Source organism: Saccopteryx leptura, chromosome 2 (genome assembly GCF_036850995.1).
Source record: "Saccopteryx leptura isolate mSacLep1 chromosome 2, mSacLep1_pri_phased_curated, whole genome shotgun sequence".
NCBI classification, from domain to species: Eukaryota; Metazoa; Chordata; class Mammalia; order Chiroptera; family Emballonuridae; genus Saccopteryx; species Saccopteryx leptura.
The window spans coordinates 180,793,918-181,037,710 of NC_089504.1; the positions used below are offsets into that span (position 1 = coordinate 180,793,918).

At 39.8% G+C, this 243,793-nt stretch overlaps 2 protein-coding genes, 1 long non-coding RNA gene, 1 other non-coding gene and 1 pseudogene across 36 annotated transcripts; 3 read left to right on the forward strand and 2 right to left on the reverse strand.

The window, feature by feature from the left end:
* The first annotated feature begins 11,829 nt into the window (after positions 1-11,829).
* Positions 11,830-63,447, forward strand: RAD52 (RAD52 homolog, DNA repair protein). 11 transcript variants are annotated; one of them, XM_066369525.1, is made up of 13 exons: positions 11,830-11,965; positions 17,711-17,803; positions 23,738-23,838; positions 25,905-26,006; positions 26,589-26,682; positions 26,865-26,932; positions 29,158-29,276; positions 30,169-30,244; positions 38,580-38,776; positions 38,942-39,087; positions 40,906-40,986; positions 41,347-41,550; positions 61,809-63,447. In XM_066369525.1, the coding sequence occupies exons 3-13, from the start codon at positions 23,749-23,751 to the stop codon at positions 61,949-61,951; spliced, it is 1,320 nt and encodes a 439-aa protein (XP_066225622.1). In that variant the 5' UTR covers positions 11,830-11,965; positions 17,711-17,803; positions 23,738-23,748; the 3' UTR covers positions 61,952-63,447. The 11 variants fall into 11 exon arrangements, with proteins under 11 accessions (XP_066225622.1, XP_066225630.1, XP_066225625.1 ...); XM_066369533.1 differs by lacking the exon at positions 61,809-63,447 and adding an exon at positions 56,710-56,778; XM_066369528.1 differs by lacking the exon at positions 61,809-63,447 and adding an exon at positions 50,330-50,457.
* Positions 15,985-16,536, reverse strand: LOC136391709 (ribosomal protein uL24-like pseudogene; annotated as a pseudogene).
* Positions 45,765-229,819, reverse strand: WNK1 (WNK lysine deficient protein kinase 1). 23 transcript variants are annotated; one of them, XM_066369508.1, is made up of 32 exons: positions 228,051-229,818; positions 144,044-144,216; positions 128,993-129,213; positions 126,992-127,149; positions 100,063-100,151; positions 97,550-97,769; positions 96,219-96,552; positions 95,042-95,229; positions 85,864-85,947; positions 80,052-80,198; positions 78,295-78,753; positions 77,283-77,561; positions 76,494-76,591; positions 76,218-76,380; positions 75,701-75,817; positions 75,218-75,391; positions 74,961-75,018; positions 74,716-74,838; positions 72,569-73,983; positions 71,183-71,281; positions 68,386-68,469; positions 67,687-67,747; positions 63,926-63,984; positions 59,771-59,810; positions 59,149-59,635; positions 57,986-58,188; positions 56,154-56,348; positions 54,916-55,008; positions 52,402-52,443; positions 49,225-49,412; positions 46,341-48,756; positions 45,765-46,234 (listed from the first exon to the last, which is right to left on the reverse strand). In XM_066369508.1, exons 1-31 carry the CDS (start codon positions 228,798-228,800, stop codon positions 48,436-48,438), a joined length of 7,122 nt encoding a protein of 2,373 aa, XP_066225605.1. In that variant the 5' UTR covers positions 228,801-229,818; the 3' UTR covers positions 45,765-46,234; positions 46,341-48,435. The 23 variants fall into 23 exon arrangements, with proteins under 23 accessions (XP_066225605.1, XP_066225599.1, XP_066225602.1 ...); XM_066369502.1 differs by having other exon boundaries at positions 59,149-59,810; positions 80,052-80,195; XM_066369505.1 differs by having other exon boundaries at positions 54,937-55,008; positions 59,149-59,810; positions 71,198-71,281.
* On the forward strand, positions 137,875-137,950 carry TRNAP-GGG (transfer RNA proline (anticodon GGG)). The gene has a single exon. It is a non-coding gene; the product is annotated as a tRNA-Pro (tRNA).
* Positions 229,820-230,032: 213 nt separating the features above from the next.
* On the forward strand, positions 230,033-241,111 carry LOC136395190 (uncharacterized). The gene is made up of 3 exons (XR_010749286.1): positions 230,033-230,066; positions 230,716-231,193; positions 241,038-241,111. It is a non-coding gene; the product is annotated as an uncharacterized lncRNA (long non-coding RNA).
* The last annotated feature ends 2,682 nt before the right edge of the window (positions 241,112-243,793 follow it).

The following is a 243,793-nucleotide window of genomic DNA, read 5'->3' on the forward strand; positions in this document are numbered from 1 at the left end:
AATATGTTAAAATTTCACTAGTCTTAGTCCTCAATTTACTCCTGTCATAACTTTATAACTTCAGTAGGGTCAAGCAATGGGGAAAGGGTTTCAGGATGCGGGTAGTATCTCTTGCTCCAAGATACCAGTGGGGTACAGAAATGAAGGCTCAGTAAGCTCTGAAAGTATTTTAGATTGCTACCCGTCTTCTCCACATCCCTGTCTTCTGGTCCTAAAAGAATAAGAATTCAGTCCTCATTACTCTGGGGTGACACCCCATGTAGGATAGATTGATTTTCAGTACAGCTGGTTTAAGTGTGTGTTTGAAGGCAGTTCTGGAAACCATCAGCCATACTTGGAAAGGGGTAGAATTTGTGCTACTCACAGGAGTGTGCTCTAAGCTTATGGAATAATGCCCCTGTTATGAGGAATGACTCAGTCTGTCCTCTCTCTATGTCAAAGTCTTTTTTATTTTTATTTTACAGAGACAGAGAGAGAGTCAGAGAGAGGGATAGACAAGCAGGAACGAAGAGAGGTGAGAAGCATCAATCATCAGTTTCTCATTGGAACACCTTAGTTGTTCATTGACTGCTTTCTCATATGTGCCTTGACCGTGGGCCTTCAGCAGACCAAGTAACCCCTTGCTGGAGCCAGCGACCTTGGGTTCAAGCTGGTGAGCTTTGCTCGAACCAGATGAGCCTGCGCTTAAGCTGGCGACCTCGGGGGTCTTGAACCTGGGTCTTTCCACATCCCAGTCTGACGCTCTATCCACTGCTCCACCGCCTGGTCAGGCTCTATGTCAAAGTCTTATGCTTAGTATAAAGTATAATTTTAAATTCCTGGAGCATCTTAGAAGCTGTTTGATAAACACCAGATGTTTTAATATGGCTAATTTGATTCTTGTGAGGCAACTTGAAGAAGTATTAGGATGGCAATCTGCTCTGAAGTCATGTAGGTAGTATTGAGGACACATACCAGGAGAAACAAATAATATCTCAGCTGCCATTTAATCATTTAAACCTATTTTTCTGATTATTAAAAATAATACCTGCTTATTGTGGGAGTGGGGATACAGAAATGTGTTTGCAACAAAAATAAAATTACCTCCATTCCCATCACACAGAAAAATCTGAGGTTTCCTTTTTTGTCTTTAAAAACTATGAACAAATACATAATACATATGACACAAAATTAGTATCATATTGCATATATAATATTTTAAAACTTTTTACTTGGAAATAATTACAAACTTAGAAAAATTTGCAAAAATTAAAAATAGCAGAAGAAATATCTGTATACCCTTTACTTGGATACGCTTTATAGCAGGGGTCCCCAAACTACGGCCTGCGGGCCACATGCGGCCCCCTGAGGCCATTTATCCGGCCCCTGCCGCACTTCTGGAAGGGGCACCTCTTTCATTGGTGGTCAGTTTGTTGATTTAAATTTACTTGTTCTTTATTTTAAATATTGTATTTGTTCCCGTTTTGTTTTTTTTACTTTAAAATAAGATGTGTGCAGTGTGCATAGGGATTTGTTCATAGTTTTTTTTATAGTCCGGCCCTCCAATGGTCTGAGGGACAGTGAACTGGCCCCCTGTGTAAAAAGTTTGGGGACCCCTGCTTTATAGTTAACATTTTACTTCATTTGCTTTGTCATTTGTTCTATCTATCTACCTACCTGTTATTTATCTATAATTAAGCATGAGTTATCTGTACTTTGGCCTTTTTACCCCTAAATACTTTGGTGTGTACTTCTGAAGAATAAGAATTTTTTTCTAACATAACCACAGTTGTCAGCTTTGCAAATTCATAAATTTACATTGATTTAAGGATTTGAAAAAAGAATGTTATCTAACCCACCATCTATATTCCATTATTATTGTGGGGAAAACAGCTGTGTTAGGCTTGCTTGCTGGTTTACCAGCTGCAAGCACTTTGCTTGATTAGTGCGTGAGCACCTGGCAGTGCCACGGTGGATAGTCTATGTAAGGCTATGGGTGCTTGCACTCAGGGCGGATTGTGGATGGTGAATGATGGATTGCCTGCCCACCATTGTGAGGGCCTGTTTTGCTGTTTGTTCCCTTGCTCCTGTGAGAAGAGGTTTCTCCCCTGTCTGTTTGCTCATCTGCTGTTATGATAAGGTGGCCAATCGTCCTCCTTTAGGGAGGACAGTCCTTCTTTTGTAAGTTCCGTCCTCCCTCGAAAAGTGTCCTCCTACATGTCCTCCTTTTTGATACTGGAAGACTAATACGTAAATGTCCATATTCGATCAATGCAGAGTCAATCCATTGCGTGTAATGTGATGTATTTGTATCTAAATGAGTATTTTTTCTTACAATTATTATTAAAAATTAATAGGCATGTAAGCATAATTACAATATAAAATATTACAAATGTTTTTCTTATGCATTTATCATATTATAGTGTATTACTGTTGCAATGAATAAAATGTTTCTTTTATTTACGATATTGTTTTCTTTCATTTATTTTTGTCCTCCTTGTCATTGTAAAAAAGTTTGGTCACCTTAGTTATGAGAATCTATTAAGCAGGAATGGCCCAATGCTTTCTGGCTCTACGGTTTTTCTATCATCTGCCTGAATCCAACGTGGACCTGTATAGCCTTGGCAACAGGCATTACAATTATTAACTGAGTTTTAAAAAAATGTCCTTTATAACATTTTCCCCCAACAGTGCAAGACCTAGTCTGATATTACATTTGGTTGTTGTCGGAGTCCAGAGGCCCCTTGGGAGGTGTAATGCTGAGGGCAAAGAAGGCACACGGAGCTGACATGGAGGAGAAAGGGCTCCAAAGCCGGAGCACACTTTATTGTTCAAGGCCAGATTTTATACAGTGCAGGGTAGTTCCCGCATGCGCCCCCCTTCCTTCTGCTGAATCAGCTATAGATAAGGCAGCAGGTTATACAATGGTGAGAGCAACAGCGCATGCGCTCCCACTTCTGAGTCATGTCCTCTGGCATGGCTACTGCGCAGGCGCCATGGGCCTTAGCTAGCAGCGGGACCTTACAGTTGTCAAATCTCCTTACCTCTTATTCTGGAACATATTCATAGCCTTTATCTTTCCTGACACTGGCATATTGAAGAATGCAGTGCCTCCTACCTCTGCCCCTAATGCAAACTTTTTCTTCTAAATAATTGAACGTTCTTCATTTTGTGTTTATCTGATGTTTCTCTGAGGTTAGGCATTCTCTGTTAGAACACCACACAGGTGATGCTGTGCTCTTCTCAGGGACATATGCAGGCACAGTGTCCTGCTATTCTTCACTGGTAATGTTAATTTTGAACACCTGGTCAAGGTTAGTCTAATTTCTCCACTGTATTATTACTGTTTTTCCCATCCTTTGCAACTTATGTCTATAGGGAGACGATTTAGGATCATGGAAATACTCTCCTCATCAAAATTTCTTCTTCGATTTAGCAGCCATTGATAATGCTTGTCTAATTCAATCTTCACCATGACAATTTTCAACTCCAACATTTCTTGTTTGTCCTGTAACAAGAGATTTCCCCTTTCCTCATTTATGTATCTATTAATTTATTAGGACTCATTAATTTTTCTTTTTTATTTTTTTAAGAGAGAGAGAGATAGGAAGGGAGAGAGATAAGAAGCATCAACTCATACTTCTGGCACTTTTAGTTGTTCATTAATTGCTTCTCATATGTGCCTTGACTGAGGTGGGGGGTCAAGCCGAGCCAGTAAACTACTCACCCAAACCAGTGACTTTAGACTCAAGCCAGCAAACATGGAATCATGTCAATGATCCCATACTCAAGCTGGCGACCCCACACTTAAGCTGGTGAGCCTGCGCTCAAGCTGGCAACCTCAGGGTTTCGAACCTGGGACCTCAGCATCCCAGGTCGATGTTCTATCCACTGTACCACCAGTCAGGCTCATTAATTCTTCTTAATACACCTTTTCCACATGTCAAAAAAAATCACATAATCTGTTAGCACCTCACTCCCCACACCCCTGTAGACATTTCATTTGGAGCTTTTCATCTTCCTTTTCTCTCTGGTCTAATGGTTCTCTGGTCTGCTGCATATCTGCCTTTCTGAGATTTTTGCTTCTTTTTAAATTTTTACTTTTACTGATGAGAGAGAGAGAGAGAAGCCTCGATTTATTGTTCCACTTATTTATGCATTCATTGGTTGATTCTTGTAGGTGCCCTAACTGGGGACTGAACCCACAACCTTGGTGTATTGGGATGATTTATAACCAACTGACTACCAGGCCAAGGCTGCTCCTTATCATAAGAATTTCATGAACCTTTTTTCTGTGTTGGATCTTGTTTCTAAATCCTATGCCTTACTCTTTCTGGGTTTTGTTTTGTTTTGTTTTTTTGTCTGTTTGGTTGTTGTTGTTTTCACTTTTTTACATTTTGATGAAGAGAGCCTTCTCTAGCCTTCTAAGGAAAGGTAGGCAACAAGTTAAAAATAGTTTTTTGAGGATATATATGTCTAAAAAGCTCTTTATTTTTTCTCTCACTTTATTGATAATTTGTGCATTGAATTATAGTTTAGAATTTATTTTCCCTCAAAATTTTGACAGCATGGCTTTAGTGTCTGGCTTCAATTGCTGCACTGGAAAAGTCCAATGCCATTCTGATTCCTGATACTTTTGATGTAACCTGATATTTTGTAGGTAATACAAAATTTATTTTAAAAAATTTATTTTTTTTTACAGGGGGCGATGCTCTGCCCCTCCGGGGCGTCACTCTGCCGCGACCAGAGCCACTCTAGCGCCTGGGGCAGCGGCCAAGGAGCCATCCCCAGAGCCAGGGCCATCTTTGCTCCAATGGAGGAGGGGAAGAGAGAGACAGAGAGGAAGGGGGGGGTGGAGAAGCAAATGGGCGCCTCTCCTACGTGCTCTGGCCGGGAATCGAACCCGGGTCCCCCGCACGCCAGGCTGACGCTCTACCGCTGAGCCAACCGGCCAGGGCCCAATTTTTAACTTTTAAGAGCTTTCTTTATGTTATAAAATTTTCTTTTTTCTTAGAACATTCTATCCTTATTTATTTATTTATTTTTTAATTCAGTGAGAGGAGGGAGAGAGAAGACTCCCACATGTGCCCTGACCAGGATCCACCTGGCAAGTCCACTAGGCGGCAGTGCTCTGTTCATCTGGGGCCATTGCTCCCATTGCTCAGTAACAGAGCTCTTCTAGCATCTGAGGCAGAGGTCATGGAGCCATCCTCAGTGCCCGGGGCCAACTTGCTCCAATTAAACCATGGCTGCAGGAAGAGCAGTGAGAGAAGGAGAGAGGGAGAGAGAGAGAGAGAAAGAGGGAAAGAGAGAGAGAGAGAGAGAGAGAGAGAGGGATGAGGGGGAGGAGTAGAGAAACAGATGGGCATTTTTTCTTTGTGTCCTGACTGGAAATCAAACTCGAGACATCCACATGCTGCACCAATGCTCTACCACTGAGTTAACCAGCCAGGGCTCTTTTATTAATTTATTTGTTTATGTATTGTGACAGAGAGAGAGACAGACAGGAAGAGAGAGAGGTAAGAAGTATCAACTCATAGTTGCGGCACCTTACCTGTTTATTGATTGCTTTCTTGTATGTGCCTTGACCAGGATACTCCAGCTGAGACTGTGACCCCTTGTTATTTTTTTAAGGCTTTGATTTTAATATATATGGAAGTGGAATTGCTGGGTCATAGTATAATTTTATTTTTAACTTTTTAAAGAATCTCCATACTGTTTGAACCATTTTACATTCCCACTAGCAGTGCACAAAGGATCCAATTTTTCTACATTTTTGCCAACACTTGGTATTTTCTGGTTTTTAAATAGTAGCCATCCTAATGGATGAGGACACGCTGTTTTATGCATATAGTTTTAGATACTGCTTAAAAAACTTTTTTTTAAATGTATACTTTATTGACTTTAGAGAGAGGAAGAGAGAGAGCAGGAGAGAGACAGTAATATCTGTTCCTGTATGTGCCCTGACCAGAGATCAAACCAGCAACCTCTGTGCTTCAGGACAATGCTCTAACCAACTGAGCTATCCAGCCAGGGCTAGACCCGCCCCCCCCCCCCGAAATGGTCTTGTAGACACTTTTCTAAACATGAATTTTAGCGACTATATTATTTAACAGATTTCATAATATGGTATTTTAATTTGTTTCCAATAACTTTTCAGGGTATAATGTGTAGAATATTCTTATAAAGTTACCTTTGTGTACTTCCCTGATTTTTTTTAGTTAATAAGGTCCTGAAGGTTGAATTCCTGGATCAGAGATCATATATATTATAATATTATAATATATATATAATTTTTTATTTTTCAATTACAGTTGAACCACAACATTATATTAGTTTCAGGCATACAACCCAGTAATTAGACCTTATATACTTACTAAGTGATCATTCTGATAAATTTCATACCTATCTGACACTATACATAGTTATTAGAATATACTTTAAATCCCAATGACTATTCTGTAACAACCAATTTGTACTTCCTAATCCCTTTTCCCTTTTCACCCATCCCTCTCAACTACCTTCCATCTGTCAAACATGAAAATGTTTTATATCTAACAGTCTGTTTCTGTTCTGCTGTTCATTTATTTTATTAGATTCAATTGATAGATATGTATTTATTGTCATTTTATTATTCATATTTTTTATCTTCTTCTTCCCCTTCCTCTTCCTCTTCTTCTTTTTCTTTGACCCTTTAACATTTCATGTAATACTGGTTTGATGTTGATTAACTCCTTTAGTTTTTTCTTGTCTGAGAAGCTCTATACATGTCCTTCACTAATGATAATTTTGCTGGTTAGAGTAATCTTGGTTGTAGGTCCTTGCTTTCAGTCACTTTGAATATTTCTTGCCAATCCCATCTGGCCTGAAATGTTCCTGTTGAGAAATCAGCTGACAGTGTATGGGAGCTCCTTTGTAGGTAACTATCTGCTTTTAAGGTTCTTTCTTTGTCTTTAACCGTTTGCATTTTAATTATGATGTGTTTTGGTGTGGGCTTCTTTGGGTTCATCTTGTTTGGAACTCGCTGTGCTTTCTGAGCTTGCATGTCTATTTCCTTCACCAGGTTAGGGAAGTTTTCTGTCATTATTTTTTCAAGTAGGTTTTCAATTTCTTGCTCTCTTTCTTCTCCTTTTAGCACCCACATGATGTAAATGTTGGTACATTTGAAGTTGTCCTAAAGGCTCCTTCAACTATCTTTACTTTTGGGGATTCCTTTTTGCTGTTCTGATTGGGTATTTTTTGTTTTCTTATATTTCAAATTGCTGACTTGACTCTTGGCTTCATCTACTCTACTGTTGATTCCCTGTAAGTTATTCGTTTCAATTAATGTATCCTTAATTTCTGACTGGCTATTTTTTATGGTGTTGAAGTTTTCACTAAGTTTATTGAGCACCCTTATAATCAGTGTTTTGAATTCTGCATCAGATTGTTTCCATTTTGTTTAGTTTTTCTTTTGTTTTTTTTTTGTTTTTTCTGGAATTTTGTTCTATTCTTTCATTTGGAACAAGTTTGGCTTTATTTCAGCAGCCTTCCTCTGTTTGTTTCTATGTGTTAGGTAAAGCTGCTATGTGTCCCAGGCTTGGTAAAGTGACCAAGTGTAGTAGGTATCCTGTAGGGTCCAGTGGCACAGCATCCCTGATCATCCGAGCTGGGCACTATAGGTGCACCCCTCAGTGTGGACTGTGTATACCCTACCACTGTAGTTGAGTCTTGATCGCTGGTGACACATCTAGAGGATGGATTTACCTCCAGGCTGATTGGCTGTAAGAACTGCTTGCAACTGTCAACCATCATAGAGGATCAGCTATGCATGGGCTTGCTCCACAGAGCAGGACTTAGTTTAGTGGGTCCCTGGTGCCTACTGACTCCACTGTTAAACGTATTGCTTATGGAGGTGGTTGGCTGGTGCTTGGATATGGTCTGAAGCTATTGACAGGGTACGCTGGCTCTCGGGCCTCCTGGGAGGTGAAGGCCAGGGTCAGCCACTGCCTATTCTGCCAGGGCCATCTGGCATGAGTTACAAAGTGATCTGCAGATGGCTGCTACTTGTGCTGAGCTTGGAGGTGCCCAGGAGAGGTTAAGCTGTGAACTAAAGCTGGTTGCTGTTAATACCAGGCCTGAGGCCATTAGTAAGAGGTATGGGCATGCCCAGGACATATTCTACTTGTTTGAGAAATTTTAGGAAAGTGAAGCTTTCCTAAAAGGCAAGATAGGCTATATGTGTGGAAAAGCCTCTGGAAATACCTTGGGTACGTCTGCAAATTGGTGACGCAGGGTCTCAGGGCAAACAGTGTGAGCCAAGTTGATGGAGACTCAGATACGGCACTTGCCCGCTGGCTTTGTTAGGGGGAGATCCAGAAAAGGGACAATGAGCTCTGCCAGCACTTTTGTCTGGCTGAAGGCTATCCCTCAACTCTCATCCTGCTGCCAGACAATTCATTTCCTCCCTGTATGTCCCTTGTGCCTTTTGAGCTGTTGTCCCAGTGCTAGAGCTCAGAAGGAGTGAGTGAGAATAAGTCCATGCCTGGGCCCTTTAAGAGGAACTGTCTGAAACTCCAGCAGCCCTGTGTTTCACTCAGCCCCAATCTGTGCTGGTTTTTACAGCCAGAAGTTACAGGGCCTTTTCTTTCTGGCACTGGACCCTTGGCTTGGTTCCTTCAGGGGAATCTCTGTAGCTTGAGATTTATATCCATCACTCATGAGTGTGGGGCCAGCCTGTTCTGTATCTCTGTGCTTCTTACCAGTCTCAATGTGGTTTCTTCTTTCAATCACTAGTTGTAGGACTTCCAGTCAGCTAGGTTTTAGGCAGTTCTGAATGATGGTTGTTCTGTAGTTTAGTTGTAATTTTGTTGTGGTTGTGGAAAGACGTCAGTACATTTACCAATGCTACCATCTTGATTGGAAGTCTCTATATATTTTTTATTTTTTTTATTACAGAGACAGAGAGAGTCAGAGTTAGGGACAGAGATGAGAAGCATCAATCATTAGTTTTTCCTTGCGACACCTTAGTTGTTCATTGATTGCTTTCTCATATGTGCCTTGACCGCAGGCCTTCAGCAGACCAAGTAACCCCTTGCTCAAGCCAGCGACCTTGTGTTGAAGCTGGTGAGCTTTTTGCTCAAAGCAGATGAGCCAGCACTCAAGCTGGCAACCTTGGGTCTCAAACCTGGGTCCTCGGCATCCCAGTTTGACGCTCTATCCACTGCTCCACCGCCTGGTCAGGCTCTATATTTTTAATATATATTGCTAGACTGCTTTCTTGAAAGATTGCAGCAGTTTGTTGTCTACACTAAATACTGTATTATTAGACAAAATTATATCAATGTATCTTCATCAATACAAGGTCAGCAAGAATACATATCAACTGATAACAATGGTTGACTCTGAGAACAGAACTACTTTCCATGTATGAGTAGTCAAAGAAATATCTTAGTTTCCTAATTTATAATAGAAATGGGTGAAATAATATACTTTTCTTTTGACAGAGAGAGAGACAGATAGGGACAGACAGACAGGAAGGGAGAGATGAGAAGCATCAGTTCTTCATTGCAGTTCTTTAGTTGTTCATTGATTGCTTTCTCATATGTACCTTGACTGGGGAGCTACAGCAGAGTGAGTGACCCCTTGCTCAAGCCAGTGACCATGGGCTCAAGCCAGAGACCTTGGGCTTCAAGCCAGAGACCTTTAGGCTCAAGCCGGCAACTATGGGGTCATGTCTCTGATTGCTCAAGCCAGTGAGCCCACACTCAAGCTGGCGACCTCGGGGTCTCAAACCTGGATCCTCTGCCTCCCAGTCTGATGCTCTATCTGCTGTGCCACTGCCTGGTCAGGCATTATACACTTATTTTAATATGTATGCTTTTTATTTTTATTAAAGTGAAACTTTTTCATATTTATTATATTTCTCCTTTTGTGAAATACCCATTCATTTAATCTGCTTTTCCTGAGTTGTTAGAACTTTTTATATATGAACTCTCTTTACCATATAAGGTAATGATATTTCCCCCAATTTCTTGTTTACTTGTAAAGTTTAGTTTATTCTATTTTCTATTTCTTAAAGTTAAAAAGTTTTAGGTAGGTACTTGCATTTATCCACATTTATGATTTATTTTTCAGCTTTTATACTTAACTGTTTTCCATTCTGAGGTCAGATAGTCATGTGTGTGTGTGTGTGTGTGTGTGTGTGTGTGTGTGTGTATGTGTGTATTTGTATTTTTCTGAAGTAAAAAGTGAGGAGGCAGAGAGACAGACTCCTGCATGTGCCCAACTGGAATCCACCCAGCAAGCCCACTAGGAAGTGATGCTCTGCCCATCTGAAGCACGGCTCCATTTCAACCAGAGCCATTTTAGCACCTGAGGTGGAAGTCATGGAGCCATACTCAGCGCTGGGGCCAACTTTGCTCCAATGGAGCCTTGGCTGTGGGAGGGGAGGAGAGAGATAGAGAGAAAGGAGAGGGGGGAGGGTAGAGAAGCAGATGGGCGCTTCTCCTGTGTGCCCTGGCTGGGAATTGAATCCAGAACTTCCACATGCTGGGCTGACACTCTACCACTGAGGCAACCAGCCAGGGCTCTTGGTTTTCTTGAAATGCCACCTTTATCAAATAAATTATTTATGTATTGGGTCTGATTATAGGCTTTTTACTCAGCTTCCGATGCTGTTACTGGTAAGATTAGTAGTCATCCAGGAAATGACTTGCCTTGAAGTATTACTGCTCAGATAATGAAGAGTCTAATTAAAAGGGGTTTTGAAACAACCAATTTGAAAACATAAGAAAATTGGCCCTGGCCAGCTGGCTCAGTGGCAGAGCATTGGCCTGGTGTGCAGGAGTCCCGGGTTCGATTCCCGGCCAGGGCACACAGGAGAAGCGGCCATCTGCTTCTCCACCCCCCCCCCCTCTCCTTCCTCTCTGTCTCTCTCTTCCCCTCCCGCAGCCAAGGCTCCATTGGAGCAAAGTTGGCCCAGTCGCTGCAGATGGCTCTGTGGCCTCTGCCTCAGGCGCTAGAATGGCTCTGGTTGCAACAGAGCATCGCCCCCTGGTGGGCGTGCCAGGTGGATCCGGGTCGGGCGCATGCAGGAGTCTGTCTGACGGCCTCCCCATTTTCAACTTCAGAAAAATACAAAAAAAGAAAATATAAGAGAATTATTTTGTTGTTTCTAGTATTGATTTAGGGGTGTGATGACTAACCTCCTTAACCTTATTTTTGAGTATTGCTAATAAGATGTGCAATCATCAGTCAATAACAAGGCACAGTTAGTTCCAAGGGACATTCTAACGAACTCCCTCCCCACATGTTGCCATTTATTCATTTCCCTCCAGTCCTAGATAATTTAAGAAGCCATCAGGTGATAAGGGTCTGTGGTGGGGTGGGGGTGGGGGTGTCTCGGTTTGCTTTATCTGTCTGGGGTGGAATCTATAAAGGGCTCTAATAACCAGTTCTCAATGAGACTTAAAAGCATGGTTTTCTTTTCTTGTCATATCCACAGTGTATAGGGATAGATAATGAGAAGTTTCTGCGCCGCCCCACAGCGGCATTGTACCCCAGAAATGGGTTGTGTGGCTCTACAGGAAGGCACGGATAGAGTGGACCCTGAGAAGCTTTAGCGCATGTCCCGGGGAAAATTCACCCGCCCGCCAGGGGGCAGCAGAGACCCAGGCGCCGCACAACCGGAGGGCGCGGTGCCGGACTGGAGGCAGAAGGAGGGGCGAGAGAATGGTTCAGCCTCAGAACATAAGAGGTCAGCATCGTGCTTCCACCTTGCTTTACGCTTTCGACAGATTGCTTTACGGCCCCCCCTATTTGATTTACGGCTCCTCCTCCTGTTTTTTCTGCTTCCTCCCGGGGCTAGCTCTGGATGTGGACCGGCCTCCCAACGTTCCCGTGCACTTCCTTCCCCAGTCTGCTCTGCGCGGCTCTATCTAGGCTCCCTTCCCCTAGCACTTAGCCTAGACCGAGCCCCCTGCGTGCACCGCGCTGCCGGAGGCGCGTAAGTGGGAAGAGAGGGCGGCCAGGGGCTGAGCAGAGCCGCGGGAGGGCGGCTGCGCTGGGCCTGCGGCCTGAGGGCAGTGATCATGAGTACGGAGACCTGTTGTAGAGTACGGTAGGGGTCAGGACCCCGGCTTCCTGAGAATTTGGTTTGGAGGCAAGGAGCGCTAGAAACTTGCACCAGCACCCGTGGTACAGGCCCCAGGCCCCGACTTCGGGAGGAAGGCAACCGAGTGCGAGCCGTGGCGGTGCCTGCGCGGGCCAGACGCCACCGAATGCCGCTTGTGGAGCGGAGTGAAGGGTGCTGAAGTTTCTGGGTTTGGAGGAGTGACTGCGGTTTGGAAGGAATGATCCATTTAAAAGGAATCGGACGTTCAGTTTAGCCGCGTATACAGTCTTCTAGGCCTGTTTTTCTTTTTTTAATTGGGATACAATTCAGCTTGACCTGCGGTGGCGCAGTGGGTAAAAGCATCGACCTGGAACACTGAGGTCGCCGGTTCGAAACCCCGAGCTTCCCTGGTCAAGGCACATATGGGAGTTGATGCTTTCTGCTCCTCCCTCCCTTCTCTCTCTGTCTCTTCTCTCTAAAATGAATAAATAAAATCTAAAAAAAAAAAAAATTTTGAGATACAATTCATATACGATTAAATTTCTTTTAAAGCAAACAATTCAATGGTTTTTAGTATATTCATAAGGTTGTACAATCATTATCTAATTCTAGAACATTTTCCATCACCCTAAAAAGAAACCTGGAGGCCCTGGCCGGTTGGCTCAGCGGTAGAGCGTCGGCCTAGCGTGCGAAGGACCCGGGTTCGATTCCCGGCCAGGGCACATAGGAGAAGCACCCATCTGCTTCTCCACCCCTCCCCCTCTCCTTCCTCTGTCTCTCTCTTCCCCTCCCGCAGCCAAGGCTCCATTGGAGCAAAGTTGGCCCGGGCGCTGGGGATGGCTCTGTGGCCTCTGCCCCAGGCGCTGAAGTGGCTCTGGTCGCAACATGGCGACGCCCGGGAGGGGCAGAGCATCGCCCCCTGGTGGGCAGAGCGTCGCCCCTGGTGGGCGTGCCGGGTGGATCCCGGTCAGGTGCATGCGGGAGTCTGTCTGACTGTCTCTCCCTGTTTCCAGCTTCAGAAAAATGAAAAAAAAAAAAAAAAAAAAAAAAGAAACCTGGAGCTCAGACGCTTCTCAATATCACCTGAGCCCAACCCTACTAATCGTTTTGTCCCTATGAATTTGCCAATGCTAGATAAATATTTCACATAAGTGGAACCATGCCATATTTTTCTTTGTGTCTGGTTTATTTCACTTAGCGTGTTTTCAGGGGTCATCCATGTTGTAGCATGTGTCAGTACTTTTTATGGATTACTAATAGTCAATTGTAGGGATATACCACGTTTCTCCATTTATGGGCATTTGGGGCTTTCCCCCACTTTCTGGCTTCCTAGACCTTTTAAGGTCTATTCCAAACTCTCAGTTTGAGGTGCAGACGTTTTAAAACTAAATTTCACTCTGGGATTGGGTCAAGTACACTGCTCACAAAAATTAGGGGATCAGGGAATGTGCAGATACTCCAGTCCTTTCAGCTTTTTGTATAGTGAATTTTCACTAATGAAATAAAAGTTGGGTTTGCATCTAATTTACATAGTCAAACTACTTTCTTTGACTTGTTTGCTTTTTCTGATGTTCTTGTTTAATAAAAAAAAGTCAAATGCTTTTTTTTATCACTTCATATTCATTTTGAAATATCCCCTAACTTTTGTGAGCAGTATATTTCAGTGACCTCTGTTTAGGGAACTTGGTCTTTTTTAAAAGTCTTTGCAGTGCGGCACTGATTAGACCATTAACTGTAGTGGTAACACGCAGAAAATGTCTGTATGCAGTTCTTATCAGAGCTGCTGTGTAATGTATGCCATGGCCTGTTGTCTTGTGTATGAACTAGGTGTAGTTGGAGAGGAGTGTATGAAAATGTAACCGAGATAGCTGTACAAGAGTGACTTTACCTTTAAAAACAGAGGATCTTTTATTTGTTAAGTCTTTATTTACGAATTTATCTACTTGCTAAGATTTCTTTGAAACCCCAAATTGATAATTAGGGCACTTTTGCAGATGTGCATAGTGCCGAAAAATTTGAGTTTCCCAGTGCGCCTGTTTCCAGTTGAGGTTAAATCAGGCAATGCTCTGCCTCGTTTCAGCTCTCATACTCAGAAAATGAGAGGCCTTGTTGCAGGTATATTTAGTGCCAGGTTGTTGTTTTTTTTTTGTTCGTCTGTTCTTTTTTCCACATTTTGTTGGTGATTTCACTGTATGGAAAGGCCTCCAAGCATATTGCTGAAGTGTTGTCTGTTGTAAGTGCAGCAAGGCAGTGATATATATGCCTTACAAAGACATATCACTTTAGATAAGCTTTGTTAGCAGTGAATTCAATGTTAATGAATCAATAATATATATTAAAGAAGGTGTCTTTAAAGAGAAACACACATAAAACAAGGTTTTGTATTGACTGCTTGGTGAAAATGTATCTAGAGCCTTGCAGGAACCTATTTCTCCTAGGAGCAGTGGTTCAGTATTTGATGATTCAGCTTTCATGGTGACTTTATAGAACATAACTACTGTGGATAATGAGAATTCACTGTATAACTAATTTAAATACTGAAGGACAGAAGCCTAGTGTGGGTAGTTTTTAATCTCTGTGACTTTTCTACTCAAGATATTCATTTTTAATATCATACAGGCAGTTTTGAAGTGGAGAGAAACTAAAATGATTTATGTGCTGGGAAGGAACTACGTTAAGTGCTGGAGATTCAGTAGTTAGTATATGGTTCCTCTGGGTTTTTTTTTAGTGAGAGAGAGGAAGGGAGAGAGATGAGAAACATGAGTTCTTCGTTGCAATACCTTAGTTGTTCATTGACTGTTTTCTCAGATGTGTCTTGACCTGGGGCTTACACCAGCGACCTTGGGTTTCAAGCCAGTGACCATGGGGTCATGTCTATGGTCCCATGCTCAAGCCGGTGACCCCGTGCTCAAGGTGGTGACATTGGGATTTCAAACCTGGGTCCTCAGCATCCCAGGCCAATGCTCGCTCCACTGTGCCACGCCGGGTCAGGTGGGATATTTGTGGTTTTATTTGTTCTTATTGGTCTGTCTAGTTTTTGGAGGATATATTGGGATATAGCTGCCATAACCTTGACTATCAGGAAGTCTTTCCTAATACTTTAAAAAATCTTTTAGAAAAATTTGATTGATTTTAGAGAGACAGAGGAAGGGAGAGAAAAAGAGAGACAAACGTTCATTTGTTGTTCCACTTAGTTGTGCATTCATTCGTCGCTTCCCATATGTGCCCTGACCAGGGATTGAACCCACAACCTTGGTATTTTAGGACGATGTTTTAACCGACTGAGCTAACCAGCCAGGGCCTCTTTCCTAACATTTTATTTTTAAAAATTTGAAGCCTTCAGGAAACTTACACAATTAATACCTGTGTATCTTTCACCTAGATTCATAAATTGTTACTTTGCTTTATCTTTTTCTCTTCCTCTTTACAAACACACACTCACATTTTATTAATTGAATGATTTGAAGGTTGCAGAAAACATGTCAATTTACTCTAATACTTTATTATATATCTCCTATATAACCGTGATATAATTATCACACTCAATAAATTAAATGATAAAAGACTAGCATCTAATATGCAGTCCATCATCAGACTTCCCCATTGTCCCAGTAATGTCCTTTATAGCTTTTTTTCCTGATCAAAAATCCTACCAAGGATCACACAGCACATTTTAGTTGTCCTGTTTCCTTCTACTCTTCTTTAACCTAGTAGACTTTTTTTTTTTTTTTAGCGAGAGAGAGATGGGAAGGGAGAGAGATGAGAAGCATCAACTCGTAGTTGTGTCACTTTAGTTGTTCATTGATTGGTTTTTTTTTGGCATTAAGAAACATTTCCAATATTTATTCATAAAATTAATCAAAAACAGTAACAGCAGATTTACAGAGCCACATATCAATCAGTGAGAAAGGAGGAAGGAAACAAAATATCCCAGAGACATCTTGAAAAGTTTCAAAGGAATACACACCTGGCTAAAAATCTACAGCTAAACTGTTGTCTCCCAACAGGTTATACTCATTCCCGCATTTTCTCAATAAGTTCTTCCTTATATTTGCTTTTCTCTTTTCCAACTTGTCGAGATTTATCTTTGCGTTCGAGAACTTTTTTCTGATCTCTGTCCAGTTTTAGCCTAGTGATAACCACCTTGCTTGGGTGAGTGCCCATGTGGACGGTCATGCCAGTAGCCTTCTCACGCTGCACCCACTCTATATAGGTGATGTATTTCTTTCTGTACACCTGTATTACCTTGCCGATCTGCTGACCTTTGTGTAGTGTCCTCGAACCACCTGGACCTCGTCGTCCTTGCGGATGGGCATGGAGTGGACATTGTACTTCTGCTGCAGCTCCTTGGACAGCGGGGAAGACATGATCTTCTGGCACACATGCAAGGGGGCATTGAAGTGGTGTTTGCGGTTTTTGCTGCGGTCCGAAGTTACAAAAGAGTTGAACTTAATGGTGACCATCTCTGCTCACCAACTTGGCACCAGAAGTCTGATTGCTTCTCATATGTGCCTTGACCGAGCTAGTGATCCCCTGCTTAAGTCAGACACCTTGGGCTTCAAGCCATTGACCATGGGGTCATATTTCTGATCATACACTCAAGCTGGCGACCCTACGCTCAAAGCTGGTGAGCCTGCACTCAAGCCGGCAACCTTGTGCTTTCAAACTTGAGTCCTCAGCGTCCCGGGTCAATGCTCTATCCACATGCCACCATCTGGTCAGGCTAAGCTAGAAGACTTTACTAGATTTTTTGTTTTACTTTGTTTTGTTTTTTTAAACATTGACATTTTTTAAGAGTCCAGGCATAGGTTTGAACTTGTCTGATTATTTCCTCAAGATCAGAATCAAGATTAGATTAGTAGACTACAACCTAAGTGACAATGTGACATTCTCAGTGCATCCTTCAGAAAGCACTGTTATGACTTGGCGATATTATGTTTACTTACTTAAGATGGTTATTTGCCAGATGTCTTTTGCCACACACCCCCTCTCACCCCCTGCAAATTTTCTTCAAGTGCAAGTAGTTTCTTTGGGAGGTAACCAGGATATACTGGTACAGGAAAGGAGAAGTGAGGGAAAGAAAAGTCATTCAACAAAGGTACATTGTCAAGCCAGTCACCACTGGTGGGCAACAAAACCTAATTTCACTGGGAACTCTGGAGTCAGTGCAGAACTCATGCTCAGTGTTGTCTCACGAAACAGGTGAGACATCTAGTGACTTTACACTCCAACACTTGTCAGTCATTGTTTCAGACTGCTCCCAGGGGCATCAATTCTCTGGTGCTTTCATCTTACTACTAACAGGTGCAAAATCGACCTTGGATGCCAGAGGAAGCCTTCAGGTAGAGATGCAGATGCTGGCATTTGGAGGTTAGGGCAAGGCGCACTATTGTGGTTGGAGTTGCAGGGATAAGTGGCAGAGGATTCATAGTGTCTGCTGTTCCTGGGTACCCCAGGGCCTGGAGCTTGAGGCGAAAGCTTATATCCCATTATGTTTTTAGGAAGTGCAATTCCAGGAAGCAGAAATGAGGGAATTGGGGGTTGAGGGGAGATGGAAGATTAAGTCAGTTCATGGGTACATTTCCAAGCTGGCCACCATTTAGTAACAAGTACAACTGATTGCTTGATTTCCTGAAGCTGTCTCCCAGGACGATGTGTAGAATACTGCACAGAACAGTCCACCCAAGGGAAGGACGGAGAAGATTTGCCCCAAGCTTCTGTATCTCACTGGTAAGGGCTTTGCTCCATGGTACATTTACTCCTCAAAACTTTCAGATTGTGCACATGTGGGCATCAGGTGGGTCCCACAGATTCTCACAACTCAAAGTCAAGAGGGAAGGCAACAATGGGAAGTGAGAAGCATCCAGCATGAGCAGGAAGTAAGGGACCATTGGGTTGTGGGTTGTGCCTGTGTGATTGCTTAGAACTCATGCATATTTGGTCTGCCTAATCATTGGCCTTTCGGGATGAAAAAAGTGATCAGGGACCTCAGACAGACAAGGCTGGGAAGACTTGAGATGCTGCTGCATAAAGTATGCCTGATACATTTGGATTCTACTTTTGTTTAACAAATAGACACACATGCACGTGTAACACATACACAAACACAAATCACTTACAAAAAAAGGCAATACCTATCTCTTGCTTGTGGGGATCCAGCTAAATGTTACTTCTACCCATATTTTTTGATATATGACTAGAGCTTTCTATGTGCCTGACCAGTCAGTGGCACAGTGGATAAAACATGGGCCTGGGATACTGAGGACACAGTTCGAAACCCTGAGGTCATTGGCTTGGGCGTGGGGTCCTGGCTTGAGCTAGGGGTCACTGGCTTGGCTGGAGCCCCCCAGTCACGGCATATATGAGAAAGCAGTCAATGAACAACTAAGGTACTGCAACTATGAGTTGATGCTTCTCATCTCTCTCTTCCAGTCTATCTTTCTCTCTCACTAAAAATAAAGCATTCTATAAAAAAGATATTTTAATTTTATAAAAAGAAAATAGTTGTGAACAGTTCAGAATGGAAGGCAGATCAGTAAAAAATTTTTCGAAGTAGAAACTGGAAAGAAAAAGTGATTCCATGTTTATTTTATGGGCAGAGATAGGGTTGTCCTTTCCTTCAACAAAAGGTTGAATCTTTTATAATATTGTTTAGAAACATAGCAACAAGTTGCTTTTTAAACATCAAAAGTTTGCCTGACCGGTGGCAGCGCAGTGATAGAGGCTCGTCCTGGAACACTGCGGTCACTGGTTTGAAACCCCAGGCTTGCCGGGCCAAGGCACATATGGCAACAACGAGTTGATGCTTCCTGCTCCTCCCCATGTCTTTCTCTCTCTCCTAATATCAGTAAAATAAAATCTTAAATAAATAAATAAATATGAGTTTAACTCTTTCCTTATAAAATTAGTTTCTAAAGAATTAAAAAATATACTTGGTCTGTCTATTCTGCATTGTGTATTTCATTCATTACTTCATCTACTCATTTAATTACTAACCACTTTCATTCCTGACCTCCTGTGGAATCCCCTACCTTCTAGGAGCTCATGGGGGAGTGGGAGAAATGGGTGTGGCAGAGACAGTAGTCACCAAATGATCAAATGCTTTCTTACATTTCCCAGCCTCCGTTGCAGTTAACGTGGGGCCATGTGACAAGTTCTGTCCACTTCTGGCCTAAGACAGCTATGACCTGGTGTGACTCCTTCAACTGTCTGTAACCCTGCTATGATGACCGTGGAGGTCACATGTGCTACATGATGCAGCTACAAGAGGGACCAGGTTACCACACTGCATTAGATCTTGTATGGAATGAGATACAAACCTTTTTGTGTTAAGCTATTCTCCCTTCTTTGTTTTTTTTCTATAGCAGTAAATATACATAACATAAAACTTATTTAGCCATTTTAAATCATGCGATTCAGTGGCATTACATCCATTCACAATGTATATACAGTGTGTCCGTAAAGTCATGGTGCACTTTTGACCAGTCACAGGAAAGCAACAAAAGACGATAGAAATGTGAAATCTGCACCAAATAAAAGGAAAACCCTCCCAGTTTCTGTAGGATGATGTGCCAGCATGTGCGCATGCACAGATGATGATGTAACACCGTGTATACAGCGGAGCAGCCCACGGCCATGCTAGTCGAGATGTGGACGGTACAGAGGAAAGTTCAGTGTGTTCTGTGGCTCGCTAAATTTGAATCCGTGACCAAAGTGCAATGTGAATATTGGCGTGTTTATAACGAAGCGCCACCACATAGGAATAACATTACTCGGTGGGATAAGCAGTTGAAGGAAACCAGCAGTTTGGTGGAAAAACCCCGTTCTGGTAGGCCATCAGTCAGGGATGAGTCTGTAGAGGCTATACGGGATAGCTACCTCAGGAGCCCTAAAAAAATCTGTGTGTGAGCCCACATCGAACTGCACTGAATAGGTATGAAACTGGAAGAGGGTTTTTTTTTTTTTTTTGTATTTTTCTGAAGCTAGAAACGGGAGAGACAGACAGACTCCCGCATGCGCCCAACCGGGATCCACCCGGCACGCCCACCAGGGGGTGACGCTCTGCCCACCAGGGGGCGGTGCTCTGCCCCTCTGGGGCCGCTCTGCTGTGACCAGAGACATTCTAGCGCCTGGGGCAGAGGCCAAGGAGCCATCCCCAGCGCCCGCGCCATCTTTGCTCCAATGGAGCCTCGGCTGCAGGGGGGGGGGGAAGAGAAACAGAGAGGAAGGAGAGGGGGAGGGGTGGAGAAGCAGATGGGCACTTCTCCTGTGTGCCCTGGCCGGGAATCGAACCCGGGACTTCTGCATGCCAGGCCGATGCTCTACCACTGAGACAACTGGCCAGGGCCTGGAAGAGTTTTATTTGGTGCAGATTTCACATTTCTATTGTCTTGTTGCTTTCCTGTGACCGGTCAAAAGTGCACCATGACTTTACAGATACACTGTATACTCTTCTTTTTAACAAATAATCAGGTGCTCACTGGAGACTTTGTGAATATACTGTTCCGCCACAACTTTTAGCATCCAGTGGTGTCTTGCTGGATGCTGCTATTATCACATAATTTTAATGATAAATTTATGAAGTTGATCTTATTCTTTACAAATGAGGAAATTTGGGCACAAAGAGGGCACCCAATATATAAGTAACTTACCTGATGAAGCTGGATATTGATCCAAATTTAACTGTAACATTCAAAGCATGTTTTATAATGGGGGTTGGCACACTATGCTGTGAGTCAAATCTGCCACCTCTTTTTGTAATAAAATTTTGTTGAGGCACAAGCATGCCCATTCATTTCCATATTGCTTATGAATGCTTTCCTGCTCAAATGCCAAAGCCGAGTCGTTGTGACAGACCAGATGGCCTGCAATACCTAAAATATTTACTGTTTGACCCTGCTTTATAGAAAGGTATTTACATTTTTTGCTTTTGTTTTTACTAAAATAGTATGTTTGAAAATAGTGCTAACAGCTTTATTTTGTAAAGGATTCCTGCTGCACTCTTCTTCCCATTGCCCCTCTTTAGAGACATACATGCTGCATTTGTTTAACTCTCTTTTCTGGCCTTTACAGTTACATTCTAAATAATATCCCATTCAATTATTATCTTTTTTAAATAGTAAAAAAATTTTTTGGTTGACTTCCTCTTTCTGTCTAAAGGGAGAGAGGGAAGGGGGAGAGGGAAACATTGATTTGTTGGTCCACTTACTTATGCATTCATTAGTTGTTTCTTGTATGTGCCTTGACCTGGGACCAAACCCATAACCTTGGCGTATCTGGACAATGCTGTCCAGTGGTTGGCAAACTGCGGCTCGCGAGCCACATGCAACCTAATAGTGTGCAACGTTTTTAGCAAGGCCAGCTTAGGAGTACCCTAATTAAGTTAATAACAATGTACCTACCTATATAGTTTAAGTTAAAAAAATTTGGCTCTCAAAAGAAATTTCAATCGTTGTACTGTTGATATTTGGCTCTGTTGACTAATGAGTTTGCCGACCAACTGAGCTACTTGGCCAGGGCCTATTATTTCTTAATGTATCAATTTTAGATCCTAATTATTAACTAACCTAATTTAGGCCACTATTCTACTTTTTAGTGCTGTATTATAAATAAATTTATCATTCTTAGCTGAAATGTAATGTTCTATGATCATTTTTATGCATTTTCCTCATAATGTACCTAAGAAAATTAATAGGAATTTAGCAATAACTAACATTTATTTAGTACTTCATATGTGCCAGGCATGATTCTAATGCAATTTCATCCAGTAAATAAAGATTAAGTGGGGAAAAAAGATTAAATGAGTATTTACGGTACTATTATTATTTGTATTTTCTACATGAGAAAACATCATTTAGAGCAATTATGTAATTTTGCCCTTGGTCAAGCACCCAGTGAGTGATTGAGCCAGAAACGGACATTTAGAACTTGAATTCTTAAACATTATATTTTAATGCCATGTGGAGAATCTTACTTTTTGACAGTCATAGATTTGTAGTTCTCTTAGCAGCTCTGAAAATTTAGAACACATAAGTTTGCTGAGGCACCAGTTTTCAATCTGGTTTGAAACAGGTGTGGAAGTAGTCAGGTTAGTGGGTCAGCCAGTTGCAGGTGCTTTTTCTGAGGGTAGTTCTGCTTTCTAATGGATTATAAATGTGCACAGCTTCAGTTTAATGCACTAGCTCTCAAACTTGAGCTTGCATCAAAATCACCTGGTAAGCTTGGTAAAGCCATAATTCCCGGGCCTCATGTCTAGTTTCTGACTCAGTAGGTCTGGGGTTGGGCCTGAGACTTCACATTTCTAACAAGTTCCAAAGGAAGCTGATGCTGCAAGGGACCAAAATGGGCTAATGTGCCATTATTCCTGAAAGTGACGGGTCTTCTTTGTTACCTTCTCTTACTTTTTATTTTCTTTTCCAAGTGAGAGGAGGGGAGATAGTGAGACAGACTCCCGTATGTGCCCTGACTGGATTCATCTGGCAACCCTAGTCTGGGGCTGATTCTCTGCCCATCTGGGGCCATGCTTGCAACTGAGGTATTTTTAGCGCCTGAGGTGGAGGCTCCACGGAGCCATCCTCAGCGCCCAGGGCTGATGTGCTCAAACCAGTCGAGCCATGGCTGCAGGAAGGAAAGAGAGAGAGAGAGAGAGAGAGAGAGAGAGAGAGAGAGAGAGAGAGAGAGAAGGGGGAGGAGGAGGGGTGGAGGAACAGATGGTCGCTTCTCCTGTGTGTCCTGAACCGGGAATTGAACCCAGGACTTCCACATGCCAGGCCAGTGCTCTACCATTGAGCAAACTGGCCAGGGCCCTTCTTTACTCTGTAATTGTCAGCTCCTGGCAGGCAGCTCAGTTACTGTGGCTTACTTTTTTTTTTTGTTCCCATAGAGGCCAGGTTCACGTTGCTCATGCAGTAGGTGGTAATAAGTTAATTGTTTGCTCTTCCTGAGAATGTTTTTGTAATTTTGACTTTTTCATTTATAAACATTATAATTATATATAATTACAACATAATTCTCATTATAAAAATCACCTTTAATAGCACTATCAGCCTAACAAGAATTTTAGCAGAAAAGTAGCAGCAGCCCTGGCTGCTGCTGAGTGGTAGAGCATTGGCTCAGTGGTAGAGCATTGGCCAAGTGTGTGGATGTCCTGGATTCGATTCCCGGTCAGGGCACACAGGAGAGGTACCCATCTGCTTCTCTACTCCTCCCCCTCTCACTTCTCTCTCTCTTCCTCTCCTACAGCCATGGCTTGATTGGAGCGAGTTGGCCCCGGGTGCTGAGGATGGCTCCATGGCCTCCACCTCAAGCACTAAGAAGAGCTTGGTTGCTGAGCAACAGAGAAATGCCCCAGAGAGCAGAGCATTGCCCCCTAGTGGGCTTGCCGAGTGGATTCTGGTCGGGGCACTTGTGGGAGTCTGTCTCTCTGCCTCCCCTCCTCTCATTGAATTTAAAAAAAGAAAGGAAAGCAGCAGCAGCTGCTAAGGGAATTTCAGGGGATGTGGGATGGTAGCTAAGCACTGAGGAACGTAGTCCTCCATTGGGGCAGTGCTTAGAAGTATGTAAACAGAGCAACTTGTAGGATCCTGCATGTGGATGTTTTATCTGACTTTTAGGGGTTCTTGCCTTCTGACTTCAGCATTCTGTGTTAATCTTCTGTTTATATAGAGGTATACCGAATGAACATGTCTGGGACTGAGGAAGCAAGTCTTGGAGGTCGTGACAGTCATCCTTCTGCTGGTGGCAGTTCTGTATTGTGTTTTGGACAGGTAACTGTTTGGGTTTTTCATATCTGCAAAAAATAAGGCTAAGTGGAAAAACATATGAAGAAGTGATCTGTGGAGCACTGTCATGTGTACATGGGTAAGCTGTTTATTGTTATTTTTCCTTTAGATGCATTATTTGGGGGCCTTAGATGAACTCAGGGCACTATAGAACTTTCACATCAAAAGACTAATAGTACTAGGGATTACATTTAGCCTTAAATTTTATTTTGGATTACATATTTATATGATCTAACAAACAATGACTATGTGTGAACAGTTTTACTGTTTCCCTATCACTCCTGCCTACCTTTCATCCAGTTATCTATTTTGGAGGCTTCCAAAGTTTCTGGTGTCATTCTAAATGGAGATATCCTGTACATATATAAGGATTCTTGCTCTGTACACCCAGATCTGTCTTTGTCTTTACCAGAGATCTGTTTGTATTTATTTCACATAAACGGGGGAGGGGAAAACAATCAAAGGGGCAAAGGTCCAAGCAAGTAGCATATTGTTCTGTGTAGGGTGGGAGATTTTTCAATTGAAGAAGAGGTACACAGCTTTGGAGAAGACGGTGGAAGAAAGACTCCTTGTGGTGTTTTCTCTCCTCTACTCCTTTACCTGCGTAAATGTCACATGTAGACTCAGAAGTGGCAATCTTTAGTTTCCCTATTCTGGCTTGAGAAAATTGTAGGGATAGTAGTAACATTTAAGGCAGTGGTTCTTGAAATGTGGTTCAGTGGCCCCTGGGGATCCATGAGACCTTTTCAAAGTCTATGAGGTGAAAATTATTTTCATAATAATACTGAAATACTACTTGTTTTTTATACTCTCATTCTCTCATGAGTGAATGGTGCAGTTTTCCAGAGACTGCATAGCATGTAGTGATATCATAGCTCTGACTGCTAGTGGAATGTGTGTCTTAAAAGTTTCTTATTTTCACTCTGGCCGGATAGCTTGGTTCCCGAAGCACAGAAGTTGCCAGTTCCATCCCCTGGTCAGGGCACATACAGGAATGGATCTATGTTCCTGTCTGTCTCTCTCTCTTTTCCTCTCTCTCTAAAATCAATAAAATAAACATTTACAAATAAAAGTTTTTCCTTATGAAATTTTTTTTTTTTTTTTTGTATTTTTCTGAAGCTGGAAACGGGGAGAGACAGTCAGACAGACTCCCGCATGCGCCCGACCGGGATCCATCTGACACGCCCACCAGGGGCGATGCTCTGCCCACCAGGGGCGATGCTCTGCCCACCAGGGGGCGATGCTCTGCCCCTCCAGGGCGTCGCTCTGCCGCGGCCAGAGCCACTCTAGCGCCTCGGGCAGAGGCCAAGGAGCCATCCCCAGCGCCCGGGCCATCTTTGCTCCAATGGAGCCTTGGCTGTGGGAGGGGAAGAGAGAGACAGAGAGGAAGGGGGGGGGTGGAGAAGCAAATGGGCGCTTCTCCTATGTGCCCTGGCCGGGAATCGAACCCGGGTCCCCCGCACGCCAGACCGACGCTCTACCGCTGAGCCAACCGGCCAGGGCCATGAAAATATTTTTTTAAAAAGTATCTTAGATTTAGCCTGACCAGGCAGTGGCGCAGTGGATAGAGCGTCGGACTGGGATGCCAAGGACCCAGGTTTGAGACCCCGAGGTCGCCAGCTTGAGCGCGGGCTGGGCTCATCTGGTTTGAGCAGAAAGCTCACCAGCTTCGACCCAAGGTCGCTGGTTCCAGCAAGGGGTTACTTGGTCTGCTGAAGGCCTGCGGTCAAGGCACATATGAGAAAGCAATCAATGAACAACTAAGGTGTCACAATGCGCAAGGAAAAACTAATGATTGATGCTTCTCATCTCTCCGTTCCTGTCTGTCTGTCCCTGTGTATCTCTCTCTCTGACTTTCTCTGTCTCTGTAAAAAAAAAAAAAAAAAAAAAAAAATCTCAGATTTAATTCCTAATAATCTTAAATAGATATAGCCTATATAAACAAACACTCTTAGGTTCCGCAATATTTTTAGAGTGTAAAATGGAGACCAAAAAGTTGAAGATTTGCTGAATGTTGGAAATGTCAATTTAATTTTTTTTCTGGATTGTAGTACCAATACACAGCAGAGGAGTACCAGGCCATCCAGAATGCTCTAAGGCAGAAGCTGGGCCCAGAATACATAAGTAGCCGCATGGCTGGAGCAGGCCAGAAGGTAGGAGAGGATACACACCTGAACAGGGTCACCCATATGGCTGGCTTCTCAGATGATCTTGTCAACTCCTCTCTGGGTCCTTGTGCACCCAGAAGGTCTCTTGTTCACTGTTACCACTGTTTCCTAGTGTCTTTGGGAGGGGATGGCTTCTAGTCTTCATTGTCATCTGAAGTGACCCAAGCATTGTCTTGAGACTTTTATATACCTGCCATCATAGGATTTTTATACAACTTTTTAAAAATATCTCTTGACATTTGTTTCTAATTTTAACTTTTGTGTATGTTTTTGGTCTTCTGTAACATATGTCAACCTGAGATGTGTACCTTTTTGGAAACTGAGCTTTGGAAACTGCTAGGCAAGTGGATATCTTGACCCTTGCATCTAATCCCTCCTGGCAGAGGTTTGTTCTAACTGGATCTTTCAGGAAGGATCTTTGAAATAAGTTCACTGAGAGTTTTCCTGGAATGTTTAAGGGAAGTTTTGCCAAATAAGTTGATGGGGAACAGATAAGATTTGATCTACATATAGATATGTCAAGAAATTTTAACAAGCTTTTTTTTTTTTTCCTTTTTTTCCCCCCAGGTGTGTTACATTGAAGGTCATAGGGTAATTAATCTGGCCAATGAGATGTTTGGCTACAATGGCTGGGCACACTCTATCACACAGCAGAATGTGGGTGAGTATGTTTTCTGGCAATGGTGACTTCTTCATCTCTCTTACTTGGCATTGTCTAATTTCTGATAAGAGCATTTTTGTGGGTGAGGATGTGGGGTAGGTGTATTTGGTTGCCAGCAGGAAGAATATGGGTAAAGCACAGGGTCAGTATCTTCTCCTACTGGTTTTCTTTCCCACTCCTAGATTTTGTTGACCTTAACAACGGCAAGTTCTACGTGGGAGTCTGTGCGTTTGTGAGAGTCCAGTTGAAGGTGAGGGTGATGGGATAGCCGTGCTGCGCTGAGTCAGAGGGGGAACAGGTAGGGCAGTCTCCAGGCTGTGGCACAGCCAAGAGGGGAAAGGGGCCCCAGAGCTGGGTCTTTGCCACCTTCTTTAGCATGGTGATATTAAAACATTTTTTCCCATGCCTGACCAGGCGGTGGCGCAGTGGATAGAGCGTTGGACTGGGATGCAGAGGACCCGGGTTCGAGACCCCGAGGTCGCCAGCTTGATTGCGGGCTCATCTGGTTTGAGGAAAAGCCCACCAGCTTGAACCCAAGGTCGCTGGCTCCAGCAAGGGGTTACTCGGTCTGCTGAAGGCCCGCGGTCAAGGCACATATGAGAAAGCAGTCAATGAACAACTAAGGTGTTGCAATGCACAATGAAAAACTAATGATTGATGCTTCTCATCTCTCTCCGTTCCTGTCTGTCTGTCCCTGTCTATCCCTCTCTCTGACTCACTCTCTGTCTCTGTAAAATAAATAAATAAATAAATAAAAATGGAAACATTCTTTCCCATGTGGCCCTTAATAGAATTTTGAAAATCTCTGTTCTCTGCACATTAAAAAAAAATTTTTCCCATCCATTTAAGAAAGAGAGAGCGAGAGGGGCATCAACTCATTGTTCCACTTAGTCATTTATTTAGTTGTATCCTCATTGATTGCTTCTCACTCATGCCTTGACCCAGGGTGGACCTGGTGACCTCAGCATGCTGGGACAATGCTTTATCCACTGAGGCACCTGGCCTGTTCTCTGTACATTTTTTAAGTTGACACTTAAAAGTTTTCACCATAAACCTGACCTGTGGTGGCGCAGTGGATAATCATTGACCTGGAATGCTGACTGAGGTCACTGGTTTGTAACCCCAGGCTTGCCTGGTCAAGGCACATATCAGAAGAAACTACTACAATAATGAGTTGATATTTCCTGCTTGTCCCCACCTTTCCCTCTCCTCTCTCTAAAATCAATAAATAAAATCTTAAAAAAAAAGTTTCCACCACAAATATAAACAGTTGCAAGACTATATTTTTGGGCATATTATAAAATTTGACATTCTAAAATAAATCTGTTAAATCTTTTTGTAATGTACCAAATGATTCTAAATGTCATAGAGGAGTAAATACTGTCATCCATTAAAAAAAATACATGAGCAAGCTATTATTTTAAGCTATTCTTCAGGCATAAGAAATCTTAAATTGTTTCTTCTTGAACTCATATTTTCATTTTATTTCTCCATTGGCTTTTATCCTAAAACAATTTATCACTGAAATATTTTTATTAATAATTTCATTATACTTCTTTGTCTCAGTGTGTGAGTATAAAATTAAATTTTTTTTGGTAAATTTCTAGTGACCTGAAGGCTCTAAATAATACAGAATTTCTTCTGGATTGAGTTACTGTTATAGGTATTATTAGCACACAATGATTAGTCAATTGTGTTTAAGAGACAGCAATACTCCATCAAAATTTTTATACTTAACACAACTAAAATGTTATGGAAAATGCATTTCTTAGTGATATGGATGAAGCCATTTCTTTCTTTTCAGTTTATATATCCAGAGTTTAATATGATACTTTCTCCTAGACAGAACATTCAGCCTTAATTCTAGTACGACTTTTCATTTTTATAAACAGTACTAAAAAACATTACTCACATAAATAAACTGGGAATGGAAAGAGTTTTCTTACAGTGTCATTCATTTCTTTGAATGCTTTCTGAGTTATATATCAAAAATCAGAGTGCTATCATCAGGAATTATATTAAATTCTCTATGTGCTAGTAACTTGGTGAGCTGCATCTTCACTGTTGGCTAAGGCCAGGAAGTGGATACCACATGACTTGTGAAAGGATTTTCTGGCCAACCATTTGAGTCTGTTAAATACAATATTTAAAAATTTCCTTTTGTTTGGTATCTCAGAAGTTTTTGTGCCACTGGGTAATGAGATTTGGCATGAGTTGGAAGTATGCATTTATATGTAAAAGAGGCAGTGGGAAAGGAGAATTGTCTTGACCACAGCCACATTTCCAAGCAGATCAGCTCTAGGAAACAGTACTAGAAATTGATTCTCTTAAATTTTCTGTATCCATGTGCCTTTTAGCAGGGCCCTTGGGTTATGTTTGCCCAGTTTGAACGCTGCTGCTTGAGGAGAAGAAGAGCTATAGAACCAGAGACTACTGCAGCTTTTCATGTTAGACTTTGAACTCCTCTTCCTCCAGGATGGTTCCTATCATGAAGATGTGGGCTATGGTGTTAGTGAGGGCCTCAAGTCCAAAGCCTTGTCTTTGGAGAAGGCAAGGAAGGAGGCAGTGACAGATGGGCTGAAGCGAGCACTGAGGTAAGCAAAAAGGGTTGGAGTCAAACCTGCTTCATTTCCATGCTTGTTTCAAAGCAGTTTTGGTGTTTTTGAAAAGGTAGTATAGTCCCATTGTTAAAAAATCACAATACATAAGTCTCACTGCCTGTCTGCCTTGCTTTCCTACTCTCCCTCGTATTTTCCCAGTGCTACGCTATGCTTCAGCATATACTGCCTTTTGGGGGAGGTAGTAGATACTGTGTTCTCTGTTCTGCACTTGACTTTGCACTCATTTCTCCTCTAGTCAGTAATGTGTCTGGGGACCTCCCCACACAAGCACGTAGACAGCTTCCTTGTGCTCCTTAACACACCTGAGCACTCTATTGTGTGTGTCCTTTAGTTAACTTAGAGCAGGTTAACCTTTTGGGGTTATAGATATCTTTGAGATTTGAAGTGAATTAGATCACCAGAAAAAATACTGTACATGTATAGACATGCAATAAAAATGTGCAATGCTGTAGCCTGTAAAGGAGTGCGTATATCCCATGTAAGGAACTTGAGTCCTGGAGGATTGTGCCCCCAAGTGTGTGTGGCCTTCTGTTTTTGAGGACTTGGAGCAGCCCTTGGGGGCAACGTCTCTGCTCTGGAATTTGTGTTCCTTGTCAGGAGGCGGCTGATGGGGTTTTGTGAATGGTTTCACGATCTTTTCATACTCACTGCCTCTCATGAGGACAGGGACTTGTGACTGTTATGCTTACTGCTGTCTTCTCAGCCCAGCCTCGGGCAGGAAGATGGCAGGTATGCAATAACTAGGCGTATGAGGGTGCATTCCCTCTGCTGCCTTTGAGAAGCAGCTTGCAGAGTGGTAACTGTTCCCTGATATCTATATATAATAATTCTCAGCCTTGTTGGCCTTTTTATTTCTTACCCTTAGATGCTTTGGGAATGCACTTGGAAATTGTATTCTGGACAAAGACTATCTGAGGTCACTAAATAAGCTTCCACGCCAGGTATGTTAGAAATGGATGAATGGAGTGTGTTGTAGTAGATACAACTAATTCCCTTGTGTCATGGGTTGAGTATCTGGGGATGAAGAGAGAGGTGACTCAGCTATTTAGAGGGTCTGGAATATGCAGTTCAGACTTCTTTCACTATCAGAGCTTGCAGGAATTAGTCACCTTATTTCACAGCTGAAGAAATTGAAGCCTAGAGATTTATGTAACTTCTCTCTGATGTGTAGAGAACTGTGGTTGGGAATGGTCTTTGAAACCTTAAAAGGAGCACATAGCCCTCCATGGCACCACTGTCATTTCCTAATTTTTTTAACTTAGGAATTAAATTTAAGGGGGTGACATTGACCCATAGGAACACATAGGTTTCAGGTGTACATCTCCATAGCCTGTGAACTATTCATTGCGTGTGTGCCCATCACCCAAAGCCAGACTTTTTTCCGTCACCATGTATTTTGGCCCCCTTAACTCCCGTCCTCCACCCACCTCTCCCTGTCTGTGTCTGTGAGTCTCAGTTTTATATCCCAGATATGAGTGAAATCATATAGGTTTTAGCTTTTTTTTTGTTTTGTTTTTGTTTTGTTTTTTTTTTGTATTTTTCTGAAGCTGGAAACGGGGAGAGACAGTCAGACAGACTCCCGCATGCGCCCGACCGGGATCCACCTGGCACGCCCACCAGGGGCGACGCTCTGCCCACCAGGGCGCGATGCTCTGCCCCTCCGGGGCGTCCCCTGCCGCGCGACCAGAGCCACTCTAGCGCCTGGGGCAGAGGCCAAGGAGCCATCCCCAGCGCCCGGGCCATCTTTGCTCCATTGGAGCCTTGGCTGTGGGAGGGGAAGAGAGAGACAGAGAGGAAGGAGGGGGGGGGGGTGGAGAAGCAAATGGGCGCTTCTCCTATGTGCCCTGGCCGGGAATCGAACCCGGGTCCCCCGCACGCCAGGCCGACGCTCTACCGCTGAGCCAACCGGCCAGGGCCAGGTCTTAGCTTTTTCTGACTTATTTTGCTTAGCATAATATTCTCAAGGTCCATCCATGTTGTCATAAATGGCAGTATTTCATCTTTTTTTTTGAATTTTATTTATTCATTTTAGAGAGGAGAGAGAAAGGGAGAGAGAGAGACAGAGAGGGAGACAGAGAGAGAAGGTGGGGAGGAGCTGGAAGCATCAACTCCCATATGTGCCTTGACCAGGCAAGCCCAGGGCAACCTCCACATTTCCAGGTGGACGCTTTATCCACTGCGCCACCACAGGCCAGGCCTCATATTTTTTTATGGCTGAGTAGTATTCCATTGTATATATGTACCACATCTTCTTGATCCAATTTTCTCTTGAGGACACTTTGGTTGTTTCCATGTCTTGGCCACTGTGAATAATGCTGCAAAGAACATGGGTTGCATGTATCATTATGTACTAATGTTTTTGAGTTTTGGAAGTAGATACCCAGTAGGGGGATTGCTGTGTCATATGGTAATTCTTAATTTTTTGAGGAACCACCATACTTTCTTCCATAATGGTTGTACTCATTTACATTCCCACCATCAGTGGATGAGGATTCCTTTTTCTCCACAGCCTCTCCAACACTTGTTATTACCTGTCTTGCTGATAATAGCCAATCTAACAGGTGTGAGGTGGTATCTCATTGTAGTTTTGATTTGTGTTTTTCTAATAGCTAATGAAGATGAGCATCTTTTCATATATTTATTTGTTGTTTCTATGTCTTCACGAAAGAAGCGTCTTTTCAGGTCCTCTCCTCATTTTTTAATTGGATAGTTTGTTGCTGAGCTTTATGAGTTCTTTATATATTTGGATATTAACCCCTTATTGGAGCTGTTTGCAAATATCATCTTTCATTTATTTGGCTGCCTTTTTGTTTTGTTGTCAGTTTCTTTTGATGTGCAGATTTTTAGTTTGACATAGTCCCATTCATTTATTTTTGCCTGTACTTCCCTTGTCTTTGGGGTCAAATTCATTAAATGTTTTCTACAGCCAAGGTTCATAAGTTTAGTACCTATCTTTTCTTCTATGTAATTTATTGTTTCAGATCTTATATTTAGGTCTTTGATCACTCTGAATTAATTTTTGTGCAAGGGGACAAATTGTATCCAGTTTAATTCTTTTGCATGTGGCTTTCCAATTTTCCCAGCACCATTTATTTATTTATTTATTTGTATTTTTCTGAAGTTGGAAACTGGGAGGCAGTCAGACAGACTCCTGCATGCACCCGACCGGGATCCACCCGGCACACCCACCAGAGGGTGATGCTCTGCCCATCTGGGGCATTGCTCTGTTGCAACCAGAGCCATTCTAGCGCCTGAGGCAGAGGCCATGGAGCCATCCTCAGTGCCCGGGCCAACTTTGCTCCAATGGAGCCTTGGCTGCGGGAGGGGAAGTGAGAAACAGAGAGAAAGGAGAGGGGGAGGGGTGGAGAAGCAGATGGGTGCTTCTCCTGTGTGCCCTGGCCGGGAATCGAACCTGGGACTCCTGCATGCCAGGCCGACGCTCTACCACTGAGCCAACCAGCCAGGGCCCAGCACCATTTATTAAAGAGGCTTTCTTTTCTCTATTATGTGTTTTTGGCTTTTTTGTCAAATTATTTACCATATTCATGAGGTTTTATTTCTGGGCTCTCAATTCTGTTCCATTGGTCTGTGTGTCTGTTTTTCTGCCAATACCATGTTGTTTTGATTATTATATACCTTTATAGTATAATTTGAAGTCAGGTAGTGTGATACTTCAAGCTTTATTCTTTTTTTCTCAGGACTGCTCTGGCTATTGAGGGTCTTTTTGTGTTACACCCTTCTGTTAGATTGATCCTTTTATTGTTATGTATTCTTTGTTTCTTGTTATAGTCATTATAGTTTTTGTTTTAGAGCCTATTTTTTTGTTTGTTTGTTTGTTTTGACAGAGAGAGGGACAGATAGGGACAGATAGGAAGGGAGAGAGATGAGAAGCATCAATTCTTCGTTGCAGCACCTTCATTGTTCATTGATTACTTTCTCATATGTGTCTTGACTGGGGGGAGTGGGGAGCTCCAGCAGACCGAGTGACCCCTTGCTCAAGCCAGCAACCTTGGGTTCAAGCTGGTGAGCTTTTGCTCAAACCAGATGAGCCCGCACTCAAGCTGGTGACCTTGGGGTCTTGAACCTGGGTCCTCTGTGTCCCAGTCTGATGCTCTATCCACTGTGCCATCAGGTGAGCCTATTTTGTGTGACAAAAGGATTGTTACTTCATTTTTTTTTTCATTTCCATTTGCATGAAATACTTTTTCCATCCCTTCCCTTTCAGTCTGTGTGCTTTCAATCTGAAGTGGGTGTCCTGTAGGCAGCATATCTGTGGATTTAGTTTTCTTGTCCATTCAGCCACCCTTTGTCTTTTCATTGGAGCACTTAATCTATTTACATTTATGTAGTTATTGCCATTTTATTATTCATATTTCTGATATTTTCTTATAGAAGTCCTGTTAGTATTTCTTATAACTCTAATTGGATGGTGATGAACATCTACAGCTTTTTCTTGTCTAGGACTTGGAATCTTGGTTGAATGTTGGACTCAGTGCTATAGCTTCTAATCTGGTCACTGGCGTTCTCACAAAGGTGATCTTTACACTGCTGTTAACTCTGTCTGTAGGGGGAAGGTCTGGAGCTTCCTAGTCTACCACTTTGCTGATATCACTCTCTCTCTTTTCTGCTCTTATTTTAAAAATGAATTTCTTAAATGACATACAATATACACACAGATAACTGCACAAATCATAATGGCATAGGCTGATGAGGGTTTTTTGTTTGTTTTTTTTTATTTTGTTTTTTTTTTTCTGAAGCTGGAAACGGGGAGAGACAGTCAGACAGACTCTCGCATGTGCCCGACCGGGATCCACCCGGCACGCCCACCAGGGGGCGATGCTCTGCCCACCAGGGGGCGATGCTCTGCTGCGACCAGAGCCACTCTAGCGCCTGGGGCAGAGGCCAAGGAGCCATCCCCAGCGCCCGGGCCATCTTTGCTCCAATGGAGCCTTGGCTGCGGGAGGGGAAGAGAGAGACAGAGAGGAAGGAGGGGGGGTTGGAGAAGCAAATGGGTGCTTCTCCTATGTGCCCTGGCCGGGAATCGAACCCGGGTCCCCCGCACGCCAGGCCGACGCTCTACCGCTGAGCCAACCGGCCAGGGCCTAGGCTGATGAGTTTTTAGAAGTGACGCGTTTGCCTCCTCAGTAGGGAAACAGAACATTACCAGCACCTCAGAACTGTACTTTCCCCTCCCTTTCACTGCCTTGACTTTTTCATTTCAAAAGTAACTACTGTCCTAACTTCTGACATCTAGCCTCATAGATTTTTTTTTCTGTTTTTTAACATTATATACATGAAATTGTATAGTTTGAGCTTTATAAAAATTGATTGAAGTATTAAGTACATAGAGGCATGTAGACAAGGGCATATATCTTAGGCCCTGGCTGGTTGGCTCAGTGGTACAGTGTCGGCCTGGCTCCCGGCCAGGGCACACAGGAGAAGCGCCCATCTGCTTCTCCACCCTTCCCCCTCTCCTTTCTCTCTATTTCTCTGTCTCTCTCTTTCCCTCCCAAAGCCAAGGCTCCATTGGAGCAAAATTAGCTCTGGTGCTGAGGATGGCTCCATGGCCTTCGCCTCAGGTGCTAGAATGGCTCCGGTCGGAGCAATGGCCCAGAAGGGCAGAGCATCTCCCCCTGGTGGGCATATCGAGTGGATCCTGGTTGGGTGCTTGCAGGAGTCTGTCTCTCTGCCACCCAGGTTCTCACTTCAGAAAAAAAAAAAAGGGCACATATCTTAGACACATCCACATTAACCAGCATCTAAATCAAGACAAAACATTATCAGTATTCTAGAAGTCTCAATTGTGTCCCTTGCAGTCACTGCCAACCCCTCCCCTTCTCATCACCACCAAGGAAAACCACTTTTAACAACATAGATTAGTTTTGACTATTTTATACTTTTTGGGATAAAAGTTTTGTGTCTGGCTTTCATTCAGCGTGTTTATGAGATTCACTCATGTTGCATGTGGCATTTTCATTGCCGTACACTTTTCTATTGCACAAGTGTCCCACAGTTTTTTCCCATTCAGACTTTAAGACTTGAGACTTTTGTAGCTTTTGGGCTGCTGTTAACATTCTTGTACATGTGTTTGTGAGTGTGTGTGTGTGTGTGTGTGTGTGTGTGTGTGAGACAGAGAGAGACAGAGAGAGAGACAGTTTGGGACAGACAGGAAGGGAGAGAGATGAGAAGCATCAAGTCCTCATTGTGGCACCTTAGTTGTTCATTGATTGTTTTCTCACATGTGCCTTGATTGGGTGGCTACAGCAGACCAAGTGACCCCTTGCTCAAGCCAGCGACCTTGGCCCAAGCTGGTGAGCCTTGCTCAAACCAGATGAGCCTGTGCTCAAGCCGGTAACCTTGGGGTCTCGAACCTGGGTCTTCCGTGTCCCACTCCGACGGTCCATCCACTGTGCCACCGCCTGGTCAGGCTTTACATGTGTTTTGGTCACATACATACTTGTTTATCTAGGGAATTACTGGGTCAAGTCAGAGGATAGCAAACTCTTAGTTTTAGCAGCGTCTTCAGTTTCTGGTGTGGTGTACTAATCACTCCCGCACCACTGTGTATCAGAACACCAATTGTTCCATAGCCTCCAAAGCACTTAGCATTGGCAATCTTTCTAATTTTTTTCAAAGCTCATTTCTGACTTTTTTCAACTTGTTATTGTAGTAAAATATACATAATGAAATTTACCATCTTGACTATTTAAAGGTATATGGTTCAGTGGTGTTAGATACATTGATTATGTTGTGCAAGCCTCACCATCATGTTTCTATAACTCTTCTTATAAAATTGAAACTATCATTAAACAGACGAGATTGGGCGCGTTCAGGGTGGTATGGCCGTAGACGACTATCATTAAACAATCACTCCCCACTTCCCTAATCAGCCTCTGGCAACTCCTAGACCATTTTTTTCCCTTCTTTTCCAAGTGAGAGAGGGTGGATAGAGAGACAGACTCCCAAATTCCCCCCCACTGGGGCTGATGCTCTGCCCATTTCAGGCCATGCTCATAACCAAGCTACTTTTATTTTTTTATTTTTTCAAGTATAACCAAGCTACTTTTAGTGCCTGAGGCAGAAGCTCCATGGAGCCATTCTCAGCACCTGGGGCCAATACACTTGAATCAATCCTGGGAGGAGAAAGAGAGAGAAAGAGGAGGGGAGGGGGAAGAGGAGAGGGAAGGGTAGAGAAGCAGATGGTTGCTTCTCCCATGTGCCCTGACTGGGAATCCAACCCTGAACATCTACATGCTAGGCTGACTTGACATTCTACTACTGAGCCATTGGCCAGGGCCCTTTTTTTTTTTTTTTTTTTAAGATTTTATTTATTGATTTTAGAGCGGATAGAGAGAGAGAGAGAAAAGGAGGAGAGGGTTGAGGAGCAGGAAGCATCAACTCATGTGCCTTGACTGGGCAGGCTTAGGGTTTTGAACTGGCGACCTCAGCATTCCAGGTTGACGCTTTATCCACTGCGCCACCACAGGTCAGACACCAGTCCACTTTCTGTCTGATTTTGACAACTCTATGTACCTCATATAAATTGAATCATACATATTTGTCCTTTTGTGATAGGCTATTTTACTTAGCGTAAGGTTCTCAATCCATGTTGTAGCATAAGCTCATTTCTTTTTAACCTACTCATTTTCTTTCCAATGTATATGAGAAATTTCATAGTATGATTTTCATTTTCAGGTTGTCTTTATCAAAATGTAGTCAACTCATTCCTTTATTTTTAATTATTGTACCAGTATCCATATTATGAGAGAAAAGTTCTTCCAAGTGAAAAAGCTCTGGGTTTCTGTAATACTCATGGCTTGAAAGTGAAACAACCTGCCAGAGTCTCTGAACAGATAGTCTCACACTCTCCTGTGGTTAGATGCGGGAACTGCCCCAGCTGCTGTCCTGTCCCACAACCTTTGTCCGTGCTTTTTTTTTTTTTTGTATTTTTCTGAAGTTGGAAACGGGGAGGCAGTCAGACAGACTCCTGCATGCGCCCGACCGGGATCCACCCGTCACACCCACCAGGGGGCGATGCTCTGCCCATCTGGGGTGTTGCTCTGTTGCAACCAGAGCCACTCTAGCGCCTGGGGCAGAGGCCGTAGAGCCATCCTCAGCGCCTGGGCCAACTTGACTCCAATGGAGCTTCGGCTGAGGGAGGGGAAGAGAGAGATAGAGAGGAAGGAGAGGGGGAGGGGTGGAGAAGCAGATGGACGCTTCTCCTGTGTGCCCTGGCCGGGAATCGAACCCGGGACTCCTGCACGCCAGGCTGACGCTCTACCACTGAGCCAACTGGCCAGGGCCTTTGTCGGTGCTTTTTAAGTTTTCTTCTTCCTGCCATTTGAGGGGACACTGCATTGTGCCACAGCAGACTGCTTTTTCTGTGACGTGTGTTGTGTTTGCAGGGGAAGTTCTGGCATGGAGGTCAGAGAAGGTGGAGGTATCCACAAAGATTCTATGGTAATTGCCATTAAAAAAGAAGATGAGGGCCCTGGCCGGTTGGCTCAGTGGTAAAGCGTCGGCCTGGCGTGCAGAAGTCCTGGGTTCGATTCCCGGCCAGGGCACACAGAAGAAGCGCCCATCTGCTTCTCCACCCCTCCCCCTCTCCTTCCTCTCTGTCTCTCTCTTCCCCTCCCGCAGCCAAGGCTCCATTGGAGCAAAGATGGCCCAGGCGCTGGGGATGGCTCCTTGGCCTCTGCCCCAGGCACTAGAGTGGCTCTGGTCGCAACAGAGCGACACCCCAGATGGGCAGAGCATTGCCCCCTGGTGGGTGTGACGGGTGGATCCCGGTTGGGCCCATGCAGGAGTCTGTCTGACTACCTCCCCGTTTCCAGCTTCAGAAAAATACAAAAAATAAAAAATAAAAATAAAAAGAAGATGAGGGCCTGACCTGGGGTGGCGCAGTGGATAAAGTGTTGACCTGGAATGCTGAGGTCGCCAGTTCAAAACCCTGGGCTTGCCTGGTCAAGGCACGTATAGGAGTTGATGCTTCCTGCTCCTTCCCCTTTCTCTCTCTCTTCCAAAATGAATATTCAAATTTAAAAAAATAAATTTTATTAATACAACATAGAAAATGAAATTGTTTAACTCCTCATGTCATTAAAAATATTACTTGAAATTTTAGATCTTCTGTTTTAGCTTCTCAGGACCTAGAAGGCATGATGGATAGAGGATTGCCAAATGCTGTTTACTAGGAGTCTAGATCTTTAAGTCAGACAGAAGAAAGGAAGGGGAAAAGTGGCTGGTGGAAATTATCCCCCTTTCTTCCCTTATTAGTTGCCTCTTGAAGTGGATTTAACTAAAGCAAAGAGACAAGATTTTGAACCATCTGTGGAACAAGCAAGATACAGCAGCTGCTGCCAGAACATGGCTCTGGGACCCACAGAACCACAGGAGGTGACCTCCCCTTGCAGACCAGGTCACTCAGATGATCCCCACATGGTGACATTGAGGGATAAGGATAGCAGCTCCCGGTACGGGGCCTACCTCCCCCATTCCTTTCCTCTGTCTTCTCTTGTCTCAGAAATCTCCCTTTCTACCTCCAGGCCAGCAGATTGGTTTGTGTGCTCCCTTAGGAACTGGGCACTTATGCAGTGAACTCAGGAACTCACTCCCACCTTGCTGCTCTTCTGCTGCAGGAGCCTGGCACGCTCTGCTGTGGAGAGTGATGCTACCTACCAGCGGAAACTCCGGCAGAAACAGTTGCAGCAGCAGTTCCGGGAGCAAATGGAGAAACAGCAGCAAGCTCAACAATCTGCTCCATCTGTTGAAAAGAAGAATCGGGGTTTGTGAGAAGGAGGGGAGTCGAGGGTTCAGGGAGGTGTACCTACCCAGGGAAGGTTTGTTGACTGAGGGACCTGATCCTCTGCCAGCAGTGTGGTTAGCTCCAAACTGGAGGTCAGACTTCCCTCAAGATACACATGTAATAGAGGAGTCCAAAAAATTAAGAGAGTGAAATCCTGCTGTAAATCTCCCCATTTCTAAAGACACTAATCTTCTGGGGAGGAATAAAGGAAATGGGCCTGACAAAATCTGGAACTAGAAATTTCATAGAACTTTTTTTTTTTTTACTTCAGTTATGCAGAAAAACTTGCTGTTTCTGCATTATAAACCCTTTCTCAGCCACTCTAAGGCAAATTTGAGTTTGAAGGTAACGGGGATTTTTGGCAACTACTTACCTTCAAACTTGAGGTAATTTCAGAGTCCAGATACAGTGGGAGTAGTATATAGAAGTTATTTTTTCCATACCAGTTGGATTTTTGCCTAGCTTCCCCCTAAGAATTATGAAGTTCATAGAGGACTTGCTTACATTAATATGCCTCTCAGGGCCTGACCAGGCGGTGGCGCAGTGGATAGAGCGTCGGACTGGGATGCAGAAGACCCAGGTTTGAGACCGGACGTCGCCAGCTTGAGCGCAGGCTCATCTGGTTTGAGCAAAAATTCACCAGCTTGGACCCAAGGTTGCTGGCTTGAGCAAGGGGTTACTCGGTCTGCTGAAGGCCCATGGTCAAGGCACGTATGGGAAGGCAATCAATGAGCAATTAAGGTGTCGCAATGCGCAACGAAAAACTAATGATTGATGCTTCTCATCTCTCCAGTTCCTGTCTGTCCCTGTCTATTCCTTACTCTGACTCTCTCTCTGTCTCTAAAAAAAAAAAAAAAAAAAAAAAAAAAAAAGCCTCTCAGCACTGAGGCTGATATTAATGTAGGGAGAAAAACCCAACTTACTGTGCTGGGGATGTTCTTAATAAAAAATTTATTCTAGATCTTTAACTTCCAAGCCGTTGCAGAAGTCTTTGGGGTTGAGGGGTGGAGGAGTGTCCTCTAGGTCTTTCCCCCATCCTTATTCCACCAGTCACTGTTTATGTTGGTTTTTCTTTTTCTTCTTCTTTTTTAAGATTTTACTTATTGGTATTAGAGGAGAGAGAGGAGGGGAGAGCAAGAAGTATCAACTCGTAGTTGCTTCACTTTAGTTGTTCATTGGCTGCTTGACATATGTGCCTTGACCAGGCAAACCCAGGGTTTTGAACCAGCAACCTCAGCTTTTCAGATCAATGCTCTATCCACTGCGCCACCACAGACCAGTCTATATTGGTTTTTCTATACTGAATTCTATATTGAACTGCTCTAGACTTTCTTTATTGAAACAAGGGCTATGTCTTTAATTTTTTTTAGATTTTCATTTTATTGATTTTAGAGAGCAAGGGGGAAAAGAGAGAGGCAGGAACGTTGATCTATTCCTGTATGTGCCCTGACCAGGGATTGAATCAGCAACTTTCGCTCTTCTGGAAGATGCTTTAACCAACTGAGCTATCCAGCCAGGGCAACAAGGGCTATAGCTTTAAAAGCTAGCCCAGATGTCTTCTAATAACTCTTCTATTTTTGCCACTAAAGGAGAAATAAATGGTTTCCTCCTAATTGGGTAGGAAGAAAAAGTACTATTTTAAATCTTGTATAGATCTATAGGTAGGATTGGGACTCGGGAATCTTGAATTCTGCTACTGGCTGTGCTATCAACCAGTGTAACCCCAGGAAGCTTTGCACTTCTGAGGCTGCGCCATCTAACGAAGTACTGCTGTGGTCTCTCTGTGTGTGACTGCAGCAGAGCCAGTGGCACTTGTGAAGCACAGCGCTCCCATCGCTAATGGTGCAGGACCACTCTCGGAGAAAGACTTCCCTGCAGGTCAGTAGGAGCTAAAAGAATGCTAAGTATTAATCAGGAAATGTCTATGAAATGCTGGAAGTTACTGTGCTGGATCCCTTTGGTAGTTACAAATGCACTTTAAAAGAGTCATAAAAATCTTTTGTTGTATAGCCCCATGGAGTTTTAGGAAAAAGGAAGAATGGACTGATGGCATTTCTGACTAGTAGCACAGATTCAGCTCCTCTATTGTTCTAACCTAAGAGAAGCTTCAGTGTACTTTTGGGGGTTGGGGACAGAGAAATTTAAAAACTACCATAGGGCACTCAAAGCATGGGATATCTTATGAAACACTTCCTTGTTTGTTGATGTTACATTTTCCTGTGCTCTCTGTCCTTGCAGACAGTTTTGAAATGTGGGTTATGGCTCCAGATGCAGGGGACAGTGTTGTTCAACCCTTGTCTAGACCAGAACCACACTGGGCTGCTGCCACACCAGTACTGCAGAACCAGATGGTGACCCCACAGAGTGTTTGCCACCAGAATCCACAAGCAAAACGTGAACCTTGGCATCTCCAAACTTCCACTGTCAACCAGCACATAGCAGGTAGTAGTGTTGTAGGAACAAAAATTTGAAGGGAGAACCTAGTTTAATTCTGTAAGTTTGAAGGGAGGAACGATATTCCATTTTGAAAGGCTGATGGAAGCAGGATAGAGAGATAGTAGTGCAGTAAAACAGATGACTGGCTTGAGAGCCAGAGCATGTCCTTTGGGGTCCTGATTAAGCCCTAACAGTTGTGGGAAGCTTGAGCATGGCTGCATCAGGAGTGCTTCCTGTGAAAAGTGGGACATCATGATTACTGCAAATTGGGCTTAAGAGAAGGGTACTTTCCTCATAACAATGTTCATTCTTAGATTTTTAGTTTAAATTAGGATCATTAATATAATTCAGAAATTACAGTACTAGCTATGTTTACTTTACAATCATGGCAGCTATATTTTAATAACTTTTCTTATTAGGAAACTGCGATTCCTACAGGAAGAGTAAGGACACGAAGAAAAGGAAATTAGATCCATCTTAACAGAGGCTCAGGTCACATCACTGGACTGTCATAGAGGGTTTAGAAAACTGCATTTTGGCCATGAAATTGTTCATTATTCCTAGGGAATAAGCTTTATTCTCAAGGACTTACCTTCACTCTGAACTTTTCCAGCAGACTTGACTATAGGAGCCTACTACATTAAGGCAAGCAGTTTCACACTGTGGTACACTTTAGGGGGATGTAAATACCTTTTCTTAGGCTCTTGAGTCTTTTTTATTCCAAACTATTATGTTCATAAATATAGAACTTTTAGGAATCACCAGTGGCTTCAAGTAATATAAATCATACTACCAAGCACCAACTTTTAACAACTGCCTACCTTAAATTATCAAGTGATCTGTCTTCTTTCATGTTAGGGCAGCAAGTTCTAGTGTCGCCCCCACAAGTGCTGTGCACCATGCTCAGAACAGAGCCAGGGTGATGTTTTACTACTATGCGGCAGTCTAGGCGGTCACCTTCATCTGTGATAATCTCATTTAATTAAAGAAACAATGATCTAAAGCCAAATAAAAGGCATTTCAAGAGTGCAAAATAAATCCTTTACTTTGTAACAAAAAATATAAGTAGCTGTTTATATTTTCCCATCTCAGATGTGTGATACAACCCACCTTAACATGAATTTTTCCAGCTTGCTTAGATGGTTCACAATTCTTTCCCCCAAATAGTGAGTTCACAAGTTAACTTTATTTAAAAAAATTTTTTTTCATTGAGAGGAGCATTAAGTTGTTGTTCTACTTAGTTGTGCACTCGAATTGCTTCTCGAATGACCCTGGGTGGAGATCCAATCTGTGACCTCAGTGTACTGGGTTGACGCTTATCCACTAAGACCCCTGGCCAGGGCCAAAAGTTTACTTTTACTTTTTTTTTTTTTTAACAGAGAGAGTCAGAGAGAGGGATAGACAGGGACAGACAGACAGGAACGGAGAGATGAGAAGCATCAATCTTTAGTTTTTCGTTGTGCGTGGCGACACCTTAGTTCATTGATTGCTTTCTCATATATGTCTTGACCACGGGCCTTCAGCAGACAAAGTAACCCCTTGCTTGAGCCAGCGACCTTGGGTCCAAGCCCGTGAGCTTTTGCTCAAACCAGATGAGCCCGTGCTCAAGCTGGCGACCTCAGGGTCTCGAACCTGGGTCCTCGGCATCCCAGTCCGATGCTCTATCCACTGAGCAACCGCCTGGTCAGGCCAAAAGTTTACTTTTTAAGGTGCATTTTGGGCTGTACCTTTTCTTTTGAAGCAGTGGCTTGATAACAGACCCAGTTGTGGGAAGCTGGAAACCTGAGGCAATGAACTCTTCAAGAACAGGAGGCAGTCAACTATTTCTACTCTTGGGAAGATGAAGAGGCAGTGGCTCGCTCTGATTTCCATTTTACCTGTTGTGCAGATTTGGTCATATATTCACTTTTTCATTTTGATATCCTTATCTTCTCCAGCATACCATATGTCCCCATATATAAGACGCACCGTTTCCCAAAAAATTGGAGTTTAAAAACTGGGTCTGTCTTATTATAGCGGTTGTAGATTTTTAAAACTTGCATTTTCTGCTTTTTCGCGCTTGTCTTTGCGCTTATTGTTTCGCACTTGTTACTAGTATACATTTTGCCACGTCTGCCCAGAAATGGCTCAGAAAAGATTTTCATACAGTAATGAATTCAAGTTAAAAGTGATCCAGGCCCTGGCCAGTTGGCTCAGTGGTAGAGCGTCGGCCTGGCGTGCGGAAGTCCCGGGTTCAATTCCCGGCCAGGGCACACAGGAGAGGCGCCCATCTGCTTCTCCACCCCTCCCCCTCTCCTTCCTCTCTGTCTCTCTCTTCCCCTCCCGCAGCCAAGGATCCAGTGGAGCAAAAGATGGCCCGGGCGCTGGGGATGGCTCCTTGGCCTCTGCCCCAGGTGCTAGAGTGGCTCTGGTCGCGACAGAGCGACGCCCCGGATGGGCAGAGCATCGCCCCCTGGTGGGCTTGCCGGGTGGATCCCGGTCGGGCGCATGCGGGAGTCTGTCTGACTGCCTCCCCGTTTCCAGCTTCAGAAAAATACAAAAAAAAAAAAAAAAAAAAAAGTGATCTAGTTTGCAAAAGTGAATGGAAATTGTGCTGCTGAATGTAAGTTTGGTCCTTCTCCAACTGAGAAATCAATCCAAAACTAGAAAAAAACCCTACTGAAAAGGCCAGGAGAAGCAAGTCAGCAAGATGGCCTGATTTAGAGAGGGAATTAAGGATATGGATTGAAGAGCAAAGGGCAATTAGAATTCCTGTGTCCACAAAGATGGTTCAGCATGAGGCAAGAATTGCTGATGAAAAAGAAGTTACTGATTTCAAAGGAGGACACAATTGGTGCTTCAGGTTCATGAAAGGGAATGAACTAAGCATGTATACACGTACCAGACTTGTCCAAAAGATGTCTGAAAGCTATGAGCAGAAGGTCCTTGAATTTCATCGTTTTGTCATTCAATGTCTGAAGACACATTAGTTTGAGTTGGGACAGATTGCAAATGTGGATGAAGTCCCCCTTCAATCTGGTGTCCTAAGTAACAGAACTGTTGATAAGAAGGGTGTGAAAACTGTAACTGAAGACAAGTGGACATGAAAAGAGCCATTATACAGTTGTTCTAGCTTGATGTGCTGACGGAACCAAGCTGCCTCCTATGCTGATTTTCAAATGCAAAACAATGCCAAAAGAAGACATTCCTCGAGGAGTGATTGTCCACGTTCATGACAAGGGTTGGATGGATCAGGATGGGATGAAGATCTGGTTTGAGGAAGTTTGGAGGAGACCAGGTGGGCTCTTATGCAAACCTGCCCTATTGGTGTTTGATCAGTTCAGGGCACACATAACAAAAAACACAAAGATTGCTGCAGAGCAAAAAATAAAACTTGCTGTCACATACTTAGAGGTTTGACATCCCAGCTCCTACCACTTGATGTCAGCATTAACAAACCCTTCAAAGCTGCCATGAGAGACGAATAGAACCAATGGATGAAGTCTTCTGGGGACAATCTGACACCAGCAGGAAGAGTGAAAAAACCAACTGTAGGAGAAGTTTGTACCTGGGTGAAAAGACCCTGGGATAGTATCAAGATTGAGATCATTGCTGTCACTTTAGAAGTGTGGCATTTCAAACGCCATAGATCCCTGGTCAGCAAACTGGGGCTCGTGAGCCACATGCAGCTCTTTGGCCCCTTGAGTGTGGCTCTTCCACAAAATACCAAATGCAGGAGCTACCTCAGTAAGGAATGTACCTACCTATATAGTTTAAGTTTAAAAAATTTGGCTCTCAAAAGAAATTTCAATTGTACTGTTGATATTTGTCTCTGTTGACTAATGAGTTTGCAGACCACTGCTACAGATGGAACTGAGGACGAGGCAACATATGAAGACAGTGATTTTTCATCAGACATAGATGAGGACAAGCTAATGGATGGGAGATTTGACAGTAATGAGGAGTTGTATGAATTTTATGATAATACTTGAATTCAATAACCATGTAATACATTTTTTTAAAATTTCAGGCCCCAAAATTAAGGTGCGTCTTATACACAGGAGCATCTTATACCTGAGGATATACTGTAAATATCTTTGCAACATAACCTTGGTTCAGGTCAGAACTGTCCCCCCCCCCCCCCCAAGTTCTTGAAGTTAGGAATCCAGTTGTAAATTTTACACAAAACAGAGCTGATGAAATCATGACAGAGGAATTGGCTGGAAATGAAACCCCACAACTCAACAAAAGCAAGTTTGGTTTATTTGAATGGTTTCATTAAATAAGTCCAAAAAGGTAACAAACTGAAGCACAAAATGCAATCTTACAAGAAGCGCAACACCCAGTTAGTGCAAAATGTACAATTAACGGTGGCAGAGAAACCCAAGGTTTGAATTCAGTTTATTCATTCTTTTTAAAATAGTGTACATTGTTAAATAATGTAAGGAAAACATTTATAATTCAGAAAGATTTTTTTTAATGTGGAAAAGGATACTCAAAGTGTACTATTAACACAAAAATAATTTAAACATTTCAGTAGCACTAGTTTATTCCTCTAGGCTTCAGTTATTTCATCCACAGGAGGGAAAAGAAATCAACAGTAAATAAAGCCAGTTCTTTTTTGTGAGTGTTGAGAGCTCAAAATTATTAAACCAAAATAACAATGTGCTGCATTTGGTTCGCTTGTTTCTTTATTACAGCGGTTCTCAACCTGTGGGTCGCGACCCCAGCGGGGGTCAAATGACCAAAACACAAAGGCGACCCCTGTGTTTTGGTCGTTCGACCCCCGCTGGGGTCGCGACCCACAGGTTGAGAACCGCTGCTCTATTAGAAAGTATTGTTTCATTTGTTTTAGGCGGTCTATTTTTCATTTACTTGGCCACTTTCTTTGTTCTAGCCTTACTCTTACCATCTCCCCAAGAATTATAAGCAGAGACTGAATGAGTAAACAGTGTTGAAGGAGGGCATAGAATCCCTGTCCTTTTCATTTCTACCTTCCTAAAATCTTCCACTTCCATTTGCATCTTTGGAGCCTAGGTTAACTTAAAGAAACAGGGCCCATTAAGGAACAATAGGGTAGGAAAGCCAACCAGGCTCTTCTATTGCAGGGATTCCTGGGATGTGCGTTGAGGAGAGTAAGAGGTTGGAAATAATGTCAATTTCCCAACTCAAGAGTCAAGACAAGAAGCACCCAAAATATTCAGAGCCCTAGTTTCTTTCCCCATCTTAAGAGATAACAGAGATCGCAACATAGCCAATTAGGAGAGTATTTCCTGAAAGCTCTGAAATAACAGAACTGCCCATTACAACTAGGCATAGCACTAAATAATACTGGCTGGTTGCAGTTATTACTTAAGATTATTTGTTAATACAAAATGTGAGAATATCAGTTGCAATTGAGAAATAAAGGTGGCACAACAGACTATGATCCTGCAACCATTGGGACATTATATAGGAGAACAGGAAGAATAAGCACTCTTTCCTACAATGCTTAATAAAATATAGTACCCCAACTGAGAAATGCCTGCTGCATTTGCAACAAGAGGAAAGCAATCCAAACAGTTTTTCATAGAGCAGCTTTTTCCATCTGTGACTTTTCACCATCACATTTCCCAGCTTCAAAACCAGCCCCCACCCACTTCCCTTCTTCCAGGTCTGTTTAAGCCCAGCTCAAATAAGGCTATGGCATCCCTTGGCCAGGCCCTCTCATAGCTTCAAACAAGTTTGCTCTCCCACTCTTTAGTCTTTTTCTTTCACTTATCACACACCACCTGTAATCTTTTAAATTGCCCAATTTTGTTACAACACCTTCTCAGGATTCCTGAAACAGAACTTTACTTCTCAGCCTGCTTATCTTACACCTGCTCTAGACAAAACTGCTGAATGACTTAAAAAAAATACTCTTTCAGTTTCCCTTTGGCATAATCCACCGCTGGGGTCAAGATTTCCTTCTACATGCCCTTTGCTGATCTGGAGTCTGATGAGAAATTGATGCTAATGGCAAAAGCAATAGAAGTCCAAGGCACTAAAATATCCAGCAAGCAATACTGGGAGAACAGAAGTATTCAAGTACAGTAATTTATACAATTTTACATTCACATTTATTTATCTACTACAATGGAGATACAAAGAAAGTTAAAGTGTCTCAATAAGTAAAGGACAGAGCTAGCTTTTCTTTCAACCTTTTAAACTTTTCATATTTTCATCTTAAAACTACTGTTGTCCAACAACATTTATACATCACAGTGTTTCCACATCAAAACTGATGGCAGAGTTACATGTCCGCAGGGAACTTTTTCCTAATTGCTAATGTTGCAGTCAAAGCTGCAAATACCACTTGCTTAAAGCACTAATGACCTATCATGAGAAAGGACTGAAACCTCAGTCTCTTGGTGTTTTTTACTGGGTTCTAAAGAGAAAAAAAAACAAAGAAAAAAAAAACCCACTGGGGGTGGGGTGGGGGAACAGGGTAGGAGAGAGCCCAATACTTTGTCTTGTGGTTTAGATTCTTGAGAGAATGAGAGACATGGGTGGGTACCAAAATTAAATGCTCCCCCCACTTGAAAAATATAGATGGGGTTCAGTTTTCCCTTGAGCGCTCTTAGTAGCTTTCTGATAAGAGCCATTCTCTTTCCTGCCTTCACCGTTGGGTACAGGGAAGCAGGAAAGCACAGTGCAGCTGCCCCACCAATGCGAAAGCTGCTCTTGTCCCACTCCAATTAAGATGCAGAGGAGGAAGACTCTCCATTCTGAGGGCTCTAAGCAGTATTAAAAACATTCCTTTCTGGCAAGAAATAATCAGTTAAATGCAGCACTAGTGGTTAGTATATAGGCTACTTCCCCTTCCTCACCCCCCAACCACTCAGTACTCCCTCTCATGCCCCCAAATCTACTCAGTTAATGTCTCTAGGTCTAAGTGCTCCACAGGTTGGAACCTGGGGGGTTGCTGATGGATTTCTGCAAATTGCTGATGTTGAAATTCTGTAAGGAGGCAGTTCCCACTGGCTGGAACTGCCCAAGCGGTTGTGGCGCTGGGGTACCTGTCCCACTCCACTGAGTGCCAAAGGGGGGAGCTGGAAAAGCGTACTGCTGTGGGGGGCACATGGACTTGGGGAAATGACCTAGAGAGGTAGCTGATGCTGCAGAAACGGGGGCAGAGCCACCCAGGTTTGCTGAGGTCATGGAGATGCACAGCTGACCAGGCGCAGAGAACTTCCTTGCCATCCCAGGGCCCTGAAAATGAAACAACTAGTTGTGACGTGTGATATGAACATAACATGCATGACTGTGAAATTGATAGCACTAAAACACAATTTTACAACTGGGACTTCTAATCTTATAAAACCTTTCACAATAATTATTATTGGCTCTTTACACTTACTAAATGGGAGAGTAACGGTTCTGCCTGGAAGTGGGTGGTGCCGTGTGTGTGTGTGTGTGTGTGAGTGTGTGTATGTGTGGGCATGCAGTGCAGGGTGTGAAAAGGGAAGGGAAGGCAATAGATTCAGGGCAGGAAAAATAAGAGGGTACCTGGGTAATTTTTGTCTTGTTTTTCTAAAAAAGTGTGAAAATTAATGAGCTACTGGAGAAGGTCATGGTTTGTAAAATTAAGCACCAGTCCAGGCAGTTTATATCATCTCCAACTCAGATGTGCTAAGTGACACTGATAGATTAGGAAAATGGCGAAAAGGGAAAACTTACCTCATAATTCATATGTCCTTTGCTTCCCCTCCTGCCTGAAAGATTCATGGCATCTCGGGCCCAATTGTCTACCAACTTATGCAGGTCGTCTGTGAATGTACCCTTCCTGCTGGAGGTCATGACAGGAGGCTGAGCTTGGGAGGCTTGGCTGTTCACCACTCCCCCGACAGTGTTTGTGCTGCTAGTCCCTAGGGTTAGAAGGTACAACAGAACATAACCATTAAACGGTGTTTGGAACATAATTTAATGAACAGGAAAAGCTCCACAGAAGGATGAGTGGCAAGCTACAGAACGGGGAGAGAGGATGGATTGGGAAGCCATGCAAGAAAGGAAGATTCCAAGGTCTTATCTAGCCAAATGTTTTGGTACAACAGGGTAATGAAACCAGATTCTCTTCAGGAGCTGCACATAAGGCTAAACAACTCAGGCAAGGGTTGGCACATGGGTGGGGACCTCTTTCAGCTCATTCACAGAGCATCTCAGGACAGTGAAACTTACTGCCAGTAATCAATCTGAGCATCGCACTAATGAGGGATGGTCAGTGAGGCTAGTTCCTCTAGAACAGCGGTTCTCAACCTGTGGGTCTCGACCCCAGCGGGGGTCGAACGACCAAAACACAGGGGTCGCCTAAAGCCATCGGAAAACACGTATTTATTATACAATACATTTTTAAATAAAATACGTATTTCCGATGGCTTTAGGTGACCCCTGTGTTTTGGTCGTTCGACCCCCGCTGGGGTCGCGACCCACAGGTTGAGAACCGCTGCTCTAGAATGTTGCAGAACGCAGGGCAAAACAAGATGATTTTTTTGAGCAGTGGGGCAGGGTTTATTAAGTAGGACTTACAGAAATGCAGATAGGTGCTTGGCTCAGGAAAAGACAGGGTTCCCAAACCATGTGGACACGGCCACAATCTTTAGTCATTCTTTTATAGAAAGAGGTGGTAAGAGAAACAGCATGCTCTGTTCACCTGGACCCATCAACACATTTGTAAACACAAACTTGGAAGGAAGTGAGGTTTCACCCCCTCCCCATTTCCTGTGGGTAAAGAACCAAGATGACTTGGGAGGAAGTTTTACTGTGTGCCTGAATCTTTCCACTCCAGGAAGGCATGGTTTTCCTGAAGATGACCTTAGTTTCAACTGGTTCAAGGATTCTCGGCCCTTCCACTCCCTCTCCCCAGAAAAGCAAGCATTCTCATGTGGAAGCAATGGGAACATTCAGCTGAGGTAGAGGTGCCAAGGAGAGGAGGAAGCTTTGGGGTAAGATGAAGGAATTCTACTTCTATGGTTTGATGAGAAAGGAGTCTGTGTCCTGCCTGATTTCGGCTCTGCTGGAGGGCACACTGAAGATTATGCGGAGGCAAGTGTTAGGGAAGAGGGAAAGCAGAGTCATGGTCTTGTTTATTTACCCTCGCCCCCCACTTCTTACCAGATTTCACATTTGCTGCAAAATGAATAAAAGCTACTGAAGTAATTGTGAGCCACTAGGCTTTAAGATATCCAAGTAATGCTGGGGGCTAAATAAATGCATACGTTTCCTGCTTTCAAGGTCAAAGCAGCACCAGAGCACAGCAGCATACCTGAAGCAACTCTGCCATGGGAAAGCCCTTTGTAATCCATTGCTGGCCATGTGTACACCACTCCATTGCTGGCCAAGTGGACACCACACTGTCCAGGGCATGGCACACACAAGCATGTCTTTACTTGAGTTAACAGCTAAGTGAAGCATGCTTCTTACCACCAAGGCAAGACATGGAACTACTGCAGAGTGTGTATTATAAATGCCTGCTAGAACCACAAGGGCACTGCTACTGCACATACAGTGGAAAGGGAAGAACAAGTGCCCCTATGGTGCAAGAAACATGAGTGGTAAAATATAAAAGCATAGGAAACAGCCTTCCTCAAATAGTAAGAGTGAGACGGTGGGTGGGAAACAGAGGCAGCGAGGGTAGCAGTCATGATGGTGAAATCCAGAAGGCAAGCATTTCACATGCATGAAGATAATCATCCTGTTTGAATGATTATTGCTTGGTGAGCCAGAGAATAAGTGAGACAATCAAAACAAAACCAGAAATTACCCCAAGTGAGCAGAGCTGTCCAGAGCCAAACACAAGAAGCTCTGTCGCGGTCAACACCGCTTACCCACCAAACGTGTGCTGGGAGTCGCACCTCTCTAGTCTCATGCTCATCACCTTTCATGCTGTGAGACTCTTTATAATCAAATTTCATTTTTCATTTTAATCCATATTACAAAATACTGGATTCTGAAAGTGGGGTTTATACCATGTCAACCACACAGCTGGCTTCTGAAACAGGCTTTCCCATTAAAGAAGGGAATAGACACATCCAATCTGACCAGGAATGAACTGGGGAAAACTGACTAAAAATTAGGAGAACATGTAATGCAGTTAGTCCATGTTATTCGAGTTTAGGAATTACCTGTAACACAGACATTGCTGAGTGCAACGTCTGTCTTCCAAAGCACGCTGACTGGTCTTTAAACCTTTCTCAGTTCTGCAGAAAAGCTCTAAAAAGTAGTGTATGCTTTACCACCAAAAATCTGTTTTCCAATTTTCTCATATCGTAATACATTTTTCCCACCCCTATGCCCCAGATCCTAGTAACAATAACCTATTAGTAGCCACAATTTACTGGCCAGTATATCCCAAGTATAGCCTTTTCTGGTTGACATTCTAGGTGGCCTGTGGGATTGTTGAACTGTATGCACTTTAATGAGAAGCCACAAATCTAAGAAGCCAAATGCTACAAAGTCATGTTTCTCACCTCACCAATCTAGCAGACGTGATGGTATATTCTTTGACCACTACTGATTTTCCAGTGGCTGGCACATATTGTTGACTAAAGAATTCTTTCCCAAAGGGGTCAGGAATCCTTGATCTCTCTGTATACATCCATGGGCTTATGTAGCCATAATTGTCCCAAAGGTAGGCTCATCACAGGGGTCATCCCTGAAAACACTATGAGATGATTTTTTAATCTGGAAGGATACCCCATGGTCAGCCAATAAGCATGTTAAAGAATATTAGAAAAGGGTGCAGAACTAGAGAGATGCAAGTTGGGAATCACGGAGTTGTGAGGTTTAGGGTTCAAAGAACTCATGGGTAACAGGCTTTGCAATCAAAGACTAAAAAGTAACAGAAAAAAAGATAATTACTACAGAGCTGGTTGCAAGGACAAACTTTTTTCACCATCTTCCCTGAAGCACAGAGAGAGCAATGTGTTAAAAAAAAAGAGAGAGAGAAACATCAGTGTAAAATATTTAAAATCTCCAAACAGCACACAAAGTCCCAGCAAGAGAAAGCAGGAGGGGAGACAGACTGGTAGGACGTGGAGCCCTGGACTTAGATGAGATTCTATGGGGCGTCCCTTAGCGGCTGTAAACCTCAACTTGATTACCTGATGGACTAGGGTACCTGCCTGAAAGAAGCTGAATTTCCATACCCAATCTTTGTATATGAAAGAGTAATGCCCCGCATTAGGGTTTTGGGATGGGGAGGAACTCCAGTTTCTCAGATCACACTGCTTGAATTTCAGATACCCAACCAGTCTTTCCATTGATCCTGTCCCACTTTCTGTTTCTCCTGCTGGGTTGTTAAAAATCATCAATTAAATGTGTTAGCAATTCTAACATAGTAGGCTGATAGATAGTACCACTGTTACAGTTTTCACTTAATTTAAATTGGCTAATATAGTTCCACATCCTGGACATAAGTACTAGTGCTTTCCCTTCTAGAAAGATCTTTAACAGTATATGTAAAACAAGCAACTTTTGAACTTAGATAAAGCATTAACACAAGCCATGCTTCCAAACCAGTATCTATTTTGAGACCACGGAATAATGCATTCAAAACTAGTAAGACATCCAACCCCCAGGTTTTAATTTGCACATTTGCTTTAATTCTGCCTCTTGCAATCTGTTCACCAAGACTTGTAAGATATATATACTGATGTGCCTTTGACAGATGTAGGGTCTCTAATTTTAGACCCAAAGGAAGCAATAAGGTTTAATATTTCTAAACACTTTTATTTAAACAGTGTAACACTACCGACCTTTAAGGGTGTGATGAGAATTTACTGAATTAATCTGAAGTGGTTCTTGTCACATTACATTTACATAAAAGCCTTGGTTCTCTTTATTCCCTCCTTAGACTTTTCAGGCTATATAACAGAACTGACCTGTCACATTCTACTTCAAAACACTGTCTCCCACCATTAATGTCTTTTTATCTTTCTAGCTGGATCTATACATTAAATGCTTATTTTAAGCATCAAGATGATACAATGCTTTGTCTAGCCTAGTTTGGCCAAAATGTTACTCGATCTGAAATGCTCGAAAATCACACATGCTTGGAAAACTACTAAACTGGGTAATCCTTCCACATCCTTTGTTACACAACTCTGGACTAGTGCTATGTGAGGCCCAAGGACCTCTCAACCACATTCAGAACCAGTGATGGCCTTAGCACATGCATTTAAAAAACACTTCAATAATCACACCAGAAGTTTGAGGCCTTAAAAGAGATCTTTATTTAAACTTAACAAAGGTTTTCTATGAGCTCTAGTTTTGTTTTTTAAATTTTATTTTAATATACATTTACTGATCACCATGTGTCAGGCAGGCACTGGCAAATTAGAGGGAAATGATGTGTGTGTGCTTCCCCAGCTGCCTAATTTTATGTACATGACTTTGTCTGATTTGTACAAAATCCCTAAAAGACAGGCATCATCTTCATTTCACAGATGGGGAAGGTGGGCTGGAGAGGTTGGGTGACTTTCTATTGTGTCTTGTTTTTAAGAAAAAAGCTGGGAAATCCCAGCCATCAAGTTAAACCAACCATTTTTACTTGCAGGGCTAGGTTTTGGTCTTTAATAGAATAAATGTTTTCTGAGAGCGAACTATACAGAAACCCTTTCACCCTCTGATTTATGAAGATGGAAGGCAGTAGTGGCGAAAGGGTTCAATGAGGAAATCCTAGCACAGCTCCAGCCAGGTAGCTCGGTTTGTTAGTGTTGTCCCATATGCCAAAGTTGTGGATGCGATTCCTGGTCAGGACACATACAAGAATCAACCAAGGAATGCATAAATAAGAAATGCATAAATAAATAAACAACAAATTGATCTTTCTCTCCCCGTCCCTCCCTCTCTCAAATCAATTAAAAAAACAAAACAAACAAAAAAGAAATTCTAGCATCTTTTCAATTGATGGCTGCCTAGGATTAACTGACCAGAAAAAGATTCAAACTTTCTCTGAAAAATAGAAAAATAGGGTATAATTTTTACCTGCTGCCAGGATCTAAGTGCATCAGTGGTCAAGACGCTTTTTGTACCTTCTCATGCCAAAGCAAGGGGCAGTACTGAATAGGACTGTGAAGTTGGCTTTGTCATTCTAAAGGACCCAGCAATCTACGTATACTAATACCATATCTACTCTGTCATGGATCTATGAAGAAGTAATTCTATCAGAAAATAAGTTTATAGAAACCTGTTTTTTCTACATCTCTTATCATAATTAACACAGGGACCCAAACTTCTGAGGGTAACAGTGGTAGTTCAGCCAAGCCACTGAGTAGATGATATATACACAGACAAATGAAAATGGACTGCATGAAATATCAGATCCAAGCAGCAGAAAAACAAGGACAAGGAAGGAGTAAAGGTGTTACACACAAAGAGCCAAGCAGGGCGTACTCAGAAATCGGGTCCTCCTGCCACCAGGTTTGAATGTCACCTGCTCAGATGCACAGTTAAACTTCGCACAGCCTGTGAGAGGGGAGAAACAGGGAAGAACAGAGGGAGAAGAGACAGAACACAACTACAAGATGTTAGAAACTTGAGGCTGGAGTGGTGAAATGCACTACAATGGCACATTGAACAAGCTTCTCGCGAAAGAAAGATCAGATATATAAAGGAGAGGAAAATTAGGCCTCAATTCCTCCATCTGCAAAAAGTCGAAGCTTGTCATAGTGGGGATAATGTTAGCTAGTTTGTGCTCTTACCAACAGGTACGTTTATTTTGTGAAGACAACTTCTAAATTTCAGTGATACTGTGGTAAAAATACCAAAGCTACCTATCCATATTTTTTCCATTCTTTTCTACACAGACACCCAACTACTTTCAATTCTTGTTCTAATGTTACTAGAAGCTCTTTCCTCTATAGGAATATTTTGAGTGATTATTAATAAAACTATTTGAAAAGTAGATTTTATATATACACACATATATATGGAATTGAACTGTACGGCTCTTCACCTTAGTATGCTAACCCCATACTGAGAAATTAAAACAGTCTACACTGGCTAATGCAAGTGTATCAGCTTTCAGAAACCGTGAAAACCCCTTACAGTGGTCGGCAAACTCATTAGTCAACAGAGACAAATACCAACAGTACAACGATTGAAATTTCTTTTGAGAGCCAAATTTTTTTTTTCCTTCTTTTTCTGAAGCTGGAAATGGGGAGAGACAGTCAGACAGACTCCCGCATGCGCCTGACTGGGATCCACCCGGCACGCCCACCAGGGGCGATGCTCTGCCCACCAGGGGGCGATGCTCTGCCCCTCAGGGTGTCGCTCTGCCGCGACCAGAGCCACTCTAGCGCCTGGGGCAGAGGCCAAGGAGACATCCCCAGCGCCTGGGGCCATCTTTGCTCCAATGGAGCCTTGAGAGCCAAATTTTTTAAACTTAAACTATATAGGTAGGTACATTGTAATTAACTTAATTAGGGTACTCCTAAGCTGGCCTTTGCTAAAAACGTCGCATGCTATTAGGTTGCATGTGGCTCCCAAGCCTCGGTTTGCCGACCACTGCCTTAGCACTTCAATAGATTACTCATTAGGCTTTTGTCCTGGATATGACAATATCTCCATTTTAACCTTATTGGAAGATGATGGTTGCTTTGATTTCTTACCTTGACCTGGAGCAGAAAGGCTTGGTACTGAAATGGCACCATCACTGGTGAAGGCTGAATAGAGGTTGTCACTGGAGGGAGATGGCTTAAGGGGCTGTAACAGCTGATTCTGCCCAGTCTCTGGGATGTTGCCAGAAGGGTGGAGGGCTTGCTGGGGGTGCAAAACTGAAGCTGCACTCTGGCCAGAAAAGTTACCTGCCAGAAGATAAAGTGAAACAAGGAAAAACACATTCAGCTTTCCCAATGCACTTAACAGGCACTGTCCTTACTCCTCCAGCTTGTGTCATTGAGTGATTAATGGGTCAAAAGCTGTAACTAATGAACAGGAGTGGAAAAATGATATGAGAATCAACAAGTAATAGGGATATAGGAAACTATCCTGAGAGATTTTTAGCTTTTTTCCCCCAGTGTGCGCATGTGTGCATGAGAAAGACAGAGTGAGAGAGAGGGAAGAAGCGGGGGTGGGGGAGAAAGGGAGAAGGAGAGAGATGAGAAGCATCAACTTGTAGTTGCTGCACTTTAGTTGTTCATTGCTTCTCATATGTGCCTTAACCAGGGGCTCCAGTTGAGCCAGTAACCTTGGGATCGTATCTATGATCCAGTGTTCAAGCCAGATGAACCCAGGCTCAAGCTGGCAACCTCGGAGGAGTTTTGAACCTGGGACCTCAGCACCTCAGATCAATGCTATCCACTGTACCACCACCGGTCAGGCAAGATTTCTTAAGCTTTATGTAACCTAGATGGTTCACAAATCTGAGCTGATTTTTACTAAAATATGTAGGGGATGTGAGAGAATTCAATTTTGCAATTCTACAATTGCCTTTTTTACCCTACTATAAAACATTGAGTTGGGTCATGATACATATAGGTTTGGCAAGCAGTATCTGCTTTATTTTTCTTGTAAGCATGTGTCAGATCATGTACAAAAGAGGTGTCAAAAAGTAAGATAGGTAACTATAGTAATATATATTTAAAATTATTCTTGGTAGGTAGCCTTCAATCACTAGTCAAATGTCTTGCAATTGACTAATTTCTCTCCACCCTACTAATCTGTGGAATAGCAGTCCACTGCAAAAAAAAGTCAAAATTTGGATCAGAATCTGAATTGGTTAATGTCTCTTATAATCACAACTCTGCTATTGAATTGGTTCTAATGTGCTAGAGAAAAGTTTAGGTCTCTAAAATCTTCTAGAGAATGAAAAGCTGCCAAGTTTGTAACTGCTCTCCAACATATTTGTATTAGAACCACACAGCAAACATGAGGTATAGTTATTTCAGATTCTCACTTTTCAATTAATTATGTTAACATAACTATAATTTTAAAGGGTAAAAACTGTATATCACAATAAACCTATATTATTTACTATAAGAGATTATGATTTAACTATTTAACTTTTTTTTTCATTACAAACACTAGGAAGTTCTTTATTCCAATATAGGTAAATAAAATAAAAACTTTAATCAAGGAAATTACCACTTAAGACATACTCAAATATCTATATGAAATTTATATTCATCCCAGTTGCAATTATTACCAATTCAATCATTAAAAGGATTTTAATCCTTTTAATCCTGCCTGAACTTTCCTAAGTAAAGATCAATGTATTTTCTTCCAACTGCCCAGGAGTTTAGACAAATATGAGGTATGAATTACCAGGTAAAGCTAAGTGTTTTATTTATCCTTAAGAACAACTACAAATGAAGACTACCAATAAATAGCAGTAAGATTCCAATGAAACAAAAATAACAAATGTTTAAAAGGTTATATGTACTGCTGGACACAGAAACAAAAGATGGGATAGCCATGGCTAACCTGGTCCAGAGCTTTTTACCTGAAAGCTGGGGGCTTTTACTCCCCAAGGAACTGATGCGACTAGATTTGCTGCCTTTGCTTTTAGTGGGTCGCCTTCTTCTCCCTGAAAGGGGGGCCGCAGGGGGAATAATGACAGCAGGAGGAACCTTGCCCAATTTGGTATATAAAGATTCAATTTCATGCTTCTGGCGACTCTGCAGGTCTTGAATCTCTTTAAGATGTCTATGAAAGATAGCCAAACATAATTTAAAAATATTAAAACCACCTTTGTTTAAACAAGAATTAACCGCCTATTCTTTAATCTCCATTCAAGTATTTACTTACTTCTGAATCTTTGCCCCAAATGTACTTAATCTAATTTCTACAACCTTGGGATTCTAGTCTGTCAGCTCTTCTTGTTGGCCTCCACTACCCAAGCCAAAATAAACAAGCTCCCCAAGTCAATACCGTATTTCTCCATCTATAAGATACACCCTTTTAAGAAAAACTTGGGTCTAAAAACTGGGTGTGTTTTATACAGTGGTTGTGGCATTTCAAATGACATAGATGGATGAGGCAATATATGAAGACAGTGATTCGTCATCAGACACAGATGAGGACCAGCTAATGGATGGGAGTTTTGACAGTGATGAGGAGCTGTATGAACTTTATGATGAATAAAACTTGAGTTCAATAACTTTATGTAATAAATTTTTTTTTTTCAATTTTGGCCTCCAAAATTAAGGTGCATCTTATATATGGCAAATGGGTGATGATGGGTTAGGAGAAAATGGTTTCCTGGCTTCTGAGGATATACATAGGAGTACTGAATTTGCTATTCTGATCCAGTCTGTCATATATGACAAACAGACCATCCAACATAATCTACACTGATTTCATTTGGTAGACTAATAAATAGCTAAGATTAGGTTAATAATGATAAAAAGTGCTATTAATAAAAATAATAATACAGTAGCAATAATACAGAGGTTCTGATGAAATTCTATAATTAGAAATGCTGTGTGTCCTGATGAGTACAAGAGACCTAATGGGAACACATTCAGATAACTAGCTTTTGCCTATAACCCTCTCTTTAAAGGAAATGAGACATAAATATATTGTAGTGAAAAGAGTACTAATACAGGTACCAGGAGTTAGGTCTTAATTCTGCCATTATTCTTTCATAGGAGAAAACATACTTACTTTTCCCGTAGTTGTTGCAGCTCTAACTTCAAGTCTTCATCTTCAATATCTGACTCATTATCACTACTCATGTAAGAGGAGTTGAGTGAGTTACTAAGGCTCTGACTTAGAGTTTGGATAGGAAGGCCCTTTGAGCTCAGTTGATGGGGGGAGTGTGGACTACCTGAACCATCATCCACATCCCTACTTAGGAAGGCAGCCTCCAAATCAGAAGATGGCCCATTCAGATGTGAAGGTTCTGACAGTTCAGGCTTTTCTTTCTTTGGTATCACAGCAGGAAGAACAGCTTGTTCCAAATCCATAAACGGAGGAGATGCCATTGGTTCCTTTTTCTGTGCCTCAGTGATCTTCTCTTCAGTTCTTGACACAGAGAAACGACCTACTTTGTTTGCTGTAGTTGTCACCTGGAAACGTCCAACCTTGGTAGGCTGCCCAGTTTCTGACTTTGCTTCTGAGGCTGGAGTTGGGTGGGCACTATCTGGCACATCTGAAGAGATACCATGGATGGTTACCTCATTGGGTTCTGTCTTCACCAGGGTACTCTCTGGGCTACTACTCGAAAGCACTGAGGACTCTGAAGTGCTAGATTCAAAATGAACAGACTTTGCATCTTCTGACTTACTTTTAGCCTCTTTCTGAGCATCATCCATTGCAATAGAAACCTGATGGAAAGAGATGAAAGTTAAATTAAAAAAAAAAAAGTCCCCAATATCCCATTTTTAGAATAAACCATAAAAAAAATATTGGACTCACTTTATTCCCTAGCCAGCAAGTAGGCTGATTATCTGGTTACAAGGTCCCTCCATTTTTGATTAAGAAAATAAATAGAATACTATTATAGAGAATAACATATCTGTACTGAGATGTACAGATTAGATGTAGATTCTGAGTGGCTGGCTAAGCTTACTAAGTAGATTATTTACTTTCATATGTACAAAACTCACACCGAAATCTTAGTAAAAGTAAGAATCAACACAACCAAGTGCTGCTATCCCTCCCTCCAAGTACTATCACGAGAATGTGAATCTTGAGGAAGAAGATACCTAAGAAGAGCTCTGTGGCTAAATGGCCTCAAATTAAAAACACACACACACACACACACACACTGGCCTCAAACACACACACACACACACACACACACACACATACACACACAAATGGCCTCAAATTAAACACACACACACACACACACACACTGGCCTCAAATTAAACACACACACACACGCCTCAAATTAAACACACACACACACACACAGTCTAGTAGCCATTTATACACAGGGACCTTTCATACAAATGGGCCTTCAGGAAGAATCCTGCACTGAACTACCGGCCTACATAGTTTCTGCCATCTGAGCCAGCCCTTATAAAAAAAGTTCCTGGGCCTGACCTGTGTTGGTGCAGTGGATAAAGCATTGACCTAGAACGCTGAAGTTGCTGGTTTGAAACCCTGGGTTTGCCTGATAAAGCACATATGGGAGTTGATGCTTCCTGCTCCTCCCCCACTTCTTTCTCTCTCTCTCTCTACTCTCTAAAATGAATCCAGTCTTTAAAAAATTCTACCTAGAAAAATAAATAAATACATAAAGGAGTTCCTGGAATCCTATTTTAACCAATAGGACTGAGGCTATCCCCACCTAATCAGAGTTGAGCAGCTATAGCCACATCCAGCCTTCACCAACCAAACAGTGTGGCTCTTTTCTGACTTAGAGGATTTGGAGTCCTCATTTGCACGAGGATGAATCAAGCAGGGACCAAAGGTGAAGACTTCTGTCTATATAAGCCAGCTTGCCTCTGGCTCTGAGAGTGTGCTTTCCTTTTCCACCAAAGACTGATGGCTGCACTTCCCTGGCTGAGCTGAAACACTGAAGATACCGCACTAGGGCAGAGTGAAGAGCTGTCTAGCCGGAGAAGGGCCTAGCCCAGGGTTGCCTCACAGACATTTAGTGCTGTATCAAAATTGAGTTGTTTTGCACTGAATAAAGTTTCCTTCTTCACTGTACCCCAAATTGGGGATTCCTCTTACCATTGAATTGGCACCAACAACCATCAGTTGTAGAAATATGCTGTGAAGACTTTCAGAGTTAGGATAACAATTAGAGACAGTGAGGTACCCTAGGGCAAAAGCCCTGAGCAGATGAGAATCCAGGGCCTCTCTGACCCATACTGAAAACAGCAAAACAGCAGGATAAGATTCAGCAACAAGAAATGTTTAGGCTCTTGGAACAGAGATTAGGAGTCAGCATGTTCCTTGTCCTTTACTTTAGTGGTCCCCAACCTTTTTTGGGTCACGGACCGGTTTAATGTCAGAAAATATTTTCACAGACCAGCCTTTAGGGTGGGACGGATAAATGTATCACGTGACCGAGACAAGCGTCAAGAGTGAGTCTTAGACGGATGTAATAGAGGAAATCTGGTCATTTTAAAAAAATAAAACATCGTTCAGACTTAAATATAAATAAAACGGAAATAATGTAAGTTATTTATTCTTTCTCTGCGGACCGGTAACAAATGGCCCACGGACCGTATCTGTCCGCGGCCCGGGGACCACTGGCCTAAGCCTTTCGTGTTGTACCGTGACATTTTAGCTGGCCCTGAGTGGCAGAATCCAGTCAAATTACTAACCTGGGGGTGAGGGTATGTTGCAATTTTGTCATCAACAGGTTCTTTTTGGATACCAACGAGGAACATGAAGCCTAACCATGAGTTGTCGTCAGTACCTAGAAACCAACCCGATTCCAGAGATCCAGAAGCTGATAGTGAATCTACCTCTGGAAATGAACCCGAAAAAGAGAAGGACACCTAACTCGCTCCCAAGCACTCAGGGAGTGCCTGGCATCACCTGTGACACTTTGAAACATCTAACCAGGCATGCTGAAGTTTTGCAAAATGCAGACATGCCTGTGACCCCTAAAAACTTGGTTTCTCTCTACTTGCTCTTCACCTTCCACTGCAACCACCACTACTTGTTAACAAGCCAGTCATCACTGAGCACCTAACCATCTTACTCTCTGTTCACCTTTACTGAAACAAAAAAAGGAGATATGTAGGAAGATGCTATGAAGACATGCAGACTTAGGATAACAATTTGAGGCAGAGAGGCACCCTAGGGCGAAAGCCCTGAGTGGATGAGAGTTCAGGGACCTCTCTGACCTGTACTGGAAACAGTGCATACTGGAAATAGCAAAACAGCAGAATGAAATTCAGCAACAAGAAATGTTTAGGCTTGCCTGACCAGGCAGTGGCACAGTGGATAGAGCTTTGAAATGGGACACAGAGAGCTGAGGTTTGAAACCTTGAGGTCGCCAGCTTGAGCATGGGATCATAGACATGACCCCATTGTCACTGGCCTAAAGCCCAAGGTCACTGTCTTGAGCAAGGGGTCATTGCTCTGCTATAAGCCCTCTGGTCAAGGAACATATGAGAAAGCAATTACTAGACAACTAAGCTGCAACAAAGAACTGATGCTTCTCATCTTTCTCCCTTCCTATCTGTCCCTCTTAGTATCTGTCCAAAAAAAAAAAAAAAAAAAAAAAAGGAAAAGAAAGAAATGTTTAGGCTCTCAGAACAGAGATTAAGATCCAGAGTTAGCATGTTCCTTGTCTTTTTTTTTTTTACAGGAACAGAGAGAGAGTCAGAGAGAGAGATAGGGACAGACAGACAGGAACAGAGAGAGATGAGAAGCATCAATCATCAGTTTTTTGTTGCGGCGCCTTAGCTTTTCACTGATTGCTTTCTCATATGTGCCTTGACCACGGGCCTTCAGCATACTGAGTAACTCCTTGCTTGAGCCAGTGACCTTGGGTCCAAGCTGGTGAGCTTTTTTTTGCTCAAGCCAGATGAGCCCTCGCTCAGGCTGGTGACCTCAGGGTCTTGAACCTGTGTCCTTCCGCACCCCAGTCCGATGTTCTATCCACTGCGCCACCGCCTGGTCAGGCATGTTGTTCCTTGTTTTTTACGTCACCCACTGAAAACTTTTTCTGTCTGCTTCCTTTAGTTATTTGTACTGGCTAATAAATATCTGAGTGAGGCAAGGGACGAGGCTTTAGTCCTTTAAACTGCTGTCCAGGACTGTTGCCTCCTCTTGGCCCCTTGGTGCATTTCATTTGGTTTCTTAGTAGTCACTGTCACCACATGTGGAGCCCCGTGCGAGGAACGAGAACCAAATGACAGGTTTGCTACTCCGAGTAGTCACTGTTGCTGTGACAATCAGTTGACAAGACTTACTAGAAAGCAGTTGTTAAAGCAGTGATAAAAGTGAATTTTAAAGCTTGTTTGGCACTATATACCAAGAGCCAGAACTAGGAAAATAAAATGATGTATCACTTGATGCTGACTCAGTACTTTTACTTCAGAATCCTAAAAAGATTATCCTAAACATGGAAAATATTTTTATATACAAAGGTGTTTACTGTTACCTTACTTATTTTGTTGGAAAAGCAACCTAATGACTAACAATAGGAGAATGATAGGTAACTAAATCACTAGATGAAGGAAAAGCTACAAAGTATCACTCAGAAATGAAGCAAGGTCAATTTTATAGACATGTACATGAAAAAAGGAATGGAAGGAAATACAACCCAAAAAGTAATCCTGAGGAGGGTGGGAGGATAGTGTTATATATTATTTATCTACTGTTCTAAGTATTCCATATTTTCTTTAATAATGTGGATTATATATCACAAATTAGCAATTATATCTCAGAAAGTAGGCAATTATTTTATTAAGTATACATTCTTCCCCAAAAAGAAATCAAAGCAAGGAAAAGTGATTGCCTTACCTGAAATCGCCCCATCTTAAAGACACCAGTTCCCGAACTAGTTGCTGTGACTTGTGACACTGGAACAAGGAAATGGAGGGAAAAAACCCTTAAATTAGCATCTCTAATTAGCTTTTTTCCCCTTTGGCCAGAAATACAGCCAAATGAAACTACGTATCAGATGAGGAAAGTTGTTAGAAGCTAGGAACATTTCCCCTTAAGGCTTTGTCCAACAAGGGGAGTTATTATTTTGCTCTCCTACAAGATATTTTTTGTTTGAAAGGTTATATTGTTTGGGAAAATTTGTCAAAGTATAAAAATTTATCATTGACCCCCTATTGTACACATGTATGTTGATACAGCATTGTTTGAAGGAATAAGTTACTTAAAGAAGTTCCCCTATCCACAGGTTCGCTTTCAGTGATATTAGTTACCAATGGTAATTCCAGATATTGAGAGAGAAAGTTGACAGTATATTGTTAGAGTTGTTCTATTTATTAGTCATTATTATTAATCTCTTACTGTGCCTAATTTGTAAATTAAACTTCATCACAGGTATGTTATGTATAGGAAAAAAGTGTGTGTGTGTGTGTGTAGGGTCCATACTACTGTATATCAGTAGTTTCAGGCATCCACTGGGCGTCTTGGAACGTATCCGCCACTGAAAAGGAGGGAGGATAGCCAATGCAATTTTGCAGCTTAACTACAATATTAAGAACTAATATAAAAACTAAGGTTAGCCCTTCAAGTAGTACGAACATTCATGTACGTCCTTGTGCCTCCTGACCATCCAGGGTTTGATTGACTTATTTTAAAAATGTGTACGGCAACATTAAAAAAAGGCAAATGTATGTTCTTCTTGTTTCCATAAATTGGTTATTAAACAAACAGGATTTTAAGTTAATAAAACTGTAACTGGAACTAATTTCATTTTTTGGAAAAAAAAACTCACTCCTGGGGGTCAGCGAACATGAAAAAAACTCATACTCAAAGGGTTAACAGACAGTTATACTCAGTTATTTATTCTTTAACTCAAAGTTACAAATAAATGAAGGGAACAATGAAATATTACCTACGATATTTAAAGACCCATTTTTAAATGAAAACCAGCTATGGCTAAGTGGTTAGGCAACAGTTAGGCAAATTCCTAGAACAGGCAGTAAAGGTGTTAGAATCATTAATAAGTAGTTCTGAGCAACTTTAAAGCCACCTTGATCCTCTCTAGAGACAATAAATTGTTGTTTCTTTCTTGAGATAATAAAGAATCTATACTAGCATTTTCCATATTTTACCCAAACTGTAGAATGAATACTGATTTTGATATTTTCATCTAATAACTGAGAGATCATTCTGTATTGATATTTCATTTTAATGGTTGCATAGCGTTGTACTGTATGTATACAACATACAATTTAAAAAAAATGTACATTTTAACCAGACTTCTACTGATGAACATTTAAATTGTTCAGATTTCTTGCTATTATAAAAATGCTCTAATCAGCCCCAGACGGAGGTTGCTGGGTGGATCCTGGTGGGATGCAGTGAAACAGACTTCCACATGCGCCCTGCCAGGACCCAACCAGCAAGTGAGACAGACTCCTGTGCGTGCCAGCCTGGATCCACCTGGGAACCTCCACCTGGGGCCAATGGAGCTGTCTTCAGCGCCTGAGGCTAACACTCCAACCAATCAAGCAACTGGCTGCAGGAGGGGAGGAGAGAGAGAGAAGGGAGAGAGGGAGGGGAAGAGAAGCAGATGGTTGCTTCTCCTGTGTGACCTAACAGAGAATTGAACCTGGGACATCCACGTGTTGGCCTGATGCTCTATCCACTGAGCCAACTGGCCAGGGCCACTAATACATATTTTTTTTATACTGTAGATCTGTGGAATAAATACCTAAGAATGGAAGTGCTGAAACAGTTCCATTTAAAACTTGGAAAGACATTACTAAATATATCTCCAAAGAGGCTGTACCAAGTCACCTGGGGCTTGTAAATGTCTGAATTTACCAGAGAAATGAGAAATGCTATCACTTGTAGTTTTACTTTGCATTTCTACTATCATAAAAGAAGTTAAGTATTTTCATGCCTACATTTATTTCTGTATGTTCTGATTTTTTGGTCCATGTTGAATTTTTAGAATTCTTTCTACTAGCAAAGTAGCTCTTTTTGTGATATGAATAAATGCACACACAAATATTTCCCTGCTTTTCATTTATCTTTGGACCTAATGGCATGTCTTTTTTTCCATGTGGAAAAATTTAAATCCATTAACACTTCTGGGTTGGGTATTTAAACGTAATAACACCTTTGTCTATATGACAGATCAGCAAGCTACAATGCATGGACCCAATTCAGCCCACTGCTTATTTTTGTATGTAAATTTTATTGGAACACAGCAAAACTCATTCATTTATATATCACTGCTTTTGGGCTATAATAGGAGTTCGGCCAGCAAAGACTAAAATATTTATTTCCTGGCCTTCCATAGAAGTTTGTTTATAACTGCTCTAGACAGTTAAAAAAATTTCCTTTTATGTCTTCTTACAGTATCATTTTATGATATCATTTCTCATCTTTGATCCATTTGAAATTTACTTTGGTCTAAGGTTAGCAGTGTATCTTTGCTTTTTTCCAGATGGCTATCAAGTTGTCCCAAACCATTCACTGAAATATCCTATTACTTTTTCTGTGATTTGAAAGGCCACCCCCAAAAGCATAACCCCCCCAAAAAAGAAAAAAGGCCACCTTTTTCATATTCTACATGTCATTTTAGTGTGTCCATATCTGACTTTATAATTTGTTCCAGTGATTTTCAAATCACTTATTTTAAACAAAAGCTGATTCCCCTGAAAATATTTTGAGAGATTTAAGTGAAATTTAGCATTTGAGAAAGAAGAAGTAACAGCATTTAATTCATCTTAATATTTATACAGGGAAGTACATTTATGTAAGGTAGTATGGAGAATTAATATATTATAAAAAGGGAATTTAATATTAAGCATGTGGTATACAAAAATCACATGACATAAGTATAACTCATATTTAAGTATATATTTCCACTTTTAAACTTAATTCTGAAGGAAAAGGCAACAAAAAATAGAAACTAACTTTCTTAGGTTCTGTGAGACTGATGATTTAGGAAAAGACACTCACTACAAAACTTTAGAACAGCAGTAATCGATATGAACTTATGACTAAGCACATGGTGATAAAAGTCCAATAAAATATTTAAATTAATCATATAGATAATTTTTTCAAAATTAAGTTGGAAGTATACCTTCCTAAAGAGATTACATTTTATGGACATGCCAATTTTAAGGACACTAAAAATAGATAAAAATGTTTAAACTGATTAATTAAAATCTTACATTTGTATTTCTACCCTCTATGCTATTCAAGTTTATCTCTATTATCTATATATTCAGTGTCAAAAAAGCCAAGAGGTTACCAGTAAATTAACTTTTATACATGCTTGAATTGCCTCATCTCTCTTAGCAAAAATCTAGTCTAGCTAATAACAAAGAGTTTTATGTTAAGAAACTATCATTATCCATTGCATATTTCCCTTAAAAAAAAAAAGTAAGAGATTCATTAATTTGCTAACATTACATGCTCAAGATATGAGTATCAATAGCCCTCAGTCATGAAATATATAACAATCTGATTTAAAATCCTCTCAAGTACACCTACATGCTCAAGAATGTGTTTTTGAAATAGTAACCTTTAAAATCAATGACAGGGAGGGTTGGAAGCAGTACTATAAGAAGAAGGATGCTTCTCACCATCCTTCTGAGGCCGTGCTCCTGCTTCTGTAACTGCTGGTGGGGCCACCACAGACAGAGGCTGCAAAACACACACACAGATACCACAAGATCTTTAGCATCAGTCACTCTTAAACTTTTGTCCTGCTGCCTTTTCTCTGGCCGTTATAAAGGGCAGAAAGAATGATAGCATATGTGAAGAAACACCTATGTCTGAGAGTTTTTCTTTTTCTTAAATAGCCTAAAAATAAGTCTAATATAAAGAAGCAGATTTTAAAGAGATTGAGCTTTAACCTTTCTATATTGCTTTTTAATATTTTTTTCATGGTATACTTGAAGTATATATACTTGAATATTCATAGAAAAGTTCTAGTCAGAACACTGTTGTATCACACACCTAAAAGGAAGAAGTTAAAACTTTAAAGTACAGCCTACTCCAAAGCATAAATACAAAATCCACAGGACTGATCTAATCAGATCTTAAAAAAATATTTTTCAAATAAAATATTTTCCAATTACATTACTGGGTCAGGGTTAATTTTTCATTAATGTGTTCATTTCTTTTGGCTTGAACAAGCAAAGACTAAATATGTGTTAAAGGTATTAATGGTTTAGTTACAGCTTATGTTCTAGGAATATAATATATTAGGATTCGGGGAAGATTTTATCAAAAGATTTTAAAAACTAAAAAAAAAAAAAAAAAAGATTTTAAAAACTCACACCAACAGCAGATGTCACTGCAGTAGTCTCTGGACTAAGTGTTCTTCTCAACTGAGCATTAAGGTCTTCTAGAGGCTGCTGGGCCTGAATGAAAACCACCACAGTAAGTACAGGTCTTTGGCATATTCAGAGCCCCTACATACACAGAGCCCACTTATACAAGATATATTGTTTTGTGTTTTAGATTGACACAACATAATATGTGTCTATTCACTGAATGTAAAACTCAATATACTAAGTTCAACTTAGTTATATTGCTTGGATAATTTACCAGTCTCCCAAAATTTTGTCAACTTCTAAAGACTTAAGAGAAACTGTTACACTTATGTTTTTAGTTTCTAAGCCTTCTTTCTTACTTTTTATGTTTCATATTATTTAAGTGATAGAAAAGTTTTCTGTTTGTCCTCTCAAAAATATTCTGAAAAATGTATCAAGCCCTGGCCGGTTGGCTCAGTGGTAGAGCGTCGGCCTGGCGTGCAGAAGTCCCGGGTTTGATTCCCGGCCAGGGCACACAGGAGAAGCGCCCATTTGCTTCTCCACCCCTCCCCCTCTCCTTCCTCTCTGTCTCTCTCTTCCCCTCCCGCAGCCGAGGCTCCATTGGAGCAAAGATGGCCCGGGCGCTGGGGATGGCTCCTTGGCCTCTGCCCCAGGCACTAGAGTGGCTCTGGTTGCAACAGAGCGACGCCCTGGAGGGGCAGAGCATCGCTGCTGGTGGGCATGCCGGGTGGATCCCGGTCGGGCACATGCGGGAGTCTGTCTGACTGTCTCTCCCCGTTTCCAGCTTCAGAAAAATACCAAAAAAAAAAAAAAAAAAAAAAAGTATCAAGATCTACAAGCAGATTAAATATAACACATGTTCCATATTTTTCAGTTTGGTACATCTTTCTGAGTACTTGTCCTTACAAATAAGAGATGGCATTAATATATTCTGTCACTATCAGAAATATTTTTTTCAGGTCTTAACAATCTATACTCTTATACTGTATAAATGGCAGCAAGGAGGAACTGGAGGTCTGAGTATTCCATCTTCTTAACCAGGTCTTATTACCAGCCATCCCAAGGCCAAAACTGTTACCCTTTGCCACAGTCTAAACCTACACCTGTCTTGGCTTCTATCAACCTATTCATTCTTCTCTAGCCTTCACTTATGCTATTTCCCTGTCTGTAAGCAGGCACTATGCACTTGCCCTTACCCCTCCACATGTCTTACTGCTGTTTCTCATCACAGTTAGAGCCCTCTTTGGAATCTGAATATGTGTTTTTAATGAGAAAGTAGGTTTAAAACTCCTACTTTACAGACTTCCAATGTAATTTTTAAAAAAAAACTAAGTGCCTGATGGAGTGGGTTCTTTGTTGAGTAACTATTTCATTATGGCAAATTCATTAATTTATATTCTCCTGTATATCTGGGATTAAAGAAGTAGAGATAAATTCAGACTTCTCACATTAGCAATTTACTATGCTTTTCTTATATATGATTCTAAAATAAGTTCCTACTTTAGTTTCAATACCAGCTTTTCCCACACAGGAGCTTTTTCATAGTTACAATGGATACATAACAAGTACTTCCTATGGGAATTCAACTAAATGTGTGGGGTGGGATAGCAGCGTGGGAAAGGGAAAGAAGAGTCGAAATTCTGGAGGCAATTCTGACTACCACTCTGCTTAGTGGGCAGAGCTGAGTGTGAGACAGAAATCCCACAATCACACCACTTGTTTCAGTTCCTCTATGAGAAATCTCGTATCAGCTGAGCTGTGTGATATTTTCTTGTACTTAAAAATACATATATTTTTCATGAAATATCACCCTTATACCTACACCTATATGTAAGCCAATTACTTCATTAGGTGGTCATGGAAAGAAACGTCAAATTCAAGAAAAAACTCATTGCACTGAACTCATAGAAAAAGGGTATTTATCTGGCCCTAGCCAGTTGGCTCAGTAGTAGAGCGTCAGCCTGGCGTGCAGGAGTCCCGGGTTCGATTCCTGGCCAGGGCACACAGGAGAAGTGCCCATCTGCTTTTCCACCCCTCCCCCTCTCCTTCCTCTCTGTCTCTCTCTTCCCCTCCTGCAGCCAAGGCTCCATTGGAGCAAAGTTGGCCCGGGCGCTGAGCATGGCTCCATGGCCTCTGCCTCAGGCGCTAGAATGGCTCTGGTTGCAACAGAGCAACGCCCCAGATGGGCAGAGCATCGCCCCCTGGCGGGCATGTCGGGTGGATCCCAGTCGGGTGCGTGCATGAGTCTGTCTGACTGCCTCCCCGTTTCCAACATCGGAAAAATACAAAAAAAAAAAAAAAAAAAAAAAAAAAAAGAAAAACGAAAAAAGAAAGAAAAAAGAAAAAAGGTATTATCAATTATCAGTATATACCCTTTCCTAAGGAACTTTCAAAGTACTTTTGTTTATATGTAATTTTTTATTTCCAAGATTATCTAGAATAAAATTATCTCATACTTAATATGCAATTTCACTATTCTACAAAAGTGTGAATGTAGAAAGAGGTAATTATATTTGTCTGGTAAAATGTCAACTTGGCCCTTTTCTTACTTTGTAAGATATGCAAAAATATTTTTAATATTAAATATTGTCTCAATGACTTGAAGCAACATTACAAAAAACAAACAAAAAATCCATGAAAATACTATGAAACTACATACTTTAAGTGGGCTTGAGTCATTAACTACACTGTTTTAAAATAAAGTTGTTACTAAGTCAAAACCAAATAGAAGCCAGAAGCCATGATCCAGCAATATAAATAAACCCTGTGAAAGAAAAGACAGGCACAAAAAGAAATCTACCAAGTCTTGGGGCACCTGAGTCAGTGAAGGTCCTGGAAAAGGTGGCAGCTGCTCACTGGATGGAATACCAGCTACAAGTTCAGTACCCACTGGCAGCACCTACAGACAATGAAGCGAAATTCAAGTCCGTGAGACACTAAAAAGTAAAGACTACATACTGGAGAAAAAAATCAACTAATTTAAATAAAATATATCTAGAAGGCATTCCTGTCACTTGGGTTACATGCTGGTATCTATCTTAAATAAAGGACATTATAACTATGATACTATTATAGGGATTACTGTGACATACCAATAAATTAAATAGTAAAATTTAATAAGGGGGATAAGGGGTTATTCTCTAGGGAAAATAAGAGTGAAGAAAGGCTGTGTGGACATGAGAGGCACAGTCCAGATATTTTTGAACCACTGACTTGGTAGAGTATAATTAGGCTTTTCCAAAAACAAACAAAATAGTTCAGAAATAACCAAGGGGCAATTCTGATAACAAAAGGCAACAGAAATCCAACACTATCAAGCAAGTTGTTTTTTTGTTTGAGTGAAGCCTCTATTTTACCATACTGTAAAAATAACCTCACATCAATGGCAATACATGTAATACAATGGCAATACAGTAAAAAAAAAAGTACAGTCTTAAAAAATTGAGACTCATGGACATGAACAAGAGTGTGGTGGTTACTAGGGGGAGGGGAAGTAAGGAGGGGGGGAGGGGCACAAAGAAAACCAAATAAAAGGTGACGAAAGAGAATTTGACTTTGGGTGATGGGTATACAACATAATCAAATGTCAAAATTATCTGGAGATGTTTTCTCTGAATCTATGTACTCTAACTGATCAATGTCACCCTGTTAAAATTAATTGCCTAATAAAATGTAAAGAAAAAGAAAAGTACAGTCTTGTTCCTCAGAGAAGGTCAGAGAGATTGAAAGGATATCCACTATGGCAGAATTAGAAAACACGTTCTAGTTATTTTTATTTTTAGGATTAGATTTTCTCCTCCTCTGAATGAAATTTATCACCAACTTCCAATTTTTTATAAGCTCCATATTATATATTTGTGGAATCTAAGCAAAGCAAAAAATTTGCTTCATTCTCATTGAAACAAAGATTATGAACTGCTGTCACTCTGCATAATTGCCAGCAGAAGCATTTAGCTCTCTTTTGGGATACAGATTCCTTCCATTTATACCAATTAGGAAGAAATGCTGTAATTTTACAACATTATGAATTCTTTTAAATTTATTTAGTAAATACCAAGTACCTACTATCAGCCAAGCATTTTTAAATCTTCATTTGTAATTGGCAAGGCTGAGTTGAAAAACAATGCACTTACTGAGTGTAAAGAGTGCTCATATTTATCAAACTATTTCAAAACAAGAATCTTACTGGAGCCTTAGTTAAAGATGGCTTTGATGGAGCTGATCCAGGTTTCCCTCCTGGTGTTGTGCTGACTGGGGCAGAAACTTGTCCAGGTGTGACCACTGGTATAACAGGCAAACCAGTTGTTCCTAATGGCAAACTGGTTGGTGGTAAGCAAGTACTTGTAGTTGAAGTCATGAGTTTGCTGGGTGCAACAGCAGTAGTTGGGATGCCTGGCGTGACACTGGTTTCCACTACTAGTGATGTCTCCAATGAGACAGGGGCATGTTGAGGTCCAGACGAGCTGTGTTCACTAAAGAGAGACCGCAGCTTTTCCTCTAGAGTCTTTATGTCATCAATTCCAGTTTTGGGTTGTGTATCAGCATCTATTTCAGGACAGTGCATATGAGGCTGGTTAGGAAGCAAAGCTGGTTGAGGCTGACTATGAATGAGTGTCTGCTGAACAGCAGGCACATTGGCAACAGGTTGTACCAAGGGTGGGATACTAGGTACTTGGGGTAATAAAGGTGTAGAAGTAGGTCCTGATGCTTGGGGAAGGACAGGAGTAGAAGCTATAGCTGAGGGGGTGACCAAAGGATGCACCCCACCAGGTTGAGAAATAGAACTAGATACTCCTGCGCCAGGGGAAGAAGACAATGACGATGCAGAGAGGGACAAAGCCAATCCAGTTGTACTGCTATGATATGTTTTATCGAGTGAGTGTGCACTGACCACCACTGTTTCAGCCAGAGTGGGAGCACAGGTGCTGCTAAGCTGAAAAGATGGCTGTGAAGCTATGCTTGGGCATGGAGTGGTGGCAGAAACTGCGGTTAATGTGGCTGCCCCTGTAGTGCTGCTTGATGACTGCTGAGATAATGCAGGTGGAGGCTTAGCCCCTGGGGCAGCAGCACTGCCCACTACAGAGGCTGAGGTTGCTGAAACTGGAATAGAGGGGAAAGTACCTGTACTAGAAACAATACTCCCAGAAGTGGGAGCCTGAACTGACTGGGATGTTGCTGATGCTGAGACAACTGTAGGTACTGTGATGCTTGAAACCACACTGGAAAGTACTGGTGATTCAGATGCAGGTGGTATAGGGAGGCCACTTGAACTTACACTTGTGCATGTGGCAATCCCTTTTTCAGTGGGCACTGTAATCTCAGATTGGATTAGAGATGTAGAAATGTCATTAAGAGGACAGCTAGTTATAGGGACTGAGACTGAAGGTGTGGCTGCTGCTGTGGTTGGGACTCCAGCAATGCTACCCATGGAAGAAGGTACTACTGGAAAGCTTGGTCCTGTATGACCAAAGTTGGGAGGTGCTGTACTGGGTCCTTCTATCATCTGGGCATTTTTAAGTTCAGAAAAGGCCTGCTGTAGACTAAGGGATGAAGCAGAGTGAGACAAATTCATTTCATCGCCATAAGACGTAGCGGCAGCAACTGCAAAGGAAAACAATTCAGAATCAGTCTATTTTAAAAGGGTAGATTAAAAAAATTGTTCTACTAGATAGAGGGTGACAGGTCAATCTGACTTTGGGTGATGGGTATGCAACATAATTGAACTTTAAGATAACCTGGACATGTTGTCTTTGAATATATGTATCTTGATTTACTGATGTCACCCCATTAAAAATAAATAAAATAAAATATAAAAAAAAAAAAAAGAAAAAAAAAGAAAAAAAAAAAATTGTTCTAACAATCTATGTTTGGATTACCAACAATGCTACGTATCAACAAGGTTTGAAACCTTTGCCAAAGAAATGAAAGATTCTAAAACAGCAAAGTAGTTGGATAAAAATAAGTTAGTGTGTATAAAAATTTATTTACAAAAAAAATAAAATAAAAACCCCCCCAAAACACCCAAACAAACCATGAAGCAACCTCAGAGCATATACAACAGTATTAAATGTAGAAACACACATATTACTGTATCTGCACAGTACCTCTTACGTAGACTGCCTAGTTCTGGCTATCTTTTTTGGCTTTTTCTTTATTCTTCTCTATTCATCATCATTTCCTTCCTTCATATGTTTGTCTGTTGGTTATGATCCCAATTTTCTACTCCTCTCTATTGTTTATCCCATCATGTGAATGACTGCTAATGACCAAACTTCCAATATAGCACAGATGCTGCAGAATTTATAGAAATGTGTGGTAGAAGCAATTCCTTACCTGTATCTGATTTTTCACTGGCAAAAACTTTTGATTCTCGTAATCGACTTTCTGGCACTGGACTCACTATAAAACGTCTTCCGGCAGAATGAACAACTTGAGTTAAAGAACTGGTAGGAATGCCTGGTTTAAAAGAAACAAATCACTTAATTACATTATATATATATAGTCACTGACATGAAGCTTCAAGATTTCATTTTCTTTGGTCAAGGGTAAGAGTAAACATGGAAAGAAAAGAAATTCACCTATCTGTTGTGGCATAGAAGACGCAGGAAGTGGTTGTTTGAACTCTCCTTCCAATTTCTACAACAAACAAAAGTAATTCAATTCATTCTCAAATGCAATCTTAACTGGCAAAGCAAATTGCCACATGCAAAGAAACATAAACATCTGATAATCTCAGTCAGAAGTGTAATAGTCACTGAACATTTTGCATGGCAAATTTTTCACTATGATAATATTTCAAATAAAAAAACCTTCACTATGGGAATGGTAAACCTACTTGAGAACCTGAAAAGCCATAGTCATCCTTTCCCTGTAGACTCTCCAATCCCTGGTCACCCTCTGGTTCCACACTAACATCCTCGCTGAGCATTTCATCAGCTTTTTCAATAATTTCCCGCACTTGATCCACAAAAGACTCTCTCTCTATTGCTAGAATAAAGTCATTGTTCACCTGTAAAAGAAATGTGATATCAGTATGATTAATATGATATTTTTCAAGCTTTAAGTCATTCAACTACCAATATCATGACTTCTGCCCTATTTGCCTATCACCTATATTATTATTTACTTGATGTGTAATTTAGTTCAATACTAGACATGTCTTAGACAAAAACATCTTAAATCACAGGTTGAGTGTACTAGATTCACATAAAAATAGATGCATAACTGTCAAAATTACAAAATACTGCATATTTGCCTAGAACAGTGGATATTTAAATCAAGTGCTAAGATAAAAACGAAACTCCAGATGTAGACATACCATAATTGTTGCTATCTCCTCGGGATTGTCACCATCTAAATCAAATTTGAATGTAACCATTTTCCGATTGTGAGTCTCTAACTGACATTCTACTACCCGGTCTCCTTTATTTGAAACCTAAAAAGAAAAAAAGAAAAGGTACTTAGTATCACAGAAGACCATATTCACCTTTGTTACTGAATTTGAGAAAGTAATGCAGATAACTTAGCCTTATGTTACCACTATTCCTGGCACTGGTACTCTGCCTCTTAAACGGTAGCAAGAAAACCTTAAGAAAATATCAGCTTCTGAGATACATACTTAACTTCCACTGAAGAGTCTGGACTAAATGTAAACTCCTTTGTTTTACAAACTAAAGCTGTTCTTTTCTAAAAGGTAAATAGAACCGTATCACAGAACTATGAAATTTAACAGTATCATTTGAGCGATAAGAAGATTCTAAAGTTTCATCAATACACCCGAACTTTAGAAATATTTAAATAATACTGACTACTACCCACAAATCAGCAATGCTTACATTCAAAATTCTCAATTTTGGGCGTGAAGTCTTTTCATGACGAGAGCGACTTCTTACAGATTTTCGATAATGCCGCTTTGTAGTTCTCCCTTCATGCTTTCCACTGGATGATGGGACATTCTCATTGCCATCACTCATACCTGAAGCAACATCTGAATGTGCACTTCAAAAAAAAAAGTTCCGTTTGCAATATGAGATGTAACCAGGTTTGATATTTTGAAGTTTCATACCATCCTACCTATGAGTCAAGGATAAGAGAATTTTACTTTTACATACCTGTCTATAGAGGAGACCAAACTGGTAGGCTGGGTAGGTGGTGGCTGTGCTACTGGAACTGGCTCTGGAGGAGCAACCTGAGAGACTCCCTGAGAACTCTGTGAACAGAAAGGATAATTTAAATCTTGGCAGTAATAAATCTTATTATTCACTATTCCCAAAAAGCTACTGTTTTTTTTCTTATCCTTCTCCTAAGTTCTATAAGCACTAAATTTACTAGTAACTTTCGATATTCAGCCTCTAGAGACAGTGGTCCTAAAATTCCAAAGGAAGTTTCTAAAGTTAGTCTCTGATATAGACTGCATGGTGTGATATCAGCCAAAATGGTTGCTAGATAGTGAGAAAATACAATTTGCCATGCAGCCAGCATCTTACCAGAAGTGTGCAATAGGGTAGGCAGAGCAAAGTGCAAAGATGATTCAGATCTTTCTCCTAATAGGGCAAAAATAATTACGGGAGCACAGCAAGATAATATATTCTTATGACTGCCAATGGCAAGAATTGGTGAAAGAAGAATGGCTAAAACACTAGCTAGAGAAGTGAAGTGCTAATAGGGTTAATCTTCTCTGAATCACACTCACTTCCCAACAGAACAGCCAGTGGCAACAAGGCCCCCACATTGGCATTTCATTCTGCTGTAAAAAAAAGTCATTCAGAAGTTAGTTTGAAATAGTCTCCAATTGAGTTCTAAACCAGGGAACCTATGTTTCACCTCTGCAATTTTTATCCCACTATTAATATGTATGTATATATACGCTTTAAATATAAACATGCAGAAATTCCATTTACCTCCAGAGCTGCTTGCTGGGAGGATGTAGTGGGGCCTTGTGCTAAACACACTGCTGGCTGGGACACTTGAACCTGTCCTCCTACACTGCCCACAGGAACTAAAAGATTTGATTCCACATAAGGCTGCACCACTGTAGGAAAGTACCCTGGTGTAGCTAATGTTTCTGTCGGCATGGGAGGGGAATAGACTGTAGAAGGGATGCAAACAGAAGCCACGCTGGAAGAGGAAGGAATATTTGAATCTCCTGGATATTGTGGTGGCAGTCGAGGTGGGAAGCCCTGTGACAGAAATGAGGAAGGTTAGTGCAGGTCAAGTCATCAAATTAGCAAAACAGCAAGAAATGCCAAAAAAAAAAAAAAAAAGGAGAGAGAGAGAGAGAGAGAAGAAGAATGCACATAGGAAAGAATACTAGCTTAATCTTTTCCTAATCATTTAAAGATGATTCTTGAAATGGTGACTGATTTCAATTTAGGGGACAAGACTCTACAACTGTACTGTAAACTTTTTTTTCCTCCTTGAGATTTAAACAGGAGGAAAAAGAAATATAACTTTTTCTAGAAAAATATCTACTTTCTAGCCAATCTTAAATGGGAGAATGCAAAAGCTCTTCAAGGTGCCAGTCAATCCAGTCATATCATGATATGCTAATCTTCTAAATCCAAACCCTGAAGCTTTTTATCGATGCTATGTTGGCTATTATTTTTTATTCCTATTAGAAAAGTTGCCTGATGTATTCTCTTAGTAGCCATATCTAACATTCAATTAGCTTACATGGAGTTTTAGGAAAACCATTTTTCTCCCAAGAAGTGTCTTGAGAAAAATAGAAATAAATTTAGACATCATAACCCTATCTTTTCTCAGAGTTTTACTATTTTAGCTTCTCTAGGTGAGATCAACAACTATTACCACGTTAGTCATTCTAATATTCAATTACTAGATCATCAAGTCCTTGTTGGTCAACTATTAGAACCAAACCCTCTGGTGCCCTCTTTTTGCTAGCCAACACAATACCTGGTACAGAACATCTCCAGAGGGAAGTGGAACTTCAGCAGCTTGTCTAAGGTTAGCTGGTATTCCCATGGACTGAACTGCTGGCTGCAGAAGCTGTGGGTGAACCTGACTTGGCAGCTGAGTCACAGGCTGCAGAAGGGTTGGAAGCTGACTAGAAGCCACAGTTGATCCCCCTGGGATCGCAGTTGCTGTAGCCGATGAAGCCAAGGTGAGCAGAGGCTGGTTAATGCCAGCTGCAATTGTGATGGGAAAGGTCGAGAAACCTGTCTGAGTCGCAGACACATGAGGAGCTGATACAGGAATTTGAGAGACAGGGTACTGAGGGAGTAAGGAAGCAGGGAGTGGTTGTCCCACAGGGAGGAAATGAGCACCAGAATGGACTGGAACAACTGAGGGTTGTGTTGCAACTGAGATCTGAGGTTCGCCTTGGATAGCTGGTACTGTCTGGGAAACTGGAAGCTGAGAAGGTAAAGAAAAACAAGACAGACAGATTTAAAAAAAAAAAAAAGACAAGGGCACCAAATGCAAGATTTATGTATTAGCTGAAAAGAATGGAAATTAAAAAGAAAAAAATCCCTCTATACATTAGTGTAAGTTAATATGCCACATAAAAATAGAGAAAGGATAGCAGGATACAAAGAGGCTGATTGACTACTGTTTTTGCAGAAAAGTTTGCTAATGCTTAATTGTTCAACAATAAAAAGAGGACTCTTCCATAGGCAAGCTTTTTTTTTTTAAATTTTATTTATTGATTTTAGGGCAAGAGAGTAAGGGAGAGAGAGAGAGGGAGAGGGAAAGAGAGGGAGAGACACAGGAACATCGATCTGTTCCTGTATGTGTCCTGACTGGGGGCTGAACTGGCAACCTCCGTGCTTTGGGATAATGCTCTAACCAACCAATCTATCGGCTGGTTTTTTACTGAGATATATTTCCTACACCATAACTCATTGGCATGTCTGTCTGCTGTCACTAAATCTATGGCTGATATTTTAAGTTACTGAAATTCAAATGAATTTTGTCCCAGTGGAATTATTGCCTATAACTCAGGCCTGTAAAAGCAGGTATTGCCATGTCAGGAATTCTAGGATGCATTGTTATTTTAATATTTGTGAAACTGAAATATATCTTACAATTAATTAACGGTGTGTGAATTCTCAGTGATACATAAAATAATGGTGCATTTTACAATTGATGGTATCTCAGAATGATAAAATATGACAAACAATGCATTGTGCCAAAATACAAGCACAACAAGCCCTAGTGTTAGAATTAAAAAGGTCATTCAGAAGAGCATACCTTCTACAGGGCACTTTCAAGTGACTTGAAGGATGCCTTAGAAAAAAAACACCATTCCATATAAAGGGTTTTTATGACTTTCTGTCAGTAGGCAATGAGGGTCAAAACAATGCATAAATCTACATGAAAATATAGCACAGTAGCAGACCTGAAATATGAGAGATAGCTAACACACTTCTAAAAAATGTCTTAGGTTCAGTTACCAAAACACGCTTATTAATCAATCAGTTCTAACATTGTCAAAATAATTTGACTGATAAAAAAAAGATTGTCACTGCTCTCAGTATGTATCCATTTACATGAAACAATGCATATGCACAAAAGGAGCAATTTTTCCCCTTCCATTTTGCAGAAAAAATAATCAACTTTGGTATTTTTACCATTAGAGAAGGTAGAGGGCCTAATATGCATGGAAAGACAGATTATACGAAATTCCCTTTTAGTATACTTTTAGTGTTTACCTGTTTTCCAACTGATAATTGAGGCAAGACCTTTGGAGCTTGAGGCTGACTCACTGGCTGGGTGGTAGTGGCCTCACTGGAGGTGGATGTCTGTGGAAGTGAATACTGCACCGACTGTTGAGGGGCTGTCTGCTGTACTCCCTGCTGCTGAGAATAACACATAATTATTGTTTTATTTCTAGTCATTAATAGTATTTTTTTTAGAGAGAAAGAGAAAAAAAAAAAGAGATGCATCATCTCGTTGTTTCACTTTGTTGTACTATTGATTGCTTCTCATGTGTCCTGACTGGGGGTCAAACCAGTGACCTCAGCACCCTGGGAAGATGCTCTATCCACTATACCACTGGCCAGGGTGACATTAATAGCATGGGGTTTTTTTTGGTTTTTCTGAAGCTGGAAATGGGGAGAGACAGTCAGACAGACTCCTGCATGCGCCCGACCGGGATCCACCCGGCACGCCCACCAGGGGCGCTGCTCTGCCCACCAGGGGGCGATGCTCTGCGGCGACCAGAGCCACTCTAGCGCCTGGGGCAGAGAACAAGGAGCCATCCCCAGCGCCCGGGCCATCCTTGCTCCAATGGAGCCTTGGCTGCGGGAGGGGAAGAGAGAGACAGAGAGGAAGGAGGGGGTGGGGGTGGAGAAGCAAATGGGCGCTTCTCCTGTGTGCCCTGGCCGGGAATCGAACCCGGGTCCCCCGCACGCCAGGCCGATGCTCTACCGCTGAGCCAACCGGCCAGGGCCAATAGCATGTTTTGAAAGAGGTATGTTTGCCTAAGGCCTTCAGTGTCTGTAAATGATGAGGATTTTATTAATCAAGGCATACATGAACCCAAATTCATCAACTTTACATTTCTTTTTCCTTTGGTGTTTTTCACTTGTGAACGTACCACTAAGAACAATTAAATAGTGTTTCAAAACTTGAGTCACCAGTGGTTCTTCATCCAACATTCCTCCTTGCCCCACAGCATGCCATTTATAAAGATCTTTAGATACCATATCCAAATAGGTCCCCTCTCTTCCAACCTTCTCCCCATTTTTTCCTATTCCTTGGTATCAGTTCTCACTTTGGTCCTCTATTAAACTAATCCATTCTCCCCCGTTAATCTATTTTATAAGCTGTATAATTAATTTGCTTGAAAAATAGATCTGATTATAGCTATAAAATAGTGAGAAAAGCATAATATTTGGAATATCAGCTTTATCATTTACTAGGTGTAATATCTAAGAGATTGCTCATTTTACGGCCAAAATGAAGTTTCCTTCTTTGAAAACAAGACCATTGTCACTCAAGTCAAAACAGGACAATGTGAATAACTTTTGGGAATCAACCATGTGCTAGGCTAGGCACTGTGGTATAACACGCTTAAACTTAATGTATGATAAATAATTATACCCAAATACTAAATTTTATATAAATTAATGGCCCCTTTTAGTGTAACAAAAATCTAAACTTTATAGTTGAGTTTCAAGACTTTCTAATACCTATAATTAACTTAAAAATGTTAATACAAAAACAATACCTGTTTGAAGTAAAAATTTTAACCAATACATCAGATTATAAAGTTAAGTGAAAATACCTCAACCTCATTTCTCAGTGGCAAACACTATTCGTGGTTTGGTTCAACACCTTTATGAAGTTTTTTGTATGTGTAAGTGGTCATTTACACGAAAGTACGTTTTCTTTTGTTAAAACAAAAACATGCCATTATAGAAACTGAATTCTCTAACATGCTTTTATTTCATTTATTAATGGCATCAATGTCCTAATGATGAACTGTGGTTGATTTTTGAGCAAAATAAAATCAACAGTGGTCATGTTTATTTTATTCTTAATTATTTCTGATAATGTATTCTTATTTTAACTTAAAAAAAGAGATTGCTAGACAGCTATCTCTACAGTACAAAAATTAATTTATGTTTGTGATATTGTGACTTATTTTAAGCATGGCATGATATTTAAGTTAAGTAGAATAAAAATCTGAGCCAAGTATATGCGGTCTAGAATATTTAATCTTTCCGGGATCATATAGCTTATAGGTGGATAGAACTAAAAATTACAAACCAGAATTCAAGACTTCTAGACTAGTGTTCTTTCTCTGTATTAAAGTTCTATAGGAACTTAAGAACTACAGGTACCCAAGAAGCTGCATTCATTTGTTTTAGCTATTGGAGTTCCATAAATAAAAAAGATTGTAGAGTCTGTTAATAGATGTGGTTTTTGTTTTACATAGTCAGGTCCCAATCTATCAGGAAACTTTATGTCTATTTTTATTAGAGTGAGGCAAGATATGCTCTTTAGCCTGTGATGGTGCAGTGGATAAAGTGTTGACCTACAATGCTGAGGTTGCTGGTTCAAAACCCCGGGCTTGTCCAGTCAAGGCACATATGAGAAACAACTGCCATGAGTTGATGCTTCTCGCTCTTGCTCCCCACCCCCTTTCTTCTCCTCTCTCTCAAATCAATAAATAAAAATCTTAAAAAAAAAAAAAAAAAAAAAAGCCAGGGTCAATTAGCTTACTCGTATTGTCCCAAAACAAGGTTGTGGGTTCTATCTTTGATCAGGGCTCCAAAGAAAAAAAAGAAGAAATGTATTTCAGATGAAATTTACTTTATTCCCTGGGTTTCTGAAATATAATGAATAAGGGATTGCTTTTTTCATGTTTTTATTGAGTCCCTTTCTAGTGGTATGCTTGCTCTATCTCAATGAGGTACTAAAAATAGCTGCTTCTTCTATGGAAAACTTAGTTACCACAAGAAAGCTCATGAGCTGCCCTGCTTACTTAATAATTTCTTCTATATGGCACATGTGGCATCTTCAGTTATTTCTTACTGCTCAATTGAGATCCGTACATTTTTTTTTTTTTTTTTTTTATCCAGCACCCATTTCCAAAAGCTAGTACACAGTCAAGATAGATTGCTTTGAACTGGTTTCATGAGGCAAGTTTATGCAATGCTGGTGCCAAACTGTGCTAAACAATACTTTTTGGCTGACATGTTGATTATTAGCCAGTGTGATTGTACACCAAAAAATATCACCATATACTCCTAGACTACCCAAAGGGGCCACTTCTTTCTAAATGCTCTAAATTACTATTGCCATATATGCCTCTCAATTATTTTAAGCAAAGAGAGAGGATTATGTTTATAAAACTGTCCATCTTTAGGCCTAACCTGTGGTGGCGCAGTGAATAAAGCGTTGACCTAGAACACTGAGGTCACTGGTTCAAAACCCTGGGCTTGCCTGGTAAAGGCACATATGGGAGCTGATGCTTCCTGCTCCTCCCCTGTTCTATTCTCACCCCTCTACCCCTTAATTGAGTTCATGCTCTGAATAGCCACAGTTTAGGAGACCCTGATGACCTAGCTAAGCCCTGGGGCCCAAATGGACCAGATATGACTACTTTCAGGGAACCCAAATAATCTAATAAACATGTATGTCAAATTCTACAAAACAAATAAGGATAATGACTAATATTAAATACAGTATACAAAGCAATGACTTGTATTTTTATTTAATCTTTATTGAAGCCTGAAGTGTAGGTGCTATCATTATTTCCATTGTACAGGTGGGAAAGCTGATATGAGATCTGAAGAAGCTGAGTAATTTACCCAAGCTTATTAGAGATAGACACAGAATTTAATCCAAGTAGTCTGACTCTACAACCCACCATTTAACTGCTATTCAATTATGTCATGAAAGGAAAGACACATCACTTCCTAGCAGGGAGGGCTTTATGAAACAGATATCATTTGAATTGGACACCAATTATGAGTAGTCTCAGATGTAAGAATAAAGAATATTCTAAACCAAAATAAAAAACCAAAAGGCTGCTTGGAAAGAGCTGATAAGAGTCAAAATCTTGCTATAAACATGGCTCTGCATTTATTGGATTGTGAGAGAGATAATTCCATGCCCAAATATAAGGTGGGAATTTTCCCTCAATTTTATTACTTTCCCTTAGTAAAGAAGGGCATCACCATATATTCAAACCTTTATCATATATTCATGCCAGAGGGCTCACAATATCTTTTATTTTGAACAATAACCAAAACATATTAATGAAATAAAACTGGTGAGAACAAATGTAAGAGCCTTAAAAATAGTGTGTATGGCCTGACCAGGCAGTGGCACAGTGGATAGAACATCGGACTAGAACGCAGAGGACCCAGGTTTGAAACCCCAAGGTCACCGGCTTGAGCGCAGGCTCATCCGGCTTGAGTGCAGGATCATAGACATGACCCCATGATCATTGGCTTGAGCAAGGAGTCACTCACTCTGCTGTAGCTCCCTGGTCAAGGCACATATGAGAAGGCAATCAATGAACAACTAAGGTGCCACAATGAAGAAATGATGCTTTTCATCTCTCTCCCTTCCTATCTGGCTGTCCCTATTTGTCCTTCTGTCTCTGTGACAAAAAAACAACAACGGAGGACAATTTATAATTTGGTGGTTTAAAAACATACTTCATAGGGAACTATCAATGAAATATTTCATTGTGAAGTTTCCATAACACATGTAGTAACTATAAATTTTTTTTATAAATAAATTTTTATTTTAATGAGGTGATATCAATAAATCAGTGTACATATATTCAAAGAAGACATGTCCAGGTTATCTTGTCATTCAATTCTGTTGCATACCCATCACCCAAAGTCAGATTGTCCTCCGTCACCTTCTATCTAGTTTTCTTTGTGCCCCTCCCCGTCCCCCTAGTAACTATAAATTTTATTTGAAAGTTAAGTCAATTGTGCCAAAAAGCATTTCTGTGCAAATAATTATTATTAACTAATATCAGTGATGAGCTATAGACGCTATAGACATTCAATTTTAAAATTACCAGTTTTATTGTTAAGTACATCAGCATTTTACTAAACTCTTGAGTTCCTTGAATGTTTGGGAATAAACCCACCAAATTAGAAGTTAAAAAAATTTTTTTAAGTTTCTGAAATAGTTGTTCTTAGGCTTTCATTCAGTGCCTCTTAGCATAAAATCTGACATTCCATCCCAAAAATTAGAAATAATTTAAAATTAGTGTAGTGTTATCAGAGTCAAGCCCGATGAAAGCCGTAACAAAATGCTCATAAAAGAATAAGATAAATATAAGTAGAAACAAAATTGATACTCTCTGTATTGTTAAATTATGTATAAAATGATCTATTTAATAAGGCAGAAGTCATATCAGCAACAATAATTCTTTTCAATTTTAACGTATGTTTAATCTACATAGTAATTGTTCAAAAATACACAAACAAGAGATTTTCTAAAATGTTACTGAACATATGTTATGCCTCTTGCTAGTCCTTTCAAAAATTTACATCAGAAATCTAATTCAATGGCCCTGGCCGGTTGGCTCAGTGGTAGAGCGTTGGCCTGGCGTGCGGAAGTCCCAGGTTCGATTCCCGGCCAGGGCACACAGGAGAGGCGCCCATCTGCTTCTCCACCCCTCCCCCTCTCCTTCCTCTCTGCCTCTCTCTTCCCCTCCCGCAGCCAAGGCTCCACTGGAGCAAAAGATGGCCCAGGCGCTGGGGATGGCTCCTTGGCCTCTGCCCCAGGCACTAGAGTGGCTCTGGTGTCGCCCGGGATGGGCAGAGCATCGCCCCCTGGTGGGCGTGCCGGGTGGATCCCAGTTGGGCGCATGCGGGAGTCTGTCTGACTGCCTCCCCGTTTCCAGCTTCAGAAAAATACACACAGACACAAAAAAAAAAAAAAAAAAGAAAAAAAAAAAAGAAGAAGAAATCTAATTCAAGGAAAATGTAAAATAGTGTATTGGCTACTGCTAATCCACAAAAGGTAGCCCAGAGTGGTTCTCACCGGCTGAGAATGTTGTATGGGTTGGGAAGATGAAACCCCTGTGGTGCTACTTGAAGATGGCTGACCCTGGCTCTGCCCCTGTGCCTGAAGGAAAGAAGAGAATATAACAAATAAGAGAAGCTCTAAAGTAAATGTATAGAGGCTTTTGCAATAAATATTAAGTTCTTCAGAGTTTGCTTAAGTAAGACAAAACATTAGTTTAATAAAGTATATATGAAAGGGACCGCTGGGCATCTTTTGTAAGAAAAGGTTAGAGAAGAATATATTTTGATCCCATGCATAAACCAGTGATATATATATAGTTAAAACCTATTTTTAGCTGGCAAAAATGTAAGATTTATAATAAAACTGTTGACAATAATCAGGGTAATAAGACTATCAATGTAAAAAACAAACTCTAAATGTGAACAATTAAAGGAAAGGGTATTTGATAATTCTAATTTGGTTCCTTTTGTTATTTCTTGTAGTGCCAAGGTGACTTTTGTCAAAAATATAAAAAAACCTGTTATCATCATTAACTGCCCAGAGCAACAGTTCTCAGCCAGGGGCAATTTGTCTTCACCTCAGGGAACATTTGGCAATAGCTGGAGATACTTTTGACTGTTGCCAACTGGGGGAGGTGGCTACTATTGGCATCTAGTGGGAAGAGGCCAAGGATGGATGCTGTTTAACATACTATAATGTGCAGAACAGCTACCCAAAACAATAATTAAACCAACTAAAACATCAATAGTGTTGAATTTAAGAAAACCTGACCCACAAAACGTTTAAGTTAAAATAACAACGTAAGAAACAAATGCAGGACTTTATATAAGTAAGTTAAGGAAATGAAAAGGCCCACCTTTGCTGTTCCATTTCAGTTTAGAGTTTCTTTGAAGATTACTTGGATATGACATAACATTTCACTGCATCTTAATATTCATTCTTTCTGCAATATGTCTGTAAATTGACTACATGATATTTGAAGTTTTATTTTGGAAAGTTTAAAAGAATAGCTGGCAGTGCATTAAGACTTACAGTATGCGCTGACTAGTGTAATGAATGATGTGAGTATACTGCAAGCCCACGCCGTATATCAAGTTTCTGAATATTTTTGATCCTTGATACTATTCTAAGTAACTGATACTGTATGTACATTTGCAGGGTTGTTTATGCCCACATAGGAAGAAAGTATGAAGAATATACAGTAATTTATAAAAGAATGGAATATTTAAAAGATCTAAACATCGTCTTAAAATATATAATTGCATAGCATAGTCTCTTACATAGATTTTTTAAGTTATAAGTTTGATAAAATATATCAAAAATATATGAAAGTTAATACTGACTCCACTTATTGATTTCTATTATGTCCATTACTTGGTCTTTATTTGCACAGGTGGTTAAGCTCATAAACATAAAAAGCAAAATTTAAGTAAGTTGATGAAAACACCAAGGCCTGAGATAGATATCTCAGATATCTACGGTTTCTTAATTTAAAACATGTATCACAAATTCTTAAAGCAAATTTCAAAAACCCTACCACCTATACTAGATTCTAACTTAGTTTCTAAAAATTAGAATTTTGTTAACATTTTATTTGGACATATACATAGTAACTTATTTGATTGATGCCTTTTTAAAAAGGCATCCTCATTTCGTTAAAGCAAATTCCTAAGATGTTTCCTTTCTTTTAAAAATCCTTCCACAATAATAAAAATTGTGTATTGTTAATACTACATTAACTAATCCTGTTTATCTTTATAGAGAAAGAAATGCTTCATATTAGTATTTGTAAACAATATTGAGTCAACTTTACATTATAGACATTTGCATTTTCATTACTAAGTTTTAAATATATGGATAGAATTGATTTTGACAAGTGAGTAAAATTCTAGTTTTTGTGTTTTCTTTTCCAAGGGCCTGCATATATTATAGGTAAATTAGGCAGCTTTTCTCTTATATATTGGTCTTAAATGCAATTAGTCTATAATACCCCCAAATGGACAAACTTTACTAATAAAATTAAATAATATTCCTCATAAATGGAAAGGAGGGATAGAAAACTTAAATGTTATGGTGCATTGTAGGGTAGTTTAAAAGAATAGTGGAAATTTTCCTATAACCTGAGGATGGAGTGCAGATCCTCCTGAAGAAAATGAGGCAGATAAAACCTGCTGAGATGCGGTTCCTTGGGGGAAACAGAAGAAAAGTGGGGATTCTTGTAACACTGTCTGAGGCAGACCGATAAAGGGTAATGAGACGTCAGAACCAAAAGGTGCAGCTGCTCCCCCTGTAGGGGGCGGTGACTGGAAATCACTGGGGTCTGAAGAAGTAATTTGTGAGGAATCACTGGAATATTCTGGGCTTCCTACTGGCCAGTTCTGTCCGATAGGCTCTACCACAGAAACGGTCAATTCTGGGGCATAATTATGCTGTTCTTCAGTCACAGGCTGCAGGCGACCATGTGATCCAACTGATTGAGGAGGTGGTTCTTCCTGATTCAAGTCCACTGCAACCTGTCGATTTCGGTAAACACGCTGAGGTAAAACTCCCCCTCCTTCTCCTGAAGAGGAGCTTGGAGTGTGAACATGAAATTCAAATACACAATTGCTTCTGCTCTCATTGTTATGAGTTAACACAGCAGGCGCAGAATGAGGAACAAAGACAGGGTGAAATTTCAAATGTGTAGCATCTGTACTGATAGGTGCAGAAATACTAGAGAGGGGAGATCCTGGACTTGATCCAGAATCTAATCTTAAATTCTGAACGTGTCCTACCAAGAAAGCCTGTCCAGATGGAAATTCAAAGACAGAACTTGAGGGAGGGCCCCCTTGTACTGGCTTCTGTTCAGGTACCTGTTTCATAGGACTTGACCGTACTGTTGAGTTGTATGGAACACCCTCATACTGTTCTGCCACCTGGGCCTGGTACTGTACCCCAGCTAGATACAATGCTTCCTGAGGAATAAAATAGTGAGCTTCTTCTGGAAGTACTAGTCCAGGTCTAGAGTCACTGTAAACTTGAGGTGGTTCAAACATAGAATTGACCTGTTTCTCACATGGCTCTCCAGTTATTCTACTGGCTGTAGTACCCAGCATAACTATGGCCTCTGGTGTCCAGTTAGTTGGGCTGCCACCAGGTAGAAGAAGATTTTGGCCAACAGTCCTCAGCAGGGGTTGGAAGTGGTGAGTTTGGGCTTCCAGGAAGGAGGTGCTCTTACGCCGCTGGGAAATGGCCACCTTCGGTGGACAGGTGGGAGGTGGTGAAAAAGAAACTGGACGTTCATGAATAGTTGGAAAAAATATCTGTGATTCTGGGTATGTTGGGGTCCCCCCACACGGATGCACCATGGACTGAGGCTGTATCAACATGAATAAGACAAGTAATTCATACATTCATATGTGAAATTACATTTGACATGCACAACTGGGTAGCTCTGTGTAACCCTATGAAATGGCTACACCAAATTTATAATTAATAAAGAAATAATACTTGTAAAAATTATGTGCATAGTAAAAATCCATTAAATACATCCAGGGTCCATAAAATTATTCTGTGGGACACTGCATTAGATAAAAGCTGCTTTTCCACAACTTTACATTCTCAAAGAACATGGAAGAATTTAATTTTCTAAGTGAGTATTCTATTTATACCCAACAATTTTTATGAGAAATATGCTTCAATTTAAGTTACTGTGCAAAGTCTACCTATATTCTTATTATCCTCTCCTTTTAGAGGCTTCAGTATTATTTTCTTATCAAATAACTGTATGTCTTGTAAGTAGAAATCAGAAGAGATTTTTGATGGATTGTAAAAAAGACATGTGACTAGCAACAGTAATGTCTTTCTCTGGTCTGTCCCAAACTAGATGCAGTTAATTTTATTACATGAAACATGTAACAGATGCCAAATTACTAAATGTCTACTTTTCTGGTCCTAGTTATGAGTTGAATAAATTGGTGTTCAAATCAGGCAAAAGGATAATATAAATTTATTTAACAGCACTTTTTTTGGGTCACGAAAGCAGTTCTACATGTAAGACTCTAAATTTAGAATCCTGCCTTGCCAGATACATGCAATGTATACTGTAAAAATTCACTTTCATGAAGATCACTTACATTTTTTTCAATAGGGAAAACCCCTATCAAGACAGCAAAATTGCTCAATTGTTTCTTCTTCACAACAGCTAAAAGAGGGTTTCTATTAGTATCCAAAAGCCATGAAACATTGTATTGTTAATCATTCTCCTAGATAAAATATTGAAGATTTGGGGGTTACTAGATCAGAATGTTAACTATATTCTCTATCTGGAAAAGCAACAGCAAGGTCCCACAGTGTTTATAATTTTAAAAGATAGATCTTTTATAGACATGAATGGGGTCAAAGAAAATCACTATGTACTATGTGTCTAATATATTCATTAGAGTCAAGATACTACCCTAATCTAAAAAAAAAAAAAAAAAAACTTCCAGCGGGAACACTATGCGGCCTTTTAGTTTTCAGACACATTATCTTAAACTGCTAACAATTAAAACCAACTTTCACTCTTCAATTATTCTTCACTGACTATGGGGAAAAAACAGACTCATCCAGTTAGCATCTCTTGAGAATAAAGTGATGAGAAAACATGTCTAGGTAATGTTTGCTGAAGAGAAAATTTGCCTTTGATTAAGCCAACAAGTTTAAAATTAAGCAATACACCTATTCTTTATTAGGATATAAAAATGTAAGGATTTGTATATGTCAGCAGGGGATAAGAGAATATAGAAAAAGGCTAAATTTTACTGCACACACACTGATATGTGTCAAGGGTGTTATAAGCATTCTCTCTCATTACCTCCTTGCTCTTTTTCCCCCCCTTAGAAGCTTATAACCAAAAAGTTACCTCTAGGAAGAACTGGTATCCTAACTCATACCATTATTACTAAGTTTAATCCTGTTCTTCATTTAATTTCTATGAAAATTCTTGATGCCTGGATGTATTCATTGGTAATAAATGTTCATTTGTCAGGAAGTTTATGGTTACATACAGTACTGACAAAGAGGGAAGGCAGGCTGGAGCGTCGGTGCTTGCGCTGAGAAGCAGAGTGTATAGGCAGGACACTCTCCAATGCTTTACAAAGCTTTTCGGCAAAAGTTTCCTCAGGGGCAGTCCGAAGGAGGGAAGGAGAAAGAGGTGCAGACAGCACTGGTGGTGGGGTGGAAGGAGCACTGGGAGAAATGCGGGACAAAGAGGGAACAGCAGAAAGATGGGGAACACAAATCGACATGCTACGGCCACGACGAGGCTAAACAGAAAATAAACACACACATGAAAAACACAGTACTTTGAAAACAAAATAACCAAATGTATAATGATAATAGGGCATAGCTAACGTAAAGAAATGTTATTCTACCCCCAATTCCAGAATGCCAGTTTTTGGGGGGAGAGATATAATTCAACAAAGCACACCTGGCAGGTCACAATTACTCTCTCTAGACTGTTGGTCAAGTACAGGTTTTTTAATGAACAATCATGATAATAAGCAATTATCTTTCTAAATATTCTGAAATAAGACAGATTGTTATAAGTGTATGTATAAGACTGATTGACTGAGGTAGCAGTACATTCAGGGTAAACAATGAATATTGGCTTTCAGTTTCTTCAAACTTCTTAAGATTAAACAAGAGTAAATTCTATTAGTTTAATGTACACTATAAGATGTAGAAGATTTTAAGACTAGATTACTTTGGCAGGAGCTCTGGAGGCGTCAGAAAAGGTTTTCCAGTTCTATTTTAGAAGGCATCAGATTAAAAATGTTGGCTCACAGTATTTATTTTTTTTTAATTACACTTGCCTATCTTTACCTGTAAAAGTAAAAAGCCATCTTTTACTAGGAAAAGCATCAGCTTTCTAGTAGTAATTCATGAAGATTTAGGAAACATTCTGTATTTACACTAAAGTAGTCTGAAGAAATATCTTAAATGCAAATCTCTAAAAAATAACTTTTTTCAGGCATATCAGAGTCTCAATTTAGGTTAACCAAGTTTAAGGCACCTTATTACAAAGGTTATAATACAGTTACAAAGTAGTACGTCTAATAATGTAACCTTGTAAGATTTTTATTTTCTTTCAGATATTGTAAACTGCAAGTGATTACATTTTCTTTTCCAAAAATTGAATACAAAGAATGCTTTGAGCCGGCCCTGGCCGGTTGGCTCAGTGGTAGAGCATCAGCCTGGCATATGGATGTCCCAGATTCGATTACCCATCAGGGCACATAGGAGAAGCGACGAACTGCTTCTCCACCCTTCTCCCTCCTCGTTCCAGGCACTGAGGATGAATCGTGGAGCCTCTGCCTCAGGCACTAAAAATACCTTGGTTATGAGCATGGCCCCAGATAGGGGTCACTGGGTATTAGATCCTGGTAGGGGCGCATGCAGGAGTCTATCTTCCTATTTCCCCTCCTCTCATTAGGAAAAGAAGAAAAAAGAATGCTTTGAGTCAAATTTGTGGCCCATCAGCAGCAAGTACATATGTATCACTGTATGATTCCTTTCTATTTTCCTCCACTCTTGTTTCTTTTAGTCTAAATTTTAAAATTCCATTTATAATAGATGTTATTTTAAGCCACAATAAAATCTTTTTGGAATAAAAACTATCAAAATTTTAAGTCCTTCATGATTTAAGTCCTTTAAGTCCTTTAATAACTCTTCTTCATGATACCTCCCCCCACAGATTATTTGCATTAAAATGCAAGACTGTCATTAACAGCCTGTTTTTAGAGCATCAATAAATACAGCTAATTTGTGGCTCAAATATTTAAAATCTTCACAAATGATCACTCCATTTACTTTTCTAAAGTAGAAACCCAATGTTCATAACCCTTTAATGGGTCAAGTAAAAAGATTAAAAATAGTTTTCAAAGCCCCTGGCTGGGTAGATCAGTTGGTTAGAGTGTTGTCCTGATACACCAAGGTTACATGTTTGATTCCTGGCCAGGGCACATACAAAATCAATTAATAAAAATAGTTTTCAGGCCCTGGCCGGTTGGCTTAGCGGTAGAGCGTCGGCCTAGCGTGCGGAGGACCCGGGTTCGATTCCCGGCCAGGGCACACAGGAGAAGCGCCCATTTGCTTCTCCACCCCTCTGCCGCGCTTTCCTCTCTGTCTCTCTATTCCCCTCCTGCAGCCGAGGCTCCATTGGAGCAAAGATGGCCCGGGCGCTGGGGATGGCTCTGTGGCCTCTGCCTCAGGCGCTAGAGTGGCTCTGGTCGCAACATGGCGACGCCCAGGATGGGCAGAGCATCGCCCCCTGGTGGGCAGAGCGTCGCCCCATGGTGGGCGTGCCGGGTGGATCCCGGTCGGGCGCATGCGGGAGTCTGTCTGACTGTCTCTCCCTGTTTCCAGCTTCAGAAAAATGCAAAAAATTAAAAAAAAAAAAAAATAGTTTTCATACAGTCTAGCCTTGGACAGTTGACTCAGTGGTAGAGTGTTGGCCCTGCATATGGAAGTCCCGGTTCAATTCCCAGTGAGGGCACACAGGAGAAGTGAACATCTGCTTCTCCATGCCCCTCTATCTCCTTATCCCTTTCTCTCTCTCTCTTCTCCTCCTGCAGCCAAGGCTTGAATGGTTCAAGCAAGTTGGCCCTAGGTGCTGAGGATGGTGGCTTCATGGCCTCACCTCAGGTGCTAAAGTAGCTCGGTTGCCGAGCAACAGAGCAAGGTCCCAGATAGGCAGAGCATTGCCCCATAAAAGGCTTGCTGGGTGGATCCAGGTCAGGGTCGCATCCTCCCAGGAGTCTGTCTCTCTGCCTCCTTACCTCCCACTTATTAAAACAAAAAACAAAAGTCTACTGTGATGATCTGGAAAAAAAAAATCAATTAAAACAAAAGTAGAAACTGACAAGAAATTCTGACAAATAATATTTGTCAGATCACAGAAAGACATTTATATAGTCTTTATAAAGTTCTTCTACCTAATTATTTTAAAGATCAGAAAAGAAGACTGTTAAAACATTAGTACAATAGTAGTTTTCTTTGTGTTAATGTGGCCATTCAATATCTTGAGACCTAGCCAACGTAGGACTGATGATTGGACTCTGAAATAAATAAAATACCTTTTATCCCAAGCTGTAAGATAAAAGACAGGTCAAGCAGAAGTATTTTCTTAACAGAGAAAGATTTTCATTTAGTGAAGAAGAGCAAGAGTTCTACAAAAATCAGATTAAAAGCTTTCTGAGAAAGGGAAAATCTACCTGCCTAAACATCTCAATAAGTAAGTGCTATACAGTGACCAGTTATTCTCCAATTCCTTTCTAAGCCAGATAGTATATTTTATTTACCTCTGAAGACTTCATAGAAGGTCATTAAAGACACATGATAATATCTGATGATCTACATTAACATTCTTTTATGAGAAGCAAGAGTGGCTAATGTAAAACACGGGGAAATAATGTTAATGTGTGTGTGTGTGTGTGTGTGTGTGTGTGTAAATGCATAAAATATTTCAAGAAATAATCTCCATAAGTTGATTCTGAAAATAAATCAATAAGAAAACAGATACCAAATAAAGGGGAAAAGCAAATAAACATATAACAGGGAATGCTTTTGTGTCCAACACAGACTTTAAGGAAGAACATACATAGCAACTAATGATTAAACACAAATGCTATATAAAACAGTCATACAAATAAATAAAGGATTCCTTCACTCTAGAGTACTCACATGCAGCATTCTATAATGGTCTGAAGGTCTTACCTGTGTTTTATACAATAAGAAATCTTACAGAATATACTTAGTAATTTTTTAAATAAGTAAACCTTTGAAAAACTCTCCTCGCCCTCAACCCCCAAAACATTTGTATATCCAACTTATGCTGCTCTGAACATTTTCAACTCTAAAGTGCTAAAGAGAGCATTATCTTTAATCAAAGGCAGAACAGTCCAAATTTTATACATAGCTGAATTTTCTATGTGAAAAAACTAATTCCCACATACATACATACACACACACATACATACACACATATGCCCCCTATCCTACCCAAACTATTTTACTTAATACTCTATAATAAACCTATTTCCTTCAGAAATATACCATTAATATTTTCTACTCTAGACTCACGCTGTTACTTGAATACTAGAAAGAATTGGAACTTAACATATTATCTACTGGCTCTCATGATAACTTTACACTCTTTTATGCTGTTACTTACCATACTTGAGAGTGGATATACCCCATGGGGCTGAGATTGTGCTTGGACAACAGAAGCTGTGTGGCCTGGGAGTGTGCCAACAGAATGTGCCCGTTCATGTTGGGAACCATATGAAACTGTCTGTTGGCTGCTCACTCGAGATTCTGTGAAGACAGAAGATCCCTGACCACTGTCAACAGTCCCGTCAGCTGAAGGAGAAATGAATTGCCAAAAAAGAGAGACAAATCACAAAAAGGAGGTTCACATTTTCCCCATCACAAACAAATGACTTTAAAGGTTTATTTTATCTTTTCACAGACCTGAACTAAATAAAAAATGAATTACTAGTTATTTTATTAAGAATATTTCTGTGTTTAATTAGAGATCCATATAAAAAAATTTTAATGTCTTTGAAAAAAATCCCCTGCCTATCACAGACTCTTATTATCTGACAAATAAGAGAAATAAAATGGAATGTTTTTAGTCAGCCTTAAGTTTGACATAACTTTCAAAGTCTTGACTTTGGGGATCACTGGGTTCTTAGTATTCAGCAGATAGAGTTCTATTAATTTTTAGCAGTCTCGTTAGTTTCTAGTTCAGTGGTTTCAACTTTTACACTTGGGGAATGGTGAAAATTATTTCAGGAACTTCTAAGACAGAAATCACCCTGAGCATAAGTAAATTTGACTAAGATCACTGGGTCTATAATTTTCACACAACATCAGAGTGGGTAACTAACTCTCTCAGGGACTGGCACAAAATTTCTGGTAGACCAACCGGTCTGCAAACCATGATTTAAAAACACTGCTCTACTTTATACATTATTCAGCTTTGCTAAAAGAGTTGAACCAGAGTAATGGGTTTAATTATAAGTAGCTAACATAAACTTGTTCATTTCTCATTATTAATTATATTTCATTTTAAGGAATTGCGAAAAATAGAAATCTACAATTGGCATTTCCAAAATGAAGAAAGCTGTAAAATCATCTTATATCCTAATCACATTTCTTCACTGTCCCATCCTTTTCTATTAATCAAGAATATAAGATAGAAAGAAAAGATAGATGGCAGCCATTTCAAACTTAATACATGTTGAATTCATAATTCAAAACCAAGAGGCCCATGCAAAATCATTAAGAAGATAAAAAGTCAATTAGGAAAATCTTTAGCATACTTGTTCACTTGCCAAAATACTTACATAACACAGATATACTAGGTTGTTGGTACTGTAGTTGTTGATGCTGGTCTGCTTCAGGCTCTTCAGGTTCCACTTGTGTAGAAACTGAAGCTGAGGTGGCAGAGGCAGTAGGTATGCCAGTGCTAGCAGAAGGAGGTTGCTTGATTCCTGCCTGGGAAGCATTTGCTTGTTGTTCTACTTGCTGTTTGAAACTGCTCTCTTCCTGCTTTCTTTTTTCTTGCTCCTCCCGCACCAACTGCCGCTGCTCTCGTTTTCTCTTAATTAATGACACTCTATCTTTGATGGCTTTTGCCATGGTCTTGTGATCACTTTCACAGACATACCCAGATTCTACCTACAGAATAAAAAAGTGCATTAGGAAGCAGTAGGATATCAAAAGAAAACAAGCAAAAAATAAAATTAAAAATGTACTTTTGGGGAGAAAAGTAAAGGGGAAGAAAGGACCTTGACTTGGTCTTAAACTGTGAAATTACTCTTTACATTATGCAATTCCCCACCATTTTTTGTAGATACTCATGGGGAGGGTGCCAGGATCTTTGTAGAAACTCGAGGGATGGGTGTACCATCACTTCTCAGAACAACAATAAAACAATAGGGAACTTAATGCCAAAGTTTTTAAACCAAATTAAGTCTCATTCTATTCTATTCATTCCATTTCCCTCTCATGCATAACCATTAATATGTTATGTATTGCTTTTACTTCCTTTCACTAGGCAACCACTTAACCAGATGGGCAAATATGTAAAAGTTAAAAAAAAACAACCCAAAAATCTGAGACAACTACTACTGAATGGTTCTTATAAATTCTAGTATATATTCTGTAACTATCTCTGCATAGTAAATGACTATTTTAGACAGTATGGCAACCCTAAAATTGGTGAAGTGTTTCCATTTTGATTCATCAAAGGCTATCGACATAATTTATCTTGAAAATTCCCTCCAAAGTAAAAACAATTTACAGTGAATTTATAGGATTTATATAGATGACTGATCAAAGGGTAACATATCAATATTTAGAAAACATAACTTCTCATTCTAACTAAATATGCTTAACAAATTAGGAGTCATTCAACATTAAACTTTCAAAATTACTTCAAAATGTATTTTAGTTTGTTTATTTTCTTCTATCTTGAGTCTATTCTATCCATCCATCCATACCTATACATATCTATCTTTTCCTCAAATGAAAATAATTTTGGGGATCATTAACCAACACAATTTTATATCAATGTAGTATGCCATATACACCACTTTATAAACTGTTTTGCTCAACAATATCGATTTATGTAAATCTACATCAGTTTTTTAATGTTTGATTAGTGTTAATTTACCATTTCTTGAGCAACATCTTCTGGCACATCTCTGTCCAAGTCAAAGGAAAACTCAATAGCTTCATTGTCTTTGTATTTTCCCTTTAATTTCTTAATATCTTCAATGCGCAGCCATAATTTAATGGCTATTTTTTCTCCATCATCTTCTTCTGCTAATTCTACCCGCACCCCTGTTTCCTCCTGGAAGAAGGCATGGTTCAAAAGGTCTTTGATAGAATATCTTAAAAAGAGAGAAAGGAAAAAAAAAATACACGAAGTGCCATTAGTTTGAAAAGGCAATTTTCCAGTGTGGCTAATTATTCATTCTTATGCTTGAAATAATGAAAAAGGGCTACAAAAATAAAAAGAAGGAAAATTTTATACCTCATTTCTACATTGCTCCATTTGAATAGTTATTAGTGTCTTACTCTCAAGTATAGAACATTGTCATAACAAGCTCCTATGTAACAATCACATTTATGAATAAGAACTGAAAGTATTACTTTTTAAGTCTAACAATGTACTCTCAGTTAATAGTGTACTAACAATACCAACTAATACAAAGAATATCATAGCTTCAAAATACCACATAATCATTTATATAGCATTTATAGTTAACAAAAAAATCCTCATATGTATGATCTCATCTGATTCTAACATCCCATGACATATCTTAATTAGGATATGGAAGTTCAGAGAGATTGAAAATCTTGCTCACAGTTATAAAAGTTGTAAATGGTAGAATCAAAACACAAAAATAAATTTTTTTAAATTTCAAGTTCAGTGTCTTCTACAACAACAATCTTTATTTACCCCAATAAATTCTCTCAATTCCTTGTTCAACAATTTGTGTACTAGGAAAGCAGAAAAGCAGAAGTCTGATTGTAGAACAACCCTCTTTAGATAAATGGTCTCAAAATACCAGTAACCAAGTAAATGTTCTATCCAGAAAAGAAACAGAGTAATATGTTTGAAAACTGGAAACAAATATTCCTTTGTTGTTGTTTTTTTTAAGTTATTAAAGAGTTTAAGGACTCTCCTTTCTAATCAGTGTACATAAAAATAGAAATCCAAACTAAATTTCTACTAAAAAGCCTTAAAGATCATAATGTTAAGTTCTTCCAAATAATGAAAGTTATGAAAAGAGTATGAGACTGGAGAAATGAAGATACGGAATTCTTTAATTTGGTTGATATACCTGATTGCTCACATTCCTCCTGGAGATAAACTATGCTCAACTTACAATTTATATTTGTACTGGCTGATCTACTTTATTTTGGAGGGTGAGGGGGAACGGTAAAAGTGGATTATTTTTCAAAAAACAGACACTGGACCTTTGCCATGCCTAGCCAGTGATGAATCAGCTATATGGCAGATCAGATACTTGCCACTCCTCTGAGAAAAGTCCTCTGTTAGTACAGATGACTAAGCCAAATCTCCTCCTAAGCTCTGGGCAAAGTTGTCTCTTTTTACTCAAAGGAATTTTGATGTTTTGCTTCAATTCTGGCATAATAAAAGCAAATCAAGACCTGTATAGTTGATTTGATTTTAAAGACCCAAGATTTTATTTCACCTTTTAAGAAGGGTAAAAACTAAGGAGTAGATCTGCTGCATTAGAGATTGAACCCTACTGAGTTTTATACATAATGTTGATGCTATACAGGTGTTGGCAAAAGTAGGTTTACAGTTGTAAGTACACAAAACAGTTTATATATATAGCAAGTAGGCTATAAGAATATGTTAATAATGAAGGCTGGCAATTTGAGCACTGTGACATTCTTTTGACTTACTAAAGCTATTTTTTTTTTTTTTTTCATTTTTCTGAAGCTGGAAACAGAGACAGTCAGACAGACTCCCGCATGCGCCCGACCGGGATCCACCCGGCACGCCCACCATGGGGCGACGCCCTGCCCACCAGGGGGCGATGCTCTGCCCATCCTGGGGCGTCGCCATGTTGCGACCAGAGCCACTTTAGCGCCTGAGGCAGAGGCCACAGAGCCATCCCCAGCGCCCGGGCCATCTTTGCTCCAATGGAGCCTTGGCTGCGGGAGGGGAAGAGAGAGACAGAGAGGAAAGCGCGGCGGAGGGGTGGAGAAGCAAATGGGCGCTTCTCCTGTGTGCCCTGGCCGGGAATCGAACCCGGGTCCTCCGCACGCTAGGCCGATGCTCTACCGCTGAGCCAACCGGCCAGGGCTAAAGCTATTTTAATAATCATAATCTGCATGTCTTTTTCCATATGAACTGTAAACTTACTTTTGTCATTCCTGTAGTTATTACTGAATGCAGTAACATTGTTTCAGGTGGTTCTGGTTTACTTAAACTCTACCAAACCACAGTTTTTACAGTATTCCAGTGTATCAAATTTGAATACTACCTTCAATGGACAAAACTCTAATTTTAAAGGTATTGCATGACATAAATGGAGAAACTAATCACAAGTACAGTATTAAATACACCTTAGATGAATGTTGCATTCAGAGCATGTTACATTTAGGTTTTTGTTTAAACAAAAACAGGTCAAAAGAGGCACTTACCTTTCATCTTTGTTTTGCCGGATGCATCCTTCAATAATTTCTTTCACTTCAGGAATCGCTACTTTGTCAAAACTGGCTGGCTTCACCCCCTGAAAACCATGAAAACAGTGACAAAAACACATTAATAAAAGCAGAGCCTTTGAACTTGAACTTTCATTTGACTCTTAAAGTTTTATTAGATTGCATTCTTATCGAACAGGCTTTTTTCTGATTTGTCTGCAGGAGCTGGTTCATGCAGGCTGAATTGAGTTAAGTAGGGGCATTTTAACTCCCACATGACAACAAAAAGAAACAAGATAGCGGGAGGGTGGGAGGTCACTTACTTCCATGGCCTCTATATGTGGCTAGGGAAAATTTTATAGAATGTTGCCAACATTTTCTGCTGTTTCTTCTTTCCTTTTTTTTTTTTAAAAGTGGGAGGGAGGGAGGGAAATGAGAAGCATCAACTCATAGTTACAGCACTTTAATTGTTCAATCATTGCTTATACTATGTGCCTTGACCATGGGGGGGCCCATCTGAGCCATTGAACCCTTGTTTAAGCCAACAACCTTGGGCTCATATTGATGATCCTACGCTCAAACCAGAGACCTCAGGGTTTCCAACCTGGGTCCTCAGAATCACAGGTTGATGCTCTATCCACAGCGCCACCACTGGTTAGGCTTCTGCTATGTTTCAAGTAAAAGAAGTTAAAAAGAAAGCCAAATATTCTAATTGGTTAGAATATCTTTTATTTATTCTTGTTCCCTAACACACTAATCAACATAGCATTTAACTGTTTTGAATAGTGAGTTCATGTGTGGGCATGAATTCACATGCTCATTTGGGCAGGTACTCTATTATTACAGTATCCTTTAACAATCCCAACAAGTATAGAAGGAGTTGCAGATTTGAACTAGATTTGCATGATAACTGAAAATCAAACTGTCTTTATACACAGAAACTTAAAAAATGAAAAATGATATATCAGAACAATAGAAAAGACAAACTTTCCAATTAATTGCAGAAGAAAACCCAATCTCCCCATTACATGTAACACTAAATAGCATTACAGTGATATTTTAGAATCTTCCTGAAGTTAAATACTATGCAAATAAAAATTTCAGCAATGTGTTGAAAATATACCTAAGATACAAGAATAACAAAATACCCTACTGAGAGGTCCAACCTCTATAAAGCCATCTCATTATTATCAATTCATCTACATCTGTAATCACATGAATTGAGTTGAAGTAGCTACACTGACATACTATCCAAATGGTACCATAAGTCTATAAACAAACAAAACACAGGGAAACAGGGCAAAAGAACTAGAAGAATGAGGATATATATAAATTCTAATCACCTACAGCAGGGGTCGGGAACATTTTTGGCTGAGAGAGTCATGAACGCCACATATTTTAAAATGTAATTCCATGAGAGCCATACAACGACCCGTGTACGTTATGCATTATTGAATAAAAATCTGGTGTTGTCCTGGAGGACAGTTGTGATTGGCTCCAGCTACCCGCAACCATGAACATGAGCGGTAGGAAATGAATGGATTATAATACATGAGGAATGTTTTATATTTTTAATGTTATTATTTTTTTTTATTAAAGATTTGTCTGCGAGCCAGATACAGCCATCAAAAGAGCCACATTTGGCTTGCAAGCCATAGGTTCCCGACCCCTGAACTATAGTCTCAGTGACAAGATTTATTAAATGAAAAGTAGCGATAATTTACTAAGCCACAGAAATGCATGTCATCTCTTGCAGCTTGAAATGAAATACAGTCTGATCAGGCAGTGGAGCAGTGGATAGAGCACTGGCCTAGAATGCAGAAGACCCAGATTGGAAACCCCGAGGTCGTTGACTTCTCACCAGCTTGAGCATGGAATCATATACATGACCCCATGGTTGCTGGCTCAGCTGGAGTCGTCCCACCCCACCGTCAAGTCACATATGAGAAAGTAATCAATGAACAACTAAGGTGCTGCAATGAAGAATTAATGCTTCTCATCTCTCTCCCTTCCTAACTGTCCCTCTCACTCGCTCACTCTCACTCAAAAAAAAAAAAAAAAAAAAAAAAAAAGAAGAAGAAGAAGAAATGAAATACAGTTGACCCTTGAATAGTATGTGTGAGTGTGCTAGGGGTGCCAATCCCCCTGGCAGTTGAAAATTCACTTGTTACTTTTGACTCCCTAAAAACTTAACTACTAATAGCCTACTGTTGACCTTACCAATAACATAGTTGATTAACATATTTTGTATGTTGTATATACAATATACTGAATTATTACAACTGAGTAAGCTAGAGAAAGTGTTCAGAAAATCATAAGGAAGAAAAAAATACATTTACAGTACTACACATATTTATTGAATAAAAAAAACCCCAACAAAAACAAAAACTGGGCCCTGGTTGGTTGGCTCAGTGGGCACCCAGCGTATGGACATCTGGCATTCAGTTCTCAGTCAGAGCACACAGGAGAAGCAACCATCTGCTTCTCCACCCTTCCCTGTCTCTCCCTTTTCTCTCTCTCTCTCTTCCCTTCCCACAGCCATGGCTCAGTTGGAGCAAGGTGGCCCTGGGTGCTAGGGATGGCTCCATGGCCTTCCCTCAGGTACTAAAATAGCTTGATTACTAAGCAACAGCCTCACTTCTCACTTAAAAAAATTAAAAAAAAAAACCCACACATATAAAGTGACCTGCACAGTTCAAACCTGTGTTGTTCAAGGGTCAACTGTACATCAAACACCTCTAAAAAGTCTTTAAATACTAGAGTTGTAGTGGAATAATTCTCATGATTTACTCACTGCATTATTCAAAAGTTGTAATTTGGAGAATTCTGCCTCTAGGGCTAACCTTCCACAGCAAGGAACTGGCTAGTAAAGCTGCCCTCAAGATAAATCAACATATATATAAAAGGTTCACTTCTGAGTAATGACTATAAAGACCACAATTTGTATTTTCTTTTTTTTTTTCAAATGCAGCAAATTTAGTTTTCCCAACTGGCCTTTGATTTTACATAATAATTCTAATGAAAACAAAACAAAATATAATGCTGCTGAAGCAAAAGACTGCTTTGATTGAGTAGGTGGCATGGTATTTCAATCTAGGCTTAAGAAAATAGAAACTGCTGTTAAGAAAAAAATGGATGATGCAAACTGGAAGTTCTCCCGTAGTAGAAACACTGGAGATTTTGTTTTATACTTGCTTATAACTTTCTACTATAAATATGTAAAACTATATATAAAAGCAAATTTTAAGAATGCTATTTATAAATATAAGGTGAAGAACAATTTAAAATACTGTATACTGAGTTCACAGAACATTCACTATTGGCAGAATATTATCTGAAAGGCTGTTCTTGGGTAAAATTGAGACACCAATACATAGCTGGCTTTTGCATGTAAAAACATTCCAACTGTTACGGGGCAGTGGCTAAAGAGAATATATAATATTATGAGGAAAAATGTTCCTTCTTCAAGAAACACATTTTAGAGGAATGTAGTTTGGCCTTCTGGCAATAAAACTCTTATATATTAAGTTAATCAAGTACATATACACTGACTATATTAAAAGAATCTTCTGTTTCAATTTAGCATAGGCATATTGGAAAGATGAAAGAATTTCTATAGAAGTCAAATTCAGTGTTAATTGAACAAGTAGAAACAGCTAAACTTCAGATTCTTTGTCTAGCAAATGGGAATACTGGTACAATTTACCTACCTATATTCACAGCTAGAATCAAATCTATTATCTAGGTTGAAAGCTCTTTGAATTAATAAGTTTGCTGCTCTAAGGCAATCAAAGATAATAAAGTTTAGGTTTAAAAGAAAGCAGAATATTCTCTTGAATAATAATCACCCAAGATCCACTGTGGACCTGCTTTGTTAATCCTATCCATGCAAACATAAATACATCCATGACTTTACAAATAAAAATTCCTATTTACAAATAGGATAATACAAATAGGATAAATCTGAATAAATGAGATAACAAAACTAGCAACTGTGTATCATATGACACCCTGAATCTAATAGGTTAAGCTACTTTCTCAACCAATAGTCAAGATTTAGGTATGGGAAATTCCTTACCAGTGCTATACAACATATACATTTAGAAGAATGTAGTTTGGCCTTCTGGCAGTAAAACTTACATATTCAGATACTGCCTTGAAAAAATGTATTGCAGGTGCCAAGGTAGCCCGATAAAATGGAGATACCCCTTACCAGCCCAGCAGCTGATATTAAAAGATTAAGGGTGCTTACTGTTCCTCATTTAGATAAAGAGTAAAAAGAAATTTCACCAGTCAGCTACCATCAACTAGTCAGGATTATAAAAATATCTATCTAGCAGAGGTATTTTGAATCACTTGAGAACCAAGACTATATAGAAACTGTACATTTTAAAAGACCCCAAAATGTAAAAATGAGTATGAAACCTCACTGATCCATCCTTAAAGCAGCCTATAGAAAAGTCGCCTGGACATGTACATAGAAAGCTGCTTAAAATAGTCAAGAAACGGTTTTCATACACATTATACTCATTGGCTTCTTGTTCTTAAGAGACAAGAAAACTCAATGCATTTTTAAAGTTTTTATTAATAATTTTTAATTTAAAACCATTGGGTGAGGGGGTGGGGAGGTAGTAAAGGATAAAGGGAGTCAAATATGTGGTGGTGGAAGATTATTTGACTTTAGGTAGGGGGGGCACATAATGCAGTGTACAAATATCATAGAAATGTACACTTGAAACCTCTATCTCACTAACCAGCGTCACCCTAATAAATTAAATAATTTAAAAAATAGAAAAAAATTGTTTGAGATTATTCTAAAACATGATTTTAAGCACCAGAAAGAATAATGAGAAAATGTTTTAATGATAAATATTTCTCTTTTTTCTTTTTAGTTCATATAGCTCAACAAAGGTGATCAACTTGGAGCCTAAAAATTCTGCCATAGTTTTTCTTTACTCCCTGATTTAGTCTCACACAGTCCTATTTCAGTCCTGTTCTGACTAGTAAAAGCAAAGTTTTGTTCACCTGTTCTGACTGAGATTCAAAACCACAAAACAGAACAGAGTAATGAAAAGGTAGATAAATTTAGCTAAGATTTTACACATAAGAAAAACTGTTTAAAAAAGAAAAATGAATAAAAACACACACTCTTCCAGATCCAGCAACCCACTGACTCTAGAAATATTCTCACTTTCATAATTCACAGGATCCTCTCTAGGCAGAAGTGCCATATTATGTTTTTTGACATGGGGCTGTAGCATGATTCTCTGCATTAAGCAAAAGTATTCCTTGAACATCTAATGTATATACATTTAAGCTATTTTTTGGTGTTATACAAAATTATGTATTCTCTTAAATAAAACAAAAAACAAAGGCCACTTTTGTGCAATCTTAAATGGAGTACAAAAGAATAATAATTGCACAAGAGTTGATACAAGATCAAAATGACTATAAAATGTCATTTTATTTGAACTAAGAAAAAACAAAAACACATACATGCACTTTATAGACTGAGTTTTTCTTTGAATTCTATACATTTAAGGTTTGCCAACTAATCTGCTGGAAAAATTAAGGTGAGTCATAATATTTTTCTGGTTCAATCTTCTAGTTCTTAAAAATCATTAGCACTTATTTCTTAAAAGCCTAAGTTTCAAATGTGTTAAGGTTACATTTAACTATCCTTTTATAAAAGTAAAATTTCTCCCAATCATTCAGATTAAGAAAAGCTTACTTCCTCCTTACAAAAATGTAGTGTAAGTTTACTAAACTATAAAACTTTAAATATTTTTAAAAGCATTCTAAAATCAACAATTTCAATACTGAAACCTTCTACATATATCACCAAATGGCTACAATATACCTTTTATATGTATTTAAAACTCTTACCCACCTCATTAACACAATCCTTTTGAGGGCAACAGCAGCAATGAGAATTTACGATGACAAACACTGAGCAAAAATCTTTCTTTGTAAAATCCATCAGAAAAGGCAAAAGAGACTTGTTACAGTAAGAGGAAAATGAGGGGTGGAAAATGGGTAAGATATAAATTAACAGTAAATTAGCCCACAGCATGGACAAGGGAGATGTCCAAGTCAGACTGAAGCATGACTTCTTGTTTCACACTAGCCATGCTTCTCCCACTCTCAGATATGAGTTTGCTCTGCTCAGCCAACAACCTATTTATTCTAGATTGGCCCATTAAACAAAACTACATTATACACAGCCAGGAAACTGTTCTGCTACTATTCTTCCTGCTTGTTCTCCAACAGCAACAGATCTCTTGACAAGCAAAAATGAGATTTTTTACTTAATCAAAGCTCCACCCACTCCACAAGCTCTGCCTCCTTGACCGCAAAACGTGTACTAGAAAAACTATTTATCTAAACACTCCATTCCTTCTAATCACATTGAAACTATGCTTTTAAAAGAAAATGGGGATTGAGTTCAATGATCAGAATATAAATTCAGAATAGGTAACCAAAAAACACTGGACAAGGAAATCATAATTCTCAGTTCAATCTCTCATAAACCACGTCTTCGTGAACTGGGCCATACCACTTAAACTCACTTGAAAAGTGTAGATAATAGTTCCTCTGTTTACCTAATTTAAAAAGTGGTAATATTGAGGTAAATGCCTCACCACTCTTCTCATGGTACATTAAAAAAACAAGCAACTGTAAATTGGTACACAGAAGTAGTAAGAATTTTACTCTTTTCTACTATTAAAATGCCTTAATATTCATATCTACTTAAGGACATTTCATTCACCAGAAGGAGCTCATGGGCCCAAATAACTTCTATTTTTACTTTAGTGATTAAGGAAAGGATTTGTTTATGGCATTAACAAAGATGGTAGAAAAGTGTTGTTCGCTGCATTGTTTTAAGAGGTAACAATAAAATACTATCTCCTGTAAGTTGGTAAGCTTGAATCCCCATTAAGACAGTGAGTGCTAAGGCTTCAATTACTTAACAATAGTAGCATAAGATATGGTCTTAGAACAGTGATGGGCAATCTTTTGAGCTTGGTGTGTCAAAATTTGCCAAAAAATCGAACATAACTCGGATGGTGTGTCACTTTGAGAAAAAAACTGTAATTTCGCGATATTTATAGTTTAAATAACAAAAATGTATAATTGTAATATCTAACTGTATTTAATAAACCAAAAACTAATTATTTAACTTACCTGCTTAGTGACTTCTTTGTTCATCTGTCATCGGTTTCTTTTGTTGGTCTTGATATTATTTAACTTGTGTGGGGTGTCGTGAACTAAGATAAGTGAGGGGGGGGATTCTTTAACTAACCTGCCTATTAGTGACTTTTTTGTTGCTGAATTTCATTGGCTAAATCTTCAATTGAAGGCTGGTATTTTGTACACTTCAAGCTCAAGCAAGCGCTACTAACTTCATCTGTCAATCTGTTTCTTTTGTTGGTTTTAATATTATTTAACGCTGAGAATAAGGTCTCACAAAAGTATGTAGAGGGAAAAATTATAAGTAAAGCCATTGCTATATTTTTCAGGGTGCTAAAAGTGTCTGGTAATGGGTTCCAGGCACTCCAAATTTCCTGTTCATAGTGGCATTCTTCTTGATTCTCCAAGAGGCACCTTTCCAGATTCTCAAGCTTTGACCTCAAGTCGACAAACACCTGAGCCCAGATGCTGTCTTGAAATTCTAGCCCTGGTCGGTTGGCTCAGTGGTAGAGCATCAGCCCAGTGTGTGGATGGCCCAGGTTCAATTCCCGGTCAGGGCACATAGGAGAGGTGCCCATCTGCTTCTCCACCCTTCCCCCTCTCCTTCCTCTCTGTCTCTCTCTTCCCCTCCCGCAGCCAAGGCTCCATTGGAGCAAAGTTGGCCCGGCGCTGAGGATGGCTCTATGGCCTCTGCCTCAGGCGCTAGAATGGCTCTGGTTGCAACAGAGCAACGCCCCAGATGGGCAGAGCATAACCCCCTGGTGGGCATGCTGGGTGGATCCTGGTCGGGCACATGCGGGAGTCTGACTGCCTCCCCGTTTACAACTTCAGAAAAATACTTACTAAATAAATAAAATAAATGAAATTCTGCAAGTTGCATCTTATGTAAATTAAGATGGCTGCCGCTATTTCTAATGGCGGGAAATGGCACCCATAGCACAGGCCCTCACCTCTCCCAGCCTCCCCCTCACTTATCTCAGTAATGATGGTCAATTAGAAATCCACAACACCCTAGAACAGTAGATTGGATGATGGTTGCTGTGGTTATGTGGTTGCTGGTAATGGCAATCACAGGGCCCCTAGAGATGCTTCCCATGCGGCATTCCACTGCTCCCTGCTCCACCCGCAGGAAGTGAGGTCAAAGATCCCCTAACGGCCTAACCGGAAGTCCCAGAACTAGAGATGCTCTGTGCTGGAGTTCTGTTGTTTTGGCCTACAGGTATCCGGCACAGAATGTCTACAGACAGCAAATGTTTTATCCTTGGCTACTGCACCTGGCCCTGCAGGAGCCGAGGATGAAACGTCCTTCTCGGCATGCGGCCCCATACTTCTCTGGTATGCGGCCGTGTGTCATTGAAAATGGCTACACGTGTCAGTGCTGACACGCGTATCATAGATTCGCCATCACGGTCTTGAAGCTACTTGGAAATACTTCTACTCTAAAAGATAGAAATGACAATGAATTCTAACAAGCTATTTCAAAGTAACCATTGACTTCTGACAACACAATTCATCACCGCCAAGTAGGTAGTATAGGATGTCAGGTACTGATCAGAAATATAGCAATGTGGTCCAACTTTATCCCTGACTTGAATGTCTGAGCGAGCCCATTTAGGATTATGGTTAGCTAAATGAGAAAACAGGTGACTTGTTCCCTGTCTGCTTCAGAGGTTTATCAGATATAAAGATGTAAAATTTTTATTTATTCATTTTAGAGAGATAGAGAATAAAAGAAGGGGGGAAGGGCAGGAAGCATCAACTTCCAAGCAAGCCTAGGGTTTCAAACCAGCAACCTCAGTGTTTCAGTTTAACATTTTATTCGCAGGCTCGGCAGATATAAGTTATACTCTACTGAGCAAAAAACAAAACCTAAATGAGGTTATTTTTTAGGAAAAAGGTATAAATGTAGACACAAATATCTAGATCTGTAAAGACTGGCCTTTTCTATATATCAAAACTAGAGTTTTCAAAATACACAATAAAAATACCATTCACGTACATATAACAATTTACAGAAAGTCAGTACCATTTCTTTCATTTCCATGTCCAGAACAGAAAACTTAGTCATTCTTGGATGCTTCTTCCCACAATATTTAAGTACTATTAATTGTCTATGAGCTCTTTAACCAAGAAAAATATTTAAAACTGCTGGTAAACAGTTCTGCAACTGATACTCCTACTCTTCCCTTCAACAGCCAAGTATTGCTGGCCAGGCAAAATTTGATTTTTATTGAGTTGTTACCACTCAAAATTGTTACTTCGTTTGCCCTGGCTGGTTGGCTCAGTGGTAGAGCACTGGCCTAGCTTGTGGAAGTCCTGGGTTCAATTCCCGGTCAGGGCATACAGGAGAAGCAACCATCTCCTTCTCTGCCTCCCCATCTCTCTCTCTCTTCTCTTCCCACAGCCATGGCTCAAATGGAGCAAAGTTGACCCCAGGCACTGAAGATGGCTCCATGGCCTTGCCTCAGGCACTAAAACAGCTCGGTTGCTGAGCAACAGAGCAGTAGGCCCAGATGGGCGGAGCATCGCCTGGTAGGGGGCTTACTGAGTGGATCCTGGCCGGGGGCATGCAGGAGTCTGTCTCTGCCTCCCTGCCTCTCACTTTAAAAAGTTGTTACTTCTTTTGTATAACAATTGTGACCATGAAAGTCCAGATGATCTAAACTGTAACCACCTTTTTAAGCTTAGACTAATTTTAGATGGGCCTCACTATTTCCATTCTCTTCATCTCCAATTCGTACTTTACATTTTTCAGCTCAACCATCTGGCTTCATTACTCATCTGTTACTCAACCATTTCCAATCATCTGACATCATTTAACTCATATCACATTGCTCAAAAATGGTTTAACAGTTCACATCTATAAGATGGCCACAGAATCACAAATGTAAAAAGAATCTGAGTGAGAATACCTCCACTTTGTTCAAATAAGACAACTATAGACTAGAAATTAATACCATGTCAAAGTTAAAATTCATTAATTCAGCTTGCATGTATGGAGTGTCTATCTTAGTCTAGTAGGTATCAGACTCCTAGATACACTGCATTATCTTCAGCACCTAGAATAAAATAAATAAAATCTATATTCCAGTGGGTAAGGGCCTAATTAATGGTAAAGTAAAAACTAGAATCCAAAGTCCACAATGAGGCATTCAATGTCCATAATAAAGTGCTTTATAATGTCTTTAATCTGGTGTAAAAAGCTCTCGTAATAATGCCTGACCTGTGGTGGCACAATGGATAAAGCATCAACCTGGAAATGCTGAGGTCGCCGGTTCGAAACCCTGGGCTTGCCTGGTCAAGGCACATATGGGAGTTGATGCTTCCAGCTCCTCCCACCCTTCTCTCTCTCTGTCTTTCCTCTCTCTCTCTCTCTCTCTCTCTCCCTCTCCTCTCTAAAATGAATAAATAAATAAAAAAAAGCTCTCACAATCCAATTTCTACCTACTCCTGTCTACCAGAGGTAAGTCCAAACTGGTTACTTGTTCAATGAATACTTAATGCACATTCTCACCAACAAGAATACTCTTCCTACTCCCCCCTTTTTAAAAAATCAACTGAGTCCTTCACTTCTTTCAATGTACAGGGGATTCTTGGGTTACCACGCTATCGACATACAATGTTTCAAGTTTATGGCACTCACTTACATAAAAACTTAAAAAAAATTGAGATGTGTTTCGGCTTATGTCATTAGTGTTGTATTTACGGACTACGTGGGCAAACCGGTTTGGTTGCATGCGGCAGAAGAATAGACAGTAATGTGGCATATAAACGAGGGAGTTGGACTTTTTCTGTGGCTTACTTGTGTTTTTATGTTCTAGATTATGATCTAACTGTGTTAGGATAGGTAACTGACTTAGGCTAGGGCATGTTTCAACTAACACCAAAATTTGAGTTATGTCACTGACATAGGAATGGAAATGTATTGTAACCCAATGACCCTCTGTATACCTCAAATCATACACAATGAGAAGACTGAAGTATGAATCTTTTGGCATATAAGTTATTTACAAGATATCAGGAAACTCACTACTATTATAATATGCTTAAATATAGAAACTATCTTTTTATACTCTACCAGTTTTCATTCTATAGTCTAATGCTTTGTGAATTATAAATCAACATTCAGTGTGAATAAGTAAAACCAGCTTTTCTGAGAAATTCTGTAATAAGGATTTCACAATTGTGCTTTAGCACCTATAACACTGGGAATGATACCCAGAACTGCTTGGTTTAAGATTAACAGACTGATTAATATTAAGAACCTTTAATCTTAATCAAATCAAAGTAGAGTAATGGAATGACTCTGAAAATCATTCGCAATGTTCCCAAGATACAGCTCATGATATACAATTTTCTTTTACATGTATAATTCAGATTTACAGAATGGAAACAAAATTTATAAAGGAACCATTTCAACCAAATCCAGTGGATTTAGATCTCTGAAACAGCACAAAAATTCCAGCTGCCAAAGAAAAAATACAATGTTTTCCTCAACTTTTCAAACCCTATCTAATCAGGAATCAGCCTCAATTGTTTGGGAGGAAAAAAAAGTGAACTGCAATCTGTTATATAAAAAACTAAAAGGAATTTTGCCCCAACAGTTTTAATTCTGTTTTTCCCAGACAGAATGTTCAAACCTTGCAACCCAAAGGCTAATAGAATCAGTGACAAAGTCAAATTACACAAACAAAATAATTAAAAATCCCCATTATTTCTAAGTTGGTTGTTATGAGCTGGATGCAGCCAGATTCTTATACGAACCATTAGTTTAATGGAATTTTAACATACCTTATGATCCCATTGGAAAACAAGCCTCTTCAAAGACCCTATCAAATCCAGCTAGTTCTATCAGAGAAAATTAGTCTACCTCGTAATTCCCCAAGGCTCATTACTTTCTAATACATGAAAGTGTGTATTTGCTCCAACCTAAAATGAACTACCCTTCATATATCCTTTATTGATGCTATTGTTTACTATAGTTTCTAGTCTTTAACAGCAGACAAAAATTGTGCCAAGTGTGTTATTACTTTTATTTGGATCTTCTTGTTACCAACAGCAGAGATTTTCAACATAACTTAGTTTTCCTCCTCTGAACAGGCATCATGAAACCTTTACATAGGCTCAAACCTGAGATACTAGTCTTATGCCACCCATGCACCCAAAGTTTTGCTTTTCCTTGGGGTATAGGGAAAAAAAGGTTAAAGAGGCAAAAGAAATAATTTCAAGGTTTGTATTCATGTCATGTTAGCAATGCGTGATTTCTGACATTACTACTACTACTACTACTACTACTAGTACTACTACTACTATTTCTCCATTTCCTTGGGCAAAATGCTTAACCTCTGAATCAATTTTTTTATCTGTGAAGGGAAGATATTATCTACTGACTACTTACCTGAATACAAAAGATCAAAATAAGATAGTATATGTAAAGCACTTTGCAAGGTGATTGGCAGTAAGCAAGATTACAAATAACCTTACCAGGTGGTGGCGTACTGGATAGAGAGTTGACCTGGGACGCTGAGGACCCAGGTTTGAAACCCCAAGGTCACTGGCTTGAGCACAGGATCACCAATACTGTGAGTGCAGGGTCACCACCTTGAGCATGGGATCAAAGACATGAACCCAAGGTCACTGGCTTGAGCAAGGGGTCACTGGCTCAGCTGGAGGTCCCAAGTCAAGGCACATGAGAAAGCAATAAACAACTAAGGTATCACAACCATGAGTTGATGTTTCTTATCTCTGCCTTCCTGTCTGTTTATCTCTCCCTCTCTTAAAAAAAAGAAAAAATAGTAAGATTACAAATAAATATAAGTTCACTTGCTCTTATTTTAAATTTGATTCCAGGTTCATTAAGCACATTTTAAAAATTTTATTCATTTTAGATAGGAGAGAGAGTTAGAGAGACAGAGAGAGAGAAGGGGGGAGGAGCAGGAAGCATCAACTCCCATATGTGCCTTGACCAGGCAAGTGCAGGGTTTCGAACCGGCGACCTCAGTGTTCCAGGTCGATGCTTTATCCACTGTGCCACCACAGGTCAGGAATTAAGCACATTTTAATCACTGCAATTTGCTGAATGTCACTGGATAAAAGACTAGAATAAGAGACAACCCATTTAGTAAGCATGTCATTATGATGTTAACAATAAGAATGGCAATACCTAATAAATACTGATTGAGAAGTGCACGTCAGGCATTTAACTATGTTCTACATCCTTAATCCTCATAAACACTTTAAAGCTCTGAGAAGTTAAATAACTTGCCTAAGTCAAGCAGACCCAGCTCTAAAGCATATTTCCTCCACAGGCAACATAAAATTGTGTTTTACTTCTTACAATTCTGTATTCACACATTCATTTCACAAATAATGAAATGCCCACGACTTGCCAGTTTCTAAACACTAAGGAATACAGCAAAGAATAAGTCAAATAAAACCCCAACCCATATAATATGTATTCCAATAAGGGATTTAGATAAATTCAGTAAGGCTGTGATAAAAGACATTAAGAAAAATAAAATCACTAAGGGACAAAAGTAAAATACGTGGACATTTAAGAGTAATAGGGTGGGCACGGATAGCTACCCTGAGCAAGTAATACTTAGAGACTTGAATGAATTGCATGCACACAACAATGATACACACAGCAGTGTATCATTAGTGCCCTATAGAATATGATTATTAAACAATCGTCTACATTTATCCCTTGACATCAGCACTTACACAGACAGTTTTAAATACCCTCAGGTAACAGACTGACATAAATGACATTTAAAAATCCAGTATAGCATTTTGGTGTGAGCAGGGAATCTGGGATCATAACTCTGTTATTTTGTATACATGTTATCTTGGGCTAGCTATCTTGGGCTTCAGATTGTTTATTTATGTGTTGATAATAGCAGTATCACCCCCAGAGTTATTGCAAGAATTAAAATACATAATATATGCAAAGTGTTTTGTGTACTCTCTGGCACAGAGGATATATACTTATTAATATTTACACTGCTATAAGCTGCTATTAGCATGGCAGGGTACTACTGCAGGGTAAGGCTTGTTGCAGTAAGCTACAGAGGAAAAGAGAAACCTGTCCTTGAGAGGCTCCATTCCAGTGGGGAGACCATGTAGTTTATATCAATATAATTATTACTATTTTAATAAAACAGAGGTAGAGTATGGTGGCAACATAGAAGAGGGAACAATACTGGCATGCCTTTCTTCTAAGAATCCTAAAAATACTTCTGGTAAAGTGTGCCAGAGGACTTGAGGACACTGACTCATACCTTCAAACACATTTACCTCAGCATCCCTGTCACAACAAACCAATAAAGCTCTCTATTTAAATACAGATTCACAGAAATACTGTCTTTGATGCTCTCAAAGAGATTAAATCCTCCTACTTCATCATGTCTATAAAATCCACCCACTTTACTGTAATTACTACTTCAATGTTTACTTTCCCTACTGGAAAGTGGAAGGAATAATAAAACATCTGATCTCGTTCACTGTTGCATCCCCAAACTGGCACATAGAAGATAGTTAATTAACAGACGTTGAATAAGTGAATAAACTGTTTTAAGAAATTTTTAAAAACTGAGAATTAGAGCTTATGGTTCAAGCGACTACAGTTCTTTGATCTACAGGCTTCATATGTCATTAGTAAATGTGCAATAGTTAGGAAGACAAATGCTAACAAAAACTTTTTTTTATATTTTTATTTAGTGAGAGGCAAGGAGGCAAAGAGACAGACTCCCGCATATGCCCTAACCAGGATTCACCTGGCAAGCCCACTAGGGGGCAATGCTGTGCCATTCTGGGTCCACTGCTCCGTTGCTCAGCAACTGAGCTATTTCAGTGCCTGAGGTGAGTTCATGGAGCCATCCTTCAGACTCAGGCCAAATTGCTTAAATCATTTGAGCCATGGCTGTGAGAGGGGGAGAGAGAGAAAAAGAGAGAGAGAGAGAGAGAGAGAAAAGAGAAGAGGGAGGGGTGGAGAAGCAAATGGTCATTTCTCCTGTGTGCCCTGACTGGGAATGGAACCCAGGACTTCCACACGACCAGCCTACACTCTACCACTGAGCCAACCAGCCAGGGCTATAAAAACCTTTAAAAAATTAGTTAAAATACATCTAAATAAGAGTTAAAGGAAAGTATAATATTTCAAGACATATTTCAACACAGAATCATTACTATTGTTTATATAATTAAATAAATCATTGTATAATCTATGCATTTATTTAAATCCTCCACTTATCTCATAAACCAAAACAGGAGAAAACTTAGGAAATTTAAAGAAGGTGCCTGATTGGTGGTGGTGCAGTGAATAGAGCGTCTACCTGGGATGCTGAGGTCCCAGGTTTGAAACTCCAAGGTCGCCAACTTGAACACAGTCACCAGCTTGAGCACAGGGTTGCCTGCTTGTGTGTGGGATCATAGACATGTCCCAAGGTCACTGGCTCAGCTGGAGCCCCCCTGGTCCAGGCACATATGAGAAACAATCAGGAACAACTAAGGTGCTGCAACTATGAGTTGATGCTTTTCATTTTCCTTCCTGTCTCTCTCTTGCTAAAAAAAGAAAAAAAAAACAAAACCCCAAATTTAAAAAGGACACAGTCCTTTTTATTCTTCATTGAAAGCCAGAAATAGCCTGACCAGGTGGTGGCGCAGTGGATAGAGCGTCGGACTGGGATGCAGAGGACCCAGGTTCGAGACCCCAAGGTTGCCAGCTTGAGCGTGGGCTCATCTGGTTTGAGCAAAAGCTCATCAGCTTGAACCCAAGGTCGCTGGCTTGAGCAAGGGGTCACTCGGTCTGCTGAAGGCCCGCAGTCAAGGCACATATGAGAAAGCAATCAATGAACAGCTAAGGTGTCGCAACGAAAAACTAATCATTGATGCTTCTCATCTCTCTCCATTCCTGTCTGTCTGTTCCTAACTATCCCTCTCTCTGACTCTGTCTCTGTAAAAAAACAAAAACAAACTATCACTACAATGTCAATCATATTACAAAATAACATGGATCAAATTAACATGTCGTACATCTTATACCGACTCAGTGTAAAAAAATAAAACAGTGGGGGAAAAAAAGGCCAGAAATGGAAGTTGGTAAACTCAAGACAGCATTACTCAGATAAGAAATAAAACTGACAGTACAAAGTAATGGACTGTAGATAACAGAGAACTAAATTTTCACAGCTGAGAGGAAAATAAAGCACAAGTGTATCCCTACAGTATATTTAGAAACTAAGGATTGTAATGCAGTTCCACTGACTGAACTCCTCAAGCTTTTTATTCTCTTTTATACTTTGATATATGTTGATTTTAAAAAAAGCAATTCCCGAATAAGAAAGAAAAATAATGCAATTAAGCAGGTTTAAATTTCTCTTAGCCAATTTGGGTACTTAGTAAAAAGGTTCCTTGAACAATGGGATAATTTATTATACTATTTACCCTACTTTTAATGTATTTAACGAAAAATAAGTTCCAAAGAATTGAAAGGGACCTCAGCTTACACTTTTCAAACTTTAATGTGTACATGAATCATCTTTGGATCTTGTAAAATAAAGGTTTAATTCAATCCGTCTGGGATGGGGCCAGAATTTTATATTTTTAACATGTACCCTAAGGATGCAGATTCTGCAGGTCTGAGGACTGCACTTTGCATAGCAAAGATCTAAGTACTAGTGATTTTCAAATGTGTGGTATCAAGACCCTTCAAGGTTCCCAATATCCTTTTAGAGGGCCTTCGAGGTACTTCCTTTTCCAAGGACATATCTGTGTGAGGCCAATTTTCTTCACATATTTCAACCAAAACAATCTATTGCTACAGATTGAATAGAGAGGCGGGTGTTAAAATCTGGTTATCTTCTTTATGACCAGACATTTAAGAGATATATAAAAAATGTAAAAATGCCATTCTTTTCATTAGAATTTTAAAATAAGTTTTGGGGAAAAAATTTTGCAAAATGTCATTAATGTCAACATGTATTAGGCTTATGTTATTTCCTAATTAGAAAATTATTTATAAAATTCCATATTATTTTTTAATATGGTTAAGTAAATATAAAATAAGTAAATGAGTTCATTGGGGTCATTAATAATTTTAAGAGTATTAAGGGGGTGAGATACAAAAGAATTTGAGAGCCACTGAGCTAAATCATTAAAGTCTAGTAACTGCTATATTGATCCCTTCTCAAAAGGTCTCAAATGGACAGAACTCAAATCTCTACAGTTGCAATGTCTTAAAATTATCTTGCCAACCTCTTTTACTTTAAACTTTGTTACTTTTTGAAGTATAGTTGATGTAATAATATAAGCTACAATTTGAAATGTATATTTTTTATATTCTGATACATACACACACTCATAAATACATAACCTCAGTAAAGAAAATGATATCCATTATTCCAACTTTTTTCTTTTGCAAAGTTCTTTTTTTTTCTTTTTTTTGTATTTTTCTGAAGCTGGAAACGGGGAGAGACAGTCAGGACAGACTCCCGCATGCGCCCAACCGGGATCCACCCGGCACGCCCACCAGAGGCCACGCTCTGCCCACCAGGGGGCGATGCTCTGCTCCTGGGGGGGGGGGGGCGTCGCTCTGCGACCAGAGCCACTCTAGCGCCTGGGGCAGAGGCCAAGGAGCCATCCCCAGCGCCCAGGCTATCTTTGCTCCAATGGAGCCTTGGCTGCGGGAGGGGAAGAGAGAGACAGAGAGGAAGGGGGGGGGGGGGGTAGAGAAGCAAATGGGCGTTTCTCCTATGTGCCCTGGCAGGGAATCGAACCCGGGTCCCCCGCATGCCAGGCCGATGCTCTACCGCTGAGCCAACCGGCCAGGGCTCTTTTGCACAGTTCTTTATGTTCAATTACAAATTTCCTGTCCTTATTCAGTCTCCTCTAAGTTAAGAAAAACAATTGCTGAGCACCCCTTCTTCCGATTATGCATATAAGCTCCTTCCTTCAAAAAATTAGTTCTAAAAATTAAAAATACTGGTCTTAATCAGAAGAGACTGATGACATCAGGAATTGTCTTGAAACATTTTAGAAACTAACATGAAATTATGATTTCATTTTTTCCTGTGAAATTTCAAAAACCAAATTAAGAATAATTATAGGGTAAAAACAATTCAATAAAACAAAACACAGATTTAGCCCTTTAATGCAAAGAGTTACTTAAACCGGTTTAGAAATTACAACTTCGAGAATTAAGAATTGGTGTAAGAGCATGTGAACAGATAACATTTTTTCAAATGCTCTCTACTCCTGAAATTTTGACTCTATTAAAATTATTGTTTTTTGCCCTATTTGTAGCAAATACTTCTCCTATTTAATAAAATGTATTGCTTATATGTGTTCTCAGTTTCTACCTGCTACTATTCAATTTCATTTTTGTAGGATAATTTAAAAAATATTTCAAAAGTTCCATTTTTCTTTTGCAGGGCAAATTCAACTCTCCTAAACTTACATAATGTCTAAATGGCAATATTTTAGGATTCCATTCATTGAAATATTTATTCTTCAAAATATTGCTAAGTTCCTACAATGTACCATATGTTATGAACACAGTATGTGTAAACAAAGATTTAATAAAATAGGTTCTTGCCCTGGTTGTTTGGCTCAGTGGTAGAGCGTCGGCCTGGCGTGCAGAAGTCCCGGGTTTGATTCCTGGCCAGGGCACACAGGAGAAGCGCCCATCTGCTTCTCCACCCCTCCCCTTCTCCTTCCTCTCTGTCTCTCTCTTCCCCTCCGGCAGCTGAGGCTCCATTGGAGCAAAGATGGCCCGGGCACTGGGGATGGCTCCTTGGCCTCTGCCCCAGGTGCTAGAGTGGCTCTGGTCGCAACAGAGCGATGCCCCGGAGGGGCAGAGCATCGCCCCCTGGTGGGCGTGCCGGGTGGATCCCGGTCGGGCGCATGCGGGAGTCTGTCTGACTGTCTCTCCCCGTTTCCAGCTTCAGAAAAATACAAAAAAAAAAAAAAATAATAAAAAAATAAATAATAATAATAATAAAATAGGTTCTAGGATAATAGCCTTCAAGACACTTGTTGTATTTCATCCTTCCTGTTCCCAATTCCTCTCCAGAGGTGAAGGCTCATACAATCTAACAATGAGAAAAGAAGGAAGAAACTATGGAATTAATGAGAAATAAAACCTGTTGAACATAATTATGGTATATCCATACAATGAAATAGTATTCATCCATAAAAAGGAATGAAGTACTGATTCATGTTATAACACGGATAAACTTTGAAGACACTAAGTCAAAGTATAACATAAAAACAAACAAAGCATAATACAAGAGGACATATATTGCATAATTCATTTGTATAAAATGTCTACAATAGGCTAATTAAATCTATGGAGACAAAAGTAGATTGTAAGTAGCCAAGGACTGGGTGGAAGGGGGAAATGGGGAATGAATGGTAATGGACATAGGGTTTTTTCTTGGGGGGTGATGGAAAGTTCTGGCATTAGTGGTAATAGCTGCCAATATACTATTGTAGATATACTAAAAACTACTGGATCGAACACCTTAAAATGATCTAAATGATGAATTTTATCTAAAAACAAAACATTGAAAACCTGACAACAGGGTAAATTAATCCTTTACTAAGAACATTGAGTTATATTGGTCTTTCCAGGTTCTATTAAACTAACACTGAAGACTTCTTTCATTTGAGAAGGTGATTTTCTTCTTAACTGAGCTGGAGTGTGCATTTGCAAATAAAGATGCATTTGTTTATTAAACACTGTCTCAACTGCTTTTTCTTTTTTTTTTTCTGAAGCTGGAAACGGGGAGAGAGTCAGACTCCCGCATGTGCCCGACCGGGATCCACCCCGCACGCCCACCAGGGGGCAACGCTCTGCCCACCAGGGGGCGATGCTCTGCCCCTCCGGGGCGTCGCTCTGTTGTGACCAGAGCCACTCTAGCGCCTGGGGCAGAGGCCAAGGAGCCATCCCCAGCGCCCGGGGCCATCTTTGCTCCAATGGAGCCTCAGCTGCTGGAGGGGAAGAGAGAGACAGAGAGGAAGGAGAGGGGGAGGGGTGGAGAAGTAGATGGGTGCCTCTCCTGTGTGCCCTGGCCGGAAATCGAACCCGGGACCCCCGCACGCCAGGCCGACGCTCTACCACTGAGCCAACCGGCCAGGACCTCAACTGCTTTTTCTTAAAAATTAACTTATTACTTTTATCAAATAATTTCTTATATAATTTTTTTTTTTTACAGGGACAGAGAGAGGGATAGATAGGGACAGACAGACAGGAACGGAAAGAGATGAGAAGCATCAATCATCAGTTTTTCGTTGCGACACCTTAGTTGTTCATTGATTGCTTTCTCATATGTGCCTTGACCACCGGCCTTCAGCAGACCGAGTAACCCCTTGCTTGAGCCAGCGACCTTGGGTCCAAGCTGGTGAGCTGGCCTCGGGGTCTCAAACCTGGGTCCTCTGCATCCCAGTCCGACGCTCTATCCACTGCGCCACTGCCTGGTCAGGCTCTTATATAATTTTTTATCTAATATTATGGTGGTGCTGTGCCTGATAGTCCGAAGCATACTGCTTTTAGCCCTGGGCCTCTGGTAAGCAACTTTTTAATCACTAGTGTTTAATCATCTTTTTTACCTACTCATCTTATACTGTCATTTTTAACCAGTTAATCATATTTGCTGGGATAAATTTTAAATAATTGGTTCTACCATATTATTTAACTTGATGTCTTTAAACAGTAATTACTTTTTAAAGATTTTATTTATTGATTTTATGGGGGGGGGGTAGAAAGGATGAGAAATAGTTGCTTCACTCTACCTGTTCATTGGTTGCTTATCTATGTGCCTCGACCAGGCAAGCCCAGGGTGTTTTTTTTGTGTGTGACAGAGACAGAGAGAAAGAGACAGAGAGAGGGACAGATAGGGACAGACAGCAAGAGAGAGAGATGAGAAGCATCAATTATTTGTTGCGGAACGTTAGTTGTTTATTGATTGCTTTCTCATATGAGCCTTAACCACGGGGCGTTGGGGGGGGGGGGGTGGCTACAGCAGACCAAGCGACCCTTTGCTCAAACCAGTGACCTTGGGTTCAAGCCTGTGAGCTGTGCTCAAACCAGATGAGCCTGTGCTCAAGCTGGTGACCTCAGGGTTTCAAACCTGGGTCCTCTGCATTCTAGTCCAATGCTCCATTCACTGTGCCCCTGCCTAAAAGTCCAGGGTTTGAACCAGCAACCTCAGTGTTCCAGGTTGGTGCTCTACCCACTGTGCCATCACAGGCCAGTCCAGTAGAGTTACTTTTATACTTCATTTTATATAAAGAAATCTAAAGTTCCATGATCTCCTGCAACATTTCAAGTCCCAAACTTTGTTTGGAGAAATGATCAGGGCCCTGACCAGTTGGCTCAGTGGTAGAGCTCTGGCCTACGTGTGGATGTCCCGGGTTCGATTCCCATTCAGGGCACACAGGAGAAGCAACCATCTGCTTCTCTATCCTGCCAACTCTCCCTTCTCTCTCTCTCTCTCTCTCTCTCTCTCTCTCCCCCTCCTGCAGCCATGGCTGTATTAGTTCAAGCAAATTGGCCCGGGCACTGAGGATAGCTTCATGGCCTTGCCTCAGGTACTAAAATAAAATAGTTCAGTTGCTGAGCAATGGAGCAACGGCCCAAGAAGGGCAGAGCATCACACAGTAGGGGTCTTACTGGGTGAATCCTGATTCGAGCACATATGGGAGGTCTGTCTCAGCCTCCCTGCCTCTCAATTAAAAAAAAAAAAGAGACAGAAATGATCAGGAAGCAAATTCATAAGATTAATCAAAGACACTTATCACTAAATAATAGAGACAGCCTAATCAGTGCCTAGTCAGTATCTATAACAGCAGCCAACACAACAAAAGAGCGGTTGTCTGTTGGTACATAATGAAATCTATCCCAGTTTCAAACTGGAAGTACTGCAGGAGCAACAAAGAAGGCTGGGGGCTGAAAGAGATAGCAGAGGATGTTTAAAAAATATGGCTATCTTTTATATACTTTATTCTCCTAGTCGGTTTGGTATCAAAACATTTAGACTTGTTAGAAGGTAAATAAAGGATACCAGTTCATAAACCCTTATGTTCAAAATCCAGAATGTTCACTTCAAGCACTAATACTTGGTTTAAGATAACATTTATTCTTAGGCCAATACTAAAAATAAGTATTTTTTTAAAAAAATTATTTATTGATTTTATAGAGAGAGGAAGGGAGAAAGCCAAAAACATTGATCTGTTCCTGCATGTATCCTGACCAGCAATCGAAACTGACAATTCCTGCTTACTGGGACGATGCCCTAACCAATCGAGCTATCTGGCCAGGGCAAACCTCTTATATTTTCATTAAAGAATTAAAGTGATAGTTCTATTCTTAACAAAGAGAAGACTGCCCATAACTTTTCAGAACTAATAATTTAAGTAGCCACCTGCTTGCACCAAGATTCTCACATATACTCTAAATACAGAAGCCGGCTAATAGCATTCTAATAGAATGTTATCACCCTATTTGCAGATTAGAAATTACTTACAGAACTATTTAAAAGAAAAAAATTTAAGAAGTTCTGGTGACATGTGTTAAGAATAGGAGGCAGCAAATTTTTCTGAGAGCCAGACAGTATGTATTTTGGGCTTTTTGACTCACACAATCTATTGCAATTACTCAACTATGTCATTGTAATATGTAAAAACAACATAGATAATACAGAAAAAAATGAGTGTGACTTCTTTTGTTTATTTATGATACTGAAATATGAATTTCATATCATTTTATACATCATGACATATTATTCTCCTTTTGATTTTCACTATTTAAAAAATGTAAAAACTATTCTTAGTTCACAGGGTGTATAAAAATGGGCGGTAGGTTGGATCTGGCCTGTGTAACAGTTTGGCAATCCCTGGTTTAGAGTATAATGGAATGAAGAAAAGTAATAGACCTTAAGTTTGTAAATAAAAATATATAAAAAAACCCATTCCACATACAAACTGTAAATTTTATAGTACTAAAATTTAAAGTTATGTTTTTAACCACATAATCAGATTTGAAATTGAGTTACATCTTATCTTCTTAAGAAGATATGTATATATTTACAATAGGTATTTTTCATTTCATTATTTATTTTTGTAAATGTTAAGTTGAATAAACTGCAAGTGTATATATATATAATACTAAGCAGTATTCTAAATGCTTTACATTAATTCCGTTTTTGAACTTGTAAGTAAATCAATTAAAAATAAAATTCAGTGATTCAGATCAACCAAAAAGCTCAGCTCAGAGAACACATAGATAGACCACTATGCAGTAAAGCCATTCAAATAAAATTTTGTGAAAGAAGTCTGTTTATGTACAGTATAAAAATTCACTGGACAGCAGAAGGGCATGTAGAGAAGGTAAATATCATGTATAAGTGGGAAGGAATAAAGGATATAACTAATGCGCAAGATAAAGAAGACTGGCTTAATTGGAAAAGTGTTTATATGAAGACAAGAAATAGCAAACGAGAATATTAAAAATTTGTACATGCTTCGATAAGCAAACTGGTATTATATAAGTTTTTATACCAGCAAGAGATAGAAAGAGAATTCAACCAGTTTAAGTAAAGAAGAAAAACTACCATATTTCCCCATGTATAAGACGCACCTTAATTTTAGGGCCCAGAGTTTGGGGGAAAAAAATGTATTACATAGTTATTAAACTCATGTTTTATTCATCACAAAATTCATACAACTCCTCATTACTGTCAAAACTCCCATCCATTAGCTTGTCTTCATCTGTGTCTGATGATGAATCACTGTCTTCAACAATGAGTGCGAAAACAAGCACGAAAAAGTGGGCAATGCAAGTAAAAAAAAATCTACAACCACTGTATAAGACACACCCAGTTTTTAGACCCCACATTTTTTGAAAAAAGGTGTGTCTTATACATGGGGGAATATGGTAATTCATAACATAAACTACTTCTGGAAGATGGTGTAAGGTGTGAAGTAAGTGTGAAATCAGAGTTCTGGCAATGAAAATAAAGAAGGCTTGCATTTAAGAATTATTCTGAAGCTGAGGTCTGGTAAACTGAAAACAGTAAAAAAAACCCAAGGAATCACATACACTTCTTGAGGTTTCAAGAAGCCTAAATAAAATAAAGGGGAAAATTATTCAGTAAATTGCCCATCCTATCCCCAAAGAAAAAAAGGGAAAATGTAAATTATTATGCATTGAGGGAAGAAAGGATAATAATAATAAAAGACCTGAACTTGAAATACACATTTAAAATTTTTTTTATTTATTTATTCATTTTAGAGAGGAGAGAGAGAGAGACACAGAGAGAGAGACAGGGGGGAGGAGCTGGAAGCATCAACTCCCATATGTGCCTTGACCAGGCAAGGCCAGGGTTTTGAACCGGCGACCTCAGCATTTCCAGGTCGAAGTTTTATCCACTGCGCCACCACAGGTCAGGCGGAATACAGATTTAGAACTCTAAGACACAAAGCAGATGAGCTTTCTAAGGGAAAAACTGTAGAATAGTGACTAATATATTTATTAGACTTGAAGGCTAAATAAACTACATTTCTCCTGCCCCCACCCAGCCTGAGTTGAGGTCCAATCCTTTAGAGCCCTATTATGAATTAGAAACTGGGTGGGATGGGGTATGTGGGTGTTGAAAAGAAGCCAATAAATATAACAGTAAGGCGTCATGAAAAAGACTTGGAGACAGTAACAACAATTAATAAAATACCATTAGTTATAAAAGCCAGGAATAACTTGTGAGTAATGCTTCTTTTATAAAAATAATACTTATTATTTTTATTGGGTATAAGAACCTAATGGTTCTTACCATTCATGCTGAATAAATTAACTGTCCAAAGTAGTTCCACATGCATCACATGGTAGAATTACATATAAACATACAAAATAAGACACAGGAATATTCACAGCAATTATAATTAATGAGGTAATCAAAGATTTCTCCCCAAAACTTTATTTTGGAAGATATAAACTAATTTGGTCTATCTAAAACAAATGTTTCACATACGGTTTTTTTTTTTAGAAATACACTAAATTACCAGTCTACCACCTATCCAAATCTAAACAGTTTTATATCACATCTCCTAATATATCAAAATTCAGTGAAACTATCACTAAAAAATAAGTTAACTATATACTATGTGCCTCTTGATGTAATATAATATAATATGAAATACAGAGAACCACATATTAATTATTCTTGCAAAAAATTTTAAACTAAATTTTATCAAGCATTTGGAACTAGTGATCTCAAACTTATTTCTCTTGAGACCCCCACCCATTATACTCTTAAAAATTATTGAGTATCCCAAAGACTTTTGCTTATGTGTTATATTATTGCTACTTACCATGTTAGAAATTAAAACTGGGTAAAAATTTAAATGTTAATTCATTAAAAATTATAATAAACATAGCCTGACCAGTAGTGGCACAGGGCATAGAGCATCGACCTGGAGACTGAGGATCCAGATTTGAAACCCCAAGGTCGATGACTTGAGCCTAAGGTCATTGGCTTGAGAAAGGGATCACTGGCTTGGCTGGAGACCCCTGGTCAAGGCACATATGAGAAGTAATCATCGAACAACTAAAGCGATGCAAATATCAGCTGATGTTTCTCATCTCTTTCCTTCCTGTTTGTTTCTATCTCTGTCTCTGTCTCTCTAAAAATATAAATAAAGTTATAATAAACCTCAGTAAATGTTAATAATATATAACACTTAAAATTATAAGAAAAAACCCCCAGTATTTTTCAAAACAAGGAAAACTTAGAAGAGTAGCATTGTTTTACATTTTTGCAATATTTAATATACGGCTTCAAAGACAAATAGATTGTCATATCTGCTTCCATATTTAATCTGCTGCAATATCACACATCATTTAACCTCTGGACAACTACAATGTACACTTTTGTACGAATGAGTGAAAAAGACAGATTATTTTTTCATCACTGACACCCCTTCACTACTTTAAGGTAAATTTCTGTTTATAGAAATGTAGCAAGTAGAAGCAAGTGTTGAAAAATTGGGTCTTAATATTCATGTTTGCACTGAATAAATGGGAATTCATTGTACAGTTTTCTGTACTTTTATATATGTTTGAACTTTTCATAAGAGAAAAAATTACAAAAATATCCAATGAAATTACTTTGCTTAACTTTCATGCATTTCATGGAAAGCCTCCACATTCTTACAGTAAACTTCTTTCAGTGCTTTATATTATGGACCTAACATATGCTTCCTAAGTTTTAACTGGACAAATCTAGAAATATCTCTTTTGGCAGAGATGAATTACCATGTGTAATTTAAACTAGAATAAGGTTTAAATTTATACCTTAAACATGGGTAAGTTACTTAGAATTGATTTAATAAATTAGTGTATCAATTTTAAGCCATTCAGGGAATAGTCAAAACAAAGCAGCTTAGGTTAAAAGCATTACTCTTAACTAAGATAATAAGATTTATGGTGGGAGAAAATGACAACTTACATATCTCGTAAGGAACGTGTAAATGAATGCAAGGAGGGTCAGGAATATAAATTGATGCTTCTTTGATCTTAATGTTTGCTTTCACTGTATCATGAGCAAGAAATAACTCAACTCCCACTTCCTCTAACACCTCAGTATGTTTTCCACTAATGCTCCTTTCTGCATGGTTTGATGTTCTCCAGCTTGGGATTCTTTCTTAATGTGACCTAAGCTCACTAGTCAGTGAGGGGAAGACTTACACTGGTCACGCGACGGTAGATCTGCGCAGCATTCTGGCATTCTGAGTAAGGGTATTCAGATGTGGCCATCTCAAGCATGCACATTCCAAAAGCATAAACATCAACAGATTCATCATATTTCTCTTCATACATCTCAGGGGCCATGAACTCTGGTGTACCTTAAATTAAAAGAATGATTCAGATTCAGAAGCTGCAGGTGTTACTCACCCAGGGAAGAAGCAGGAGTTGACCTGTGAGAGAGAATAAAGTGGAAGAGGGAAAGTAGGGAGGGGTATTAGGAAGAGAAATAAAATCTTAGTCTGTTTCATTACCTATCTTATATTATAGATCATCCACTGCAGGGTCTTTTTATAAAAGAAACTAGGACAGTGTGCAAGTGTTTTTATTTACTATTTCAAATGGATTATTGTACAAAGTCAAAAATGTAAAGCCTTAGATAAAAGATAAATAGATGTAACTCATTTGGAAAACAAATAAAAGGAAAAGGTAAGAAACTAGCAAGGAATAAAATAGATATCAGGGTATATACCTTATAAGACAGAACTATGGGTTAAAAAAGATCTTGACTGCCCCCTACTGTATGGTAGCTGTAAGGTTAGTATTTAGCAAGTTCAGAGACATTTTTGATGGTTAAGAACTAGGGGGAGGACAGAGGGTGTGCTGCTGGCATATAGTGAGGAGAAGCCAGGGATGCTGCTAAATAATCTTCCAATGTATAAGAAATCCCTTATGACAAAGAACTATCTACCCAAAATGTCGATAGTACTTAAGTTATATCCTGTTTCAGATATATCATTATCTTTTGAAGAGTAGGACTAAGGACAAAGTTGATAAAACCAAACTTTCGGAATGAACTCATATTTTCACATTTTAAAATAAAGTTTTAATAGGCAGATTTTTCAATATACATATATATCCAACAAATTATTTTAAAAACTAAAATATATATGAATTGTTTATGTGAAAAGTAAGATGGTATCTATATATTTATTAGTATATAATATGAATATCAACAGAACGAGCCAATAGGATTAATAGTCACGTAAGGTTTTGTTAAGAGTTCACCTTACTTCTCTCTCTCTCTCTCTCTTTTTTTTAGAGACAGAGAGAGAGACAGATCAGGACAGATATACAGGACGGGAGAGAGATATGAAGCATCAACTCTTCATTGTGGCACCTTAGTTGTTCACTGATTGCTTTCCCATATGTGCCTTGACCAGGGGGCTACAGCAGAGCAAGTGACCCTTTCCTCAAGCCAGCGACCTTGTTGCTCAAACCAGCAACCTCAGGGTTTAGAACTTGGGTCCTCCATATCCCAGTCCGATGCTCTATCCACTGCACCACAGCCTGGTCAGGTCCCCTTACTTCTTTCTCTTTATATAATTTACAAAAACGGCCCTGGCCGGTTGGCTCAGCGGTAGAGCATCGGACTAGCGTGCGGAGGACCCGGGTTCGATTCCCAGCCAGGGCACACAGGAGAAGTGCCCATTTGCTTTCCACCCCTCCGCCGCGCTTTCCTCTCTGTCTCTCTCTTCCCCTCCTGCAGCCAAGGCTCCACTGGAGCAAAGATGGCCCGGGCGCTGGGGATGGCTCTGTGGCCTCTGCCTCAGGTGCTAGAGTGGCTCTGGTCGCAACATGGCGACGCCCAGGATGGGCAGAGCATCGCCCCTGGTGGGCGTGCCGGGTGGATCCCAGTCGGGCGCATGCGGGAGTCTGTCTGACTGTCTCTCCCTGTTTCCAGCTTCAGAAAAATGGAAAAAAAAAAAAAAAGAAAAAAAGAAAAAACGTTAATAGTCTACAAGATGATTCTAGAAGCGTACAAGTATAGAAAACTACACATACTACACAGCTCATAAGTGGAACTGATCGCTTTCTAAGCTCAAGTTGTGAATATTTATTTGGAGGTTTATTTGGCATAATAAAAGCTCTGACAGGATCTGACTTCTAAATATAAGGAATGTCAAAAAGCCAGTTAGGCTCCAAGGTATACTTGAAACATACCTATCACGCTCTTGGCAAAAGAAGCTCGCTTCAGGGTTGCCAGACCTAAGTCTCCAATCTTGACGGAGCCTGTAGGGCCAGTGATAAAGATGTTGTCACACTTAAGATCGCGGTGAATAATAGGTGGAGTTCGAGTATGAAGAAACTGAAGTCCTTTAAGGATCTGCCGGCACCAGCTTCTTAGAACTTTGATCTTCATCACCTTAAACCTTTTCAGGTACCTAGAAAAGGCAAGGTATTCCAAACAGGTTATCAATGATATAAGTTTACTGCTTTGAAGAATTCTATTAAATCCTAGCATATCTGAGATAGGAATAACAAGTTTAGAATATTAAGAACTTTAAATGTTCGTGATACTTTCAGTAAGGTTAAAGGAGATGGATAATAAGTGGTTGGTAAGTGAATTCTGGTAACAAAGCACAATGGTAAGTGAATTCTGGTAACAAAGCACAAAAAAATTAATCCCTTAAAATTAAATCACTACTAAAATGATTTAAAAGTTAAGAGGTAGAATTCAACTTCTAGTAAATAATGGAGCAATTCTTATTGGACACATATAATTATAAACTATAGTGAAAATATATACAAAACAACTACCTGAAGACTCTGGAGATCAATCAAAATCGGGTATAAATTGGGAAGGGAGTTCACATGATGAAAATCAGAAAGCACTGCTTTGAGCTTCCTACTTTCTATGCCTTTTCAGCTAAGGGAGGCTTCAGTCTGATTATGCAGGTCAGTTCAAACCTGGATAGAACCTGTAGCCATATTAGGTGAGAAAAATAAGGACAGAGTTCGCCTGACCTGTGGTGGCACAGTGGATGGAGCGTCGACCTGGAACGCTGAGGTTGCCTGTTTGAAACCCCAGGTGTGCCTGGTCGGAGCACATACAAGAAGCAATCTATGAACAACTAAAGTGAGTAAGGACAGAGCTCAAGATGACCACAGCATCTAGAATAGTGCTGTCCAACAGAATGTTCTGCAATGACATCCACCAGACAAATGTAAATATAAGATTTAAAGGGAGACTAATTAAAATTAAAAATTCTATTTAGCAGGTACATCAGACACATTTCAAGTCCTCAACAGCTTCATGTGGCAAATGGCTACCACTGTGAACAGGGTATATTGTAGGACATTTTCATCACCACAGAAAATTCTATTAGACAGCAGAAACTGAATAAGTAAATGGGGAAAATTCCAGAAGGGGAACTTTGTATTCAGCATATTCACCCTGCTCAAATCTCTGAAATATGACTTCTGAAATATGTGCATATGGGTAAGATTCCAAGCAGCCCAGCTAGTGCTAAAAGAATGAACAGAGGTTTCTGCTGATGCTGCCTACCCTCTACGAGAAAGATAAAGTTTGGAGATTGAGTTTACATACATAATTTATCTGGAAATAGTCAAGAAAAAAAGTAAAGAGCTCTAAAAATAATAAATATAAAAAGATTAACATTTCCCTCTTAATATTTTAAAAATACATACAAATAAAGGAAAATTCACTACATTGTACATATGGTCTATAGAAATGTAAATGTAACACAAAAATTACTGCATAAAGAATAAATATAAGGGATAAATGAAACTACATTATATTTGAGCAACTTTCCTTTGTTTTACAAGAAATTATACATATCAACCCAAAGCATACTGTGAAAAGTTAAAGATATAACTACAATCTCTAGAGCTGCTTTAAAATACCCCCCCACACACATCCAAGGATGTTAACTAAAGAGTTAATAAAGGAACTAAAATGAAATTCTATTTATTTCATATAAAGAACACTAATGGTGAAAGTTGATTTTCTGGTTTCAGAAAATATCAAATTCCAGTCAAGGTGGCAGAGCAGGTAAACACGGGACTCTCCTCTCATAACTATATCAAAATTATAACTAAATTACAGAACAATCATTTAGAACTGCTTAAAGTCTAGCTTAAAAGAAGTTCTAAAACTAAGGATACACAGAAGCAGCCAGGTAGAGACTGGTAGGAAGGCAGTGACATGGAAATGGCAGTTCCCACTCCCACGTGTGGCAGTTAAAACTTAGAAGGGAAACCTCAGCTGAAAAGGTCTCCCATGAGGAGCAAGGGTTCCCAGCCTCACACCAGGCCCTTTAGCCCATGGCTCAGGTGTCTGGAAAAGAAGTCTTCATAACTTCTGCCTGTGAAGACCAGTGAAATTGTGGCTGAGTGAGATGGAGAATTGCAGGAGACCTACGCATTGTTCTTAAAGAACCAGCACATGGACTTACTCGCTATAGCCTCCTGGGCTGAAAGAGCAGTTTGAAAGGTGCCAGGGAAGTAAGGAAGGAACTGAAATTGTCAGGCTGGAAAGTGAGGGCTTAAGGGGCAGCTCCCCCCGAAAAAGAAGTGCTGGCAGAAGCCACTGTGTCTTTGCTTAGGCTTCCCCATAGAGGCGCAGCTCGGAATCGCATCTAAATCTCAATTCTAATACTGTTCTCCCACCCCCATTCCCAGAGGCCCCACCCCTCCCAACTTGCAGACCCACCTAAGCTGCTTCCAATGGCTTTTCCTATACAAACAGCTCATGTTGTAGACTTTCCTAAAGACTGTCACATGTTCACAAACCCTAAACAAGCAGCACCTGGCCTTTGTGTGCTCTTGCTAAGCAGCCCCAGGTCTGACAATAGTGGCAGTCAGCCTCAGTTTGCAGCTTAGCCTCTTCAGGGCACTTTCCAGCCTAGAACAAGCAGCAATTGTTTGCAGCAATCAAGGTATTTGTAGCTCCTACCAGGTGTTCCCAGGTGAAGCACAGGCAGTGTCTCCCTTGGCCTACTCCTCCCAAGTGGCCCCTGTAGCCAGATTCAAGTAATACCACAGTACCACGCAACCACCTCCACAAATGACATATTCAAAGGGTAAGCACACTTGGCAGCCTCCAGAGCAGGAGTTGGGAACCTATGGCTTGCGAGCCAGATGTGGCTCTTTTGATGGCTGCATCTGGCTTGCAGACAAATCTTTAATAAAAAAAATAATAACATTAAAAATATAAAACATTCTCATGTATTACAACCCATTCATTTCCTACTGCTCATGTTCATGGTTGCGGGTGGCTAGAGCCAATCACAACTGTCCTCCAGGACAACACCAAATTTTTATTGGATAATGCAAAACATACACGGGTTGTTGTATGGCTCTCATGGAATTACATTTTAAAATATGTGGCATTCGTGGCTCTCTCGGCCAAAAAGGTTCCTGACCTCTGCTCCTGAGCCTGGTTAAAGCACAGGCAAATCCTGCTCCATAGGGTCAGGCCCTGTACAACAGCTACTCACAACAAATCAGCCTGAGGGTCAATCCCTTCCACTGACATACCAACAGCAATCAACTACAACAAGAAGGCACATAAAACCTAAACAAGGGACATACCTGGAATACCAGGTGACCAGAGAAACTGCACCACTTGATCCCATAGGACACCTACTACATAAGGTCACACTGCTAAGACCAGGAGATGTAGCAACTCTGCCAATACATAGAAAAAAACACAGGAAGGCAGCCAAAATGAGAAGACAAAGAAACATGTCCCAAATGAAAGAACAGAACAAGACTCCAAAAAAAGAACTAAACAAAATGGAGACAAGCAATCTACCAGATGCAGAGTTCAAATCACTGGTATTAAGGACGCTCAATGATCTCAGTGTAAACTTCAATAAAAAGATAGGAAACAAGACAAAAAAAGAACCACTCAGAAAAGAAAAATATAATAACTGAAATAAAGTATGCATTAGAGGGAATCAACAGTAGATGAGATGAAGCAGAGGATCGAACCAGCAATTTAAACAATAAGGTAGCAGAAAACAGCCCATCAAAATGGCAAAAGGAAAAATGAGGATAGTTTAAGGGGTCTCTGAGACACCATCAAGCATACTAAGTTGCATCACAGAGGTACCAGAAGGAGGAGAGCAAGGAATTGAAATCCTATTTGAAGAAATACTGACTGAAAATTTCCCTGATCTGTCAATGGAAATAGATATGAAAGCAGAGTCCCAAATGAAATGAACCCAAAGAGGCCCATAGCAAAACATATCATAAATAAAATGCCAACAGTTAAAGACAAAGAATTTTAAAGCAGCAACATAAAAGCAGTTGGTTAACTATAAGAGAACTCCTAAAAGACTGTCACAGCTGATTTCTCAACATAAACTCTATAGGTCAGAAGGGATAGGTACAAAATATTCAAAGTGATGAAAAACAAGGACCTACAACTGAGAGTATTCTACCCAGCAAAGCTATCATTTAGAATCAACACAGATAAAGATCTTCCCAGGCAAGAAAAAACTAAACAAGTTCATCACCACCAAACCAGTATTACAAGAAATATTAAAGAGACTTGCTTTAAGAAGAAAAAAAAAAAGATGAAAAATATGGCTAATAAAATGACAGTAAATACATATCTACCAACGACTTAAAATGTAAATAGATGAAATGTTCCAATCAAAAGACATAGGGTGGCTAAATGGATAAGAAAACAAGACCCTTATATATGCTTTCTACAAGAAACTCATTTTAGATCGAAAGACATAAACAGACTAAAAGTGAAGGAATGTAAAAAGATATTTCACAACAATGGAAACAAAATAAAATATAACAAAACAAAACAGGCAAAAAAACCAACTGGGGTAACAATACTTATGCCAGATGAAATAGATTTTAAAACAAAGGCTGTACAAAGAGACAAGAAGAACCCAGTCATTTCACCTTTGGGTCTTTATCCAAAGAAAACAAAACACTAATTCAAAAACATATGCATCCATATGTTCATTGCAGCAGTACTTACAATAGCCAAGATAAGGAAGCAACCTAAGTGCCCATTAATATGTGAATGGATAAAGAAGTGGTATATGTATACAATAGAATATGACTTAGCCATAAAAAAGAATGAAATTTTGCATCTGCAACCATCTGGAAGGACCTAGAGGGTACTGTGCTGAGTGAAATAAGTCAGACAGAGAAAGAAAATTGTCATATATTTCTGTACATGTGAAATCTAAAAATTAAAATAAATGAACAAACAAAACAGAAACAAACTCAGATACAGAGAACATTTTGATAGTTGCCAGATGGGGAGGTGCTTAGGGAATATGTAAAAAGGGGGAAGGGATTAAGAAGTACAAACTGGTTTACAAAATGTTCATGAGGGTGTAAAATATAGCATAGGGAATATTGTCAATAATATATTGCAATAACTATGTATGGTGCCAAGTGGTACTAGATTTATTGAGGTGAACACTTAGCAAGATCTATAAGTATCTAATCACTATGTTGTACACTTAAACTAATACAATATAGTATGTCAATTATAAAATATTATTTAAAATAAGTATCAAAACACACTAACCTCTGAAGGGTGAGGGAATGGCTGCCTGGGAAGAGGTATAAAGCATTTAATAAGAGAGAGAGAGAGAGAAATGGGAAGTTGGAGGGAGAGGAGCAGGAAGCATCAACTCATAGTAGTTGCTTCTCCTATGTGCCTTGACCAGGCAAGCCCAGGGTTTCAAACCAGCAACTCCAGCATTCCAGGTCAATGCTTTATCCACTGTACCACTGCAGGTCAGGTATAAGCCTTGTATCTTATAACTCACTAAAATTATTTAGAATCACTAGAATTTTCCACATACACGATTACTTAATCTGCAAACATGGGTAGTTTTCATTTCTTTCAAAAATTTTATGCTTTATTGTAATAAGGGAGCCGTCTAGAACAAATACTGAATGTAAATGGTGGAAACAGACATCCTTGCTTTGTTCCAAATCCCAGGGATAAACAGTTAAGGTATGACTTTAGCTATAGGTTTTTCCATAAATGGTCTTTATATCCGTTTGAGGAAGTTCCCTACTATTTGTATTTTGCTAAGAGTTTTTTAGTCATGAATAGATGTTGAATTGTCAAGTGTACTTTACCCACATATATTGAAATGATCTTATATATGATTTTTCTCCTATACTCTGTTAACATGCTGAATAACACTAGTTCATTCAATGTTAAACCAACTTTGCAAACCTGGGATAAAATGTATTACTGTGTCTCCTGGATCCAATTTGCTATTATTTTTTAAAAGATTTCTTTAATCTGCATTCATGAGGGACATTGCTCTAAACGAATTTCTAAATACCTTGGGTTTTGGCATTAGTGTTATGCTGACCCTTATAAAATGAACTGGACACTTAATTCTTTCCCTCTATTTTATTTTGAGAGAACTGGAACATATTAGATCCCCCTAACATTTTATTATAATAAGATATACATACCATAAAATCTACCGTTTTTAGTAGTAAGTACATTCATATTATTGTGCAATCATCACCACCATACATCTCCAGAAAATTCTTTTCATCTTGTAAAACTGAAATTCTATACAAATTAAAAATAACTGCCCATTCCTTCAGCTTTCAGGCACTGGCAACCACCATTCTATTTTCTGTCTCTATAAATCTGACTACTCTAAGTAACTCATATAAATGGAATTATACAATATTTACCTCTCTGTGACTGCCTTATTTAATTTAGTGTAATGTCCTCAAGGTTCATTCAGGTTGTAGCATGTGTCAGAATTTCCTTCCCTTTTAATAAAGGCTGAAAAATAGTAGATGTATAACATATTTGCTTCCACTGGTGGACACTCTGAATGCTTCTACCTTTTAGCTATTGTGAATGATGCTGCTATGAACATGGGTATGAAAATATCTCTTCAAGACTCCCTTTCAATTATTTTGGTATATATACACAAATGGAATTATTAGGTCATATCATAATTCTATTAATTTTTAAAATTGACATATAACATTATGCTTCAAAATCTGTATACATTGTGAAATGATGACACATCAAGTCTAATTAACATTCAGTGTCACCCAGTTGCAGATTTATTTTCTTGTGGTACAAACTTTATAGATCTACTCTCTTAGCAACTTCCAAATATACAATACAGTATTATTAATTATAATCACCAAGCTATACATTAAATCCTCAGGAAGTTGTACGTTTTGACTGGTGTCACTTATCCCAACCCCCCACCCCATAACCCAACCCAGCAACCAACAATCTGCTCTCTATTAATGTGAGTTTTTTGTCATTGTTATTTGTTGTTTTTGTTTGGATTTTTTTTCTTCTTTCTTTTCTTTTTTCTTTTTTTGCTTGATTGCTTTCTAGTTCCACATATAAGCGAGATCATATTATATCGATATTTGTCTTTATTTCACTTAGCATAATGCCAACAAGGTCCATCCATGTTGTCACAAGCAAGTGACAAGATTACATTATTTTTATGGATGAATAGTATTCTACTACACTTACACACACACTTTTATCCACTCATCCACTGATAAGATACGTAGGTTGCTTCCAAGTCTTGGCAACTGTAAATAATACTACAATGAACATGGAGGCACATATATCTTTTCAAGCTATTGTTTTCATTTCATTTGGATAAAGACCCAGCACTGGAATAGCTAGGTCATATAATAGTTTTAATTTTTTGAGGCACTTCCATACTGTAATTCATAGTTGCTAAACCAATATACATACCCAGCAACAGTGCACAAGGGTCTTCTTTACAACATCACCAAAAATAGTTATATTTGTTTTTTCTGTTTTGTTTTTTTTTTGTATTTCTCTGAAGCTGGAAATGGGGAGAGACAGTCAGACAGACTCCCGCATGTGCCCGACCAGGATCCACCCGGCACGCCCACCAGGGGGCGACGCTCTGTCGCGACCAGAGCCACTCTAGTGCCTGGGGCAGAGGCCAAGGAGCCATCCCCAGCGCCCGGGCCATCTTTGCTCCAATGGAGCCTCGGCTGCAGGAGGGGAAAAGAGAGACAGAGAGGAAGGAGAGGGGAGGGGTGGAGAAGCAGATGGGTGCTTCTCCTGTGTGCCCTGGCAGGGAATCGAACCCGGGACTTCTGCATGCCAGGCCAACGCTCTACCACTGAGCCAACTGGCCAGGGCAGTTATATTTGTTTTTAATAGACATTGTAACAGGTTTCAGGTGGTATGTTATTATGGTTTTGATTTGTGTTCCCCTAATAACTAGCAGAATAGAGCATCTTTTCATGTACCCATTGGCCATTTGTATATCTTCTTTGGAGAAATGTCTATTCAAGTCCTTTTCCCATTTTTAAAATGAGTTTTTATATTTTTAAGTTTAGGGAGTTCCCTATATATTCTAGATATTAATCCCTTTTGAGTAATACAATTTACAAATATTTTCTTCTATTCTGTGACATTCTTTTTAACTCTGTTGATAACACTTTTTTGAATTTAGAAATTAAATTTAATGGTGTGACATTGATTAATAAGAGTACATAGGTTTCAGGTGAACATCTCTATAGCATTTGAACTGTTGTGTTGTGTGCCTATCACCCAAAGTAAAATCATTTGTTTAGTCACTGTATTTGTTGCTCTTTACTCCCCCACCACCACCCTGATTGACATATTTGGATGCACAGAAATTATTTATTTACATGAATTCCAACTTTAAACACACTAAAATTCAAAACATTTGATCTGGCATACATTTCAGGCAATACTAATAAAGTTACCTCCACTTTTGTGAGACAGTTTTAAGTGTCTTTTTACTGATGAGGATAGTGAACCCAGGACCACACAGCTAATTTCAAGACAGAGATGCTAATTGAATGCTTAAGTTTTTGCAGACTGCTATTGCCTAACTGGCTACTCTGTATCTAATCTGTTATGTATACTACCATCAGATGAGTCTTTCTAAAGAAATGTTAACATAGTCCTTGGCACAGAATAGGTACTTAATTGTTTTCTGAATTATTCAATGCATTTTATCACTGCTAGATCAGACTCCATTTTGATGGTTCCCTACCATCCTTAAATTAAAGCAGAGAGGGCCCTGGCCAGTTGGCTCAGTGGTAGAGCATCGGCCTGGGGTGCAGGAGTCCCGGGTTCGATTCCCGGCCAGGGCACACAGGAGAAGCGCCCATCTGCTTCTCCACCCCTCCCCCTCTCCTTCCTCTCTGTCTCTCTCTTCCCCTCCCGCAGCCAAGGCTCCATTGGAGCAAAGTTTGCCCGGGCGCTGAGGATGGCTCTGTGGTCTCTGCCTCAGGCGCTAGAATGGCTCTGACTGCGGCAGAGCGACGCCCCAAGATGGGCAGAGCATCGCCCCCTGGTGGGCATGCTGGGTGGATCCCGGTTGGGCGCATGCAGGAGTCTGTCTGCTTCCCCATTTCCAGCTTCGGAAAAATGCAAAAAAAAAAAAAAAATTAAAGCAGAGACTAATCTTTTGCCCTGTATTCAAAATTCTCTACATTTCACCTCTAACACATCTACTAGAGCTGTTTTTGTCAATATTACTGTTTATAAGCTTTCTGTTTTTAACCAAAAAAGTTAAGCTATATCCTTTAATTCTCTACTTTTATACAATTTCCATAGCATCTCTCTACTTACAGAAAAGCTATCTATCCTTAAAGCCTAATTTTAATCCTATTACTTTGAAAAAGGCCTTCAAAATTATCCTAGCCAGTAGGAAGTGATAATGTCTACAAAAATTATTATTCAGCCATAAAAGAGAGTAAAATCTTGCCATGTGTGACAACATAAACCTTGACAACATTACACTAAGTGAAATAAGTTAGAGAAAGAGACAAACAACATCAACCAAAAACAAGCTCATGGATATAAAGGACAGATTGGTGGTTGCCAGAGGCAGGGGTGTGTGGGGGTGGGCAAAAAGTTAGTCAAAGATAAATTTCCAGGCAACTTGTCTAGCCTCTGTCCCCAGGGCTAGGGAACCTCATCAGGTGGGAAGCACTCTGTACTCAATAAAGCCTTTAAAAAAAAAAAAAAGATAAATTTCCATTTATAGAACAAATTAAGTCATGGGAATGTAATATACAACAACTACAGTTAATCACACTGTATTGCTTATTTGAAAGTTGCTAAGAGTGATATTAAAGCCTTTATCACAAGAAAAAATTTTTGTCACTATGTATGGTAACAGATGTTATCTGGATTTATGGTGATCATTTTGCAATATATACAAATTTTTAAACATTATATTGTATACCTGAAACTGATATAATGTCCTATGTCAGCTATGCCTCATTAAAAAATGTTTTAATAAATCATTTTAAATTATGTTATTACCATTTTATATAAAAACAGGAATATTATCTAAAACCACCACAACCAATCAAGAAATGTGATGAGGCCTGACCTGTGGTGACGCAGTGGATAAGGCATCGACCTGGAAATGCTGAGGTCGCCGGTTCAAAACCCTGGGCTTGCCTGGTCAAGACACATATGGGAGTTGATGCTTCCAGCTCCCCCCCCCCTTCTCTCTCTCTGTCTCTCCTCTCTCTCTTTCTCTCCCTCTCCTCTCTAAAATGAATAAAAATAAAAAAATAAAAACTAAGCAAAAAAAAAATGTGATGACCAGCCATCAGTACAGAAAAGAATTAATTAATTAATTGATAACTAAATGATCTTCCTGATACAGCACTTTAAAAAAAAAAATTTTATTGATTTTTTTTTTTTTAAGAGAGAGGAGTGAGAGAGACAGAGAGAGAGAAGGGGGAGGAGCAGGAAGCATCAACTCCCATATGTGCCTTGACCAGGCAAGCCCAAGGTTTCGAACCAGCGACCTCAGTGTTCCAGGTCAATGCTTTATCCCACTGCGCCACCACAGGTCAGGCCAGCACTTTTTAATCCTTCATTACAGTTCACTCATGCCCAACTGCACTGAGGAAAAGCCTAGCAGTTGAAAAGTTCAATCCTCATAACCATAGCTCCAAATCAGCTTTTCAGTGCTGAAATATTTCACATAAACTGACAACCAACTCATGGTTAAATGGGGGTATCTATCCTACAGAATCAGAAGACTAAATGCTAAGAACAACAGCTGCTAAATATTCAAGTACAGGAAATTTTAGTTCAAAAAGAGAATATCAATAAAGAGACAGCAGTTATAAAAAGGAACCAAAAAGAAATCCTGGAGCTAAAATACAGTCACTGAAATAAAAAATTCACTGAAGGGTTTCAACAGCAGATATGAACAGGCAGAAGACAGAAGCTGCAAACCCAAAGATAAGTCAATGGAAATTATCCAGTCTGAGGAGCAGCAGGAAAAAAAATCCACAGATCTTAAGAGAAAAGAGACCTGTGGGATACCACAAAGCAGATCAATATATACAAAATGGGAGTCCCAAATTAGGAGAAAAGAAGCAAAATAAATATTTGGTAAAATCATGACCACAAACTTTTCCAAATTTGATAAAAGACATGAATTTACAGACCCAGGAAGCTCAACAAAATCTAAGGAAGATAAATGCAAAGAGATCCACAATGAGACACACTGAATTCAAACTGCTAAAGCCAAAGACACAGAGAGAATCTTGAAATCAGCAAGAGAAACAACTTCTTATGACCAAGATATACTGTGTGGGAAGAAGAATGAGAATAACTGCTTACTGGGTACCAGGTGCTCTTTTGACAGTGATGAAATGTTCAGGAACTTGGTAGATGAGGTGGTTAGACAATAATATGAATGTATTAAATGCCACTGAAACTTTAAAAAGGTTGATTTTTATGTTAGTGATTTCACCTCAATTTTAAAAAATTTTAACTTTATTTCCATCATCTGAACAAAACTTTCTCACTCATATGTTCCCATCTTATTTTTTAGGTATGGGTGTTTGTTTCAACTTAAATATATATATGTATGTGAAACAAAAGGTAGAAACTCAAAAAGTCCAAAAAGCACGTATTTTGGAACCAACTCCCTTCCCCTTTTGCCCCACTTGCCTATCTAAATACTACCAGTGTTGCCTGACCTGTGGTGGCACAGTGGGATAAAGCGTTGACCTGGAACACTGAGGTCGCCGGTTCGAAACCTTGGGCTTGCCTGGTCAAGGCACATATGGGAGTTGATGCTTCCTGCTCCTCCCCCTTCTCTCTCTCTCTCTCTCTAAAAAATCAATAAAAAAATTTTTGAATACTACCAATGTTCCTACCTGTTCTGTATTCTCCTGGGTATGAATACATATTTGTTTTAAATCTATTTGCTTAGTGCTATATACACATCCTCTTCTCAAATACTGTCTTTCCTCATTCTCTTAATTTTTTTTCCTTCTAGAGTAAAACTAAATCTAATTCTCATTCCATTTCTCATCTTTTTTTCAAATTTTCCATTTTTTTCTGCTTTCCAATTTCTTCATATTTATTGTTTACTCACTCTATTCTGCTGTTTAACCTATTACTGAAGTATTAATTTTAAGGATTTATTCTTATTTCTAGTCCTTTGAATCTTTTGTAACTATGCCTGAACTTTTTTTTATTAAATTATATTTCTTCATTATGGTTTCTATTCATTCTCATCACTTTATATGCCTCTCATCACATCATATATCTTTATTGACATCTGTTTATAGTTACACACTTATTTTACAATCACTTTCAGAGTGGTCTATATCTTTAATTCCTGTGGTGCTATTTTCCAGTTGTATCTGATCATCTACACTGGTTGGTAATTTAATCGTGAGGTCACCTTCATTGGAGACTTGTTTTGTCCATGGATACTATGAACAATGAGTATGAAAGTGTACCTGGGAACTGTCATTGGGTTCTGAAACAATTATGATGTTTATTCCTAGTTTTGGGATTCCAGTACCAAGCAGGTAGTATAAATGTATATTATAGAGCCATCTGCATATGACCTAGGCTGAGATTTCTATTTTTCATAGGGACTCCGCCTCCCATCCTAAGTTCTGGGAAGAGGCAAAAAAAATCCATGTCATGTTTACCTGTATGGCATACAGAGTTCTTCCTTACATGGATAACTGTTTTTTGTTACAAGCTATGTTCCAGTTCCCCTTTCTACTGAGTCCTGGCATGAACATTAAAACTCAAGTATCCAATCCTCAAGGCTCATAAATGGTATGAAATACCAACAGAATGCCTGGGTATCAACTCCTGTTTGGCCAAGTTACTTCTTCTGGCCTTTTTTCTGAAGATTACCTTTTTTCTCTTTGAAGCTTGGATCCATTTTGAAAAAGCTTTTACTATATTCCACATCTTAGTTTGTTGTTATGGAGTAGGCCATCACACAGGAACTTAGCCCAATACATTACCCAAAGCCTCTTATTACAGTTTTTAAAACAAGTCAACTTGTAGGCTACTCATTTAGGGTGTGCCTGATAAGACTATTGACAATCCACTAAGTATCCAAATCAGTGGGAAAAAAAAAAATCTTAAGATGCAGATATACACAAAACTACTTCCATACTAATCTTTTTTTTTTTTTTTCACACTAATCTTCTTAATTCATTTAAATACTCAGCAAGTTTCAGGCATACACTGGGAGAATAGTCTAATGGAAGAAACAGATACGTCAACAACAAAAAGCCTGGATGACTAGGATAAGGGTGTTTTGCCATAAGTATTACAGAGGTTGGGTGGAAATTAGAATTTGCAGAGGAGAAATAATTTGTTGGCTTTTCAACACATTAATATCTTAAACATATAAAACTACATGCAAGTGACTACATACAGGAGATAGAAGACTATGCTTCTAAGATCTGGGATTAATAAGCTAAGTAAAAAGTAATAAACAATAAATATACACTACAGAGATAATTTTTTTTTAAACACAGAGCTTATTCTTGTATTATTAATTATTGCATTTTTAAAACTTTTTTTTAAGGACTTTATTAATTTTTCAGAGAGGAGAGAGAGAGAGAGGGAAAGAGGAATAGAGAACGAGAAAGAGAAGGGGGAGGAGCAGGAAGCATCAACTCCCATATGTGCCTTGACCAGGCAAGCCCAGGGTTTCGAACCGGCGACCTCAGTGTTCCAGGTCAACGCTTATCCACTGTACCACTACAGGTCTACAGAGATAATTTTTAAAAATCCAATTCCTCCACAATAAAAATTTCTGGCAACTTCTCTGGCCCGACCCCCCAGACCACAGAACCTCGTCGGGTGGGATGCACTGTACTAAATAAAGCTTTAGCTATTCCACAAAAATTAAAAAAAAAAATCTCTGAACCTATGTACCTTGATTGTTTAATGTCACCCCATTAAAATTAATTTAAAAAATTTTTCCACCATATAATTTACCCTAGTACCCTCTCTGAGTACAAATAGATAACTGAGTACAAAACAAACGAACGCGCTGAGATTCCAGAGACATATTCCAAGGAACAGGGAATTTCTGCATCTTCCCTATCCGTATTCCTGAAAGAGATGATACTTCTGTTTTGGATTCAATTTCTGATTATATGGGAAATAAAGTTACGTACTAATAATGTTAACAATACAGTGTGTATTTGATTTAATAGTAGCATAAGTGCAACAAAAACTGCCCAATACAAGGTGATAAAATAATGGGTCAAGTATCTCAAAAAGTTTCAACCTCATTTTAATCACTAGAGGGCTACCTTGTTGTCATTTGATTTCTGATCTTTTAGCCCAGGGATCGGGAACCTATGGCTCGCGAGGCAGATGTGGCTCTTTTGATGGCTGCATCTGGCTCGCAGACAAATCTTTAATAAAAAAATAATAACGTTAAAAATATAAAACAGTCTCATGTATTATAATCCATTCATTTCCTAACGCTCATGTTCATGGTTGCGGGTGGCTGGAGCCAATCACAGCTGTCCTCCGGGACAAACACCAAATTTTTATTGGATATGCATAACGTACACGGGTCGTTATATGGCTCTCACGGAATTACATTTTAAAATATGTGGCGTTCATGGCTCTCTCAGCCAAAAAGGTTCCCGACCCCTACTTTAGCCATTCAATATTAGAAACACCAAGTACTATGACTTTAAATAACTTAGGTTTATTTTGCAATAATATCTCATCTAAATACTTACCAATAAATAATTATCAAATCGCTTTATACACCAGAGGATTTTGTGGGCAGAAAGATGTGCTAATATATAACAGTTGAAGGGACTGTTCCCTTCTTAGGGAAACAAAAGTAGGACACACAAGGCCTAAAACAAGAAAACTCAAGTTTTCTCGTACTTGGTCAGCATTTATATTGATGAACTTACGTTTTAAGTGTTCCAGATGTCATAAGTTCAGTCACCAAAACAATGCACTTCTTTCCTTTTACTGTGGACTCCCAGGAATCATAGAATCGAACAATATTGGGATGCTGAAGACCCTTTAACATTTCAGCCTCTTCTCTAAATCTCTGTCTCTCAGATTTTGTTAACTTTCGATCCTACAATAAAAAACCAAAACAGAATACAGTTTAAAATAATAAAACACCAAGTTATGGTTAAATTTAGGTGGTAAATATTAAATTATAGTGATCAACAATGTTAAAACACTAACAACACTAAGTTTACTACTAATGACTAATAATTTCTTCAGCCTATCATTCATGTGTGAAAACAGGCTAACGTATATTTAAGAAAACTCCGGATTATAAAGTCATGCTTGAGATTATTTTAGTATCAGTACTATTAATGTATGCTTCAGATACAGTCTCATTTTGTATGTGCAGTTACAGCAAAAATAAGTCATCTACTGCTAGAGATATGCAATTTATTAACATGAAACAAGTATGGGTTTTGAAAGTAGAAAAATCTTAATATGAATTCCAGTCTGTTTTTGCTTTGATTAGAATTTCCTTTATGAATATACACCTTCACCTCACAGGACTGTTGTAAGAATTAAGAAATCTATAAGAATTAAATAATCTACTAGGTATGTTTTTGTCACATTTAAAATACCTGCACTTCACAGATTAGTTCCTATCTGGGGTAAACTGGAGAAAAGCACTTAATTTGTTGTTTTTTCCTTGACAAGGTCCCATATACACAAACTCTGAATTTAATCAAAACTAAAATTGAAGCTATTTCTCACATTAATATTTGTCAAAACATGTAATACATATTTTAACAAAGTATTCCAGGCATACAATAAAATAATGTGTCCATCATACAGTTAAATAATTAAATATCACAGGCATAATCTGAAGCCCCCTATGTAACCATATTATCTTTCTCATCACAATTCCTTATCCTAAATAACCACTACCCTGAGTTTGAACATACCATTCATATATGGGTTCATATACTTTATCTGGAATGTTAAAATTTCATGAAATGATGTTATATAGAGTATGTATTCTCTGGAAACTTAATTTTTCACTCATAATTGAGATTATTCATAATGATATACAAGGCAACACTGTAAGGTATCTACCATATATATACATTTTACAATTTATAAAATCTCCTACTAATAAATCTTTAAGTTGTTCCCCATTTTTTGCTACTGTACTGGTACTGCAATGTTAAATCTCTTTGGACATACATTTAAGGGTGTCTCTAGGACACTTACTTGCTCTTAAAACATGGGGTCCACAAAACCCTTTTAGGCAAGGTTTGTAAACATGTGTAAAATAATAAATATTTTTCACTTACCATGAGTTGATATTAATGCATAATAAAAGCATTCAGAAGTACTTGTGATTTTTGTCACCAATAGACCTAGATTATTTTCATATCACATAACAGTGGTTGCAGATTATCTCAAAACAGCATTTACACAAATCATTACTTTGAAATTATGATAGCTATTAGACTTTGAATAGATTTTATTACTATGTACTAATAATGCATACTATATCACAACTTTAAAATTTTTAATAACTATTCAGTATGTTTCTAGTCCTATGTATTTTATTATATGAACTTAAAACAAAACATTATTCTAGCTTTCACCAGCCTTCAGAGAGATCTGAGGCACAAAAAAATATTAAGAATGACTATTAGGATACATGATCAACAATAGAATTGTTGGATCAAAGGGTATAGGCATCTTCAATTTTCATAGGTATCAACAAATTGCTTTTCAAAGAAACTCTACCTACTCTCCTAATAGCATGGTCACCAACAATTAGTATTATCAGACATTTGTCAATTTGATGGGTATAAAATCATATCCTGTTGTTTAATCTATATTTTTATAATCAATATTAAGCATGAGAATTTTTTTGGTTTCTTTGTAATCTACTTAAGATTCCTCTCTGTGAACTGCCCAATCATATAATTTGTTGCTTTCTATTTGTAGCATTACTAATATGGTCTGAAAACTAATCCTTTATTGATTTTATGAGTTACAAATATCTTTCCTCAATCGCAGTTTATATTTTCACCTTGCTTATGATGTTCTTTGATTTACAGATGTTTTTATTTCACTGTGGTTCAATTTATCCATCCTTTAAAAACTCTGTGGTAGGTGGTTTTACATTTCAGTAATTCTTCCAGACTTTGAGGCTATCATTTTTATTTTTATTTTCCTTTTTAAATATAAATGTGTTTGTGACATTTGGAGATTTATCTGTTGAGGAATTTATTTGCTTGAGTAAAAGATGAACTAGCTATTACTTTTTTTCTATATCAACCAATAACCCCAATGCCACTGATGAACAATCCATTCTTTCCATATAAAGAAACTGTAGTTCTATTTCTGAATTCTATATTATGTTCCAATGGTCTGTCTATTCCTGCACTAATCGCATACTTTTAAAAATGTTTTATTTATTGATTTTTAGAAAGAGGAGAGAGAGAAAGAGGGATGGGGAAGAGTGGGAAGCATCAACTCATAGTAGATGCTTCTCGTATGAGCCTTGTCCGGGCAAGCCCAGGGTTTCGAACTGGTGACCTCAGCATTCCAGGTAGACACTTTATCCACTGCGCCACCACAGGTCAGGCAATCACACACTCTCTTAATTGTTATAGTTTTTAATAATTCACACCAGTGAGAAGCATTTTCTGTAGAAACCTCCCCAAATTTATGTTCTAAATTATCTTGCCTTTTTCCCCATGAGAATATTTTTATTTTTATAACATAGAAATTATAGCATAAGCATAGTTATCAGAATATTATCAAAATTTTATTTAATGGCATATTACTTGGATTGACAGTGTATGTAATCCCTTTTCCTAAGTAACATATTAATTTTTTAAAACTGTCAACGTATGATTTGCCTACCATTAAAAAAAAATTATTCTAATCATCCTTCCCTATTTTATATATAATTTCCCTTAATATTTTAGTTCTATCTTATTACTTCTTAAGTAGACACCAATATAATTATTAAATAGTATATGCTTACATATCTTTGTTTACCATTCCATTTTGCTCATTCCCTTCTCTGGGTTTAACTTTCTTCATTTTTGAAATATATTTATGATTCTTAACTAAACATCACTTAGTGGCATAATCTTAGATTTTCCAAAATATTTATTTTATCATCTCTCTTGAAAAATAGTTAAAGATGAGTATAGAATCATAGGTTGGTGTATTACTCTTTCAGCACTTTTAACATTGTTTCATGGTGTTCTGGTTTCTACTGTAGCTGTCAGTATAAATGTCCTCCTTGTGTGTTATCTGCATTCTCTCTTTGGTTGCTCTAAAGACTTTTCTTTAAAAAATTACACTCTGTACAACATATCTAGTTTTATTTATATATAATGGAGCTAATTATACTTTTTAAGCCAAAAATTTTGAGTATTTGTCTTTAAGTCAGGAATATTTTCAACTATTATCTCTTTAAATATTGCGTCTACCTATTCTCCGGTCTCCCTTTGTGATATTTTATGTATGTGCATATGTGCATGTGTGCGTGTGTGTTTGGTAGGTACTTAAGAGGGAGATAAGAAGCATCAACTCTTAGTTATGGCACTTTAGTTGTTCCTTGATTGCTTCTCACGTGTGCCTGACCAGGGGAGCTCAAGCCAAGCCAGTGACCCCTTGCTCAAGCCAGTGACATTTGGGCTTCAAGCCAGCAGCCATGGGATCTCATGTTGATGATCCCACGCTCACACTGGTGACTCTGTGCTCAAACCAGAGGAGCCTGAGCTCAAGCTGGTGACCTTGGGGTTTTGAACCTGGGACCTCATCATGCCAGGTTGATGCTCTACCCATTGTGCCACTATCAGTCAGGCTGTATGTGTGTGTTTGTGTGTGTTATGTATGAGAGTGTGTGAGTAACCTTACTCTATCTTTCATATCTTTTAACTTCTCTCTTATTTTGCACTTCTTTCTTTCTGCCACCTTCTGGACAATGTTCTAGGTCTACCTTCTTGTTCACTGTCTCTTGTGTTATATCTAACCTGCTTATTACTTCTTAATTTTTTAAAAACTGATCAAACTTTAAAGTCTGTTGGAGATGGGGATACAAAGGACATGTGGCAAGGACTCAGCCCCTGATCCAGAAATAAGAGATGGACACAAACCAGATGTATACTCCTAACTGACCATACATACATGTCTTGGAGGCTAGGTATATAGGTAAGAGGGGTATATATTTGAACATCCACAAAGAAAATAAAACAAAGTGAAGCAGCCAGTCACCAAAAGTATGCACTGAGGGGTTTGATAAAGGGAACTCAGTGACTACTCCAGTCCCTACTCTCCCTATAGCATCATAAACAAAGCTAAGGGGGGGGGGGGGGGGGCGCGGCTAAGCACTTACTGAAGGCTTTCATTTCAGTAGAGATGCTCCTGCCACTGCACCATGCCCAAGGCCTGGAGGACAAATTTTTCCCTCCCCCGCAGTGGTAACCTTAAACATGCAGTTTTGAACGACCAAGATAACTGACAGCTCAATTTACAATGATCTCGTCCAACCTCCACACTCCATGTCTGCTTCAAGAACAGGCAGGTTTTCCCAGCATCCCCTCAGAACTTCTCTCTCTGGGTCCTGCTCCATCTCCAAATTATCATCGCAAGATTGGTCTCTTTCAAAGTTCCATAAAAGCCCACTTTTCACAGCCCTTTACCAATTTATCCCACTCCAAACTGGAAGCTACAGCCATCCACAAAGTCATATACCTTGTCCACTACAACTCAAATTCATGGCAGCATAGCTATTTCAGCCTGGGTTACCCTCCTAAAATGTTCCTTTTCTGGAGGGCATACAGCCAACAGACATGTCAAAGTATCTCTCAGGCCAGATGACTGAGGAAGATCGTACTTATAATTTAGTGTTTAACTGCAATGAATTTTCATTTCTTTAATCTCTATTTGGGTCTTTATGAAATGAGTCATTCACGACCCCTTCCAATTCCATCTTGAAGCTTTTGTTGTTTTAGTCCTTTCCCTTATAATACTGTACAGACTCAACTGTATCTGAGTTACTGAAGATCCTTCTTTTTTTAAGTGAGAGAGACAGAGAGAGGGTCAGATAGGGGCAGACACACAGGAAGGGAAAGAGATGAGAGGCATCAATTCTTCGTTGTGGTACCTTAGTTGTCCACTGACTGCTTCCTCATATGTGTCTTGACCGAGGGACTATAGCTGAGCCAGTGACCCCTTGGGTTCAAGCCAGCGACCCTGCACTCAAGTTGGTGAGCCCGCGTTCAAGTGGGAGGAGTCCACGCTCAAGTCAGCGAACTCAGGGTTCGAACCTGGGTCCTCTGCATCCCAGGTTGACGCTCTATCCACTGTGACACTGCTTGGTCAGGCTTTTTTTTTTTTTTTTTTTTAACTGGGGATCTAATATTGCCTACTGTTTTGGCAGCTGATAGTTGCCTGTGTTAGTTTGTTTCTTTATGTGGTTATCTTAAACTGTGATTTGTTTGTTGGAATATCCTCAGTTGTGGGTATATCCTACAATCTCTAGTCTGTCTTTTCATTTCAATTTCCTCTTCAAAGAACAACTTTACTGGCTCTCAATTCCAATAACTGCTTGGGCTTGATATTTCATCTATCCTCAGATAGATAATAAAACTATGCCTCTTAGTTAACAAGACTGGCAACTGTCCCAGAAATGCCATAGTATCAATTCACATTTTCCTGCTCTGGTTTTAAGTTTCTTCGTAGTTTTTTTTAGACTTTGGAGATTATCTTTACATTCTAACAAGCTCAGCTGTGCACTGAAAATAATAGGTTTTTTTTACCTGTGGTGGTGCAATGGATAAAGCGTCAATCTGGAATGCTGAGGTTGCAGGTTCAAATCCCTGGGCTTGCTTGGTCAAGGCACATACGAGAAATAATTACTATGGAAGGAGACAAGATGGCGCTGGAGTACGCAGACGTACCAACATCTACCTCCCAGAACCAAAGTGGATTACAAACTAATTTTAAGAACTATCATCTGGAAAAACAAACTTTGGACTAAACTAAGAGGACTCTTCAACCAAGGAACACTGAAGAAGCCACACCGAGACTGGTAGGAAAAGCAGAAATGTGGAGAGGGCTGCCCAGCTCCCTGGAGCAAACGGCAGCCGGGAGAGGCTCACATGGCGGGAAGTGAGTTTAGCAGAGAGGGGTGAGTCCTGAGCCCCAGGAACAAAGCCCCAGCCTGCAGCCCCAGAGCCTAGGAGAAGCGTAAGGACAGTATTTAGCTGGAAACAAGTCAGGATACTGTTTGTGAGAAAGAGTCTGATTTCTCAGACCCAGGATTCTTCTTAAAGGGACCACACAGAACACCTCTCTCACAACCACTCACCCGAGGCTCCGGGGGACGGGGAAAGAGGAGAATACCAGAGTAGCAGGAACAGAGTGTAATCTAGGAGGCACGGAAAAACATTTTGGGAGACAGCCACCCTAACCCCTGGGACGAGTCACTCCCCAAATCTGAAGTCAATATTTCCCCTGGAAACAGCAATACCAGCAAAGGGAAGCAGGAGAGCAGCCAAACAAGCTCCCCCGCGGCACTCAGAGCAGAGTTGCTTAGAAGGAGGGAGCTTTCGGATCTACAGTAGTGAGTGTTAGGGTTTGAGCTGCAGTGCCCGCACACACGCAGCTGACGGATCGCCAGAGGGCAGGCGGCAGCGGGGAGACGGAAGCTGGCTGGCCACCACTGGACCCAGGCATGAGCTCAGTCTTTCCCAGCTGGGGAGGAGGGGGCGTGCAAAAGCGGTTAAGCCCAGCTGCCGGCAGCCTGTAATCCAGCCTGCGGGAGAAGGGCGGGAACCCCAGAAAGGGTGGAGACCAGCCCCTGAGCAAGGGCACAGGAGGACAGCCTTGCCCCGCCCGTGGAACCCAGGCTTGTGGCCTGACTTGGGAGCCGGTTCCTCCCGCGGGGGTGGAGCCAAAAGCCCAGAACAGGCAGAGTTCCTCTACTGAGCTGAGTGTGGGCACGCAGTACTGCCCAGCCGGTAGAGCCAAAGCTAGCATCTGTTCCACAAGTGGGCTCCTCCTGCAAGGGTGGGGAGAAAGACTGGAAACAGGTGGAGACCCGCAGCTGAGCAAAGGTGCTCACCAGTGCCCTCAGGACCAAGCATAACATCACCCACGGGGGCGGGGAAAAGGCCAAGGCCACCAAGGCTTGTGCACCGCAGCACGTGATCATAGCCACACCTGTGAAGAGAAAATGAGGAAGCAGAGAAATGCAACACAAATGAACCGAGAGAAATCCCCAGAAAAGGACCTAAATGAATCAGATATAACCAAATTACCAGATGCAGAGTTGAAAATAACAATTGTTAGGATGCTCAAAGATATTAGAACAACAATAGATGGTCATTACGAACACCTAAATAAATAGCAAATATAAAAAAGGACATTGAAATAATAAAAAAGAATGAGTCAGAAATGACAAATACAATATCTGAAATAAAGAACACAATGGAAGGAATTAAAAGCAGGATGGATGAAGCGGAGAATCGATTCAGCGAGTTAGAGGACACGATAAATAAAGGCATGGAAGCAGAGCAGAAAAAAGAAAAGAGACTCAAAAAGTCTGAGGAAACTCTAAGAGAGCTCTGTGACAACATGAAGAGAAATAACATCCGCATCATAGGGGTTCCTAAAGAAGAAGAGAAAGAACAAGGGATAGAGACTTTGTTCAAACATATCATATCTGAAAACTTCCCTCAATTAAGGCAGGAAAACATCTCACATGTTCAGGAAGCACAGAGAACTCCATTAAGGAGAAATCCAAATAAATCAACACCAAGACAAATCATAATTAAAATACCAAAGCTATTGGGCTTGCCTGGTCAAGGCACATATGGGAGTTGATGCTTCCAGCTCCTTCCCCCTGTATCTCTCTCTCCTCTCTCTCTCTCTCCTCTCTAAAATGAATAAATAAAATAAAATAATTAAAATACCAAAGCTAAGTGATAAAGAGAAAATATTAAAAGCTGCTAGAGAAAAAAAGACTATCACCTACAAAGGAGCCCCCATAAGGATGACTTATGACTTCTCAACAGAAACACTTGAGGCCAGAAGGGAATGGCAAGAAATATTCAAAGTAATGCAGAACAAGAGCCTACAACCAAGACTACTTTATCCAGCAAGGCTATCATTTAAAATTGAAGGACAGCCTGACCTGTGGTGGCGCAGTGGATAAAGTGTTGACCTGGAAATGCTGAGGTCACCGGTTTGAAACCCTGGACTTGCCTGGTCAAGGCACATATGGGAGTTGATGCTTCCAGCTCCTTCCCCCCCTTCTGTCTCTCCTCTGTCTCTCCCTCTCCTCTCTAAAATGAATAAAAAAAAAAAAATTGAAGGAAAAATAAAAAGCTTTACAGACAAAAAAAAAAAAAACCTCAAGGAATTCACTGCAACTAAACTAAGGCTGCAGGAAATGCTAAGGGACCTGTTGTAAACAGATGAAAGGAGAAATAGAATATAGCAAAAGAGAAATACAGTTTTAAAGAATAAAATGGCAATAAACAATTACATATCAATAATAACCTTAAATGTAAATGGATTAAATGATCCGATCAAAAGACATAGGGTAGCTGCATGGATAAGAAAACAGGACCCATACATATGCTGTCTACAAGAGACACACCATAAATTAAAAGATGCACACAGACTGAAGATAAAAGGATGGAAAAAAATATTTCACGCAAATGGAAATGAAAAAAAAAGCTGGGGTAGCAATACTTATATCAGACAAAATGGACTTTAAAACAAAGACCGTAGTTAGAGATAAAGAAGGTCACTACATAATGATAAAGGGAGCAATCTAAAAGGAAGATATAGGCCCTGGCCGGTTGGCTCAGCGGTAGAGCGTTGGCCTGGCGTGTGGGGGACCTGGGTTCGATTCCCGGCCAGGGCACATAGGAGAAGCGCCCATTTGCTTCTCCACACCCCCTCCTTCTTATCTGTCTCTCTCTTCCCCTCCCGCAGCCAAGGCTCCATTGGAGTAAAGATGGCCTGGGCGCTGGGGATGGCTCCTTGGCCTCTGCCCCAGGCGCTGGAGTGGCTCTGGTCACGGCAGAGCGACGCCCCGGAGGGGCAGAGCATCGCCCCCTGGTGGGCAGAGCCTCGCCCCTGGTGGGCGTGCCGGGTGGGTCCAGGTCGGGCGCATGAGGGAGTCTGACTGTCTCTCCCCGTTTCCTGCTTCAGAGAAATACAAAAGAAAAAAAATAATAAAATAAAAGGATGATATAACCATTATAAATATCTACGCACTTAATATAGGAGCACCTAAATATATAAAGCAGACTTTGATGGACTTAAAGGGCGATATCAAGAGCAATACTATAATAGTAGGGGATTTCAATACCCCATTAACATCATTGATAGATCCTCAAGAAAGAAAATTAACAAAGAAACAGCAGACTTAAAGGACACACTAGATCAACTCGATTTAATAGATATCTTCAGAACCTTTCACTCTAAAACAGCAGAATATACATTCTTTTCAAGCGTTCATGGTACATTCTCTAGAATAGACCACATGTTAGGGCACAAAAGCGGTCTCAACAAATTTAAGAAGATTGAAATCATATCGAGCACTTTCTCTGATCTCAATGGCATTAAACTAAAATCAACCACAACAGAAAAACTAAAAAACATTCAAACACTTGGAAACTAAATAGCATGTTATTAAATAACGAACGGGTTAACAATGAGATCGAAGAAGAAATAAAAAAATTCCTAGAAACAAATGATAATGAGCATACATCAACTCAAAATTTATGGGACACAGGAAAAGCAGTCCTGAGAGGGAAGTTTATAGTATTACAGGCATACCTCAAGAAGCTAGAAAAGGCTCAAATAAACAACTTGACCCTACATCTAAAAGAACTAGAAAAAGAACAGCAAGTAAAGCCCAGAGCTAGTAGAAGGAAGGAAATAATAAAGATCAGAGCAGAAATAAATGACACAGAGGCTAAAGAAACAATACAGAGGATCAATGAAACCAGGAGCTGGTTCTTTGAAAAGGTAAACAAGATCGATGAACCTTTAACCAGACTAACCAATAAAAAAAGAGAGAGGACTCAAATAAATAAAATTGGAAACGAGAGTGGAGAAATAACAACTGACACAACAGAAATACAAAATATTGTAAGAAAATACTATGAAGAACTGTATGCCAATAAACTAGACAACCTAGATGAAATGGACAAATTCCTTGAAACATATAATCTTCCAAAAATCAATCTGGAAGAATCAGAAAACCTAAACAGACCAATACAACAAATGAGATTGAAACAGCTGTCAAAAAACTCCCAAAAAAGAAAAGTCTTGGGCCTGATGGCTTCACAAGTGAATTCTACCAAATATTCAAAGAAGAACTAACTCCTATCCTTCTCAAGCTATTTCTTTTTTTTTTTTAATTTTTTTTAATTTTTTTATTCATTTTAGAAAGGAGAGAGAGAGAGAAGGGGGGAGGAGCAGGAAGCATCAACTCCCATATGTGCCTTGACCAGGCAAGCCCAGGGTTTCGAACCGGCGACCTCAGCATTTCCAGGTCGACGCTTTATCAAGCTATTTCAAAAAATTCAAGAGGAAGGAAGACTTCCAAGCTCCTTTTATAAGGCGAGCATAATTCTGATTCCAAAACCAGGCAAAGACAACACAAAGAAAGAAAATTATAGGCCAATATCCCTGATAAATTTAGATGCAAAAATCCTCAACAAAATATTAGCAAACCAGATCCAGCAATATATGAAAAAAAATCATACACCATGATCAAGTGGGATTTATTCTTGGGAGGCAAGGCTGGTACAATATTTGCAAATCAATCAATGTGATTCATCACATAAACAAAAGGAAGGAGAAAAACCAAATGATAATTTCAACAGATGCAGAAAGAGCATTTGATAAAATCCAGCACCCATTCATGATCAAAACTCTCAGCAAAGTGGGAATACAGGGAACATACCTCAACATGATAAAGGCCATCTATGACAATCCCACAGCCAACATCATACTCAATGGGCAAAAATTAAAAGCAATACCCTTAAGATCAGGAACAATGTCCCCTTTTACCTCTCTTATTCAACATAGTTCTGGAAGTCCAAGCCACAGCAATCAGACAAGGAAAAAAAATAAAAGGCATCCAAATTGGAAAAGAAGAAGTAAAACTATCATTATTTGCAAATGATATGATATTGTATATAGAAAACCCTAAAGTCTCAGTCAAAAAAACTACTGGACCTGATAAATGAATTTGGCAAGGTGGCAGGATATAAAATCAATACTCAGAAATCAGAGGCATTTTTATACACTAACAATGAACTGTCAGAAAGAGAAATTAAGGAATCAATCCCCTTTACCATTGCTACCAAAAAATAAAGTACCTAGGAATAAATTTAACCAGGGAGATTAAAGACTTGTACTTGGAAAATTATAAAACACTGATAAAAGAAATCAGGGAAGATACGAACAAGTGGAGGCATATACCGTGCTCATGGTTAGGAAGAATAAACATCATTAAAATGTCTATATTACCCAAAGCAATTTATAAATTCAATGCAATACCAATTAAAATACCAATGACTTACTTCAAAGATATCGAACACATATTCCAAAAACTTATATGGAACCAAAAGAGAACACGAATAGCCTCAGCAATCTTGAAAAGGAAGAATACAGCGGGAGGTATCACACTTCCGGATATCAAGTTATATTATAAGGCCATTGTACTCAAAACAGCCTGGTACTGGCATAAGAACAGGCATATAGATCAATGGAACAGAACTGAGAACCCAGAAATAAGTCCACACTTTTATCGACAACTGATATTTGACTAAGGAGATAAGAGCGTACATTGGAGTAAAGACAGCCTCTTCAACTAATGGTGTTGGGAAAATTGGACAGCTACCTGCAAAAAAATGAAACTAGACCAACTTACACCACTCACAAAAATAAACTCAAAATGGATAAAAGACTTAAATGTAAGCCGTGAAACCATAAGCATCTTAGAAGAAAACATAGGCAATAAGCTCTCTGACATCTCTCGCAGCAATATATTTGCTGATTTGTCTCCACAGGCAAGTGAAATAAAAGACAGGATAAACAAATGGGACTTTATCAAACTAAAAAGCTTCTGCACAGCTAAAGACAATGAGAACAAAATAAAAAGACAAACCACACAATTGGAGAATATATTTGACAATGCGTCTGATAAGGGGTTAATAACCAAAATTTAGAAAGAACTTGTAAAACTTAATACCAGGAAGACAATCCAATCCAAAAATGGGCAAAAGAAATGAAAAGACACTTCTCCAAAGAGGACACACAGATGGCCAATAGGCTTATGAAAAAATGCTCAACATCACTAAATCACTAGGGAAATGCAAATTAAAACACAATGAGATAGCACCTCACACCAGTCAGAATGGCGCTCATCAATAAAACAACACAGAATAAGAGCTGGCGAGGATGTGGAGAAAAGGGAACCCTCCTGCACTGCTGGTGGGAATGCAGACTGGTGCAGCCACTGTGGAAAACAGTATGGAGATTCCTCAAAAAATTAAAAATCGAACTGCCTTTTGACCCAGCTATGCCATTGTTAGGAATATACCCCAAGAACACCATAGCACTGTTTGAAAAGAAGAAATGCACCTCCATGTTTATGGCAGCATTGTTCACAATAGCCAAGATCTGGAAACAGCCCAAGTGTCCATTAGAGGACGAATGGATTAAAAAGCTTTGGTGTGTATGTATAACTACGAAATACTACCCAGCCATAAGAAATGATGACATTGGATCTTTTACAGCAACATGGATGGGCCTTGATAACATTATACTGAGCGAAATAAGTAAATCAGAAAGAAATAAGAACTATATGATTGCATACATAGGTGGGACATAAAAATGAGACTCAGAGACATGGACAACAGTGTTGGGGTTACAGGGTGGGGGGGAGGAAGGGAGGGGGTTGGGGGAGGGGAGGGGCACAAAGAAATCCAGGTAGAAGGTGACAGAGGACAATTTTATCAATGTCACCCCATCAAAATTAATTAAAAAAAAAATGTGTCTCACGGCTAATTCAGACAGTTAGAAGAATAGTATAAGGATGCTAATTCTGCTTCTCAGGCTACATCCTGCAAAAGGGGCCCCAAGCAAATTGGTGATTTGGCTCCTCTGATTTTGCCAATTGGATTTAAAAAAAATAGGTCAGGAACGCCCTCAAATGGAACTAACAATACATGAGCATAAATTTAAAGGACTTTTAGATACTGGAGCTGATGTATCTGTTATTGCTAAGCTACACTGGCCTCCTTCCTGGCCCACTCATGCAGCAGCCATAGAATCACAAGGTATAGGGCAGAGTAAATCCCCTCAACAAAGTTCTAGTTTTCTACATTGGGAAGATTAAGAAGGTCATTCTGGGTTTTTTAAGCCTTATGTGCTCCCTGGATGGCCAGTTAATTTGTGGGGTAGAGATGTTTTGAAAAATATGGGAGCATTGCTTTTGAGTCCTAATGGTTTAGTCAGTACTCAGATGTTTGATTGGGGATTTTTGCCCACCAAGGGACAAGGGAAAGAACAGTGAGGAATTCTCACCCCCACAGAAGTGGTACCCAATACCAGAAGGTGTGGATTAGGATATCAAAATTTAGCATAGGGGCCCTGGCCGGTTGGCTCAGCAGTAGAGCGTCGGCCTAGCGTGCGGAGGACCTGGGTTCGATTCCTGGCCAGGGCACATAGGAGAAGCGTCCATTTGCTTCTCCACCCCTCCGCCGCGCTTTCCTCTCTGTCTCTCTCTTCCCCTCCCGCAGCCAAGGCTCCATTGGAGCAAAGATGGCCCGGGCGCTGGGGATGGCTCTGTGGCCTCTGCCCCAGGCGCTAGAGTGGCTCTGGTCGCAACATGGCGACGCCCAGGATGGGCAGAGCATCGCCCCCTGGTGGGCAGGGCGTCGCCCCCTGGTGGGCGTGCCGGGTGGATCCCGGTCGGGCGCATGCGGGAGTCTGTCTGACTGTCTCTCCGTTTCCAGCTTCAGAAAAATGGAAAAAAAAAAAAAAAATTTTAGCATAGGGGCCTTGGTAGCTCCTGCTACCTCAATAATGCATTGTGCAGACGCAATTGCTTGGAAATCAGATAATCCTGTATGGGTAGACCAATGGCCCCTTTCTCAGGAGAAACTTAGGGCAGCTGCTCAATTGGTACAAGAGCAGCTACAGCTTGGGCACATTGAACCATCTAATAGCCCATGGAATACACTTCCATATTTTGATCTTGTTGCCTCCTGGATTATCAAGGGGCATAGGTAACCCTTACAGCTTATAGGTTTTGAGCCTCAAAATTATTGTTGTTCCTTTTTTCAAAAGGATCAACAATGGCTCTGGGAAACTTCCACTAAATGGCAAATCGCTCTTGCAAATCAATGGACAACTTTATACTGAAACTGTCAACTTAAAATCAGCTCAAAGTCTAGAATTATATGCAATTATCATGGCTTTTCAGCATTTGCCATATTCCCCCTTTAATCTATATACAGACAGCAAATATTTACTTATGGTGTTTCCACTATAAAGACTGCTGTCTTAGGGACAAATGCTGATGAACTATTTCAGGACTTCCTCCTTCTTCAAAGACTTGTATGTCAACATAGAGCTCCATGTTTCATAGGACATACTTGAGCTCACGCCATGCTCCCTGGAGCTTTAGCACAGGGAATGCCCTTTTTTTTTTTCTTCTTTTTTCTTTTTGTATTTTTCTGGAGTTGGAGATGGGGAGGCAGTCAGACAGACTCCCGCATGCGCCCGACCGGGATCCACCCGGCATGCCTACCAGGGGGCAATGCTCTGCCCATCTGGGGTGTTGCTCTGTTGCAACCAGAGCCATTCTAGTGCCTGAGGCAGAGGCCACGGGGCCTTCCTTAGCGCCCGGGGTGGCTTTGCTCTACCGGAGCCTTGGCTGCGGGACAGGAGGAGAGAGACAGAGAGGAAGGAGAGGGGGAGGGGCGGAGAAGCAGATGGGCGCTTCTTCTGTGTGCTCTGGCCGGGATTCGAACTTGGGAATCCTGCACGCCAGGCCAATGCTCTACCACTGAGCCAACCGGCCAGGGCCTAGGAATGCCCTTGTTGATCAAGCTACCCAAAAGAAAATTATTTGGAGCAACCATGACAGATCGAGCAATTCAGTCTCATACTATTCATCACCAGAACGCTGCAGCCCTGTGTAAACAGTTTCAACTTTCTCAGAGAGCAGCACGGCAGATTGGGAAATCCTGTCCAAGGGGTCCTATACTACAATCTGCCCCTTCATTTGGAGTTAACCCTCAAGGACCCCTACCAGGACAACTTTGGCAAATGGATGTTACTCATATACTTTCATTTGGCAAACAGTCCTATGTCCACGTTACAGTGGATACATATTCTTGCCTGACCTGTTGTGGTGCAGTGGATAAAGCGTTGACCTGGAAATGCTGAGGTCGCTGGTTCGAAACCCTGGGCTTGCCTGGTCAAGGTGCATGTGGGAGTTGATGCTTCCAGCTCCTCCCCCTTCTCTCTCTCTGTCTCTCTCCCCTTCTCTCTCCTCTCTAAAAATGAATAAGTAAAATAAAAAAAACATTTAAAATAGATACATATTCTGGATTTATAGTAATCTCTGTCAGAACAGGAAAGGCTGCTAAGCATGCTATAGCTCATTGTCTGTATGCATTGTTCTATTATTGGATTTCCTAAACTGGTTAAACTGAAAATGCTCCTGCATATGGAGCAAAAACATTTACTGTATTTTGTCATTCTTACAATTTTTAAAGTTAAGGTATTATTAAAGTATACCCAGCAAATATTTTAAGGTCAATTTAAAAAAATTTAAAAGGGGGTAGTCATATCCTGGAACTCCTACGGGTCTACCATATCATGCTTTTTACTTAAAAAAAAATTTAATTTCTTTTGAATGCTGATGAACAGGAGACGCCAAATCTTTTTCGCCTGCAAACTACTACCTTCTTTATTTGATCCAGCTAATAACACTGTTTTGTCTTTTTCCAAATAGCTCCAGATATATGGAAAAGATTTATATAGGCGGATGGGGATCCTCAAACCCCTCAGCGAGATCTTCTGAGCATGGCTTTTAAGATACCTAGAGGCAGAAAAAGCCCAATTGAGATCAGGGGCTTTTAGGCTACCAGCTTTTAGGATACGCCCTTAAAGGCTCCAACGCCCCAAAGGGGTCTCAGAGGATGCCATCTGGGTCCTGCTTCAATAGTGGAATGGAAGATCATTGAGCTAAAGCCTCTGCTTTGAGGCTTTACATGCCTTACATGCCTCTGCTGTGAGGAAACAGGGACACTGGAAGGTAGGCTTCCCCCTCACTCCTCTAAGGGAGGGTTCAGTCTCTTCCAGCCCTGCTCCAGCCACCTATGACCTAACCTTGCCCAGAATGCTGGGGTTTGCCACTGAAGGCTGAAGGTGCCCAGGGCCATCAGCCCCATCTATGACACTGTGGACGAGCCTAGGGTATTTCTTCCAAGAAGCAGGTAAACTGATCTCATTTGCACAAGGGCCTGAATAGTCAGGCTTTTTATTCTTCCCTCGAAGATCTCTGTTGTGGGTGTTGATAGTCCTATTTTCTGCTGCTTTGTTTAATATATAGTGTTTCCTTTATTCCTCCTACCTCAATGCCCCACTCATATTTCAGGCTGGGACCTACTCCTAATTTAGAGCTCTCTTTCCCCTTTTTGCCAACTTCTATTATGAATCTACCTTTGCCACCCAGCTTAGTGTATCCCAAGGTTCTCATTACCAAGCCACAGTCGCAGAGCTTCCAGGGAAAAGCAACCTGGTCTCATTTCTCCAGGCAGAGGAGAACAGAAGCTCCATATCCACACATGCTGCAGATGGCTTTTCCAGTCTACCTGAATCATTACCAGCTAGAAGCAGCAGTCATTGGGACTTGGACGTGAGCTGCAAAGTATAGAATTGTGACAACAATTCCAGTGCCATGTGGACTTTTCCTGGATGTGGACTTTTCCTGGACTCCTGCTCCTTGTGACAGTTCCTAACAGACTGAACTGGGGTTGGGTTGCATTTTTCAGGAATTTGGCATGGTGTTGGGGCCAACTTGGACTTGGTGAACATGTTAAGGACACTACTCTTTTATGGATTCTTGCTGTATTGGCCAAGAGTTTGCTTAAAGGCTTTAATCAGTGTAAAAAAAAAATAGAAGACTAGATAAAGAATATGTGGCACATATACACCATGGTATACTATTCAGCCATAAGAAAAATGAAGACATTGGATCACTTACAACAAAATGGTGGGATCTTGATAACATTATACGGAGTGAAATAAGTAAATCAGAAAAAAACAACTGCAGGATTCCATACATTGGTGGGACATAAAAACGAGACTAAGAGACATGGACAAGAGTGTGGTGGTTACAGGGGGCGGGGGGAGGGAAGAAGGGAGAGGGGGAGGGGCACAAAGAAAACTAGATAGAAGGTAACGTAGGATAATCTCTCTTTGGGTGATGGGTATGCAACAGAATTGAATGACAAGATAACCTGGACATGTTTTCTTTGAATATATGTACCGTGATTTATTGATGTCACCTCATTAAAATAAAATTTTATTTATTAAAAAAAAAAGACGCCTGACCTGTGGTGGCGCAGTGGATAAAGCGTCGACCTGGAAACACTGAGGTCGCTGGTTTGGAACACTGGACCTGCCTGGTCAAGGCACATATGGGAGTTGATGCTTCCTGCTCCTCCCCCATTCTCTCTCTCTCTCTATCCCTCTCTCTCTCCTCTCTAAAATGAATAAATAAAAAAATAATTACTATGAATTGATGCTTCCTGTTCCTCCCCATCTCTGTCTCTCTCTTTTAAAAATCAATAAATAAAAATTTTTAAATAATAGATTTTTTTCTCTTCATCAAAATCTTCAAAATCTCTCTTGTTTTATAGTAGGAAGTTCTCAGCTTGTTTAGTTTTCCATTTACTGACAACAGGGTTTCCCAATTTTTTGAAAAAATCTTGTTCACCATACATTCCTAAATAATTCTCATTAAAGGAAAATTTATATAGAAAGAAGAAGGCTTGACCTGTGGTGGCACAATGGATAAAAGCATCACCCTGGAACTCTGAGGTCGCCAGTTCAAAACCCTGGGCTTGCTTGGTCAAGACACACATGGGAGTTGATGCTTCCTGCTCCTCCCCCTTCTGTCTTTCTTTCTCTTTTTTTTGCCTCTCAAAAATGAATAAATTAAAAAAATTTTTAAAAGAAAAATCTGTATCACTTGTTGCCTCCCTTACATATTACTGAACCTTACAATAATTGAATTAAGAAAACTTATTTTAAAGAAATTTTGAAGTTAATTCAGTCTCAAAACAACTAGAAGACAGTAATCACATAAACCAAATAAATTATATATTCTACCTATCATTAAATGATATTTAAGTTTTACATTTTAATATATAGTCTACCTATTTGATTGTCTTGGTAAGTACTATTATCTTGTGTAGCATGCAACATTGATTTTTGCTTTAGCAATTTTTGTAATCTTCATAAATAATTATATTTGCTTAAATTTTAGACAAATATATATTTGGGTACCCTGTATCAGACAACAGGATACGATAAACATCAGAGACATTTCTGCTACTCTAGACTTTCAGTGTTAAAAGATAGAGGCATTAATTTTATTACGTATGACAAAGACAAAAGCTTTTAGACAGATAAAAGATCCAATTCTTTCTAAAAAAGTAAACAAAAAAAATTTTTTTAAAAGGCCTGACCTGTGGTGGCGCAGTGGATAAAGCGTCGACCTGGAATGCTGAGGTAACCGGTTCAAAACCCTAGGCTTGCCTGATCAAGGCACATATGGGAGTTGATGCTTCCTGCTCCTCCCCCTGTTCTCTCTCTATCTCTCCCTCTCTCTCTCTCCCCCCTCTCTCTCTAATAAAAATGAATAAATAAAATCTAAAAAAAAAAAAAAAAAAAAAAAGACCCAATTCTTTGTTCAGTGTGCACTAACTAGTTAGCCATGTAAAAAACCCACTATCAGAAGGTTACCCCAAGGATTAAGTGATATCCCAGGTATGAAAGCACCCATAGTTCTAGTACTTGTAATGGTTTAAAGACCTTTTGCTGAAGGCAAACTTAGGTACCAACTGGAGAAGTAAAGACTCAAAACATTAGTAACAGTGAGTTATGAAATTTAAATTTAATTATTTCAATGTCTTTTCACTCATAGTTTAGACCTGCTAGAAAAATTGTCAGACCACTGAAGCTGAAACTTAGAATATATATTATACAGGATAAGGTAATATATAGTGCTTAATGATAATAGCTTAAATAAACTATGTAAATACAATGTTCCCTGTTGTACAAATAGAAAGTTGACTTGTACAAATAGAAAGTTGACTTTAAGTCTGAATAACTTTCTGTATAGAGCTTTCACATAATTCCTTATATAGTTTAAAACAATGGTTTTCAACCTTTGTACAGCTGAGGACCAATGAAAACAGAATTATTTCGGGCACTGCTAAGGCAGAAATCACCCTGAGTATAAGTGAATTAGACTAAGATCATTGGGTCTGTAATTTTCATACATCATCAGAATGGTTAACTCTTTCACAGACTGGCACAAAATTTCTGGTGGTTGAAAAACACTGTTTAAAAGACATAAAGAACCTTCAATTATAAATGTTTTCTCTCAACTGTTATATGAAACTTTAGATGAAACTGTCACTATATGTGAACCAAGACTGTAGCATAATCATTCTATATATTGTTACTTAAATTTTAATTGTAATTTAAAATCTACTTAAAGATTGTTTCTATATCTACAATTCCAAATATTTAACAATGTTTTAAAGTACACAAGGCTTATAAATTCTTTCTGCTGAAAACTTAAAGTAATTTGTCTTTCTCTACTACCATTATCTTACTGTATTTCAAGCCATCAACATCTCTCTACATTCCTACAATAACCTACTAAAGTCATTTCCACACACCTAATCTTACCCTTGTACAATCTGTTTTCCACTTTGTCCATATAAAGCCAGAATACTTTTATATCGTTTTAATCAATTCTAGTATGCCTACTTAATTCTCATAAGTACAATTTTTCATATTTTAACATCTCTGAAATTAGAATGTATCATACAATTAAGTTTTAGATTCAATGAAATAGTGTATGTCATAACTGTTTAAAACTCTTTAATAGCTTTCTACAAGCCTTTAAGGTAAAGGTGATAATCATTGTGACCTACGAGGTCCCACAGAAAATGGTCCTTGCCCACTTTCCAACCCTAATTTCCTGTCACTTTAATAATTTCCATTCTCAAACATGACAGGATTCTTCCCACTCAGGTCCTTCAAACATGCTGTTTTTCACTGGATGCCCCTCTATCCAACTTTATTTGCACAGTTAATGACCAGTCATCATTCAAAGATCAACTTATTTCTTCAGGAACACCTTCCTTGACTGCCCCTCACTGTAGGTTAAATCATCCCTCCTCCATACTACACTGATATGCCTCTTTCTTACCATTTAATCACAAATGTTATATTGAAGCTTATTCTAAAAGCAGTGACAAATGCTTTTTCAGTGTCCTGTCTTTAGAATCTTAGCATAAGGATCTGTTCAATAACTATGTGTTGCAAGAATCCATGAATGTGCTTTCCAAATAAAAAAGTTTGTGCCTGACCTGTGGTGGTGCAGTGGATAAGGTATCAATCTAGAATGCTGAGGTCACCGGTTTGAAACCCTGGACTTGCCTGGTCAAGGCACATGTGGGAGTTGATGCTTCCTGCTCCTCCCTACTTCTCTTTTTCTCTTTCTCCTCTCTAAAAATTTTAATATATAAAATCTTTTTTTTTAAAGCCTGACTAGTGATGGCACAGTGGATAAAGCATCAACCTGGAATGCTGAGGTCATGGATTCGAAATCCCAGGCTTGCTTGGTCAAGACACATATGGGAGTTGATGCTTCCTGCTCCTCCATCCCCTTTCTCCACCCCCCCCCCCAAATGAATAAATAAAATCTTAAAAAAAAAGTTTGTCTGTGTCTTGAACAAGCAGTTAGCATTCTCCCAGGGATAAAAGAAACTCCTATTCGTATGACTTAGAAGAAAGTTGAGAATTGAAATCGGGACTATGAGTCTCAGTAAATCTAACACAACTCAAATAGAATGACCAACCTAAAAAGGTCACAACTGTTAGTGAACATTTTGACAAACAGGGACTTCTTTCTCACCAATAATCTAAAACCATTTTTTTCTTTAATTTTTATCTAATTTTGCATATAAGTCATCTATACTGTAAAGAGAAGCAATTTTACATTTTGTAAGTTTTTATCCTCCTTGAAATCATTTACAATTTTAAGGGGTCTGAGAGCTTTGCTTAAATCTTTAACATTATAAACATTTTTTTAAAAGGAAAAAAAGAAATATAGTATGGGTATAAATGATTGATTAAGTAGGGAAAATAACCCAAATATAAATAATTTGGTACTTCTTTCAATAACTTGTTAACATCTTAGAGAACTACATTATTATTATTATTATTATTTTATTTTTTTTTGTATTTTTCCGAAGCTGGAAACAGGGAGGCAGTCAGATAGCCTCCCGCATGCACCCGACGGGGATCCACCCGGCATGCCCACCAGGGGGCGATGCTCTGCCCATCCGGGGCGTCACTCTGTTGCAACCAGAGCCACTCTAGCGCCTGAGGCAGAGGCCATAGAGCCATCCCCAGCACCCAGGCCATCTGTGCTCCAACGGAGCCTTGGTTGGTTGCGGGAGGGGAAGAGAAAGACAGAGAGGAAGGAGAGGGGGAGGGGTGGAGAAGCAGATGGGCGCTTCTCCTGTGTGCTCTGGCCAGGAATTGAACCCGGGACTTCCGCACACCAGGCTGACACTCTACCACTGAGCCAACCGGCCAGGGCTGAGAACTACATTATTTTAATACCCAAAAGAATTTTTAAGAAAATGGTAAAATTAACATAAGCACCCATACTAGTTAATAGCTGCTGGGTTGTTTTATTTTAATAGCAAGTGCATGCTATTTACTAGCTGGTTGTTTTATTCCTGTTCTCATTAATTCTCAGATAAACCCTGTGAATAGTAGGTAATATTACTATCTTTTGACTTCCCCTCCCAGTGGCTCTATTGGTTTGAGCGTGGCTCCTGCTGCTGAGGATAGCTCTGTTGATATGAGGCTCTAAATTCAGGTGCTAAAAATAGCTTGGTACTCAAGCATCGGTCTCAGACAGGGTTGCTGGGTGGATTCAGGTAGGGGCACATGTGGGAGTCTGCCTCACTTCTCCCCTCCTCTCACCAGAAAAAAAAATGAGTGTGTGTGTACATAAAACCAACCATCAATCAAATTATCATGAAGACAATAATATCAAATAAGATTTAGAACAGATCAGTCACTAGCAGGTCTCTTTAGCATTATCAAACTGGATATCCCTGGGGCTTACAGCACTATCCTAATTGCAGCATTAATTGCCTTCAGTGCAAACTAGAGCTGATGCAGCAAACCCACTCTATTCATTTTATTCATTTCTTTCCACTTACATAAAATTGTTTTGACAGACTAAGTGGACAAAACTAAGGGTCACTGTCATATGACCTCCGATAACATGCACAGTTCCAAGCTACAAGAGTTGGAGGGGGAAACTGGGAAACAACTAAAACAATTGTTCATCTCAGTACTATCCACATAACAGTGCAAAGTAGACTGTTTGCTGATGCAATTCTTCTTGGGCGAGAAACACAATGCGAATATTTGATACAATGGCCTTACAGCAATTTCTACATCTTCAGATCTTTGCTTTTAATGTTATTTTATTTTAAATATCTTCTAGAGGCATTTTCTCTTTATCCCTAAATTTCGGTAATTTCCAAAGTAGTAATCCTATGCCTTCCTATTGCATATTTTATTAGACCCAGAAGCAAACCTTCAAATAAATTGTGACTAAAACAATGAAATTGGTTTTAATTAATTAAAGCTGAAATATTCACTTAATTAACATCTGTACATATAAAAAAAATCTGGCCCTCAAGTCTTATTAATATTTGAACATCAGTAACATTTTATTTTTATTTAGCAATGTTCAAAGTTTTACTGCTAAATTAAGACCTCAAATGATAAATCTACATATCAAAATATGGGTGGAGAGAAGTGCCTGGAATTCCTTGATTAAAATATTTTAGGTCAACATTGGAGTCCTCGCTCCTTATCATTTTCTACACCACACTAACTTAGCAAAGACCTGGTTATCTATTCCATCTGGGTATTAGGATATAGAAGTAAAAACTTGTCTTCAGGCAGAGAGAACAGCAGTTTGAAACACTAGCTTCCAATAAAACATAAGTTTCAGTTACAATTTACAGGAAAAAATTTTAAGTTATTCTGTATTTTTAAAGAAAAAACACATAAAAATTAAGTCTGGTATATTTATCCCTCATAGGCCTACACAGTCTAATAACAATTTAAATATGGTACTTCTAAACACTTCTATCTACTAAATATTTTGCCTGGTCATCTATAGATAACTTTTCTTCCTTTGAAAATTTCAGAATAATTAGAAATTGAAAGCCTGGGGGAAAGTGGAAAAATAACTAATAGAAGCAAAATAAATGATTCTAATGCAAAAACTCTTAGCTGTTAACAAAATAAAAAATGATCACCAGAGTTTTTAAGGTGTTTTGAAATACAGTATGAAAATTAAACATGGGTTTTATATGGCCAAATCAACAGAGTAAACTGCTAGTACAAATTTCTTTATGACTTTCCAATCTGGTACCCATAGGGAGAAACTGGGTCTATCTCCCACAGAGTAGAGAATTTATATTAGTTGAATTTTCCTCTGTAGGTCCATAGATATAATTATGGGAGTGGGGGAAGCAAAGGGACATTAAAAGAATGACACTGTGTCCCTTGCTTCTCATGGAGTCTTCTACGAGCTATTCTAAATAGTACTACATAGTTTCAGAAGGACAAAAAAGTCATAAAAAGAATAGTAAAAAAGAACCTAGTTGTTCTGCGACCTCCTTCTCCTCCCTCCCTTTTTCGTAATTTGGCTCATCTTTATTTGCATTTATTTATTTAGTAAAAGGTTCTATGTTTCAAAGCAGCAAGAACATTGAGCAGTAAGATCTACTTACACAATAAAGAAGGGATAAATAAGGGTGCTTTCTAAAACCAGATGTGTACTACTTTATCAATCATCCTCCACTTCATCTCCAAATCTGGTACACAAATATGTAAATTTGGGGCCTAAGAGATTATTTCCATCCCTCTCATCTAAAGGGGCACAAAAGCTAAACAAAATTCAAAACTACCTAGAATTTGGCACATAGAAAGCTTTATGTTAGTACTAAAAACATAGCAGATACTTATAACAGCTGAATTACAAAACGACAGTCAACACATTTAGTCCTATAAGAAAACAAACTATTTTCACTAAATTACTTACAATATCTATTGTAAAGCAAAGCTCAGAACACTCACTATCTAGTCATTCACATAAATTCAAGTAGTTTTTATTGAAATAGATTAGATTCATTTGAATGTAAAAGAAATTAACTGAGAGGCGTAAGTAAACTCCAATAGGTAAGGACTTACACTAAAACTTTCTAAAGAAACCAAAAAAGACCCTGGCTGGGTGGCTCAGTGGATAAAGCATCCTTCCAGAGTGCCAGAGGTCACAGGTTTGACCCCCAGTTAGGGCACAAAGGAGAAGCATTTAATAAGTGGAAAACACACACACACACACAAAGGAGAAGCATTTAATAAGTGGAAAACACACACACACACACACACACACACAAAGGAGAAGCATTTAATAAGTGGAAAACACACACACACACACACAAAGGAGAAGCATTTAATAAGTGGAAAACACACACACACACACACACACACAAAGGAGAAGCATTTAATAAGTGGAAAACACACACACACACACACAAAGGAGAAGCATTTAATAAGTGGAAAACACACACACACACACACACACACACACACACACTCTCTCTCTCTCTCTCTCTCTCTCTCTCTCTCTCTCTGACCCAGAAGGAGACAAGAAGAGAAGCTGGTTGTGGATGGGACAAAGATGGAAAAATCCTTGTTCATTATAGGAAGAAAATTTTAGACTTCAAAGACAACTGTTACTCTGAAAAGAGAAACCAGTTTCCAGTTTTTTTGAATGGGATAACGAAGGGTTGTCAAAGAGGAGACCAAGAAAACAGAAGTAAAAACTTCAAATGGAGTTATTAGCCCTGAAACTTAGTAGGTTAGCCTCTTAAGAATCTGCCACCACAAGAAAGCATATATGGTGGGTGCCCATCACAAAGGCAATCTCATCAAAAAATTCATTGAGGCCATGGCTGGTTGGCTCAGTGGTAGAGTATCAGCCTGGCGTGTGGATGTCCTGGGTTCAATTCCTGGTCAGGGTACACAGAAGAGACCATCTGCTTCTCCCCTGCACCACTCCCCCCCCCCTTCTCCTGCAGCCATGGCACAACTGGTTCAAACACATCGGCTCTGGGTGCTGAGGATAGCTCCTCTGCCTCAGATGCTAAAAATAGCTCAGTTGGAGCATGGCTCCATATGAACAGAGCATAGGTCCCAAAAGGAGGTTGCCAGGTGGATCCTCGTTGGGGCTCATGCAGGAGACTGTCTATCTCCCCTTCTCTCACTTGGAAAAGAAAAAGGGAAAAAAAGAGAGATTTAATTGTGCCTGATACAACTGTTTCATTTTGTTCAGGAAAGAAATCAATAAAATAAAGTAGAATATAAGAACACAATGAATGCATTAGTTTTACAGTGGACATAATGTGGTATTCACTTAGGAAATAAAACCAAAATTTATTTTTATATTTTTAGTGAGAGGAGAGGAGGCAGAGATAAACTCTCGCATGCACCCTGACCGGGATCCACCTGGCAACCCCACTAGGGGGCAATGCTCTGCCCATCTGGGGCCCTTGCTCTATTGAAACCGGAGTCATTTTTTACCGCCTCAGGTGGAGGCCATGGAATCATCCTAAGCAGCTAAGGCCAGCTCGCTCTAATTGAGCCATGGCTGCAGGAGTAGGGGAGGGTGGAGGGGGGAGAGAGAGAGAGAGAGAAGAAAGAAGGGAAAGGGTAAAAAAGCAGACGGGCGCTTCTCCTGTGTGCCCTGACTGGGAATTGAACCTGGGACATCCACACGCCAGGCTAACGCTCTTAACACTGAGCCAACCAGCCAGGGCCTAGAGCCAAAATTTTCAAAATATTTAATATTTTAAAAAAAAGAGAGCTCCAAGCATAACATATAAAAATAGTTAAAATAAATTCTTATTAACTTTAAATATTTTTGTCAACTTTTCTTCCTGGATTCTTTCTTTATCACCTCAATCTTAACCTCTCCAGAGCTCTTTCCCACACCCACTCCCCAATAACTATTTCAACTTTACAGGAAAACCCAGAATTGAGTAAGCGGTAAGATATGAAGAGTCAGGAAAAACAAAAAAAGAAACAGAAAGCCTGATTTGCACAAGTGTACCTGCCTTATCAGAATTTTATATTAAAAATAAACACTTGATATCTTCATGCTTGCCAAGATCTGACTAGGTTAATGTAATGTTTTCCTAATTCTGGAACCGAAGTTATTATTTTTTTGAAATAAAAGTAAAACTATCCTTCTTCCCTCTCCTCGTAACTAGCCACTGTCTGAAATATGGCATTTGTCACTCCTGTGCATATTTTTATAGTTTTAGAACATATGTACACATTCATGAATAATATACTGTATTACTTTAAATATTTTGATTTTTATGTAAATGATATCTGAACGTTTTTTCCTCAATCTTGTTTTGCTTATGATCATATTTAATGAACTAATTTCCTATCCCAACAGAAAAGGCCATGCTTAAGAGTGTATCTGATTAAAGTAACATACATACCTGTCAAAAAGTAGCAATAACTATGGATTTTCAAAGTAACCATTATTTATCTAACTATAGTTTGCAATACATAAAACTAACTTTTGAATTAACATACTTTTAGAAGCTGCTCATCAATCAGGGTAAAAAGAATATGTACAGTTTCTTTTAGTTAAATTTTGTTCATAATTTCAAAATAAGAATTTTGTGAAAGAAAGCTCTGATTTATTGAACATATCCACCTAACTTGACAAAATTTGATCTTACTGCATTTTATATATGGCCTTGGGTTGGCTAGAAAGTTTTCCTGATGAAAAGTACATCAGTTGCTGCTTCAAAAATATCTTGTTTACTACCGATCTGGGTAATGAAGTTTCAGTTTATGCAGAAACATAATACCTTCACTTAGAAACAAATACATATATAATTCCACAGTCTTAACCATTAAACGCTGCCATTTAACCTCTAAACTATCATAAGAGATCCAATCCCCTAAACTTCAGACTTATATTCAAAGAGTAAATGAAAATTAAGTAAAGGGTTTTCCTGTTTCCTTCTTGTATTTCGAGAAGGAAAAATAAGATTGAAATGAAATCAGATGTGTAGTATCATGGTTTCAGCAACAAGTCAAGCATCTCCATAATCAATGGTAATGGAACTATCAACTAATATGTTATTCCTCCCAAGGTCAGCTCTGCAAAACATTCTTACTGATATTATATATAGAATTATTAAGTATCATGCTTAAAACACATACAATTTCAAGTATGAGAAAGGATGTGACACACCTGAAAAACTCAAAAGCAGGTTGAAGTGTGGGGGCTTCAGGATTTTTTTAAAAATTAGAAATACAATAAACCATATTAAGCCTGAACCAAATAAAATTGTGATTTTTGTCAGTCATATTGGTTGAATATAGGCTTATTTCATATGCTTCAACCTAACATATGACTGAATTATTTTCCTTTTCATGTCTTCTCCCAGTGGTTTTGAAGATCTTATTTAATTTTATCAGTGCTTACTTAAGTTGCCCAACAACATTCTTTAACTTACATCTAGTATCAGGATCTTTGGAGTGCCTTACATTGAGTTCAAAACATGTTTACCACTTTTCTTGCTGACCTCTTGTTGTTAATCTGGGGATTGATTATTGCTTCCTTTTTGATGTCATATATTGTTGGTCACAATAACATGACATTTACATTCCCATTAGAACCATATTTCTAATTTTAACCATTTCATATATATTGTCAGTGTTTATAAAATGACTTCAATTCTTGATGCCTTAATTCCTGTTTCAATAATGTAGTACCTTTAAACATAGATGTCATGGTCTTCTGAAATCTAATATTAAAGAGCCTGATTTCTAGATCTTTAGTGAATAGTAGTACTTCTCTACATGGATATTTATAAGATGCCTTTCCTCCAGTGTCTTTAAGGGTCAATTACTTTGCTACAATGTTTAAGATGTGGATCTTCTTTTGTTTATTTGTTTTTGACTAGAATACAGTGAGTTTTTTCTTCTCTGCATACAAAAAAACTTTTAACTCAGAAAAGTTTTGCCCTGGCCAGTTGGCTCAGTGGTAGAGTGTCGGCCTGACGTGCAGGAGTCCCAGGTTCGATTCCCGATCAGGGCACACAGAAGAAGCGCCCATCTGCTTCTCCACCCCACCCCCTCTCCTTCCTCTCTGTCTCTCTCTTCCCCTCCCGCAGCTCCATTGGAGCAAAGTTGGCCCGGGCGCTGAGGATGGCTCTGTGGCCTCTACCTCAGGCGCTAGAATGGCTCTGGTTGCAACAGAGCCATGCCCCAGACGGGCAGAGCATCGCCCCCTGGTGGGCATGCCGGGTGGATCCCAGTTGGGCGCATGCAGGAGTCTGACTGCCTCCCTGTTTCCAACTTCAGAAAAATACAAAAAAAAAAAAAAAAAAAAAGTTTTCTTCTGTCAATTTTTTCGGTCCATGAGAAATATCAATTATCCACATAACGTTTCTCTCCTCTCTGAACTCACTTATTGCATCATTATTATCTTTCTTTATCTGAATTCTGAAAGTATCTTTTCCTTATCATTAATTTGACTTAATAGCACTGGCTTTTATACTTTTTAAACTAATTTGACTTAATAGCACTGGCTTTTATACTTTTTAAACTAAGTTCAAGGTAGATTTAAATTCTGCAATTGTTTTCTTGAATAGCCTTCTTTATTCCTCAAAAATATTACGGTTTTCTTTCTCACATGTCATAAGCCAAGCCCTCATGAATCTTACTGAATATGTTGGCATTTTAATTTATACTTTTGGACTCTGCATTATTCTTCTGGATTCTTAGACCCATGCTTTTTTCTTTGGGCTTCTTCTTAAACAAGAATAGATCTTCCAAACTTAGCTCTACCTGTCACACATGTGGAAGTCAAATTACCTTCTTATATTTATAATTTTGATATGCATGAATAGACATTCTATTGCCAGTTCCTAGTAAGCTTTTATCTAGATCAGTGGTTCTCAAATTTTTGAAGTCGGGGTGCATTTAAAATCCTACAAATAACTGTAGGCGCAGTATATACAAATTTCTGAGAAATGTTATAATAATTAAGTCAAATATTAAAAAATATATATAAAGTCCAAGCATGCTTTTATGGTAATTAAGCGAAATAAATATGACAAAATTAAATTTATTGACATTAAAAAACATTTTTATGTTACATTTTTGAGTTATGCTTTAGAATTTGTAATAAAAGAGGGGATAAAAAATTTAAAAATGACAAAAAAGTTATCTTTTTATATATATAGATACATTCTTAGTAAGATTTAGTAAATTCAGCAGGTCCCAGCATAAATGTGTTAAACTATTTTATTCTTGTGTTTATGAGAAACACGAGCCTGATGTGACCTAGCAATTTCTACAATGTTTGGACATGTATTGAAAGGCAAACTCTCATTTGCTCGTCAATACATTGAAGAATTCCTCTCTTTTTACTCAAAATTGTGTTGAGTGCAGAAAACCCGCCACCATACATATCATCTTAACTTTACACCAAAGAGGATAGAAGAAACTTGCCTCCAGACTTTCTGAGGAACATGGGGGGGGGGGGGTAGTGTAAACAGTCCAGCACCACAGCTTCACAGCCTTTTGCAACCCAATCAGGCAAGTGAGGTGGGGGGTTGGGCAGACTGTCAGCTTACAGCCAATTCTCCTCACCTCTGTCCCCCAAAAATCTACTCTCCAAAAACTCTGTTGGTGTTTTGGTTCCCAACAGGCACATATTTCTCTGGAATACCACAGGGTTCACCTGGAAATCCTTTCAGGCACACTAGTGTGCCCTGGCACACACTTTGAGAACCACTGATCTAGATGTTTGTCAAAATTATATTCTTTGCCTATCATCTTTCTAATTTTTGCCAAAACTGTAATAGCTATAATATTTACTTGATATTTTTATTTACAACACATCACTATACTTTTTATTTTTGTGAGACACAGAGAAGGACAGATAGGGACGGACAGACAGAATGGGAGAGCATCAATTCTTCATTGCGACACCTTAGTTGTTTATCAATTGCTTTCTCATATGTGCTTTGACCATGGGGTTAAAGCAGACTGAGTGACCCTTTGCTCAAGCCAGTGACCTCAGAGTTTCGAACCTGGGTCCTCTGCGTTCCAGTCCAATGCTCTATCCACTGTACCACCACCTGGTCAGGCAACACATCACTATACCTAATAACTATTTTAGCACATCCCTCTTAGACAATTAGTATTACTCATTATTAAAATAAATTGTTCATTCATATGTTGTTTAAAAATGTCTCATCTCTAGAAGTACATATACCATATTTTGGATAACAATGCACAAGTATATTTTATACACAATATCAGGTACCACCTGAGTGCCCTCTTCCCCTATTACCACATTTACAAATATGCTAACATATAGAAAATTTGTGAGGAACAAAACAGGCACAGAAAAAAATATATACCTGGTTCATGTCCTGTAAGAATAGGTAAAGCTGGTGGCTGCCTAGGTCTGAGTTTTGAACAACTAACAAGGATAGATAAGTATTTTTTTCTTCCTGCTGGTGGTCTTCCATTTTAAAAATATAGTTTGAACACATATTCTATGTGCTAAAATCTACATAGTATTTCTCTATCTGGCTCAAATGCCTTATCATTAGTACCATTCATTCCCAGTTCTGTCTTTATGTCTATTAACTTTAATTTGTAGTAATGTTAGGCATTTTCATTCATTCCTGATTTAATTATTATAGTGAGAACAATAAGAAAGAAAGAATGTATTTGGAGATGCTAGTCAGCCACCAACATGAAACTTCCCCTCCTTGCATAAACACTAAATTTCTGGCTTTGCTAAGCAAAGAACCAAAGAGCTGTACAATTGACACCAAGAAATAAGCTTGTCACACTGTTGTCAAGGAAGTCTGTAAATATGATATATAGGTTTGCTTGCTTATAGTTTGCATTGGGTGTGAGGGACAGGCTGTAAGCAGGCAGGGTTGTTATACCCTAAGGCTTAGTTTTAAGACTAAGCCTTTCCCACCCTAACCGACTTTGTATCAGAGACTTGTTTGTATACTGGATTAAAGGTTTTGATTTCTACACTATAAAATGGGGCTGAGGGAGCTTGCTCTCTCTCGGTTCCTGAGATTAGCATTAGAGGAGAGAGCAGAGAAAGGAGAGCAGAGAAAGGCCACGTGGAGGAGAGGAGCAGCAGCCAAGATGGCGGAGTGCTGAAGGAGAAGCCAGTTTGTGCAGTTTGTGTAGAGAAGGAGATGGGGAACAGAGGTGAGTAAGGCTGGTGAGGTAGAAAACTTTGATTTTAGGAAAACTAGGATGAGTCAGTGGCTTTGGGGGAGCCCTGAATAGAAAGGGAAGTGTTTCCTGCTGTGTGTTTTTACTCACTTGCCAGGTGCAAGTCTAGAATAAAGGAAAATGGACCACTAGTTTTTGGTTCCGTAATTTCATTACCGTCTGTCCGGATGAAATGCTAACCTGCGTTGGCCAGGCGGCTCTGATGGTGGCTGCAACTACTGGCCTTACAAATACCAATCATTCAAGAAGTATGCAGAAGGTTCCAACTCAAGGTGGCCGCATAAACATCTTACTACTGTTACCTACTTTCCCTCTAGCCCCTACAACATAACTCGAGAAAGTTATAGAGATAAATACTAAATACAAATAGTGACAATATACTAATACTTGGAGGGTATCTAAGAAGGGAGCAAATTCTTTCCCCAAAAAGACCAAGACCCAGTAAAGCAGAAATAAGACGTGAGAATAAAAAAAGAAGTAAACATTTTTTAGATCAGACTAATCAATGTCCCTTCACTTCTTTGCACACAGCAAAATGCTCAGCCAAGATTTTAACCTTGGTGGGAGGGGAAATAATTAAGGTTCTACTCTAAAGAAGTCAGAGCAACTGGTGGGCATTTAAAGTATTAGCATCCCAGACAAAATTCTTTGTTTCATTATTTTAGGGGCTCTCTAATTATTTATTCATGGGAGGGTGAAGTCTGACAGTTAACAAGCCCATCCATATTCATAGCTCACAGTAAGCCTCATTCTTAAATATCAGCAGAAAATCACCACACTTCAGGAGAATCTACAGATAAAATTCCCTACCATACTAAAAAAAGGAAAAGGAGGTGGTGGTAAGGGATTCTGATAATACCCTTTCTGTATCTCAGAGAAACAAAAAATGCAGGAACTAGAGCATACTTTAACAAAACACAACCACACTCCTCTGTTTAATGAGTACAGAGTTTCTGTTTAAAATGCTAAGTTCTGGATAGTAGTAATGGTTACAAAAATTGTGAGTGTACTTAATATCACTGAATTATATTGATAAAAATGGTTAAAATTATATAGTTATACTTTACCACACACAAAAAAAATTGCAGGCAACTGATACGAAAAAAAACAATTGTTAGCCATGCAGCAAGAAGCCTGAATGCAGGAGGAAAGGTAAATGATATTATTTTCTCACTGCCAAATGAATAGGTGATCAAATAGGACGAAGTCAAAAAGTTCAAGAGTATAAAAAAATTATAGTGCCCTGGCCAGTTGGCTCAGTGGTAGAGCATCGGCCTGGCATGCAGGAGTCCCGGGTTCGATTCCCAGCCAGGGCACACAGAAGAAGCGCCCATCGGCTTCTCCACACCTCCCTCTCTCCTTCCTCTCTGTCTCTCTCTTCCCCTCCTGCAGTCAAGGCTCCACTGGAGCAAAGTTGGCCCCAGCGCTGAGGATGGCTCCATGGCCTCTGCCTCAGGCGCTAGAATGGCCCTGGTTGCAACAGAGCAACGCCCCAGATGGGCAGAGCATCGCCCCCTGGTGGGCGTGCCGGGTGGATCCCGGTCGGGCGCATGCGGGAGTCTGTCTGACTGCCTCCCTGTTTCCAACTTCAGAAAAATACAAAAAAAAAAAAAAAAAAAATTAAAAAAAATATATATATATGGTTGTGTCAGGTAATTAAAAATTTCCCCTGAATTTTAATTTTGTGCTATTTTTGGTATTAGTTCTTTCAAGTTTGTGATTTCTTCCTTTATTCTACATTTATATTCATTTTCATGCCTTTCAAGAATTCTTTTTTAAAACACATTAAAAATATTGTGACTATAAAACAGTAACAGGAAACAAAGAAGGGAAAAAACAGAAGCAACTTAGAAATTAAAGATACTGCTCACTAAATTACCATAAATTCAATGAAAGCTGGCCAGAATAGTGCCAAATCAAGATAACAAATAAGGGGTTGGGGGCAGAGATAAGAAGGTGTGGGAGGGGAGAGGCACAGTCATTATAATGTTTCAACATACAAATAACTATGTCCCAGAAGAAGAGAACACAAGAAAGTACGTAAGTGGAAATTATCCAAGAATTAGAACATATCCCAAAGCAGAAATGTCTGTTAACAACCCAAAATCATGGATGGTAGAGGAAAAGGTAAAAACAAACAAAAACGGAGGCCCATTCCTATAAGTTTCCAAAATAAAAAATATCCAGGCAATGTGAGAAATATCAGAAGTACCATGAAGAAAAAACAATATTAACAAATCCTAAATAAACTCAGAATTAAAAAAAATAATAATTTCATATATGGAAACATTCAAAGTTTACCATATGTAAAACCAGTAGCCATGGCCACCATCACAGCCTCCTGGCCCGTGCAGGTTCACATTTGATTCGGACAGACAGTAATGAAATGATGGAGCCAAGAACTGGTGGGCCATTATCCTTAATCCTAGCTTGCACCCAGCGGGCAAGAAATACACACAGTGAGAAAACACTTCCCTTTCCATTTAGGGCTCCCAAAGCCACTGACTCATCTGAGTTTCCAAGAATCAAAGTTTCTATCTCACCAGCCTTATTCACCTCTGTTCTCCATCTTCTTCTCTCTACACAAACTGCACAAACTGGCTTGTCCTTCAGCACTCCGCTATCTTGGCTGCTTTTCCTCTCTTCCACGTGGCCTTATCCTGCCCTCCTACAGCATGGGCTTCTCCTAGAACGTAATCACTCCCCCCCCCCAACAACCTGATCTCTCTTCCTTTTAAAACCTTTTGGAGCAAAAGCCCTCCCCCAACACATATTAACATAATCACGCCCATCCCATGCAATAAGGGCAACTAATATTATCACCTGGGCAACGGGCTTCCACGTGGGCAGCGCCATCTTTAACAAAGTGAGCATAACATATTTTATCTGCCCAACACCATATATACATACTTTTGTATCAGTAACATATGGTACTTTAATTTTTTTTTAATTAAAAATATAAAAAAAAGAAAAACACAAGGGATTCAGGAAACAGTAGACTGAATCCTCAAAAGAAAAAATAGTATACTTAGAGAGTAACAAGTCCAGTACAGAGGTATAGAAAACTGAAAGAATTCTGACATGTCAGAAGATTCAATACTGTATATGAGACTAGACGATGAAAACAAGACTTTAAAAATATGATTACAGCCCTGGCCGGTTGGCTCAGCGGTAGAGCGTCGGCCTAGCGTGCGGAGGACCCGGGTTCGATTCCCGGCCAGGGCACACAGGAGAAGCGCCCATTTGCTTCTCCACCCCTCCGCCGCGCTTTCCTCTCTGTCTCTCTCTTCCCCTCCCGCAGCCAAGGCTCCATTGGAGCAAAGATGGCCCGGGCGCTGGGGATGGCTCTGTGGCCTCTGCCTCAGGCGCTAGAGTGGCTCTGGTCGCAACATGGCGACGCCCAGGATGGGCAGAGCATCACCCCCTGGTGGGCAGAGCATCGCCCCCTGGTGGGCAGAGCGTCGCCCCATGGTGGGCGTGCCGGGTGGATCCCGGTCGGGCGCATGCGGGAGTCTGTCTGACTGTCTCTCCCTGTTTCCAGCTTCAGAAAAATGAAAAAAAAAAAAAAAAAAAAATATGATTACAAAAACACTAAAGCAAATGGAAATTACAAGAACTACTTGGCTCAGGGACAGTCATAAACACTTGATTCTCACTTTCAGATATATTTAAAGCACAGAAAATAGAATATTAATAGAATATTAATATTAATCATCTTCATAATTCAAAATACATAAAATGGAGATTAGATAGTAAAGTCATGCATCACTTAACAATGGTGATACTTTCTGAGAAATGTGTTGGTTGTGAGAACTTACACAAACCTATTTGGTACAGCCTACTGCACATCTAGGCTATAAAGGCATATGTATGTAGCCTTACTGTTCCTAGGTTACAAACCTGCACAACATATTATTAAAAGGAACACTTATTGCAGGCAATTGTAACACAACCGTAATTATTTGTGTATCTATAAATACAGCTAAACATAGTAAAGGTACGATAAAAATAATGTATAAAAGATAAAGTGTATATATATGCATGCATGTGAACTGGGGCTACCAGGAAAAGGCTGTGGAGGCTGAGGAGCCATAGGAGAGAGAGAGTAGGGAAGTACAGAGAGTAGAGAAGGAGGGAGAGAGGGAAGAGAGGGAAGAAAGAGAAGGGGAAAGAAAGGGAGAGTCCCAGAGATATAAAGCTTGAGATGAGAAATAGTAAGAGGGAGGGAGGGAGGGAGGGAGAGAGAGAGAGAGAGAGAGAGAAATACAGAACGGGGAGGAATGAGAAACAAACAGAAAATGAGGGAAGGGAATTAATTAAGTTTGTGCTCATGAGTGTGTGTGTGAGTGCCTGTGTGTGCAGGGTCGGGCTTCCAGTCTTCCTCTTCCTCAGCCCATTCTCACCCCCCATAACTGCAGGCCCCAGCTGCGGGTAGACAGCATGCTAAGCCTCCTCCTGTTTAAACTACCAGAAGCTAGCATTAAACACAACATCTTAGTTAGGTCCAGCCTTTTTTTCAACATGCCAAGTAAACTTTTTTGCCTAATCCATTATAATCTTATTATACCTTGTTGACTGAAATGTCATTATGTGGCACATAACTATAGAACGGAAAAGAGGGTAAAGGTGGTATCTTCATCTTACAAAGTAGACAATAGAAACTGTCTTTGATGGAACAAATAAATAAAACTATGGCATGGGTAGGTTATTGAAAGTTGCAAGTGAAAGCAGTATAAACTCTGGTGTCTCTATACCAGGGGTCTCAAACTCAACTCAGCATGTGGGCCGCAGAGCAAGATCACAGCCGTTCGGCGGGCCGCACTAGGTCTATAAAAGGCAACTGTTACGCAACACTTTTCAGTGTCACAAAACGACCAGAAACTGTAGTTCGCATCACAACTGCTGTTAACTAAGCTAATATCTAGCTAGGATGCTAGAGAAATGAAAAATACAAGTAGGCCCCTAGGCTTACTTAATTTTACCCAAAATATTTTGAACTTCGTAGATTAGTCTGTGGGCCGCACAAAATTGTTCGGCGGGTCGCGAGTTTGAGACCCCTGCTCCATAACCCTATTAGAACTGTTATTACCACAATCTTTTTTTTTTTAACCTAATTTTCCCTGAAAAATCCATCTCATGATAAAACTTAAATTTATAGAAAAAAGTTAATTAAAATTATGACTACTGTGAGTGAAGCCAATGATCTGATGCTAGCTTGTATAAAAGGTAACCAGAAAATGCTACTAAACTAGTTAAACTGTTCAACCTGTACTGAACACATGTGCATCTAAAGAAGAAAATCAGTCTTAATTTACTGTGTAGTGGGTGAAAACAAACCAATCACAATAAATCAGATTAAGCAATACTAGAATAATACTCCAGTATAGCAAAGAGACAAAAGACATTAATTTATGTCTGAAATGATTCTTTAAGGAAAAGTATTTATTTAGTTTTAAATGAATATAAATTTATTAGGAATTAAAAAAAAAAAAGCCTGACCAGGCGGTGGCGCAGTGGATAGAGCATTGGACTGGGATGAGGAAGACCCAGGTTCGAGACCCCGAGGTCGCCAGCTTGAGTGCGGGCTCATCTGGTTTGAGCAAAAGCTCATCAGCTTGGACCCAAGGTCACTCCGGTGGTCAAGGCACATATGAGAAAGCAATCAATGAACAACTAAGATGTCACAATGAAAAACTAATGATTGATGCTTCTCATCTCTCTCCGTTCCTGTCTGTCCCTATCTATCCCTCTCTCTGACTCTCTCTGTCTCTGTAAAAAGGAAAAAAAAAAGAAAAATTATGAGCATGGAAATAAAAAAATATCTACAAATAAAAAGTTTAGAAATTGTTTAAATATATGTAATTTGAGAATGGAAATGGAAAGAGAGGAAGTTGGATAAACATCAATAAACTCTTAGAGAACTTCACACACAGTAAGATTTATGTTTTATAATTTATTAATATTATGGAGAATATGGCATCACTAAAAAATTTTAAATATGTGATCAGATTTTCATCTTCAAAAGATTGCACTGGCATTGTAGTAAAACATATTTTTAGAGAAATGTACTTAAGAGTAAGGGAGATCATTTTTGGTGACAACTGCATTGATAAAGTGGCAGAATCCAGATGACAAGGTGGTTGATTAAAAATGTAAAGTGAAGATGATATAAAGGAGGAAGAAAGGTCTAAGATAATTCTTAAGGCATTTGGTTTTACTTTATTTTTTAAAAGCAGAAAAACAGTCAAGGAGGCTTCATGAAATAGAATAAGTTATCCCAAACTGGTAATTCAATTTTAGTTTGAGATTTCAAATTAAAAATTCTGATTATACCCTTTCTTATTCTCTCAAATGTTCCCAAGTCCCTTTTCAATTATCAAGCTCCTTATAGCCCAACTCAGAGGCGCATATATGTGTGTGTGTGTATATATATATATCCATCCTACTCTTCTCTCTTATACTTTCACTAGTTCCTATAATTCAGAAAAAAAATGCATGACATAAATAGCACAAGAGATGGTATGGAAGAGCTGGGAATAGTATATAATTGTAAGGTCCTTACACTACTCTTGAAGGATAAAATATTCTTTAAAGATATATATAGTTTAACTGATTTTTAAAGTACATTTTATCACCCTGGCTGGTTTGCTCAGTGGATAGAGCATTGACCCAATGTATGAATGTCCCAGATTCAATTCCCAGTCAGAGCACACAAGGGAAGTGAGCATCTTCTTCTCTCTCCTTCTCTTTCCCCCTTTTTTCCCTCTTCCTCTCCAGCAGCCAGTGGCTTCATTTGTTCAAGCATTTGCCCCTAGCACTGAGGATAGCTTGGTTGGTCCAAGTGCATCAAACTCAGGTGCTAAAAATAGCTCAGTTGATTTGAGCATCAGTCCATGACAGGAGCTGCCAGGTGGAACCCAGTCAGGGTGCATGAGGAAGTTGGTCTATCTCCCCTCCACTCACTTATGAAATGAATGAATGAATGAATGAATGAATGTATAGAAGTACATTATAAACTCTACAGCAACCATTTTAAAATATTTAAAGCAAAACAAATATTACGCCAATGGTAGAGATACAATAGAAATGCTCAATTAACCCAAAGGCAGATCATAAGATTTTCAAAAATAAAAATGGAACAGAGAGAAACCAATTAGCAACAGTATCAGTAATCCTATTAAATTTAAATGACGTTATAAGGCAGGGGTCCCCAAACTTTTTACAAGGGGGCCAGTTCACTGTCCCTCAGACCATTGGAGGGCCGGACTATAAAAAAAACTATGAACAAATCCCTATGCATACTGCACATATCTTATTTTAAAGTAAAAAAAAACAAAACAGGGACAAATACAATATTTAAAATAAAGAACAAGTAAATTTAAATCAACAAACTGACCAGTATTTCAATGGGAACAATGGACCTGCTTTTGGCTAATGAGATGGTCAATGTGCTCCTCTCACTGACCACCAATGAAAGAGGTGCCCCTTCCGGAAGTGCGGCGGGGGCCGGATAAATGGCCTCAGGGGGCCGCATGTGGCCCGCGGGCCGTAATTTGGGGACCCCTGTTATAAGGGAATACTACAAAAAACTACCTGGCAACAGATTAGACAACCTAAATGAAATGGAAAAAATTCCTACAAATACACAGACAACAGAAACTGATGTAAAAAGAAAAAGAAAATTTGACTAATCCTATAACAAATAAAGATATTGAACTAGAGGAGGTCCTTGGGTCACAACAGTAGACCAACGTGTTTTCTCATTTATAATTTTTTACTTTTCAGTTCATCCAACATTGGTAAGCCCTTAAAGTTTTTCCATAAACAGCTAAAAATTTGGTATCTCAATGGTTCTAAAAACCAGAGATAAGGTCTGATTTGTTCTTTGAAAACCAACCTTTTAATTATTTGAAGACAGTTGTCATTATCATTGCTAGGCTCCCTAAAGACTTAGAGAGTTTGCTGAGTCTATTCTATTGCTACAAATTTATTTCTAAGGTATAGGAGGATGATACAGACATTTTCTGGCCTAGTTTATTCATCATAGTAGCCACCATGTGTTAATCAAGAACTAATTACCAGGCTAAGGAATCTATATGTAGCCTTACCTAATCTTTGTAATAACTCTAAAAGATAAACGTTGTCATCATTCTCTTTTTACAAAGAAAACAGGAGGTTAATAAGCTAGCCGGTTAAGCGAACTCTCTCTTTTCCTCAGAGTTCCAAAGGACCTGATAAGATTTCCATGAGCTAGAGTTAAGGATAAAAAAGTCACAGAACAATATGTTGACAATTTTTTTTAATGTGAATATGTATTTGTGTAAATGGAGAAGTGGAAGTACATACCTCTGAGCAAAGAGGGAAAGAAAGAAATTTTATATTCTATTGTAAACATGTACATATGGATTTAATATTAAACAATATAAACTAATTGAAAAAAATTTTAACTAAATAATATAAATGGTTTCCTATTTCTATGTTTTTTGTTAGATAGTAACAATCTTATAAATATGGAAAAATCATTCTATTACTGTTATTTTCCCATGTATAAGACACACCTTAATTTGGGGGCCACAAAATTTGAAAATAAAATGTATTACATAAAGTTATTGAATTCAAGCTTTATTCATCATAAAATTCAAACAACTCATTGCTGTCAAAACTCCCATCCATTACCTTGTCCTCATCTGTGTCTGATGACAAATCACTGTCTTCAACAATAAGCACAAAACAAGCATAAAAAAGTGGGCAACACAAGTAAAAAAAAATCTACAACCACTGTAATAAGACGCACCAGTTTTTAGACCCCAAATTTTTTTTTAAAAGGTGTATCTTATACATGGGGAAATACGGCAATCAGAACTAATATGCATACTACTGTAGTTGTATGACAAGCTCTTTCTCAGCCTAAAGCATACATTATTCCCATCCTATTTCTTTCATGTGTATCATTTCTTCCTTCAGAAAACTCTCACTAGATGTTAGCCGTGTTAAGGTATTACACCAAGATCATTAAAAAAGTTCCTGTTCTTAGCTCTACGTGGGGAAAAAGCAGGCAGGTAGGCAGTTTGATGTAATAGGAAATCCCATAATTCCTCTCCTCCATTGTGAGTACTCTGGCTACATAAAGGTCCTTGAGTAGAATAAAACTTCTATTCCTTTTTGGAACCTGAGGGTGAAAGTAGGAGTACAGTTGACCCTTGAACAACATGGGTTTGAACTGCTCGGGTCCACTTATATAAGGATTTTGTTTTTCAATAAATACACAGTTGACCCTTTATATCCCCATGTTTGCATCCACAACATCAACCAATCATGAATCTAAAATGTATTTTACCTCTGCAGATGGGAATCCGCAAATACAGACGACTAAGCAAGCACAGTTCCAAACCACCCTATATAAGGGACTTGAGCATCCCCAAATTTTGGTATCCACCAGAATCCTGGAACCAATCCTCCCCACCCTCATCCCAGCAATACCAAGGAACACCTGTGGTTTAGTTTTGGGGGAGTCAAAAGTTACACATGAATTTTCAGGGAGGTTGATATCCCTAACCTCCATGTTGTTCAAGGGTCAATTGTATTGTTTTAAACTTGGGCAAATAAATGACTCTTGCATTGCCATATGTATAAAATTAAAAACTTTAAAAAGCAAACATCCTTCCCAAATTCAATATCATTAATGCAAAGAAAATTATCGGGAAAGGGCATATCATTAATAGTTAATGTTACATACTTTAAGTACAGTGTGCTGAGCTAAGTTAGCTGTAAACACAATTTTATCTGCCCTCCTCAATATCTTTCAAAAAGTAAATCATTAATAAATACCTGATGAACTAAAATGGCTTACCATGTTAGGGTGAGAGAATACATATGAAATTAAACTTTAAAAAAAATTATCTTAAGTATATAGTATATGTGTGTGTATATATATATATGTTAATGTATATAATAGTATCTCTTGGGTCAAATATAAACTTAAACCAGGAATTACAGAAGAGCACAAATCTAGGTTTTTAGGTAAGTTAAGGACTGTATTGTAAACAAAGTTCTTACTGCATAAGTGTGACAAAAAAACCCCCCAATATAACAGCATTCTAGTATGACTAAAATTTTGTGCATACACATGAAAATTTCTAGATAAGTCTCATTATTCATGTGAGAATTACCTCCTTTTTTGTCCTTTCTAATTATGTTCAGAATTTTTTTTTCTTCTTTTCCAAGTGAGAGGAGGAGAGATAAAGAGACACACTCCTTCATGCACCCTGACTGGGATTCACACAGCAACCCCCAGCCCAGGCAACCCCAGTCTGGGGTTGGAGCTCTGCCCATTTTGGGCCATGATCACAACTGAGTTATTTTTAGTACCTGAAGTGGTGGCTCCACCAAGCCATCCTCAGCGCCTGGGGCCTGGGGCCAATGTGTTACAACTAATCGAGCCATGGCTGCAGGAGAGGGGGGAGAGAAAAGGGGGAAAGGAAGGGGTGGAGAAGCAGATGGTTGTTTCTCCTATGTGCCCTAAGAATCGAACCTGGGACATCCACATGCCAGGCTGATGCTCTACCACTGAGCCAACTGGCCAGAACCACTTAATTTTTTAAAACAATATTGTAAAAATCAGTTACTAACCTTTATAAATTTCTTTTCCAAGTGTGTGCTACTTATTTACTATGTACTGTGATACTAGGACATCCATAAAATTTACAATAACATACCAATCCTAACAAAAACAGTTTTAAATTCCTTTTAAAAAGATAAGGCTTGCCTGCCCAGGTGGGTGGCCCAGTGGATAGATTGTCGGACTGGGACGCAGACAACCTGGGTTCGAAACCCCAAGGTCGCCAGTTTAAATGCGGGCTCATCCAGCTTGAGCACAGAGTCACTAGCTTGAGTGTGGGGTCGCTGGCTTGAGCAAGGGGTCACTCTGTCTGCTGTAGCCCCTCAGTCAAGGCAAATGAGAAAGCAATCAATGAACAATGAAGAAGCCACAATTAAGAATTAATGGCTTCTCATCTTTCTCCCTTCATGCTTGTCTGTCCCGTGCCCCCCCATCTCTCTCTCTCTCTCTCTCTCTCTCACACACACACACACACTCTCTCTCTCTCTCTCTCTCACACACACACCCCGATTGGGCTCTCTTGGGTTAAAGAAGATCATAAGACAATTATCTCTACAATCTTAATATAATACACTTCCCTGAATTTTCCACTACAGCTGAAATTCATTTCCTTAAACAATCTGACTTCTAAACCTAGCTCTATGAGGCAAAGTGATCTAGAGAAAATCAATCTTTTTTGGACTTCTATATCTTCCTGTGTAAAACTAGAACAAGATCAGGCAGAGAGAACCAAAAGATGTACTGAAGTTCTATTCCAAAAAAAGAGAAAAGAATGAAGAAAAGAAAGTGAGGGAGGGAAGCATGAGGAGAGAGATAAACAAAACAAAACAAAGTAACATTTAGGCTGCAAATTCATATCTCCCAAAATAAAAAAAACAAACAAAAAAAACCCACAAAAACCAAAACAGTTAACACTAAGGTATGAGACATCAAAAGATAGTCATTTTTAAAAGTGATAATTAGTTTCCTACAAGACCTTTAACCTACAGAACATGTTAAATTCAATTAAACCAGTTGCTGCATGTTCCTTTTAAGTAGTCCATGACACAGTTTTTACACACACATCCACAGGTCAAAATAGGTTCCTGGGTGAAATATGTTAGACATGGTTACTATTCTTAGAAAGAAAAAAACACAAACAACAATGAAGATGGCTTAGAAGTATAAGGAAAAGTCTCCCTACTAATTTCCCCTTGTCCCTAAAACTCTGGTTAGAAATCACATTATCCAAAAAATTGTTGTCTTTTTCTCTACTACTTCTTCCCCATCCCTCAAGACTTAGATTAGTTAAGGCCTGACCCGTGGTGACGCAGTGGATAGAGCGAGGACCTGGGATGCTGCAGTTCCAGGTTCAAAACCCCGAGGTCCCCCCACTTGAGCACAGGCTTGCCAGCTTGAGCCCAAAGGTCATTGGCTTGAGGCCCTAGATTGCTGGCTTGAGCAAGGGATTACTGGCTTGGCCTGAGCCCCCCCAGTCAAGGGATGCATGAGAAGCAATCAATAAACAACAAAAACTATGGCTTGACGCTTCTCATCTCTCTCTTCCCTCTCCTTCTCTTCCTTCCTGTCTCTTTCTAAAAAGATAAAGAGTTATGTAGCAGGCAGTGTCAGTTGTCTACCAGCTATCCCCCAACTCCCTTCATCCTGCTAACCATAATCACTTATTTGGTTCATATATCTATCCTGTGCTAGAAAAAAGGCAGGCCCTATCTCCAGTACAAAGGAATAAATAATTTTCCTAAGCCAATCATAGAAGTCCCATTTCCAGTACTTGATTTAGGCATGAGCATGACCATAACTCTGGCCAGTGAGACATGAGACAATCTGAAATAAACTTTCTTCTGCTGATGAATGCTGTCTAGGATGTATGTGTATTGGGAATGAGACAATAAAGCACATTAGTCTAAAATACATTCTGAGAAGGGCAAAAGATCTTTAAAGACATAATTGAATCAACCTTCTGAAAATGCCATACCTCTTAAGAAAGATTAATTTTTATTGATTACAGTTGGATTTTCTGCTACTTGCAGCCAAAAACACCCTGAACTTATATTAGTGCTTTCAAAGACACTTTATCAAAGCAAAAATAACACAAAAAAATACTGTCACAGGACTTTTCACAAAGACTATTCGCAAAATAAAGGCAAAGAATGGCTTCTTGATCTTTACAGAGTCCATGTTAAAAGGAAATACTCAATAAGTGTTCCTTGAATAACTGTACTAGTGAATGTGTGTAAGGTAAGAAGGAGATGAGGCTAAAAATGTTGGCTGGAACAAGACTAAACACCTGGCCAGGCTAAGGAATTTAGACTTTATCTCATAATAGGCCAGGATTTCACAAAATGGTGTCACACAGAGCACTGTTCTGTCATGTTAAAAAACATACTAACAAGTATCAAATACGTTTGGAAAACATTGGTAAAACTAAGTTAAACAGGTTTCTACAATGCAGAACTTCTTATGAACCTACAATATGCAATATGCATTCTTGTTCGAGTTGCAATTAAGCAAGACTCGAAACAAAATAGCTCTGCAAAGCAACTTTAATAACTTCTGCAGAACAGCCTGCGGTAGTGAAAGCCAGTCAGCAAGCCTGCACGCAGGAAAGGAAGTGGTTCTGCTTTTTTTATCCCTGACACAGGCTGTAAGCTGGGTATTGCCTCATTGACTGGAGTATTGACCACACAATCTTACTCTTTCCCAGTTGGCTAGTTTAAATGGCCACACAAAGGGGAAAGGGGGAGGTAGGGATAGTGTTATCTTCATGGAACTGGATGAGGGGGTTGGGGAATGGTCAAAGAAACTGGATGAAGAGAGTTGGGAAATGGCTGAAGAACATGAGGTAAACAAGTTGTTTTTCCTTCAGTCCCCCCGTTCTTTATATATCTTCATTCTTTTCTTCAAACTCGTTAAGCAGAAGTTGGCTCTGGTAATCAGTGTTCATTACTAGCATCGGGTTAGAGCAGGGGTCTCAAACTTGCGGCCCGCTGAACAATTTTGTGCGGCCCACAGACTAATCCACACACACAAAAAATTGTTCGGCGGGCCGCGAGTTTGAGACCCCTGGGTTAGAGTAAGGGGAAGGACTCTGCTTGGTTACAGCTGTCTTGATCAGTCTCCGAATTAGGCCTCGAACACATGGGATGATGCAGCATCCTATAAGCAGTGATTTTCAACTTTTGAGCCGCGGCACATTTTTTACATTTACAAAATCCTGGGGCACACCACCTACCAAAATGACACAAAATGACACTCTAACACAGTACATATTATATATATAGTTTTTAATATAGTTTCTAAATGTATATATACTCACTTAGTGTGAAACCTGGGCCTGTTTCGATGAACACAAAAGGGATATCCTGGCAGGAATGGTAGAAAGACACACACGAAGCTCTTCCTCAACAGTTCTCAGTCTCTCCCTGTTTTTAGTTTTTATTGCAGTCAAGCTTGAGAAGCTCAGCTCACATAGATATGTGGCTGAAAACGGGAGCAATGTCAAAATAGCTTTGTTGGACAGAATGGGGAACTCCTTGCAACAGATAACCAAAAACTGTCCAAAGGAAGATCAGCAAACTTTAGCTTTAAAGTTAGATAACATTGTGATGCATTGTATATCACCTTCTGCAGGGGCCTCTTTTAAAAAGAAAAAGGTCAAATATCTATATACACCATCAGGATAGACATAACCAGCTGAGGCTGAGGTTTCATCTAGTGGTGGCAACATTCACCTCCAGTCCTGACCAGGATTAGAAATTGGGATCATGGGGAGGAGTAGCAGCTTCAACTACTCCCCGTGGCCACACAATGACAAGTGCACAGCAGCCCGAGCGGGACTTTCCTGGGTGTGGATGAGAGGCGGCCTACTATTGGTTCATTGCTGGTGGTCGGGATGAATCCTAGAAGGTGACTGGTCAGTGAGCGTTCCCTGTGCCTCCACTCTTCCTGTCGCTGATAGCTGGAGGGATTGTGAGGGGAATGTTTATGTTCGGATGGAGGCCGCTGGCGGCGGCGGGCTGGATAAATAGCCTCCGCGGGCCGTATCTGGCACACGGGCTGTAGTTTGGGGACTCATGTTTAATTTCCCCACGGCACACCTGACCATGTCTCACGGCACACTAGTGTGCCGCGGCACACTGGTTGAAAAACTGTTATAAGAATCAAGACTCCAATAACGCCTGACCAGGCGGTTGCTCAGTGGATAGAGCGTCAAATTGGGATGCCAAGGGCCCAGGTTCGAGACCCCAAGGTCGCCAGCTAGAGTGCGGGCTCACCTGGTTTGAGCAAAAGCTCACCAGCTTGGACCCAAGGTCGCTGGCTCGAGCAAGGGGTTACTCAGCCTGCTGACGGCCCGAGGTTAAGGCACATATGAGAAAGCAATCAATGAACAACTAAGGTGTTGCAATGTGCAACGAGAAACTAATGATTGACGCTTCTCATCTCTCAGTTCTTGTCTGTCTGTCCGTCCCTGTCTATCCCTCTCTCTGACTCTGTCTCTGGGAAAAAAAAAAAAAAAAAGACTCCAATAACAATTATTAGCGGGATAGTACAGAGGTCATTAATCCTTTCCATTTTCCAAACCACTGTTCCATTAAATCAGTGAAGGGATTATCTATACCTGAGTTTTCAGCTAATTCATCTGCTAGGGTAGTCGGTACGTGCAAGGCTTTGGTAATGGTACCATCTGGGGCTGCCGTTACTGGGGGTATAGGTACAACATTGAGTTCCAATCATAACAAATATTCCACCTTGCTTTGCTAGTATCATATCTAGAGCTAGTCTATTCCCCCAGGCCATTTGGCTGGTAGGGCCAAGCTGTTCTGCAATTCCCTTAATAGCATCCCTTGGTGTAATTGACAAATCTTTGTTGATTCTAATATATATAGTTTATCCAATCTACATTCTTTTTTATGTTTATTCATTAGAATAACGCTGATTCAGATCCAGCTGCAATTTGATTCAATGCCTTGAACTCATTGGGAACCCACCATGGAACTCCAATAGAATCTCTCTCTATATATAAGGGTCAAATCACCAGCTAGGAGTTACTGTACTTTTGCTTTGTCTGTCCTGTGATGAGCTAGGAGGGGAGGCAGGGGAAGCAAATGCCAGAGGAAAAGAGATGGCCAATTGTATGAAGGAGCAAACGCCACCCCAGTTGACCAGTAGAGTCTCAGATTTTTGTCCCACAATACCACCAAACGTCAGCTCTGGGGATTATAAGGGCAGACTGGTTTGTCAGCCCTGTGAACAGTCGGCTTTCAGTGTACCAAGTTAGATTTCCTACAAAAGTCAAATTGTCCCCCCTCTTGAGAGGCATGAAGGGGAACTGGCCATAGGAACAGGCATTCTGATGGCACTCGGGGGCTGACGTGTAGGGCTTTGGACCTTGGGAAACAGCAGCGATAATGACCAACAAGACTTGTTTTACCAAGCAGTGGCGTGTTGGAACAAGGCTATCATGCAGTTCATCCCATCAGGGTCCGAGGACCACCCTCGAGAAGAAATGGGACTATCTGAGCCTCTAGTCTTCTTGTAGCACAAGCATAACAGTTGCTTTGTTTAGGGTGCTGACAGAATATTTGACCCATTCTACCCAGGCATTTGCATCTTGTTATCCTGTTTCTATTGCTAAGGTTTGTTTTAAATCCTTCATTTCTCCTATGGTTACTAGATAGAGGGAGGCCTGGAGGGCCCCCTTTCAATTTGGAGTCCTAGTCTTAATCTTATCATTAAATCTCTTCCCAACAAATTGGTCCCAGACTCCAGGACATAGAGGAATTCAATTTTGCTATCCCTTCCTTGGAACCTAACAGTTTCTTGGAAAACCTGTGCTTGAAATCCCTCTCCTTTTACCCTAGAGAGGGTAATTTCCTTAGAGGATATGAGGATATTTAGAGCGAGGGTATTTGGTGACTACCGTATTTCCCCATGTATAAGACACCCGCATGTATAAGACGCACCTTAATTTTGGGACCAAAATTGGGGGGGGGATGTATTACATAAAGTTAATTTTTTTTTGTTTGTTTGTTTTTGTTTTTTGGTATTTTTCTGAAGCTGGAAATGGGGAGAGACAGTCAGACAGACTCCCGCATGCGCCTGACCGGGATCCACCCGGCATGCTCACCAGGGGCGATGCTCTGCCCATCAGGGGGCGATGCTCTGCCCCTTCGGGGTGTCACTCTGTTGCGACCAGAGCCACTCTAGCGCCTGGGGCAGAGGCCAAGGAGCCATCCCCAGCGCCCAGGCCATCTTTGCTCCAATGGAGCCTCAGCTGCGGGAGGGGAAGAGAGAGACAGAGAGGAAGGAAAGGGGGAGGGGTGGAGAGGCAGATGGGAGCTCTCCTGTGTGCCCTGGCCGGGAATCGAACCCGGGACTTCTGCACACCAGGCCAACGCTCTACCACTGAGCCAACCGGCCAGGGCCTACATAAAGTTATTGAACTCATGTTGTATTTATCATAAAATTCATACAATTCATCACTGTCAAAACTCCCATCCATTAGCTTGTCCTCATCTGTGTCTGATGACGACGAATCACTGTCTTCAACAATGAGTGCAAAAACAAGCATGAAAAGGAGGGAAATGCAAGTAAAAAAAAAAATCAACAACCACTGTATAAGATGCATCCAGTTTTTAGACCCCAAGTTTTTTGAAAGGGCGTGTATCTTATACATGGGGAAATATGATAAGTGAGGAGCAAGAGGCTCTGGAGTTGATCAAGAAGGTGACCTGAGTTCTTAACGGTCCCACCTCTAAGTTTAGAAGAGGCTCTCTCTGGGTGGAACCCATGGGAGTAAAAGAGCCTCAGATCCCCCTATTCTTCATCGAACATCATGAGGGGAATCAGGTTTTATCCCATTCTGGACACTCTTGCTTAAAATGACCATACTGTCTACATTTAAAGCATTTGTTCTCTTCCTTTCTTCCTCCTTGTCAACTTGCATTTTTCCCTTCTTCAAACCCTTTTCTCTCCTTGTTCACTTTCTCAGACCCTTCTGTTTCTTCCTTCTGCACAAACCTTCTTCTCTATTCAAAAATAACCATCTTTCAGAACTTACATTTTACCTTTACCTTTCAAAAGTACCTCCATAACTTATACCTTTTATCTTAATTAAAACCGTACAATTTCTTTCCAATTAATCAGTATTCTGTTTCTAAAAACCTTAACTTACAGTGAGGATTGTTAGTAATTAGCAATTTTAGATTGATACTTTTATGAACTGTGAATGAAAAAAATAAAAAGACAGGGCCAGAACTAAACCAGACAAGCTCAGATGAGTCCTGCACAATGGCCTTGCAAACTCAGAAACCTAAAGTAAACACTCAGGATGAATCAAACCTTTCTAGCTAAAAGCAGTTCTTGGTGAGTAGTCTTATTCTATGGAGGTGTATTCTCTCAACAAAGGTCAATGCTTACTTTTACTCAAAGTCTGTTGTCTTTTGCATCTAAGATAATGTACCTGATAACATGTCTTTGGAATGTGAGGGCCATCTTTTCTTTTTCCCCATTAGGCCAGACATCCCACCAGAACAGGAGCCAACAAACAGACCCCCCTCATTGTTATTGTTATTGTTATGTGAACCATTAATTTATTTGTCTTGTTCCTGTCTCTGTAAGAGGTTTCAGCATATACTCTTTACTTTTTACCCAATCCCAGAGATTTGAGTTTTGCCTTCTTCCGCCTCCCTAATCTATCACCAATCAATTTCCTGTAACGCCCTTACACCATCCCCCTTTGCTTCTGATGTATAAAATAAGTGGTGAAAGTGACATTTTCCAGAGCACTTCCTCAATTCATTGAGATTTTGTTTCCCATCAATTGTCCACAGTTTGGCTCAAATAACCTCCCCCCCCAAATTCCTACAGGTTTGGAAGTTGTTTTACATTGACAGAACCTATTTCATTAGCAAACAATTATATTTTCAAAATATGTAAGAGATAACATGAACCTTTTGTAAACCCAGGCAAAACATATTTTCTGTTAAGAACTTTAAAATGCATTAATTAAATTTAAACCAGTAGTAATATCAAATGCTTTTCTAGACCACCTGGTTCAAAAATAAAAAACCTTTGGAGTCATGTAAAGCCAGTATCCATGGCCACTATCACAGCCGCCTGGCCCATGCAGGTTCTCATTGAATTCGGACAGACGATAATGAAACAACGGAGCCAAGAACTAACTAGTGGGCCATCATCTTTAATCCTAGCTTGCACCCGGTGGGCAAGTAAACACACACACTGGGCTCCAAAACCCACTCATTCAGTGCTCACAAAGCTACTGACTTATCCGAGTTTCCTAGAATCAAAGATTTCAAAAAAAAAAAAAAAAAAAAAAAAAGATTTCTAGCTCACCAGACTTATTCACCTCTGTTCCCCATTTTCTTCCTTCTCTCTGCACAAACTCTGCACAAACTGGCTTCTCACTCAGCACTCCAACATCTTGGCTGCCTTTCTCCTCTCCTCCACGTGGCCCTTCTCTGCTCTCTGCTCTAATGCTAATCTCAAGAATCGAGAGAGCAAGCTCTGGGTCTGCCCCACTTTATACTGCAGAAATCAAAACCTTTAATTCAATATACAAAATAGGAAGTCTCTAATACAAAGTCATTTATCTGAGGCATGATAGGATTGTACCATCCCACATCAAAAAGAGTGGGAAAGCCTGACCAGGCGGTGGCGCAGTGGATAGAGCGTCCCAGTGGGATGCGGAAGGACCCAGGGTCAAGACCCCGGGGTTGCCAGCTTGAGCGCGTGCTCATCTGGCTTGAGCATAAAGCTCACTAGCATGGACCCAAGGTCACTGGCTCGAGCGGGGGTTACTCAGTCTAATGAAGGCCCGCGGTCATGGCACATATGAGAAAGCAATCAATGAACACTACGGTGTTGCAACGAAAAACTGATGATTGATACTTCTCATCACTCTCCGTTCCTGTCTGTCTGTCCCTATCTATCCCTCTATCTGACTGTAAAGCCAGTAGCCAGGGCCACCATCACAGCAGCCTGGCCCATGCAGGTTAGCATTGGATTCGGACAGTCGGTAAAGAAACAACAGAGCCAAAAACTGATGAGCCATCATTTTTAATCCTAGCTTGCACCCGGCGGGCAAGTAAAAACACACACTGGGCTCCAAAACCCACTCACATTCAGTGCTCACAAAGCTACTGACTTATCCAAGTTTCCTAGAATCAAAGGTTTCTAGCTCACCAGACTTATTCACCTCTGTTCTCCATCTCCTTCCTTCACTCTGCACAAACTGGCTTCTCACTCAACACTCCGCCATCTTGGCTGCTTCTCCTGGCCTCTTCTACTGGGCCTGTCTCCCCTCTCTTCTCTGCTCTCTCCTCTAATGATGATCTCAAGAACTGAGAGAGCAAGCTCCCATTCTGCCCTCATTTTATACTGTAGATTCATAACCTTTAATCCAATATACAAAATAGGGAAGTCTCTAATACAAAGTCACTTATCTGGGGCACGATGGGATGGTACCACCCCACATCAAAAAGGGTGGGAAAGGCTTAATCCTAAAACCAAGCCCCAGGCTACAAGGATCCTGCCTGCCCACAGCCCACAGAAACACAAATTACTACCACCTGGGCAACGGCCTCCATGTGGGCAGCGCCATCTTTAACAAAGTGAGCATAATACATTTTTTATCTGCCCAACACTGACTCTCTCTCTGTCCCTGTAAAAAAAAATAAATAAAAAATAAAAAAAGGGTGGGAAAGGCTTAGTCTGAAAACCAAGCCCCAGGCTACAAAGATCCTGCCTGCCCACAGCCCGCCCCCAACACACATTAATATCACCTGGGCGACGGGCTTCCATGTGGGCAGCGCCATCTTTAACAATGTGAGCATAATATATCTTATCTGCCCAACAAGTCATTTTATATCTTACTATAAACATAAACAGTATTATTGATAGTTGCAGAAAAGGCAAGACTTCTTATTTGTCCTTTGCAACTTTCTAAGGCCTAAGAGAAAGGAAGGGAGGGGCTATTGAGCCATATGGATTTTAAAAGTGCCATATGCGCCTGACCAGGCAGTGGCGCAGTGGATAGAGCGTTGGACTGGGATGCCGAGGACCCAGGTTCGAGACCCTGAGGTCGCCAGCTTGAGCGCGGGCTCATCTGGTTTGAGCAAAGTTCACCAGCTTGGACCCAAGGTCACTGGCTTCAGCAAGGGATTACTTGGCCTGCTGAAGGACCATGGTCAAGGCACATATGAGAAAGCAATCAATGAATAACTAATATGTGTCACAAAGAAAAACTGATGATTGATGCTTCTCATCTCTCTCCGTTCCTGTTTGTCCCTATCTATCCCTCTCTCTGACTCTCTCTGTTTCTGTAAAAAAAATAAAAATAAATAAGTCTTTAAAAGTACCATATGCGTTCCTCCGCCTTCCCCCCCCCCCCTAAATTTTACAGTCTGGAAAGGGGAATGAGATCTTTTCACCACTTTGAAATATTAATTTTTTTTCTCTGTAGAATCTTTAATATGAACAACATGAAAGCTGGTTCATAACATAATAACCAAATTCTAAATAGTACAATTTTACATACAAACAAGACAATTATAGTACAGAGACATGGGCATGATACATAAATAAAATCTGATTAAACCTAATAGCAGAATTGCTACTGGCCCTTAATTCTGAAGACAATGAACACAGAGCACAGAAGTTAGTATGGCAAGACCTTACAGAGTACAAAACAAAGAAACAAGTTTAGGATCCAAAATTCCATTCTATTTAAGTTTAAATGAGCACTCCTTATATCGTGTCTACCAGAAAGTTCTGTACATTTCTATCACAAGTTTCTACACGTAAGCACATGTTTTTTGTTGTTGTTGTTGTTTTTTTTAACAAAGACAGAGAGTCAGAGAAAGGGATAGATAGGGACAGACAGACAGGTAAGGAGAGATGAAAAGCATCAATCATTAGTTTTTCGTTGCACATTGCGACATCTTAGTTGTTCATTGATTGCTTTCTCATATGTGCCTTGACCGTGGGCCTTCAGCAGACCGAGTAACCCCTTGCTTGATTGAGCCAGCGACCTTGGGTCCAAGCTGGTGAATTTTTCTCAAACCAGATGAGCCCACGCTCAAGCTGGCAACCTCAAGGTCTCGAACCTAGGTCTTCCGCATCCCAGTCCGACGCTCTAACCACTGCGCCACCACCTGGTCAGGCTAAAACCGAACAAAATGCTCAATTTGGAGAAGTATTGTCAGCAACTAGATAATTTAAAGACAGCAGTCCAAGAAAAGAGGCCGGCGATGTTCAATAGGAAGAACATCATACTGCATCATGATAATGCCAGGTCACATCCTGCTTTGGGGACTCGTCAAAAAATTGCAGAACTTGGCTGGGAAATTCTGTTGCATCCACCATATTCCCCAGACTTAGCACCCTCCGACTATCATTTGTTTTTGTCCTTACAAAATTTTTTGAAGGGCAAAAAATTCAAAAATGAAGAAGATATCAAACAAGCACTGGTTCAATTTTTTGCATCAAAAGATAAAACATTTTTCAAAAATGGGATATACAAATTGCCCTCACGCTGGCAAGAAATCATTAATAATAATGGCAATTATATTATTTACAGTTTATTGACGGTAAGAAAAATTTGTATTTTGTCTTATTCCAAAAACGGACAGAACTTTCCAGTAGACAGTATATATCCTAATTTTAAAACAATGCCCAGGACATTTGAATACAGGAATGAAACTATTTTATTTAGTTCAACATTAGAGCTGGCATTTCTAATTTTGCATGCAAGAACTTAATTTAAGCCTCAAAAGAGCCACATCTTGGCTATCCTAAAATGATATCATTTGTTGCTTTTTTCCCCAGTGTTCGGGGATTATCACCCCAATAAATGAGCATTCAGCCCAATAGATTATTGGGAGCTTTCGTTCCCTTTTGTTTGGTACCATCTTTGTCTCTAATTGTTATCTTAGAAGTGAGATTTACTATTCCTATTCTGACTGTGGCATGACTCCTGAGAGAGTATCAACCTCCTGTCCCTGGAGGTTTCTTGCACTCTCGTCATTTGCTTCATCCGTCTCCAGGCTGCTCCCCTCATGGGGACGTTGGGTGCCTCTTAGCAACTGGCAGAACGATATAACCCCCTGACTTGGACCAGGCATTGCCTGATACTGCCCTAAGCCTTACAAGGTCACCCATGGAACTGCAGATTAAGATTCCACACTCATTCTGTCCTCAGCACATCACATGTACACCAACCACCTCCTGCACCTCTCCCCAACCACCAAACAGTACTTCGCCACACCTGCAACTCTTCTTCCCTTGGTCCGTGCACGGAGTTGCCTGATCACCACAGTATCACCTTTTAGGGCCTCTTCCCCACACTGCCAAGAGTCTGGGGTCATTTGCTACCTGGGCTGAGTCATCATCCCTCTAGTTGAGGGCCACTGCAATGGAGCAGCGAGATGCATCACCCTCTACAGAGGGCTAAGACCCCTCCCGAGAGGAATGAAGATCCTGGACAAGCCCCCAAATTGTTAGTTTAACAATTAGCAAGATTCATGGAAACAAAATACCTCCTTCTCAAGGCAACTTGAATAACTTCTGCAGAAGGGAGTGCTGCTGCTAGTGAAAGCCAGCCAGTAAGCGCACCAGAAGGGAAGTGGGTTCTGCTTTTAACCCTAATGCAGGCCCTAGGTTGGGTCTTGCCCCATAGACTAGGGCAGGGGTCTCAAACTCGCGGCCCGCCGAACAATTTTGTGCGGCCCGCAGACTAATCCACGAAGTTCAAAATATTTTGGATAAAATTAAGTAAGCCTAGGGGCCTACTTGTATTTTTCATTTCTCTAGCATCCCAGCTAGATATTAGCTTAGTTAACAGCAGTTGTGATGCGAACTACAGTTTCTGGTCGTTTTGTGACACTGAGTAAACTGCATGTACGATTGTGCTTGTTGTACTGTTTTTTTTTTGTTTTCAACTGCAGTGAGAAAAGTGTTGCGTAACAGTTGCCTTTTGTAGACCTAGTGCCGCCCGCCGAACGGCTGTGATCTTGCTCTGCGCCCCACATGCTGAGTTGAGTTTGAGACCCCTGGACTAGGGTGTTGACCATACAATCTTACTCTCCCCTGGTTGGCTAGTTTAAATGGCTGCATGAAGGGGGAAAGGGGGTGGGGTGGGGACAGTGTTATCTTCATGGAACTGGATGAGGGGGTTGGGGAATGGTTGAAGAAAATGAAGTAAAACAAGTTATTTTTCCTTAATTCTCACCTCCCAAAATTTAGTCATGAAAATGCAACTTTAGGCAATAGCAAGTAACATGAAACATGAAGTTTTGTTTCATAAAAATGAGTCTAGTGGCCTTATAGGAAATGACAGATTTATAAGTATGATTGGATTGAGTAGTGTGGGTACATGCACAAGGGTAACATAGCTGGATGCTGAACAGTTTCAATTATCAAAACATCAACATGAGACGATGGCCTAAATTAAGGCAATAGAGATGACAGGAGAGAGCAGAAGAGGACATTTCTGAGATTAAAAAATATATAGGGTTTAATGAAATGGGAAGAGATAGCGCTGCATTATAACCAGTTTCTACCTCAGGAAAATGGAAGGAAAAAGTGACAATTAACCTAAGCACTGAATAGAGAAAGGAAAACTAATACACACAAATAGTAGAATTGAAGACAGAAACTAAATTTTATGACTACTAAGTGTATGTATCACCCCATACTATACTGGTTAAAAGTTATGCTTTAATTTTAACAGCAAAACATTTTGTGGTTTTTACTTTGCTAATGTCACTATCTATACATAGTGCAGTCATGCTTCTCAATAGCTAGAATGGAAAATTACTGGGGTTTTGTGACAGCTTTTTCCAGATTTTTGATTGTATTATAAATTAGCTGCCTTGTTTAGTGCCATCAACAAAAAAGTATCCTCTCCCAGAGTTACAGGCTGCCTATGAATCTTACCTTTTCATCACCCTTTCCTTTACCTCTGATTTCACCACAAAGATGTAATGGAAGCTCAATATTCTCTTTCATTATTGTCTTTTTTTTTTTAATTTTTATTTATTGATCTTAGTGAGAGAGGAAAGAAGGGGGAGGGAGAGAGGGAGAAGCGGGGAGGAGAGAGAGAAGGAGAGAGGGAGAGAGGAATACACACCTGTTCCCATATGTGCCCTGACCAGGGATCAAACCAGCAACCTTTGCACCTTGGGGCCAGGCTCTAACCAACAGAGCTATATAGCCAGGGCCATTATTGTGTCTCAATTGAAGAGAACATGTGGTCTTCATCTCTGAGCATTCAACCAATAAGCAGTCCCAAAGAAACTGTTATAAACAAAGGTTAAAGTCTAAACAACTATTAAGCCTGACCGGGCGGTGGCACAGTGGATAGAGCGTCGGACTGGGATGCGGAAGATCCAGGTTCGAGACCCCGAGGTCACCAGCTTGAGCGCGGGCTCATCTGGTTTGAGCAAAAGCTGAGCCCAAGGTCATTGGCTCGAGCAAGGGGTTACTCGGTCTGCTGAAGGCCCGCGGTCAAGGCACATATGTGAAGGCAATCAATGAACAATTAAGGTGTTGCAATGCGCAACGAAAAACTAATGATTGATACTTCTCATCTCTCCATTCCTGTCTGTCTGTCCCTGTCTATCCCTCTCTCTGACTCTGTTTCTGTAAAAAAACAACTAAACAACAAAAAACTATTAACATTATTGGCACCAAATAGATGTACAGCATTTATTGTTTGTCTCATCCATTTTAAAATAGGTTTCTCTTCCACATGTAATACATTTCACACTCTATGTGGTTATTAGCTTTTGCTGGTAATTCTAGGAAGTCATTTCCAGTAGTAGCATTAAAGGTCTTTTTCAGTTGAAAGTTAACAAATGACCCACAAACTTTTAAAATATAATTCACGGGTATGTAAATTGACTGCATGTTGGCAAGGTATAACGATAAATTGTATTTTACTAAAAATCTGGATAATGCTAAATTTCCATGGAGTATTACACATGACTTTTATTTTTAATTTCAAGAGGCTGATGATAAGGGCAATCAATCCTGAAATAATAGGACTATCTATGATGGTTTAATATGTCTACTAGGCTATAGGACCCACTTATTAAATCAAACACAAATCTAGATATTGCTGTAAAAACATTTTGTAGATGTGGCTAACAGCTACCATCAATTGACTATAAGTTATTAAGGAGTCATCCTCAATAACTGGGTGGGTCTGGCCAATCATTTCAAAGTCAAAAAGCAAAACTGAGCTTTCTGAGAAAAAATTCTGTTTCAAGACTGCAGTATCAGGTCCTGCAGGAGTTTCCAACTTAATAGCCAGTCCTGCCTTGTGAATTTCAGACTTGCCAGCCCCAACAGTCCTGTGAGATTATTTCTTGAAATGAAATAAATCCATAATATGTGATACTGTGATTTATAATAAGAAAATGTGTTGGCACAAGCTCTTAAAACCCTTGGAATTTCCTAAGTGATGAGATCTATTTTAAAAAGTATCTTTTTTCACGTTTATAATGTGACTTTTGAAAAGCCTCTAAGTAACCTAAGAATGGTGGCTGATTGCTAGGGGGACCACTCATGTGATTAAAATGTTGGAACTTTCAGGGTCCTCACCTAATCTTCTGGGCAGGAAAGAGGCGCTGGAGATTGAGTTCAATCACCAGTGGCCAATCACTTAATCAATTGTGTCTACGTAATAAAATCTCCATAAAATCCCAAAGGGACCAAGTTTGGAGAGTTTATGAGTTGGTGAAGATGTGGTGATGCAGGGAGAGGGGCACACTGGAGATGGCCTGGATGCTCCATACTCCTTCCCCATACCTTGCCCTATATAGGGCCTATGTGTCTCTAACATAGGCTATTCCAGAATTATATCCTTTTAATAAACCAGTAGCATAGTAAATGTTTTTCCTGAGTTATGTGTGCTGCTCTTGCAAATTAAATCAAACTCAAAGAGGGGATAGTTGAAAATTTTGATCTATAGCTAGCCACAGAGGCATAGGTAACAATCTAACTTGCAATTGGCATTTGAAGTGGGAGTGGAAGCAGTTTTGTGGGACTGCACCCTTAACCTGTGGGATCTGGTATCAGAATTGAGTTAAATTATAGGACACCCACGTGGTATCAAAAAGTTGCATGGTTGTATGCATATCTCCTGCTAGATTTTTCTCTGGAGAACCCTGATTGATACACTTATCCCTCACACCCAAATTACATACAAACAAAACATGTAATTAAAGCATTTGGGCCTGACCAGGCGGTGACGCAGTGGATAAAGCATCAACCAGAGATGCTGAGGACCAAGTCTGAAACCCCAAGGTCACCAGCTTGAGTGTGGGGTTGCCGGCTTAAGCATGTGATCATAGACATGACCCCATGGTTGCTGGCTAGAAACCCAAGGTCACTGGTTTGAGCAAGAAGTCAGTGGCTCAGCTGGAGCCCCCCCCCCCCCCCCCCCCCCGTCAAGACATGTATGAGAAGCAATCAATGAACAACTAAAGTGCCATATCGCAACTACGAGTTGATGCTTCTCATCTCTCTCCCTTCCTGTCTGTCTTTATCTCTTTTTCTGTTTCTTTCTCACGTGGGCACGCTAAAAAGTAAAAATAAAAATAAAGCAATCGTATATCCATGCCAGTATCACACCATCTAAGATGTTAACATTTCTTTTTTTTTTTTTTTGTATTTTTCTGAAGTTGGAAACCGGGAGGCAGTCAGACAGACTCCCGCATGTGCCCGACCGGGATCCACCCGGCACGCCCACCAGGGGGCGATGCTTTGCCCATCTGGGGCGTTGCTCTGTTGCAACCAGAGCCATTCTAGCGCCTGAGGCAGAGGCCAGGAAGCCATTCTCAGCGCCCGGGCCAACTTTGCTCCAATGAAGCCTTGGCTGCAGGAGGGGAAGAGAGAGACAGAGAGGAAGGAGAGGGGGAGGGGTGGAGAGGCAGATGGGCACTCTCCTGTGTGCCCTGGCAGGGAATCGAACCCCGGACTCCTGCACACCAGGCCGACGCTCTTCCACTGAGCCAACCAGCCAGGGCTTAGGATGTTAACATTTCTTGGTTAAACCTGTCCAGAGGTTGAGGAGGGGAGAAGACAAAAGAGAGAAAAAATACACAAACTGAAAGAAATAAAAATAGAAAACTCAGCTGAAAAAAAGAGACTTGAGTTTTTACTACAGAGCAGTGCACACATTACAGAATAATGAAAACAGAATTGTGAAAAAGATAGATGAACTTCTTAAAACAATACGACAACAAAGACAGATTAAGAACCAGGCAACCACTGGGACCCCCAAGAACTATGTATACTATTGCAGTTTCAAGCTTTTGTTAATAACTAACAACTAATAATAACATTTAATGAGTCCTTACTATGTCACTGTGTCAGTGCTTTACATATATTAACACAGATAAACCTAAGAGCACTCCCCAGCCCCCGTGAGGTATGTATTGTTATTATCCTTTCTTGAAAGATGGAGAAACAGAGACCATCATGGTGATGTCATCATCAAAAAGTAACAAAGCCAAGCTAAGTTCCAAGCACAACCTGTCTTGATCTACAGTCTGTGCTCTTTTCATTACAAATACCACCTAAGAAATAAGAAATAAAAATAGCATTATTTTTTAAAACAATCTAGTTTTAAGATGGTATAGAGTTCATAATAAATTCTGGGATAATGACTTGAATAACAAAAAATAAATAACATACAGACCACTAAGGATAAAAATGCATCAGGCTGAAGAAAAGAAAGACAGAAATAAACACTTAGAAAGGAGGAATAAGACTGACTCCAAACATATCAGTTATCATTGTGAATAGGTTAAAGTTCTCTATTAAAAAGACCTTTGAACAACCTGGAATGATGAGGTCACCGGTTCAAAACCCTGGGCTTTCCTGGTCAAGGTGCATATGAGAGTTGATGCTTCCTGCTCCTCCCTCCTTTCCTCTCTTTTTGTCTCTCTCCTCTCCTTTCTAAAGTAATTTTTTTTAATTAAAAAAAAAAAGACCTTTGAAACAGGCGCTCCTCCCTTTAAAATCTAGCCAAGTGTCATTGATAAGAAACACATCTAAATTAAAACAATACTAGAAGGAGATGAAGAAATAAATGAGATAAATGCTAATAGAAATAATGACTATATAAAGAAATAATTTAAGTGAAAAATTGATATAATGCATATTTTATATTAATGAAAGACACAATTATTCAAGTACAGTTAAGTCCTCACTTATGACATAGTAGTAGTAAATATGTTCTGACCTTAAGTGAAACATATAACAAAATCAATTTTACCACAGGCTAATTGATGTACACAAGAGTTAAGTCCCAGCCTGACCTGTGGTGGTGCAGTGGATAGATCTTTGACCTGAAATGCTGCCCTGAGCTTGCCCGGTCAGGGCACATATGAGGAGCAATCAATGAATAACTAAAGTGAAGCAACTATGATCTAACTCTCTCTCTCTCTAAAATGAATCAATAAAATAATCTTAAAAAAATAAAAGTTAAGTTCCTATCAATATTACAACAAAACAACATTGAGCAAAATGACGTTACTCGAGAACCTACTACACAAGGGACACTCATGGAGCACCCAACTCAGGTGAATAGGGAAAATATGTGACTAAACCCAGGCCCACAGGACACAAGACACCTACTACAGAAAGCCATCCAGCCAAGACTGGAAGATTAGCAGATCTACCTAACACACAGAACTAAACAAAGAAAGGTAGCCAAAAGAAAAGACAGAAACATGTCCAAAGGAAACAGGTCAAAACTCCAAAATCAGAACTAAATACAATGAAGGCAAGCATCCTACCAGACAAAAGAGTTCAAAACACTAGTTATAAAGATGCTCAATGAACTTGGAGGAAAAAGAGATGAACTCAGAGAACTTCAACAAAAAGACAATAAACATAAAGAAAACAGAAACCATATTAAAAAGAAACCAGTCAGGCCTGACCAGGAGGTGGTGCACTGGATAGAGTGTCGGACTAGGACATGGAGGACCCAGGTTCGAAACCCCAAGGTCACCAGCTTGAATGCGGGCTCATCTGGCTTGAGCATGGTTGCTGGCTTAAGCAAGGGGTCACTTGCTTTGCTGTAGCTCCCGGGTCAAGGTACATATGAGAACACAATCAACGAACAACTAAGGAGCTGCAACATTATCTCTCTCCCTTCCTGTCTGTCTATCCCTATCTGTCCCTCTCTCTGTCTCTGTCAAAAAAAAAAAAAAAAAAAAAAGAACCAGTCAGAAATGAAAAATACAAAAAATGAAATGAATACTCTAGAACAGGGGTCCCCAAACTGCGGCCCCCTGAGGCCCTTTATCCGGCCCCTGCTGCACTTCTGGAAGGGGCACCTCTTTCATTGGTGGTCAGTGAAAGGAGCACTGTATGTGGCAGCGCCACAAAGCGCTGTGTTGCTCACCCACAGTACTACTTCCGGTGACGTGGGACGCATGCCTCATGGCTCCGGAAGCACATCATATCACTTGTTATGGCTAGCAGTGACAAATATGGAACCGGACATTGACCATCTCATTAGCCAAAAGCAGGCCCATAGTTCCCATTGAAATACTGGTCAGTTTGTTGATTTAAATTTACTTGTTCTCTATTTTAAATATTGTATTTGTTCCCGTTTTGTTTTTTTACTTTAAAATAAGATATGTACAGTGTGCATAGGGATTTGTTCATAGTTTTTTTTATAGTCCGGCCCTCCAATGGTCTGAGGGACAGTGAACTGGCCCCTTGTGTAAAAAGTTTGGGGACCCCTGCTCTAGAAGGAACCAACAGAGTAGATAAGGCAGAGGACTTAATCAATGATTTAGTAGAAAACACCCAATCATAACAGCAAAAAGAAAAGGGAATCAAGCCTAGCCAGTGATGGCACAGTGGATAGACCTGGAATGCCAAGGTCACTGGTTCAAAACCCTGGGCTTGCCCAGTTAAGGCACATAAGATAAGCAACACGCAGGCAATGAACAACTAAAGTGAAGCAACTATGAGTCGATACTTCTCACTACTCATCTCCCCCTACCCCGTAAAAATCAATAAATAAAATATTTAAAAGAAAAAATACAAGAACTGAGAAAATGAGAATAATTTAAGGAATCTCTGGGACAACATCAAGCACACCAACATTTTCATCACAGGGGTACCAGAAGAAGAGAAAGCAAGGGATCAAAAAATTATTTGTAGAAAAAAATGACTAGAAACTTCCCTAACCTGGAGGAAAAAATAGACACAAAAGTTCAGGAAGTACAGTCTCAAAGAAAATGAACCCAAAGAGGCCCACACCAAAACATCTTAATTAAAATGCAAAAGGCTAAAGACAAAGAGAGAACCATAACAGCAGTAAGAGAAAAGCAGTTAGTTATCTACAAGGGAGCTCCCATAAGACTGTAGCTGATTTTTCAACAGAAACTTTGCAGGCCAGAAGGAACAGAAACTTTGCAGGCCAGAAGGGACTGGCACAAAATATTTAAAGTGATAAAAAGTAAGAAATTACAACCACGATTACTCAGCAAGACTACCATTTAGAATCACAGGAAAGACAAAGATCTTCCAGATCAAAAAAAAAGAAAAAGCTAAAGATCACTACACCAAACCTGTATTGCAAAAAATGATAAAAAATTTTAAGAGAAAGGGGTAAAAAAGATCATGAATATGAATAAAATGGCAATAACTTCATTCTTATCAATAATTACTTTAAATGTAAATGGATTAGATTAAATGCTCCAATCAAAATACACAGGGTAGGTGAATAGATAAGAAAAAAGTAATTCACCTCAATAGCAGAATATACATTCTTTTTAAGTACATATGTAATATTTTCCAGAATAGTCCATGTTAGGCCACATAACAAGTCTCCATAAATTTAAGAAGACAAATTATATCAGGCATCTTCTCCAAACAATGGTATGAAAGCAGAAATCAGTTACAAGAAAAAAGCTGAAAAACACAGAAAGACAAGAGGATAAAATGCTACTAAACAATGATTAAAAAGAATCAAAGGAGAAATCAGAAGATACTTTCAACAAAATATATAAGAACTCATACAACTTAAGACCAAAAAAAAAAAAGCAATCCAATTAATAAAGAAGCAGAAAACTCAAATAGACATTTCTTTAAAAAGGACATACAGATGGCCAATAGACATATAAAAAGATGCTCAATGTCACTAATCACTGGAGAAATGCAATTTAAAACTACAATGAGATATTACCACACACCTGTTAGATGACTATCATCAATAAGTCAACAAATAATTGTTGGCGAAGATGTGGAAAAAAGGCAATGCACTGTTAATGGCATTGCAAATTGGTACAGCTACTATGGAAAAGTCTGGAGATGCCTCAAAAAATTAAAAATAAAACTGCCTAATAACCCAGCAATTCCACTTCCAGGTATTTAACCAAAGAAATCTAAAACACTAATCCTAAAAGAGATGATCATTGTTATGTTCACTGTAGCATTATTTATAATAGCCAAGATACGCAAGCAACCTAAGAGTTCATCAACAGATGGTTGGTTAAAGAAGTTGTATATATACACAATGGAGTATTATTTGACCATAAAAAAGGAATGAATCTTACCATTTACTTATTTATGGAATCTAAAGAACAAAATAAAACAGATTCATAGACACTCAGAGTACAAACTAATGGCTGTCAGATGGGAGGGAAGTTTAGTAGTTGGGTGGAAAAGGTGAAGGGATTAAGAAGAAGTACAAACTGGAAGTTACAAAATAGTCACAGGGATGTACAGTACACTGTTATAGCTAATGCTAGTATTGTGTCTATTAATAAGGGATTAAATAATAAAAAGCAAAAAATAAAACCAGCCACTACAGAACTTTACATGTGCCTAACTTATTATTTAAAATCATCATCATTTGTTCCTTTCTAAGAATGAACACTATTCAGAGCTGGTGTTATGATTAACAAACAATGGCAAGGGCTAAAATTCATATAGCTGTTATATTTTCATTTTGTGGCAAACACTTAATCAACTTGTCATTTGATTTAACTAGTTAAGGGGAATAATGGACCTAACTTCAAGTTTATACTCAAAGTGAACAGACTTTCAAAAATAAAATAGAACAGAAAAACATCACTAGTAAGGTAAGTAGTTTCAGACTGAATCGAAGTAAAAATCCTCCTTTTCATTCTTCAAGAGGGTAAGTCGAAAGCACTCTTAAACTATTCTACTACTACTTATTTTACTAGTAAGACAACATACTTACCCAAGGTCATTCCTCTGTAGTCAACATTAGAACCAAATCTATCATTCTAATTCTCTTTGCACTAAATTGGATTGCAGAAAGGCACTTTCAAACACACGTGGCATGCGTGCGCACGCGCACACACACACACATACATATATACATAAAACCTGTATCAGCACTTAAGTGCTAATTCTGATTTTCCTATTCCAGTTTCTAATAACCAAAAGAAATTGCAGCTTAACACATAGAACCATTTCCTCAAGTACTGTTCTACCAGATTAATGACTGTTCCAGCTCTCCCATTAAAAGCTTTTTCCAGCTAGTTACTCGGTACTTAGCTTTTTATGGCACTTTTCTTTTCCCATTATGCTCAGCAGTGCATGTAATACACTACCTTTAGGAATGCAACACACTGCTTTTGAAAATGCATGGCGAGGGCCATAATATAACCAAAAATGTCCTAAACTTCTATATTCTGTCCAAATTTTAAAAGCAAAGTGTTATAAAATCTAAATAAGACCATATTTTTGTAATCATTATAAATATTTTAAGAGGTCTCATTTAAAACAATAAAACTTTGAAGATTATGCAAAATACTTCATTCCCGACTCTTGACAAATTAATATTCACAAACAACTGGAATGAGTAAGAAGAGAAGCACGTAAGGGCTGAAGGCTAAAGAAAGGTGATCTCGCGACAGCTAAAATATTATACAATGCAAGTAGGGGCAGATTATCACCACTTCCTAAATAAAGCAAAGATTTATTTCTATATCCTCTCCTGGTATCCATAATATTACTTGCAAAAAAAAAACAAAAAAGGTACCTCAAATTTTTTCTGTAAAGAACTTGAATTGTGCCTGGCCAGGCAATGGCACAGTGGATAGAGCCTTGGACTGGCATGCGGAGGACCCAGGTTCGAAACACTGAGGTCGCCAGCTTGAGCGCGGGGTAGCTGGCTTGAGCATGGGATCATAGACATGACCCCATGGTCACTGGCTTGAGCCCAAAAGTCCCTGGCTTGAGCAAGGGATCACTTGCTCTGCCGGAGCCCTCCCCCTCATCAAGGCACATATGAGAAAGCAATCAATGAACAACTGAGGTGCTGCAACAAATATTTGATGCTTCTCATCTATCTCCCTTCCTGTCTGTCTGTCCCTGTCTCTGACTCTTTGTCTCCATAAAAAAAAACAACTAATTGTTTACCCTTAAACAATTCTATTAAGATTACCAACAAATTTCCATATTTTAAAATTACTAAACATTGGAAATGACAGATATAAAGTTATTTCTCCTGACTTCTCAGACTGATGATGACTAGTCAAATCAGTTAAGTATATAGGAATTTCAAACAAATGCAGACAAGAGGAAATAGAGGCTGACTGAGTTCTTCACACCCAAAGAGAAAATATCTTAGTTATTCTTTATTTCTCAAACCTGCAGTATATAATAACAGACATTTAAAAATCCAGTAGTTTTATTATATAATTCAGTCAATTCACAAGACTGCATATAAAATTTTCTCTTAGAAGACTAAGTGAATTTATAAATCACTGTATGTTATTAATATATCTATAAATTATATTAACAACATAACCCTGATTATTTTCCCAGCCAGAAATTCTAAATTTGAAAGCAAGTACCATTCACATGCCAAATACATATGAGCTCTCAAAAGTCTACTCACTTATTCTAAAATATAATGAAAACAATTTGAAGTATTATTCAACTCTTGAGAAAGAGTAACATATGATCACCGCTGTTAAGAGAAATACAGTCAGTGACAGTTTTAACAGAGGAGAATGCAGTCCTCCTGAACTGAGAGTGATAGGAGTGGAAATCAGACTTCATCCATTGTTCAAAAAATATATAAACCTTTTTTTTCTTAGTATCTTTCATTTTTTCCATAGCTTAGCTATGATAACCTCTTTAAAAAATGAAATGTCCTGCCCTATATTATTTTATTAAGTGATTCATAATCTCAAACCCTAATTACCATTTTGGCTTCAGAGTCTCTAATCAAATAGATCCCATTAATTCTAGACCCGAGCCTGAGTAAGTCTACCAAGTTCCTTTTCTTGCTGACCCACAATGAGAACATGGTGGCCAAAGCCAATGAAGTGAAATCCACCTCCACGTTCCAGATGAAGAAGGTGCTGTGTCTGGCAGTGGCTGTTGACCATATGAAGATGACAGATAATGAACCTGTGTACAACATTCACTTAAGCTGTCAATTTCCTGGTGTCAGTGCTAAAAATGAACTGGCACAATGTCCAGGCTTTATATATCAAGAGCACCATTGAGCAAGCCTAGTGCTTCTACTAAGGCACAGCTTAATAAACCATACTGCTATCATTTTTTTAAAAGATGAAGTCTTATAAAGAAAAAAATATATTTATTGTACTGTTAACACTAAATTCTGAGCATTGAAAAAGATATGCCAAAAATATAACAAAGGACCATTAATTTTGATGTGAAGAATTTTGATTAGGACAGAAAATCAACTGAAAGTAAACAACACATCAAAAGACAAGAGAAAATATACAATTCATTATCAAGCATATGGAGAAAAGTTCTAAAGAAATAAAATATAAACCAGTGAGAAATCTTTAAGATAATATTGATAAATGGGGCAGTGAAATAAGAACTTTCATTTGGGTTACTGAAAATATACATAAACATAGCTCTTTTTGAAAACATTATGACAATATATAAGAAGTACTTATATGTCCATACTCTTAGAATCAGTAAATTCATTTCTAAAATTTAATCCTAAGAAAACAGCTCTAAACCATGAAATCTGAGGTATTAACTAAGATTTGTTCGCAAGACAATAAATCCCTTTCCCAAGCCTTTGTGGTTCCTAGCCTTAGGGTCTTTTGTGATATTTTAGAACCAGCAATTAGAAGACAATTCCCTCAGCAAACTTCTCTTAAAAAAAGCCCAGACCCAAAGAGAAGAGCTCAGCTGGACTATACCCCAGAGAGGAAGGAATGAAAGGAATAAAGGAAGTTTTAGGAGACAGAAACTCTGGGGGAAAGATAGGGATTAGAAGATTTGCCCAGGGCAAGATCAATACCCTCAACCCCACTGGGAGTTGCAAGGTAGGGATGGGGAGGTTGATGAAAACAATGTTGCTGAGAGATTTAAAGAAAATCCTGCAAAAGATGCTCTGTAACAGCCTTCAAGAGAACTTTCCCAGCTTACATAAATGAGCATGTTAATGACAAGCAGTGTAGGTTGAAGACTTGAAAAGCTCTTTTCCTGATAATATTGTGGACTGTATGAAGCTATATAAGGATTGGGAGGAGGGGGTGGGGATTTGTGTAGGGAAATAATGACCACCTAAATTAGGGGAGGACATATAACATTCAATTTCAGTAAAACAGGGCCTGGCCTGCGGTGGCACAGTGGATAGAGTTTCGACATGGAATTGCTGAGGCCACAGGTTCAAAACCCCGGGCTACCTGTTCAAGGCACATACAACAATCAATGAACAACTAAAATGAAGCAACCATGCATTGATACTTCTTACCTTCCATCCCTCTCTCCTCTCTCTGTAAAGTCAATAAATAAAATCTTTAAAAAAAAATTTAAATTTCAGTAAAACAGGAATATGATATTTCACAGTTACAACCATATACAATAAGACTCATGACTATTGTATAATAGAATAATTTAATATTTAATGACACGGCATAAATTATGGCATTTCTGCATAAGGAACTACCATACAACTGTTAAAACTATCTATACTAATTCTTATGTTACGATGAATTATAAAAGCATCATCATATAACATTGTACACACACACAAATCTATGATCCTAGCTAAACCTAAGTTTCATGAGGGCAGGGCTTTTTCTCTATTCTCCAACTACCTCGCACATAGTAGTTTAATAAATATTTATAGAATAAGTATAAAATCAATTTTGAGGGAGATGGAGAAACAGAAAGAAAATATTCCAAAAAATGATATATAAGCATTGTTGTTTAGTAATGGAACTTTAGTGGGATGACTTTGATTTCTACTTTTCCCTATTCTTCTGTTACCTGAATATATATTACCTCTATAATAATAATAATAAAAAAACCCAATTAAGTACTTCCCTCTAAATGCATTAAGAATTTTCTATATTTTCAAAATATCTTTGGTATGCTCTAAAGCAGCGGTTCTCAACCCGTGGGTTGTGACCCCAGCGGGGGTCGCAACCCACGGGTTGAGAACCGCTGCTCTAAAGTAAACTTAAATGAAAATTTAAATAAAGAAAGCAGATTTGGCCCTGGCCGGTTGGCTCAGTGGTAGAGCGTCGGCCTAGCGTGCAGAAGTCCCGGGTTCGATTCCCGGCCAGGGCACACAGGAGAAGCGCCCATCTGCTTCTCCACCCCTCCCCCTCTCCTTCCTCTCTGTCTCTCTCTTCCCCTCCCGCAGCCAAGGCTCCATTGGAGCAAAGATGGCCCGGGCGCTGGGGATGGCTCCTTGGCCTCTGCCCCAGGCGATAGAGTGGTTCTGGTCGCAACAGAGCGACGCCCCAGAGGGGCAGAGCATCGCCCACTGGTGGGCATGCCGGGTGGATCCTGGTCAGGCGCATGTGGGAGTCTGTCTAACTGTCTCTCCCCGTTTCCAGCTTCAGAAAAATACAAAAAAATACAAAAAAAAAAAAAAAAAAAAAAAAGAAAGCAGATTTAAGTTATCTTGTATGGATAGGAAGTAGAAAAATCATACTTGAGTAAGGCTAAATTTTTTGCCTGAAGTTTAGTCAATACACAAAACTAAAACTTCCTCCAGTAAGTTCCAATGTACTGTTATTAAAGCCCCTAAAACCTGATTTTTACAAACTTTCAATCATACTAACATGTTTTAAAAGCAAAGTATTGATTTAAAATATTCTGACCATTCCCAAAAGCAGTAAGCAGTGAATAAACTTTCTATAACTCTCTAAACAAAAACTGAAAATCAAAGAAATAATTAACTTTGCAATGTATCACCCATGACTTTTAAGCTTCTGTTCAGAGTGATCCAATGCATTAATAATCAGTTTCGAGAACTTAGTTGTCACTAATGCTGGCATTTGTGAGCCAAACATTCTAGATAATTAAAAAAAAAAACCAATACATATTCAAATAGGAATTCAAGTGTTGTTGTACACCCTAACTTAAGTTCAGAAGGTTAGTAACTGATAGTCACACTGCATGTGCAGTAGGAACACAGTACCAAAAACAATTTGTGCCTGACCAGGCAGTGGCACAGTAGACAGAATATCGGACTGGGAAGCAGAGGACCCTGAGGTCACTGGCTTGAGCACGGGATCATGGACATGCTCCATGGTTGCTGGCTTGAGACCAAAGGTCGCTGGCTTGAAGCTCAAGGTCGCTGGCTTGAGCAAGGGGTCACTCGCTTTGCTACAGCCTCCACCCCCATTCAAGGTACATATGAGAAAGCAATCAATGAACAACTAAGGTGCTGGAATGAAGAATTAATGCTTCTCATCTCTCTCCCTTCCTGTCTGTCTGTCCCTCTCTGTCACACACACACACACAAATTTGTAACACACAAATAACATACTAGTTTTCTAACTAAAATTAAAAAATTTAACATAAGAATTTTTTTCCCCGAGGTAAAGCAAGCAAATTATGTCACTACACAACCTCATCACAACTATGTAAACACACACTCTTATTATGATTACAATATATAAACAATATTTGTTTCAAATTTTTAAATAGGAAATACATTTACTAGGCAACAAAAAGGACAAACTGTACCACCAGACTATGATCACAACTATAAAAACAAAAATCAAAGGGGCATAAATTAGAGACTGTTACAAATGGTAACAATGCTTATCTATGGATGAAGGGATTGGCTGTAGGTTATTTTTCTTTCCTTTTTTTCCCTCTAATTTCCTAATTTTTATTAAAAGTTTTTTCTTAGAAGTTTTTTTAGTGTGATTTAATGATGGTCACAAAAACTAAGGTGAACATAATAAAAAAAAGAATAAAAAAAAAAACTAAGGTGAACATAAATGAAGTTTATAAGTGAGGAAACCTAGTCAAAATCAAACTAGCATGTATAAGCTCTAAACCAGTGGTAGTCAACCTGTCCCCTACCGCCCACTAGTGGGCGTTCCAGCTTTCATGTTGGCCAGTAGCAGAGCAACCAAAGTATAAATAAAAAGATAGATTTAACTATAGTAAATTGTTTTATAAAGATTTATTCTGCCAAACTTAGCGAAAATCCAACAAAGTACTTGGTAAGTAATTATTATATGCTTTAACTTGCTGTAACTCTGCTTTATAAATTTTATAAAGTAAAGTTACTTCCCTACTTTTATAAATCACCATTACTGTGGAACTCGTGGGCAGTTAGAAAATTTTACTACTAACAGAGATATAAAAGTGGGCGGTAGGTATAAAAAGGTGACTACCCCTGCACTAAACAGTAACTATCAAAAGGCCCTTCTATGAAAGTAAAGCAGGGTTCCATGGTCATTAAATTACCATTTAAAGTTTGAAAAGCATTATCTTGGCATCTCAAATATTTTACAAACTTTATTGAAGCAGTTAAGCTGTATTCTCACTAGTCTTTTCATCCTTTCAGTATACATCCAAACATGCATTAGCAGTTTATCTGAAATATAAAACAGCCACAAATATTTACAAAATATCTCAAGATACTCTGTTGGCAACAATTAGAGTACGGAAAAAAAAGGACCATAAGAAACACAATTTCTGGCCCTGGCCAGTTGGCTCAGTGGATGAATGTTGGCCATGTAGATCTCTAGGGTTTGATCCCCTGGTCAGGACACACATGAGAAGCGATCATCTGCTTCTCTTCCCCTCTCACAGCCAATGGCTCGATTGGTTCTAGTGCCGGCCAGAGGCACTGAGGATAGCTTGGATGATTCAAGCATCCACCCCAGACAGGGGTTGCTGGGTGAATTTCAGGTGAGCCACATGCAAGGAGTCTATCTCCCTTCCTCTCAATTAAACAAGGAAAAATGAGAGAGAGAGAGACAGAGAAATACCATTTCTAATACAGACATGCTGGCAAATAACAAGATAAAATTTTAAAGGACTAAATGCCAATTTTCATAATAAGTATTAAAAGCACCAAAAAGAAAAATACTTTAAAAACTCATTATTTCTGTGTTCAGCAACAGCAAAACAATTAATAGTTTGTAAAGAGTGCTAATGTAAGAAACCACAAAAAGAAAGTTGCTAAGATATTTTTTAAAGTAGTAAATTTAATTTATTGCAGCATCAGCTCTTTTATTACATACAGCATTTTAACAAAATAATCTAGGTCAGAGGTGGCCATCAGAAATATGTGAGCTATACAAGGGATTTAAAATTTTCAAGTAGTCAACATTAAAAAAAGAAACAGATGAAATTAATAATATACTTATTTACCCAAACATTATCTTTTCAACATGTAACTAGTTTCTTAAATAGAATATTTTAACTTTTACACTAACTCTTAAAAATCCAGTATGTATTTTACATATAGCATATCTCAATATGAATGCTAAATTTTCATCTGGAAAACTTTAGAAAATATATATTGAATATGACATTAAGACTCATAAAAGTTATCTGTATTTATAAAAAATTATTTCAAATGTGGGTGGAAAGGAAAAAAATCTGCTGGGTTGCCCCAATATTTCCCTATAATGACAAAGTAAATCCAGGGCAGTTTATATCATCTCTTTTCCCCAAAGCTAAAAAGCTGCATCATATCCCCAAAAGCAGCAGCAGAAAGAAAAAGAAAAAAAAAAAGACAGTACAGTAAGTCCCTTAGTCACAAACATCTGACTTACATACAACTCCTTACTTAAGAATGGAGCGCATTAAGGCAGGGGTCGGGAACCTATGGTTCGTGAGCCAGATGTGGCTCTTTTGATGCCTGCATCTGGCTCGCAAATTTTTAATAAAAAATAATAATATTAAAAATATAAAACTTTCTCATGTATTACAATCCATTTATTTCCTACCACTCATGTTCATGGTTGCGGGTGGCTGGAGCCAATCACAGCTGTCCTCCGGAACAACACCAAATTTTTATTGGATAATGCTTAATGTACATGGGTTGCTGTATGGCTCTCACGGAATTACTTTTAAAATATGTGGCGTTCATGGCTCTCTCAGCCAAAAAGATTCCTGACCCCTGCCATAAGGGCTATTGGTAATCAACTGCAGTTGGGCATCAGTGAAAATGTTATCATAGAGTTACTTAACTCCAATGACAAAGACCTAAGCCAGGGGTAGTCAACCTTTTTATACCTACCGCCCACTTTTGTATCTGTTAGTAGTAAAATTTTCTAACTGCCCACCGGTTCCACAGTAATGGTGATTTATAAAGTAGGGAAGTAACTTTACTTTATAAAATGTATAAAGCAGAGTTACAGCAAGTTAAAGCATATAATAATAATTACTTACCAAGTACTTTATGTCGGATTTTTGCTAAGTTTGGCAAATAAATCTTTATAAAACAACTTACTATAGTTAAATCTATCTTTTTATTTATACTTTGGTTGCTCTGCTACTGGCCAACATGAAAGCTGGAACGCCCACTAGTGGGTGGTAGAGACCAGGTTGACTACCACTGAGTCCTAACCAATGAAGACCTTAAGGAACTAGAACAGCAGATGATAGCTTCTAGAAACTGACTCCAGCAGCAGAATCAAACCCTAACACTAGTCTCATTCTAACATGTCCATCATTTTCTGCATCATCCAAGATTGTTTAAGATTGCATTTTTCTTATTATTTTTAAAAGATTTTATTTATTGATCATAAAAGGGGGGCAGGGGACAGAAGTAGTTGCTTCACTCTAGCTGTTCATTGGTTGTCATAAGTGCTTTGACCAGACAAGCCCTGGGTTTCGAACCAGCAACCTCAGTGTTCCAGGCTGGTGCCCTATCCACTGTGCCACCACGGCCAGGCTATTTAAGGTTGTATTTGAAAAGGTTTAAGTATTTATATGCATAAAAAGGTAAAAATAAATACTATGTTAAGACAAACATCTGTCTAAGCTGCATTTAATAGGTAAATGTACCTGTTCCAACTTACATACAGATTCAACTTAAGAACAAACCTACAGAACCTATCTCGTTAGTAACTCTTGGACTGCCTGTAAATACAGTGTGTCCGTAAAGTCATGGTGCACTTTTGACCGGTCACAGGAAAGCAACAAAAGACGATAGAAATGTGAAATCTAAAAGGAAAACTTCTAGTTTCATACCTATTCAGTGCAATTCGATGTGGGCTCACACACAGATTTTTTAGGACTCCTTAGGTACTATCCCGTATAGACTCTACAGACTCGTCCCTGACTGGCTACCAGAACGGGTTTTTTCCACCAAACTGCCGGTTTCCTTCAACTGCTTATCCCACTGAGTAATGTTATTCCTATGTGGTGGCGCTTCGTTATAAACGTGCCGATATTCACGTTGCACTTTGGTCACAGATTCTAATTTAGCGAGCCACAGAACACACTGAACTTTCCTCTGTACTGTCCACATCTCGACTGGCATGGCCGTGGGCTGCTCCGCTGTATACACGGTGTTACATCATCATCTGCGCATGTGCACATGCTGCCACATCATCCTACAGAAACTGGGGGTGTTTTCCTTTTATTTGGTGCAGATCTCACACTTCTATCGTCTTTTGTTGCTTTTCTGTGACCGGTCAAAAGTGCACCATGACTTTACGGACACACTGTAGAAGCTTAGAATTGGCTATTCTAAACTGTTTCTACTATCAACAGTTTTGACAACAAATTTTTCACAAATTTTGTTTTTCAACAGTGTTTTCAATTCTCTGCACACCAGCTGGGTGTTCTGTAATTTAATTCATTTCTGCCACTCACTACCTTGGAGTTAGCAAAAACCCCACAGCTTAGAGACTCATCCCAAAACTGACCCGACTTCTATGTGCCAGTGGCGTTGACACCTATACCTCTAATTGATAGGCTGTAAATCAGGGGTTCTCATAACCCTCCCCCCTTAGGTTTGATAATTTGTAGACTGTAGACTGACCCACAGAACTCAGGAACAGCAAAATGGAAAAGATGCATAGGGCAAAGTATGTGAGGAGGGCCACAGAGCTTCCATGCCCTCTCAGGTGCATTGCCTCTCAGCACTTTGATGTGTTAATAACCCAGAAGCTCTCTGAGCTCCATTGTTTAGGGCAGTGGTTTTCAACCGTGGGTTTATGATGCCAGTCCATCAGAAATTTTATGATGGTCCATGAAAGAGTAGATCACCTAAACTCCTTCGCTCACCAACACGAAATTTCTAGTGGACCGGCAGATGAAAACCTCTGGTTTAGGGTAATCTATGGAGATTTCACCACATAGGCAGAACTGAATAAATCTCTAGAAATCAGTGGTTGACTCAATCCATCTCCAGCTCCTCTTCCGCTCCCTGGTTGCAGGGATAGAAATACACTTAAAGTTCCAACTCCAGTGATAAGCCCCTATACTGAAACTATCTAACTACTAAGGGAATATTTTGAAAAACTTCCCACATTTTGAGGTGAAATTTTGTGTGCCTAAGTATGGATTACCCCTTGTGCTTAACAGGGTATAGAACTGTCTGACTTCAAAGAACCATTTTAGTCTAAAGAACATCCAGGATGTTTAATTAGTATTAGTCTTTGCCATTGGGTACAGAAGCAAAAAATATCAGTGGATACATTTTCAGTTTTACCAAATTGTTAATACCAAGTCTTGCGATTTCCAGAAGAAAACTTCATTTATCTGGAAATCTTACTGGAGTTCAGGTAATATCTTATTTCCATAAAAATCCTGAATTAAATTAGACATTTCGGAGGATTTCAAAACATAATTATGAAATTTAAATGAGATTTCTATTTGGAGCTCATACATACAAGACAGCAAAATCCTTCTCAATAGTATTTACATATATATATATATATATATATATGTCAAAGTAAAGAGTAAAGAGAAGGAAAAATGATGTAACAAGATTTTTAAAAATCAAGGGAAAAAAGTCAATTATTACTGTCAGTATCAAGAACTAAGCTAACAAACTATAACCCCAATCTCCAAAGTAATTAAAACTAAATCCTGTGGAAATTATACAGTAACAACCTATCAATTTATTCACGGGTACTCTAATATCCTTAATTCTGCTTTCCCGGGGAATAAAAAGACAGCATTGGTACGTAACAATTTTAGGAATTTAGAAACCCAATTAATTTTTATACATTAGATGTCACCTAAAGTCCAGGACAAAACTCCTCCTTACACTTATAGTCATTCAGTTTCTCTATTAGATGGAAATTTGATATATAATAGACAGCTAAAATAAAATATTCTTTCTCCTTAAGTACTTAAGTCTATTATTTTTTTATTCATTTTATTTTATTTTATTTATTCATTTTTAGAGAGGAGAGAGAGAGAGACAGAGAGGGAGAGAGAGGAGAGAGAGAAAGAGAGAAGGGGGAGGAGCTGGAAGCATCAACTCCCATATGTGTCTTGACCAGGCAAGCCCAGGGTTTTGAACCGGCGACCTCATCATTTCCAGGTCGACACTTTATCCACTGTGCCACCACAGGTGAGGCTTATTTTATTTTATTTATAAATTTTTTTTACCAAGAGAGGGATAGACAAGGACAGACAGACAGGAACGGAGAGATAAGAAGCATCAATCATTAGTTTTTCGTTGCATGTTGCAACACCGTAATTGTTCATTGATTGCTCTCTCATATGTGCCTTGACCACGGGCCTTCAGCAGACCGAGTAACCCCTTGCTTGAGCCAGCGAGCTTGGGCTCAAGCTGGTGAGCTTTTTGCTCAAACCAGATGAGCCTTCACTCAAGCTGGTGACCTCGGGGTCTCGAACCTGGGTTTTCCGCATCCCAGTCTGACGCTCTATCCACTGCGCCACCGCCCGGTCAGGCAAGTACTTAAGTCTAAACAGAACATTCTCTATGATAAGCAATGTAAATAGCATCTAAAAAAACTCTAAATATACCAAGATTTAAATAAAAAAACAAAACAACCCTGCTATCTCTCTTCCTATAGACCCTACATATGTACACTGGCTTAAAAGGCCATTTAAGTGCAGACATTATTTCATGAAGTCCAAGTATAAAAGGTATAAAATGCTTGATGACAAATTATAATTGCTACAAAAGCAAAAGGACTTAGAATTCAAACTCTTCTTCCTGGTTTAACTAAAATCTTCTGCAGTGGAAAGAACAGGTACTCAGATATGCCATGTGATCTTTTTATCTTTTTTTTCTTTTTCCAAAGTTAGAAGCCAGGAAGGCAGCCAGACAGACTTCCGCATGCACCTGACCGGGATCCACCCAGCATGCCCACTAGGGGGCGATGTTCTGTCCATCTGGGACATTGCTCTGTTGAGGCCAGAGCCATTAGAGCGCCTCGCAGAGGCCGTGGAGCCATCCCCAGTGCCCGGGCCAACTTTGCTCCAGTGGAGCCTTGGCTGTGGGAGTGGAAGAGAGATAGAGAATGGAGAAGGGGAAAAGGTGGAGAAGCAGATGGGCGTTTCTCCTGTGTGCCCTGACCAGTAACTGAACCCAGGACTTCCACATGCTGGGCGACGCTCTACCGCTGAACCAACCGGCCAGGGCCTGTCATGTGATCTTAAACAAGTTTTTAAGCCTGAGTTAGATTCCTCAAATATGAAACTGAGAAAATATATGCCTTACATTGTTATAAGAATTACAAATAATATGCTGAAAAAAGTGTTTATTAGGTATTAGTAATTATTAATACCTTTCCTAATTAATTAACAGTAGGAACACTGCAAAGAGACAATACCTGAAGTATAAGCAGTAGTTAGACTTCTTGTCCTGGAAAGTTCATTTTGACCATATTCTAGAAACAGTATTAATAATTCAGAACCTAGGCCTGGCCAGATAGCTGTCCCAAAGCTCAGAGGTTGCCGTTCAATTCACCATCAGGACACATACAGGAACAGATTTATGTTCCGGTCTCTATCCCTCCCTTTCTCTAAAATCAATAAAATAAACATTAAAAAATAAATTCAGAACCTTTTCTTGTAATGGAATTATAAGAAATCTGTTTTCTTGAGTGACAAACAAGGATGGTCATTTCAGAAAGATGCTCTACTCATAGTGATATGCAAATGTTGCACACATGCCAGAAATGATAGAACAAACTGTTTAAAAATCAGGCCCTGGCCAGTTGGCTCAGTGGATAGAGAGATGGCCCCATGTGCAGACATCTAAAGTTCAATCCTCAGTCAGGGCACACATGAGAAGCAACCATCTGCTTCACCCCTACCACTTCTCACTTCTCTCTCTCCCCCCCCCCCCCTTCCTCCCTCCTGCAGCCATGGCTCAATTGGTTTGGCACATCTGCCCAGGTGCTAAGGATGGCTCCTGGAATTTCTACCTCAGGTGCTAAAAATAGTTCAGTTGCAAGCATGGCCCCAGATGGGCAGAGCATTGGCCCCAGACAAGGGCTGCCGAGTGGATCCTGGTTGGGGCACATACAGGAGTCTATTTCCCCTCCTCTCACATGAAAAAGAAGGAAAAAAAAGATTTGATAAAATTCCTGTTGACAAAGCAGAAATCTCCTCAAACCCAACTTTAATTAAGATATTTTCAGTATTCAGTTTGTAACGTGATAAGTTACAGCCTTCAAAATGGATTATTTTAAAGCACCATCATTCTTTTCCTCTATTGTATGTAACACTTGACCATTTTCAAAAGTATGTTCATATAGGATTTTCAATGATCCTCAAAAATACTGTTAAATTGGTAAGACATATTACTAATAACTCAGCAATTACAGATTAAGTTCCTCACTCAGGGTTGGGTAATGGGATAACCTAGAACCCAAGTTTTCTTCCTTGGTGCTCCTTTCCAGTACACAGTACTGTATTATACCTCATTGAACTCTCCCAATACAAGATTAGAGAATCTGCTGTGCACCAAAGAAAGGGAAGGAATATGGTTGAAATAACCCTGAGATTTATAACTATTTCTATCTTGGTAACAGAAAAAAATTAATATTTATTATAGTATGAATACTGAACACCTACATATATCTTCAAAGAGCTCAAAAACTAGTAGAGTACACAAAAATGGCAAATGACTTCAAATCAATTTGAAGAATATAAGAATGATCCCAAAAGGTGAAAATTTTTAACAAATTCTAGGAACCAGTAATTCAGAAAGGCTGGCATCTGGGAAAGTGACAGATTCTGAAATTATAGTTAGGCAGAAAACAGGTCAAGTTAAATAATTTGAAAGCACTGATGACATTATGTTCAACTCCAAACTTCCTTCTATAAGAATGATAGCAACAGTACGAGTTTTGCTACATGATTTTTCAAGCATGAATGTAAACAAACAAAAATCTTCATAGATAACTCAAAAAGGCATCCTAAGAGATACTGTGCCATCATAGTTAATATTTATGTGCCAAACCCTGTCCTAAATGTTTTATATATATGTGTGTGTGTGTTCATTTAACTATCACAACTCTACAAAATAGGTACTTACTACATCCTATTTACAGTTAAACTAGCACAGAACTTGCCCACAATGACACAATCATTAGCTGAACCAGGCAGTTTAGTTCTTAATTTCTATGTTATACTGCAGAAAAATTTTGCCCTCTTCAAATATAAATTCACATCATGCTAAGTCTTATCTATTCTTGCAGACTAGATTGGTCCTATGTTTAAAAAAGAAAAACCCAAATAAAATGCAAGATGCTAAAAGTACATAAAGAACTGGTACAGCAAAACCTAGTAATTGGAATTATTGTTAACATGCTCAGAAATTGTAATTTGAGCTTAACTACTCCCACTGCCTTTACAGCTTTATCTAAAAAACTTAAACCTACCAGAAAACCCAAATAACAGGGTAGGATGATTTCTCAAATAAGGACCCAGTTTTAGTTGAATGTTTTGCTAGTGTTTAACTGGTATGATTTTCAAATCACCAGAATCTTGCACTAAAATCTGAATGTCAAGAAACAAACTGTTACCAGGCAACAACAAATTTCCAATTTATTTTACCAAGAAACAAAACAAACCACCTTTTTTCCAAGTTCTTACACTAGAAACTGTGATACTAAAAGTAAAAAAAAAAGGTAAATAAAAGGAAAGCATATTAATAAACCCTTAAAATTATATCACTAAAAATCAACCTAAATGTAATTCTCAATTCCTACTCTGCTTAGAAAGGACAACAGATTATTGCAAATAAGTCATCAATCATTCTTTAATATGTATAGAAGCTACCCTTGAGTTATCTCAATTTTGCCCATACAGTACTCAACAAAGACTGTGAGAATTAAAAACAAACCAACAGCACCGGCCAGAGAGCTCAGTTGGTTAGAGCATGGTTCCGAAGTGCAAAGGTTGCCATTTAGATCCCTGATCTGGGCACATACAGGAAGAGATTGATGTTCCTGTCTCTGTCTCTGTCTCTCTCTCTCCCTCTTCCCACGTTTCTCCTCTCTCGCTAAAATCAACAAATAAAAATTATTTAAAAAACCAACTAACCAACCAACAAACAAGAACTCCAAAAGACTATTCCCTGAAATCTAGTTCCTGGGATGGCAACTTCTCACCCTCAAAAGTAAGGAATATGGCACAAATTTAAAAAGTAAAGGTAAAAACAACCCTCAATATGCAAATAGATTCACTTGTCAGTTATTTTAAGAACTGCAGCAAAAAAATAAGTTATAGTTTCTTAATCATACAATCACATCTTATATCTGAAGAACTGCTAAACTTTTTATAAAATATTAATATCAGCCCTGGCCAGATAGCTCAGTTGATTAGACTCTAACCGTTAGAGCATCATCCTGAAGCAGAGGTTGTGGGTTCGATCCCTGGTCAGGGCACATACAGGAACAGATTGATGTTCCTGTCTTTCTCTCTCTTTCCCTTTTTCTCTCACTAAAATCAATAAATAAAAATTAAAAAAATTAATATTATATACTCAAGATAATATCCTTAACTTACTAAAAGCCAGACTAAAGCAAACACTAAGTATATTTACTGGAGCTTAAAAAAATTTATGATTTGAAAAAAAAACAACAAAAAACCCCTAAGCCTGACCAGGCGGTGGCGCAATGGACAGAGCGTCGGACTGGGATGCGGAAGGACCCAGATTCGAGACCCTGAGGTCTCCAGCTTGAGTACGGGCTCATCTGGCTTGAGCAAAAAGCTCACCAGCTTGGACCCAAGGTCGCTGGCTCCAGCAAGGAGTTACTCGGTCTGCTGAAGATCCCCGGTCAAGGCACATACAAGAAAGCAATCAATGAACTAAGGTGTCTCAACGGAAAACCTGATGATTGATGCTTCTCATCTCTCTCCATTCCGGTCTGTCTGTCCCTATCTATCCCTCTCTCTGACTCTCTCTCTGTCCCTGTAAAAAAAAAAAAAAAATTTATGATTTGGTCTCCCCTTTCAGGTGGATCTGGAGACAATCTTATCAATACATAAAGTGAATTTATCAAGTGTATTCTATATTTAGAAGCAACTTGGGAAGGAAGTTGCTTGAAGTGGGTAAGGACCTACTGATTAGGACCATTATCTATCCTAAAATTATCTATACTGTTTCTTAAAAACAAATCCCTTCCTAAAATAGCAATGTAAACTGCAAAGTCTAGCATAAAATTTTCTTACCAAGGCACATCATTTGCCTAATAAAACCAGGTAAAGAAATTTGTATCTTAAAAGATCTGTTATCACTTAAGATTCTGTGGTATCAAAGCATTACCTATTGATATTTGTTTTAAGACAGCTATGCATACTGTTAACTCTAAAAATAAGCTTGATGGAAACAAGTTTGATTTACAGACCATACTTACTCATTCTCCATCCTAAAAAGCCTTTCTCCATTTGAAGTGACAGAATCAATACCCACATCGGAATTCAGAAATATGATGACTTCCACACCAAAACAGAATTGCTTCATTTGAGATTTACTAATTAGCTACTAAACTACAAAATGCTCTAACGTTTCCCAAATTATTAGGTCCTAACCAGTTTTATTTGTGTTCTTTACCAACCTAAGCAGGTTATTTTTCTGAGATATATTCAGGTTTTTTATTTATCAAATAAATAGGCAAAATAACCTAAGATTTCTTTCTGTTTTAATACCCTCAGTATTTAATTCAACAACTGAACACAGTATTTCTCCTGTCTCCCTACAGAAAAAATATGTATATTAGAAATACATATCCAGCAAAAAGAGATTTTCCTTCTTCCCAATACTTTAGAAACCCCTTTGCTTGTCCTTTCATTTGGATCCAAAACCAAAAACTCACACACTAACCTACTGAATAGGTTAACAGGCAAAGATCCTGGTCCAAAAAACCCCCAAAATCCAAAAAAAACAAACAAAAAACACTGCCCACCTACTGCTTGATAGGACCCTGGGGCCAGGATAATTACATTTAAAAAAAAACCAGAATGATAAATTATAAAAACAAGGTCAAATGACATTTGAAAGTTTCTAAACCAGGGTACCACTCAATGAGCTAGAGGTTCTGTAGCCAAATCCTGATATTCTTTAGTTTGATCATGTCCATGCCTAGACAGAAAACAAAAATCCAAAAAGTCATGAGTTCTAAGAAAAACTGAGATGCTCAAACTTCTTACTGTGACATTACACAAATTAAGACTTATTCCACTTCACCATTAGTTCTAAACTAATAAACTATCAGAAAATTCCAGATGACTAAGAAAAACCTACACATAGAGAAGTCTTCAAAGTTAAATAATTGAAACCACCAAAATCTATAATGTGCTCAACATTTACTTGGATCCATCTTAAGAGAATAAGGTAACCAATTAATGAAAAAAATTGTTTAAAAACACATATTCAAAGATAAAACTGTAACAGAAGAATAAAATCCAGGATCAGTAGCAACAGGCACCTTGGGTACAAAAAAGAAATAGGTGTCTGCCTGTAAACCAAAATTTTGCCTGTAAACCAAAAGAAATCAGACCTAAGTTTTTGAGTAAGACTGACCAATGGGAATAAAAGTATAGTTTAATTTTTTTAAAAGTTCTCCCACCTTTCCATCTCTAAACTACTGTAAAATCGAGTAGTTATTACACAGTGACTCATAAGTTCTGTTATCATTAACTGTAAAACCTAAAAAATTATGTTCTAAAGAACTTGTCAGTTTTTAAGTTTACTTCCTTACACATATTGAATTTCCCTTCACATTTCCCTTGGCCATCTGGAAGGTGATATTCAAAGAATTTATTATTAACATGGATAAAACAAAATTCACAGATCATTCAGTTACTTTCATATCCTATTTCAGCTTGGTCCATTTTCTTAGCAATAAGAATATGGATAATGGCATTCTTCATGTATAATGTAGGGGGCTTTTTCATCCCATCCAGTGTAACTCTTCCTCTTCCATTAACCTGTGCTCACTTCCTCGCAGTCAAGCAACAAGAAGTCCAAACCCAACTATTTAAAACTAGAGTGTACTTGTCAACCAAAATGACACATCATTATTTACACCATGAAAACCTCCCCGAGAGGTTAAAAACGAAGCACTGTGACTCCTATGGACTCTTGGGAAAGTTTGGCTTAAAAACCTTTTATAACAAAATTAAAACAATAATGACATTACAACTCTTAAAGCATGCAATTTTGCATGGACTCATATTACTCACTGTACAGTAATATGTACTCACTGTAAAGTAATATGTACTCATATTACTTACTAGTGTGGCTGAAGACACACCAGTTTTAATTAACAATGTCAGATCACTGCTAGATTTCAAGGGGCTTGAGCATCACTAGGTGGTACAATATCAAATACTTACTGCATCTTATTAGTCTCAAGGCACCTAGTCAGAGAAGAAAGTCTTTTTTGTAGTAGTAATCATTAAATGCCTGTGCAACCACCAAGATACAGCCAAAAGAAGGTCATTCATGAACAAGCTCGCTCTTATTTAAGAGGAACAGCTTGATCTCAGGGATGGAAGGAAGCACGCAGGTAACACACCAGCAGCTCATCACTACAGAGCCTCTGATGGGGCTGAAATGTACGAATTGAGGCTGTACTTTCCTAACTCAAAACCTTCTCCACTAATTCTAAGCTCCCGGCCAGATATTATAATAACAAATAGGCAATGCGTTAGTATCGACGATTTTTACTACTCCTTCCTTAGCAGCAGATGTAATTTTAATCTCTTTCCAAAGTATGGCCTCCCCCCACTCAGAGAGAACAGTCAGAGAATCAAAAACAAAGGGTGAACTCGATAAACTGGCTTGACTGAGCCACATTTGGGATCCAAACCACTGTAAAATAAAGACGTAGGCGGGGTTGTACCTGCAGTTCACACCAGGCGACCTCCACTGTGGTTTCAGTGTCCAGTCCTTTGTAGACCGTCTTAAAGGAGCCTCGACCAATTTCGATGTCAAACTTGAGAAAGCGGCCATCATTGGACATTCCCACGGCCTTGGTCTCCAGCTCCTCGATATCATCCTGTTGCTGGCTCCGTTCCTCCTGCGGTTCCTTGGCGCCCCCGCTACCGCTTCTGGAGGACGGAGGCTCCTCTTTGCTCCCCACCTGCTCGGGCTGGGACACTTGGCGGTCTCTGCTGATACTGCTGGGGGCAGTCGTGGCCGCAGGGCCCGCGGCGGTCGGCCCCCTGGGGGCAGCGGCGGCGGCGGGAGGCTGCAGGGCCACCTGGGCAGCAGCGGTGGCGGTGACGGTCTCCTCGCGCTGGGGCTCTGGCGGAAGACTCGGCGGAAGCACGGCGGCGACGCTGGGCTGAGAAGCAGAAAACGCGAGCCCGGGCAATTCCAGCGCAGTGGCGTTGGAGTCGCAAATGACGCTGCGACGGAAGAAGCGGTGCTCGGTGGTGGTGGTCGCGGCTGCCCCCCGGCTGTCCTTGTCCATGGTGTGGCGGCGACGCCGGTACTCCTCAGTTCGGCCGGCCCCGGCGTCGGCCCCCGTGCCCAGCTTCTCCCCCACAGAGGAGTCGGAGCTGGAGCCATTCTTGGGGGAAGGCGCCGGAGGCGAGAGGTTCAGGGAGCTCGCAGCGCCGCTCTGCTTCTCCGCGGCGCCGCCAGACATGGTCGGTCAGCTGGAGCGCGGCGAGCCGGCTCGAACTTGTGAATGAAGAGAGGGCGGAGGGGCCGAGCCCGAGGCGCCTCGAAGGGCGGCAGGTCCCGGTGCGACGGCTGCCGCTCCCAGAGGGTGCGGGTCAAAGCGGACGGCTCCTCGCTCAGCACTGACAAGTCACCCCGGAGGCGAGGCGGGACGCGGGGCCCGGCTGCTGCGGCTCACGAGGCGTGCTCGACGGCGGACTATCGGAGAGCTGAGCCACCGGGGTTAGCGCCTCGCGATCCGCATCCATCCTGCGGCAAGCGGTGGCCGGGGAGGCTGGAGAAGAAACGGCGCCGCAGTCATAAGGGCAGAGCAAGGAGTCGGCACTGAGTCGAGGCGGATGCGGCGGTGGCTACGGCTCCTCGCCTCCTCCCCCGCCGCCGCCGCCGCGGGCCGGGCTGCCTAGGCCCGGAGGGCGGCGGGAACGCGAGGCAGGGACCAGCACCGACTCCCGAGCTGCCGCAGCTCCAGAGCCAGAGGGGAGGGGCCGAGGAAGGCGAGGGAGGGCCCGGCCGGGGGCTCCGGACAGTCAGTCGGCCGGTCGCCGCCTCTCCAACGCGCCCCCAGCGAGAGGAACAAGACTCACAAGTCCATCGCCCCGGTGTGGAGGCTCGAAGCCTCGGTGCCTGAGGAGCGGGCCCCCCCTTCCCCGAGGCCTCCCCGCCCGCCCCGGGCCTGGCAAACTCCGTCTCCTCCCGGGCCGGTGCCGGGGGCTGACGGAGGGAGGGAACGGTGGGGAGGGGAGGGCCGCTCACTGCGGGGCACGAGCTCCGCTGCTTCTCTGGGCCGAGAGCAGAAGAGACCGAGAGGACTGAGTGAAGGGGGACAGGGAAAGAAAAGAGTAGTCACCCCAACAGGCGCCTTCTGTCACCAAAGACGGGGGTGCAGACTGGTCGAGTGTGAAGAGCTGCCTCCGCCGAAGAAACTCGCCGCACTAAATGGCGGCGGGAGTCTGGAGGCTCCACACAGCCCGCTCGGATCCCGCCCCCCACCTCCCGGGGCAGCCCCACCCCCACTCCCACCCCCACCTCACTCTCAGGGCTCTCGCGCAAGCGTGCCAGTACCGAGACTCCTGGGACTTGTAGTTGACTCATTTAAGGAATAAAAGAAGCTCAAGAGGAAGGAGCCTACGATTCCCGTGATGCCCAGCGGCTGCTTTAATTTGCTGCTTCATGGGAGTTGTAGTTTTCTTTTGGAAACCGCCCCTTCTGGAAGGCTGATGGGAGCGTCACCGTGAGTCGCTAAACCCCATCCTTCAATCACGCTAGCTGGCGAAATCATTATCTAGGGATTAATTATGGAAGAAGGGAAGGAAGGAAAAAAAAGAAAAGGGAGGCAGGAGGAGGGGAGAGATTTCTATCAATGCTCTGCTGAGGTTATAGAGAGCTCTTAAACTTGCCATGCGAAGACAAATGATCTGTTGTTCATCTTTAATGGAGAAAGCTGCAGTAGTGTTGAGTGACTGTAGTGGTGTGGGGGTGGAGGGGAAATGCAAAGCAGTAGAACCAGAGCCTGAGCTCAGAGAGCCACAAGAGCTAACGACTACTTCGGTAGAGCAAAACAAACTTTTTGAATTGCGCATGAGATTAATATTGATTAGGGGGGTTGGAGAAGGAAACAGAATTATTTTCTACCCTCCTCCCTTCCACAGCAATTAAGATAAGTTGTGGACGTTCTCAGCTCCAGCCCCAAAACAGACATTCTGGCTCTCAAAGATGAGCTGCCTTACTGAAATCAAGGAGAATAAAATTAATAGTGTGGGAAGGGCGATGAGCTTTGCGTCTTTTACCACAGACTTGGGAAATCTGAGTTGACTTCTGTTAATTTCCATCTTTCCTTTGCTTGATGACTTAGTAAAACAACATCCCCTCTTTGTCTACAGGTATATGAGAGCACACACGTAGTTTATACCATAGCTTTGGACATAGAGGAAATCTGGATCCATACAGTTCATGGTAATGGAATGCTTTTCTTGAATGCTGGACCTTTTGCCTCTCCGAACTACTCAAGATTGTGCGGGTGATGAGCACTAGGGGGCACCAAACAGAATACGAAACCAAACCAGGGAGCGTGATGGCAGTTAAAAGTTGAAGCCGAAGGGATAAGAGCGGGAAGCACTTAAAATGTACCCAACGACATCAGAACGTCGAAACACACTCCAGCCTCTCATCAGCGCCCGCTGTGGAATGAGCTCAGAAGCGCACTGCGTAGCGGAGGACCACACTAAGACTACAAGTAGTTTAGAAACAGCTTGACCGAAGATTCTTTGGGTAGCACTAGTTTCCTTGGAAATGCCCACAACTTATCTGGATGAGCTCCACGTAGAGAGATGTGCTATACAGTTTATATTATTGTATCTGGTACGTAAAATACACTAGTTTACAGGTTTGTGGGGGAGGGGGTTAGTCAAAAGCTGCACTTTCGGATATACAAAAGAGTTTGTTTTAAAACCAATGGTTGTTAGGTTTCATGAAGCTAACAGATTGTGAACATTTTAGAATACAAATAAGTAGGGGCCACTTGAATACTGAATTATTCACTCGTTTGCTATGGTAATGGTAAATGTCATTATCATATATTATATAATTAGTGCTTTGTCTCCAACCCTAAACTTAATGTAAAAGCAAGGGAAGAAATAACTTTACAGTACATTTTTATTGTACTTCTTGAGGCAGATTCCAAGAACTTGCTCAGTTGTTGCTTTACTAGGAAAAATCGTCTGATTTTAAACATACGGCAACTAATTGTAAATTGGTCAGTTAAACGGAGATAAGGAAATCACAATGTTCACATTTTCACAGCATAAAAACTGATGCTATTTCTGTGTAAATGATCATTAAGAGACTTTATTATTGCCTATTCCTGTTTACTGGGTACTGAAACTTTGGCCATTCTGCATTAGACACAAGTCGTTGACAGTCACCACATCCTATCAACACGTTATTTTAACCATGAACAATTAAATTTATTGTAAATAATTAACTTGATTTAAAGCCCTACTTGCCCACATGACAGATTTTCCTGCTTGTGTAACATTTGCTTTTCTATGAAAACAGGTACAACTGTAAGTTGAGTATAAATAGTGTACAATGGTTAGATTTAAAGGTTAAACTGTTATGCTCTGGTTTCTCTTCAGATCGTATATCTTTCGCCTTTTTAAAGGTTAAACTGTTTAGTGTGATTAACTACAGATACTTTTTTTGCTCTGTTCCCTTTTTAATGCTTACCAACTTTCAATTAACATATTTTCTGATACTTATTAATATGATATACCTACTAGTATCTTTCCTTTCCCTGTCATTTAAATTATCAAATAAAGAACTGACCCCTCTATAATCTATATAAAACAGCAAGTGATATAAGTAGAGGTGGCAGAAAGACCCCAGCACACAGTGGATGCACTAAGCTCAGAGTTTTAATTTTCTGACAGGTGGGTCCATAAATAGAATACATGTATTATATTTTCTCTCACCATGTTCTTTATTCACTTTAGTCCTTGTTTATTTCACAGGATGTTATACTCACATAGATTCAGGTTTCTTTCTGTTTCCCATCCATTCACATTTTATTTTTATAGTCCCTTCTATTTGAAACTGGCTAGTAAAGAAAGCCAAAGTCAGCTTTGATTTAGACAGTGGCTGAACAAATAAAATCTACCTTATTTGATATGTGGCATAATTCACAGAGTAGTTTTCTTGAAGTATAAGGGGGGAAATACCATCTTGAGAATATTTCTCTTTGTTTCCCCCCTTCTTTCCCTCATTTTCCATGTTCCTTTGTCTTGCCTGGGGATAATTTTAATTTTCCCTCCTTGTCATCTGGAACTCAGGAAGACTGGTGAATCAGGTGGTTAAACAATGGAAAATGCATTTTTAAAAAATATTTTTTATTATAAATGAAATAAAAAGTATAGGATTTGCCCTATATCAACGCATTTTATCAAACCATAAAAGTAAATGTGTATAGTATTAAGGTAAGAATATCTAATAGAACAGAAGAGTACAGAAAGTCTCATGTATGTATGGGAATTTCATATGAGGAAAATGGCATTTCAAGTCAGTGGGGAAAGTTAATAAATACTGTTTGCATAATTATTCATTTGAAAAACAAATTAGGTTAGATATCTACCTCACTTCACTCACAAAATTAATATCCACATAGCTGAAAGAGCTAACTTTTATTTAAAGAGCTCTAAGAAAACACACACAAAAAAAGGGATAAGAAAAGAAAAATAGTTGACTATATCAAAACTGACAATTCTGTTCAATGAAACACAAAAGATAAACTGGCAGAAAACATGGATCCTGGCTGGATGGCTCAGCTGGTTAGAGCATTGTCCCAAAGCACAGAGGTTGCCAGTTCAATCCTTGAGCAGGGCACACACAGGAACAGATTGATGTCCTTGTCTCTCTCTCTTACTCTCCCTTCTTATCTCTAAAATCAGTAAGATAAACATTAAAAAAAAAGGAATTGAACAGATACCTTACGGAAAAAGATAAATGAATGACAGATAAGAACATGAAGAGAGGCCCTGGCCAGTTGGCTCAGTGGTACAGCGTCGGCCTGGCGTGCAGGAGTCCCGGGTTTGATTCCCGGTCAGGGCACACAGGAGAGGCACCCATTTGCTTCTCCACCCCTCCCCCTCTCCTTCCTCTCTGTCTCTCCCTTCCCCTCCCACAGCGAGGCTCCATTGGAGCAAAGATGGCCTGGGCGCTGGGGATGGCTCTGTGACCTCTGCCTCAGGCGCTAGAATGGCTCTGGACGCAACAGAGCGACGCCTCAGATGAGCAGAGCATCGCCCCCTGGTGGGCATGCCGGGTGGATCCCGGTCAGGCGCATGCGGGAGTCTGTCTGACTGCCTCCCCGTTTCCAGCTTCGGAAAAATGAAAAAAAAAAAAAAAAAAAAGAACATGAAGAGATATACAACATTATCAGTCATTAAGTAAGTGAAAGTTAAAACCACAATGAAACATTACCACATGTTCACTGGTATGACTAGAATTAAGAAAACAGAGAATACTAAGTGTTGATGAGGCTGTGGAGCAGCAGCTTCTCTCATATGTTGCTGGTAGGCATACAAAGGTATAACTACAGTGTGTCTGTAAAGTCATGGTGCACTTTTGACCGGTCACAGGAAATAACAAAGATGATAGAAATGTGAAATCTGCACCAAATAAAAGGAAAACTCTCCCAGTTTCATACCTATTCAGTGCAGTTCGATGTGGGCTCACACACAGATTTTTTAGGGCTCCTTAGGTAGCTATCCCGTATAGCCTCTACAGACTCGTCCCTGACTGATGGCTACCAGAACGGGGTTTCTCCACCAAACTGCCGGTTTCCTTCAACTGCTTATCCCACCGAGTAATGTTATTCCTATGTGGTGGCGCTTCATTATAAACGCGCCGATATTCACGTTGCACTTTGGTCATGGATTCTAATTTAGTGAGCCACAGAACACACTGAACTTTCCTCTGTACCGTCCACATCTCGACTGGCATGGCCGTGGGCTGCTCCGCTGTATACACGGTGTTACATCATCATCTGCGCATGTGCACATGCTGCCACATCATCCTACAGAAACTGGGAGGGTTTTCCTTTTATTTGGTGCAGATTTCACATTTCTATTGCCTTTTGTTGCTTTCCTGTGACTGGTCAAAAGTGCACCATGACTTTACGGACACACTGTATTTTGGAAAAGAGTTTGACTTTCTAAAAAAGTTGAGCATACACCTACCATATGAACCAGCAAATCCACCACTAGGTATTTTACTCAAGAGAAATGGAAACATATGTCAATACAAAGATTTATATGGAAATTTTCATAGTAATTTTATTCATGATAGCCAAAAGTAGAAGCAAACCAAATTTCTATCAACAAGGAAAAGGGTAAGTAAATTGTGATATTTCTATATAATGGAATGCTACTCAGCAATATCAAGAAACAAACTACTGATCTAGACCATAATAAGGATGAATTTCATAAGCATTATGCTAAATGAAAGAAGCCAGACACAAAAATGAATGATTTCATTTATTTGTCAATCTGGAAAAGACAAAATTGTAGTAACATCAGCTCTCAGGTCATGGTTAAGGGGAAGGGATTGACTGCAAAGGAGCACAAGGGAGTTTTTCAAGTGATGGAAATATTTTCTATCTTGATTTTGGTAGTGGTTTCATGAATGTATTCATTTAAAATTCATTGAACAGTATACTTTAAATGGATGATCTTTTTTTTCTTTTTTTTTTTTTTTTTTTGTATTTTTCTGAAGCTGGAAACAGGGAGAGACAGTCAGACACACTCCCGCATGCTCCCCACCGGGATCCACCCGGCACGCCCACCAGGGGCGATGCTCTGCCCACTGGGGGCGATGCTCTGCCCCTCCGGGGCGTCCCTCTGCCGCGACCAGAGCCACTCTAGCGCCTGGGGCAGAGGCCAAGGAGCCATCCCCAGCGCCCAGGCCATCTTTGCTCCAATGGAGCCTTGGCTGCGGGAGGGGAAGAGAGAGACAGAGAGGAAGGGGGGGGGGGGGTAGAGAAGCAAATGGGCGCTTCTCCTATGTGCCCTGGCCGGGAATCGAACCCGGGTCCCCCGCACGCCAGGCCGATGCTCTACCGCTGAGCCAACCGGCCAGGGCCTGGATGATCTTTTTTGAACATACATTATACCTCAATAAAGCAGATATTTTAAATGGCATGTAATTCTGCCAAATAATTGAAACATAGCCCAAAAAGCATCCTAATCTGTTTACATATATTTGTCTTAATACCCAAGAGATATAAAACAAAATACCTAAAAAACATATATAAACTTTATGAGCAAAAAAAGGAAAAATAAAATTATTAGTTCAGTTAGATAAACCTCTGAGCAGTGGGCATTTTCATCCATTTCGATGGTTTAGGGAGATAGGGATAACTATAAATAAACATTAATAAGAATTATGAACATAATCACTGCTCATTCTGAGTACCTCCTTACCAGTAAGTAGAAAGATGAACTTTTCAACTCTTAGGATCCCTCTGAAGATGCTTACATTATTTAATCATATGTGATCAAGGAAAATTCTATGTACTACTCCTATATTCATAATTTAATAGTAGCGTCAACTGTCTGAGCCTTAAGATGATTATTTTACTAAACATACTTTGCTTAATTAATCTCTGTAGTCAGGTTACTCTGCAACTAGAAAGAGTATTTAGCAAATTCAGTAACAACCACCGTAATGTTGTCTACCAAATGTATGTATTCATTTGGATCAATTGAAGACAGTGTTGTAAATTTGTAGTCTTAGAATGGCTAAGAATTAGAAAAAGCTCCATGATCTACACTGGGTAATGCTCTACCGTGGACAGAAGCATATATTCTTTTAAGACAGTAATAATAGTCCTGAAATAGTAGGCTCATTTTTCTCCAACTTAATCACAAAGCTCATAAAATTATACGTAAGAAAACATAGTGGGGAACGACAAAAAAGGAACCCAGGCTATCCAGGTCAGTAGTGGATGAGCCTTAGCAAAGTTGCCTTCTCAAACCCTTCAATGAATTGAACTAATAATAAATTGGTATTCCATTTTCCATTGACAAGTTACCTCAGTTTACTCCCTTTGGGAATTCCTGTGAAGTTTCTTAGTACTTTCTGTAGTAAAATTCTAAAATAATAATTTCTTTCTCCTTCCACTGCTTTTTCTTCCCTCATCCTCTCCTAAGATATTTCTAAATGTGTGTGCATGTCTAGATTAGGTTTCTGTTGGAGAGGAAGTATGTCTGATTCCACATTTAGTATGCAGTGTAATCTAAATTCTTCAATTAGGGGCTAATAAGCAAGAATAATGGTTGTGATGATAGTAAGGGCCAGGTTAAGGATATGTGTGAAGAATCTGATTGTGTGTATATGGTGGGGGTGGGGGCGGTGGTCCTAGTGAAAGACAGGATAACGTTGCCTTGTATCTTAGTACATACTGGGAGTAGCTTCTCAAAGTGGACCCTTTCAACTGCCAGGCTGATCTTAGCTTTTTTATTTTTTTATTTTTTTATATATATATTTTATTTATTCATTTTTATACAGAGAGAGAAAGAGAGAGAAGAGAGGAGAAGTGGGAAGCATAAACTCCTGTATGTGCTGTGACCAGGCAAGCCCACGGTTTCTAACCAGCAACTTCAGTGTTCTGATTTTAGCTTTCTGTTCGTACATCTTTACAGCTCTTATCACTGAGGTATTAAATTATGACAGAATAGGATTAAGGAATTTTATCACTTGTCTCTGCCTATACCAAACTATGGCAGGTTGAAGTGTTGGTTTAGTTATGAAAAAGAATCATAACAGAAGTGCTAGGCCTTGATTAGAAAAAATAAAGTCATGGGTAGTAATTAGAAGGGGGCCCAAAAGACTGAACACAGGCCCAAAGAGAAATTTTAAACCGCTACAAAGACTGAGCTCCTATCTTATTGCCAAGTCAGTTTCGATTCATTATTTTAATGGAAAAAAAATGTGTTACCTCTTCAGACTCCTGTGATGCATGGCTATTACCTAAAGTCAGATAACATTCCAAAAAAAGATTTACTGAGATGTTTTCAAGTGTACAGATCTCTCAAGAAGTATCTTCTATTCATCAAGTGATATGAATGAAACATCAGTAGTAACTTGTGGAAAAACACACCAGCTAGCCATGAGGATTATTATTGACATTCCCACATACTGTATTTAAACTTTATTCCCACAATCAGACGTAGCCTGCTGAAAACAAGGTCTATGTCTCATAATTAAGTGTTCCCTACAATTATCTCTAAGGCAGCCCAAGTCATAGCAGATGTTAACTATGTAATTAATTTAAAATATTAAACTTAACATTGTGTATCAAAGACCACCCCCACACATATGTCTATACATACACAAGCTAGGCTTTTAATAAGTCCTGTTCATCATAACAGTAAAAGTCATACCTTTAAAATTACATTATTTTTCCCTTTAAAGGCCAGTAAACATTCTTATTAATTTATTGCACTCTTTTAAAAATGAACTTTTATTGCTTTCTCATTCTAGCAATATACAGGTTCTTTTTTTTTTTTTAATTTTAGAAAAAGTTGAGAGCCCTCCTTCTTGGGAGCATGCTTTCCGCTTTCCTTCCCACGTTTCCCACCCCCACCCCCCAAGGGACATTACCTTTGCTCCAGGGTAAGCTCTCTCCTAAGCTCCAGGGGCCCTTCTTTTGCCTCTGTATTTTGTTTCGTGAGTCCAAGCAGCCCAGCAGGCTCACTTCTACTACCTCTGCAACTTTCTAAATAAAATTTCCTTTATAATTTAAAAAAGAAGAAGAAAGTAACAATAAGCAAAAAAAGGAAAAACCACTCATACTTCTACCACAGAGAGACAACCTCGTTAACATTCTGATACATTTTTCTCAATATTTTTTATGCTTATGTGTGAGTGTATGTTTCTTTTTTTTTTTTACTGTACATGTTGTTTTATATTTTTTTTACCTAACAAGTATATTGCCATGAAATTTTTACTAATTATTTTAGTTACAGTATCATTTTAAATGAAACCATAGGCTTTCATCATGTAGCTGAACCAAAACTTGTTTAAACACTACCTCGATTTTGGACTTTTAGGTTGTTACTAATATTTCACTGTTATAACTAAGATACTTTTGGGGGATCTGTCTCTGTTACCAAGTTTGTAAGTGGAAGTTACATGCAATGGGGATTCGAGATAGGATGGACTCCACTATCACAGAGACTTCCTCTCTTTTCCCAGGCCTGGCACTTTAACAGACCTCCTTTAAGAAAGATTTATTAAATTATTATTTAAATACTAAAAATAAGATATAGAGCTTCATTTTCTTTACCTCTCTATTCCAGCTTGAGTCTCCCAATTTACCTACTTCATCTTTTATTCATTCCTCCCTTCAAAAAATCAGTTTCTTGCCCTGGCCAGATAGCTCAGTTGATTAAGCATCGTCCTGAAGCAGAGAGGCTGCCGGTTTGATCCCCAGTCAGGGCACATACTGGAACAGATTGATGTCCCTATCTCTCTCTCACTTTCTTCCTTCCTCTCTCTAAAATCAACAAAATAAACATTAAAAAAAAATAGATTTCTTTCTTCATACTAATACTAATGACAGTTTACTTCATTAGAAGACCATGTCAAAGTTTATGCAATCTACTAATCCTGTTGCACTTTAATTTCATGTAAGAAATTTATAGGCCCTGGCCGGTTGGCTCAGTGGTAGAGCGTCGGCCTGGCGTGCAGAAGTCCCGGGTTCGATTCCCGGCAGGGCACACAGGAGAAGCGCCCATTTGCTTCTCCACCCCTCCCCCTCTCCTTCCTCTCTGTCTCTCTCTTCCCCTCCTGCAGCCGAGGCTCCATTGGAGCAAAGATGGCCCGGGCGCTGGGGATGGCTCCTTGGCCTCTGCCCCAGGCGCTATAGTGGCTCTGGTCGCAACAGAGCGACGCCCCGGAGGGGCAGAGCATCGCCCCCTGGTGGGCAGAGCGTCGCCCCCTGGTGGGCGTGCCGGGTGGATCCCGGTGGGGTGCATGCGGGAGTCTGTCTGACTGTCTCTCCCCGTTTCTAGCTTCAGAAAAATTAAAAAAAAAAAAAAAAGAAATTTATAATTGGACTGGATATTATCACTAGAGCATTCTTTTGAGGAGTTGGGGGGAAGACCAAAATGAACTTCTTAATGACATTCTGTTTGTTGGTACAGGCTTCATGTTTAAAAGTCTTTTATCCTTACTGTTAAAGGCTTTGTAATGAGCCCACTGAGAAATAGTTCAGTGAACAGATATTAACTAGACATATTGTGGTGATCATTTTATGTTATATACGAATATCTAATCATTATGTTGTACACCTGAAACTAGTATAATATTGTTTGTCAATTATACCTTAATTAAAAAAGAAAAGAAGCCTGACCTGTGGTGGCGCAGTGGATAAAGCGTTGACCTGGAATGCTGATATCGCTGGTTCGAAGCCCTGGGCTTGCCTGGTCAAGGCACATATGGGAGTTGATGCTTCCTGCTCCTCCCCCTTTCTCTCTCTCTCTCTCTCCTCTGTAAAATGAATAAATTTTAAAAAATTCTTTAAAAAAGAAAAGAAATAGTTCAGTAAGGAAAAGAGATGAACTGCCAGGCTATGTTGTTTTGGTCACATTAAGACCCTCATGACCTTTTTTCCATGACCACTGAGAATAACACAAGTTGACAATGGGGAAAAGGTGGGGAAGGAAATAAGTAGGAAATTGTGACAAATAGACATGAGAGCCAAGCTCCATTTTAAAGGTCAACAAATCCATTTAGATATTATGATACCTTGTCAGCTTGTAACACACTATTAGCTTTTAGTATTTATTTAATATAAACTAGGTTTTGGGAGGGGGGTTTGTTTGTTTTTAGTGAGAGGAGGAGAGGCAGAGAGAGAGACTCCTGCATGGCCTGGAGCAGGATCCAGCCAGCAAGCCCACTAGGGGGTGATGCTCTACCCATTTGGGGCCACTGCTTTGTTAATCAGCAACCGAGCCTTTTTTTAGTGCCTGAGGCAGAGGCCATGGAGCCATACTCAGCATCTGAGCCAACTCACCTGAACTAATCAAGCCATGGCTGTGGGAGGAGAGAGAGAGAGAGAGAGAGAGAGAGAGAAAGAGAGGGGGGGAGGAGGGGAGACAAGGAGGGGAGAAAAGGAGAAGCAGATGGTCGCTTCTCCTGTGTGCCCTGACCAGGTATCAAACCCAGGACTTCCACATGCTAGGCAGATGCTCTACCACTGAGCAAACTGGCCAAGGCCAGAGTTTTCTTTTTTTAAAGGTCTTCCTAGTCAGTTTATTATTTTTTTCAGGTAAAAATAAAGGCACCAGGGATTAATGTTGTGTCAAATAATGTCTGACCTGTCTTATCAACAATAGCCCCTGAATTTGCAGGTGGCAGTTTATGTGACTTTCACCAGTAATCCTAATCCTCACATTTAATTTAGGATTAAATAGTTTTCTAGCTAGGTTTACATGTCTGTGTTTTTAAAAGGTAGTGTGCAATGGAATAGTTAACAAAAAAAAGGCTATTTTACTGTAGTTTTAATTCTCAAAATGTGTTAATTTGTCTTTAATGGGTTATTGCTAAGGGCAGATCAATTCTAATAGCATTTTGTATTTTCTTAGTACCTTTCAAATTTGAAGCTCTTCACATAATCATACTCTTACTTTCATTTTTCTCACAGTCCCTTTCAGGAAGGGAGAAAAATGGGATAAAACAGATGGAGAAACTGTAACACAGAAAGGGAAGGAGTTTGGCCCTATTCACCCTGCTAGTAAGTAAACTTGACCACGGTCTTTTTTTTTTTTTTTTTGTATTTTTCTGAAGCTGGAAATGGGGAGAGACAGTCAGACTCCCGCATGCGCCCGACTGGGATCCACCCGGCACGCCCACCAGGGGCGATGCTCTGCCCACTGGGGGCGATGCTCTGCCCCTCCGGGGCGTCCCTCTGCCGCGACCTGAGCCACTCTAGCGCCTGGGGCAGAGGCCAAGGAGCCATCCCCAGCGCCCAGGCCATCTTTGCTCCAATGGAGCCTCGGCTGCGGGAGGGGAAGAGAGAGACAGAGAGGAAGGAGGGGGGGTGGAGAAGCAAATGGGCGCCTCCCCTATGTGCCCCGGCCGGGAATCGAACCCGGGTCCCCCGCACACCAGGCCAACGCTCCACCGCTGAGCCAACCGGCCAGGGCCATTGACCACGTTCTTTAATGTTCAAATTATTCCCTCTATCCCAGGGATCGGGAACCTCTGGCTCGCGAGCCAGATGTGGCTCTTTTGATGGCTGCATCTGGCTCACAGACAAATCTTTAATAAAAAAATAAATAACGTTAAAAATATAAAACTTTCTCATGTATTACAATCCATTCATTTCCTACCGCTCATGTTCGTGGTTGTGGGTGGCTACAGCCAATCACAGCTGTCCTCCAGGACAACACCAAAAATTTTTTATATTTTATTTTTTTATTTTTTACAGAGACAGAGAGTGAGTCAGAGAGAGGGATAGACAGGGACAGACAGACAGGAATGGAGAGAGATGAGAAGCATCAATCATTAGTTTTTCATTGCACATTGCAACACCTTAGTTGTTTATTGATTGCTTTTCTCATATGTGCCTTGATTGCGGGCCTTCAGCAGACCGAATAACCCCTTGCTGGAGCCAGCGACCTTGGGTTCAGGCTGGTGGGCTTTTGCTCAAACCAGATGAGCTCGTGCTCAAGCTGGCGACCTTGGGGTCTCGAACCTGGGTCCTCTGCATCCCAGTCCGACGCTCTATCCACTGCGCCACCGCCTGGTCCGGCCCAAATTTTTATTGGATAATGCATAACATACATGGGTCATTGTATGGCTCTTACGGATTTACATTTTAAAATATGTGGCGTTCATGGCTCTCTCAGCCAAAAAGTTTCCTGACCCCTGCTCTAAACGAGGCACTTGATTTTATTGAATCTTTGGAGTTTTTCCCCCTTATATTTACTAGTTAGAAAGAAATTTGCCTATCTCAGAACATATGTTTCTGGGAAACTAGCAAGTGTTAAGAGTGCTCTATTCAGCCTGACCTGTGGTGGTGCAGTGGGTAAAAGCGTTGACCTAGAAGGCTGAGGTCACTGGTTCATAAACCCCAGGCTTGCCTGGTCGAGGCACATATGGGAGTTGATGCTTTCTGCTCCTCCCCCTTCTCTCTCTCTCTCTGTCTGTCTCTCTCTCTCTCTCTCAATGTTTCTCTCTCAATGAATAAATAAAAAAATCTAAAAAAAAATTAAAATAAAAAAAGAGTGCTCTCTATTCATTCTCTTTGGCTGAAATTGTTATGTGGAACCAGGGTAGAAATGCTGAGATAGCAAACTAAATTTATAAATAATTATTCAAGAGCTTTTCTTACACTGAACCGGGATTTTTAAAATACAAGACTGTATAAGCACATGAATTTTCTAGACAAACTATCTGAGTTCAAACCTTGAATGTCACTTAATAGCTACTTAACTCGTCAAGTACCTTAACCTCCCTCAGCCTTTTTTCTACCTCATAAGGTTGTCAGGTTAAATATATAGGTAAGTGGATATAAAAAAATTTAGGCCTGACCAGGCAGTGGCGCAGTGGATAGAGCGTCGGACTGGGATGCAGAGGACCCAGGTTCGAGACCCCAAGGTCGCCAGCTTGAGCGCGGGCTCATCTGGTTTGAGCAAAAGCCTACCAGCTTGAACTCAAGAGTCGCTGGGTCCAGCAAGGGGTTATTCGGTCTGCTGAAGGCCCGCAGTCAAGGCACATATGAGAAAGCAATCAATGAACAACTAAGGTGTTGCAATGCGAAATGAAAAACTAATGATTGATGCTTCTCATCTCTCTCTGTCCCTGTCTATCCCTCTCTCTGACTCACTCTCTGTCTCTATAATAAATAAATAAATAAAATTTAAAAAATTAAAAAAAAATTTTAGAACAGTTCTTGACTGTTAGTAAGCTCTATATAACTATTCGTTATCATTAACATGGTATTATTTGCACAAATCTTAGATATGCAACTGTTGAATAAAATGATAAATATGTACCAACCCTAAAACTAACTCCTTGTAATAATTCTATTTCCTTTTTTTGATAAGAGCACTAATCTGGTAAATCAAGGAAGTGCCATTAAGGCATTGTGTCTTTTTATTTTTGTCAAGGCTTATTATAAAGCCTTTGTGGTTATTTTTAAGGACAAGGTAGAGAAATGTGAGCTAAAAGATATCAAAAGAGTATCACTGTTATATTGGAAGGTGGTCTTCAGGCATATGCCCCAAAACACTGTCCTTGATCTGTACTATTCAGCAATTTAATCAATGCCTTCAACAAACATTAAAAGAAACACCAATAAAATTACAGATGACACCTGACCTGTGGTGGTACAGTGCATAAAGCCTTGACCTGGAATGCTGAGGTCCCTATTTGAAACCCTGGACTTTCCAGGTC

Excerpts from the sequence above, each read along its gene's own strand:
- RAD52 (XM_066369525.1), top strand. The coding sequence starts at position 23,749 with ATGAACATGTCTGGGACTGAGGAAGCAAGTCTTGGAGGTCGTGACAGT. Across the intron at positions 23,839-25,904 it reads CTGTATTGTGTTTTGGACAG|TACCAATACACAGCAGAGGA; the intron begins GTAACTGTTTGG and ends TCTGGATTGTAG. Across the intron at positions 40,987-41,346 it reads GGAGAAAGACTTCCCTGCAG|ACAGTTTTGAAATGTGGGTT; the intron begins GTCAGTAGGAGC and ends CTGTCCTTGCAG.
- WNK1 (XM_066369501.1), bottom strand. The coding sequence starts at position 228,800 with ATGTCTGGCGGCGCCGCGGAGAAGCAGAGCGGCGCTGCGAGCTCCCTG. Across the intron at positions 144,217-228,050 it reads TCGCCTGGTGTGAACTGCAG|GATCGAAAGTTAACAAAATC; the intron begins GTACAACCCCGC and ends TTTTTATTGTAG. Across the intron at positions 76,381-76,493 it reads TTGGTCTCCTCTATAGACAG|TGCACATTCAGATGTTGCTT; the intron begins GTATGTAAAAGT and ends TTTTTTTTGAAG.